This window comes from Dromaius novaehollandiae, chromosome 9, assembly GCF_036370855.1.
Source record: "Dromaius novaehollandiae isolate bDroNov1 chromosome 9, bDroNov1.hap1, whole genome shotgun sequence".
Classification (NCBI taxonomy): domain Eukaryota; kingdom Metazoa; phylum Chordata; class Aves; order Casuariiformes; family Dromaiidae; genus Dromaius; species Dromaius novaehollandiae.
In genome coordinates this window covers 18,223,523-18,475,491 of record NC_088106.1, presented here as the reverse complement: position 1 = coordinate 18,475,491, position 251,969 = coordinate 18,223,523, and the positions used below count along the sequence as shown (strand labels likewise).

The following is a 251,969-nucleotide window of genomic DNA, read 5'->3' as shown; positions in this document are numbered from 1 at the left end:
GCTCTGATCAGGGCTGTAACAGTCTCTTAAGTGCATAAGTCTAAAGCCTCATGTACTTTTAAAAGCTGCTGTGATACCACTTTAAATCAGACTTCCACTGGTTGCTCACAGGCTGGAGCTGCCTTGCTGTGGGAGCTCTTTGCCTTTCTAATGATGTCCCTGTCAAAGGACAAGGAAAACAGCCAACCTCAGAAGACATTTTCCATCTGGTTATATTTGCTCTTCCCAGATATTTAATGTTTTTATCTTCTCTTATGATATACCTGTTTCAAAGAAGATAAAATCTTCAAAGTAAATTTAGAATTGATTCAAGGCTATTTCTTAGGCTTATATTGGTTTGGAAAAGTAAAGGAAGAAACCAGTATTTTTTAGATACCATAGCAGTCGTGGAGTGGGCAAGAAAACTTGTGCAAAAATTGCAACTAAATCAACTACCCACTACAATGTATTTATCACTTTTTGGTACTTCAGAAATATTTATAATTCGTTGTCTTCCAGGTAGAGGTTTGTCATATTACATAAATGTTTTTAAAATCAGTATTAAGATTTAATATTCCTTGGCTGGTTCTATACATCTAGGATGAAATGTCAAGTCATATAGGAAAATATACTCTGTGGGAATAGGCCAGTTCATAACTGGAGGAGCTTCTACACCTTTGTGATGGATTCCCTAAAGATTGATGGTGTGCATGGGGAAGAAGGTACTGCACAATGTGAACATGGTATCTGCTTAAATCCATCCATTTCTATGCGACAGATTTTGTCTCTACAAAACGCTGGGGATAAGCTGAAAATGGTATAAGTTGTATGATATTCGAGTAATAAATTGTTTCTAAGTGTGTATGATTTAGGAAGTATTTCAATAAGCTAAAAGTAGTTGTCTAGGTTGGAGACCATAGAAGTGGGTTTGTAAGTCAAACTTCTCCCTTTCTTGTGCATTGCAGGGGAGTGAGCCAAACTTAAAACGAAGACCCCTCTCCCCCTATACCACAGAATAGTCAGCCAGAGAGAAGGATTTACATTTAGAAGTGCTTTTGTTCCAAGTTAGCTAAACATGTTTGTTTGCATGTGGAATACAATGATGTAAGTGTATTGAATTGCAGGAAGAGCAGCTATTGGGGGTCAGGATCTGTTTTTAAGATTTATTTGGGCTCAATATTTAGCAAAAAGAAAAGTATAATTAGAAAACCATGAACTAGGGTAAAAGTTGTTTCTTCCAAAGAACAATGAGGGGAGGATGTAAGCTGAAGTAGTTCCTCAGTCCAGACAGCTGAGATGCCCAAGGAAGGAAATCGGTTCGGCAGCCTGTAATCCCTGCGTGTTCCAGGTAGATGCTATCTTTTGTTTGATGGACTTCCTTTTGGTAAATGTTTTCTATTTTGCAATCAAGATTCAGAATAAACTTGACTTATGCTTTTCCTTATTCTTATGTAGTGATAGAGGAGTCCAAGGCCAAGCCTTGGTGGACACTGGATGCTCTTCAGGGAACAAAAAATGCAATTGCAGCAGCACGAAGGTAGAGACAGAATGGTTTACATCCAAAATGTTTCAAAGTTCTCAGGCTTAGGATATATTATTTCTTAATTCAGTTTGATGCAAAGTGGTGGCTTGCAAAAGAAAGCCTATAGTGGCATTTATTAGTCAGTTGACCTTTCAGGTCTCAGCTGATGAGAAGACTGTGTTAAACTCGGAGAATAGTCATGCATCTTGGTGATTCCTTTTTAACTGCTGTGAACGTGCCGTGAGCCCAGTTACTGTGGAATTCTTCCTCCACCTGATTGTTTTTAAATGTTTACTATTGGTTTACAATTATTAGTAAATAGTTTAGTTAGAAGTATTTCAATAGACAGGGGTGGCAAATATGATCTAGTCCCGCAGAAAATATACACTGCAGGATATATACATAGCAGTTGCATAACTAAAAAAGAAAAGAAAAGATGGCCAAAAAGGCCTACAGGCTGGAGCAAGTGAGCAATGCAAAGCATGGGCTGCACTGGTGTGTGTTTTGCTGCCAAGCTTGCTGTGTTGTTTCAGGGTGTATAACTATCCACGCAGTACAGGAGCTGCAGGAACTGGGCATAAGCGAGTTTCAGTACAAGTGTTACGTGATTTTTCTGGCCTGCACTGCATGTCAGTTAGAGTTGAAAAACCTATCATTACCCGAAGGAATTACAGTCTTAGTCTTAAGCTCTCAAGACCTCTCAACTTAAAAGCTCCTCCATTGATTTCAAGAGTGTAACCGGGGAGAAATAATGTAATACAGAAGAGAAAAAGGGATTTTATAGAAAGCCGTATGTATATTTCTTTATAGAATATAAGTCAAAAGCTAAGAAGATGGGTAATTTTGAGAAGAAAATATAGAAAATTGGTTGTAGCTCATTTTTTAAGACTATAGGGTGCACAATACTTAAAATTTTAACCCGTACAATTCCTATTACCATAAACATCACTGACTTGGCAAACAAATTTGCTTTTCTCATTCTGTCCTGGTTTTATTATAATGCTGTAGATATAAAGATAATCACACCAAATAACTACTGCAGGTATCAGCAAGCATTTTGATCATTGTTAATGTTTTGAAAAAACAATCTGCAATATTTAGAAAATGAACGTGCAGTGTAAATTCTGAGAAAACTGTTTAATGTATTATGGCAACTTTAAAGCACATACAAACTTATATTTGAATGGACTTACAGAACCTATTCTATTATCATATTTTATTATGATCGTTTGACTGCGGTGTCACAAAACTGCTTTCAGTTGTTACTCGTGTGAGGTCTCATGTAATGTACCAATGTACTCATGTAATATTAAATTAAATGGTAATTTAAAAACTGATTCTGATAACTCCAAACATAGATAAGAAAAAGGTTGGCTGAAAGAAGTTCTAACACTGAATTTTGAAAACATTCTTATTTTGACTCACGAGAGAATAATGTTTCATCTTTTTCTAATATTGCTTTATACATGGTATTCACAGATTGGAAAATATTTTTTCTTTGGCTATGAGAAACAAGTTGTTTCTTGAGCAAAGTAGTGAATTAAACTTGGAAAGTAGTGAATTAAACTTGGTTCCCATGCGTTCTGTGCCGCGGGAGAAGCCGGTGTCCCCTGCCTTCCGGCACGTTACAGGCCAAGGGCAGCCGTGCTGGCATTAGGAGAGAAGTGTGCTGACTGGCCAAAAGATTGCTGACAAAATCTTTAATATCTATATTCTGCTACTTTTCCGTCTTCGGAGGCATTTGGGTCTCTTCCCTACCAAAACCAGTTTACAAGAAACCTTAAGAAATATAATTCGGTTTGAAGCCACAGCTCCTTTTCGGGCTTGGCTGGAGTCGCCTGAAGGATTGAAACATGTCTTGACAGATGACTGACAGGTGCCGTGACTGCATCAGCATGATTTTCTTAGGAAAACAAGCTAACCCTAACCCCACCACTGGTCATCTTCTCTAAACTTTACATTTCCTTTAAACCACCCACCAAACAAAACCTAGTTCCCTCTGCCTTTTTTTTTTTTCCTCTCTCCCCTCTCCTTGCACAATTTTTTGCGTCTTTGGCAGTTCTGAAGCTGGGGCTCACCCTCTTTTACAGAAAAAAATCACCACTCTTCCCCAGACTTCTTAAATGCTGGTTGAAGATATGATTGCTTAGTAGTACATCTGGTTGGTAGTTTCCACTCTGTTTTTCAGACCTCTTATGGCATCTAGAGAATGACACGTGATACCACATTATTTTAATGAAGTATCTTAATATGTATCCTTTCAGCCTTGAAGGTGCAAAAACCTCAGTGTGTCTTCTATATTGTGGATATTATTTCTACACTACACGAATGAATACACAGTGAGAGTTTTGCTATTTTAGCTAGCATTCCAGTTTAATATTTTATTCTTTTCTTGCTTTGCTTTAAACTTTTCTTACCATGGATCTGTAAATATTTTTTGCTCTGAATACAAAAGTTGCTTTTAGTAGTATGTTAAAATATAATTGACTAATTGAACTCTTCCTTATCTCATATTAGAAGTGTTACAACCTTCCCACTGTCAAAAGCACATTCTGTAAGAAGTTAAAAACGGTAGGAAATTAAGCTAAGAAGCAGGTGTCAAATAACCTAACTGTACTTTTCACAGTTAGGAGTAATCTGCACTTCTCTTTCCTAATGGCTCTGACTAAAAAGGCTTATTTAGTGTGTGTGCTTCAAACTGTAGTACAGTGCTTCATTTCCCTCATAATTTCTGAAGCTGGGAGCTAAAATAATGTTTTTTTGGGCCTTAGCACATTGCTTGATCTTGCAAAGTCTATTTCATGGTCTGCTAGATCCTAATGGAGATTGTTGGTAATGAGATAACATTTATTTATATAAAAATAAATTTACTGCTAACTGCCTAAAACTTGCAAGCAATTGAAGTAACAGGTTATTTTAAGTTTTTAATTCATTTTATCAGTATGTAAGAAAATACATGGAGGTCAGAATTTCAACAATGTAAGAGCACAAAAATACTATATGCTTATATTTCATTGACATACAGTCTTTGCAAACATTTAAATGAGGTTATGCATCAATGTTTCTACTGGAGATGCATTTATCTTTGGAGCTTCTGCTTCCCAGGCCATTAAAATCAACTGGCAGCAAATGTTACACCTCATTCAGTAAAATCAGATCTTATGTGCATCTGTAATATCATCAACCTTAAAGCTTAACCATAAGCAAGAAGTTGGGAAACTTCTATAGCTGCTCTTGAAAGGCTTTAAGAATGACCTTGATATTGGATTTATTAATAGTATTTCTAACAGAGAATCTGCAGCAAGCTGTTTGCCTAGAGCTACATTGTAAATTATTGCTGCATTGCAGGTTACGGTTTAATTGTTTAAGGGAAGTGTGTGGGGAAACTATCATTTTAAATTCCCAAGAGATATCTACAGTACATTGGTGAGCGCCAGACTTAAAAACTGGTGTGACAAAATAGATGCTATATAAACCAAAGGAAACCAAAAGATTGTTCTTCCCCCAAAGAGCTCATTGCATGTATACATCTTCTAAGCTTTAACTTTTTGGATGTGTCCTTTTTGTATGCACATGGAGTGATGTTTTCAAGTGATAGTGCTTTAGATGTCCACTTTTAGATGTTTTGAAGATGTTTTGTTTAGATGTTCTCAATGTTTGGTCAGTTGTTTCTAAAAATCAGATTTCTCATCTTGGGGAGCCAAAATCACATATCTTTTGCAAACTTGCATCAGATTATAAACAATTAGACATACATTTTTTTTTTAACAACCCATGTATGCATTTACCATGGGGGGGGGGCAGAGAGGAAAGAATAATGGGAAAGACCTATCTGTTGTTCACGAGGTTAATAATTGGATTATACATTGATTTTATGTTCAATTCTATGTATACAACAGGGTGATAATGTAATGAGTCCAAGGGTTTCATGAGTCCAAGTATGAAATAGTGAAGCTGTGATTTAATTATATAGGTCATGTTAAACCTGTGCACATCATGTGTGTTCCAGCTGCTTTTAAAAGGTTTGTTAGAGATATACAGGGTATGTTAGAGATGTTTATTAGCTCTGTTTTTCAAATCCTTCATATCCAGAGTGCTAGAGACAATGATGATTAAGACTCCAACTGCAGAGGCCTCAGTCAAAGGGAACATTGTACCTAACTTTCAGAAACCTATCCAAGTAACCTAAAATAATAGCTTTTTCACTCTCTCTCTCTCTCTCTCTCTCTCTCTCTCTCTCTCTCTCTCTCTCTCTCTTTTTTAAAGACTCAGGATTGTAGGACTTTACAAGGCTATGAAGCTGCCAGTCTTTTCTCCACAAGACAGTTTACTGACATATTCTAGTTTTACAATCAAAACACACTAGATGGTTTGAAATATGTGGGCTGCTTTTTCATGTGGATTCATGCAAAGCACAAGCACTGTGGAAAATAGTGTTTTTAAAAGACTGCAAAAGAAAGTTTATGACAGTAAGATGATGGAGCAAAAAATGGCAAGGTTTCCCAACATTATGGCAGATGGGGTTTTAGGTTTTCCAGTGGTAGGCTTTATCTTCTTTTCTTGCTCTTTGTAAATGGTGTTGGGTTGAAGTTTTACAGTTTTGTATTTTATTTCTGGAGAGAACATTTCTTATTTTCATTTATACCAATATGAATCTGGAATAATGAATCTGCCTTTATTTGCAGTTAGTCCAGAATTAGGCTGATAGAAATAGAGAATCTAGCCACAGTATTCATTCATTAACAGGATGGAGATGACACTTTAAAGCAAGAGATTTTAATTAATGTCCAAATATTTCTATTAAATTCACATTTAAGTTTTAGGGAAAGATTTAAAATACAGTTTCAGGAAATAAAGGGAAAAAATCCCTTTTGCTTTGCACATATGCTGCTGGGGAAGATGACTGGAGGGTACCTTGTGCTCTTTCTCCACATTTATGAGAAGCCAACCTCGCTCTCAGCTTCAGGAGCAGTGGTTGAGCCTGCAGGTCTAGTCCAATTTCTGCCCGTCTAAAGCAAGATTGCTGCACCCTCAGCTCTGTATTCCTGCTCTCTTCCTTAGGTAGTGCATGCAGCTGAGTGGAAAACTCCAGAGGAAAATATGCTTTCCAGCTCCTGGAATTCTGGAACAGCTCTGTGAGCTGCCTTGCAGCTGCAGCCCAGGTTACTTCCCGCTGCTGGGGGAAAGGCCAGGAGGAGGTGGGTGGCACTGGGATAGGATGGGCACCTGAGGACTTAGAGCCAGTTCCTGTACTCCTGGCACTGATGCTTGGCTAGAAGTTATAATTGGATACTGCCAGTGGGCTTAATGTTATCTGTGATTGGGGAGAGGCTACTCATTCCTCAAACAGCAGTGTGCGCCTCTGTGCCCAGAGTGGCTGTCTGCCTGTCCTGTGATGGCAGGCTGGGTCTTGCAACTTGTGGTTGGCTCGCTGCCTTTTCCCCAGTGTGGCTTTTTCCATTGAGGATAGGATTTTACCCTGGGTCAAGAAAAGCAAAACTAAAGCTGCAAATCAAAGTAGTTCACCTTTTTGTAATGTAGGTTAATGCTGGTGCAGATTTATTTTGTATTATTTTGCATTTTTCCTTTGAATTTGTAAAAGGACCAGAGCTATCTGTTCTCCAGGCACTTTTATCAGCTAATTTAAGGCATAGAAAACTGGTGGATAAAAATTATAATCAGTATAGAAAGCAACTAGTAATCACCAAATACATAATTCAATAACTGTGCAGGGCCAATGATTAATAATATAGCACTGCATCTGTTGCATGGTTGTCCTTCAGCACTTTTAAAACACAAACACCAAAAGCCTTGCAGCCTTTCCTAAGGGTCAGAAAACTGGCTATTAGAAGTCAATGAGGTGAAGCATAGCGAAGATGCAAAAGTAGCTTCCTCTCATTTATCCAGAACAGTGCTGGCTTTAGGGCATTAGCAGATTCCAGCTGCCACATTGCATGTAGGGGCTAGAGGAAGACTCTGCTAGGCAGATAGCAGATAGGGCTTCTTAGGCGAAAAAAATTACACCTCAGAAGCCTGCAGGCTGCTCATACATGCTATGAAATACTTACTGAATGTGTTCATGGTCACTTGCTCTGCTTTAGTGTCTGCATAAATTCCCTGAGTTTCTGCCTTGTTTCATTCTTAAGATGAATGTATGCCCTGTCTTGAGGCTTGTAGCAAGCTCATCAAACATCAATTGCAGAGAATAATACAGGTAAAATTTAATATGTAGAATGAAGAAACATCACTGGGCTTACCAGAAACATGCACGACAGACTGAGCATATGGGATCAGCATTAAGGGAACTAACACGTACACTAAAAGGAGTAGCAGTATCGCTGATGTCATGAAATTATCTGCATGCTATTTGCTGAGTTTAAGACCAGTCTATGATAGTAACAGCTAAGACTCTCATCCATGTTGTTATTTTTGGAATAATAAATGACATTTATGATTTTGAGTTTTTTTTCAGTAAAGCCATCAGCATTGTGATAGCTGGCATTGCAATCAGCAACATGAGCCCATCTTGCTAATATCAATAGAGCAAGAAAATCACAATTTCATATCCTTATGGTGAACATTTCCCAGATGTTAGGTTTGAGGCATTTCCCGCTCTAAGGTCAGCCAATGCCCCAGTGTGGATCTAGGGTACTACATTGACATTAAATTCCTGAATTTCCAACTTCAGCTAAATTACTCTCTATTTTCTATGGAAGGTTGCCATCTATTATTAAATCATTCCTGTATTCAGCATCTGAAGCACTGCTTTACAGTAACAGGTGAACTAACTCCAGCATGATTTATAAAACTCTTCCTAATTTTCCTGGATATAAGGCATTTTAGAAATATAAATGATTATTTTTGAACATATCACTTCTCAACATAGCTCTGGATTATTTTTTTTGTATTTTAAGCAAGCGGCTGAAATATTTTTACTATCATATTAAGAGGACGGATCATACTGAAATGTAAGCCTATTTAACATTTCTAGAAACAAAGAAATTGCTGCATTGTTTAAAATGTTAAGTGTTATTTCATATCTGACAGCTGTTTTTCAAGGTTACAGAAGTTCACATTTAATTGAAATGGGAGAAAAACTGTATCTGAAAAGAGTATGTTCTAGGAACTCTGACCATTGTCTCTTTTATTGAAATGTTTTATGATTCAGAATTCTTAAGTTGCATGATTTTTGTAATAGTTTAGTCAATTTAAGTTGACTTTTGAGCTCCAAAAAGCATGTCATTGCTGAGAGGCAGATAGAATTACAGAGCTCTACGAGAATAGATCTGCTGTGGTAAAGTATTGATTAGAATGATTTCCGTCTTCTGTGCATTGCCAAGGACTGTTAGCTTGAGAGAAAGCTGTCACAAAGCTGTGATGTAGCACAAGTGGGGTCTGTGACTTAGACTGCTAACCAAAACTGTGCAAAGCAAAACTGAAATGATAAGTAATTCCAGAATGGTGTCTCTGTGTGAGAAACCCAAACTGAAGGTAATGGATGAAATTCAGAACAACAAATCTGGGACTGTTGTAATTATTGTACTGAGCTATTGTTGTAAACTCTTCCGTTTAGCCTTCCAGGATACCACACGTAATGAAGTTTAGATAAGCTGCTCTTAATTTGAAGCTGCATGCTCATCATGGCAATGTTGTGGAGGGGAATTGGCCTAAGTCTGGTTGCATCTTAAAGGGAGCAGGCCCTAGGAAGGTGAGGTGTTAGATGTGAGTAACTTCAGTGAATCCTGGTGGATTTAGAGTTTTGTGTGAGGTGTAGAAGCAAGGTAGCTTGAACACATAGCTCATGATTCGTGGGGATGTGAACAGATGAAGTAACTGAGGTAGACATGATGTATGCAGTGGGATTTGAATGTGTGTGTGTGTCTATTCACAGAACCTGACCAAAAGACCCTGGAAAGACGTCCCTCTGCTGCTCAACTGTAATTGCATAAGGTACCTAGTATAGACTGAAGCATTTGATAAGTTAGGAATATTTGTGTTTTTATGATTCCTCTACTATTAAAAACTTTACAGGCACTGGGTCAAACTCCATTCATTCTCTCTGCTGCCATATTAAACTTCTGTTTTATGATTTCTAGATTTGCTAACTGATTTTGAGGCCTTATTGTACTAGGCTAAAGAATAACGAAACACAACTCTTCGCACTGAAGATTTTAAGATGGCAAAGCTATAGTAGGAGAAATAAAGATGAAAGACTTGGTCAGGATTATTCAGGAGACTGCACTTCTGTCCAGATACACTGCAGCTTGCACCACTGGGCTGTTTTCTAATGATGCAATAAATTCCAATTTAGGACTCTCAGTACTGGAAAAATGCTATGGGCACGTGGCAAAAATGCTGAACCAGTGTTAAACCTCTTGCAGGTTCTGATATGTTTTTAAATTATAGACAATTTAACTTTGTACCAGCCAGTTTATGCTGACCAGGTATTATCTGTCCTTTGTAGCCAGAATAAAGTTCCATAACAGTGTAAAGCCAGTGTGAATTTCAGAATGTGGGCTTTGGTTGGTTTGACAAATGCAACTCTGTGGGGACAGGCTCCGATCCAATTTGTACTTCTGGGTGATACAATAACACATGGATCTAATATTAATGATTGTGGAGCCTCAAACTCAGCATTGACTAAGGTGAGAAAAGCCTAGCAAAATATGTGGACTGTGATACATTAAAATCCACTTACACACTCCTCATTAACTGGAATGATTACGAGAGAATGCTTTCAGCACTTCGTGTGTCAGTGACTCTAAACAATGGATACATTTAGTACATTTAATTGATAATCACAGTGTTGTCTGAAAGCCTATTCACTGTAGTTTGTAGGTGCATCTTGATGCTTGGCAGTGTCTGTTTCTCATTGCTTGTCACTTGTCTGAACCACACAAGACATTTATTCTTCTGAAGCTGGATCTGTAAACTGCTGCAAATAGTTTTTGGACAAGACAGAAGGTGGCATTTAAATTATGCTAAATTTCTCCCCAGATCTGTTACGTATAAGGGTCCATCTGTCTTAACGATGTGGCTTTGTTAAGACAAGTAGTGCTTTGTAAGATCATCACCACTGCTGATTTATAAAAGACAAATGACATTAGCAAGCCTTCCATAACTGGATGATCACTTGCAAATTGATTTTGTGTAGTAGCTGAAGTAGCTATACTGTAATTTAATGGAAATATAACTTGCTTCTCAAGCAGCATGGGAGATGGCAGAATCAAATCTAATTGTGAAGCAGAAACGGCAAAATAGTGATGGAGATAAAAGCTGTTCAGGGAGGGATGGAAAAGGGGTTTGTGAAGAAGTTGCTGATATTTTGGAGGTTAAAAATAACCTGCCCTTTCTGAGCACAAGGAGGAGGGAAGGTAATATGAATGCAGGTTATGTCAGTGATTTATTATGTGACATGATCACAAACAGTTGTATCAGTGCAACTCGCGCCTTTGACAAACTGCAGGGTGTTGCAGGAGACACTAGGGCTGGAACCTCTGATGGGAGCTTTGCTGTAAAAGGCAGAATATTGTGTAATTACTCTTGAAAGTAGCTACTGCATTAAAGTGGCTAAAGCAGTAGCTAATGGTTTGATTTCACCAGCTCTTTGAGAAACTCTGCAAGCTCTTGGAAGATTCTGAAAGAATATTTCAAGATGCCTGAATGCCAAATGAAGAGCTGCGATCAGGTGTTTAAGATCTGTTTAGCTTTGAAAATTTTATAGCTGTAATGGACTGGGAACTGGCTGAGGAAATGGTTACTTTGTGCATCCATGTGGTTTTTAAATAGGAAGGGATACAATTTGGGTTGTTCATTGTCAGGCCAGTGTGAAATACTGATGCTGATGGCAGGCAGTAACTTCTAGGAACATTGCATTTTCTTTCGCTACTAATATACTTACCCTATAAAACTTACTACCTTGAAAAATCGGTCCTGTTCCATTTGCGCTTGTCACTCTTCCTTCCCTGAAGGGGAAAGAAGCTTAGCTACGCGCTCAGGCTGTGACAGCAGGGCTGCCATTCCTCTTCTGTCTGAAGGAAGAGGACTAAGAACATTCTCCAAGGTGCGACCGAGGGGGCTCCCATGCAGAAAAGATAAGGGCCTGGTTGCATCCATTCTCTGTTTTGAGGAACAAGTCATCTTGGCAAATAAAATGAGTCTTCCTGAAGTAAGATCTTTGAGAACAAGACACAGCGAATTGTTAGAGCTCATGGTACATCTCTGCAGGGTAGAGGAGTTTGAGATATTGCTGCCTTTGGGTTCTTCTAACTGCTAAATTTCCTATGTTTATCAAAATTTACTGGAAGTGAGAGGTTGCCAGTTTTGATAGCAATAGCCAGAAACCTGAAGTGGAGGGTGAGAAGACAGTAACACAGAGTGGTTACAATGACTAATAAAATCAGAGTGAAGGCTGAATGACATTGATGCCTGTACAATAAACACCAGTGGGTCAAAATCTGAATGCTACTAGACCCCAGAAAATTGCAGTTATATTTAGGAGGAAAAAATAAAGCCTGAAATCTTCCTGTCAAGTTGCATTTCTCTTACTTCTGTTTACTTTTTCCGCATTGTCTCTTTGTTTTTTCGTTTTCTCTGCATTTCCTCCTATCTGAGCCTTGACAAGATAGACCCATATTGCTACATTGGTGCATTAGGTTAGAATAAGGAATTTAGAAAAGCATTTTATGAAAATGGTTGTCAATACAACTTTTTTGGCGTTCTTATATATCTTTATCCAAAACCTGGATACTGGTACCTTCCCCATCCCCCCCAGTCTTAGCTCATAACTTCATCTACCAGTTTTTCCTCTGGGCTGCAGTACCTGTATTTCCATAGCTGTTCTTCCTCTCCTTTTTTGTGTCTTCTTTTTCACACTTACTCTTTCTTGAAAGAATAAGAAGCAGAACTCTTGTGCCCATAGAGTTCATATTCCTGGGTTGCCCTGAATATGTCCATCTTTGATGTGTATCATTCTTTTGTTTATGGCAGTCCCTATTGTTTCAGCCATCTGGTTCTATAAGGCAACTCAGTTGGTGTTTTTTTTTTGTTTTGTTTTTTTTTTTTTTGCTTTTGATGGAATAAATTACTTAGAACTTTTACAAAGTAATGTATGTGAAAGAAAACCAGGGCACTTGACATGCAGTTTTACTTGTTCAAGCGGCAAATATTTGTGGTTTTTTTGGTTTTAGTTTTTTACTAGACCTGTCTTGAATATAACAAGCAAAATGCTAAAGCAACAGAGGATACAATACAGGGGTGCCAAATGAATAAGTGCATTTGCTAAAAGTTACTTCTTCATGCCACTGCCTGCTTGCGTGCCCAGCACATTTTTAGGAAAACAGATCTGTTCACAGTGGCATTGAAGCACACACTTCAGTGATTCAGTTTTTAAATTACACTAAATTATATAAAGTACACATGGTTTTGGAGCATAAGTCACTTTTTTGAGATTTTAGCCTAAAATAAACAAGACTAAATCCTAGAGGGAAGAAAACCCACATTCCTTTTCTACATATTAGGCATAGGATTCTACTGCAGCCAAGTCTTCCTTACCCAGCAAAAACCTCTGCAGTGAGTTGCAAATATCTTCCTCACCCCCCCCCCCCACCCCCTCTGCTAATATGATTACAGTGATTTGGAGAATTTGGAATTCATGCTCCTCATTTCAATTTCAGGTTGATAAAAAATATTTCTAACTTGTGGTGGAATGGCACAGGCCTGCGGCCTGGGAGATCTGAACATGTGTTTATTGCTCTTCATAGGCAAAAGAAATTACTTTCACATTAGACATTTTCTTTAGGAAGGAACTGGATTTCAAGTCAAAATGGTATTTTCAGGAATTTCTGTCCTTGGAACAGGCATTTGAGGCTATCTTTGCTTGTCTGAGTAATGAACCATGAGTTATACCAGAGACTAAGTGCAAACCTAAGTGTTTTGCTGAAGAGGTTTGGGATTAATCATATGCTTGCAATGGAGCATGTGTTTACTTGCTTTGCAATGTTGTTGATCAAGGATCATCCCATGCCAATACCTACATTTTATGATAAAAAAAAAAAAGGTACACAATAGTTCTACCTCTCCTTTCTGACTTTTCCCAGTTAGCCAATAACTACTTCAGAATCCTTATCAATTTAATGAATCTCTTTCTTATGTAAAGCAGGCTTTTATTAGAAAGCTGTAGTCATATGTCTTTTCTTACTCAAGGCTGATGATTCTGCAAGTATAGACAAGATGAATGTGTGTCGTTCTGTCTGGGATTCTGCGCATTCTTTATGTCTCACAGCTCCCTCACTTCTAGGATGGACACTCATTTAATCAGAACAGTACCGTCAGTCACATTTAGTTATTCTTGGAGACATAACCTTGGCTACTAATTAATTATGCTCTGAATTTGTTAATGAACTCAGCTGCAGGACATTTTTATATATATTCCTCTCTTGTATCATATACTCTACCTATGCCCTAGTCAAATGTGAATGATTATCTTTTGTAGGTGGATATTCATGACATGCTTGAAAAGGAGATGGCTGAGTTCTTTGAAGCTGTGATCCTGTAAGGTAAGGATCCCTGTCAGCTTTTGGAGTTCTTGGCAAATTGTCCAGTAGAATTGCTCAGAAGCTTGTAGCATCAATGCTTTCTGTGCTTTTTATCACTGAATCTCTAAATATTGCATAAGATATATTTTTCTTCACATTTTTCAGAAGAGCAAACTGAAGAATAGCAGTGATGTAATCTGCAGTAGAGTGCAGGGACTGGACTGGAGTAGCAGTTCTCTGGCTGTCCCAAGCCAGGAATTCGCACTTCAGTCCTCATTCTCTCTTTATTCAGTGGAGGAATTCAACTGCACCTCCTCCTTCTGGACATTGCTTGTTGCGCTAACTGGTGCATCGGTGCGGAGGAAGAAGCAGTAAAGCTTTCTTCATTTCCTGCCTGCCATCTAGGCAGGGAGGAAGCAATCAGGCAGCAGCTGCTTTTTTTCTAACTGCAAGCAGACAAGAAGGCTTCACAAGAGGGTTAATACCTTTTTATTCTTCTGTGGGAGTTTCTCTCAGGTTCCAGCCTATAAATATAAATATAAACATAAATTAGGAAAATGGAAGATTTTCGTATTGATAAGCCATGAAATTAAATGCTCCTTTGATCATCTTTGGAAAGGATCATGTGTGCAGGCTTTTATGTTCAGGAAAAATGGAGAATTAGTTGCATTAAACATCCAGAAAACAAAACAATAGCCATGACCATTTTCCTAGGGAATAATGGTGTCACATTATGCTTTATCAGTATAATTTATCTGTGCATTGTGTGGAAAAATAAATCCTTTCAAAGGCTTTCAGTTGTGAGGAATAATTAAATCGATGAATAGTGCCATTACTAAAAGTAATCAACGGTGTTTTTTTGTCAGTTGTGGCTAGATCCCAAACCTGTTGAAGTCAGTGAAATGTCTCACATTGATTTCAGCTGGCTTTCATTAAGGTTTTGCATTGTGTCTCTCCATATAGTCTGGAGCATTCTGCATGAAGGCTGCTGTGTAGTTTTTCTCTGTCATCTCATATAGCAGATAAAATACTCAGAGGTAAGAATGGTGAACTAAGAAAATTAAAATCAAATATTAAACATAACTTAAAGCCAGACTTTAAATGTATTTAGATGTCTAAAGATTAGGTAAAGCCCCTACTGGTCTTTTCAAAATCATGCAGTGATTTCCTGCATGATCAAAAAGATTGCAGGTCTGTGCACTGAAATCTGGCTGTACGCTCAAAATCTGGCTACTAGGTAAATTCCCTTCTGATTTAAAAAGGTTATTGAGTCATTAAGACACTGAGGTGCCTTTACAAGTTACTCAGAAAACCAGCTTCTTCTAGAATCTTTTTTAGATTATCAGCAACTGCAATTTAGAAACTTTAGTCAAACTAGGACTCCAGTCTCAGCAATGTGGTCAGTGGTCAGCAGTGATTGTGGGATATATAGCTCTAAAGTGATATGACTTATAAATTATTCAAAACAGAAATTTTGTTCTGTTTTGTTAAATACAGTTATGCTAGATGAATTATGTTTAAAGAAAAGGGTGAACAAAGCATTAAAAGTCTTGGAAAAAGACTGTAAAAACATATTAACAATAAAGATGTTAGAGCCATAATATAATAGAAGACTTGGGTAGCTGATACATGAGCCAGAATAAATTACTGTTTTCCTCCTTCATAGTAATTTTGACTCTGTGGTACTGATGGTAATGGAAAAAATATCTATAAAGTAACTGAGAAGTTATTTAAATCCAAATACTAACTTACTTCGGAAAATGTCCCTGAAAAATCTATATTAACTTTAACAAGCAAGCAAAAAAGATGATTTTCTTGCATGTCTCGGGTGGTATTTGAAGGTTTCTTTAAGCACTTCACAGATTCCAAATCAGCCAATGAAGCCTGAGTGTGTAATACAATGCTTCCATTTCTGAAAGCTGTGTTTATATGTTATCAGATATTCCCAAAAGGCTCCTGGGTATAAAGTCTAAAGTTAAATAGTGAGTCAATGTAAAAGCAATTTAATGCTTAAAACTGTGGCATGAAGAACAAAAGTTGTCAAATGGCCAAGATAAATACAGCTTTCTTTTGGTTGTCTTTTTAGGTACATTTTAAGATCTTTGCTTTCAGACAGTGTTTGGAATTTGCTATAGTCAAATTAATGACTTAAGCAACATTACAGACTCTCTAGCATTAAAATGCTTTGTACATGAAGAACATTCTATTAGCCTATACAGCTTGTATTTAAGATTTCTGAACTGACTTTATTCTCAGGAGAAGCTGTTTTACAATGGAAACCTGATTTTCAGTAACCAGGCATACCTTTGTGTATCTAGCAAACCTAGCACACTTAAAGCAATATAATATACAAAGCATCTGAAGATGGATGCACGCGTACAATGCAGGGATATGAAATTACATGCAGCTGTCCTATTGTACTCAGACATCTCTGAAAGTACAATCACTCACTGCAAAAGCCTGATCGATGAAACAGAGGCCCTCTGCCACCATCTCATGCTTCAAGTGTATTCATTTTATATGTATAATCTTAAGGAGAAGGGGGGGAAAAAAGGCAAGAGCTGGGAACAGCATGGTACCTGCAGCTACCTACACAGTACCTCCAGCTAAACTGTAAAAGGTAGTTAAAGGGGTTGAATCCTGTTTTGATGTTACCTGTTTAGTGTTCATTGGCAATAACTGTGGATAAACAGCAAAGTTGCTGGAGAAGTGAATACAAACTACCTTCACTACAAAATACCAGACATTAGACCTCAGAGGTAAGGAATTTTATGCTGATTTCTCTCTCTCTCTCTTTCATTGTTCTTTTTCTCTCCTTTTAGAAAAGAAAGGTGAGAGAAGACCACATTCAGTAAATGTGGAACTAGGTTTGCAGTGACTATTAGCTGCAAGAAAGCAACCAGCTTGAGTCTCATCCTGGCAAATGTGTATTGTATGTTTTATTTTAGTCAGCATAAAAAAATGAGCTGGTCAAGTTTGTTAAAAATAGTTCTAAAACCTCACATAAACCTATTTCTCAGAAGTAGAATCTTAAATGCATAAAGAATCCTGCTGAAATCTTGATCATTCATTTTTAGCAGCTGAACAGCTGTTGACTGATGGATGCTGGAAGCTCTGTGATAAATAGTAAATGGCTTGGATTAAGAACTGGCCAAAAAATTACAAGACATGAGGAAAAAATAAACATCAAGTCTTCATTAAGACCCAGGGAAACAGTGCAGAGTGCCAGAGATAGCTGTGCAAGTTGCTGGAGTTCAATATAGCTACCAGCAACATTTGCAGGCTTTTCAGCTGGGCGATAGAAAAAGCGGTGAAAGTTACCCAGAGATGGAGTATTTTGGCTGAACAAATCTGAGGCTTTACTCTTATAAAATCTGAGTACTCAAATCCTTGTCTGATTTACATCCACAATAAAGAAACAGAAATGTAAATGCCTTTTGTCTTTTTTGTATCTATTATCTATGAGGAAACAAAGAAAGACCAGTCTCATGGAAAGTTATCAGGCAAACTATGGAGATGGACTTGTAATTAAAGCACAGTAATCTCTATACTCTCTTAATCAGCCCAGGCCAGGTGATGTAGTTCCTGTAATGCACCTCTTTCCTAACTGGGGCACAAGAAGAAAACATAACATTTTCTTTTAGCAGTAGCTGATAGTATTGACGCATGTGGTTGCACTGCAGTTATCTTTAGAATTTGTAGCAGAAATGACCTACCTAATTTCCCAGGCATCCTTTCCTTAAGGCTAGGTAGACCTGGATGCCTCTGAAATAAAATAATCGTGTATGTTATCTAATTCTGAAGGTAGCTGAAATGAGGAAGGGTACTAAATTTCTACCTCACAATGTAGTCTGCTCTATGTAGTTGAACTACGTCCACCGGAATGATGGAGAGCTACAGTGCGATGCAGCTATTTCTCAGCTGTACGAAGCAACATTACGTAATATTTAGAACTGCAAGTGAAATATCTAGTTAAAATTTTAGAGGAAAAGCTTACCTCAGATATAGCTTACTTAGAGACTTGACTAAACTTTGATTTTCATTAGGGAAAAAAGTGCTCTAAAATTTTAATAACCTCAGAGGTTGAGGATTTAGGTTTTGCAGTAGCAAGATGCTGACTGAGCCTTTCTTCAGGACCAGTTCAAAGGCAAAAGCACAGCTGCTTTAGTCAGAGACATTTTCCTAATTACATCTTGGTTCTAGAAAAGTCTGTGTGGTCTTGATAACTACAACAGGGCAATCTTACCCTTCCATTCCTCCATCATGCTATACTGCAGCAAAAAATATGAAATAATCAGTTTCCATGTATTAATTTTATCATGATAAATGATCTCCTACATGGCATGACTTTGCTTCTGATCTCTGATTAGAAGAACAAGATTGTTAGTATGTTGGTGGAAAGCCTTCCATTCCTAGGCATTCTGGCAGAAAACTGAGGAAAGGAAAATTGGGCCTTCCTAGATAGTGCCTACGTGGGTCAATCGCTGCAGACTTTTGAAACTTGTAAATTGTGGAACATATCTTTGTTTCACTTAATAACCAAAAACTATACTCAAGTCTCACAGGTCATGGCCATACTTGTCAAAACTGTTTATTTGAACACACAGACAATTAATTACAAATACCTTAATACGTCAGGAACGAGAAGCTGAAGTTTTCTGTCTGAAAGGAGAACAAAAGGCTATTACTGTAATTTAGTGCTCCATACTGGAACTAAAAACCTGCCAAGGGGCTGCCTGCTTTTATAATCCTTACAAAAACCCACAAAATACTCCGCCTTTTGGGACTGTGCGTTAGGTTGAAGGACATGCTGTATAACACACAGTCAAACTGCCGGTCTCCTCCTTAGTACTGGTCTGCTCTGCTGCAGATAAGACTCCTCCCAATAAAACACTTGAGAGAAATTGGACTGGACCCAAACCCTGCCAACTACACCAGACTAGAAAGGATGGATGCACCACAGATCCTCATGTAATAATGAGGATCCACTAATTTGCAAGCAGGTACTAGCCAGTGTCTGTCCAAGATGTTGTCTGTTTTGATGACCATTGCCTGGACTGACACGGGACCTTGTCATCACAGTCTCCACCCTAGCCTGTTACTGCTCCACTGTGTTTCTACCTACCCTGTTTTATTCCCAGTTCCTTCTTTTCCTTGTTTTTCATTTCTTCCCTTTTTAATTCTAATCTAATCTTCTATTTTCTTCAGCCTTTACACCATCATGTTTTTGCTGTTCTCTATCTCTGTGAAGTCTTTCTAACTTGCCATCTTTCCCAATCCTTCCCAACTCTTTTCTTCTGAATTATACAGCTCGTTCCTCAGAGCTAAAGCTATGGAAAACATAGGAGAAGTGTTTCTTATGCATGGTGTTAAATTACTTAAGGCAATCGTGCAACTACAGAAGAAGCTTCTTTAGTCAGGATTAGAAACTGCGTATTCAAAGCATTTTGCTGTCAGGCTGTACCAAAAGCCTCTACTGTTCACATGGGAACTGAATTTTGGAGGGTTGTAGCCTAGCCAAATTTGGGAGGTTTTTCACACCCTGACACTGAGTGATACTTTCAGTCTTCCAAATTTCAATTCTCTACTTGCTAGCCTGAAAGTGTTAAAAATTCTAAATTAAAGTCTCTGTGTGCATGAGTGTGTGTTTTTTCTTCTCTTCTCTTGAACAGTAAAACATGATTCTCTTATCCATCATTCTTGAAATTAGCTCATCTGTTTAACCTGATACCAAAAATCTTTCAGCATGAGGCAAGCATCCAGCATAGGAAAGTTCTAGGAGTGGTCAATGCTGGCAAAGTTGCAAGCAATTAAAAATAGGTCTTATCATGGAAAGCTTTGAATATGCTTACTGTAAGAGGTACTATCAGCTCCATGTATATGAGACAGGACGGAGGGCATGGCTTTCTTCAGAGGTTCATTAGCAAAGACCTGTTCATCTCCTTAGGCAGTTCGCATGTACTCTGTTTCTGGGCACATTTCCAAATAGAGTGCAGTAAATGCTACTCCACAAGCCATGACAGGATTGAAAAACTTTCTCTGTAGCCACTGTGTTCTCCAAGCAATGTGCAAAATTGGTAGGCAGAGACTGTGGCTTATAGCCTCTTTCCATATCCCAGAGGTTACCATCTCCAGGTGCTCATCACCACCTCTCTGTTGGAGCTCATCACTGGAGTTAATCTGCTAATGGCAGACACGAGTGGTTGGGTTACATCGGTTAGCTCATTGGTATAACAAAAGCGAAGGCAAAAGAAAAAAAAACTGGAAAAAGTTAGGATTTTTTTTCTTTCTGGAAGGATATCAGCGTAGCTACTGCACCTTGATGTAAAGGCTAACTTTTTACTACTTTGTCTTACTGAATTTCTACTCAAGGAAATGTTAATGCTACTCAGTTCATCCACAGGTGCTGGTGGATTAGGTACTACTGTGTTCTTAACATCAGATCTCCAGCACCAAGTTAATAGGAGTCAATGGTTTTTTGATTAGCCCTATATCCATTTGCCTTCACTGAAGTGTAGTGCTTCTCCCTAGTAACAGTATTCTTTCAGGAATGTGGCATGGCTACAGTTGGCTACGGTCATTTTTGTGGCATGGCTACAGGTTACAAGCAGTGTACAAGCTATTTCTCCAAGAAGAACAGAAACCCTGTTTGCCTGTTTGTTTTGCTTTGAACTTAGTGACATAATCTTTAAGATTACTTAGTTCACTGTTTTAACTTCTTATGTGGATAAGTGTAATTTCTACTTTTGTGTCATGAACAATTTTCAGGCTTTTAATATCCCTAATCTGAGTAAAAATAGTTTCTAGAAAGGGATGAGTATGGTATGTCATCCTGGACTTAAGATGACTACATACTAGAATATTTTTACATTCTAGAAGTGAGTCTCTTGAGAGGGAACTCCCAAGCTCAAATGAAATCTGTTTATGCTATATCTATAAAAGATGTATGGGGTTCTCATTTATTTTGCGATGGAATTTTAGCAAGTGTGCTCTGCTTACATAAATAAATCTTTTCCTGATCCCTGTTAGCCCTGTAAACTTCACCTAACATCTGAAAGTCAAGCTGAATGCTTTCCTTTTTAACTTTGACTGTTAATAAGAACACCGCAGGCTAAATTATGCCCTCCTCCAAATTGCTTGACCTCCTTTTTTTTTTTTAACTTAAAAGACAACTTTGGATAAACTTGTCTAACTCTATTAGCTTTCAGCAGGATTTGCACAGGTGTAACTAAGGATCGTCTGGCCCAAAGCAGTTTATACTACTGCAGATAATTCCACATAAAAATGTGCATAATCAACATGTGACCTGAACACCTCTGTTTTTTTACTGTTCTTTACTGAGTAGAAGTTCATCTTGCAGTATCACAAAGTGATATCCTCGTCACTGTGCTTCAGCTGAAGTAAAAGAAGTAATAGAAACAGAATAAATATTCAGTCATGGTAATCAGAAGGACTCTTCTCCTCTTCTAGATCAATCCTTTGCTGGTAGAAGATTGCTATATACCAGCTTCAGTGTTTTGGCTAGTCCAGTTTTAAATGCTCCACATGAAAAAGCATCTATTGTAGCTATTTACAGATTATTTCATGCTAATAGCTTCCACCTTCTGGGGAATTTGCAGCTTCCCTATTCTTTAAATTTACACTAGTTAAACCTGCCATATGTCACAGGTTGTAAAGGAACTTCATTCTCTATTCTCAGCTCAGATTACAGTGAACAGCACAGTGGTTTGGTGTCCCTGCGCGCTTACAGGAATCAAACTCCTTTAAAAGGTATGGAACCCCTGCTAGCTATATTTGGCTATGTTTTATTCTCTTTAATCCCGTTCAGCACATTCACTTAAAATACATCTTGCTGAGAAAATGACTTTTGATCCAAGACTGGCTTAGCAGCTTTTGGGACTGCCTAACCGGGCAGCTTGAGACGTGTTTTGAGTCAAACCCAAGTGATGAAATAATGCTATGGGTGCCTGAATTCGTACTTGAGAAATAATGACTATTTGAAATACAATTACCATTCAAGGGCTGGTTTATCACCTGCAGATTGTGATGGGAGGAGGAGAAGAGGGTGGCAAATCAGGCAGCTGGATCAGCTGTGCTGGAGGTTAACACCTGTGTGACCAGGGCAGCTGTACAGCTGATTTCTGCTAAAAGCCTCTTGGGAGAGGAAGTTCAAGTTGTGCCTGCTGCTTGACTGACCCTGCTAGTGGGGGTGCCTGGAGGGAGGCTGCCTCCTGTCGTGTCCTGGCTCTGCTTCTCTTTAGCTGGAGAAGAGTAATAAATCAGGTATGGTGGAGTTGCAAGTTGAGACACTGACATTGAGAATGATTTTTCCTTTTGTTATTGCCAGATGTGCCCCCTGCACATTTAATGTTTTGGGGTGAAGTCCCTTGAGGTACTGTCAGCTAACACAGAGAACCAGCAGCACATTGGCTTTGGCCTCCCAGCTCAGAGTCTGCCTGGGCCTCTGCCCCAGTTGTCTGAGGTTCGCTCCAGAGGTAGACAAGTGCATTTGTGACTGCCTCCTTTCCTTTGCCCCCCCCCCCCCCCCCCCCCCCCCCCAGCTACATGGTTGTGACAGTAGTTTAAAGATGCTGTCTGGATCTCAGCAGAGACCTAAGCTGGTGGGGCTACCCAAGGAACCAGCTGGTTCTATCTGGGCCATGTGCCGCTTTTGGCTTATGCTGACTTCAGCACAGCGAAGTGTTGCAGGTGCTTTCTGCTGCTGCAGCTTTCTTGGTCTAGAGGGAGGGTATCTGCTAGAGCATAACCCTAGACCTGAGGTGAACCTTATTACTAAGGTATTCATTAATCTCTATGAAAATTGTGTGGTATACTTCAATGCATTTCTACTGGGTCCAAGTGAATTATTTTTCCTATGGACAGTAATCTGCTTTAAGTACAGCAAGCACCTATACAGCACATGAACAGACAAGCAGAAACTTATCTCAGCATGCTTCAGCTATATATTAGTGGGAGAGTTTTTACAAAAGAGCCAGCTCAGCAGATAGAAAAGAAATAATGTTTTGTCAATCCTGCACTGGATCTGTCTACTCTTATTATATGTATGAGGCTGCCTAAGTAACAAATCAGAAACAAGTAAATTGTGTGATGGCAGGGAGTTGGTTGGTCATTTCTAATCATCACATTATACTTGACAATATCTTTAGAAACAGCTTCTATTAGGAAGGGTGAAGGGAGGCTTCCCCAGCACAGTATCTACTAGCTGCTGTGCTTTCAGAGGTCTGATAAGGATAAGTTGCTACAGTGTTTAAAAGATAAACTTTTTTTTTTTTTTTTTTTTTTTTTTAAAGGGAACAAGTAAATCTGCGCAACATAGTGGTTGGTTAAAGAGTGATTTGGGAACAAAGCATGTGTTAGAAAACCATTTGTTAGGCTTCACAAAAGCAGAAAATCATTTTGTTTGCCTCCTACAAAGGTGGCTGTTGTTATCTGTGGTTTGTGTACTTATTGCCCATGTCACTCTGTCATGTGGCTTTTTCTGTTGCCTCTTGGTTAAAGGTATTCTCTTCTTTAATGAAATTTAATTTCTTTGCCAAAATGATCCCAAAGTAATCTATTATTTAAAATACACACTAAATCAAATTCTGTTTTATGTTAAAGTAGATTGATCTCATTCCACCAGTGTGAAGGGGCTACCAGTGAGCTCACTTTACAGACTCTATGGAGAAACCAGGCTCACTGAATCCAAAAGGCATATGTTCCTTTTGTCTTTTTTTTTTTTCTATTTCTCCCATCATCTCCTTTCTCACAGTATCCCTTTTGTTTGGAATAATATCCTGAATTAATATACTTCAAATCTCCTTCTTCAAAAACAATCTCAAAACCCATCTGCTCTGCAAACATTTCCAGTTGTAATAGTGACATACTCTTTCTAAAATCATTGTCTTCTAAGACTTTTAGCTCTTTTTGCAAGGATATGTATATGACTTTTACCTTTGGTAAAATGCTGTAAAAAGTCTTATTAAATTGGGTGGAAAAAGAATAATTTCCCTTCCCACTGAAATGAGGAAACTTCAAGGGATAAACTGCAGCAAGTATTTAATAGAGCCCAGCAATATTGAAAATCTGTACAGTTCAGGTCAACATTAAACAGGCAAAGAGGCTTAAATAAATGTAGTAAAATTATAAAACTTTGCTTTTGACTAGGAAATGGGATGAACCTTCTGATTATTAAATTAAATGTCATTGGAGTTGACCCAAGCAGGTTTAAATGTAAAGATAGGTGAAATCCTAGTGTCTTTGAAGCTAATTGCTCTTAATGGCTTTGCTGTGGTCAGGATCTCATCCAGCTCTGGAATCGCATTATGCTTAGGGATTTGTTTCTTGTATTAAAAGATGAGGAAAAGAAAAAAACAAACCCCTTTGATATGTGGTTTACAGGTACAGTGGAATCAGTTGCAGGGCTGGAGCCTGTATGAATCAAATGATTTCTCCAGCAGCAAGCTCTTACGTGGAGGTTGCCTTCCCATGGCCTGACCTGGGCACAGCTGATGCTCCATCCGTGATGCTGGGGCCTTACTTGCAAGTAAGTAGGTGGTTCAGCTGGAATGTTGGGTCTGGAGCGTTTTAGAAGTTAGACTATGAAATATAATGAAAACACAGTCCAAGTAAAGAGCTATTCTTTGTTGGTATTACGAGGACTGTGTGACCTCACTGTACCACCATAGGAGACTGAGAACAAATCATAATGCTGTATGGATACACAATTTTTAGTAAGAAAGGAGAAAGACACAAATTCTTTGTGACAATGTTACTGGGGTATCTATCAATACTGAGTAAGGAAAACTGGATAACTACGTTCTGCCTTGCTTTTGCTTATTGATCATACTGGAATTAGCTGCCCATTTTCATATTAATCCACCTCCTCGTCAAGAATATGCCTAACGGATCCTCCGGGAATCTCAAGGGAAAATTTATTGGAGAATGCAAGAGTCCTCTTTTGTTTCAGGTAAACATAAAATTGGAACAGGAAAGGAGAAAAGAGTCCTTTAGCATATCAAACTGATTTAAAAAAAAAAAAAAAACAAGGCAAATATGTGTTTTTGGTGATTAACCTGCCATATGATCTGTGACAGCTTATCTCACAAGCTAATTGTTCAATGAGTGTGCTAGTGTCTAGATTGGCAAATTTAAACTGAGCACACATTATTTTTCAATTTTGCAGTAAAAGCTGAATCAGCAGCTGCACGGCTAGAAAGGCAGCATGAACACTGGCATGTTTTATCAACACCAATGAACTGGCTGCAAACACATCATGATCTTCTCAGAATCACTTATTTGTCAAAATGAGCTAGCCACCTCTGTCTCACCATCGTCTGCGCCGCACCTCATGGTGCCGATGGGCAGCTGCAGGGCCGGGGGCTGGGCCCTGGCTCCGCGCTTGCACCGCATCCAGCACCGGGGCACGCGTGTCGTGTGGCGGTGCTCTTTGATGTTGTTCCCCCTAAATTTTGATGGTGGTATAACCAAAAAGATTGTGTAGCTTACTTGTGAATTTAGTGGTACTGATTCTGACTTTTCAGAATTTGGTAATTCACAGACGGAGAAAGAAAAAAAATTTTGCAAGAAATCCTTGGTTGACTGTATGTTTATGCAAAACGGTGCGGGTCGCAAGTCCATGTCATGTCAGTCAGCTCTAAGAACAAGTAATTTTAACTTGAGCTGGCTAAATATTTATACAGGTTTGTCTATCTCCTACGGATCCACAGCACTAGGTGCTGGTAGTTATCGCCGACTGTCGAGATCAATGCCTGCCGGTAGCCGTGGATCCGGCTGGCTCTCGCCAGGCATCTGTGGCTTTTGCTCTGGGGCGGCTTTTGCTCATGGTAGCCATGGAAGGGGATGGACACCGAGCGCTCTCAATATTGAGCGGCATCAATGCCTGTCCAACTGCAGACCTATTGACGGGGTTCGATATTGATATATCGATATCGAACCCCGTCGATAGGCCCCAAAAGCACTCCTTCTCCACAGGCATGCCTAGCTTTTGCTCTGGGGCCCAGGTTGCTCTCGGGAGGCGCCGCTGCCTATCGACACGGACCGTTTTTCACACCGACGGGCCTTGAGGAGCATGGATTTCCTGCACTGTCGCTGGGGCACCACGTCCATAGTGATGGATGCCTCTGGGTATGCATCGGTCCCTCTCGATCTTGAGAGGCCTCGAGGCCTGTGATTTCGGTAGCTAGCTACAGGGATCCACAGCACTGGGTGCCAACTAACTGCTGTGCAACTGCAGACTTATCGACTGGGTTTGATATCGATGGCACTCAATATTGAGAGCGCTCAGTGCCCATCCCCTTCCATGGCTACCATGAGCAAAAGCCGCCCCAGAGCAAAAGCCACAGATGCCCGGCGAGAGCCAGCCGGATCCACGGCTACCGGCAGGCATCGATCTCGACAGTCGGCGATAACTACCAGCACCTAGTGCTGTGGATTCCTGTAGCTAGCTATGGAAATCACAGGCCTCGAGGCCTCTCAAGATCAAGAGGGACCGATGCGTACCCAGAGGCATCCATCGCTATGGACGTGGTGCTCCAGCGACAGCGCGGGAAATCCACACTCCTCAAGGCCTGTTGGTGTGAAAAACGGTCCGTGTTGATAGGCAGCGGCGCCTCCCAAGAGCAACCTGGGCCCCAGAGCAAAAGCTAGGCGTGCCTGCCGAGAATGAGTGGTTTTGCGACTTATCGATGGTTTTTGATATGGATATATCCATAAGCCCCAAAACCGCTCGTGCGGCATGTGGCTGCTGGCGAGGAGCAGGGCCGGGGTAGCCTGCCGAAATGTGTGGAGAGCGGTGACGGGAGAGAGCTGGTGGCATTGGGAGAGACATCCCTGGTCCCCTCGATTCTTTAAGAAGATTCAAATTTTTATATATTTTGTCATCAAATGAGCATAATTTCCTGCGTGAAAAAAAGATGATGTCTCTTATTTTTAGTTTCAAGCGAAAACAGTAATTTTGTTTTGCTGTCATTTCAAAATGTTTGTTAGTATATCTAATTACTTTGTTTATGTATACATGTTGTGTTTCTACTCTGGATTTTATTTTGAAACTTGTCTCTGTATATTTTTAATATGAAAACATAGAGTATATCAAGTCAGGTTACACTTAATTACTTCATTTTATATCAGATCAATGGATTTGAGACTTAGTTTGAACGTAAGTGCCTGACATAAAAAGTTAGGACTACTATTGAGTTGAAGCACATGACTTCTCCAGGTAAAATTAAGGAGAATATAAGATACTTGATTATATTCTACCCAAATGACTGCTGAGATCACCAGAGACATGATTTTATTACTTAATATTGGCTTGTGGTACTTGTATTTTGATTATAAGTGCTGGGTTGCAAGTAGGATTCTTCTACTTCAGATCCTGTGTTCAGATCCTTGCTAGTAATCTCTCCAGACTCCAGTTTTGGATTTTTTTGTTTGTTCATTTCCTTAAGGCAATCTTGTACAGAATTTCTCCGAAGAATATTGGTGATAGCAAAAAACCCCTCCCTCCTTCTGTTGAAAAATGCCATAGAGTTCTGAGCAGCCAAAACACCCGTGGCAGCCTTCTCTCTTGGAAACCTCTAAAGCAGCACTGGAATAATTGAAGTTTTTCTTATTATTGTAGGCTGAGAATCATGCCAGTAAAGCTTAGGAGGAATCTTTCTGCCTGACATCATGCATCACATGGGAAGGTAACTCCTGCGTCATGCCTGTAGCTAAAACAATCACTGATCTCTAATCTTCAATTTTTTATTTGAAGATGTGGTAAAGGTTGGGAGCCTGCCACACGTCTTGACAAGCTGTTATAAAGTTTAATTACATGTTACTTTATTGCCTTAAAAGTCCATTTAATGTGCTGGTCAAAAATTTTCAGCTGCTGTAGCAAAGGGGTAGATCCCTATATGAAGCATGGTCCAGTGGGAACTCCTTGAGGCTAGAGTTGATTGCATGAATACAATTCCCCTAGGGCTCAAGTCAGGCAGGAGACACGAGAGGCTTGCAGTGGGGGATATGGATCTGGTGAGAAAGTTGAGATGGGAGAAGTTGTGAGAGGAAGAGTAGAGGGGGAAAAGAATAAGAAGCAGGAAGTGTTGGATTCGGGATGAGCCCTTTGCATGATATTTCTCCATTTTAATTTGGTTTGAATTTGTTCTGTGTGCTTTTGTGGAAATGCACTTGATCAGTCCGTGTCTGGATCCCAGAGGATCAACCTGTTTCTGATGCTAAAATCCAACAAGCCATAGACTGGAGCTCTGAACCCTGCCTTTCAAATGGGACTAGCAGGGCGTCTGAACAGCTCGAATACTGCACGAGCTAGAGTTCGTTAGGAACTGACAGTTGCGATAGTCTCACAGCAGCTCTCTGCAGTGTGCTAGGACACAGTCTTCTCTGCCAAATGACACGTTTTCGTGTTCACAAATAGTCTGGAAAGGAGTTTCTAGAGAACTGAAATAAGAAGCTACAGCTGAAAAAGCAAACTATTTGCATTGAACCCAGTTACCTGAAAATTACACTGAAACTGCAACTGTCACTTGAGATGGCTGTGGAGTTACAGTAGTTGCATAATGCTGCCCAGGCACTGTGCCTGTGCAGGGCAGACATGGGCAGGATGCCTTGGGGGCAGATGAGGGGGAGCATCACCTTCAGCAGGTGAAGTGTGCACCTTCCTTGCTGACGGCCGATCTGCCTGGAGCACGGTGCTCTGCCACTTGCTGTGCGGGGCTGTATCAGCTCGGTCAGCAGCAGCTCTTCAGCTTGCTGGCTGGAGCCTGCCACTGCAGCCTGCTTGAGGGATTGTCCGAATAAACATTGCATTTGTCAACACTGCTAGTGTTAAAGAGGTTCCTTCTCCTGTACTGCATATCCTACGTGAACGCATTTGCAGTACTGTATATACTGGTACTAATATACTTCTTTTGCAGACTTTTTTGCATAGGTGATAGAATGGGCATAATGGTATACTGGTGTAAGTCTGACAATAATTCTGACAATGATATGGCTCTTTTGGTAAGAAAATCATAATCTAGTATCTTGGTTGAGTCACTAAGGCTTTCAGATACAGATCAGGCCTAAGCCTTGTGGAAGGGAGTAGGTTGAAACAGTGTCTGTGCTCAGGTTGATTTAAAACAAAGTTATTTGACTCTTGACCTTTTTCATAACGACTACTTTATTGTTGTCAACATTGAGACATCAATGCTGAGCAAAAGGAAATGTGGGTTTTGGAATCCATTCATTTGCTGTTAATTATTATACAGTCTGAAACATAACCAAGAATGTGATCAAGTTTTCAAAGGACTGTGAAGCTCACCCATGGAGACTGCAAGCTTGCTGAAGTCTTCCCTACGCTTGATGGGTGACCAGAAGTTATTTACTCAAAAGCGAGAAAAAAGCCCTCTTTCTTTTGGAAAGTACTTACATTTAGGGAAATAGTGCTGTTGCTTTGAGTATGCACCATCTTGTTATTGTCCTACACCCTGTGATCAGATACATTAACAGAAGAGTGGAAAACCATTCTCCCTCTGAGGAGGTAGTTACTTTGTAGTGGTATAAAAGACTGTGCAAGATGCAGTGTAAGGGTTGTTAGGGGCCTGCGCAGCCAAATTTACAAACACTATCTGACAGTGGGTTTCAAAGTCTACAGTTATTTTGTTGCTTTAAAATGCAATCACTAAATTCTGTGAAAACACATAACCTGCTGAAGCATGGAAAATTTAAGGCAAATTTTAAAATAGAAAATAAAATGCCTTCTGGCATTTTACTATGTAATGGCTTTTATTCAGTTCATAAGCAGTTGCAACTCTTGTTGACTCTAACAGGGGTTGGATTTATTTATGGAGAACTTCTATAGTTCAACAGAGTTGCTAAGATATCAAAGCATATAAAACAATTGTATGCATTTTGAACCTACACAGGACTTCAAAACTTTTTTCTTCATAGTGCTGCATTTGCATGAAATGGGCTTAAACTTTCAAAAATGAATTTTACAGTGTTAGAGATAAGCTTCTGACTTCCTGCTATCTGTTTGAATAAATATTATCACTCATTCTGTCATGAATATATGGTTTGGATTTCCATAAAAGAGAAATATCTAGTCTTGCTAGGTGGTTGCTGAGGTTGATAGGATTTTGAAACTGAAGTTTGAGCAAGGACAAGGATATAGCTACAAGGTGCAGGCATATATGTCATTTCTTTGTGTGATATGGAATGTTTTCTTTCTGAGTCTTAAAGTCATATGCTAAACATTTTCCGTGTTCTAATGGAAAGCCATCTCTCCCATCCACCATAAATCTTTTATGCAGCTTGACAGATGCTGTGCCAGACATTTAGTGGTGTAATCAGTGTTGTACTCTGTATTTTAGGAGAGCTGTTTTGATTTGTACCCATAAAGGAGCTGGCTTTTAGTTTCTAGAGGTCTTCTCTCATTTGATTTTCAAATCTTTAGGGGGAGGCAAGGGAATACAATCCCCCCCCCCCCCCCCCCCCCCCAGAAACCTGCAACTTTCTCCAGCTTGTCAGAGTGTAAACAAAATGATGGCTTCTTCCAAGTGCTAAGGTTGAAATCTAAGGCATGTGCCTCATTTTGAACACCCTTGAAGTCAGGGATTATCAAATGTGCCATGCAGAAATTAGTATGCAGATGTTCTAGAAGTGGTCTGTCTTTAATGCTAAACACAGAACCTATACTACTTTTGAAACATCTGTTGCTAAGACAGAGAAGTAATGATAGCATCCTTCATTTCAAAGCCTCAAAGAGGATAATTGTTGTAAAGGGTGCTATAGTGCAATGTACTTTAACCTGTGAGCTGTAATCCGACTGAACCACAAGTGATCACAGAAGCATCAAAATATTATCCATGAAATGTCTGCCAAAAACTGAAGTGCTGACAGGCTTAGCTGGAATCTGACTCCTGGTGATTATTAGCACTTGCTGGCAATAGCAGTTACAAATTGCTAGAAATTGCCAGCAAGCAATTATAATGCTAAACTTACAATTCTGTGAGCTAATTATGCTTCGTTTAGCTCAGTGCTAAGTACTGTACTGGTTGTGTTTGCAGTGAAGAATGGGAACCACAACTCTCCTTAGAAAAATCAAAGCAACTGATTTTGTTCTCTCTCGCTCTCTCTCTTGCTTTTTTTTTTTTTTTCTTTTTTTTTTTTTTTCTTCCTTTTACCTTGGAGGATTAAACAGAAGTGTGCTGCATGGAAAACTTGTTTACATGCCCATGCTATTTGAGAATGTCTTTAATATCCCATTTTTTTGGAAGCTTGTTGGTACAGGAATGGGCAAAGGCAAGTTGAAATATGCTAAGGTATTTTAACTGGAAGAAATATCATGCTCTACCACCTTTTCAAACTAATAGAAAGCTAGTAATGAGTGAGAAAAAATTAGACTTGGAATATGTATCAGATGAACTGCCTTACACATTATGTATAGCTTCAGACATTATTTTCTGTCTCAAGAAATAAATCCACTCTATTTCTTGTTGGAGTCAGAATCCCTTATGAAAGTTATAGCTGAATAAAACATTTCTGTGTGGATCCTATTCTTCACATATGGCAATGATTTCCCTCCCTTCCCCCTTTATACCACTCTCTGGATACGGCCATTAATACAACTTTTAATGTGGTACCCCTCTCTGCTATATTCTTTTATCACTCTTAACCGTTGAATTTTATGGTTTTATAGACAATTCTACCTTTAGTAATTTGTAGCTGCCCTGAGAAGTACTTCATCTTTTATTCAATATAACACATCAGATACATTTTTGTCTGTGTATAATTCTTTGATATCTTAATTGTATTGTATCTTGGCTTTCAAGAATGTTGTAACAATACAGTCAACTTCTCTGTGATGTAGAATTATTTATACCTACATTGTTCTTCCTCATTTCCCCCCACCACCAGTCACCCATCTCCTGTTCGTAATCCTCTTTTCTAACTGCTTCTCCCGTTTCTTTCAATTTTCCCTCTCTCACAGATCCTTATTGTAGTAACAGTGCCTCTGGCAATAGTTCTCCTGTTGTCTTGCTTTAATAACATTACAACTTCCCTGCAGCACTGTCTTGCAATGCTGACTGGTGACTAGCTCAATGTATCAAGGTCACTCAGCCATCCTGCCCACTCCCATTCCTCCTCGGGGAGATGCAGCCTTGTCAAGGACTGGAAAACTGCCACTCACTGTGATTGTGATTTCTGACCCAAACAGAAGTGCTTTCAGATCAGTGGGTTCTACATGTCGCTAATGCTGATACATTTTAGAGGCACCGTTTAGGGCTGGCTCCCAAAATTCTATAGTACTCTTTAGAGGAAAAGAAACACTATTAGAGTACTGAATGGTTTAATAATTGGAATTGTCCTTTACTCCAGAAGTTCTTTGCAGGTCAAGAGAACCATCAATAATATAAATTTGCTTCATCTAAGCACTGTTTTATTAGCAATTTTAGGCCTGCATGGACTGCTTTTTTTTAACAAGATTAAGACCTCTAATTCTTTTTGATTTGGTTTCTAGAAGGGAGACTGAAGCTCTTAAATAATACTGCTTTTTTTTTTTTGAATAGGTGTTAAATGGATGAAGACATACCATGTTAAATTTATGTTTGCGTGTGCATGTGTGTGAGAAATTTTTGCAGTATGCTTTTGCCTTTTCATCCAGAAACTAGTGCTCTAGTTTGATCCAGCAAACATTTAAATAATGCCTAATGTGAAGATTGTGTAGAAGTTAGTTGAGGTCATCAGCATGGCCCTCCTCAAGCTTGAATGCTTTTCTGGATGGGCTTCAGGGTGGTGGACTGAGGGAGATGTTTGTAACTCCAGATTGTATTTCTAAGAGGTAAAAATGTCTCCCTAGTGTCTTTTTTTCCTGCCCACCACCCCTTCCCTCAAGCCTTGTCATCTGTAAGTGTGGGATACGGCCTAATGATAATAGTAGCATGCTCCTTGCAGTCCTTTAACTCTTGTGGACAGGAGGAGATTTTCAAATTTGCTGAAGGGTTTTCTTTGCAGATCCTTCAATGGGAACCAGTTAATCAAAACTGCAGATACTGATATGAAGTTGACAAAATCACTTGACCGCACTGATGATGAATTTATCAAGGGCTTAAAGACATTAAACCAGTGACCTGGTAAAAATTATTGGTGTCAGATAAAGGGATGTCTACGTTAACAGAGCTGAGGCCTTTTAACAGCTTTTGGTTGAAAAGTATGTGTGAAAAGAACGGTAAAAATGGCAGTGTTCAGAAAATGGAGTAGCCAATGTCATTTGCAATGAGAAATAGTATAGTATTTTTTCCATTCAGGTCTTCATTGTTGCATACATTAATCTAGGGCCTCAGCAGTAAGGAGAGATGAAAGCTAGACAAAAATAAACACCCAACCTCTTATTCTCAAAGAGCAGCAAAAATTCTTTTTATATTATAAAAAGCTTGGCTAATGCAAAATGCATCTCATCTGGTAGTTTTGGATCTTTGCATCCATCTGAAGTTTTATTTAAGCTTAGCAGAGCTCTTTCCAGCAAAAGTGTCTGACTGAGAATTGTAAATTTTAGTAACGGAGCCTCATCCTGGAATCTATATGTGTTTGCCTATACCCTTAGTACTCTGGAACTGCTGTTTGTCTCTGGCACGTTTCTCTTCATAATGTGTTTATGAGAAGAATTCCTATAAACTCTTCAGAATTTAGTCTAGTAGTAGAGAATACTGTTAATACTTGCTAAGTCCTTCCTTGACTGACTAGAAACTGGGCTTTTGAATGTTTAATTCTGCAATTCAAAAAGCATTGTGTGAGAGAAGGAATGTAAACTTTTACTTTTTAAATGTGTGAGTTAACTTCTTTTGCAAAATGGTCTGCGTGACTCATAGTTGTGAAACATGTCTGCCTCAATACATCAACACAACTTCTCAAATACTTTGGCATGCAATATTCTGAACTGACTGTTTTGAGGAAAAAAGCTTGTCAGCTTTCATTTGTTTACAGATTGACTGTGCCATGGACTGGACCGGATAGGCTCTGTCAGGGTTATTTTCTCAGGAGCAGCGCTATATCAATGTGACAGTATGGCTTCAAATGATGAGACTAATATTACTAAGCCTTGCAGACCTGTGAATTGTAGGCAGAGCCATCTCCAATTTCTCAGCACTGCCTATTCAGAATGAAGAATAGTGGGAGGCATGACACAAATGCCCAGGTATCTTAGGAAGAGACAACAGCAAGGGGCCAGCCGGGGGTATTAACTTCAGTTCGGTGTCCACCAGGTGAGACTCAGACTGCCTGCTGTAGAGGTACTCAATATTTCTGTACTTTGTTCCCCAGTGCTTTGGTTCCTGTCTAGGTGTACTAGTGGGGTGCCGCCTAGTGCAAATGCGCGGAGTCGGGTCACATCCAAGCAATAAGCCCAGCAACTGCCATGATCCTTAAGCAAATACCTGGGTAGCTCTTCAAGACTTAGCACAGGTTTATGTTGAGCTCGGGGTTATGAGTTTCAACTCTGTGCTGTCCATGCTGAACAGGAGCGTTGTGGCTTGCCTACAAGCAATGTAAAATGCAAGTTAATTTTGCAAGTCTCAAGTTCAGCAAGATGGGATAGGTCTGCACCTTCCAAATGGTATTAAATCAAAAAGAATTATGTTACAGTCTTAGCTACATTATCACCTATTGACTCATTTTTCTCATGGACTTGGATGAAGTGCAGCCTATACAAAACAGCTGCTCTCTTGAGCAAATGGACAGGAATGCACATAGATTTCCTACTTCCTAAAATGTACGCATCTGTGCTGCTTTTTATAGAATATGCAGCTGATTGAGTTGCCTCCTGGAGCAGAGCAGGAAACTAGAAAGTAGTTTAAGATACAAATTCTAACTTACTTCCTTTCATTCCTGAGCTGTGAAATGCAGGTTCTGTATGCATCAAGGCTCGCAAACAAACTGTACTTTGCAGGATGACAGAGATCCAAAGATACAGGTGAAAATGGGAAACGTGAGAAATGGAGTGAAATAAGACTCGTGTTGAGACAGATCTAACCTAAAATTCCTAAGAACTGAACTTTTCGAACTCTTTAGCAGTTCAAGGAAGGTAGAAATAGTGTAAAAAAGAAAGATCTTGGTGGTTTCTCACATACATTTCTAAACTTGTCCCCTTTATTCTTCTGAGCAATTTCATCTGTGCTTTCTGCCAAATACCTGCTTATGCATGATCAGCCTACTTCAAACCATCTATGATGCCGTTATCCCTCTTTGTTCTTACAACCAACTGAAAAACCCACTTCAGGTGTCTGCTTGCAATGGATCCCACTGATTTGTGTGCAACTTCTCTTTCATCGCTCCTCTTCAGTGACCTGGTCTTGTGACTTTCTGTATATTTTAAGATTGTAACTTTCATAACACAGCTTCTTCCTTTACATTTTAAAAAGCCTGAGCTAATGCAGGTTTTAAGCAGTAATTACGAATATCTTAGACATCTTGTCTGCTCTAAGGAAAGGTCACATCAATTAGATTTAAATGATTATATGTAAAATTAAAGCCACTGTCTAGAAAATGACTAATAAGTTTATCATCATAAGCAGATAAGTAGTAATTCACATTTATGCTGGTTAAATGATGATGACATCGTCTGCCTAAACGTTTGTCCGCCTCTCTACTATTCAGCATGATAAGAGAATATCAAGTCTTTGACAAGCCATATAATAGACAATAGAGGCAACTCTCGTGGCGCTGCAGTTAGTGACTGACCTTGCTGACAAAAACATTCAGTGCAATTAAAGATAATGATGTTATTTTGTTTTTTTGAGTCTTCCTTTCCCTCCCTCCCTCCCCCCCTCCAAGAAAAAAAGTGCCTTTGGCTTAAGGAAGGAAACAATCATCTGATTGCATTTGGAGTGTAAATGAATTAGTACAACCCCTTTAAATTGAAACATCACTGCTGATTTATGTTTATTAGCAGACAATGTGCATCTGTTGGTGTGTCTTTTCTAAGGCATATTCAGCAGGTAGGCAGCCAGCAAGTCCGGACTATACTTACGTAACCTTTCTTGGGTCACTAACACTGGAGATGTAGCACTAGGGGTGCCCCCCCGCCGGCATTGGCAGCTCCCATCTCTTAGTCCCATCTCCTCAGTTATGCTCTAGCAATTGTCTGCACAGCTGCCTGGCGAACAGCAGTGAGGAACACATCCGAGCTAAAAACGAGCACTTATTTACTTGCTGGGAGGAAGGTCATGTTAGTCCAAAAGATTCTGCAATGAAAGGATACTTTTGCTTAAACATATGTGTAGTGCCATAGATAATTTTGCACTGTTTTCCTTTGGATGGAGAACAGAGTCAGTGAACTCGGGAACATTGCCTGGAATGAAACACAGGGTAGATTTAGCTCTACTTTTAAAATTCATTCACTAATTTAAACCATCCTGTCCCCAAGCCACTGTAGAAGTGAGAAGCAGAACTCCAAGGAAACATTAATAGCGTACAGTATAAAAAAAAAGACGACTATTGTTTCAAACTGCAGTGCTGTGTTTAGTTCACTGGTTCCAAGTTAAATAGAATAAAGGGACTGGGAATTTTTTAGGAAAACTTTTTCATTACGCTTGAGTGAATCTACCTTTTCTAAATTTTTCATGATGCAGTCTTTATGTTTCATAAATGAAAAATATATGTCTTATGGTTCAAAATGACTTTAGAAATGTAAATTTATAAAATCTGTATTGTTCTATTGAAATGGGGCACTTTAGTTGACACAAATATGAGTTTGAGATGGTTTTGTCAATGAAACATTGAGACCAACTTTCTGTCCTCATTCAAAGTGTATGTTGTTTTTTCTCGCTTAGCTCTACTTACTAATAAAGTTATTTTTATTGTTGAGGCTAAGCAAAATAAAATTGTAAAGAGATGCATTAGTTAGTGAAAAGAGAAATCGTATTTTATTTTAAAATACACCTCTATTATTAAAAGCTGTTGCCTCTTTTAAACCCAAGTTATTTAGTATAAAAACCTCTTTTGTATAATTTCTATACTATCGTGGTAAAAGGTTGTCTTGCTTATTATGTGGCAGTCTCTCTTACTAGGCAATAACCTGCCGTCTGTGTGTTGTCTCTGTGTGAGGTTTGGTATAATATGTTCTCCCAGAGAATGCTGCAATTGGAGCTTGGGTTACAGCTTACCATGAACCCTTCAGAGGAACCTTCTGTCAAGAGGATATGTGGTTTGTTTGGTTTGTTTGCTTTTTAACTGAAGACTCTGAAATGTTCTTGTTTGTTATGGGCTTGCTGAGCAAGTATGATTCTAGGCTTAGTTTTAGAAGGGAAAATTGTCATTCCATAAAAATATTCTTTAGTGTTACAAAAAAGTGAGAGCATGGTATTTCATTCAGATTCTCTCTCAAATGTCTGGTTAAATTTGATCCTTTTTCTTCTCTTTTCTCCCCCCTCCGTGATCCAAGGAGAACATTAAAAACTTTGATCAGTCTGCACCTAAAGTAGAATCTCAAGAGCAGAGAGACATGAATAATTCTTGCAGTATACTGGACCCTTTTTTAGGCCCTAAACAAAAAAGCAAACTAAAAGGAAAAACAACCGCATGAAACAGTTAGCTTTCTATAAAAAATGCTTTGTAAACATTTTTCTAAGGTTTTACTTTCTGTAATATGGTAAAGCATTTCTTAAATGATCCCAATACTGAGATTATTCTTTAACTGCATTGTGTAATAAATTACTTTTGTTCCCATGAACCATCTTTTTATGTTGTTACAATAATATACATTGTATCTTTGAATAGACATGTATAAGCAGTCATTAATAGTGGTTGTCATAGGAAAACTGTAACTGACATATCACCTCTATTCATAGAGTTAAATCTGGAATAGAGCATGTCATAGAAAAGGTTTTGTGTGTGTCTGGTTCTGCTTGGTTGTTTCCCTTCAGCCATCTGACCCAGATAGGCTTAAGTAAACTAGAATAGTTACATCCCCATATTCTATCTTAAAAATTAATATCTTCAGTTCATATTTTAGCTTCTTATAGTTTTATGAGTTACACTGGTTCTAGCTTATTATCTTATTGCTGTGGTTCTGCATGATTTATTGCATAAAAGTGCCCATTGATGTCAGTGAGTTTTGATTTATAACTCCAGAGTTTTAGAGCTCCTTGAATGAGGCACCAGATGAACAAGTAAGATAAACCTGTTACTCAGAGAGCCCCTGGGATTCTTCCTCCTGCTTGTACATACCACCTTCTCTGAATTAATGGTTTGGATTCAATTTGTTCGGATTGAAGATGAACACATGGAGTCAATTTTTATTTTCCTTGGGGGTTTTGTTAATAAAAATGTGGCAGAAATTATTTAACAATTAGGGCAAACTGAATTAAAATTGAAAAATGTATTTCATTAAAAAAAAGTTGCAGTGGTATTAAGCAAGGGATGTCAATAAAACATGGAATCATTTGTGCAAATAGCACAGCTGCTTTTAACCAGGCAGAGAAAATTTAAACAACTTGAAGGACATTTTAACTGTATTGTGGAGTGTATTAATTGTATTCAAACATCCTTAAAACAGAAATTCAGCAGTATGGTGCCTTCTTCCACGATACTACTTTCATTACTCCTCTTCACCTTGCTCATGATGCATGCTTCTGTAAGATCACCTGCCTTATCGTGGCAGGGCTGGCTTTGGGGAGAGTCTGTCCACAACGGTGGCTAGAGCCAGCTTTGTGGTTAGAGCACCAGGCTGGATCTTGGATACAGGGATTCAGTTTCTAGCTTAGCGCCTCTATTTCTGTGCGGGCTCATACAAGAGAGAGCGTTACGGGCTGCTGAAAACAGAGCACTTCTGAAAATATGGCTCCTCTGCTCACATGCTTATGTGGGAGCTGAGCCCTTTGGTCTCTCGGGTTTTGCTGCCTCCCTGTTTTACAGACGAGCAACACTTTCAGCATTTCTCTCTGGGTCTCTTCTCTGTGTTCATGGTGACCTCCTCCAAGGAAGGCCTATCTCTTGCAGCATGTTTGTGCTGGTATACTCTGACCATGAGAGTATCTTTGATCTCAAGTGGGGCCCCTAGCCGATCTCTTGGTGCATTTATTATTATTATAAGTGCAAAAGCTCATTGGCAGCACAACACTGGTCTTGCAGCACTTCCAAGCCGGCAGCACTGACGTACATTTTTCATTTTAAGTTATTCTTGAATTGCATTTTCCTTGGAAGTAGAGGTTTAGTACATCAAGAATATGTACTTCATGTAATTTTTAATGGGAAAATGAATAACACACAGAAGGCTGCCGGATGTAGCATTTCCAGTTTCTCCCTTACTATGCACTATTGTCTAAATTTGGCAATTACTTTAAATAGCACTTGGCTGCAGTCTCTTCCTCATTTTTCTTCTCTCTCTGTCTCTCTGTATTTTTTTTTTCTTTTTAAACATAATAAAAGCATATTTAGGTACTTGGCATCTTTGTTGGAGAGATGAATGATTTGTGAAAAATTCTTGCAATTTTTGACAGCCACCTGGTCTCTTGGTCATAGATTAATAACACCTGGCCAAGCATGAAAGCATGCTGAGGCCATCTGCCTTTCCATGTACCAGGGGCACTGCAGTGTCTTCTTATTAACTCTGCAGCGCAGCATCCTGCTCAGACCCATCTTATCAGTTCTGTGCAACCCAGCTCGTTTGAGGGAATGTGGGATATGTTCACATAGGTCTTTTGCAAACAATGTTTTCATTTGGGCTGCTTTTGCCATAGAGCTACAAAATTGTCTATGTGTGCACAGAGAGGTATGTTGTAAGAAGGCTGTTTGCTCTTAGTCATATTGCGTAGTGATTCTTCAGGTGAACTTTGGGGATGCTGTGTGTCGCTGGCTCAAGGGACTGCCTCTGGATTATGTATTCTTGCCTAATTCAGCAAAACAAACAGGTCCTTAACTTTAAGCACAAAAATAATCCTATTGAAAAGAGTGCCATGATCACTAAATGAAATAGTTATTGTTATTTAAAAAAAGGGGGAGGGGAGGGGGAAGAAAAATCTTTCCCTGGAGTATAAATTCCCCTAAGATACCTGTAGCAAGTGAATGAACAAATGGGGCTTAGATCTGTAGAGCAGATGCTACTCAGAATAGTAATGATAATTAGTACCTTTAGGAGTCATCAAACTATACTGTGCTTATATAATGCCTAGCTATGTAATTAAGTGATCTTTCAGTGTGGTCCTTTCTTTTTCCACAATTATCAGTTCAGATCTTGTAATTTGCTCTGTGAAGCCTGATGCTTATGTTTGGATGAATCCCATTGCAGTCAGCTGGGGCTGAGTCTTTGCCTGATTTGCATGGGTAGAACAACTTATAGCATCGGTCCTAAACTTTAAGCTCCTGGGGCCAAAGGCTCCTACTGCAGCACCTTACGATTTTGGGACCAAATCAGACTCTATGATCTTGGAAATCAGACTCTATGGACTTTTAAGTTGAACTCCAGTGTTGAAGGAAAATATTTATTCTTTTGGGATGAAGGAGATGCCTGCCCTTTTTCAGAAGACTAGCCCCTTTTAATACAGCTTTTTTTGCTCATGTCAGTACTGAAATTCTCTTTTGATGAAAAGAAATATATAACTTTTTTAAAGGAAAACAAAAATTGCGATAATTCAGTGGGAGTTAAAAGGCTGTATGCTGAAGTTTCCATAGCTATACAGAATAGTATCTAAACAATTTTTGCACTTGTACATGCTAGAGACCATGAAGGGCTTTGTTGGTCTTTCCCACTGCACGCTTTAGAGTTTTTCCAATGATTGCTGTTCAGAAATTAATGCTCAAACTTGTGGAGAAACAGGCGCCTTGGCCCAAGCATTGCGTGCGATTATAACTCAAGTTGATTATTTATGCCCAAAGACTTTGCTGTTGTCATTCAAATCCTAGCAATGGAGAAAAATACTTCTGGGGGAGAAAATGAAGTATTTTGATTGACTTAAAATGCACTTTTTTGGTTTGTGAAAAAGTAAGGAAGCATTTGTATTTCTTTGAAATAACCTTTTGGTTTTTTTCTATCTCTGACCAGAAAAGAAAGGTGCTAGTAATTTAGCTCCAATTAGTAGTTTTCTGATAGTAGCATGAACTGAAGTGTCCATGTAACAGGGAAAGTTAGTGAAGAAATGTGGGTGGCATACTCATGTATCTACTCTCATTTACCTTTGACACTCGACTTCATTCGTAGTCAGTGGAGAAAGTGAGATGATTTCCTTGTGGGGAGCTTAATTTGGGGGGGAAAAGGGTGACTGAAAGAAAAGAAGTGCAATTGTGCAAGTAATATGAGATTAAGTCTATTTTTAGACACACGCCACTGTTCAATTTACAGTGTAATAGCAAAAATTTTATTTTCACCACTACTTCATCCTAAACAGGCTTGTTTGTACTTAAAATCTGCAAAATGGAGTGGAATAAAAGCATATTTGTTTGATTTGTAAAGGCTCATTGGCCTAATTGTTTAGATGAGGGGTTTTGTTCAAGTGTAAATAAAAACTAAACCCGTTGCTTATATAAGGTTTATATTTCTTGCACAGTGTATTTTTGTATGCTTTGACAAACACTTTTTTGTTATTTAGTCCTGTTTATGTGATAACCTGTCAAAACATGTGAGTCATTCTGAAATGTTTACCTCCTACAGAGATAGGGAATTGCTCTCTCTTTGGAGTGGAGAAAAAAGGAGAACCTGCCCTGCTCAGGAACAGTGTACGGGACTGGGCTTGCTGTCACCCGTTTTCCCCATGCTGTGGCCCTGCATCCCTGGATTTTTTCTCTGTCTGGGATCTCATATCACAGCCTAGGGAAGACAGCACGTTGGTGCAAATTTGAACCCAGTTTTGATTCTCTTGTGTAACTTACTGTTTCTTTCTTGCCTTTCTTAACAAAAAACAACCACACAGACCAAAGAAAATAGGTTAAATGTGCAATAAAACTAGCTGAGGGGTGCTCAGATGAGATAGTATTCTATTGGGAACATGACTTTAATGAAATTTGAATCCCTTTTGAAATTAAAGATGAATGAGAGATAAGAAATTATCAAATTTGACTTATTTTCTTCCTTTTCTTTTACACGGAGCTAGCTCTGTTCTGTACAACCCTGCCTAGCTAGACAAATATCATCAGCATGCTCACGGTTCATACACTTTAAGCTACATTTCTTCCTTTCCTTTGTAACACTCTCTAGTTCTTCTCTAACTGCAAAAGTTAAAAAAAGATATATAATTCATAGTCCTCTTAATCGAACAGCGTTGTGTAATAGAGAGAATACAGGACTGAGTGTGTTTTTGGTTTGTTTGTGTTTTTTAAACAACTCCAAGTCCTGTGTTGGCCTTGCCATTGGCCAAGAAACAACTGTTTCTTCTCTTTCCAAACTCTGACTTCTGCTCCTGTTTTTCCTTCTGCTTTGTGAACTATTCCTTCTTCGTCTTCTCCTTCTCTCTTCTTTCAGTTATCAGTTCTCAGGGAGACAGCCCCTGACCCTTTTTCTCCATCTTACTCTGTGTTTTGCGAAGTTGATGGATAACTGCTTTTGCCCTTTTTTGTTCCATTTCTGAAAAATGAATCGTTTGCCATCCTTAATCCTCTCTCTAATTCTCTGATATTTTTGTTTCAAACACAAAGGTTTTTTCATATAATTCTGAACTGCAATAATCAAATATTACCAAAGTTTATTACACCTATCACCCATGATAGATACATGCAATTGGCTTAATGACCATTCTTCCAAGACAAGACTTCTAATTGTTTTATACTATAACATCCCCCCCCAGATGAAATTCAGACCTGCCTTGGTTTGGCTCAGAAGCTCTTCTGTCCTGCTAAACTAGCTTCACTGCCCTGTTTCTTTTAGCAACACTGTCTCCTTCCCTGCTTTATGATTTCTCCTCTGTGATTATTCAAGGCTTAAATAGGTGCCACCAGCATCTAACAGCAAAATGCTTTCTTAACAGTCCATGAGGCCATGTAGATTTTGGGTTTGCTTTCAAACTCGGTCAATTTGACTCTCTGAGGCTTAAAAAAAATAGAAATTAGATTTAATTTTTACTGACTTCTAGCTGCATTGCAATATTTTAAGGCCATTTTATCCTCAACAAAAAAAATCTGCTGATTGAAATAATTTTTGCTCTTTGGAGGAAGATGTTAATTCAGCCTGAAACTGCTGTCGTACTCTAGTGGAGGGGAGCTGTTTACACACACCTCCTTGGAGGCAGGAGTTAGGCTTAAAGCCCCTGAGTCTTCCTAATTTCCCTACAGGCTTCCACCAAAAGGCCAGCTTTCGCTGCTGTGATCGATGAGTGCCTCTGCTTTTCACGTTACGGGCTTGTAGGCTGCAAATACTCTTACTGTTAATTTCAGAGGCATTTGGGTTGGACCTTTAATTTGAAGAACTTTTTTCAGCTTAGACTTGCTCATTATAAAGATTGGCTATTTTTCCTGTTCTTTTTTTTTTCTTTTTTTTTTTTTATTATTGTGAGTTACTGAAATCAAGGCTTTTAAGTTAGGAAAAGAAGCTGGATGAAAACAGTTATGCAAAAGAACCCACGTAAATGTCAGGCTTCCTCCTCTGTCTTGCCTTGTCCCTCCTTGCCTCCTACTCATAGAATTTAAAGGCTTGTATTTCATGTAAAGGCTTTAGTGTGTTGACATTTCCTTCCAGGATCTCCCTGGCTACCCGTTGATGAGTCTAAAGGCATCTGCAAGCTTTCTGCATATCCCCCAAACACTTAGTCTGTCAAATCCATCAGATTTCAGTACTTAGTCTGTCTGCTTGGCCCACAAGGTTTTTATCAGCGTGAACTTGCGACAGCTCTTTAGCCTCTGGTCTATCTTCTTTTAAACCAACACTGCTTTGCAGTATTTTCCCTGTATATAGAAACTCTTCTTGCAGCTAGGCCACAGCCCTAAATTCTTCTGCTTTAAAATTAATGCTTTTTTCCATCGATTTTCACATGCTTTCTTGTTGAACTGTAGTCATTTGACAATTCCCTATGCAGGTCCCCATGCAAAGTGGTTGTACATAGAGGCTCTCTTTGTTTTGCAGCAGTGTTTTCCACACAGCTCTGTCATCGCCTAGCACTAACCCAGTGCTGACCAATGTTATGGGATGTAGATTGTGATTTCTTTTTTTTGCTTTTACTACTCATTGCCTTTTCAAAAGTTTTCTTATTTGTGTAACCAGAACCTTACCATAACTCTAAATTTTGTCCTGCTTACCTGTTATGCTCCTACATGTAGTGTGTTAAAGTCACACACAAAATAGATGTGTGGAATTGTAAAGGAATAGTTAATCTAGTGTTTGTATCTAAAGAATGTGTTTTATTTAATTACTGTAGTTGGTGTAGAATTACTGTAAGAATTAAATATTTGAAGGAATGCAAGATATACGCTCACTCTAGAAAGTATGTAGTATTGATTGAATGCTTCAATCAATTAACAAGTATTATATAATCTCAGCTTCAGGGTCAGAATCTGCTACTCCTGGTTGCACTGACTTTGAGCTGCCTGTAGGGAAACTGTACAATGAAGTACTGTTCACCGTGAGGGAGAGCTGCGGAGCATAGCACTAAGACAGTAAATGTAAGCTAGAATTGCACATATATTAATTTGGCATATATTTATATTGTTTTAAGGAAATCTGTCTGTCTTGCAGTTTATAGAAGGATGAGAGGGCCAGCAAAGCACTCAGTAGACTATCTACCATTTTCTGAATAGTGGCCAATAATTATCTCTTTTCAGATGATCTATAAGTAATTCAAATTGAGAATGTGAGATGTGCCAAATGATTTGGCAAAATATCAGATACCTCTGAACATGGCAGTTCCTGCTGACCTACTATATAAAATGACATAATGTGATGTGACTGACACTGCATAGAATTAGCATATAGGAAATTGGAAAATACGGTGTTTTCAATGGCAATGTAGTGAGAAAAATACACCTTTGGATGTCTGTGAAAAATCTTTTCTGGTCTGGTATTTGAGGACAGAGAATGGGCTTTATGCCTGAATATTAGCCTTGGCTCTGAGAGGGGTGTACAGCACAAAGATGCTATTGAAGTTATTGGGAAAGATGGTATATTATAGGGTAATATAGTTTGGAGACCTTAAAGTCCATTTTTTCCTGGATAGAGGGGGAGAAGAAAGTGAATTTCCCTTTATTAGACTGAATCAAAAGCGTGAAGAAAACATAATGATGTTGGCTATTGTCAAAGCCTGGGGCTTCTGTTCTGGATTCACAGTTTTGTACTTTAACCCTAAGCAATAAGTTCCAAGGAATGACATTTAAACACTCTTTCTCATATTTGTTAGTACCTGGCCCCACATCCTGACCTGGCTGAAATGAACCAAGCTGCGTTTGGAGCTAGGGGATGGAGAGTCCCCGTCTGGTCTATGCAGAGATGCATGTGCTGCCTCTGGACTGGAAGAGAATTACCGGTTCTAACTACGCGAAGGTTCTCCTACGAAACAGGCTGATGGAGATACTGTACTATCCTGCCAAAATGTCCTGGGAAATGAGTAGTTGCCTCTAAAGACTAAATGGTGGATATTTTTCATGTTTTAGTTTCTACTGTGGTGAAGAAAAGGTACTGATGGAAGAAACCCCTGCAGCTGTCTCTTCCAATATTCAGCAGCAGAATTAAGAAATGTAACCCAGTCTCCTGACACCCAGCAGACTGACCAGCTACTAGCTCTCTTTGTCCTGTTAAATTATTACTGCTTGCTTTTAATTTTTCATGTATATGAACATGTATCCGTAGTATGGATTGGTATTCCCATAACATAGGAAGGGCTAAACCAACCAAGTGGTGTTTTTAAGCTGTAAACTATTTCTCACAGTTGTGGGCAAATGTGTGCATGTGTGCCTTATTTTCAATTTAGTTTTCTTTGTCCAATGTCACAGTTATAAGAAGGGGAACAGAGCACCCCAGATTAAATATAGTAATATGAAAATAACCTAATGACATGATGTAAGGGTATGAATTCTCATACCCAGGATATGAAATAGGTTTTAGAAAGATGTAATTTGGAAGAAAGACGTCCTTGAAGGACCTTTTTTTTGCAGGTGGCTCTTGTCAGTGTTCTTGCCGTAAAGTTAAATGGCTATTTTTTTTGAAACATTATGGTTTCTCCTTTAATAGTGTAATATCTGAAGTTGTACTACTCAATTGAACATTACTTCTTCTCTATTTGGAATAGTTACTACCTCTGTTGTCTTGGAATGAGTAGTTCTGATCCAGTGAGAAACCCATTCTTTTGTATCGGGGGTTATCTCTTGTACCCAGGCTGTGTAAAGCTTTTCTGTTGCAGGACCATAACAAACTACACAGATGATCACATGCAGTGTACAAAAGCAGTAAACAAATTCCTCCACCTTTTAGCGTTCCTGACTGTGAGCAGAAGCAAGGCAGAACAGTTCTGCAAGCCAAACAATTTCCTCTAGCTGTCTTCCATAGATTTGAATTTACAAATTTGTAACATTTCTTTAAATACCACATTCTCTAGAACTGAACACTCAGTAAGTGTTTCAATCACTTAAGTCTGCTTGCTTTTTTCATTTATGTGCAATTCAGGACAAAATATCAGTTCTTTAGTATTTATACATTCTCTGATTTCTACCATGGCACCTGAAAAGCCAATTTCCTTCCCTTCCCAACTTTATTATATTCTGTCTTAACTTTTTTGTTCACATATTAAAAACAGTATCTTCACATAGCTTAACTTGCATGTTTTGCATGATCTTTACTTTTGCTTTTTCCACGTTATTCCACCTCTTCTTTATTCCTTTCTGAATCATCAAGAATAAACAGTTATTGAAGCATAGACCAGTGTTGAACCAAACTAGAAAGTTTTTTTTGCGAGCCAGCAACCTGCATCTCAGCTGAAAAGAGCACAGCAAACCACACAAGATTGGAATGACACAAAATAATAGTAGATACAGGGAGTTTCAAGATCAAAGCATTACTGCTTTCCATGTACTTTTTTTTGAAAATTCTCCTTTTTAGATTGACGGATCTTTGGACTTACACACTCACCTCAGATGCTTGGATATGTGTATAAGCAGGAAGGAAGAGTAACAGCATGAAAGTCTGTGCAATCATCATCTCAGTGTTGCGTCAGCAAAACTTTTAGGCATGTGGGCTCCCAGCAGGTTACATGAATCCTTTTCTTAGATGTTTTTTAAAAATTCATTTTGATTGTTGTGTTCATATCCTTGCTCCTTAAAATTTCTGTCTCTCTCTGTGTTTATTGTATAGTTGTTGCTTTTGTATTTCTGCTGTTTTCCATTGTTCTAATTACAGGACCTTTTAGATTGATGTAAAATAACATCAAATCGCCAGTCCTACAGGTGGTAAGGCTGGAACTGGTCTCTGTTGAGTCACCTCTAGTCCAAACTGAGGCTAGGAGGCAGGATTAAGTGTACCTGAATCATCTTAGCCAGATGTTTGTCTGGAGTTCTGTCTGCCTTCTTTTTTTTTTTTCCTTTTCCTCCTTAATTCTTGCTGCTTTTCAACACAGAATTTAATCTTTATTACTTCACAAATGACTTCCAATAATTATCTTTCATTTTAAAGTCTCCTTAAAAACTCATGTCTTCTGTAGTATAAGCTTTCCTCTCTAGAGCAAAGGTTAAACTAAATCTGGAATTATTTGGCTAAGGAAAAAACCCTTCTCTAATTTAACAGAAGAGTATTTTTCTGCCTGTTCAGTGGCATGTATGTGTCTTGCCATTAAAAATCTGTCACATTTTACCAGTTTGGCTTTACATCCTTTAAAAATTGCCTTAGTCAAGACACAAACAGATTTAAGTCCAAAACAGAGAGCATTTTCCTCCTCTCTGGAAGCAGCAAGCTATTTTGGTTTTCTAGCTTGGCTCTTGGGACTTTTGCAATCCTATCCCTCCCTCCGGTGGCGTGACTGTGACCTCCCTCCTGCCTGACACTCGGGGAAGGGCAGGGAAGCCCTCTGTGCTCAGACAGCTGCAGGTAGCCCTAAGATAGCCCAATAAATGACAATAATTGCAATGTCCAAGACAGCCTCATCTGGAAGACTGTGATTATTATAGCCTGTCTCTTTTCAGATGAATTCACTGAAATGTTCAAAGGTTAACTGATTGACACTTTATTATTCCTGACTCCTTCTACCATGATTAAGTGCCTAGGACACACTGCCATGAGGGGTGAATTTCATGGCATGAAGTTTTTAGACAGGAAAGAATTCAGTGATTTGAGAAATGCATTAGGGAAGAAGAAAAGTAATCTGAACCTCGGATATTTAGAGAAAGGGAGAAATCTGGCAAATAATGCTAGCAGAGAACTGAACTGATAGGAATCAGCAAACTAAATTACAGTTAACTATGACATTCAGAAACCAAAATAGAGAAAGCTGAATAAGCACAGGAAGTGTGTCAAAAGGAGGGTGGGAAATCATGGTCGTGTATGAGGCTGGAAAACTGATTTTGGTTCTAGACTTCTGTATTAGAAAGGCTTTGGAGGAAGCTGAGGCACAGATGGTATGGTTCAGGCTGTGGCTGAGAATGAGCTGGGAGGGAGTCATACGAGGAACGTCGTTATGAGAGTTTGGCTAACGGGGCACTGGAAGATAAGTATTTGAAGAGTGCAGACAGCAGTGAGGAAGACAAGTCCCTAGTATGATGTTTTCAAGTTGTCATGAAATCTAAGAAAGAGAAAAATGAGAATAACTCAGAAGATTTTCCAGAAATTTTGTAAGACTGAAATTTTGAGCAAAGCCCTGAGCAAGCTGTAACTGCTGCAGGAGAAATTCAGGAAGCATTAGTTCAGAAACACATTTGGAATTGCCTTCATTTTTAGTTTTATTTGAGGGCTACAGTAATTTCCAAGCTAGTGATAAATCATGTCTTTGACTCCAGTGCTGATTCGGCTGCCCTGGTTGAGAAATGAGAGTGGAGCCAAGCCTGTCTCCAGACCTTGCCTGGCTCTTTCAGCGCTTGGGTAAGCATCCTGCTGGATTTCGTGCGTTACAATTTGAAGTCTGGGTAGTACACCAAATGAAAGGGAAATTGTGCCTTGTTCTTATCCTCCAGCAAGGGAATAGAGTCTACATTTCAATTCAGCTCAGTGAGATTAGACTATTGCAGAAGAGATTCCTAAGGGAGAAAGGAGCAGTTGAAACAGTGCAAATGAGCCGGGAAGGGGTACTGCCATCTATGTCAAACAAATGCCCGACATCGAGAGGGGGAACACAAGTGAACTGTGATACTAGTGAACTGGTATCATCCACCACTCCTTTCTCTTATACCCTCACTTAAAATACTCCAACAACTAACAGTCTAAACCTTGCCATATGACTGCTTAGGCTAACACAGGCCTACACTTTAGCAGAGACTTTCTCATCACCTTCTGTAGCACAAAATTTTACAGTCTTGTTTTTTGCTGATAGTGGCAGCTGTGGGAATCTTTTTGGTGATAGGTGGGATGTATGGATTATTATTAGCTTACTAAAATGAAACTGCTATTGATATGACAGCTTTGATATGAAAACAGGCTAGGGTGACAGGAAGCTAGGGTGGCTACTTGGTCTTAACAAATATATGTATCCTAAAATCTAACTCTAAACTTTGCTAAAGTCAAACTTTGCTGGTCAAAATCATGGTGTTCTAGTAATAGTATGAAATTAATAGTAAGACCAAAATACCACTGAATCTTCTTTCTGCAGCTTATTGTGCAAACTGGTGATATGCACTGATGCATGTGAGTAGTGGGGAGTGTGGAAACTGAGAAGCATTGTAGAACTGAGGCATTAGCAAATGAAGCCAAATAAATGGGGAAAAAGGTCCATATCCCTTATTATGATCAATCTTCTTCTGAAATGTAAGAGAATATTAATATTTGATGAAAGTTAATCAATATTAATGTGACCTACATGTCTGTTCATGCTCTCAACCATTTCTTCCACTTTTTTTCAGGACTGTTTTCCTATTGAATTTGGGTTTAAACTCACACATTTCCATAACCATTCCAATCTTTTATCATTGGACAAAACAGCCAAGAAGTTGCTCATAATTCTCTTGTGTTACTAGCAGAACACTTTTAATGGATCGTGAGTACCCATTTTCCAAATCATACTTTCCTCTTACTGATTCCAGAAATATGTTTCTGTGTATATGGCATAGTTTTCAGAACTATAAATATAGGGTTTTGCCTTTCAGTTTTTATCTTTTGGGGCAACTCATTGTAGGCCTCCTAGTCAATGCTAGTGACTGTGTATTTGTAGAATCTCTTCAGATGTATATAAGATGCATATAAGTGAAACATGATATGTTAAATTGATCCTGCATATATTGAAGTCAATGGGGATAATTCTGGGATGCAAAATTACTCATTCAATTTTTCTGCAAGATTGAAACCTAAGATTACAGCAAATATTTTAAGCTTTTCCTGTTGTGTCAGTTAATGTAGAACAGGCTGAGATTTTTTTTTTTTTTTTTTTTTTTTTTTGAGCTGAAGAGGCAGTTAGCTTCTAGTGGGTGGAATAGCAGGGGGAGAGAATTTTGTAGCCTTGATGATGTAAATGGACCCAGTGTATTTAGATTCTTTTGGGGGCGGAGAGGTAATTGGGAACCTTAGTTGATTTATTTATTTATTTTTAACTGCTGTGCAACATGAGTGAAGGCAAAAGTTCAGTTTAGACCATAGTCTGTAGCTGCAGTCACGGAGTAGGAAGGCAACAGCTCTGAGCTGCCTGGTCCTAGATGGAGCACCTCAGTTGAGAGATGGTGTCTTCTAGATCCAGCACTGGGTATTTGCCTGGTGGTGATGTGGCTAAAAGCCTGTCCTCACCATGGAGGTCGCTCTCTTGACACTTCTCTCCATCTTGAAGGAAGAAGTAGAATAAACATTCCCTGATCTCAACAGTAGCATAGGGCAGGGTGATTAATATGAAAAAAATGCAGTTTAGCCATAGCATGGACCTCTCCTATTTATTCATTCATCATCTAAATGGATGCATATAGATCATGTGCATCCTAGCATGGCTCTAGTGGAACCAGAAAGGTTAGGAATACAGACAAATATGTAATGCACAAAGTATGATAATGCTAGCTTACAAAAACTAAGCATTGTCTATGATAAACACAGATATAAACAAAATTTATTTTCAATTTGGGAAACACAGAATTTAGTACTTTTTATTGTCCAGACTGGAAAGACACCCAGGTGAGTTTTCTTCCTTTCTAATTTTCATTTGCCCACAGTAATGATGGATCAGTGCCAAACAATAAACAGTGCTGTTCCCAATTACTTTTTTTTTTAAAAAAACACTAATATAAACAGTGATGGTAATCTTAGTTTTAATCTTTGTTCATGCTTAGTAATCTCAGCCAGCCAAAGCCTTATGTCCCATTTAATTCTGAGTCAAGGACTGGGCTCAGTCATGCCTGCGAAAACTTGTCAGCTTTCCAACCATTAGTCAACACAGCCAAGAAGTAAGAAAAAATGTCTGCAGTTTAATGCCGTTCCTCTCCTAGATTGCTTTTGTCTCTTATTTTACAAAACTGTTCTTAAGCAGCTCAGGCTGTGATGTAGTGATAACTCCGGTGAGGCTTTCCCAGCTCTAAGTTGTTACTGACGATTATATTTTTCCTGCCTCAAGAGCTGTTCTAATTATATAAAGAGAACTGGCTTTTCATGAAAAATAGACATACAAATCAGAGTGCACAAACTTTCAGAAGGGAAAAACAAGCTTTTGTCACTTGCTATTAATTTCCACCATATGCTTTCTGTGTAACGGGATTCATGGTTTTGGTTTCATATGGTTATGTTCTCTTAACAGTTCAGTTTTTTCAATTCATAGCAGTGGATGTGAAATTGTCGTGCTCAAAGGACAAAATAGTCATTGCTGGCTTATAGTTGCTGCAGGTTTTGTCCTTTGAATGATGTTTTAATTTCCTCAGCAGAGTTCAAGGAGTATTTTATGTAGTAGCTTTTATTAAGGAAAAGGAATAAATGGAAAGTTTAAATTGCCACTGGATGCCTGTGGAAGAATAGGCATCTCTGAACAACGTACTGTTTTAGCTGAAATATAGAAGTGCATTCTTTCCAGCTGGGAAGAATGTTAATGATGCCAATTACCCACTTCATGGTAATGACTGGGGAAGGCTGGAACGCAGGATGCTGCTGCTGCTGCCGCCATAACTGCCCCAGTGAGCTTCAAAGAGCTTTCGGTTACAGGCTGATTTTAAAAAATGCACTTTGTTCCCCTTCATTCTCTTCGTCTTTGAAGTAAAAGTGTTGAAAGGTCAGATATTGCATCTATTCGAGGGGGAAAAAAAAATCTAGAAGTGATGAGTGTTTGCTTAAGTGACGTGGTAAGTGGTTTAAGAAAACAGCGTCAGTGAGGATGTTCTGAGGAAGAAGCGCTGGGTTGTGGTGTTGGCAGTGCCGCCGGCTGTTCATCGCGGAGTGGCCGTGCCGTGTGCCCCATCCCTCGCAGCGGCAGGGGATCAGACCCTCCCTCCTGCCCCAGGTGACCAGATGGCTTCGGGCTGCCTGAACTGGGGTGGCAGCCCAGGAGCTGCCCAGGGGCTGCGGAGCTGGTGGGGCTGCTGTAGGCTCTCCACTGCTTATCTTTTTATATGTCCCTGTAATCTATGCTGTGGCAAGGTTGATAAATATTCAGTAGTCGGGAGACTGCAAAACTTAGTCCTCCCAAGGATAATATGAAATTAGCAGACCTGGAGACCTCCCGCATATAGAAAAGCTCTGCTGAATGGCACAACAAAAATGTTTTGCTTGTGCAAACTGGTGAAGCACCATTGGATTAAAATATACTCAAACTTTAAAACATACCCATGTTCCACTGTGAGGCTATAGGCTATTTGTATAGTCTCCTGCCTGCTGACAATAAAGTTCACACCCTTTAACTGCAGACAGTGAAGTTGGGGAGGGGTTGCGATGTACATGAAAAGTAGTAATTGGTTTTTCATAAATTACAAGCAATTTGAGAGCTGCTTGAGCACAAGAAGTAGAGGCAGGAATCAGCTCACTTCCAGGGAGAATCACTGCGGTTATGCATGCATCCCTTTGTTTCAAGCTTAGGAAGTGTGCCTGAGTGTGAGCCACTTGTCATGATGGGTACATGATTCTCTAAATTAATCTGTTGACTGAGTTAAAAACAAGGGGTAGAAATGTACTATAAAACCTGTGCTCGATTAAGCATTGTCTCTCTTATCCCCAGCCTGCCTAGTGCTGGGCTCACCATGTTACAACCGGAGTGCTTGAAAGCTCCTGCACACGCTTTCCCTGCCGACCTCCCTTGACAAATCCTTCCCCTGAGCGAGAGTTGGCTAGCAGATGCCAGCAATGCTCCGGGTAGCTGTGCGGAGTGTAAACTCGTCTCTTAACCGCTGAACTCTGCTGTTTCTAATTTCAGCTGAACACGTGTGGCAGGCCAGGGCTGTGGCTCGTGAAACCAGCTGTTCTGCACCACGCAGCAGCTGTGCTAGGCCACCAGGCACTGTCTCTCATTCCTTTCAGTGAAGAAAATGTTTATTCATGTGTTAATCTGAGTCTTGCAGTAGCAGTGCTCATGACAGACACCTGGTACTGCTTGTGTAAGCCTCCCTTTCTTGCATTCCTGCGCTTGTTAGAAATGGATGGCACCATGTAGACCAGAGGTTCAATAATAAAAGGATTCACTTTATTATAGCCAAACTCCTACTGGCTATTTTTTATATCTAGCTGTGCCCGAAACTTATCTTTTTAAAAGAAAAAGAAAAAGGTAGAACTGTTGTTGCTGCTGTGGCCAGATGAATCTGGTTTCTCAATATTTTCTCAAATGGAAAGTTTCTATTACAGGCACAGCTTTGCTGACAGTGGCACTTTTCTAGGATAGGAAATGACTTAAAATAATGTCTATCTTTTCTGCTTTACATCTAACAGAATCACATGCTCATTACTTAGCTTTAATAACTGAAAATAAAAGACAGTAAGTAGTATTTGTGAATTGTAATACAATTAACTTCTAGAATTACTTAGATTTCTTCTGCTATTTTTGGTAAATTACCTGTAGCTTTTCTGCTTTCTCTGCAAAGAAATGATAGAAGCATTGAATTGTTTTTTTTACTGCATTTTTCCCTTTTGATATTTGGTGAAGTGAGTTTAAGTAGCTGTAGTCTTCTGCAGAGCAGCTTCTTTCTCCTCCTAGCTCATGACTCAGCTGTATTTCTGAAGACTGTATGTAGTGTGCCTAGTTCCTTCCCCCTCCTTCCCCCCTGTGGAGCATTTTTATAAAGAGAGATCACTTTTCAAAATACATTTTTAGTTAGTCACTTTGAGTCCTGAGCTTTATGTGGTATGGCCAAATTCGAGTTCATAACATCCAAGCATACAGCACTGACTCACTCTTAGTTAAAGTTGCACATATCAAATCTGGCATGTCTAGCTGAAATTTAATACAGCAAATATCAAACGACTATATGTCACCTATCTATAATAGTCATATACTTCACTCTTTGTTTAATTATGCTGCTGCTTTTTACTCTCCTTGGAAAGAGGTGAATGTCTTTTCTACCCCAGGCACAACTGCGTTTTTTTGTATGGAGATTTATTGCTGTTCAGAATAAGACTCTTTCCAGAGTGTTGCAATTTCAGCAGAAATGCATACGACATTACGATAACAGCTAGAGTCTTCCTTGCGGACATCTGCAAGTACCTAATCTTCGAATGGACTAAGACTATCTTGGTTTTTGGTGCAGCAGGTACCTTTTCTTTGGGGAAATCTATGGATATGTAAGGAACGTTTTTTTACTTTTTGGTAAAATGAAATGTTTCTGTCTTTTCTTAGGAGCAATCTTGGAGAAGAAAACTGTTATAGGCTTAGGAAGGAGAAACGGTCATGTTAGTTTCCAGCTCTACCTTCTCCCAGGTCTGTTTTCTCTGTTTTACAGCGTGCACTATTTACAGGGGAAAAAGTCTTGAAAAGCACAGGCACATTCAGATGCAGATACTGCTGGCAGCCTGATTTGTGTTACACTCCTTTCTTGGTCTTCAACATGCCTTTTAATGCCATATGAAGTCAAAAAAAAAAAAAAAAAGAAAAAAAAAAAGAAAGAAAGAGGCCCCCCCCGCCAAAAAACCCAAACAAACTGGTTGGCAGCGGATGGTGGTGGAAGTGGAAGACAATGGGAAAAGGGCTTTGGCAGTAGTACAAAAGAAAGAAGCTAAACATAATGAAGCTGTGGTGCCACTGTGCAGTGGTAGCTAGCACTGACCTGCTGGAAAGGTGTGGGGATCTACTGACCTCAGAATCCTGACTTGCTTTTGCACTGGAGAAAGGAGTTAAGTGTCAGCATGATTTCTCTCTCCACTGCTTGCATATCCGTTCTCTTCCATTTCTACTTTTAGCACACCACAAGCAACTTCTGTCTTCTGCTTTTCTTGCATTCAGTGTCTCCCCTACGTGGCTGTTGGTTTCCTTTAGAAATGCTTAAAGCCACACGCTTACTTCATCTTTGCAAATGTGTAGAACAACAAGTTTTGGAATTCATGAAGCTTTCAGTTCACAAATACAACCTCCTCCTTAAAAGTTAGTGTTAGTTTAGGCACAGTGTGTTTGAAACACAGTATGAGATCCATGACTTCCTTCTCTACCCATTTAATGGCAACTTTTTTTAAATAATATGCTTTGACATCTTTATTATCCTTTAGTGACAAGGACAGTGAGCACAATAATAATTTTAAGCTCCAGTAGGTTAATGGAGTTAGGCATGTCACCATATATTATAAAAGCAATAAGAAGTGTTTTTAATGAGCTTCAGTTGAGTGACAAGCCCGGTTTTATACAGCTCAAACCAGAGAGAGCCTTATAACAGAACATATCTTACTGATTTGGAAACCCACTAGAGGAGAAAATTTCAGTTACTGTCGCTGAGGACAAACAGTTTGACTGTGTCAATGAGACTCTGAAGCTTACGTAGAGAAAATAGAAGTTGAAGGAAGTAGAGATATATTTACAGACATTTCTTAGTTGGTCTTCTCCTTTAATCTCTTGGTCATTAAAAAAAAGGGGGTGGGCAGAAGGAAGTAGTGTAAACTGTAGTTTATTTACAAATTGGATTTTATGAGGGCAATTCAAACTCCTAGAGAATCTATAAATGCCTTTAAATAATAGTGACAGAAGACTTTTCCTAGAATACTAGTAATACCGTAAGAAATTTCCTGTTATTTTAACTTGCAACATGTTCCTGAATGGGCGCCTTTTAATTTCAGTGGTTTTTGCATCAAGTCCCATTTTTCTCTCTTAGAATAGATCATAGGTGGTCCTGTAGGAATGGCATTGATCACTTTGTTACCATGTTGCTTCACAATCTTTAAAGTGTTATTTTTGCATTGTGGCTACAACAGTGCTATTTTGGATATTTTATGATTGAGGTCTGTGAGCGAAACGCACAATAACCTTCATGCCTGGTGGTCTAAAGCTTTTGACCTTATGACTTACCCAAGATAACATATTTGAACCTATTTATTCCCAAACCTAGGCTCATGTCCTAACCCACTAGACCATTTTTCCAGCTTCAGGAAGACGCATCTCCCTGAAACTCTGTCAGGGGACTTAATATTAATTTATCCCTTCAAAGTCTAGATCCTTATAGACCTCTTCAGGAAAGGCAGCTTCCTTCTTCTGATCCTTCGAATCTAAAATATAAAATTACTCAGTCTGTGGAGTAGCAGGAGAGAGAGAGCTCATTTGTAAGCAAAACAACAGGCCTTAACTAGTGGCAATTAATGAAACCTCTAGGAGGGTGTCATCACTGGATAGCTATTCTTTGCTGCTGCTTGCTCTGCTCTTAAGGCATTAATTCTGCTTGTTTGCTCTGTGTATGCTGTCTCTTTGAATAATCCTTTCTGTTTTGATTCCAGCTTTGTAACAGTAGCATTACAATAGCATACAATTGTGGTGATAGCTGAATTGCTGTTCTCTATAATTGGGGTGGTAAAGTCACTTTCTTTCAAAGCCCTTCTTCTGAGATGGTTTTAATTTTCTGAATAACTTCTTATTTGTGCTGAAAACTGCTATTGCTTGCTCTCCATAAAATGAGATTTTAAAAATAAATATCAAAGTCTTTTAGCTGTTGAGGGTTTCCTGAATGTGAAAGTTATATGTATTAAGAATATTATTCAGAAACTCTTTACACTTCACCAATGTCTTCATCTTTTTAGCAGTTCAAATTTTACATGTGTATAGGAGATTCATTTCAGTGTTCAAATTTCACGTGACTGGTGCAAAAGATAATGTAAGGGTTTAAACATATCGTGTTTGGACTGCGAGTCTGGAGCTCAACTAATTTAACTCCAAGTGAGAACCTTTCTCTTAATAAAAATGGGATCTTACTGCATTATTCCTGGGAAGTGGTGTCTTTCATTTTGCTCAAATAAGAAGTCTGGTGGAGTTCACTAGCAGCTTACTCCATATATAATTGCTGATTTCATTTCCTGTGGTGGCTATGTGATAGAAGAGATGGCTTTTCTGTGTATTTAATTTGTAATTCAATTTGGGTGAACACATTTGCTTGTCAATCAGATCCCTGAGAAATTTTCAGATCTTTCTATTTATGGAGTTACTCTCTGTTCTGCAGATGCTGATGATGGCTTATTCGTGTTCCTCCTAACAGCCCTCTCTGCTCCACTCTTTCTCTCTTAAATGCCAGCTACTCTTTTTTCTCTCAAATTTTCCAGTTAGTTAACTCAATTAGGTTAAATCACAGTCTTGAAGGCTGTGATACTGAGGACTTTTTCCTTGAGCAGTTCCTGTGCTTGTTCTTCCTGCTTTCCACCATTTTTTTTCACTGCTGTGGCACCTGGTAACCAGACTAATGTAATTCAAGGAATCCCAGTCTCCTCTTTTAAAACCTTGAGCAATTCACTGTTCAGGCTCCCAAGACTGGCCCCACAAATGGTTGTTTTGGCACAACCAGAGAGTGACAGCAAATGAGTGAGTGGACACAATCACAAGGCTGGTGGTAGGAAGGAGGAAAGAAAAGGTTTAAGCCATCACTCCTACGAAAAAAGAGGTCCTTATTTATTTGAGATCTGCTGTCATTTTGTCAGAATGCGTGAGGAGATGTGTTCTGAACCTTGGTGCCTTTTCAGAAAGTTTCAGTGGGTTTAGTTAATAAAATAAAAAAAAGACTCTATCACTTCTGTCAGCACCATATTCTGGTCTTAGAGGAATTGCCTCAAATTTTACTGCTGAATTGCATCTCAACCTGTTGCCTGTTAAGCCATACATTCATCAAAGTTTCCATCAGTACCACGGTTGGTTTATGCATCTCCCTTCCCTGTGCCCCCTCTGGCCTGTGATGGCACCTTTTTTTATGTGGGTGCACAGTGAGCACGTAAAACTTAATCTTTTCCATGTGTGGCACAACTACAGCTGAAGGGATACTTAGAAGGTGAGAAGCAACTACTCAAACTGGCACTGCCACTGAAAGATGGGTCTACACAACTACACCTCTAGTTGCTTCTCACTGGGAGTACCTGGCCTCTCCAGTAGTCCCATTTTTCAATTCTCTTTAAAACAGCTATCAACATACAGTGCTTAATTTCTAATAAGAAATCTGACCTCCTTTCGACTAGTGAAGTGCAGAAGTTTTTCCCTAATCTTGGGGCTGGTCTGCACTTGCATTTTGCTCGTATAATAATGCTATTTGGGAGTATGGATATGTGTGTGTTGTGAGGAAAAGTCTCCATTCCTTGCCTAAATACTAGCTCCAGCATATATAGCTGCTGCAGGCAATGCTCTAGTGTGTATTATACCAATTACCAGCAGCCTTCTGAGATTTCTGTATTTTGTTTAGAGGTTGGTTTAAGCTATTCTAATGAAGGTTGGTGGAAAACAAAAACTCTTCCTTCAAAGTAGCGGTGGGAATTTTTTAAGAGAACCAAATGGGAGCTGTCACCAACAGCAAAGGCACAGGTGACAAAGGTAGCATGTTCTCCTGAGGATTTGTTTTGTGATGGTATGTGCCTCTGTAAAGCACATCAGTAAAGTCAGTGAAGAGAAGAGAAAAGAGAGCAAATAACTGTTTGGCATGGAAGAGCTGTGAACAAAAACTTATGCCCATCTTTTTTTCTTGAGTGAACTGAAGTGGAACGAACATTTGCATTAACAGCAATGAAGTTCTGGGAATTCATTTGTTTTTCATCAACACGGTGGTTGTCTGAACTGCTAACCAGCATAATTTACAGGAAACCAAACTTGCTGCAACTGTGGTATACCAGTTCAACTGTTACACTAGTTGTAATTAGCACAAACAATTTATACAGTTCAGTCTTTAATCTAAATGTAGCAGAGTGCACGTTGAGCTGCACTCTTCTTAGGGTCAGGATCGCTTCCAAGGAACATCTGGGCTACTTGCTGCATGAATTAACTACTTGACAAAGACTCTTGCAGCCAGAGTTATCGCAGGGAGCTCTGAAATTGAACTACGATGTCTTTTTCTTTTCTTAATGTCCACATTATTTTTTAAAACAAAGAACAAAAAACAGGCTCCCAAGAGGGAAAAGCCATCACAAGCTGTATTAAAGACCTGTGCTGTGAAATAAGAAGCATGAGCTCTGTATAACCTCATAAAATTAAATTGCATCTTCAAGAACACAAGACTGCTGTAAAATGTAGCAGAGGTGGCTGCTGGACAATCTGCAATGTCAGCTGTGGAAGAGGGGGGAGAGCTTGAAGGGGCTGCTGAGCATGTTACCGCCTGGCTGCTTGGGCTCAGCATGGATGGCTGGTCCAGTCCCCTGCTACCTTGGAGCCGGGAGACCCCTGGGAGCGCTCCCTCCCAGTGGCTGTCTCACCTAATAGGTATATTTTTTCCAACTTTCTGGCATACAAAGATTTTGATGGCTGCTGTAATCAGAAAGATTGGGTGACCAAGAAATTTAGCTGCTTCATTTGCCAAAAAATCTCAGCTGACTAAATATAGGGAACCTGACTTTTGAGTTTTGTGGTCTCGCCCATCATCAGATTTTTAAAGCTACTTAATGAAGTATAACTAAAAGAGCAAAATCTGTTCTAGATAGACTTGAAATGCTATTGGATGGCAAGCTATATTTTAAATTCCAGGGCACCCAGAATTGATATTTCCCAAATTTTCATGTTACTTACAGTTTCATCTCCCACAAGCCCTAGTGCAAGAGGCCTAGTACAAGAGATAAATCTTTGCAGTCATAGCAGTTATTTTTGCCCTGCAGAGAATCAAGGAAGAGCCGTTTACATTTCACTCCAAAACCTTTTGGTAACATTAGAAGGTTTCTGTGGTTTTCCAATTTTTTTATTTTATTATTTCTACAGGGTAGATGTCAATCTGATGAAATGAAAACTTTTCAATTGATTTTCTTTAAAGGAAAGAACATTCAGAACTTTGTGAGTGTTTATGAAAGATCTTTTACAAATTAAAAACTTGCAAACGTCTGGCTACAAAACAGTCCAATCAATTTAGTACCTCATTTGACAAGATGTAATGTTTTTGGTTAGACTAGTATCTTGTTCACTGAACTCTGATACTGGGATAGTTCTCTGCCGCGGGCTGAGATTCTGGCTGTTTTCTCCTTTGAATAAATTTTGAGGGTCAAAATTTGATCACTGGCAGGAAGCAAGATGATGAAAGGTCATGGCACAGGAGCTGGTGTAACTTGCTCTTATGGAAAGCCCCTACTGCCAAGGGTTTCTCTGAAAGGAGACAGAGTAACTGGAGAGGGGACATGCACAGGACATGCAAGAGAATCTTTCTATGAGCAAAACACTTACAGAAGTTCTCATCTTTGGTGCTACTTTCCCTCTGCCCCGAGCTCAAGAGGGAAATTGCAGCACTCAGTATGCGCTAGCTACCTGGCGAATCAGCTGCTGCAGGTGTAACGCGCCTCTCCCAGCAATGACTCCAGAAAGCTCATTCCAAGCTTTATAAATCCCTACATCATGGATGGAATGGAGTTAAAAACCATATTGCTTAACAGCAAGCTAGAAGTGGTGTTTATCCTCATTACCTGGGCTCTGCCAGTGCTTCTGGGTCACCAAGTTGTCAGTGTTTGATTATGCTGCACTGAGACTAATTACACTGCTGTTGTACGGAGCAATTGGAGGCTATAAAAGGGAGCAGTTTCTTAGAGCCACTCTGTTTGTCCATGCACACACCCAAAGGCAGGGAAGCGTTTAACGCTAGCTGTGTTTAGTGACTTGCTGGATAAGCAACATTTTGCGGTCTTTGAAATATAGACTGGGTGGTGTTGAACATATACTTGTCTGCAGAGGCAGAGCTGCAGATCTTTGTTCATATCTATGTTTCACGGTGGGTTGGGGGAGGAGGCTTTATTTATTGTCACCACTTCTTGCTTTAAAGCTGACTCTGAAGTCACTCTAGTTTTGAAAAAAAATCTGGATGGCAGTTCAGAAATCTAAAGATTTCTTCTGCAGTCTTTGAATTTCTGAACCCTTTGTTTACTCTCTGTGGCCTTCATGAGCTTGATGTGTACAATTTGTTTGAAATAATGTCTTTGTCACAGCATTGAACTTAATTGGAAAACGGCTAAATATGGAAGTTATTGAGAATTTTCTTTACAATTCCTCTCCTCCTTTGACATGCGGTTAATATTTTTTATGGTAACTGTGGCCTTGGCATAATTAAAAGAGATTTCTCTGATGTCATTGCATTTGCACCTGTTTTCACCAAGGCTGAATTCAACTTTGTGTTTTGTGCTTCGGGTTTTCTTTGAGAGAAAAAAATTAAAGGACTTGGATCAACAGGCTGCGGTGGATTTAGCAATGAGAGGTTAAGACATTATCCTCTCCAGCTGCCTGCCCATCTCCTCAGCTGAGGTTACAGTCAGGAGAACAAAGCTCCAGCATAAAACATGTCTCCGGGCTGCAGCAAAGCACCTGCTCAGCCTGGCGTCCTTTGCTGACGGCTTGTGCTAATGTGCTGGGCTGTGACCGACAGTGGCCGAGACGCACACGCACTCGATGCCGTGGGGGCAGTAACTTCTGGCAGAGGAGCCAAAGATGGTAATATCTGTGCCGACCTTAGTATCGCCTGACTTTATCTTCAGAAATTCAGGCTCCTTTTGCTTTAACATTACGCTTTTGCTCTGCCCTTGAAAATAGGAAGTAGCAAAGTCCCTGACAGAGAAAATTATCCTCACTCTTCATGTTCTTACAGGAAGAAATAGTCTCCAGTATCTCCTACCAATTCCTTAGTAACAATTCTAATGCCTTGGAATTTCTTTCTCTTAAGTGAGGAAGGTAGTAGAATTAATTTTTATTACATATAATGGATTACTTTATTAATGGCAGTGATGAACATAGATTATCTTTTGTTTCTTTTTTATAGAAAAAGATAATAGCATTTTTTCCTGTTTAATTTATGCAAATCTTTATTTAAAATCATAGCTATTCACACCTTATTCTGAATGGCATACTTTGCTTTTCATTGGACATTTTTTTGAAAGGTTTTTCACTTCTCAGTAATTTTTCTCTGAATCTCCTATTCCTGAAGCCTTTATTTCTCATCTGTTTCTTTGCTTTATGTGCACTGACATCCTAATCCCGCCAGATCAGAGTTTTATTTTTTTTTCTCTTGCAGCATGTTTAAGTATGTAATGGCTGCACAGTAGTGGAACTAAAGAGCTGGCACCTTGTAGCACTGACGTGCAGAACAAGGACATTTTACTTCTGATTTGCACAGAGCCGAGCAGATTACTCCTGTCAAGGGACATGCAACAGCAGTCTGTGTGCTGGGTTATAATTACAATAAATAACAATCGATTGGTCCTTTAAAATCTAGTTTGCCCAATTTGTCCTGCTCGCACATGCAAATCTTCCCAGAACTAACCCCAGAACTCCTTGCTCAAAATGTAGCTCTGTTTCTGTCCTCCTGTTCTATCCTTCTCAGAAACGCAGTCAGCTATGGGCAGGAGGTCACATGCGTGTTCTCTATGGACTGGGCCATGGTGTTAAAATACTATTTTTCTTTTACTAATTTTATTATGAAACCTGTTTGAGGGTTATCACACCTTAATCCCTCCAGCCTTGTTTATTTTTAGATGAATTTTGACTTTTTGATACAGGATTATTCAATCTGGACCCTAGCAATCTAACTGCTTATAGTACTAGTGTTCCTCCAAGTAGTTCTAGAAACCATCTCAAAATTAGCATGTGTGCTTTCTTTCTCTTGTTTTCTCCCCCTCTCTCACTTTCTCTTTTTCTTTCTATCTTTCTCTCCCTCTCCTGTTTGCTCTATGTATGTTAGCCCTTTTCAGTGTACAGGAAATCACATCACTAATTGGTATAAGAGGTGGTGATATAGCTTTATTAGATTAACACATATTCAGTAGAAATTTAATGTATTTCACTGAATCACTTTGAAAGGGTGATGATTTTTAGGTATGACTAATAGAGGCCAGAGTTTTAAAATATATTTTTATTGCAAATTCTCTCATCCTGGATAATAGTAATAATACATTATACCTAGTATAAGGCTAAACATGAATACTTCATTCCAAATCATTTGACAGTTATATTCAAATATATTATTTCAAAACGTGTGCAACTACAAATATATATGTGTGAATATTATTTAATATATCAAAGTTTCTTTTCTTTATGGACTCTTAGATCAGAATTACAAATCATGCTTCCTATGGCTAAACACTTAAATCCACGACAGCTTATTTAAGTGACTGAGCATGATTTTAGCTGTCTAGTATTAAGTATGTGCTTTTGACTGTACTTATCTTCAGCATTATTTTCTTATTTTAATGCAGAACTTAACCTTTCAGTTGCTACTACTTTTCAGTTTTGCTCATTTCAAAAAAGAATAGGTGCACACTGTTTCATGCTCACATAATTTTTTTCCTCATATCCTTAGTGAGACCAAAATAATAGTTTCAGTCATGAGAATGGGTTTTGCTCCAAAGCAGCAGGTAGCAAGTAGTCAAAATCTTCATTAATGTTATTTTGTTCAGTTTTAAGTAGTTTTCCACTCTCCTTCGCACTCAGCAGAATAAACCCGACCCATCTGACCCAGAGCCAAGAATAACAGTAATGTCTCCTTTCTTTTCTCCTCCCTCCCTTTCCTTCTCCTGTCACAAAGAAAGAGGGAAAATAGAAGTATTTTTTATTTTTTGGTGAGCCCACACAAGTTAAGGCCCTGTATCAAATATTTTCTGACATTTCTAGAGTTTGGTAACATATTTTGTGTTTATTATGTGACCCCAAATAGTTTACTTATGTTATGCTTTCAGAAATTCCCACTGCATGTATTGATGTCTAGAAATGCTGCCAGTATGCATGAGTAATTACAAGAACAACCTTCAGTCTTCAAATGAAGTTAATATTCAGTTGGGCTTCATGTTGTGGATGTGTTTGTGTGGGAGTTTAAACCAGAGTTTCAGATAAATGGTCTTGCCTTTATCTGGAACATAATAGTAGCCAGGGTGGTATTAGAAGCAGTGTAAAAGCAGTGTATAATAATTGGAAACAATACCCATGCTTTTTAGTCTTTTTTTTTTCCTGAAACATGACACTGAATTAAATGGAAATTTATCTTACTAAATGCAAGATTTCCATTTTAATAGTTATGTCAGTGGAATCTCAAAGGTTTAGAAAACATCTTGAAAAAATGACTGTGTGTTAATACAATAACTAAAACTTACTATTATTGGTTTGTAAATGTGTCTGGGGAATCCTTCTTGTTAAGTTTCTGATCTTTTTCTTTGTTCCCTCCTCATTTTTACATTATAGCACAATCAGAAAGCATAGTGGGGGGCAAGGAAAGAAAAGCTCTTAAGAAGCTAATGGCCTTCTAGACTTAACTTTTTGAGAGGATTTGAGGGATGGGTGGGCTTGGAAGGTTTGTGTTCAGTGCTCTTTCCTGCTTTTGATATAAAGAAGGAAAGTAGGACTTTTCAATGTTTGAATTGTACATGGAAATAAGAAGGGGAAAAAAACCCTAATGGTATGTACTGCAAGACAGATTAGCATACATATGAGATCCTGGGCATATGAACAGCAGCTTTCACAGCCATCTGTTCTTTTGCTGCGGTTGTAGCAGTTTGCATTGGTTCCAAGTATGCACTAAGGTAGGCTAAGCACGACCTATGGAGGGCACAGGGTAAAAGAAGCAAATCCCATGTTGTTTGTAGACACATCTTGATTACTATTGTGGTGTATGTTCTGTCAGCCTGCTTTTGTCTATACTCTTGTTTTTGTTTGGGAAGATTGTGGCTGCTCTGACAGGCTTATCTGCTGATATTGGCATCTTCAGGGATCAGGGAGTCTTACTGCAGTGAGAAAAGCAGCTCTGGTGTAGCTGGGGTGGCGACCTCTGCCCTTCCAGGTAGGCAAAAGTTTAGAGAGAGAGGAGATGGCAACTTGCTGTGACCTGTGTGATTGTAGGTTTGGGGAAGGACACAATCCCAGTATCTCTCAAATTCAGACAGCACCTAAAACTCCAAAGAAATTACCAGTGAACTAAAAAGTAAGGAGAGTCCTCTCTGAGCAACATTCTGGTACATTCATAGTGGGCAAATTGCTGTGTTTCATCTGTACTAAACTTACTCTGCAGCCACGCATGTGCTTTATTCTCCAGAAAGAACACTCTCTCACCATCAGCTTTCGAGCCTGTCTTACCCTCCAATGCACAAGATGCCATCTAATAGCTGACTTTGGCTTTCCAGCCTTTAAACTGTGAGGAGTGGCTGATACATCAGAGGACTGTGCTGCTGTTCAGAGGGGTTGGATGGCTGGAGAGATGGGCAGAGAGGAACCTCATAGAGTTCAAGAAAGCGAATTACAGAGCCCTGCACCTAGGCAGGAATAACCCCATGCACATATCCCAGTATAGGCTGGGGGCTGACCTACTGGAAAGCAGTTCTGCGGAGAAGGACCTGGGAGTACTGGTGGACAAGATGACCGTGAGTCACCAGTGTGCCCTTGCAGCAATGGCATCCTGGGCTGCATTAGGAAGAGCAGAGCCTTGCCAGCAGGTCGAGGGAGGTGATCTTCCCTCTCTACTCAGCCGTGGTGAAGCCACATCTGGAGTGCTGTGGCTCCCCAATGCAAGAAAGCCATTGAGCTACTGAAGCAAGTCCAGCGAATCCTGGGCAAAGTGCTCTAGGGCAATGACCCTGCTTGAGCAGAGGGGTTGAACTAGATAATCTCTGCAGATCCCTTCCAACCTCAGTTACTCTGTGGTCCTCAACTAGGAGACTGTGCTCATTTCTCATCTAACAGCTAATCAGCCCCATGGCAAGAGGGACATGGGATTTTGATACAAACTGCTGAATGTAGTGTTGAAATGAGGCACTGTGGATCTCTTGAGATAAACATCCATCTCTTTCCTTATTCCTATAAATTAACATTAGGAAAGAATTCATCCCAGGTCATCTCCTATCACAAGTTTGCCAAATTCATCCAGTGAAACATTCAAAACAGCAAAGACTGCTGGAATACTTGCAGGTAATTCCTGTTGGCTATTCCTTATTCTGAAAAATGGGGGAAGGGATGGGTTCTTTGGGTTGCATTATAATTCTGCCCTGATTTTCTCAAGTTTCCTGTTGAATTCCTTATTCTGGAAATGTAGATTATTCAGTCAGACCACTTCAATTGTACACTACCTATTGCGGGGGGGATGCTGACTTTAACTTATTTTCTCTTCTGATCCTCACTCTGGGCTAACACAGAAACAGGAAGGAAGAGAGATAATATTTCTATATTTAGTTGGTGTTGCTAACTTTCTCCAAATTCCTCTTTTTCAGTAGTTGCCTCACAGATTTCAAAGTATCTGTCTGTAACTGTGAATGTGTCAGAAGTTGCTAACAAGCGCTTGTAAGTGCAAAAACTAAAGTATAAATATTTTTATAAAAATTGTTCCTAAATTATCATAGTTGGTGAATGAATAAGCATCTTAGTCCATTAAAAATTTTCCAGTGACTACACCCAATGACATCCATGCTGAAGAGACCTATGACCATATTTGGAATCAGTGACTAGGATCTGGCAACTGGAAGTGTTTAAATGTATAAAGTGTCTAAGATATAGCAATAAGGATGCACTGCAGATCTAAACCTGGAGAAGAAAGTTTCAGAGCTGAAGAATTTCAGGCTTACACTTTTACTGGACTCTTTTATAAACTTCTGAATACAACATTCTCTCTTAAATCTCCTACCATAATTTCCTTAAAAGTAAACTAATCTAGGGAATGCAAAGTCTTGATCAAAGACTGGACGTCCATTTAAGGTGGATATGAAGAGGATATACTCATAGTTGCCATACTCGCAGGTATATCAGCAACATATGACATCTAAAAACACCAGACACTTCTTACCAAAATAAATGGCATGGTGAAAGATTGTTTCATAATAGGATCAACACCTATGAGATGACTAACAAATCCATGTCTAAATGAGAAATTGTTTCATTGTAGAACCTTGTATCGCTACAGAAACTAGGGGCTCAGGCAAATCAAAACTATCTTGACTGTCTGTGCCCTTCAGGCTTCAGTTACCATATCAAAATTAATTATGTGCCAATCCAGCTAAAACACAAATGAGTGTCTCATTTATGGAATCACGAGGAAAATAGACAGCTTTGTATAACTTGGAACAAAGTGCAGGTCATGGTGGCTTGCAATGAGAGTGATGCTGTATTTTCTCTCTGTGTCCCGTTTTTCTGGGGCCCTTTAGAGTATAAATTAAATTCTGGAATGAGATATAGAAGTTCACAAATTCAAAGTTGAAGAATTAATTCAAGCCATCATAATTAAACTCTGTTATTCAGTAGCTGAATAAGCATATCCAGTGAAAGACTTTCACATGAGAAAAGGTTGGTACTATGTTGATTGAAAATTGTCATTTATTCCTGGGTGCCTAAGATTGTTCTCAGCAGGCTGCCAACGTTCAGCTGACTGGACATCAGGAGAGCTATTGTTGCAGCAAAACTACTCAGAAAATAATTCAAAAACTACATAATTGGAGTGGTTGCATTGACAGCTCAGTCCCTTTACCGAGATGTTAAAAAAGAGAGCTGATGCTCTTGACTACCTACCTGAAGTTGCTAGAATAAACTGGCAAATCTGGAGATGTCTGACTAGTCTTTGAATGGAAATTGGTGAAGTAAAATATATAGAAATGTTTTTCTTCTAATGATAAGGGTGCACGTGGTTATGAAGAAAACCATGCTCAGGAACAAGTACGTTGAACTGTGCGGAGATATGGAGAACTCAGACTATGGATTAGGCCATAGCATGTGCTGTGGAGAAATGTATGGCTGCTGTAAGAAGACCTAAGCAGAAAGTGTAATATCATTAAATCAAAAAATATATACATGGAGGGAGGATGACCATTCCTGACAATATTTTTGCTTTTAATAAAAATGACATCTAATCACATGAAAAACTAAGTGTATGCAGTTGATTTGTAGTTAATTGTGAAGCAAGTCAAAATCACAGTGATGAACAAGCAGTTCTACTTGCACCATTTAAACCTGTAGGTCATGATAGCTGCAGATTTTAGGCTTTGGCATTAATTTAATTTGATGTTCTGATTAGCATATCTAATGAATATGCATTGTCCTTTGCATAAATGACATGATCTCTAACATTAGGTCTTAGCCTTACAGCGTACTTCCCCTGCAAGAAGCCAAATGACTGTGTTTTCATCTTACAAAGGCTAGAATCCAATGCACTCAAATTAGATATAATCTCTGTAGTCTGAGTAACTGGAGGAAAGTGACACTGCCGCCTCATAGTCTGTAAAAGCTCTTTGTTATTTCTTGGAATGACTCCCTTCCCACAAGATAATATTAAGAGATAATATGGGACGTTAGCACTCCTACGTATCACAATACAGTGCTCTGCCTTGGGATGCTGGAGGTCCTTCTCCTAGGTTCTCAGTAGCTCAGATCCTGGAGCAAATCAAACCAGCATGTGAATTTAGCAGTTCTCTAGCTAGGCTTGTGTTTGGCTCCCATGGGTAAGCAGCTGTGCTGCTCCCCACAGCTGTAATGTGTTATGTAGTTTCCTGTAGAATGTTGCCAAATCTTGAGATTTTCAGTTTGCTAGTGCTGACTTTTGGCTCAAAACTCCGGTTTGTTCAGTTATGAGATTGTGGTTTCAGTTTTCATTTAAAACTACAAGTAACTTTTAACCCTTCTGCAATGTAGAGATCTGAAACTGTGAAACAGTACAACCTAAGCTGTGTGGTGTTTTAAAAATTTCTGAAGATAAATAAAACAACAAAAAAAAACCCAGAAACAAAAATAGTAGTGTTTTTGTCTATGAATGCATGGTCACTTCCCTCTGTCTCTCACCTGCTAACTATGGCCCCAACGACATGTTTTCTTCTCTGCTTTCTGAGTCCTGTCTCTACAGCCTTTTAAAATGTGGTATATCGCAGAGAAGTGCTGTTTTGACCGAGAGGAAACCTGTGTCCTCAGTTATCAGTCCTGAATTTGACTCTTGAAGGTTTTATGTGCTGTCAGTGAGGTACGATGTTAGAATGTATACACTCACTCTGAATGTGATGTGTGTGAAACTGTAAAATATTGAAGCTCTGTAGCCAAAACGTGGTTAATTATGTCATAGGGTGGTTCTAAAGGAGTTTTAATGTAGTTAGATTTTTAAATGTATTTAATTTTTAGTGTATTTTAGTGTAGGAGTTTTAGTGTGTTAATGGATTTAATCCTGCTTCCATTTTACTCCACTAGAATAACTTCCATTGATTTGAAAGTAACACATGGTCTTACTACACCTGAAATAGAAATCATCTCGTTTCTGCTTCCTTACCCTCCAACAACACAAACTCGTGGTAGGTTCTGATAAATCCAGCTGTGTTGATTTTGCTCAGGCAGTACTGCCAATAAGGAAAGACTGGGTATCTGGAGGCTGGTAAAGCTGCCTGTATGTGGAATGAAGCAATTTTTCATTATGTAACACTAACAGAAGTAAACCAAAATAGTAGTGTTTTGTTTATAAGTATAAGGTCAAGCAATAGTTTGTACCTCATGTCTAGAAAAGCAGAGAGCAGCAGGAGCTGCAAGGGCAAAACAGTTTTATGCCTTTGGTTTAAATGATTAGAAGTTTAAAAGGAAACAAAGAATGTTTCTGAATAACAGAGTTATCTTATCTGACGCAGGAAGAAATGTAAGACCCAAGGGACTGATATGCAAAATGTTGAATAATATTGTTGATTAACTAGCTACGGTTGTGCTGCATGAGGTTGCTTTTAATATTTGTTTGGCTGCTTCTTGTCCATTTGTTTTGCTTTTGTCTATTGTTTCAGGGAAGTCTGAAAAATTACTTTTTTCTTTTAGGTATATAACAGCTGTTTAAGACTCATATTCTTGGCTTTTCTAATGAGATTATTGTTTTCTTAGATCTTCTAGTCCTTGTAGAGTTGACAAGAGGTAAACTTTCATTGATATAGTTTATTGTCTTTTCTCATACTAACATTTAGGAGTCTAGTCATGAACTGAGATTCTACTGCTTCAGGCGTAATATCCACAGACCAAAACCACAGTTGCTACATCCCCTCCTACTTACCTTCCTTACCTACGGTCCTATTGGAATGAAAAGATTCACATTTTAATAATACCCATATTTTTTTCAGAAACTAGAACTCCAGTAATTTTAGGTAGGATCAATTGCTATAGCTCGTTTCTGCACAGGGAAGCACTTATGCTACACTAGGATGACTCTTAATAACAGTTTGCTGTTTCCACTTTAGGTGTTGTCTGTCTGGTTCAGTTAAATACTTACTGTTGGATAAATACTACTCTGTAGGTAAATCAAACCCAAGAATTAATGTCCATGTTTTCTCCTACCTGCTCTGTTCCCTCTTTGATCAAAAGTATAACCAGTTTTTGGCTGTACTCCATCACAGACAGCAGTTCTCAGAGCCAGAGGAACAGTGGGTAGTAGCTGAACGCTACTTGTTCGGGCTTTATTTGCTATTAGAAACATCTTTTTGGTCTACTTCTTATCTTTCATTTATTTATTGGCACCTTAGTCTCAAGAACCAGGTCCAAAGAAGCACTCCACACTCTGCAGGGTTGGACCTGAACTTGGCCAGAAGGAGGTTGTTTTTGAAGTTACTGCAAGTTTTAGGGTTCTGGCATATCTTACTGCCTGAAGTTCTTTTAACTGTTGTAATGAACACCAAGAGTATAAAATGCCCCCAATTAATGGCTAACAATGGGAAATAAATGTTTTCTCTTTTCAGATAGATGTGTTCCAAGTTAAAAAAAAAAAAAAAAAGTCTAGCCTGCTGATGCATTTTATAATAAAATGTTCCCTGGGTATGCCTCTTTAAAGTATTACTTGTTTAACCTTGTGATGCAGTTGCTAAGATTCTAGCCATAAAGGAAAAAATAGAAATGCATCACATTTACGATATTTTATTTTCCTTATTATCCAAGGCAGTGAACCCTTTTCTTTTGTTAGAATTTGCAATGGTATTCCATTAGTTTAGTTTTTTTGGGGGAAACTGAATGTTTTTGGATGGAATCGTTTCTATTTTGCACGGTAGAAGAGTGCCTGAAAATTAATGGTCACATTATACTTTTGAATAAGATTAATGCAATTTTTTCTTAAAGTAGCACATTGTGCTTGGCTGAATAGACACACCTAATGTCACTTGTAATTTCAGTAATGGGATTGCTTGGTACCTCGTTATAGACTTTTTGTACTGAAAGATGGTGGAAACCAGCAGAAACTGTCATGTTTAGAAGCTGCATGTGAAATAACATGGGCATCACTGAATATGACAGTTTTTTAGGACACTTGCAAAGCAAACTAAATGTGCTGTACATGTGAAGGACAGATACCAAGTCTTGGTGCAGTGGGCAGTGTCAGAAATAGGCTGAAACTGATGGGACCTGAAGTGACAGATGTACTGAAAGATATAATATACTTATTGTCTAATCATGCAGATAGATTAGAAGATGAAAACCCTGAGAATAAGAAGCTTACAATAAGAGCTACTGCTTAGTCTGAGCAATAGCCTCTGAGAGTTCTTAATCTACTAGGGGAATTGTTGTATGGATGCAATAAGTCTGAAAAAATAAATAAAAGAATGAAGAATGTTGTAAGGCAGTGAAAGTCTAGATTTTAATTTCTGGTATTCTACAAAGGACTGAGGAAGGGGAAAAAAGAGAGGAAAAAAAATGTGCTGTTAGTTCTATTCATCGTTTAGGAAACAGAAGAATGAATCAAAGCTGTGACCTTTCTCCATTTGGATGCAAAGTAATCGCAGGCTTGGAGTCCCAGGCCTTGGCTGAGCAGTCAAGATGGCTGCACTGCTCATTGGTGTAGTTTGTAGTTAAATATTGCTATGGTGTCAAAAGGCCTCAGCCAGGCCAGAGAAAACCATGTGGTAAATGAGAGCCCCTGTCCCACAGTGCTTGGGGTTTAAAAGCCTGCAAGGAATTCAGGGATGCAAAGGCCTGCCTGAGGGGTGTATAGCTACTGCCCGTGCTGCTGTGTTGGGTAGGCCCGGCTGAAGCAACCCAGTCTTAATGTGAATGATGTGCGATGGATGGCAGTGAAATAAGAAAAAGTAGTAGGTCCTAACATGCCCATCTTACATACTTTAAAAATGTAAACATGCTTTCAAAGCTGGACTTCTCACAAGCATGCTTGTGTGTGAGTATATCAACACTATACATGCAGCCACAGATGGCAAGGTAATGCAAATAAATGCAGCAAATTCCATTATTAAGAGTCATCCCAGTGTAATATAAGTACTTCCCTGTGCAGAAATGAGCTACAGCAATTGATTCTGCCTAAAACTTAAAAACAGTAATTTACTGGTAGTTAGAGGGATCGCAGATAAACTTCCACTTACCTGCTTCAAGAATGCACCACTTATTGCAACATGTGTTTGGAGAATCGTAAATTAGTGTAATTTTTCCAAGCTAAAGAATCATAAAAGCTATTTGCCATATCCATTATTATTAACTAAACTCATTAATGGTGGGAACCGTGCAATGTAAACAGCCTGCTTTCCCTGACCTGTCTGTCATACCAGTTGTTCAGCAACACATTAACTTGAACAATTGCAGCAACTTTTAACTGTTCTATGGAACATCCAAATTACATCTGTAGGAAAGGTATTTTAGGAAATTCAATTAGAAAGATACCAAAGCATGCAGGTACCTGTACTTTAATTGCTCAAAAAAGATGAATTCCTAAATATATTTCATGACTTTTTGTTGTTGTTGTTGATCTTTTGTTTGCTTAATGCACTCTAGTTTCATAAGTGCCAAGCAGTGGATTTTTTTCAGCAGAAATTTTAAGAAGCACTGCAGTTGTCAGTTAATTATAAACATTTTTAAATGTTCTGAAGTCTGTAGTAAAAATATGATGTAAAAATTTAATTTTTTCTCTATGATATTTTAAGGGTCTCTTAATGAAGAAAAATCTGTATCCCTTCCAAGTCCTGCAAAACTTGTGCAAGAAAGAAATGCCTCATCTGGGTTTCTGCAGTGTTGAAGACACAAAGTCAGTTGTCAGCCATAAGCATTCAAGAATGTGAATCATAGGCTCCAGAAAAATCATTTCTCTTTTTCTCCTGTCTTTGCTACGCATGGGCTCTTGGCTCCCTTGCAGCCCAACTTGTGTAATGCTTGCTTGGTTTCAGCTTCTCTTTTCCTGTTATTTCCTACCTCTCCTTTGTTCTGCTTTTTCCCTCAGCTCTCCCTCTTCCTGTCACCTCTCCCTTACTCTGTTTCTCTGCATTCTGCTGACTCCCGGACCACAGAGCTGGCTCAGAGCTCTGCTCGGCTCTGCTGGGGGTGGCGAACGGGAAGCATGGCTATTACCGCGAGGAAGCGGCTGTCAGCGACAAAGACAACGGGGAAGTAGCATCCTCCTGTGGCTTCAGGCTGTTGAAAGAGATAGCCAGAAATCATTTTTGCAGATAAAACAAACATGCATAAGCATTGGCAATTCAAGGTAACACCTCTTTTGGCCGTCTTCTGTGCTTGTACGGTGAGGGCCTCTTAGCTCTTGCTCTGAGAACGTTGCATGCCAGACTGTATCCGCTGTCTTACCAAGGCAGGCTTACTCCAGGGCTCATTCTGTAAAGTCTAAACGACAAACCTGAAATACGTTTGTTTATAGCTCATATGGCTAGTGGCTCAATTACCCCCTCCCTCCTCTCCTTCTCTTACTGTTGGCGAGCAAAGATCTCAGAAGAATTCTGCAAACTTTGTCAGCATAATGTAATATAACATATCGTGTATATTTTCTGACACAAATACAGTCTGTTTACTAGCTTTACTTGGTTTCTGTGCAAGATAATGTCAATTTTCCTTGCAGTAATCAAGACTAAACCAACTAGACTTCTGAAGGACAAAAAAAGGAATAGCTCTATGCCCTCTGCCTCAGCGTCTGGAGAGATCCAGAACTTGACCCCCAAACCTTGGGAATTTATATATAGATATTTTATTTCTTTTTTTTTATAGCTAGTGAAAGGAACTGGCTACTGTTCAAAAAAAAAAAAAAAAAAAAAAAAAAAAAAAAAAAGAGTAGCAAATGGCGACTTTCATTCTTAGAAAGGTTTTAGGAGTGATCCAAAGCACTGCATGCCGTAAACCTTACATTTGTAAGAGGAAATTTTTTTGAAGAGATCACTGGGATGAGATTGTGTTGACAGCTGGAAATCTTATACAGTTCATGGCTTCTACAGAGGAAAATTCTAAGCAGTAGCAATTCTGAGCAACAGGTTGAAATTTCCTAAGTTTGTAAATGAAGTAATAAATGAAAGAATTATTAGCTTTTCAGGGCCTTGATTGAAATTAAGTATATATTTGTGAACTGAGAAGAAAAGTATTAGCCAGTACTGAAAAAAGTGCAAAGAGATATCTCCCTGGCAGGGCTAACGCTAGTTTCTGTCATTCTTCTTACCACTGTCCTTATTCGCCTGAATTTGGTGCTCTCAAGACAAATCAGGTAGTCCTGCCAGGGAGTGTCCTGGGGAAATACAGAAAGCAATGTAACAGGAATGTTATAATATCACTCTGAAATAGAGTTAAGTGTAGTAAGACTTCCTTCATTTTGAGGGAAATTGTTCTGATTGCAATACTTTGAAAGTAGTTATAACATGAAAATATTTCTGTGTTGTGAGATGAGAGGAAGATGATATCATGACAAGACAGCTTTAACAAAGTTGGTTAGCTACCCAACCTGTATGAAGGCTTTTCACAATTTCGTTAGTAATCACTCACTTTAACAAAGTCACGCCTCTCAGTACGACCAGCGCCATTGCAGTCAATGTGTCTGGATGCCTCCGTGGGTGTTTGTGCTTGGCCAGCTTCTCAAACAAACAATTATGGTCTCATAACAAGCCTGTTTGCTGTAAGTGTCATCTTGATATCTAGTAGTTTCACGCTGATAGTGATCTCTTCGTTCCCCTAAAAAAACGTCCTATAATGTTCTGTGAATTTCTTGGTAAAAAGAAACTATAGGAAAATATAAGAGGAAAGTTTTCAGTTTCAAAACTATGGTACAGATGAAAGATTGTGGATATTATAAGAAATTATTTATTTTCATGTTGTTTTTTCTCTCAATTTGGTAATGTCCATTCTTGTACTTTCATTTAAGAAAATTATAAGCATAATGAAGAATGAACTAATGAAAAAAGATTAAGAGATAACTACCTATCCTAGACTGTTTCCTGTATTTATAAAGCCTGTTTCATTAAAATGCACAAAGTATTTATATTTCAGGACAAAGGAGATATAAGAACAATAGGTAATTTGAAAAAAATCAAAATCAAATATCTTGATACAAGGCATTGCATAATTATCTATGCAAGCACTAACTAATTAAATTATTAATTCTCTGGTTTGTATAGTAAATCTCCAATTTCTGGATGTTTATACAATTGTAGGTCAGAAAAAAAATATAATGGAAATCAATGGGATTACAGTAATTCCGAAGAGTCAGGCCATGAACTCTCATGTCAGAGTCAGGATCATGGAATTTTTCAAATACTTAAACGCAAGTAATAGGACTAGTCATGTATTCCAGGTAAGTGCTTGGTTTATAGTTTCAGCAGAGTGGGGTCTTATGGGATTTTTATTGTTTATGACTTAAATTAGACATGAATAATCATGTGCTTAAGACACATCAGTAGGGGCAAAATGAAGCCAAATGATTTTAATTGGGTTTTCATGTGAGGAGAGGCATTGGGATAGCTGGAAACTCTTTTTAATAAAATGCACATTCAGTATACCATTGTTCTCTCTAAGAGAAATGTAGTTACAGGATGTGGAAGGGCAATTCTTTTCTGAGGCATCTATACACTTCTACAATAATCCTAAGTTACTTCCATAACTATGTTTTGTATAGCTATGTATGATAACATTTCATTGTTAAGGAATATTTCCCACCCTTATCCTGGGGCCTTGCCCTAGTGTTTTGTGACACAGAAATCAGAAACCTCTGTTTTTCTGCAACTTGTTATTGAATGCATGTGAAAAATAAATGAACAAGGAATGAGCATTTGCCAGTTTTTATGCTGATATGATCTAACTACTTTGAATTCCTTTCCAAATACTGATGCAACGTACAGGCACATCTATCAGCTGTGCAAGATCTTGCAGCTGTAAGTGCACCTGTTCTACTGTCATTCCATCTGTTTGCTCTGCATTTGTGCAAAAAGATTTTGATTGAATGATTGTTTTCATTAAAAATGATATGGCTGTGAAGGTCAGTTTTTCATGTCAAATATTTAACTTCTACATCTTTGTGTCTCTTGGAGTTGAATTGTTTACCCCAGTAACTCAAGGGTTTCTTTTTTAAAGGGTGGAACTGTGATTATATTGCTACAGAAAAGTTCAGTTCAAAACTATACATTTAAAGCCTTGTAAAAAATAGAATGTAAAAATATGTTAAAAAATAATCCTAAGGCAAATACGTCATGTCATGTAATTAGATCCAAGAATTAAACCCAAATAAGTATCCATCAGTGGCATTCCCATTGCATCATTCATAAACATAAATTCTCAGAGAAGGGAAATCAGCAAAGAACCATCAAATTCTTTAGACCATGGAAAATTACATCGGTGAAGATCCAGTTCATTTATATTTCAGATCAAAACAATGGAATATTTCTGATGTATGGGAAGCTGGTATTCTGAAGAAGAGAGACAAGGAAGACCTCATCAGTAGATAATACTTGATAATCACCAAGAAATGAATACAGCCAGCTCCAGCAACTGTTATGCCATTCACTTAGTGCCCCTAATCAGGTTTTTCTGGTTCAGTGAGATGAGTGTAAAGGTGGTTAAAGCCATTGTGAAATAATGAGAGATATAGCTAGTTAAAGCAGATTTGTAGTCATTTGTGATACTTAGTTTTGTAATTAACATGTGCTATTTTCTATTTATGATCACAAATAACACATATTACCTTCTGTAATAGTGACTGACACATAGCAAATTGAATCTATTTACCTAATCTTCCTCCTATGTCTCTGCATTAAACAAGTGGCAAGACAGCTGAATATAAGGAAGGAAATTAAAGCAGCCTTCTACTTCAATTTGTGATAGCTTAGAATTCTAGACTTCAAGGGGTGATTTCAGTGGTGGACAACTTATTTCACGTGGCACTCTTGAAGCGGCTTTCATGAAAGCAAATCTCTTGTTCAACAGCAAACATCTTTAAAAATATTGCTGCAAATAAATCCCTGGAAATCACAGGCTGGAGTAATGTGAATTATGATTTATATCATAGTTAAGTCTATGATGCATCATTATGTTTTTTATATTCTTACCAAAGATTCATAAGATCCATTAACTGATGTGCTGCACTTTTATGAAGATGCATCCTTCTGAAATGAAAAAAGATTTATTTAGCATGGGTGTAATGGAAATTTATCATTCCCTGTGTATAGGCACATGTACAGATGCATAAACATATACCTGAGGCTTTTATAATTCTCTGTGCTTGAGTCATGTCCCAGGTTGTACTCCTTACTGGACAGTCAAGCTGATAAGATTGTCCTTAAGATGGTACTGGCTAAGATACTTTTAGCGTATTAAAATGAATAAGCAGGCTGAACAGCAGTTTTAAATGTTTAAAGAACACTTTGTTCTACAAGTATCTCCTTCAGCTACCCTGGAAGATTTCTGCTCTGTGAATTTTAACCAATCTAGTTACAGAGGATACTCGTGATAGATGGGTCATTATAAATAGGAGCTCTGATATGTGTAGAAGTGTCAGAGTATCAGAAGAATACATGGCCTTGCACTCTAAGTGGTCCTACTTAGGAAAAGAAACGTGGGTATACTGAGAAATGTACCAGGATCAAGAAAAATCTATAAAATAAAATTTTAGTATTTATTAGGGGGTCATATGTGTTTTTTTTAGCCAATGAGCAGAACAAAGGTGGGTCCCAAAACCATAATTTGGATAAGGTATTAGCTTGAAGAGGTACAACCAGAACTCTTTAAGGGCAGAGGAATTTGTGAACTGTAACATTCTAGGATTGACTTGAACAACACTTATTGAGCTTTTTTTTTTTTCTGTAAAGAAAGTGTATTATTAGTGGAACTGATAACTGAAGTTTACAGTATTCACAGGTCATGGAATGTATTTTGCTTTTCTGCCAAAAACATACAATTTGTACCAAATATTTGATAGGCTGACTTGAAGAAGAGAGCCTTTTTATTCTGTCCCTGCTCCTCCCCATTGTCTCAGACAGTTTTTTTTAGCCTGGAATAGTTGACTTAAGTGGTCTTTTTTGATTCATGGAACTCCTAATTGAAAGCACATGTGCTGATTCTCTCCAGGGAATGCTTAACAGGAATGGAGAGGGCTGCTTTTTGCAAAGGTGATTAGGAGTCATTTGAGTGTTGCCATGCAACAGTGTCCTGTACCTGAAATATTCTAGCTTGCAACCTTTGTCCAGCATGTCCAACTCATGATTACTAAGGACAGTACAAAATCAATGGAAAGATCTCAAAGAAAGAAAAGAAAAGAGTGTATCTAAGTCATCTTCATCTCCTCTGAAAATTGTACTATTCGAGTCTGTTCATGTAGGACTGCAGATCGGAAAGCTTGATGGCTGAAACTGCTTTCTTTGGTTGAATTTCATTTAGAAGCTAAAGCTGAAAACTGGGTGCAGCATCTTTCCTTATTCCTCAGAACTGAGACAGCTGCAATAACAGTAAACTGCAATTAGATGGTTTTAATGACTTTCACCTTAGAGGATACCCAGAAAAGAAGGTCAGGATCCCCTGGCCAGTAAGAGATAAGTCTGAGTCTAGCACTGTGCAAGAGCTGTCCACTTTAGTGAATTTCTAGAATTCAGAAAAGAAAGTCAGGAAAGAGGGATGAATGGGGGATGACGGAAAGGTGTAACCTCTGTATTGCTTCTGTTTCTTTTGCCTCTTCACCTGTCTCAGGGACTTCAGGCAAGATATTCCAAGTACGAGAAAGAAATTTAGTAACGTCTGTCTTGAGCAGAGCTATGGTGCAGCAGAAACCATGGCTGCAGTCCGCATTGGCCCATCTAAAGCAGCTGAATAACAGCACGGCGATCAGTAAAAGCTGGCTGGGTATTTCGGTAATGAGTCTGTGCTGAAGCTCGTGCCACAGTTTTGTCTCCACTGCTGTGGAGAACTGACCCAGATCAAAGACAGCTTGGCTGTGTCAACACCCACTTTCCTAAGGCAGCGTAGCTGTACTAGAAAGAGATAGCTCAAATTTAAACCTGCTGTATGGGGTTTGTCAGGTAGGAAATCCGCTCTGTGCTCCTGTTGTTACTTTCTAATTCTGGGGAGCATGAGGCACTTCTGTGAGGCTGTTAGAGGCTCTGTGTTACCTTCTTCCTCTGGGACCCCAAAAGCAAGGGCACGGCACATAACGCTTCTGACACAGGGCTGCCAAAGCAGACATTTTCTGTTCTTTTCAAAGAATGCATTGAAATGCACCCAAACATTTTTAAATCCATGCTTTTTTTTTTTTTTTTTTTTTTTTTTTTTTTTTTTTTTTTTAGGATCTGCTTTTAGCCAGCCCCACAATATGTGCCCTAGCTGATTTACAGCTGTTTGGAAAAAGTATGGGTCTCATTCAAACCACTGTGAAGTGCTTGGAGCAATTGCTTGTTTTATCTGGATTTGGTGATGCTCTCGGGTCAGACTGTAGCTGCAAGAGCAAGGAAACTGATAATGGGGGGAATTTTAACACATTCTTGAGGCTAAGCAGATGAATAGCTATCTCTGTTTGGAAAAGCTTGTCCATACCCAGAACATTATGCAGTATAAAAGGAAGGTCATCCTACTCAGCAGGTTTTACAGTTACTTAGAGAAGACCTTCCCCCCCCCCCCCCCCCCCCCCCCCCCCGTTCTGGCAAAGATTGACACAACCCTTTCACTCTCTTGAGACCAATCAGTCTCCAATCATTCAGTTTCCTCTTGAAACTACTTTCAGAAATGGCTTGAGGGGAGAGGACACTTTAAGAGCAGCAGTAGGAAAAATGTTTTTTGAAAAGATGCAGTTCAGAGTTTAAATGAAAAGAAACTATGTTAGAGAAGTCCATTAAAAATTGGCTTTCTCAGCAAAACAGAGGCCGTAACTTAGATTACTTGCTTTAGAGTTTGGGTTATTCCTACCTATTTGTTTTTACAGCACTTTGACCTTTTCTACTTCTTTACTTTATTTTTTTTACACCTTTAATTGTTTTTGTGCACTTTAAATGCCTTAAGTTGGAAAAAATGATGCGACATAGGTAATTTATTTTGTGGAAGTCTGTAGAGCTGGAACAGTGTTTATGAATTCTGCTTATTGGTGCTCACGCGGATTAGATTATAAACATTAACTTGGTTTAGCTCCACTGACTGCGGCAGTGTGCCAGCCTGGCGTATTCTGACAGGGAACTGAGTCAGTTCAGTGTATGCTAGTGCTTAATAGTATCTGTCACACATGCTGCAACCTTTGTGATGTTGTTAGAGTCTTATTCCTTGAAGCTAAATTCTGCTGTTCTCCAAATAGTTTTGGGAGTAACTCCAACTTGCCTCTCTCAGCTTGGTCTCAATTACATTTAATTTAATATATGTAGTAAGTATTTAATCGTCCAATGAGACAAGGTTTTCAGGAGACACAATATCTTTTCTTAGACCAACTGACGTAACCAGGAAAGCAGTAGAGATGATTTCTGACACTTAAGCCCTTCTTTAGCCCCCAAATGTTATTAACAAACACACACAATTTTTTAGCTCTGAGAAAGTGTGCTCCAACAGTTGTTCTTTTTTCCTCTGTTGTATCAGTTGGCCTACTGAAAGATACTGTTTCTCCTGAGAAATCTTGCTTCACTTGTACCTGTGGACCAACACAGAAACAACAATCTTTACCTTTTGTCATCGTGGTCACTGATGAAACTACTGAATGGCTCTGACAACCAGCAGCCCCCAAAATTTCGAGAGAGCTGTGACAATGACATAAGATGTTCAATAGGAGACATACTCTTATTTCTTCAGAAGATCTAGGTAAGTTGGGGGCGATTTTGACTAAGTATTTTATGAAACTTTTTGAGGAGAAGGAGGGATATAGGTGAAAATAAGGATCTCCTAAAATGTAGTGACTTAATTTCCAAAGGAACACATCTTGATTATTAAAAATTTAATCTAACCGCAGCAATTTATTCTTTGTTGTTACCCAAAGCTCAGTGATGTCTCTAGCAATTTAGAAAAGTTTTTAACTTTGAGAATTGTTTTACTTTTGGGATTCAAGAAAATGTCCTACAAGACATTGTTTTATTAGATGTGTAATAGTTTTGTTCATGTGATTAAAAAAAAGTGACAGTGCAGCCATTACTTGAAACTGGGAAATTTTGAAACTATATATGAAAAATACAGCTCTCTGTGCAATGCTCTTTTGTTTAAGCAGAGTCAATTTATTCTGTCTAATAATTTATTCTGCATGGCAGTAAATGCCTTTGCACACACAAAAAGGTGAAATGTTTTGCCATGGAAGATCTGTACCTGCAGGACGTATTTATTTAAATGTTGCCCTAGTTTTGGTAAGTTCCTCAAATTACATATTGTAGCAACTACAGTTGAGGTAGACTTGAAATATTAAGTATCTAATAGTAATTTAAAATTAACTAGGAAAACAGTGAAGTGGCACAAAGAAACTATCTGAAAAATCCACTGGGCCTCATCTTTTTTTCTCTTATTCTGGTGGAAATAGGAAATAACTCTACTACTGCCAATGGAAACTATAAGGATATAAAGGATATAAATTTGTTTTTACAGACAAATGTTTGTATATAAACAATACGAGCAATCTGTTTGCAGAAACAAATTTATGTGAAAATAAAGCTTTTTCTTTTTTTTAATAGATCCAAACTTATTAAAGCGGCCAAAATAAAAATGGTTCAGGGTAGGGTCTGTGCAAAAAAACCTATTGTATATTAAAACAGTTTTTTAAGTGTATGTAGTTTACATAGTCTGATAAAGAGCATGATAGGGGAGGAAAGTAGAAAAGTGTTTGTGATCTATAAAATATCCAGTCAAAGAGGAGACAGCAGATCAGCGTGCTAAGGGCAGGCTGTGATTCCCATAACCATACCATAAGCATGGTGAGTGAAAGTAGCGCTACTCAAGTAAGTGATTCTAGTGGGAAAAACTAGGAATAAGTAATTTAGTAAATTGTATAAATTTTGTAAGTAATTGTTAATTTTAGGGAAAATTAACATGTCAGATTGAATTGGTACAGAAAGAGTATAGAAGTTCTCCAGTGTAAATAAATACCAGCTGTTATTTAAGGTCAGCAAGGGCTGCATATTTGCTGCTCCCTGAATTAATAGAAGTAATTTTGTACAATTTTCTTTAAGAGGTTTAAAGAGTGAAGGTGCTTTAGCTTTCAGAACTTCAGTTCCTTCTGGTTCTTGCCTGTCTTCTTTTCTGACCTAGAAAAATTTAAGTTGGTCTGGAAAATACTTAACTATCTGCTCAAAGGTTGCAAAAAGAGGGCAGTAAGCATGGCCAAAAAGAGGATTCTTTCATGTTATTATGATGCTGCTTCTTCACACCAGTGCTGAAGAGCTTGCTGCTGAACCAGGCCTCTTCAAACCCCCCACATTAACTGAATATATGCCACTGTCTCCCTGCAGTCAACTAGCCTGAATAAGGACACTGTATTTACACTTTCCTGAAGTAACGTTTTCAAAAAGCTGATGTGAACATACACAAAATACCATGCGCCCACAAGTAAGTGTTATTGAAAAAAACCCTAATAAACTGCTTTTTTCCCCATGGTCTGGACATAAGCAGAGATATCAGGTAAATTTGAAGGAGAGGGTAGGTGCTGTGGGGAAGAGGAAGGATTTTGCACAGGCTGATTTTACCCCAGGGAGACTAGTTTCCCTGTGCTCTCCACTGATGATGATGGCAGACAGGCTTCTTCCAAAACACATAATCTGAATCCTGCCCTTATCTGCACTCAAGAACAGTCTGTCTCTGTCCATTGAATATATAGAAAACCTATGGATGTTAACCTCCCTGGATTAAGGTTAGACTCTGTAAATATTGCCATGCTGCTACTTCCATTTTGGAAGACAGAAATAGCACTCTAGGCTGTGATATGAGATCATGCAAAAGCTTAGCTATAGATAAAACATACTGGGCCGCTTGCCTCTTTGGACAGCTTTAGAAGTATCTGGAGCTGGTTGTCAGGATCTGATATCTTTTGTATAGGAAAAGCGAAGTGTGTGCGTGTGTGTGTGTGTGTGTGTGTGTGTTTGTTATACTTTTTTCCTCTCTGGTGACTGCAAAATGCTGTCCTAGTGTTTTACAGGCATGCTTTGTTTTCAGTAATTCCTAAGTATCCAGAACTTAAATAATCATTCTTTTATTTGTTTCCACAAGTCAAAATTAGTATTAAATCATTTTCCTCATATGTCTTGATTAAGATTAACCTATCTCACAGAGCCACTACCTGGTACAGAGCACCACTGAATCTTTGGGGATTGTCTGGCTCTTTGCAGCAACCCTGCAGGAGTCATATGAATAGGTATATAGGCAACAGAAAATTTAAACTAAACCAATGTTTTTATTAGAATTTAATGTTATATAGCTGCTTTGTAATGCACAAGCCTTAAGATAACAGTAATTAACTGAAATAATTTCAATTGTCATATTATGAAAAATTACCCTATCTTTTTCTCCATAAAAACTGTAGATGCCATTGGGCATAGGTAGAGATTGCACTAACATCCTCTGACATGGCACAGAATAAGCACATCTATCTCTGTGTGTGTCACTTCTTCATACTTTTTTCCCCATGTATATTGACCTTGGCTTTGTAGACCTTCTCTAACTGAGAGGCCTTAATTTAGCCTTGTCTTCATCAATGTGCTACTATTTAAGCTGATATTGTAATTTTAACCCAGTTGAATACAGATGTCACCTGGGCTGTTTACAGTATGTTTAAACATTTTAGTGTACAAAGGAAATAATAGGATCCCATCTGCACTACAACAGTCAACTGTGTAGCAGGGAATAACAATGTTCTAATCAGTTTACTGGGTTAATTATAGTTGTGGGAATGATGAAACTCAAGGGAGACAGTGAGAAGGGACTGGGATTTTTATTTTCACATAGACGCTGCTTTTCCAGCAAGTGGTTTGACATTATGTGGCCATTCCACGCAGGCTACTCGGCAGCCATCAAGCAGTGGAACTTCCTAGGAACAACAATTAGTGTACTTATATAACAATTCCTCAATCGGGTCCCTGAGGGACTTTTGTGTTCTAAGATGGTTTCAGAAATAGAACAGTTTGGCTTGCTCCCACAACAGGTTTCCAAACACTTAAGCATATTTCTTTCTCTATCTTAAGAAGCCTTTGTTAGCATTGAGAGAACTAGAATCCTAGAGCTATTTAGACAGAATAGGCCATGTTATGTCAGAATATGTTCTACTGCTGATTGCATAGCTGTTGTTCTCTGTCCCCTCCCGCAAGCCTACTTTTGAAGACTGTGTCCATTTCAGTCACCTTTCCTCATTGACTATGAAAGGAGTCTAAGGTCTGAATAAATAATTTTCCCTCTTTGAGTGTTAGAAACAGCTGAACAGGCCACCTGCTTTTGTTCATTTAAGGATGAAGAACAGTCTCTTCTGCCAGTATTGCTGTATCCTGCACATATTGGGCCAGGCATAATCTTTGGATACAGAATTCAGAAGTAGCTGAAATCAAGTCCTTCAAAACCAGGAATTATGTGCTGAGTGCATAAAGCTGTATGCTGAGTGCAGGTTTTGTACAGATTACTAGTGAGCAGGAGTGTGTTATGATGGCAATCACAGTCATTATTATTTCATTGGCTACACTGAGCAGGCTGTGGAAATTTGCTAGCAGAACAACTTGCTGCTGTGTGAATTCTTTCAGTCTGTTTTTTTGTGTTTTCCTTGATTACATGCTCTGTGACCTGCTTAATGGATCTACAGCACAGCATGAAAAAACTTTGCCTTTTTTTTTCCCAATAGCATAAATATGACTGCTGGAGGAGGTAGTGAGAAGAGGAACAGAAAAGGAAAGCATCAATAATTCAGTATATACTTTATCATTTGGGCCAAAATGTTGCCTAATATGAATGGCAGGTCTCTGCATATGATGAGCCATAAATTAATTTTATCATTAATTTGGTCAGAGTAAAAATTGCAGAACTTGATCTTAAGAACTGGTTTCAGTAACTCTCAAGCTAGCAAAATGAAGTCATTCATTCCCTTTACTCTTGGCTAATATATTACCATTACATGTGGCAGCTTGTTTCTAATTTTCTTAGGATTAATATCATTTCTCCAAAGACTTGCCAATGAGTTGCAATAAAGCCAGCTTGGGCAGGTTGCAATTTGCCTCCCACATCAATATAACAGCTGTGGCAAACTTGTGAACTCCTAGAGTGCTGATTACCTGGGAGAAGGCAGTTGTCTGCTCCACCCAGACTCACACTCCTGATGAGATGCCCTGGGATTGGGGTTGAGGGCTTCTTAAAGTTGTGACCTGTCTTTCTGTCACCTTCCCTTTTCCAGAAGTTCATTACCAGGAAGCTCCTTTCTGGCACTCAGTAGCTGGCAGTATCAGCCTTCAAAGCAATCGCTGAAGCTTGGCAGGTGATCCTCCCCAAAGCCTGCATTTCCATGGTAGGCTGCACATCTTGAGGGATTGTCTGTGCACCAGCCCTACCTGGCCTACTTGCTGTTACACAAACAAATGTAGTCCTGGGTTTGTCTTCTTTCTCCAGGTTTGCCTTTGATATAAACAAACTGAAGGACAAAAAATAGTATGTAAGCTCACTGCAGTAAAACTAAAAAGTCTAAACTTTTGCTTATGACAATGAAAACAGTTATGACAAAGGAAATTAAAACACAGGTTCTGAGCACATGACACAAAAATGCTTTCTCACTTAAGATAACTCAGCTGTGGAGACAGTGAGGCAGCTGAGGAGCATTCTGTTACTTCAGTACACTTGGGGGAAACTAATTTCAGTTTGGGAATGAGAGAAGAGAACTGGCCAGAAATCTAAGTCTTCTCTTCTCATGCACAGGTTGGCAGCTGCTTGAGATCCCTTTCTTCATTGACAGATCTTCTGTCTTCATCCACTCCTCACTCTTTTTTCCATAAAATGAAAATGTGTCCCTGACTTCTGCTCTGGGGGACTTGTTGTTATGCAGTCTTGCATATCCTTTCAATTGCATTCATTCATATTGGAAGAAGCTTTTAATCTTATTTAATGGTTAAACAAATTTATCACTTCTCCTCCTCCCCTCCACAATTTCTAGCTCAAGGTGAGAGTGTTTTCTGTTAAAGTACTACATGTTTGTCAGTCCTGCAGATAGGATCCTAGATGTGATGTAGCAGCCTCTTAGTTAAGAGAATCTTACTAGCAATACATTTGGGGTAGCAATGGTTTGGAGGAGAGGGGTGTACCGCAGATTTTTTTTCCCAGTTTTCTCAAGGTATTTTGTATATGTGAACAAAAAGAGTTCTTGATAATTTGAAACATGAAGGGCTAATGGGAGAGGAAGAAAAATAGAAGTTAAACAAAAAAGTCAGTACAAGCCAGTATACCTGAGCTAACTTGATCGAAGTATTTGCTTGCTGATGTGTCCTGTAAAACTTTGTTAGTATATGTTAAAGATTGTCTTTTTCCATCTGCTTTACTTAGTCAAGGGTTTCTTTCCTCCTTTCCTCTCTAGTGATCATCTTTCTGGGCTGACCTGTGAATCCATGAAGCCTTCTCTAAGGAGCAGGAATTGGCAGCTCCTTGATCTCTTTTTTGTGTGGTGACCTGCTGCTGGTGCTGGAGAGAGTCTCTCAGATATACAGCACCCACATACCTCACAGCAAAAAGAATCAGGATCCTGGAGGTAAGACTGGAAAACTCAGGAGAGTACCCTGCTAGAGGAGCAGTGCCTCTTCCTTGGCCTAAGGGAAAAGGACTGATCAGATCAACATGCAGATGGGAATTGAATCCAGGCCTCCTGAATCTAGTGACCTGTCCACAAGCTACAAGTAATTGCTTGGTCATTCAGTTAAAGATGCTGGAGCTGGATAAATCATTAGAATAATCTCCAGAATTGCCACTCTAGGATCAGACTTAAGAATTCTTGTCTAGACTGATACTTATTGTTTTATTTTGCTGAGATTAGAATCAAGTAAGTGTGAAATTCTGTAGCGTGAAATTGAATTGAATCTGTTCACAAATAATTGTTTTACCCAGTATATACCTGACAAGTTGGAACTATGCTGAGATCAAAATACAGGGGGGGAAAAATAAAAAATGAATAGCTGAGATTCTACTGGTTGGATAGATGCAGTCATACCATATGAACATGAAAGCATGATTCCTTATTAAATCAAGGCTTGTACCTTTTTTATTTAATCTGCTACCATGACTGTCCTCGCTGTATTGTTCTCCAGACAGTCAATCCTTGTCTTGTTAAGTGTTCATCTCATCTTTTGTCTCTGTTTCTGCTCTTAGCCTTTTCTTTATTTTCCTCCCTTTCCATCCTTTGGGATCACTAGATTCACATTCTGAAGGGGTTAAAAAGAAAATGATACTATTCTGAAGAATGCAAGCTGGATGAAATTATGGCTTTACCCTGTCTTGACTTCCACTAGGAAATGTAGAGCTTTTACTGCTCTGTTATGGTTTAAAACCCCAGTGTTGGGCTGAGGAACATGGGATCTTAGGTGCCTTCAGGTGTTGCGTGGCTTCCTAACTGCACAGGTTAAGTGTGTTTCTGAGTCTCTGAGCCATTATGTAATTGAAAATAATTTTCATTCCTCATTGTAGAGGAAGGGATAGTAGAGAAAAATTGAAGCAGCTTGGTAAGTGGGATACATGTTTATTATTTTTTCTTGTGTGTGGCTCAGGAGTGCAAGAAATCTGACCCTTCCAACAGAAAGAGATTAAAATGTGAGTGTAAATTCACCTTTACTATATATGCATTCTCGCAATTTTTGTGTCTGGTCATAAATCGGACTAATTTTTTTATAGTCTGCATAGACTTTTCTTCATGTTGCCACAAAGAAAAGAGCAGCATGTTACAGAGCCTGTTCACTACTAATCTTTTGCAAAAGAGCATGCCGAAACTGCTGATTAGCTAGCTATACGTAACTTTATTACCCCTTTGGACTGCATGACATGTTTTTCATAAATGAGGAAAATATAATGTAAAGGTGTTGGTGAAATTGAATCTTTGTTCCCAAAGTACACCCTCGAGTCACGGTAATTCTATCACAGAGTCATCAATGTGACATTCAGTGTCTGCGTCTTTTTTGTATTGCTCTTATTTTGAAAAAAGAATCCCTAGTAGAAGTTTCTTTCCACGTTACTTCACATAAACAAGATGATCTTACACTCTGTCTTCAAAGGATGTTTGCTTAGGAGAGGATATTTTGAATTCTGTTTTTTTTCCTATAGCTCTGCACCTCTCTCTAGTCTCTACAGTTTTTAGCTGCTGCTTAATGAAAGAATGGTAAAAGTGGTAGGAAGCCATGGGCTTAGGTTGAAAAATGATGTAGCACAGGAATTGAATATTCATTTAATTCTGCTTTCATTTGGTAGATTCTGGTAGGAAATAGTACTTTAAATTCAGAGCCCAGAACTACTGTATCAACAAAAGAATGAGTATACGTATTTAAATAATGCATTTTAATAAAAAGTCTGAAAATTTCTTCTCAAAGAAAAATAATTCATCCCACTTGGAAAAATGCTTTTGAATTGGCTTAATGTCAGGGGTCAACTGCAGAAGTTTCCATAACTCTCCTGCAAGGGTAAATATTAGTGATGACTTAGGAATTAAGTTGTTTGTGTGACTGCATACAAGGTCCTGAAAAATACACCAGAGTTTTAACAGATTTAACACATTCTTGCTATGAAGCATTTGCTGCTCTTCCTGAGCAGTCATTGAAGAGTTTGTAGGTTTACCTGATGCAGGAGGTATTCCTTCTGCAGTAAGCCACAGTAAGAAGTTGAAATTTCAGTCCTTGTGAACAGCAATTAAATATTTTTAAGCACTCAGCTTAGAGTGCTGAAATTTTATTGCTCTCAGTAGCTTCACCTTTTGCATAGATGTTACCATGTGGTTACAATTTTCTCATAACAGGATCAAGGGATTTTAAAGCTTATCTAGTTTGTGTGTGTCTGCCTTACTTCAGAGCCTAGGACCTTCTACCTTCCCTTCACATCTTGCTGAAGTGTTAGAGAACTAGTATGCAGGTTTCAAACCCTTGTGCCTTTCTGGAAGTATTTTGCCACTTACTAGACTCTGGTTGGCACAGAGGAAGCTGCAGAAAACAAGCACTTCCAGCCATAAGAAGATTATGTAGGAAAGTATTGCTGTGTTCTTTGCCAGTATTTTTCTTTTGAACTAGATTAAATTGTGTCTGAGAAAGTATGGCAGGCAGGCTGCAGCTCCTCTTCTATTTAGTTTAGTTTCCCAATTCAACGTGTTTAAAAGCTGGCACAGGCATTTTATCCTTAATTTGCAGAGAGCTGAATACAGCCTTGTGAAAACACACATTTTCCCCTAAAAATGAAGGGGTTAACGTGTTTAAATAAGGTGTCTATCTGCTTGCACGCTTTGTTTGGTATTAGCGTCAGCAACACGGTGATTAGAGTTCCCGTCTGGTAGGTTTGTTTCACGTTGCTCTTGGCTCAGGCAATTCCTTGTTCAACTTGAATCAACAATCATGCATCAGTCATTCATCAGCAACTTTTTCAAAGAAGAAGGACAAATATGCAGTGGGAAATTTTTACAAACAGTTCTTCTGTCCTTTTCCTTACAATATGTTTTTTTAAAGAATATTGTATAAAGAAGGCTATACTTGGGTGCATAGAAATGCATGTAAATACTACATTCTGACCCAAGATCTAAATTATTTAGGGTTCTGCTCTTTCTATTTTTTGTTATTCCCAGCAATACTGCTAGTACTTTTTCCTCTATAAGGCACTGCTCTACTTAAATGGAAGTCATATTTGGACCCAAACCATAAGTCTCAATAAAGAAAGATCCTCAGTAATATCTGTACTTTTTGGTCTCTTGCTTTGAGCAAGATGAGGCAGAAAAGAGCTCAGCATTCGATCTGTCCTGAAATACAGATGCAAAAGATTATTTTTCGTCTTCTGTGTCTTTGGACTTTGTTGCTTGAGAGGATCTGGTATATTAGACTGTGTATCTGTTTTTTCTCCCCACTTTTGATGGCTTCCAGGAGACATGCCTTTGCCAAGCATGTTAAAGCTCACAAGGAATTTACACCTGAGATCTCTGGCAAGCGTCAGTGGCCCTGATAACAGTCTTAGTGCTACTGATAAAATAATTGTTAAAGATTTTAGTAGAGCAAAGATACTCTTTAATGTTCAACTGCTGGTTCTTGCAGTTTGCAGCTTCCAGGATTCCAGCAACTGTTAGGCAGGTCAGCTCCAAAATTGCCAAGGCCAGTTATTTCTATAAGGATTTTCACAATTCCCAAATGGAGAGTAGACTAGAAGTTAGGTTTTTATTGTGAAGTGGAACTCTGTTTATTGTAGTATCTGTACTCCACGGTATTGAGGAAGGTGGTAACACTGAAAATTTGAGTGAAATCTGAGCTAAAAGTCTTTTGCAGAACAACTCAGGCACTACTGACTTTTTTTGACTTTTTTTTGGAATTTTTATAACCTGAAGGGAATGCCAGCACTAAATGATGGACGTAGCTAGACTGCGTGGGGTAGTGGTGCTGTCAGGAAGCTTGGAACTGTATTTTTACCCATGGACAATCGGAGTTGGAAATGTTAGGGAATTCATCAGTTAGAGCCAAAAGAGAGGATGCACCATTTGAAGGCTCTTGGCAGTTAGGTAAATACTGGCAAGCGGAGCAGAATCCGATGAGGTTCTGGAATGTATTTAATAGCATTTAGAGAATGGACCTGAATCCAGACTGAAAGCAATTGATATATCTATTAACAGTAGGCCATAAGTTTTTCATTTCCCATTTGAGAGCCTCAGAATGTACTGGAAACAAAACAAAGCCACTGTCAGAGGAGTGCCAGATATTGAAAATCTGTGCTTAGGAGATATACGCAAGCTGTGCACTTGCAATAGGAGAATGTGCTATTGATACATTTTATTTTTAAACTCCCTTTATGTCTTTGAGCTACAACCTGCAGTTCAAATAAAAAGACTGCTGTTGCTCAGGCCAGCCAAGGATGATGGATTCACTGTTCCCCTTCTCGTGAACACTGCTGAGTTTGTTTTCTGCCTGATACTGCGCACCACTTTCCGCAGAAAAACACCTGGTGACTTCGGTGGGATAGAGATTAAGACTTTGGAGGATACTGCCTACTTTCTGGTCAAAAATAACAAAGACTTGAGCAAAGTAACAGCTTGGTGCTTCATGGTACTAACTGAAAGGTTTTGGAATTTATGTGCAGAGCTGACCTGGTCTAGTCTGATTGCATCCGCTGGTGTTTTGAGCAGGTTATCGTGAGTTTATTTCAGAAATCCGTAGCTATCTCCCAGATTTTCTGCGAAAGAAAGCCAACAGCATGTGAACTTGTAATAAAAACTTGTTTGCATGGAGTGAGCTTTAGACTACTCTACCACTGATTAATTCAAGCATCCCATATTTGAAGTGTCACATGGGCATTCCTGGGAAATTAGACACCAGTGATGTTTTTTTTATATATAGATAAAATAAATAGCTCACCTCTTACTAGGCATCTAAAAAATTGACATATTGAATTTATTAATACCTAATTTGTCACCTTAATGTCTGCTGGGAGCTGAGCTTTTGAGAACATGATTATGGGCTTTGGGTTTTCTAAAAGTTTTCACCTAAGGAATCAAACCTCCTGTCCTTAGAGTTGGTGAAGAGTGGTCTTTTTCTTTGGTAGAAATAAGTGTATAAATTTTATGAGGGAGCTAAGAGGGAATTTTAAATTAAGCTCCTTGAAACAGAGGAATTCTTTCGCAAGCTTAAAAAAATCCAGTGGGATGCTTCAGAAAGAACAAAAGGGAACTATTGCCTGACACTGTAATCCATGTGTTAGTGTGGTTTGCAGACGCTGGGAGATAATAACAGGAATTTTCATTTCAAACAGCTGACTGGCTCTGATGCTATATTAATACTTACTTTTCTTTACTGTTTCTGCCTGTAGGTGCTGGCTTTTCTAACTCTGTAGCTAGTTGGTGTATTTTTTTTTTTTTTTGAAAGGGTTTGCAAGTTACCAAGCATATTTTGAAATTTTTCATGCAAAAACATTTTTTTTCAGCAGATGATCATCAAGACATTTAATATAAATATAAAATCTAACTTTCTACATGGCTTAAAAAACATTAAAATGGAAGAAAACAGAGAAATTAATTAGTTTTACCCAATAAATAGTTTCCATTCTATGAAACTGATGTGGTGGGTGAGAAAGTACAAGTTATTTCCAGGGAAAGATATGCAAGACAGGTTAAGAGAAGAGGTGCGTGCAGAGAGCTAACAGTTTGATTTTTTTTTTTCTTCCCTCCCCCTCTGCCCTATATGTTGCTTAAAGTTAGCTGCTTTCCATGAAAATGATGTTTTTCATGGTCTATATCTGGCTGGCAGCTGAGCTGGAATGAAATGCAGGTGCATTGATGTTAATAGGATTTTTACCACAGAATTCAACAGGCCAGAATTTTACCCTATATATCAAAATGCCTTTTGATGTATCTTATTGGATCACGTGTAGAAGCCTTAAACCTTCTGGAACGCAGTTTAAATTTGCACCAATTTATGAGACCTCACAGCAGACCTCAAGGGTTTTGTGTGTTTGTAATTATCACTGTGTGATTACATGTAAAAATGGCTAATGAATATTGCATTAATTCATTCAGTGGGGTATTCATAGAATACAAATGACTGGAAAGTTTGTAGCTATGGTGAAGTTTAAACAAATATTAGAGAATATTTATGAAAAGCCAATTTTGCTCTCCTAATTTTGAGTATTCCCACAAAACTTATTTCTGATTCATGCACACCTTTCTCATTTCATTAATATACACCACGTGTTTTTCATGTGTAATTCAAACTAATATGAATAGCTAATGCAATATTTAATATTAAAAGTACTATTAAGATCATAGGATAATTCAGGCCAGGAGGAACCACAGTCCAGCCTCCAACTCAAAGTGTGGTAAGCTTTGAGGTCAGGTTTTTGCTACTGTTGTAGCTATTGCAGCTTTTCTTTTTGCTCTTGCTCTTGTAAGTCTCAGCTTCTGTTGAGCTTTCACTTTCCTAACACCATCCCTGCATGCTTGGACAATGTTCATTCTTCCTTTGTAGCTCAAGAAAAAGTGTAGAAATTTGAATAGAAAAAAATATAATCTGTCTATAGAATTAATTGAGCAGTCTAGAGACTGGATATTCTGAAATAATAAATGTTATGAACATTAGAGAGAAGCAGAATCCCACCCCTCCCTTAGTTCCCCATTTCTTGTTTTCTTCACTTGTACTTGACCCTGCAAGCTTCTGAGCTTTCTGACCTAGTTTCACCAAACATTCATTATTTTATGCATATGAGTAGCTCTACAAAAGTACAATACACTTTTTCCCAAGTTTGAATTTTATGTCTAACTGGTTTCCTGGATCACATGCCACACTTAAAATTTACAGGTCTGAACTTATAATTTCATACTTGCATGGGATAGCTAATCAGTTTTTGTTTCTGATATAACTTTTTCTTTTACTCTTCCATACATCTGGTGATTTAGATGGTGAAGCAAATTGCTTCAGAACTGAGAGCAATGCAATATTTGGTAGAGGTCATCTAGATTTGAAAAATGAGTGAAGTGATCTGGTATGAGAGAAAGCAGGCTGTCTGATTTTCTTTACTGATTTTTTTTTTTTTTTTTTGCCTGATTTTCAGGCTATGAAAGGGTTTTGGGAATTTTCCTGACTCTCTGGGGTGATTGCTTATATTAGAGCTTGTCAAAATAAAATAATTCATCATACATTTTGCTCTCTTTCAGTAATCATACTCACATGTATGAAGAAGTTTGGTTCTAATTTACCTTAGGAGGTGATGAGAGAAGTCCAGCCTAATGCTGTCATTTAGCAAATTTCATAAATAATAATAGTGTGAACATTTGCTTATTTAAAATGTTAAATAATGGCAGAACAAGGCCTTCTAAAGGAAAAAACTTTTTTCCTAAGATGTCTGGATTATATTACCAGGAGCAAAAATTTAATGCAGTGTAGTGTTTGCCTGTGTGTTATGAACACAAATCAGATCAATACAGTGATAAATAGATGACATTATATTTTCACTTACAAGACTGAAATACAATATTTCATAAGTCTAACAAAACTTCTGTTTTTCTCAGAAAGTCAAAAGTAGAGTTATAGAAATAATGTTGCTTCGTGAACCAGGTGCGTTTAAGTTGCAGGAAGCCTGGAAAGTTAATTCTCTGAGCTCTTCTACCCCATCAGAAGACATGAAAGTTAGAAAGTAGTGCTGAAAAACATGCATTATTGTGTAAGCACTTTTTACAGTTTTTTAGATGGTTTGCAGATAAAATGTAATGCAAATTCCTGTTTTCAAAAGCTTATATTCAAGAATTTTACAATGAATTATTTACCAATGTCTGAAATTCAAGGAGGGGTCAAAGTCCACGGCACTGGGCCCTCTGTGCAGGCAGTGCAGGGCTGATCTGTGTGGGCTTTCCCACACCAGAGCTGCTGCCACCCTTCTGGCGGGGCTGCTGGATGCCCAGGGCAGGGGAAGATGTTGTTTTGGTAACTGCCTAGGTACCGCATAGCTGCCAGTGTTGTTCGGCAGGTATTCCCCGGCCGGGGGAGGAAAGAGACCCTATGGACAGGAGGAGCTGGTGCTGGAGTCGCGTGTGGTGTGCTGTGGGAAAGGAGGGAGACTGCAGGCGGGCGCTGGGAGAGGAGGCTGGGGTGACGCTGGCAGAGCCGCCTGTTGCCCTGTCGTCTGCAAGGGCAGCGGCTGTGAGGGGCTTTCAGGCCTCCAGTTGAGGGACGCTGGGCTAGATCTGCATCTCCTGGCCAGGAGCAGCTTAGCCACTCCTGCCACATCTCTCGTCCAAAATGCTGATATTCAGTCTTGTTCTTGGGGGTCCAGAAGTCCACAGCCCCGGGCCCGAAGCTCAGGGAAAGAAACATATTGCTCTGTTGTTCTCTGCAGGCATTATACTTCTCACCTTTTCAGTACTTCTTTAGCTAAAATAAAGCAATCCCTTCTTTTCATGGTGAGCAGCTACTGCAAAAGGAGAGAGCTGGCAGCTGACTAGAAAAGGCACTAAAAGGATGGAGAAGCTGTGCTGTGAGCAACTCCACAGCAGTTGTTAGTCACTTGTATTTACTTGCTCATTTGTTTTGTTTTTTAATTTTAAGGGCTTATTTTGTGTGTTTTAACAGTCATCTCCATTTCCTTAAGTGCGTCCTGTGCCCCTCTTTACAGAACAGATAACAATATCGTTGATAGTTTGAAATAGGGATTATCTGATATCCTTAGAAATTTCCGGTTTATCCTGCTGTATGTTTTTGACTACAGTATGCTCACAGAGCAGGACCGTGGCTCTGCATTTCTTTACAAGCACTTAGGCTCTTCAGGTGTTACATAAACCGGCATTTCTGCTCTCTGAAGCTTTACAGTGCTCTGGCCTTCTTCCAAATTAGGCTGAGCTAACATGCTTTTTAGCACTTCTGAGGCTTGAAACTGTGCTGACTGAACAGAAAAACAGATGAGCGAGTGCTGTGGTGGAGCCTGGCAGGCAGCTTCCCAGCCTGGTTGTCTTCTTACCATCACGCAGAAAACTCCACTGCAGCTGCATTAAAAAAAAATAAAATAAAAATAAAAAAATAAAAAATAGAGAGAGAGAAAAGGAAATCTTTCAAATATGACTGAACTAGTTTCCTTCAAAGTTGTCTTGCTTAACGCAGGCTCACTTACAACGTAATCTGTTCAGGCATCTTGAAGATACTTTGGAGATCCTGCTACGAGACATTTCTGAGTTGTGGCATGTGTTTCATTTTTCAGACAAAAACATAAATAAAGGTTGTCTGACTGGATCTTAATGTCTAAATGGGTGAGAAATAAAAAACTTCAGCCCAGTCTTTAGTTTTTGGATTAGGGATGATTATACAGAAGGAATAGAAAGTCTGATTTGAATTTGAGAAAGTATTTTGAGTTCGAAGGACAGAAAATTGTAGACATCTATCCCTTCACTTGTGAGCTAGGCACGCTGGCATGGAAACAGTTGCCTGCCAAGATGATACTTGCTATTTATTGGTCTTTTCTTTTTTTAAATTAGAAACTAAAAAATGTATTGATGATGATGAAGAATATAGCATTTGACTAAAGATATGTCAAAGTTTGATTGCAAACAAACTCTCTTTTCTTTAGCTTCTTTTGATGACCCTTGAATTGATGCTCGTGTTATAAGAGGATATACATATTTATATCTTTAATGAGTTCTGATACGGAGAGTACAGATGCTTTCTTCGCCCAGTTTGGCATTACACCTGTTCTTGCTACTGGCAAGATAACTGTTCTTTACAATTTTAAAGTAATTTATTCTTTAGCTTGATTGCTACTGTAGTCCTTTGGGTTAATTCCAGTTATTTTCTGTACTGCATGAATTTAGTGCCTTTCACCTTTTCAATGGGATGAGCGTTGTTAAATTTTGCTCTTATTTACTCTTGTGAAATCCTGATAACCAAGCATATAAAGAAAGAAACCTCTGTCAAACACTACTTCATAAATACATACCCAGGAACTTTATATATTCTGTCACTTAACTTAAACTGTCTGAGAAGTTACTACAGCGATGAAGTATCAGTTTTTGTTCAGCTTTAATGTACAATTTTCTGAAATATCTTTGTGCTAAGGAAGTATGTTATTCATCTTTTGTAGAAGTGCTTAAAATACCAAGAGTCTGCACATACTTGAGACAGTCTTTCCAGACTGGTGGCAATGTATTCTTCAATCTGTGACATGAACAAGTTCTTCTCCCAGTAGAACCACTTTCTGCAGTTGCTACTACCCGGCCATTACTCAGTGGCTCTGAGCTAGCGCACGAAGCTCGCCACGAGTGCGGTGCTGCCACCCGGGTGCCTGGGGAGGAGAGGCTGTGACAAGTCCTCGTCTGCCAACACTGTGGCAGCCCGGTGTTGCCAGGACTGCGGCCAGCTGGTGTCACTTGTACTGGGAGAACCCAAAACGGCTGGGGAAGCATAGAGCATTTCACCTTGATATTTTTACTTTCTGAGATGTAGCCAGTGTTAAAGAAGTGTCCCCATGTTTCCTATACACCAAAGGCCCTGGAGAAAAAAATGCCTGAGACACCATGAACACTCACAGCAGTTAGGAAGGATGAAAGAGAGGGAAGGAGATGTGTGAGAGGGAGATGTCAAACCTGATTCTGAACACGCATTAGCTCTTTACACCTCCATAGGCAGTCAGGTGAGCATTTTTCATTAACAGCAGCATAGGCAGAATTCTGCCCAAACAGAGCAAGCGAGGAGATGAGAACAGGCAGTTTCTTGGTGGATGTTGCAGTGCCTCTGATTTGCTGCTTCTGCTGGCTCTGCCAGAAGCCAAGGAAAGTTGGGTAGGTGGCCCAAGAAGCAGGTACAGCACTTCTGCTAGCTCTATGCCACTGGGCAGTGCCTCAGCACAGCGGGAATCATCTGTCCAGGGCCTGATGCTTCTGTGCAGCCAGTATGGCGTGGAGTGCTCCTGGGGGTCTGAAGAACTCAGCCTTTATCCTCCGCGCACGCTCTTGTGCAATTCTTCTGTTTCACACCTGCACATTTCCCTCCTTCTTCACTGAGACTTGTGTGCAGAAAGACTTCTACCGCCAGAGTTTAGAGAATGAGCCCTTTGTGTTCATACAGGCTTTTTGGAGGTGTTTGTTTATGCTTGCTCTTTCAGAGTGGATCTGTTTGTCAGTGTGATGCTAGACATAGCAAGGTGACGGAAATCTGAGGCTGCTAACAGATAAAATAACATATTTTATGCATGCTCCTTAATGGTGTAAAAAATGGGGAACAGAGATTACCTTTGACAGGGTAGGCTGAACAGCACCACCCTTTCGCATTACATTTTGCATTTGCAATGATAATTACAGGTTACTAGTTTACTGAAAATGTAAAGGGTATGTGCAACTGAAATGTAGGTCACACTGCTACATGTGAAAGCCTCTGCCCTTACAGCTGAAGATATGCCATGCCTTCTCTCTAGGGGCAGGAAAAACAGACTACACTTGACCTGATCTACATAGTTCACTGGTTCTAACATCTGCATTTATGATACCAGAGTTCAGGTTCAAGTTTGTTTCTTACTTTTATTTTGTCACTTTGCTGCTGCCAAAAGAGGATAGCAGCTGAGTGTGAAATAAACCAGTGTTTGCATATGCCAATGAATTTTTGCTATTACATCTGTTGGAAGGTGATTTTTAGAGGGGAAAAAAAAAAAAAAAAAAAAAAAAAGACTATTGAAGAGTCACTCAGCAGCTCAAATGAGAAACTTATTTAATATTTAATGTCTTTGAACTACTCTGAGACTGAAATAAACCTGTTCCTGTAGCTTTGGTTTAACATAATGGACTGTGAAAGGAAGCCAGTGAATATATGACTGTCTGAGAGTTAAAGTCAAACTTAAATCAGGTATGTGTGCAAACAATGAAACACTTTTAATAAAATCACACTGTCAAAAATAATAAGAAACATATAGCTTAATTCATACAGAAATAAAACATGGATGGAGCACATTACAGTTTCAAGGTTCATAAGATAAAGTATAGGCTAGGATTACAGAAACGAATATATGGTATGTTGTATTACTTAGCTGTAAGGGATATTTTTGCTATCCCACTTCAGTGGGAATAATACGATATTTTGTGAATGTACCTGCCAGAACTGAATATACTATTCCTGGCATGAAATGGGGGACTGCAGCCATCTGAACACTGCTCTTTCTGACCAAGAATAAACAAATTTCAGAGAAGTATAGAGCTTACATAATGTTTGGGAAGTCATTTGATATTTTGGAAGATTGTTTGAATCAATATAATCCCTGAAAATCTTCTGCAAACATCTTTTTATGTAAGAAAAGGGAAAAAAAATGTATTGCTTTCCAATTTGCTCCTTGACAATCACTGGACATAGGTTCTCTTTTAAGTAAGTTCAAAGTCAGGTTCCAGACTGTGGGGAAGCAGGACAACATGGTTTGTCAGAACTAGTTAAATGTCACTGTTAATCGTCCTGTGCTAGGTGTATCATTTGGTGGCACTTGTGCAACTCTCAAAACTAATGGAGTTTGGTGAAACTGGAGCAGGTAACTCATGGCTTATAATCAGATGCAGTGCAGGCTGCTGAAATGTATCTAACTGGGTGACATAAAGCATCTCAAGTAGTCTGAAAAGAGTTGTTCCAATGCTGGGGTCTGAAGGTGAGATTCCCACTTACTCCTGTACGCTCTCAGTGTTGCCTGCAGATGAGGCTGAGATGTATTTCTCAGGCATATCAGGTATATGTTGGAGTTGGTACTGTCCTGAGTTTTTTTCCTTCCCCCCTTTTTTTTCTGGCAACAGCCAGAACCTTGCATATCCAAGATAGCTTCATGTGCATGTGAATCTGGTTTCATTCAGCTGGTGGTATCCCTGTTGAATTTGTGCTTGTAGAGTCAATATACCTCAGTGACCGGTGGCTTTGCAGACTATTTCTATTCAGTGTTTTTCTACTCAAGAATATGGAAGAGTTGAGGTGGTTTCTTTGTTCTTCATGTTAGCCACTGTAATTATAGGTGCTTGGCAAGAGATGATAAATTGTCCTTTTATGAGTCCTAAGCAACAGAAACACAGTGGCCTTTCTCACTCTGAAGTAAGAGCTAGGCAGCAAGGGTGAATGTACAATTAAAAAGGCCACAGAAAAAACCCCATCAAACCTCTTTATGTCCATCAGTCATTTATAATCCCTATTTAAGGCTTATACTAATGCCTTTGATTTTTTTAAACCAGACTTACATTTTTTGTCATAATAGAATACATTCAGCTGATTCTCCACCCTGTGTTGCTGGTGGCACAACTCTAAATAAAAATCACATCTTTCCTTAACTCTTTCATTTATCATGTATGGACAGCCTAATTTTCCTCATGTTACTGTTGGACTTCACTGAAGCTCCATCATTTTTGACATGAGGGGAAATAACTTTTGTGGCATGGAAATTAAGTCTGTTATTAATTTAAATATATTCTTTAGTTTTTAATTGATCCTGCTCAGATATCTCATGTTTTAGAATGACAGAAGATGTTGCAGTTAAGTGGGACTAAAATTAGAATTGCTCTGAGATTTCAGCAGTTACCTTGCATGTGTGGTGGTGGAAGCAAGAGCAGAATATTGTTTGTGAATCATACCTTTAGTTCCCCCAGACAGCAAATGAGAACACTTCAGCTGAGCAATTACCTGCAGATAATAAAAATCTCTATTTCCTTCCAAATGCTTAAATTCCTTTTGATTAAATAGTTCCATGTTTGGGTGATATTCACAGGTAGGACACACTTATGTAAACTCACTTGGTTAGAGCAACATCCTGAGGAATTTATCACTTCATGATTCTTAGCTTCAGTATGTTCTGGCAACGTGAAGCTTGTAACAGTCTGCACGTCTAATCCACTTGACTCTTTCACGTTGGATTTAGCATAAACCACTAGCCTTAGAGCAGTGCCTTGAGTTTACAAACCTCTAAGTGTCCTAGGGTGCAGCTATCTCGCAGCCGGATTATCTATTGCAATTCCCCACTTGCATTAACATGTAGGAGCACAGACGGCCCATGATGCCAGGCCCTGTGCAGAGAGCCGGCGCCTGCTCCCCGAGACCTTATGGCCTCAAGGCATCTACCAGGTGCAGGTGCCTACTGGGCTCTGGGGAAACAGTGGAACGACACAGGTCAACCTGAAGGTGGATTACCACCACTCTAATTGTGGTGGGAACGTTTTGGATTATATAAATCAGGTTTGAAGTGTTTTGTGTAGAACAGTCTCAGCAAAACGCGTAGGATACTGCTGGAATCAGGCTGTTGCCTGGATAGCACTGCTGATAGGATGCTTTTATTTTAAATTGTACTCAGGTGTATGTAAGTACTCCTAAAATATCTCCATTTGCAGCAGCCAGTATTTCAAAGAGGCAGGTTTACAGAATATGGGAGTAATACAAAAAATATATTTCACTCGAGATTCTGAAAGGCTCAACCAGTATGCCAACAATATTGCAGTTAAAAAAAAAAAATACATAAAGAGAAGCTATAATCTGTCTATATTTTTTCTGGATGTATGTAGTCTCTCTGAGGATATTTTATATAGCATATTTATAAATCGTAACATACACAGGCACATTAAGCTAGATTGCAAGGTCTTTATTTAGTCATTACTCTCACGACTCCTGCTGAAGTCAATGAAAACTGTGTATTTGTATGACAGTAGAATGTAGACCTGTCTAAGGCGTCTACATTAACTTACTTAATTTCACATTTATTTCATGCACCACATGTTGTAAATACACATTGAAAGCCAAGAAATGCTTAGATAGCTTCAAATTTTAACTTCTAGAGAACTATGGAGATGCACAATGACAAGTAGTCTAGTAACCTGGACTCTTTTATGTAAAGTAGTAGCATTCATCATTCTGTCCCTCCTCCTTCTCCTTCTGGGTTATTAAGTGTTAGAGGTATGCACTGATGCTTTGTTCCTCTTTCCATGTTCCTTCAGGAAGAGGAATTAAAATATAGTACAGTATCCCTTCACAGAGATTGGCCTAATAACTGTCTCTCATTAAGATGTTTTTTGAAGTAAGCCCCTTACAAGTTTTCATCTCCTCTAATGTTGCAAGAACAAGGCATAGCACAATTCTGAGAGACTTTCTCTTTCCTACCTGTCCAGCCTGTGGTATTTGAAAAAGAGGCCTTCGAGATGATTGGACAAATTGTCGTTTAGTTCCAGTTGATGAGGACAGCCTGCACATGAATACCCATGATACGTTTTGAGACCCAATGACTTCTGTCAACAGTGAGTCAAACTCTTGTGCATATACTTTTTTCTCCCTTTCCTGTTAGTGCCCAAATACATTCTGTCCTTCCTCATGTATGTCCAAAGTTCTTTACTGGTTACAAAGCCATACAGCTTGGAGTCCAAACCAAGCTGCAAAATCACTCCAAAAGGACACCAATTATCTCTAGCATCATGACAAACTTGTAATTTATAGCGGGAAATTGTGCATTACTGCTGTTGGGTGGTGTGTGTACAAACACACTTTTTGTGGGTGTTTTGCTCAGCTGAAGCAGGTAATAAATCTTTCAAATTCTGCTCACACAAATGGCTGGAGAACTCTGTACTGTGCAAAACAAATGGGGTGGAGGGCAAACCTCTACTTTTCCTATCTCTGTAGTAGCACACAAGGGGCAGTAATGAGACCTAGCCATCATCTTCTGCAGAACAAACTGAATAAACCAGAATGTCTTGCTACTTCAGGGAATTAATTGAAAGCTTAATTGACTCCATGTGATTGATTTAAAGAAATGTCCTTCAAACGTAAGGGTAACTGATCCCATCTTTGTAAATGTAGTAAAATATATGTGCATATATTTAGGCATGCTAACCTACTTAGCAATCTCATTAGAAAAGCAGATGCAAGCCTATAATTTATAAGATATGTCTGACCTTGCTCACAGGAAAATAATGTATTACGCCTCATACTACATTACATTGTTAGCACAATGCTGCTCTTTAAAGGACCAAACGTGACAGCATCTGCACTGTAACGGAGATCAGAGGTCTAAACTATGTTTGTTTTCAGAAAGCTCAGGGAAATAAATTTCTGTTCCCATCCACTTTTTCACTTTCTTTTTTGTGTTCAACATGGGCACAAAACAGAATTATACTAAATGTTACTAGTTGTAGTAAAACCTAACTAACCTGTATTCTTATTTGATGAAAGAGGATCTCTGCAAACTGGATGAATTGGGTTTGCTCACATGACTGTTGAATGCAGGATCAAGCTTTCCTTCTAAATTGGTATTGTGTAGTTCACTAATATGAAGAACCATGAGTTTGAGTAGCCTGGTGCAAAATATGCTTGGTTATTTTTTTTTCCTCTGAGTTCTACCCTCAGGTATATTTCTCGGGTATTAATTATAAAGACTGTAGAGGATGAATTCTACCAGTTAGGAAGTAAGTCTCAAACTGGAAGGTAAGAGTCCAAATTAGGTACCATTTGTTCTCTTTTTTTCCTCCTCCTGCTCTTTGCAAGTGCCCTGAATGCCTGTAGGTTTTGGACACATGGCAGGGTTGCAAAGACTTTGCAGGTGGGGGAAGAAAAGAGTTTCTCACCCTGCAAGGAGTAGAGTTAACTGTATAATCCACAGCAAAGCTAATAGTCTGAGTCCATATTCAATTAACTCAGAGTCCTGATCACATATGAGCCAGTCAGAATTTTCATGAGACCATTACTTAAATCAAAGTTGATTGAGGTTGGTGGGAAATTATAAATTCTGTGCAGCTAGCTATAGAAATAGCAATTTCGCTGTACCTACCTACCTATGTTGTTGTGAGTTACCTTGGCTTTTTCCCACTCCTGAAGCGGTAAATAAATCACAAGACTTGCAGTTTACTTTTGGAGGAATCTATCCCTATGTATGCGTGTATGTGTAGCTGTTGGCTGGAATATATGCAGAGGTGATGGACTCAGGATTAGGGCAGCAAATGGTGTACGTGGTCTAGAAAAAAAACAAATCCTACTTGCTGCATAATTATAGAATAATCTGAAGTGGATTTCACTTTTCTTTTCATTTTTATACCCGATTTTGGTAGGTGTTAAATATTACTAGTCACAGGAGATTAAAATATTTATTAAGTATGTGGGTACAGACAGTAGGCGCCTTTCAGTACCTATTAACCTCATGCAATGTGACGACATTCCGGGAATGACCTTATAGCACATGAACTGCAACTTCATGGTGTTATAAAATCTTTTTTTTTTGAATTTGTAGTGTCTTTTGGAGACTGGTTACAGGTTAAAAGATATAAGACAACTGAAACATATCTATGCTAGTTATGTAAAGGCACAAAGCTGGAGGTTATAACACAATTATACATTGTTTTTTATGATGCATATGAACAATATAAAAAACAGAATTGGTCCAAGCCAGCCAAATGAGTTGTTTTGATTAAGAAAGGCATTTAAGAAGAGAGAATAAAGGAGAGCACAGGTCTAAATAGAAGTAGGTCAATTAATAAACAAGATAAATTATATTAATGGCAGCTCTGAAATGGCTGATATTATCCTTTTGTCTTTAGCAAGGAAAAATGTTCATTGGACAGTTTTGAACAACGGACACTTTGGGAATGAGGGAATCTGATATACCCTGATGCGCTCAGGTGTATCAGGTAGCGATAGTGAAATGTAAGTGTGTGTTTGGGGGCCAGTAGAAGTGTCATATGTTACTGATGTGTTTGTACGTCATGGAAAGAGTCGGCGTGTTGGTTGCGGTGTGTGAGGCTGCCAGTTCAGCAACACCAAATTTCATGTCTTCTGTGAATTCCAAGCGCAGGGAGCCTACGCAGTGAGGTGTCACCCAGAGCTGCCTCATGTGCTGGGCCGACCACGGCTGCTTGTTTTGGAAATTCATGGAGAATGAAGGCATGATAGACGATGGTAGTGGCTAGATCGAAAGAACAATTGGTTTTGTCATTTTCTGAGGCTAAAAGATTTGTTATCTTAGTGATTGATATTGCTTGAGTTTTAATATTAAATCCTATTGAAAGAATTTGAGGAGGATAAAAACATAGCCATAAAACATTACTGGATGTTTCTGACCTAACTTTCCTGAGATTAATATTTCTCCCTGTAGGAGAAGTAGGAGAGAAGTAAAATGGGCATATGAAAAAAGGAGATTCATGCTAACAGGCTGTATAAGAGGTATAAACCATCCATGTCTTGTTACATCAAGCATATTTTTATCTCATACCTTTATAAATCATTGCTTGTTGCGTTGAACTCAGATGAACATAAACTGGATCCAGCTGTGGCCCAGTTGAAGCCAATATTTCATTAACTTCAGTCTCAGACAAATATTCTGCTAGGATTTGGCCCTTCTTTTGTCTTATTAAAGAGTGCCAGGTGTGGTGGTCACTTGCCAAAGAAACTTGTACGATAGCCATGCTCCAGTTTACACGATAAAATTGCAGTGTTATCCATAGCGGGAGGTGCTGTGTATTTCTAGCCTCTGCCTTTTGGTAAATGTGAAAACTGTTGCAAATAAAAATCCATTTTTGCAATCACAAACTGAAATTTTATTTATGCAATGTATTTAGCTGTAGGAAGCTTTTGTTTAAAATAATGCACTCACTATAACTATTAGATACACTTTTTAAATCTCCATTTAACTTCTGGTTTAGTTCATTAACATATTGCTAATTAGTGTGTGATTTAGTTTAGTTCTACATGAACGGCATTTATGAAGCAGAAATTGGTGTTTGTATTTATCTTTGTTCAGAATGGAAATTGCCTAAAGTGAATATAAAGGGAGGGGGAATGTGCAATACTTATATTGTAGCTGTATCTCTAAATAATTTTAAAGTTTACTATTTAAATAAATAAAGAATAAACAAGCAGATAGAAAATTATGTTTATAGGTAAACAGACAAATCAACAATCTGATAAAGCTGATTTCATAAATAGTGAGTCAGAAAGCATTAGCTTTAAAGTACATCTAAAACTTGTACATTGGAGGGAGGAAAATGCTTTAACTTTAATTCAGTCACACTTTCTTTGAAAATTCTGAGTTTCTGGAATTTTGTGTAGTATCGAGTTTAATTCTATGTTTCTTTGTGAAGTTCTAGCAATAACCTAATTGGGGCTGAGAGCTGAATGCAGGTATTTAATGAATGGTAACTGCTTCCAAACTGCATAATTATATTCAGAGAGACTAATAATGCACTCTGTCTTCCAAATTTCGAAAAGAAATCCTAGATGATACAGGAAAAATATGAAAATCACAGTTGGAAACATCTTTCTCAAAATTTCTTACTACTTGAAGCAGAGCATCTGAAAGCTAATTAGGTCTTTTCCAGCAAACCAACAAAATGCTGGTGCAAAACCAACCAGAGAGGGTATGTCGCCCTCTCTGTTTTGACCTGATCTAAAGCTTCTAACAACTGTTTTTGGTTAAATTCAAAGTCAGTATTCACACTTTAAAAAGGAGGCTGTATAGAAATTCATCTGTGTGTGTGTATACGTGCACACACACATGCATGCACACTGTTAAGAGAAACTTCAGGATACACCCAAACTAAATACTATTGTAATACAAATCAGCTCTGAGTATACTCTCTGCCCTGGTTGTGATTTAATTAAGTATTAATATTATTTAAATAAAATGATAACCATATACCATATAAAATCACCTCAGTGCTGGTGAACCTTACCTATTACTTTAAAATCATGAGAATTAATCTGACTATACCTGGAACAGACGTCTTGAATAGGGCTGATCTGGAAATGTCATTATAAAACATTCCTGTGTGCCTGGAAGAGATACAGAATGCTTCTAGGCTATCTTGAAAATCATACCTTTTATTTAGAATGAAAATAAATATTTTCAAAGTTCTTTAAGACATGAAGGCCTCAAAATATCTACTTCAGAATTTGTTTCAGAATTCCCTTTTTTTCCTGTAATTTGTTCTGTGAGGCTTTTAATTTTTTTATTAGTTATATGACTGAAAGAGGGGAACATTAAATATAATAAAAACTAAAATGAGATTACAATAAAATAATCTGCAAGGTAAAGTAATAAGACTTTAAAGTTAAAATTTTCAATTTTTCTTACAAAACTGCTATATCAAATTGAAAAATCAAAATTTCTATTTCAATGAAAGCAGTATTTTTCATTTGTAAAAACTTCCTTTTAAAGCTACCCAGTTAGCTTTTCTTTCTCATTGAAGCACTCAGCCAGAATGTGTTCTTCAGATGTTCTCAGTGTTCCTCAAAAGTCTTTTTAAGACGCAAGAAGGCAATGTTTTGTAGTCTTTAGCAAGTTTTAAGAAACTGTAATGAATGTATAGAGCTTGAGAGTATATATGTTTCCTGTTAAGGTTTAACAGTTTTAAAAGTACAATTTGTGGTTTTCCAAATCTTGATGAATTGCTTAGTGGGGGATTGCACTAATCTTCCTGTTCTTTTGCACCTTTGCCATTGCTGTATCTGTCAGTAGTCAAAACCTGTATCTACCTGTTTAGAAATGATGCTTTTCTGATTGATACCAAGTCAGAGACAAGACGTGGAGCTTGGACAAAACTCTTAAGTTTTTTTTCTTTTTCTCCCGTTAAAGTTAAGCATAATGATTTTTTTTATTTCTCTGAGAAATTCTGCAGCTATTGCCCATATACAGTTGTTTAAATGTAGGCTGGACTATTTTGCCATCGTGTCTTGTAAAGAGATCTACTCTAGTTCTACTTGTCTCCTGAACGCTGGGTTTCGTGTCCAGTGTACCTTGGCCGCTTACACTTGCATCAGCTTCTTGTTGGGCCTCTTTAAAGCAAAATCTGGTTTTAGTTCATTTTTGTTATTTTTTTTCCAGGATAGTGAGGAACAAAATAAACTGCTCAAAGGACCCTAGTGTAAATGTAGCAAAAAAGAAGGACAGTCACTGTGAAAAGAGCCCACATCTGTGCTTGGAGAGTAAGGACAGATACGAATAGAGGCTTGGAGAGAGTTTGTCTGTTGCAAGTAAGGCCTATTAAAAAGTTGAAGGGAAGCAGGTTCTGAGCAAGGGGAGTGCTGGAGTCTTTCACTCAGTTCAGCATTTGCAGAGGAAGTCAGAAAGGGGTTATAGCTTAGGCACTAAAGGCTTGGTGGAGCAGCTCTCTCCCGCTGAGCCCTCAGGAGAAGGGCCAGGGCCAAGCAGCTTTGCCCCTTGCACAGCCTTGTCCCCTGAGGGCTCACAGCCTCCCAGCTCTGGTGCCGAAGGGCCCTTGGAAACGCCACAAAGTGAATTATCTGCTATTGATTACAAGCAGCTGAGAACCGAGAAAACGAGCCTCTGTGGCAGTGTCTCTGTCCTTTGCTAGGGCTAAGGAGGTGCTTGTATTTCGAGCTAGAATGTGCTTTCCCTACTACCATGCAGAAAATGTTCCCCTGACGCTGTGTGAAAGAGTAGCTCAGCCGATACTGAGAATATATTTGAAACAAACTTCCGATATATGAACTGAAATAAGGGATAAGATTTGTATGTATGCATTTGCAAATTGCATGACTCTGAGATTGCATGATGCATTAGCCTTGTGTTTTAGATCAAACGGCTTTCCTTATTTCTCTCTTTTCTAGTTCCTTGGAAGTTGTGAGTTAAGAGTTAAATGTTTGAGTGCTGTGAAAACTTATTTTTACCAAAGCCTCAGACTGTAAATATTTGAGGGTGCATGGTGTCTTGTTAGCGGGAATTTAATCTATGCTGTGATTAATGAGAAGAAAAAATGCTGTTTAGATCAGAGTCACTCTAGTACCACTAATGAAGTACAATTTTATGGTCTCTGCTCTGCTCTTTCTTGGATAGATAAGAAGAGACAAGTCACTTGTGGATGCAATCAAATCTACAATTTATACTGTTAACTTTAGGCAGAATTGTCACAAGTTAATGTGAGCAGACAAGCGTCTATGTTGATGTAAACTTTCAGGCAATATTACTTTACTGTTGAATTACTTAATTTCCATTCTGTGCTTCCGGCACAGGAAACCATTCTGGTGTAGTGGTTTTACCAAATCAGAGCAGTCTGTGGGACTTGTAGAAAAGAGAGTACATTTTTCTCGATGTTATGTCAGAGCCATATGCTTAAATCTGGAATTAAAATATTTGCATATTTCTGTTTAAAACTCATGAGGATTTTTGCACTGAAAGAAGTGTTTCTTTCCTTTGCATGTGTTTTTTGAGGAGATTGCTGTGCGGTCTTTTGATTATGTTGATGAACATGGATTTGCTGGTTCCTAATGCCAGTTTGGCATTTGTGCACACAGTGAATCTGAAAAATCTTTCAAACTGTGAACGCATCTTTATCAAGTTGTATCTGGAGCCAATTTCCCTTTCTAGTCCCAGCTGTAACCCTTTCGCTAGCAGTTTTTTAGTGCTTCTATGAGAATGCGATCTTGGGAAAATATTCAGTTTTATTTTAGCTTTTTTTTTTTAGTGGGATTTAAGAGATGGAAACGATGAGGATGAGTCGTCCCCGTCTGGTCAGTAGGTTTCTTTATCCAGAGCTAGTTCTCTTTAGACCGTTCTTAGGTCCTAGCCATAATTTTGACTCTGACAAACTTCTCCATGGCGCTGCTGTTTTTCAAGTCTCTCTGGCTTTCTATCAGTAAAAGAATCCTAGATTGCATGAACTAAATACATTTGTTCAAAAATAAATAGGAAAATAAACTTATAAACATTTTTTTTTTTAATGTTAAACCCTCAGGCCCTTTGATTGAATTTCTCAGAGCCTGTTAGTTTCATTGTGTCTAGAAAACACACATCAAATGCTTTAGACTGTTAAGCATTTTTTTTATTGACTAAAGTATATGGAGTATATTGAAAGAGCAGGCTGAAAGTGAAAGAGAAGAAAATATTGAGAAACTTGGAGTAAAAAATGTAATTGACTTAAGCCTTTGAAATAACCAGACATCAGACATCGTGACAGTCTGAACACATTTTTGCAAAAAGCTGCTTCATGTTTGAAGCTATAAAAAAGAGATCCCTTTCAAGCAGCCTAGATGTATGGACCCATGAAAAGCAAATAGTGCAAAATCCAAGCGGGACTGAAATATCATTCTCATTTTAAAATGTAAGTAGTGGCCAAAAGTCAAGACCCAAACCATCCTCCTTTTCTTCGTACACATTTTTTCACCTGCAATGCTTTTGCAAAAGAAGCTGTGAGCATAAAACTAAAAGCCTGTTCCCGGGCCATATCTGTAGACCAGCCTATGCAGGCATGCTCGCCGGCAGCAACTCTCCGGGAGCCGGCAGGGCCGTGGCCTCTGCCCGCATCTCCGCTCGCTGCTCCTGCTGACGCTGCTGCGTGGTGGGAGATGTCCCGCCGCTGGCGGGTTGCGGCTGCCTCGCTGCTGCAGGTGCGTTTGCCTCCGACAGAACTGACTTTATTTATTATTGATGGTATCTTTTCAAGCCTGTTTCATTTCCAGCAACACTGGGCGACGCGTCTAAGGCACACAGTCCTGCTCCTCTTCTCACTTTAGGGTCAAGGTGACAAATCCAAGGAGTCTGGCGTCACTAGCCAGGCATTTCCGTGATCGGTTCAGCAGTTTTGCCCACTTGCTTCTTCTGTTTGGAAAGTCCCAGAGCAGAGCTCAAGTGAGATAAGGACATCCCCTATAGTGCTAGAGCAGATGCCTGCATTTAAGCAGGTACCTAAGGTGCTGGCTTTAAACACCTGGTTTTTTTGTGGGTCTGTGGGAGGAACCTCAGAAAAGAGAATATTACAGGCAAATAGGCACTCTAAGTGCATACTAACGAGGCTAAATAAGGATTACTGTGCTCTTAAAGGGCCTGATGAGAAATTCATTGATTTCAGTGGGTTTTGTAGCAGGGGGACCCAGAAATGGCAGGTCCCGTGCCAGAACATCAATCTCTGGCTGGTGCTTCCCAAGGCACCCAAGCGGTTTCTGCCCCCTGCCGTCAGTGCCCACCGGCTCCTCCGCCCCCTTCCAGCTGGGCTCTCCTGAGCTCCGAGCCATGCCCCAGCCCTTCAAACAGCCTTGTGCACGGCCGCCTGGCCTTGCGGCGCGGGGGACGAGGCTCACCGCCTCTTGCGCTGCCTGTGCTGCCGGGAGAACGCACCAGGAAGCTGCTGAAGCTGTGTTAATGCAGGCTGGTCCTCCCCTGTGCTGGCATCTATTCCATCCGGAGGGCCCTGCATAAAAATGAGCCAGGCAGAAAATGTGAGCAACCTGCCAGGAAACCTAAGGCCTGCGCTACCTTCTGAGGATGCTCACTTAGAGCTCGTCCATAGGGGAAGCAGTACCTCCTCTTAATTAATACCGCTTCACTCGTCTCTGGATGAAGCACATCCATTCCAGAGTGGGAGAGTTTACGTAAGGAGCCTATCCAGGACAGCAATCTCCCTTTACGTTTGCACCTTCCTTTAAAGCCAGTGAAGTTCGCTGTGCAAACACATCCTTAGAACACCACTTACCGGGGAATAGCATTACTTTTTGCATGATAGCTGAAGGCCTTTGGTGCTCTATTGAAGGGCTTTAAGATTATTTGGATTCAGAAATATTTTAGCTTATCTTTAGCTCTAGCTCCAGTTAATGCAGGAAGCTGTCCTGGCAGTGGATTTTTCCTGAATGAATAACTGTAAAAGCATGAAGTACATCTAGGCCAAGTTATAAATGGGGTAAATTAAATGGAAGGTATATCAGGAGAAGGAAAATGACAGCTAGTAAAGTGATAAAGTGAAATCTTTCACAAGCAGAGTTGCTTTTCAACACAGGGGTAAAATCATGAGGTGATGGCTGAAGAGCATGCTTTAGGCAGGGGAAGAATCAGACCTGAGCGCATGAATGAGACGGGGTGGCCCCAGTGCCGGTGCGCCGCGGGGATTCGGAGCAGTGACATGGGCTGAGCAGGAACATTTTGTTTTCAGTATGTTAAATATCAGAGATGGAGGTGTGACTTTAAAATAAGCATCCGTGATTAGCAAACAGTGGATGTAAATTCGTATTTCCTGTGGTGAATATATTTAAAGATATATTAGAAATTTTAATTGCATGCTTCAACATGAAAGCTAACAGTTTGGGCCTAGTAAGATGTTTATGTACAGTACCTTGTATCTCCATATCTGAAAAGACTTGCAAATCAAATGCTGTTGCACATAGTTCTGTCATCAGTAAAACTATATAATTCCTATCTCTCAATACTTTATTAACTATCTGTAAACTGTGTGTGAATGTAGCTTTGATGAAGCGCAAGACTAAGTTACAGCTTCACTGAACCTAACATAAAAAACATGAATATTAATGTGTTGCAGCTAGGGTTTTGGAAGGATTTGAAAGTTAGTAACGGGGAGTCTGTTATTTCAAAGAGATAGGAAGGAGAATAGATAGAGAAATACTAGTAAATAAAATATGTGAGAAGAAAGATCCTGAGGAAACATACAGTGCTGAAACTTGGAAAACACCAGAATTCTCCTACAAATACGAAGACTTATGTGCTGCTGAGGAGGAAGAGCATGACGTAAGGAGCATATAAATTTAGCAAATGCAAGGGTGTTTATTACCTTCACATGCAAATGAAACATCATTTATTTAATCAGTTTTTGATGTCTGTGGTGGTGTGCATACTGTGTTTTATATGGTTCCTGTGTGGCCATAAATAAATTTTATTTAGAACATTGGAGGGAGCTGCTATTAACAGAGTTACTCACTGCTAACATCAATTATCTCTGGTATTGTACAAATACTTATTTATGGTTACAATAAAATGTTCTTGTGGAAGTGCTGTTCTGTAAAATCACCTAGAATACCTGGTATGGGGACTTCATTTTCTAGCATAAATTCAGTTTTGTACACTACCAAAATATGGAGAACTGGAGAGTCCCTGAATAACCCTCAAAATATTAGCCCTTATGAGTTAGCATATTCTTCTGTCATTGTGTAACTAGTACAAAGGGTTTTCTAGTCCTTAAAGGAAAAAAAGACCCTAACTATTTTTTTTATGGGTTGTATGGGATGTAATAACTGTAAAGAGTTAATGGGTACATGCATGAATATGCTATGCTTACAAATAAGTGCTTGTTAACATCATTCATCTTTCTTAGTACGTGTCCTTTCATTACTCATCATGTCATGAAGAAAAGTAAACTATAACAATACCTCTGTGAGTAAACAGCATAATCTGGAATGGAGTAGCCAAAGGTTTCCATTTTTAGTAAAATTAAAAACTTAAGGTTCTTCAGCAAACTGGTTATAGACTTTTCTTGTAAGTAGTCTGTTGTTTTCTTTTCTCCACTTTTGTGACTTGTCATAGAGGTAATTGAGGGGATGTATTTTGTGATGTTTTGATATATGTGTGTCTAGTCTCTGACAGCTTCAAGATCTTAGTGAGCTACTCATTCTGCCCTTTGTCAATAACAAACTTTTTAAATATAGGTTTACGTGCATTGAGATTTTCTTTTTCTCTATGCCACTGATCAGGAGCATTAGAGCTACCCAAAAGCTCATTATTTCAGAGTTTATTTACCTCTCTGTATTGCAGAAATCCAAAAGAGACCCCCATGAACACTAACAAGGGCATGCTTGTCATATAATGGAAAGGAAGCATTTCTTCATTTGTGATAAAATAATTGGAAGGTTATTAGTGGCAGAACTCTTTCCTTCTCATCTGAAAGGGGGCTGATGTAGTCATTTGCACACAATAAGAGCTATCAGCCTGCATTAGACAAGAATATTTATGAGCTATACTTGGTGAGCTGTAAATCACCATAGAGTCCCTGGATTAGCAAAGATATTAATGTTTAACCTTGTAAGATTCTAGTTAGTTTTTTTTCTTTTAAAGTAAAAAGGAATATAAAGACACTGATATGATTTCTAAGGAGTGTTGTATTAGTCATTTTACTGGCACATAATTCCATTGTCATTGGATTATTATAAAGTTTTTTAACTTGTGGCTTTAGAAGATTACTCTCTAGCAGTACCAGCAGGTTATATGTGAGACTGCCATTAGTGATAATGCCTTTCTAATACTTTTATCCCAGATCCTTGAAGCTCTCATAAATGGTGGAAAATCATCAGATTTGTGTTTGTCAAATCACATGCAGATTACGCTGCCAGTGAAACTGCAGTCCTGCAGAACTTGAAATGTGTTTCTCTTCCTGCAATATGGCAAAGCAAGAGGGAGGCGGTCTACCAAGTACAGTCAGCTAGCTAGACTGTGCTAGCTAGTCAGCAACCCACAGAAAAAGTATAAATTGTCAATCCTAGAAGCCAAATTATAGTCTAATTATAAATGAAGGGCTATTAAAGAAGAATTTGAGGTCAACCAGCTATCAGCTGTATCTTGCATTCTTCTTTCCTTCAGAGTCAAGGAAATTTTATCCGTTGCCTCTTTTTTGCTTTTTTTCTAACCAGATCAGTAGTGAGACCAAAGGATGATGCTTTCATCACAAGCTCAGCTCTTTTTGAAAAAGATCTCCAAGCATAAAAGAGCCTTTCTGTGTTGCTGGAGTGTAGATAACAGGTATGAATGATGTCCATGTGGAAATGAATGCACAATGTCATGCAAAACATAGCTGACTCCTAACAGTCTGACAACTGAGTTATGCTGAACTGTGCTGTGCCTTCTGCAATATTTTTCTTTCCATGTAGCCTTAGGCAAGTACTTCCTTGTTTCTGGTGTTATTGGTTAGACTGCCACAGATTTATCATGTATATTTACAGATGAGATGGAGGTTAAAGCACCTGAAGAATTTTGAGTTAGTGTGAAGGACAGGGAAGTTTTTTAGTAGATATATTAATATTTTTTAAAAAGCAAAAAAAACCCCAAGCAGTCTTCCAAGGTGCATGGATTGTTCCAAGGTGCAAAGATGCCACATTTTTACATTAGTAAGAGAGTGCTGCTGTTTATCCACATCTGTAATACCTCAAAATGCTGAAACTACTGGAAATCAAAGCAAGTAGAAGGGTTAATTGTTGCATGAATGTCTGAGGTAAAATTTCATTTGAACTTCAGCCTTTACAGGGAATTTTAATCTTTAGAATTATCTCGTACTGTGAAGAGATTTAGCTATTCCTTAAGTAAACAGATAGACCATAGTATACTACAATCACTTCTCCGTACTGCAGTTAAGACCTTCCAAAGCAGGAGCTAGGGAACGTCGATGCAATTGGTCTGCTCTGCCTGGGTCTCTGCAAGAGAAAATGACCTTCGTTCTGATCAGAGATCAGTTAAAGCCGAGCACAAGCGACTTCCTACAGCACAGCTCCCTGCTGCTTACCCTGGTAGTAAGAACTCTCTCTAGATGCTCCTTTTATCCATATCTTTGTAAAAATGACTTGGCAGATAAGAAGCATGTTCTTCTTTCAAAACTTCTAAACTGTGAAAGCTCATTTTCTGGCAAAACAAAATAGTAACAAATAAACCATTGAAAAAGAGGAGTGAATGCCATAAAAATAGTTGAGAACTTCATCTCTCAGTTTTGGTTGTTTTTTTTTTTTAGCTTTATTTATAACATTTGTTTTTATTTAGCATAAAACGAGTCACTATGGGGTTTTTATTCTACATGAAGTATTGTTCCTGCAATGTTGTTTGTTATAGTCATTAGCTTTAAGGACAATTCTGCTCCTGTTTTGCTGCTGTCACATGGAACACACTGTGAAAAAGCTCTTTCATTGGCGAAGTCAGGCTTTAGCAATTAAGAGGCTTAGATTTGAATTGTTTTGCTTTTTTGTGTTATACTATGTCAGACAGATAAAAGATAAGGCATAAAGATGGTTCAGATAGGTTCTTAGGGTATTTGAAGTTTAACTGAGGCACACGTGTTCTTTTCATCCTTATGGCTCACTTACTTCCTTTTGATAGTGATTTTTATTTGAAATTTATGAAATCCTTCATGTGAATAGAAGCATGTATAATTACAGGTTCTCTCAAATGAGAAGAAAGCATTACAACATGGATGATGTTCAAGGCTGTTCTGTGTTATGCAGTATGGTAAATGGGGTGGAGGAAAGCACCCAGAAATACTGTGTCACAGAAAAGACAAGGAAGAAAATCTTCCCACAGAGAGCACTGCTGGGGAAGAGATTATTCCAGGATGTGACAGCTGTTTTCAGTGGTTTTTGCTGTAGACTCTCGCTACACCCCATCTTCTCAACTATTATCCATCTGGGTGGGCTAGATCTTTACCTGCAAGCATACGTTAGGGAGTCCAGCTGCTACTCCTGCCCACAGCAGCGAAGTCGCTGGGTGCCTGGAGGGCGTGTGTCTTACTCAGGTGCTATAGGAGAGCAAAATCTTTTTTCTTACAACCATGACAATGCATATGTTGCAGACTTTGCAAGCTTCCTTTTTCTCCAGCAAGCTCCCAAGCATTGAAATTACGCATACCACCACTGGTTTTCATTTAATTTTTCAGGTTCCTGTTGTGAGGTTTGTTTTCCATACGCTATGGGTTTGATGCATTTTCCACAAAGGATCCCAGTAGCTTAGTTTCAAGTCTCAGGCAGCCGCTGTAATTGCTGCCCAGGAGAGGTTCAGTTAGTTACACACCAAAGGCCTAATTAGTCTTTTAACTGTTAGAGCTCACCTAGTTAGTGAAAATAATTGAAAATGGTTCCCTGTCCTCTTGCCATTTCGGGTAGTTCCATTAGGAGTGCTGGGCTAAACGGGAAATTCTCTCCTTCTGGATTTAAATGCTCTATTATTCACGAATTCCCTTGAGTTAGTGGCTGTTGAAAACCTCTGTAGCGTATTCTATGTTCTTTACTCACTGGGAGTTGTGATTTCTTGAGTCAGCCCGTTCTAGAAGGAGAGGAGGGATATTTTAACTTGAAATTCATGTCATTTGCAACTTTGGAGGTGTGTTACATACTGGCTAAGTGGTTTGACTTCCCTGGTTATTTTTGGGAGACAACAATTAAGAGTATTAAATAAGTACTTAATATTCTCGATTGCTGTATCCAAAAGAAGCTCGAGAGAAGCTGAGGTTGTAATTTGTCTGTCAGAATCCATTTGCTTTTCAGAAGCGCTGTCGCAATGGTAAAAATTAGTGGTTTGCCTTGGGCACTTTATAAAGCGTGATCAATTTAATATGCAAAATTAGAATTGATCCTATAACTTTTATAGCACATTGATGAAGTCAACTAACTAATATGACTTTTATTTTTCTGTTTTTTTCCTAAGAATTGTCTCCGTTGAGAAACTTTATTTCTAACCAACAATTTATATTCTCTTAATTTTACAAGGAGTTTGAAGGTCACTGCAGTGATCATTGAATGAATTTGTATTACAAGAAGCAATAGGCATAGATGCTGCTCTTTTACATTGATGGAATTCTGCTAAAATAATGAAATTGATCTGATTTTCAGCAGTTTAAGTTAGAATTCTATGTCATTATAATTTTTTTGACGCTAAAAAAAGTCTTTCATGTAGAGAAGGATCTGTGAAGTGTTAAGGTTAACAAAGGATGAACTTAATGCCTAATATGTAGTAGTGTATGTATTGTTGATTATATAGACTGTATAGAAGGAAAGGACTGAGATGTGTTGGCTGTTACAATATTCCCTGAATCATCCTCACAGAGTTGCCACCTCTAATCTACTCATGTTGCTTCTCATGTTTAAAGTGTGGATAGGATATACCAAAAACATTGTATGTTCTACACTGATCATTAACATCTGTGTTTTCATTTCCATTTCATACTCAGGCCAACAAATTTTAAATACCTGCATAATTCTAACAGTATGCTTGGAACAGCTGATGAGCTTAGCTGTTTGTTTTAAACAGGGCTCAATATGACCAACTTCAATTTTGATTTTGAGTAATCAGTGCTGCTAAAATTCATATCATGAATATAATAAAGTTTAATCTTAGTAAATTCTCTTTTCTTGGCGAGCACTTGCTATAATTCTGCTGTAGTCCTATATCAAATTGAGATCTGGGAAAAGAAAAAAATGAAGTTTTGTGGCATACAATAGGCTCTGTCACAAGCCAAGTAATTTTTTCATTGACTTTAATGGGCTCAGACCAGGTGGTCAGGGTAATTAAACAATTTTGCAGCAATAACTAAAAGATATATCAGCAAGGCAGTTGCATGTGGTTTCTTAAACATAAATGAAATATATTTTGTTCTGTAGTAATATTAGGCAATAAAATAAAATGGAAACTCAGAGGTAGAACATGTGGGATATTTTATAAAGAATATTAACCTCTCTAGAAGTATATACACATTTTTAGTACAATGACTAAATACAGAGAAAGATCAAAGTCTAATTTCAGTATAAAAGTGAGGCTTAGTTTATAGTAATTATGATCACCCGTGGTCTGTGTAATGGTTTCAGTGATGCTGACTCTGTCTCGCTCCCTTCTCCCTGATGGAGTGCGACACTTCAGTCCTGGAGCTCAGGAATTGCGCTTTCCTATACACACACATTGAATGTGGAAGCACTACTCTTCTCTTACCTATATGCTATCCATTATGATTAGTGAAAGCAATTTGTATCTATAAAAAGTCTCATTAAATCAAACAGCATTCATTTCAGTACGTAATAGTCTCATCAAAATCAATAGGGCTGAGGGCTATAATCTGTGCTTCGAAGGGGAACTGTGTGTGCTGGTGCCTCCTCTGTGTCAGAAGGCCTCTGAACCTTTCTGTGCCCGAACCTATAGTACAGAGAGGAGCTGCTTGAAAACCTTATTTGCTATTTACTGAAATGCTCTTATTTTCCTCCTGTTCTAAAGTATTCCTGAGACATTGCCTACCACCGTCCTTGGGATGCTTGTTAATATCTACTATAATGGATATACTGTTCTATTTCTTTTTCATGTTAATATAAAGGCTTGCATTCTCTAAGAAGAGTAATTACCATGCATTTTCTGTAATGTTTTTCACTTAGGAAAAAAAAAAAGCCTCAGTAAATGGCACATCTTTTGATGTAATTATTCAGCAATGTAGTTTAAACCTCTGACTCTTCCATCTTTGGTATCTTTCCCCTGTCTGATTAACGTACACAATGAAAGTATTTATTAGTGTGGCTGAAAGAACAAAGTGCTGCTACATGCTGCTAAATCTAATGAAAGACATCTCACTATTCATGGGGGTTTCTCAGGTTGGTTTGGATTTTACATTCTGCCTTTTTGCCATTGAGAGAATCCTCACGGACAGATTATGACATTTGGAAATGTAGCAGCACACAGTCTGAAAGGGCAAAAAAAACCCCAACCCTGAGGCCATTAGAAATGCAACGATCTTATATTATTATATAATTGAAGTAAACTCCAGGTTTATTGAAGTAAGCACAACAATAACTTATTTTCCCAATATGAAAATATTGTGACTGACTTACAATTTAAGCAATTATTCACAAAGTGGGAATTGATTATGATCTAGCCGATGCCTGGAATGTGTTAATTAATACTGTCATGCGTCAATAATGACGCTTGAGGGCATCATGCAAATCTTATATTTGAGTTATACTGATCATCTGGTTAGGAATTACTCAAGGGACTTCACGTTATTGACAGAGGCCTTTTTAGGTTTTTGGCAGGAGCCTTATCTTTTCCTTCCTCTTTCTGTAGGTGTTAAGAACAGGGGGTTTTTTATATACAAAGCAACTCTGATGTATCTGACTGCATCCTCCACTATGTAATCGTGCTTTTTGTTACAGATACGGTATAAACCATTTTGTCAATTACCCTGAGAGTTAGCAATTGGTGTACTCACAGGAATAAAAGTCAGTGGCAGTCTTTCTTTTGGAAGCTGTGATGTCTGCCTTGTGGATAGGAGTGTGTTTGTGACATCTCCCTCCTCCATAAACAGTCTAATTGCATCAGTCATTGTGGTGATCAAGATCCTTTCACTTCAAAGTGTTTCAATCATCTCATCAAATACACTATGCACTGAGAACAGAAATGATGAGCAGGCAGTCTCTCATTTTTCTGATTTTTTTTTTTCTTGCTTCCCTTTCAAATTTTGAAATCTGTGGTCATGGGGACAAATTAGCCTCTGCTTGGGATGAACTCTTTCTCTGGGCTGTCAGCTTGAAGAGACACTGAAAGATAATGTAGCAAATGGAATGGTGTTACATGACTGAAGGAAGAAATACAGCCAAGTAAACAAATTTGCTGCATATGATCTCTACCAGTTTTAAGTGTTTTCCTTCCAAGTAATGTCAGGTGTGTCATACCTTCTTTCACCTTCTTCACCCATTTCCTTTAAAAAAAAAAATATAGTCAGTTATTTTAATCATCTAACCAAGTTAAAGATCATTTATGGTCCTTGGAGAACAGGAGCAACTGCGAACGATGGAGAGAATAAAGATAAACATAGGATGTGCAAGGGAAGGAAAGAGGGAAATAGAATCCCAAATCTAGAAGTAGCCTCCTGTGCTGGGTTTCCAACATCAGTGTATTGGTGATGGTGAAGGTACTGAAAGTCTTACAGAAAGGAAATCAAGAAAATAGTGGTGGTGATGTCTGTCCACAACCCCTACGCATTAGATTTGCTTTCTTTTCCTTTTCTTTTTTTCTTCTATTCCTCACTTACTAACAATTTTAGGGCTTTTATGAGAGGTGAATACTGATTGTGGGAAAGTTTCCCAATTTGCCCCACACAAAGATAAACAAAAAGTGTGGCAGAGTATTTCCAAAGCACCAGTGTTAAGGTGCTTAGCTTTGGACTCTGAGTTAGGAGGCTAAGCTCTCTAAACTCCATGATGAGGCATCTGAGAGCAGTCTATAACATCATTAGCAGCATGCAAAGAGTGGATGCAGACTGATTGTTGCTGTCTTCTCCAGCACAGTAACTGGAGGGTGTCAGATGAGGTCAGGAGGGGTGAGGTTCAAAACAAACAAAAAGAGAAAGAGGATTAAGGGGCAGCAGGCCTGTGGTGCTCCTTTCCAAGGAACACTATGGATGCTAAAAGTTCAAGTTGGTCCCAGGGGAACTAGACATGTTCATTGAAGCGTAAGCTTTTTTGTGGAAGACTACTTTAATAGTAAAAATGAATTGATGATCTCTGTTAACAGAAGCCCTAAGTACTCCTGACTATTTTTACCAGGCAGGATGAAAGAAAAAAATATTTAGTATTTTAGGAATTCTCACTTTGAAAATTTTCAGTAAGATGATGGTATTAGCAGCTTTGCAAACAGACTTTATCTTTTGAAGTTTGATGTAATTTTTGAAGAGGATCACTATGCACTGGTGACAAATGAGGTTTTAAGAATCTAAATGCAGAATAATTACTACTAAGAGTAGTGGTATTTGTAGTTTTTAATAGCACCCGACTTGAGCATCTTGGTCACACTTCAGAGACAAACACCTGTCTGACGTGGAGACGTGGTCCTTGTCCCAGGGAAATTGCAGTTTTGGGCTCACAAGACACAGCCGGCACTGCATTCAACATGCAGGGTGAAAATGAAACAGGAAGGGTATGTCAAGCAATACCAGCGGTGTGACATGGAGATCAAGTATGTCCCAGAGAACAAATGAAGCATGGTTACAATGGACATGGAAGTAGTACCACTATTCTTTAAGGAAAATACTTTTATAGGTTAGCATGTTCTTTCTTACGGCTCCTCTTTTTTCTCCAAGCTGCCAGTGCAGTTCTTTCACAGAAGCACCAGAACAAACCAAATGTGCAAAGGAAGCACGAGCTAATGTCTTTTCTCTACCTTTTTAATGTGGGAAAAGTCTCCATTTACTCCTTAACTAGTAGTAAAACATTATAGCTAGCTGCATGCCCCATTTCCCTATTGTAAGACGGTCAGTTAGTTTGGCATACAAAACAAACCTGTCATATCAGTCTCTTTAAAGCTTTGCAAAATCCCTCATAGAGAAAGTAAATGTAGCTTTGCATACAATATTTAGGGAACATACTATTTTCTTTTTTTTCCTTTGCTTTCCTCTTATTTTTTTTAAGTTGATGCATGTTATGTGGTGACATTCAGATTGGTCTTTCAGGTACAGATTTTTTTTTTATGCAAAGACATGATTATCCTCTTAAGTGAAAATGTTTTAAAAAGAAACATAGTATTCAATACTTTTACAGATGAAAAGCCATCAAAGAGTTTCTAAATTCTACATATTTCTTGGGTGTAAAGTTGTCAAGTGAGATGAGTGTTTAAGTTCTTAAAAAAAAAAAAAAATTGTAGGAATAAAAACCTGACAATCTTTAGGCACCAGTACAAATTGATTTTTTTTTTTTTCCCTAGCCTTCAAAATAACTAAGCTTTATATTTTAGGAAACTGTTTCATTATCACATTCTTCCTTTAAATTTTGCTTGTATCTCCATTTGACTCAGTAGGGAACAATGACTTCTTAGGTTGATTTTTAAGAAATTGAAGATAATCATTTTGGTACTTTCACTGCTTTATTATCTGATAACAAATAGCCAAATGTAATTTTTTTTCTCTATACCGCTAGGAATTTTTCTTCCTTAAAGCCTAATTGGGTTAGTCCTTGTCATCTAACTCCCATTTACTTTTGTATCCATAAGCACCATGGCCTAAAGTTTGCTCACCTACTGTCTGACATAATGTTAACCCATTTTAGAAATACAGTATTCCTTTCAATACTGACCTTAGCTGCACGGGTATGTGTAAGACTGGTATACATGCAAACTTACATTGTCCGCATTACTAAGTTATGTTTTCCCAAGCAAACCTCACTAGAGAAGAGGACGAGCTCCAAGTAACGATCTAGAGTATATAGGAAGAAAGCCTTTGTTATTATAGTTAACTTTGGTGAACACTGGCAGGGCTACTGAAAAGTTTCTTCAGGTTTTTTAAAAAGAAAATGTAACTTCTTGGTGCAGAATTGTTCTGAACCATGGAGTAACTCACTGTTGGATATCCTTCAGAAAACCAAGAATTAATTGTTGCCATACTCGCCATGCACGTTCCTTAATCATGAGGATCTGCTACACTTTCTTTGTACAGCCAATTGTAAGTGTGATACCATCCCAACTCAAAACCATTGATTTTATCATTTTGAAACACACATTTTAAATAAAAAAAAAATTAACCAAAACTGCAGCCAGATAAAACAGACTTGACTAAATAATGTATTACACTGGTCAAAAGCCATACTTGTTAAAACATACATTACTGGAAGGAAGCTGCAGCTGAAAAAGGAAGCTAGTGGAAATATGTCAATGGCCAAAGGGTGAAAAGTAGCACTTACTGAAACCAACATTTCTCTTAAACCACTGGCTCAGAATGCCTTTCAAGGCATTAGATGAACACTAGTGTTAATTTTTCACAGATCTGAGAAAACTGGGAAAAACTGTTGATGGAGTTTGAAGACCATAAACGGGCTGAGCCAGGGGAACTCTAAGCTGGTTAGCCACATGTCAAGTAAAGGCAAAATAAATGTAACATTTAATTAGACTCTGTCAACAAACAATTTATTAAAAATATAACATATGTCTATCAACATGGCTTCATGAGCAGTAGTTTTTGGTAAACAAATCTGTTATCCTTTTCATAGAAATACATGTTTGACTGATAAAAGCAGCTATGTTGAGTAGTAAATTTTGTTTTGCCAGAACTGAATATCACCTGACCTACTAATGTGAGCCAGGTGGGTCAGCTGCACTATGTAGAATTAACAGTGTGCATGTTAGTTTGATACACTGACCATTTTCAAAATGGAGTTGTTAATGAGGAGTTGTTAATGAGCAAAGTTTTTATTAAAAGAAACCCCCAGGAATTTTTTTCCCTTAATGATATTTGACATTTTTATCAACACTCTAAATGCTAACAAAATCTTTGTGGATAAAGCTTGCTGATGAAAGAAAGGCTGGTGATTCAGAAGGTAGTTGAGGGCACATTACAATTGTTAAATGATTTGAACAAGAACTTTGTCAGAATTCAGAAAGATGCATTATAAAATCTACAAAAGAATACATACAGGATCAGGGAATGCACATTAAAATTGCAACATGGAAGACTTTTGTGAAGCAGCAATAGAATTAGGGACCGGTGAAGACAGCAGCACATGAGCATAAGGTGTCTGTGGAGTTTTGCAGGTTGGAAGGTTAATGTAATCCTTTGATATTTAAAAAGGTGTTTAACATCTGAAAAAGGGAAGTGCTCTTGCATCTTGGTAAAAACACTGCAAAGTGTGTGATGTTAATTCTCATCTTAACAATTCAAAAAGGACTCTCAGATATCAAAAAGGATTGTCACAGAAGTGAAATAGACCTTGCAATGTGAGGTTCTAAGTCGGAGCCGATAAATGCTATCGATTCAATCCAGTGGTTTTCTGACCATGTTTAGTAGGCTGGCAGGATCAAATCCCACATAAACACAATTAATTTTCTACTAGAAACAAGAGAAGATGGATCAGAAGGTGCAAGTTTGGATCCCTTTGGTGTAAGAACAAAATTGAACTGGAATCCTCGGCTAAAGGTCAAGCTCTCTTTAATTGTGAGGTGGTTATATGAAGGGTTGAGAAGCACCTTCCACTAGGGGAAATATAAGACTTTGAAAGAACACTTTATAAGCCTTTCTCTTCCGCAACTGATTCTACTTAGGCCTTCTGGAAATGCTGGGGCTTAAAACAAAATGTGCATTAAGTGTTTCTGATTCTGGGAATCAGAATTCTGGGAAGCTGCATGCTGATTTTACATTTAAGTTGACAACTATTTGCATCCCATTTGGAGGTGTCATATACTGTACTTAAGTACGTGATACTGTACTTAGTTTCTGGGTACTGGTACCATATATATGGAACAGAGTATCTCCTCACAGGTGGGTAGGGCGTAGGCATCTGAGTTTTGCAAATGAAGTTATTGCAGGTTCTGCTGAATAGAAGGTCAAATGGGCACCCTTATGCTTGAAATTTCATAAAGAAGGAAAAACAAACACTGGAACTTGGGGGAAGAGGCAAGCTCATCATTACTTGGAGGCTTTCAAATGAGATTAGGTATCTTTAAAAAATGCTTTCCTTTAAGTTCTAGGAGTGAAATTTGTGGTGTGTTTGTGCACAAAATTGCAGTGATGATTTGCAGCCGTCAGTTGTGATGATTTTTTTTCTTGTTTTGCAGCCTATAAATTCTTGCATTATAAGACTGTTGCAATAATTTTTTATGGAGGAAAATTACAGTATTGATGATCATGATCATTTCAATTGATGTACAAATGGTCATATCTGTAGTATGTTGCCTAGAACGGTGAGGAGGAAAGATTCCTGTTTCTGTCCCTGGTGTTGTCATAGATGTTTTGTGGCTGTACATCATTCACTGCTGCCCTCTGAGTCTTACAGATGTCTTTCGACAAAACAGAAAAGAATATTACATGGAGAGTTGAGGATAAACTTGTTATACAAACAGCTGAGCACTTCCTTTTGTAGTAAACCACATTGTTTACATAGCATTCTAAACTCCTATTTAGATATCTAATTTTAGAAATGCAAATCATAAAAATCTTGGCTTCAAGATAGTGGATATGAAATGGTACTGCAGGTTCTGTTGAAAAATATGAGGGCCTAGGGATAGTGATGGTGTGGGTAGGAGTCAGAAGGTAGTGCAGTTTGAATTGCATACAAACTCCTCTCCCCATCCTTAATGTCTGTTGGGATCAATATGGGGTAACACAAAATACTGGACTCTACTGCCTGGTCCTTGACCAAAGAGCAGCTTCCTGACATCAGCATCCCCTGAGCCTGCTGTGGTCTCATGCCTCCACCTTGCTGCTGGGTTTGGTTACCACCAGTGAAGTGAAAGCATCTGTCATTTGTCAAGCTCATCTGACTTTACTTCATAAATTAACTAACCTTTAAAATGCAAACAGCAAGATAGAGGGGTGTAACAGCTGCTTGATTTATTAAAATTCTGGTTTGTTAGAAGTGTTTGTTCCACTTAGGTCCAAACTGCATAATATTTAGCCTTGCTAGCTCATAATATGCTAGGTGTGATCCCTGTGTGAAAAACGTCATGAGTTTGAAGAGCTTCATAACATTTTCTTTGTGTTCATCAGCATGAACAGGCTGTAAGTTGCTCATGTTGCACCAGATATGCACAGAACTTGTGGGGAAGAAGCTGTGATTAGAAGACGAGCCCTGAAGTGCCCCTAAACACCCCTACAGCACTCCAGGCTTGGGAGTAGCACCCTCTCTAGTAGGGCATAATTTACAACTTTTGAGGGGGTTAATATAACCTTAAATTGCTTATAACACCTCAAACACATCCTCCCCTTCCTGTGGTAATCTTCCTCTTTCTGGCAACGTTAATAAAATTCCCTTTTAACTGCTCAGGCACATGGCTAGGAGGAGCCCTCTGCGGACCAGGAACTGAAGTGCCTCAAGTGCTTGTAGTATATTTGACATGCTAGCAAAATCTTCTGAATTATGTCCCATAAAATTTTTGAATTGTCTTCCACAGCACTCAGCAATACCTATGATATACTTCTTACTGTGTCACAGTTATGCCTGACTTTGAATCAGGAGTATTTTGGTAAGATTCTTTGAGAAATTCACGTGAAAAGCTCCAAAGGATTCTCACAGTAGCGGAGTTTCATCATCTACTGATGAGTCGTCATTTTAATGAAACTTTAATGAACAACAGCAAGTACATGTAAGTTGTAATGAGTTTACAAAGAGAGGTAGTATTATAATTTCTTTCTCTGCTTTTGTCCTAAATATTGCTGACTTCTAAGGACAGCCTTTTTCTTTCATAATCTAAATAAAAATAAAAGTCAGTTTTACAAAAAGATATTTCTAAAGAACTTTCAGTATATGTCAATGCTAACAGAATTGCTTGAGAAAACAGTGGGCTTTAAACAACACAAATCATGCATAGTACGTTACTAGCAATTAGCTGTAAAGAGTAGAAATATAAGATTTTCAAACAATTAGAAATTGGAAATAGAAATGATTTGTTAGGCCACATTTTCTGTCTCTGCGCACAATTTCTTCACCTTTAGTGTCTTTGATGGTTGCAATTTTTCTCATGGTTTCTTGGGAGATTTTTACGTTACCCTTTTTTCTACCAGCCTTCCTGTGTTTTGAACTTTCAGCATTTTTTGTCTGGGGGTTTGAAAACAGCCGAAGATATTTGGTTTTTATCCTCCACCTCTGCACAGTCCCCAGCATCAAAGGGTTCCTGGTTCCTCTGTTATACCACTATACCCATCTGACAAGCTGTCTTTACTACAAAGGAGTACCCTATGCTACCCATCTGTAGCATATTTTTAATTCAGAAGAAATTATTTTTCTATGAATAATTTCTGGTGGATTGCATGGGGCCCATATTTACATCTCTATACCCAGTGCTCTTTGAAACTCATGGGGAAAATTGAAATATTCTAGAAGCTGGATGTGAAATACTGTTTTCATGGTTTGGATTAATTCATTTGTACTACATTTTTTGCAGAAGAATAGGAGATTTAGAGAATGATGCAGGCTCCAATTTTTGCTGATGTCAGAGTGCCTATAAAGGTAGCAGCAAATCCTTAATTTTGTAGGTACAGGCCCTTTGAAATTGATAAGAGTTTACTGCAATCGGGCTATTGCTACTAGTCCTCATGCAAGAATATCAGGATTCAAGTAGGTTGCACATCGCAATGTAATATGGAGAGAGCTGAGCCAGATTAAAGGGATTTAACAGTAGATACAGCTTAAGTGCAGCAGGGTTAGGCTCAAGGTAGGCTACTTTGTAGCCTAAAGTTTTAAAGCGGTTCCTCCAGAAGTCAGTACAACTGTTTTTATGATTAGCGTAGTTTAGCACACGGTGATTACTCTGGCTGTAACACCGAAGTGTTGCTATTGCTTTGAGCAAGGAGCCCGAGGGTCCAAGCACAACGCACTGGGCGTGTGATGGCTGGCGAGAGGGGAAAGGCAATTTCCCATCACGGCTGGTTCTGGTTTAGGCCCAGGCGTCAGTGAGAGCAGCTTCCCCCGGCTTCGGGCAGCTGCCCTGCGGCGTGCGAGCTCGGCAGATGGAGCGCGCGGCGATCACACGTTGTCACAGCCCTCTGCAGCCAGGCGGGGAGAGGGCAAGCGGGCGGCTTTTGCTTGCTGCCTTGCAGAGGAGCTTCCCTCACCCTGGAGAACTGCTGGCACCCAAAGCTGGAGGGGTCTGTGGGCTCTGCCAGTTGGTGTTGCTGGTCCAACTCGTGGTGTCTTGAAAGGGTGAATTATTTTGGTTTCTGTATTAACTCCAATTTAAAAACATTTCTGAGCTGGTGTCAGTGCAGTTCCTGAGCTCCTTGCCTGCAATGGGTAAAACCTGGTGAGAACAGCTGTTCTGAGATCCTCAAATTTCCCGTGCTGGTTGGAAATTCCTTGCTTCTTAAACATATTCTAGCTTTTCTGTGTACCTAACACGATGCAAATATGTTAATTTAAAGCTGCTCACAAAGTGATCATGCTTTTTATGTGAAAAATGATGAAAGAAAACATTCTTTTAATGTGATGCTCCATAGCTGTCTGGTTTTGCTTAATGCGACATATTGGGCTTATCAGCTTTTGTTTGGCTTGTGACAACAACTAGATTAATTAGTGTAATGGTGTTGTACTGTAGGAGCTGCCCATGATTTGGACTGTGGAAAGTAAATGCTATCTATATTAGTACTGGGATTAGGAAGACTGTACCAGAGTGACTAATAATAAATAGGACATGAGATTTTGGAGAGAGCCCTTTGATAAAATTCTCAGTTGAGCCTGTGATGTTGTCCCTGCATACAGGCAACTTATTCACTGCTCTGAGCAGAATTACAGATCTGGTATAGCCTCGGCATTTCTGCACGCCTCGCTAAATGCTTTACAGAAGCGCCCTGTGACGAGGGAACGCTCCGAATGGAAATGGGAGTGCCAAAACAACTAAAAATGACGGGGGACATGCCTCGGGCGCCCAGGCCTCGTTTCTAAATGAAAAATGTAGAGCGAGACTCCCAGATATCCTTTTCTTTCATGTTCCATGCTTAGGGCCATAGCAACTAAAAAGCCTTGCTGCACTGAGACTCGAGATAAGCTGAGGGAATACTTAATAAGCCAGTATGCAGAGATCACTGGGAGGAGGTAGGAGTTTGAAAGCTGCAGTTTATAAAAGTAACTAGGAAATTGTGCTGGTAGCTAAAAGATCAAACATTCAGCTTATCAAAGGTTATGTTTGAAGTTTTGGAAAACAAAATAAAGAAATTCCTGTTCTATTTCAATGCCTTCCATGGCACATTTTCTTTGGCCATTGCAGTTTCCATAATAACAGCTGATTTTTGTGGGGGTGATTTTCAGCAGTGCTGCATCATATGAGATGACTCCACAGTAAATGTTCTGCAAACAGTGTGTTAAATTGATTTCTTGTCACTACTTGAGGTTGATTAAATGTAAATTTCAGGTTCCTGATCTAGTACTTGCTGGCTACGTGCCCTGGCTCGCACTAGTACGGTTCCTCTCAAACAGGCTTCGGCTGCAGGCACCAGACCTTTCCTCGTCCCCTATATTCATGTTGGGAAAAGCCTTTTTCTTGTTGAAGCAAAGCAGCAACTTTATTTCATCATGGATTTTTTCATTTGATATACAACAGCTAGCAATTCTGTGCCTCAAATCAGCTTTGCCACTGCATTTCTGATCCAGAATATAGGCTTCAAATGAGTTTACAAGCAAGAATTATAACAGGGCTGATGAACACAAATTATATGCTTTTCCTCATTTTAGGCAATTGTGAGGAAATAGCTTTTTCCCTTTTGGGGGAGCATTAAAAACATAAATCTAGAGAATGAGAGCTTTATGTGGTTTCATGTGTATATCACATTCACTTGAGAAATAACAGATTTTCTTTGAAGTAGAACCAAAACTTCTGGAAAACAGGGCTGTTGCTACTTGGCATAACACCAAATATTCCCCTGGTTTTTTTATAGGTCAAGTCTGAAGGAGAGGTGGAAGCGAGGGAGCTTTGCTCCGGCTAGGTCCCTAATTCTTCAAACTCTCCAGCTCTGCTTGCCTGTCAGCGCTGTGAATAGTCTTATTGATTTCAGGGGGATTGCTTATAGTACATTAAGTTAAGTCATGAGTGAGCTTTACGGGACTGGGACCTCCAGAAGCGACTGGTAGATTTAAAACACATTGCTCTAAAATGCATTGCGGAGCTCTCCATGTTATGCTGTGTGCGTTATTACACAAAACTAATCTCCTCGTTATAACTAATCTCTTAGAGCTCGATTCTGTTCATCCTCACTTCAGCGAGTGCAAAGTCATTCCCCGAATCAAGAAGGGTGCTTGCAGGTTTTTTTTTTTTTTTTTTCCTCCCCTTCCCCCTTAATTATTACGTAACCTTTAATTCAGGGCTTATGGAATAGGGAGCCAGGGCCAGGGTATAAAGTGGATTAGTTCTCCTGAAACCTGTGGAGCTACTCCTGCTTGCAGCGGGCAGGGATTCGGCCGTAAAGCTTGCTGTAACCTGGCGTTCTCATTAGACTGAAAGAATTATTTTCAAAGGTTGTTACTAACTGAAAGAGATTATTCCCCAGAGCATCCTTAGCCTAATAGCAAAGTCACTTCTTGAGGACACTTAATATCCAAACACTGGCTGCTATTTGCATTGTTCAATAGGGCGGTAAATATATTGTTTGTCTCCCATGTGACTTGTCTGGTAAAACTGGCCTGTTAACTATAACAACATGTATATGTTTTCCTAATCAAAAAATGGAATTGATTTCTTTGGCAATAGATGACTACGCAACCAGCAAGACAAATACGCTAGTGAAATGCTGCCTTTTGACAGAGACGGCAGCTTTTCCTTGTGCAGTGGGGACTTCACAAAAATGAATAAACTGCAAAACAACTTAGAGTTGTTGATGAAAGGAAATATCACTGCTAGAGGAAGATGAGCATATATCCTTTAACACATTTACCCAGCCGTGCATTAAGGAGCAGACCCAAAGCCTCACGGACATGAGAGGAGGCTGCCTGGCCTCAGCAGGCCCTTGGTGGATCCCGTTACCCCCAGGCGTGCAAGTCTGCAAGTCTATTTCTGTACCTAAACTGATAGCTCAAGTATTAAGGCCGTTGTTTAACATCTCTTATGCATACGATTGCAAACTCTGGTCTTCAGAAGTAATTTTTACTAATGTGCTCACTATTGAAGAGTTCCCGTCCTGATGTATCATCAGGGTGATGCATCTGACGCCAGCAAACAACCATGCCACAGAACAAATTATGATATGGTTAGTGTGATGCTTAAGGCATACTTAATTAAAAGCCAGCTTTTACCTGAGAGAGAGATTTTTCTCTCTAACAGCAAGCAATATTTACACTGAGTAAAAATAATTGTGTGTCTTAAAGTTGTCTGGCCAAATTAATACTGTCAGTTTCTAGGAAGCTACAAAAAAAAAAAATTATGCTTTATTTCATGTGTCTCCATGCTAAGATTTAATACCATTTTGTGCCACTTTATGCATTTATGCTTTTTCAACGTTTATAATTTGACCACTAAGGGCTAATCTGGCACATAATGCATAAAGTGAAAATATTTTCATGTTATCCATTTTTATCCTAGTTTGAATTCTGAAATAGAGGCTGAGCTGGTTAAGTGATGGCCTATTAGTATTTCTGTATTTGCGATGTACAAGTTGGAATCTTCTGTTTAAAAGTTACCCTGATCTCCTAATGCAACTCTCTGCAATATTTTAATCACAGATTAATTGTTCCAAGAGCTACAAGGAAGTAAATATGTAAGATAATTATGCTCAGTTACAGAACAGAAAAGGTGTAACAGTAAGATAAATGATAAGGACAGAATTATGTTATGCAACTGAAGGATCAAAGGAAAGCTTCAGGTAAAGTATCAGTTGATTGAAATTTGTGCAGAACTGGAAAAAATATCTGCGCATTTGTGAAGTCTGCAGAGAACCACTTTTGAGTGTGAATTAATCTAGCACCAGTAAGGCACAGCATGTTATTACAGACTGAGGCAACCTTAAAAAATAAAACTGGTGGGGAGAGGAGAATATATCAGAATGGGAAGTGTTGGAGTGGCAAGAAGATAAAATATTTTCTTCATTATTGGACTATAAAAGTGAAGCTTTGTAGTCAGTTGACTGACAGGTCGATAATATCCTGTGATTGCATGAAATTCTAGTACCCGTTTTCCACATCTTTCTAGCTGGGAGTATGAGTACTCAAAACTTCGTAAAAATATAAAACAGTTTGCTGTCAGCGATGACATGGGAAAACTTTCCATTTTTTTTCCTTATCCAATGCATACCTAAATGATTTCCAAAACAAACAAAAAAAAGACTAAAAACCCATGAATTCCTGGTGATGGAAATTGTGAGGAACCGTATGTTATGTATGTATTTAGGACAATTGGATTGCTTTCAGAAGCAGAGACCTATGACATTATTAATACTACTAATTAGATCTTCCTGTCAGGAAGGCACTCAAAACTAATTTGGAAGGACCTCTAGGATCTGCCAGCGCTGGGCCTGCTTGGGCAGCAGCCCCGGGTTGGATACTCATCATTAGTGGCAGCGCTGGCTTGTGCTCGTTTAGCAAGGACTGCTGGGTCCACCAGCACGCTGGTTCCCTGTCTTCGCGCTCCCCGCCTAGCCTGCCCTGTGCAAATTAAGAATAGATATTTTCATATCAAATTCAAAAATACAACCCTTTCTGTGGCTTTCTGACACATTAACGAGAAAATGGAGGGACGAGACAGTTTCCTAACTTTTAATAAGCCTTCCAGGTTATTTATATGCTTAAATAAAATTGTCATCTCATTTCAGCACTTTGTGTCGGCATTAGTTTTCTCAGCTCGCACTGAAAGTGGTTATTTTTATGAGGAAGTAAAATAAATGGCCTGGTGTGACCTGAGATAAAGTTCAGTGTTCCTAAAAGGGGCTGTCAGAGGCGCCCTGGGACGGGCCCTTGCGGGTGCGTGGAGTCGTAGGGCGCTCGCCCGCGGGCAGTGGGAGCCCGCGCCCCTGCCCAGCGCTGGGGACGGGTCTGCGCGCCCCCGCGCCACTCTCTGCTCCCTTCTTCTCTTCCTGCAGCACTGCTGCCACAGGTAAGCGATTCCACTAAATCATTATTTTTACTGCCTATGTTACCTTTACTTCAATTTATTTATTTTTTAAGAGAGGACAGGAAAGCAAATAATGCATTTTTTTCTTTTTTTTTTTTTTAGAAAACAAACCAGTTATATGATGGGAAGAGGGATTTTGGGCTCATCCAAGACTGCATAGGAATATTTATGTACTCTTTTCTGTGCACTGGGTGTTTATGTGCTTAACAGTATTCAGCTTCATAAGCTGTAACAGAAACTTCTTTTGGTAGGTCTTTCATCTCTATAAACAGCTTACTGCAGCCATCACAGTTAATTTGATTAGTGGCACTCAGACGTAAAGCCAGGGAAATAGCAGCTTAAGAGCACTTTTGCATCCAGTGACTATATTGGGAGGTCTAATCTTTGCCAGAGCCGCACAGGAGGATGGCTCCTTCTCTCATGTTTCAGAATGTTTTCAAATTATTTTGAACCGTGATGTGCTGCAGAAGTGACATATAAAGGGTGTGAAAGATTATCACCTGATAAAGCTTTTTTGAATTAGGTCATTGGAAGCTATTTCATTTAACACTCTTTCTCTGTGCTAAAAATCAAGCTCTCCTTCACCACTCTTTGTGAGATAGGTTGCTATTCCTTGGTCTGTGAATGCAGAGGATGCATCAGCAGGAAGGGTAATACCTTTCTCAAGCACTCTCTGAAAGAGGGACAGGATCAGTATCCCATATGACAGTCTGGTTCTGCATGTGTCCCAGAATTATGCCATGCTGCTCACATGGATTGTCTTCCCAGACTACTATTCCCATTATAATCAGCATCGTTTTGTCTCCTAAGTTGGGTAGTAGAATATATTTGCTTGCAGAGTCGATGAAATGCCTGTATTTTTTGGGTCCCGCAGATTTTTAAACGGAAAATATGAAATGCAAACTGTTGTGCCAGAAAAGGAAGGGCGAGAAGCTGCAGGTTTTGACAGCTCATTAGAGGAGGCTTTTGGTGTATAAAGATTGCAGCAATCAGTTTGCATGTATGACAAGCAGGCAAGGGCAATGCTGGCACCCAGGAGAGGATGCACTTCCCCGCTTCCCCTCTCTTTTGGGGAGGGACAGATTTAGCATTAAATTCAACGGGTGTACCTCATCATATCTCACTGCAGCAAAGCAGAATGGAATTAGCTCTTATCTTAATATCTCCACTTACATCAAATAATAGTATAAGCTTCTGATAATCACTGGTTTAATGTGTCTGCTAAAATGATCAATAGTGAAACAGTTACAGTGAAGGTATTTAAGTACTGCCACTAAGCTTTACAGTTATCATCTGCTGAGATAAATTCAAGCTGTTAGCATTTGTTGCTTTCAAAATGAAAAAAAAATCTAAATGGAACTTCCGCAAGTCATTGGTTTGGCAAATTTTAGGAAAGGGAAAACTAAGTGGCAGTTTGTGTGTCCAGTAATCATGTCATCCCTATGAGGAAATCTGCAGGTGAGAATTACAGATGCTCACTGGAACAGCCTCTCGGCCCACGCGGACTTAATAGGTGCTGAGACCTCCTCCAGGAACCATGTGTATCTGAGAATGGATACAGGCTATGGCATTACAGATGCTACTGTATCTGATCAATAACTTTGAACTCAAAGTTTTCTGTTGTTTTTGTACAACAAACACCCTTTTCTAAAAATATTTATACAACTGTTTACAGATCTCTCAGTCTCATTTAACAGCAAGCATATTACTTTACTTCCAATGCAATATTAACAAAATCAGCTAATGCACTCAAAAATTATGGCAAGCTTTCTTCTGGTACTATGAAGATCATATGGTTGTATAAAATGGTCATTTAAGCCTTGGTTTCACTAACACTATAGAGCAAACCCATGCTGCCAGTAAAAGAAGCAATCTTGTCCTTGTCAGCTGCTTTTTCCCTACTAAAAGTCCATTGGAACAATGAATTATCTAAATATAGTCAGGCTACTTTATCTAGATATATTTAAGGTACATCAAAATACATTTTGGATACCTTCATCTATTTATTTTAGATAAATATGAACTTTGACAATTCCAGCTGATTCACAAGAAATGCAAAAAGTAGAATTCCATCACCTGATAACAGTTCAAGACTTGCTGTGGGAAGTATACTTGATTGTCCCCCCAGCCAAATATTTATTTTACTTTGAACAGTCAGATATATATAGTACACATCAAGAAATTGCTAGGAAGCTGCAGGCAGTAATCACATACCAGAACATCCCTAAAAAATGGAACAGAGTTTCTTTGGAAAGACTATTCAAACTCTCAGATCAGCTACACTTGCCATCTGTCCAGCATCCTTACTAACCTCCCCACCTTTCTCTGGAAAAACACAGGAAAGCAGGAGAACAAGCTGAGCTGAGGGAAACACTGGTGGGCGAGGTGCTCAGACCTGGCCATGCCTTTGGAGGGGTGCCCTGGTCTACTGGGACCAGTGTGGATGTACAGTGGCTCCTTGTATTGTAGGGAAATAAATCAGCCAGTTCTAGAATCAATTCTCAGTTAAACAAAGACAGATTGTTGCATTATATCGGCCAGTAACGGCTACAGAATATATCTGGATTTTGCTATTCAGCTCAGTTTCAAGGGCCTGAACAAATGACAGGGAAGTAATGTAAAACTGCATGGCTGGAAGGACTGCTTAATAGGATACAGAGGCTCTTATCTCTAAGTAGTTTGTGTGGGCTTAATAGGGCCCAAATGTTGTGACAAACACTTAGGCAGACACCAGAGTACAGTGTCCTGATTATTTTTAAAGGGCTACATACTCCAGTCCTACTGACGTCAATGGAGCTGTGAATGTCTCACCTTCTTTTAGATGACTTAGCGCGCACTGAGAAACCTAATTTAGATCACCCGGTTTTTAACTCACAATATCTCAGATCTCAGTAAACTCTCAATATCTTAGTAAAATAAAAGTTTTTAAAAAGAACCTGGCCTCACAGAGCTCTCATATAAGTAAAGACAACAATATATATTTTAGGCTGTCATGTAAGCGAAGACAACAATATATATTTTAGTCAGTGCTAAAACTCACAAGGATCTACTCGGTACCAAAAGGATCCTGGCCTGTTCGGATAGCTTCCTCTTTCCGCAGTGCTTTAGATGGGTGGCGCAAATACTTGGTTCTGCTTCTTGGGAGAAGAAAAATTATCATTTTATGTGATTCTTGTGCCACTTATGCCACTTCTTGTTTGTGTATGTCAGCTATACAGGTAGATACAAAAATGTGGAAACACAGAAAAGGAAGTGTCAAAAGCTCCCAAGTTGCAACGGAAGTCCACTGACGTGTATTTGCGCAGTGCTCAGATGTTTTGAAAATCCTGCTGCTAATTCTTCTTGGTGCCTGTTACCTGCTGCCTGAAGAAGCAGGATGGTGATGAAAGGACAGACCACAGCTTAGACTCACTGACAGCCTTGGAGGAGAAGTCACGTTTCAGGAGGGTGTAAGACCTGCCTTGTCTTCCTCCTCGTACCAGGGACTCTTGGGGGCCAAGGTTAAGGCAAAAAGCCTGTGCTTCACTTATTAGAAAGAGAGACATTTCGTTTCCAGGACTCTCAGTCTGAGTCCTTTCAGGGGCACTGACTAACCACAAATATTAAAGATGAAAAGGAAAGAAAACGTTTGCCATGAACAGTGCTAACAAGCTTAACTAAATATTGCTGCTGCTGAGGGCAGATCCCATCAGACACCAGTTTTCATGATCTCAGAGGCTCCTTCTTTAGAGCGCTGAAAAATTGTTGTATTAAATATATCTGTCTCTACTTACATAATGTATCCACCTATCATAATTATGTACTGTTGTAAAATTCAGGTTTGGCAGGTTCAACATACAAGTAGATTCCTGCTTGCAAGTAAATTGTGTTTGTTTAGAAAGATAAAAGCAGGGAGAAAGAAGAAAATATTGAAAAGGAAGGTATCCCCCAGAATTTTCCCAGGAGAGTTTAGAGAATTTTGTGCCAATTCTGTAAATGTTACGGAGGAAACTGGTCCCACCTGTTAAGCTGCCTAGAGAATGCATTCTTCAGAAAAATTTTGATACTTTAAAACTGAGTTCTAGGATGGCATAAGCCAGCAGATCCAGGCAGCGTGTCTAAGAAAGCAATTTTTTCTTATCACACACAAAAAAAGCTAATCCAATAAGTAAAAAAAGGCACTTTGTCCTTTGCATTTATGTGATGTAGAAAACTATTGTGCTGAGCCTCTTGATCTGTGTCCCACAAACTGACAATGGCATCCATTCATTGCTGCACCCGGTATCTCTCTCCACCCAGTTTAATGGGAGCCGTTCACTGATTGCAGCGTACTTCAGTCAAAACTTTGTAAAAAACTACCTGCTCCAACACTTTGCTGCTTTTTCAATTAAGCAGAAAGCCTTCCAAATGTATTATATATGTCACATATATGTGTGTATATATATATACACATATATATATATATATATACACATTTATATATACACACACATATTTACACATGTAACATTTATCCCTTATGCTACATTTTACTTATCGCTTGCTACCCGTTGGCCTACTTCCCATTCATGGATGATGAGAATTCTGCATATGGTAGGGATAAAACATGAGATTTTCTTTCACCCTGCAGAGTTGCTCCCAGAAAAATTATGGTCTCTCTCAACTTGCAAGCAGAGTTTAGAAATTACTGAAAGTTTGAAGAGCTGATAAATGCTAATTTCTTGAGCAGGAATCTGTGCTTTTTATTTCCCCTCTTTCTGCTATCCATTTTTATTTCTTTTTGTTTCTTAAAGAAAGTGTCTCCTGTTTGGTTTCTGTAGCTCCTAAGTCATTGCACATATCTATATCTACAGTCGTACATCACTGTGGTGTCTGATTTACAAGAAAGCAAAGGCCAGTCATGTGTGGTTTTTTGTTTCTTTGGGTTTTTTTTAAGAGTAAGTTATTTCTATGCTCTTTTTGACATATATGGGGAATATGGAAATATGAGTTTAATAAGCTTAATAAACCTTATAAGGAGTTCTGTATACGGAAAAACTTTAGTATCATGAAGTTATGGAAATGCATGTAATCACGCACTGGCCCACAGCCTTTCTTCAAGGATAAAGGAAATAATACATTTTCAAATCTCAGAACGGCCACTGCAGAGTTTGCTAGCAGGCAATGATATAGCAATCAGGCTGCTCTACTCTTCCTCTCACAACAGCATGCTAGTATGTGACTGATCAGTTATCAAAACAGTACAGAAGTGGTGTAAACTGGCTTTGCCTTCTGCAACCCCTGACACTGAGCATAAATCATGTGCAGAACCTGGCACATAATACCTGGAGGCACGTAGGCTGTTTTTGATGATAATCTGAGGTGTGTCATACCAAATCTATCTGCTCAGCAGCAAAAGTTAAGGAAGAGTCAAGCCCAGATGAACATATAATGCAGTGCTGCATTGCTTTTAGTGAAAGCTGAAACAATATCCACCTGTTGCAGAGCATACTTGAGAATTTTCAGCTATTATTTCTGCTCCACTTAAGTGACTAATTCCATGCTTGAGGGAATGTACTAATCATGCATAAAGCAGTACTGGAATTTGGTTAGTAACAGGTTAGTTCTTGTTCAGAGCAGATGCTCTTTATAGCAGGGAGGTTTGGGAGGTGAAGGCAGAGTTAACAAAGCACTGTCCTGTTGCAGTTTTTCTTTTCTTTTTTTTTTTTCTCTTCGTTCTTCCATGTGTTCTAGTCAGTCCGTAGTACACTGCAGGAGCACAGCTTCACCAACGCGCCTCTGAGAGAAACCTCGTTGCAGAACATTAGAGCATGGTGCAGGAGGTGGCATTTTAGCGAGCGCACTTTCCTCCGCTCTGTCTGAAAGGCCATTATCAGAGGCCCCTCATGCACCATGCAGAAATAGGTGTAAAGTGGCCTTTGTGTAAGTGCATTACATAAAACTCTGAGCTTTACGCTTTTTTGGTTTTTTTTCTTTGTTCCCATAAAAACAAACCCAAACCCAAATAACATTTCATTTTTATAACACAGTCACTAGTGCCAATTCTCTAGAAAATGGGGAGGAGAAGGAAGGTTTGAAGCAACGTTTTATGCATGGGCTGGATTTTCCGTCCAAGTTGGTGGGTAGCTGCCCTTGGCCGGCAGCGCTGCTGTCACCAGCCCATTTCCTCTGTAATGCCCCTTCTCTTCCTGACGGCGTGCTGATCTTTACACTCAGATTCCATAGTAAATTTTTATTGTTAATTTTGTGTGGCAGTGACAGGAAAGTTGTTGTTTACTTAACATAAGACTCAGCAGCCATCATGGTGTTTATCATCCATGATGCTCATTTCACATCTCATCTGCTATACGAGCAAAATGTGAAAATAATTATGTTTTTTTCTGGTTTATCAGGGACACAATGGCTTACAATGAAAAGGAATGGCTGGGGTTATTTTCAGTCTTGTGTGTCTGTGTCATTTACCAGCCAAAGACTTGATCCATTTTCCTCGCCTCATAGGTTTACAGTAGTAGTAAGTGCCAAAACTGCTAAACTACTATACCTCACAAACCAGCGGTGAGTCTTAAGACACTGGTCCCAGCGGCAGGGTTGGTTTTTTTTTTGGTTGGGTTTATTTTTCTTTTTAATATAGCATCCACAGGCAGATCCAACATTTTTGCACTGCTGGCCTTGAAAATAATCACAGCCGGCCAGATTTTGTTACTCAAACGTGGTGAGTAAAATTCTGGGTAGTCTAAATGACATCAATACCACTGCTTGTGGTACTGTCTAGTCATCATAACTAATGGTACTGACCTCTAGTGAGTAAAGGTATGTGATCAGAAGCAAATTATATTTTCTCTTATTGTGCACTAGAAAAGGCAAATATTTTGAAGGGGTGGGGGAAGACAAGACTGTTGTCCCCTATGTAGTGTCAAACCAGGATCAACAGGCTGTTTAAAGATTCAGAAGAGAAATGAGTTCGTAGCACAAAAACTCATAAGACAGTCACTGTGCTGTCAGAGCAGAGGCTAAGATAAGAATGGTGAAGTTAGGTAGTGAGTAATTGCCTAAGGAATATTTGTGAGTTGTGCTTTGAAATGAAACAAAGACCTAGTTTTTTTTTTTTTTTTTTTTTTTTTTGGCGTCTTCTTGAGAGCAGAATGGGTTTTAATTCTGACATGCCTTCCATTGTGAACATAGTCATTATAACTCACTCGATTATAACTCTGAAAATGATTAGTTCCTTAGGGCAACTCTTTGATGAAGTTTGGAATGTAGTTTGAAAAGTCTGTAAGAGAATTTTATGTTGTAGTTTATAGGCTTTAGATTACATATCTGGTGCAAGTATCATGATGAATGTTATGAGAACCAGTCTGGTGCATACCTAAATACATTTAAACCAGTGAGCTCCAGGCTTGCACTTTATGTCTTTATGTATCTATTATACATCAAAGGGACACGATAGTTGTGCTATCAACCAAGAAAATTCACAATTACAGAGAAAATTTAACACATATGTACTCAGCAAAGCTACAGTACAACTCATTAGAAATTAATTAAGGAGCTCACTGTGAAATCCTTACAAAGACATAGCTCCCACTGGTCCAAATTCACTCTTAGCCTAGAAGAGTCTGGTTTCACTAAAGCAGAAATTATCTCAAGATTTAAGTGTTGGAAGAGAGTAGGAGATTTACGTTAGGATTAAAGAAGGAGGCACTAGACTTGAGCAGGACAGATTTCATCTCTCATTTGGGAGTGTTTTTCCCTTTCAAAGTTAAACTTGCTGTATTTCTCTGTACTGATTTAGTTCTAATTCAGTCCATGTTTACTGAAACCAATGGAGAGATGCACTGATTTCACTGGGCTTTGGACTAAGCCATTTGGAAGTTCTGGAGATTTTCCGTTAAAATGTTAATATGGTAAAATATGATGCAAAAGAAATTATGCTATCAGTGCTTGGATTAATCCAGACCTCTGCCCATTACTTACAAACAAATTAGGATACCTAATTTAGGTCACTACTCTAAATTCAGTGAAGAGAGAGAAGTATCTCCAGCATGTGATTCAGACCACCTATTCCAATGACTTTCCAGGAACATCAGCTAATGGATCCAGCCCCAAATGCTGTCCACTGTTACATCCATGTAACTAAGTTAACCATGGTCAAATTGGGTTGATGGAAACATGTGCTCAGCATCACTCCTGTCTATATTAAATCTGTCTTTCTAAAATATCTATACTAAGATGTGAAAATATCCCTGGATATCTGCATACAGTCCATCCAAGACTGAAAAATTTTGGTTTCCTGAGAAACCATGAGAACAACTTTTTAAATAAAAGGCTGGTCTGAAGCACATACTAGAAAAAAATTAAATGGAAAGGCAGTGAAAGGAGCTCCATGGACCTTGTATGACAGATTCAAACTTTTACTCGCATACGGAGCATTTAAGTGTTTGTAGGTATTGAATGAGACCCAGCCCTGATGCGTTGACTCTACCTGTGTTGCAGGACACCACGGGCACAGGAGAGATGGATGAGTGCAGTCCTGGGTGCACGGTGTGGCTGTGACTCTGCGGATCCCATCCCTCCGCGTGCTCTGAGTCAGAGGAGTCAGTTCCCGTGTCCTGACCATTAAAAAGGATGCTTTCAATACCTATTTGTTCTTGCCATTGCAGAGGGTTATCTTGAGTGACAGGATATTATAAGCTCACAGGAAAACAGAAAAATTGTGGTGTCATAATTGTTTATCTACACAGTCAGAACAGAAGGCCTTTTGAGAAGAGTACAATTTCCTTACTTTCAAGATAGTTTTATGCCATTATACTGGAGAGAGAAAAATCAGTGCCGTGATCCACAGGCCTATAGCTCTCTTACACAGAATAACAGAAACAATTTTACATTTCAATTATTGTATTTGACTAACTGACATGTAAAGAACTAGAAGCAAAAAAAAAAAAAAAAAAAAAGACAAAGAATAGGTCATGAAGCTGGGTATCAAAATGCATAAATTATGCTTCCAGTTATGTCATTGAAAATCTTGTGAAGATCAATAAAGCTAAAGGTGGTTGCATGGGTGTGACTGAGGGCAGGATATGGCCTATTAACTCTGAAATAAAGAAGGGAACAGCCTGAATGCTGCTAATTAGTGTGCTGTGGCTGCCGAAAGCAGAGATGGATCTTAGCTGCTGCTTGTGGTCACACAAACCTATTTATCTGGTTTTAACTCCTCCCCTCAACAACCAAAATAAAATAGGAAAACCCAGTATAACTTTTTCTTCCTTGAAGAAATAAAACAACATCTATTTTGGCCACATTTTAATTCCCAGTTGCTGAGAAACTCATGTTCAGGCCCAAGCAAATAAATAAATAAATGAAATAAATAAATAAATGAAATAAACATTTATCTAGAGATATTGCCAAAGTCTTAACTCTAAAATTAGGGGCCTGTCAAGAAAAAACTGGCCTCCTCTAACATTATAATAATGCTTTTTTTTTTTTCTCAAATATTCCAAGCCTCAGAAGTACTGTAGATTCCAAAGCAAAGCATGAAGAAAAAATATAAATAGAAAATAAACCATAACACAGCTGCAATGAATGGACTTCTTTTTTCCATTTTGATGCATGCTAAGGTTTGGAAGTTTCTATGGGTTTCCTTTGCCTTTTTTTTTTTTTTTTTTTTTTTTGAATAACAATAAGATGTTTCTACTTCATGAAAAAAATTCTCTTTTACATTAGAAATGGAAGTACATACATATTATAAAATAAATGGATCTCAGTGTTTTATAATTCATTCTTTTGAAGTGAGAGCACACAACAATTCAGAGAAACACTGGAAACAGGAATTCCAAGTGAGTTCTTTAGCCACATTTTGAATTTTCAAAATAGTTTCTTAAATACAGTAGTTAGAAAAAATAGGCCACAACATATGTTTTATTGTCTCTTATACGTGAACATATTATTAAAAACATTTCACAGCAATTAGAATTGTTTCCTGTATCTGTTTCTTAAAACAAACCTCCAAAGTTTCCATAAGAATGGGAAACACTAAATTACAAGAATTAAAATTAAATTAAAGATTAAATTAAAGAATTAAAAAATGCTAAACAGTTCTCCTTTAATCATCAGGAGAATTTAATATATCTTTTAATCAGTAACATTCACACTGACTGATATCCGAAATGAGCTACAGTCTTAAACAAGAAAGCATCCAATGGCATTCAAGTTTAAGGAATTTTGTAATTATTTATGGTTTATGTTCAGAATTAACTATTATTAACAATTGTCTTTGCAAGGTTGCACATGTTTTGCAGATCTATACATTTTATCTTTGCATAGCTGGCCAGCCATAAATTAAATACAATTTATGCCTGGTCTAATTTGTCTAGGCAGTTGCAGGTTTTTTGTCCTGAGAAGCTTTGCCTACTGCATCTAATTGCATCTGACTGCCTGGGAATTGGTGGGTAATTCAGAAATACGGAGGCTGAATTTTGCAGTTACATTTATATCTGGAGTAGGCTGCTACTACCTTCTTCCTCATTTGCTGTTTAGTCCTTGGTTTTGAAAAGAGCGGGATCATGGGGAAATGTGTCCAGCCAGCCTTGTCAGAAACAGCAGGAGCCAAAAAACTAAGGCTCCTCCACTGTGCTACCTGCACGAACAATACCTGAAATAATCCCTCCTCAAATACAATACTTAGGGAAATCGAGGCAGTTGTTGGCACTTTTTCACTGGAGATGGAAAAAGTCCTTCATGTCAGGGAAGCCCTGTCACAATTTCTGCTAGAAAGTGGTTCACAAAATGAAAATGCTGGAGAGCCTATATTTTGCTGGCTAAATGAGCAGGATTTTGTCTTTGACCTGTGCAACTATTTTATCGTTGCTCACAGATCTTCCTCACAGATCTAATCACTCATGCAACACTGTCTGGCTTTTCTGTACCACATTTCTGGATTTGGGATTTCTCATGGTTTGCGTTTTGAATCAGATTGGTTAGATAAACGGGTTTTCTTTCACCTTCCAATTACCAACCTATCTGCAGATTTTGAGTCTTTCTTTATGAGGTTTACTTCATATTGCTTTTTCTTCCTAAATGGCTGTCTAGCTTTTGGCATTTTCGGTCTTTGCTATTGCCAGTAACTCAAGACAAAATTACGTTTCTATTGCAAATTATTAATGCAAGGCTATGGGAAGAATGTAAGGTATAGAAGCGGGAAGAAGGCTATTGTCAGCTCAGATTGCATTGACTGGAGGAGAAACCATGGTTACGTGTTGGCTCTGAAAAGCCGCTCCACTCGGATGAGAACCACATGGAGCAGAAATGCTTGTATTATAGTAACAGTGACGTTGCAAGCTAAAAATGATTTTATCATATAGGCAGCAATCTTCAGGTCTTAACAGTTCTAATATTACCTAAGACATTTGAATAACTAAGTGCGATGCAAGCTGAGCAGTACAGACTTCTGTGTACTTTTTTTCTGAACTTAAAAATGATTAGTAACTTTAGGCTTTGGTACAGTAAGGGATGGGAACACAGAGCTCTTGTGAAAGCAGGTAGAAAAGTAGCACGAAATTTCATCAGAAGGAGAGTATTAAGTTGTGGATTTAAAATCACTACTGCAAGGGAAATGAAGAGAAAAATCTATTTTGATCTTATGGCTTGACAAGACTTTGCATCATTGAAATATAAGATGGACTAATTGCATTAAAGCAATTAATTTTTTTGGTTTACTGTACAACTAATTATAAAACAGCTTTTAATAAAATATTCTGTGGCAAAGCCAATGCTTTTTATATTGTCTGTGTTACAAAATAAATAATCCCTTGTGTTGTAGTTTTTAATTCTTAATCACATTCTTCATTTAGATGCTAGGAAAAAATTGAAGATGTTATATGCAACTGTCTCATTGACAGGGTTTTCATTATGCATAGTTCAGGGATGTGATGAAATACTTTAATTACTTTAACTTGGATGATAATATGAAAGCTTTTTCACAATAATGGTAGCAGTTAAGCTGTGGTGTTACTGGATGTCTGACTGTAAGATGCGCTAAACTCTAAGTCAGAGATCTTCTCCTAACACCCCATTAAGCCTTATCCCTGATGTTGTTCATCCCTATTAAGTCTCCAAAATGACGTATATGTTTAAAAAAAAGACAATGAAGAGATTTCAGTGACAACTGATGTTTAAAAGGTTGTCAAAAATAGTCTCAAAGATAATCTAGTTTTACATCAAACAAACAAAAGAGGTAGAAAAGAGCCAAAACAAATTGCCAGTTTCATCTTCAACTTTTCAGCCAAAGACTTTGAAGAAGTTGTGTTTAGTTACTCAAATCTCACAGTTTTTAAAGGGATATGTATACATAAAATCCTTTCCCATCCTTTGTAGATTTAGTCAGAGGATTTAATGGAAAAAAAGAAAAGCAAGAGAACAGAAACGTACACATGCATGTAATTTGTGTTTTCTCTCTCAGGTGACACTGAATATAAGGAGGTGCTTTAGCATCCAGTCAGAGATCTCATGGATTATCTGATATTCAGAAAACATTAAGCAACAGCTCTTTGAAAATCATGTTATTTTTCTAAGAGTTCTCAAATTTAGGCTCCCAAAGTCATTTGAATTTTTGCCATGATTGTGCTTGATCCTGTACGGCTGTAAAGACTCCCCTGGAGAACTTGCAGGGAAGGTCGTTTGGGCCAGAATGCTGTGAGATGGTATGTCACTGCGATCCTCATCGGCAGCTTTGCAAGCAGTCTCCTTAACTTCGGTGGAGGAAGATGTTCTTCCAAAAGAGCCACAGCAGGGTCTACTGGTCCTGTAGGAGTCAGATGTTCAAGTGTCTTATTTCTGCTGATAACTCTTAAAGCTGAAGTCTGTCAGTGTCTTGTAAAAAATGTATGGATGTCTTTTACTTCAAGTCAGTTGAATTTGCCAGTGTTGACTCATATCCACATGATTTGTCTTTGTAATGTCATACATAAAAGTGATATTTCTTGCATGACTGTGACATTTTATTGTATATCAAAACAAAGCAGAATATCTCCAAGGACGTTTTCTCTGCATATGGAAAATGGAAGAAGGACAGCTACGTACAGAGATGGTTAATCAGTGAGTCATGTTTTATGAGCTTTTATTCCATGGGGAGAACAAGACTGCCTGCTTTATCTTCAGCAGGCTCTGAACATAGTGTGTGTAATCCAAGCCTAGCCTTTAAGTGCTCAGCTAAGGAATTCTCCTCCCAGCCACATAAGCACAACAAAGTGAATGCTGGTTTTGCTGGTTTAAACTTTCTTCTGAAGCATCTGTGAGTGGTCACCCCAGGTGTTTAACAAGCTGTATTGACACACTAAGTGGTTAAATCTTTCAGGCCTGGCTAGTGTGTTACACTCATAGTCCCAGGGTGAAGGTGCTCACCAGGCTCAGGGATGGGCAGGAATTTTTGTCAGGTAAACTTGAGCATTTGCCTTGATGGCTTCTGATCTTTAATCCTCTCAGTGTTTTAGTTTGTCTAGAACCACTATACTCACTACATGGACAAATCTGAAAGGTGAAAGCGTAAGAGAAGTAAGTATGATATAGATAAATGACTTTACAGTGCCTTCTGACCTGAAGATCTATGAAATCTTTTATGTGGAGAGATGAGAGAAGTAGAAGGAGTGTGTAAAGACCATGTAATACACTTGGAGTGTCTGATGCTGACCAAGTGCTCCAGTGGAGGAGGAGAGGACAAGAGCTGTATGGGGATGAAGGCCCATTTGAGGTTAGGTGTTGTGTGCTAGGAGGAAGAGGAGGTGGCAGCTGCAACATGGAAGATCAGTGGAGTCCATGGCTGAAATAAAGTAGGAGTTAGAGATCATTGGCATTGATGCTGTAAGATGAGAGGAGACATACAAAAAATGGTTTGGTAGGAAAAGTAAATAACGTGGAAAAGCTGAAAGTGAGGGTACTGAAACTAAGAACTAAAGCTAAAAGGATAACGATGACTGAGGGGAAAAAAAAGAAAAGGTCAACTGTTAAAGGCTGTAGTTCACATGTAATATGAGAAGGAAAAGGCACCTAACAGACCATTAATACCTGCTCTGAGAGCTTGTAACTCAGCAGTGTAGGTGGTACAGTGAGGAAGAGGCTGATGAGCACAGTGACATACAGCTGTGTGCAATTGGATCAATGCAGGTGGTGCTGGGTGCAGGCTCTTCAGGCAGGAGGCCTGGGGAATTTGCTTTTCTCCCTGAAGCCTGTTTTGTGGAATCCCCAAACTTTTCAGCTCACAAAGATAACCAGAGATGGAATTGCTACTTAGGAAATGGGAAAATGCATCAGCTGATGTTAGAGTGTAACAAATGCTAGATGTCTGAAGTTCACAGCTTATCTTAGTTAACTAGACCAATATGGAGAAACAGTTAGCTTGCAGTTGTGTGATTCAGTAGGATTTTGCTTTGGAATATTTGCTCCACATCCGTTTTTTATAGCCAGGCTCATACATCTACCTACAGCATCAAGGTGAAGTTGTATATCTGCAATCTAGTTCAGACAGAAGTAATTTTGTGGTCATTGTAAAGTAGGATTTCAACTACTGTCAAGTAAATAGCAGACAAACCTTAGCCTTTGAGTAATTAGCAAGTGCAAAGTTAGCGCAGCAGGAATAACTGTGGTAGGCTATCTGGGAGACTGACTCTGGTTTGGATATTGGCAAGGAATCAATCATCCACAAATCAGTCAGAGCTAATCAACAACTTTCAAGATATGAATACCGAACACTTGTCACAATCTGCAGCCTCAAAGTTAGTCATTGAAATTATACAGTTAATTAATTGAAGTAGTACCTTTGAGAAAATTGTGAAGTGTTTTGCAAGCAATTTATGATCAGGCAAAAGTGAAATTAGTTGAATGAATAATTTGTTATGAACTATTCTCCCAGCAATAACTTATGAGTAGGAGGTTCTATATTTCCTTGTTTTTTGTTTTTGTTTTCACAAAGGAAGGTTTGAAATGTTCACCTGTATAGCCTGTCATAGAAACATAATCCCAGCCTTGGCCATTCTTTTCACCTTCCTTAGCACCTTGCTATGTTACCAGGCTCACCGAAGGACTATTCATGAAGTTCTCTGTGGGTGAAATGTGGTAGGAGTTGTAATTATTTGTTATAATTTGAAATAGAAAAGATCTACTGCATTATTTTGACTCAGTTTCCCGGCTGTACCATATTTATATTAGTTAACCATATAATGCTAGGAGGTAAGATTGTTTTTTGAGCCATATTTTGAGGCAGTAGTCTAATGCAGATTTAGGCCTGATATCTGAAATAACTCTACCTGTAAAAGATCACTGATATTAACAGCTGGCTACCAGTTTTAGAAAGGAGAGATGAAGCAGTCACAATCTTTTTCACTGTTTGTTGTGATTATTTCCATTTCTACAATGTATTGTGCGGTGATTTTGCCTCAGAAAAACAATTGTTAAGTCTCTTCTAATGAACACTTTTATTTAGATTTAACAATTCAGCAAAACCACAATATATTCCGAGTTGACTAGATTGGAATTGAGTGTGGGGTATCATCTACCTCCCAGATCTGCTCTGTGCTGAGTATGCAAGTACTTTTCTAGTACGATATTGACTTTTCAATGTAAAATGCGTGTCTGAAATATGTAAAACAAAGTCCTATTTTCTTATACTTCTGTAAAACATCTGTTAAGATCTCACCCTTACAGTGAAATCAAGTAAGTGTATTTGTGACACCAGACAGCTTTTCACTTACTTTCCCCACAAGTTCCTGACACTGTGCAGTGGATAGTGCTAGGTAGCTCTCCCAGAAGTCTCCCATCTGAGGAGATTTTGCTGTGTGTAATCAATACCGCCATCACTTACAGTTTTACAGGCTACAGGAAGCATTTTCAAATGTGACCAGGCTTCTTCCCTCTACAATCAGAGGGAACTTTACTGTTGGTCTCTGAGTCAGGCTAACGTGAATTCTTTTGAAAATGCCATTCTACTTGTCTATACAGGAAAAAAAGATTGCAGACTGTAAAGATTTTCTTAGAGAAACACTGGCATCTTAATATTACACTTGGGGAATTCTTATTAGGGTAGTATTGTACAGCCTTGGAGAGCAAAACCAGGTTGCTTTGCTGTCTCTGCCAAACTATTTGAGGAATCCTTGAGCACCACAGAATAAATATCCTTAGGGTCCTTGGAAAAATCAGAAGTACCATGACTGAGACTTGAGACTGCAGTTTCCTAAGGCCCTGATTCTTCAAACTCAAATTATCATTATTTAAACTAAAGGCTTCCTGTTTCTGTGAGAACAATTTTGATTTGTTATACTGTAGAATAGTTTACTGGGAAACATTTATACATCCTCTTCCCCTCCCCAGGATTGTTTGAACTGTGGTTGTCCTAACTAATTGCAGCAAGCTTGGGTTTATAGTTCCAACACAATCTAAGGTGAGGAAGACCTTTTAATTAGATTTCCAACCAAATAGTGCAAATTCTTCTGCTTGGAGTCTAAAATACTTATTTTTACTGACATAAGCAATGCAAAACAAAGAGAAATATTAGCATTTCATTAGCAATCCATTTATTTCAACTGGAACTTCTGGCTGAATTGACATTATTCATTACAGTTATCTTTCCCTCAAGACAGCAAAGCAGGCTTAAACCAGAGAGCATGCTGTGATCTGTATCTTTTTGTGGGTAAATTTATTCTGCTACCATGTGTTATGAAAAAAGAGTCAGACACTGCTGAACAGGAAGTAAAATGGATTTCTTTTCCTCCTCCTTCACCTTGGTTTTAATTTGAAAGAGGGTGAAGATTGATAATGCGACTGTTCTCGTTCACCGTTAGAAAAGCATGTTGGAAGGATCGGTATAGCTAGGGCAGATAAACCAGCTGTGGTGCAGTCTAGGATGGCTTCAATAGTCTGGTATCTGGTTTTCCAAGGGAGGCTGCAGAGATGATGTGCATGCTGTTGAGTTGCTCTCTGGGGAGGAAAGGGGGCATGCTGATTCATGCGGTGCCTTGCTGCTGCTAGGTCACTTCATCCCAGTGTATCCAGATCCCTATAGTGATCCTAATTTTTGTTTCAGTTTTTTCATCTCTGGGATTTCTGTAAATATGAAGATTTTTATTATTTAATCTTGTTCTGATTTGGACCACTTTCACTGTGCCAAAATACTCTGTCCCCTGAACTAAGTAAGCTTCCCAGACACTGTGTTCTCACTGATTTCCTTAAGTCCCAGCGGGCCTCCGGGAGGTGTGGATGCTGCCCAGGAGCCTCGAAACTCGCATGGGGCTGGCTGCCCCCAGAGTCTCCACTCCCCAGCCCTGGGGCAATTAACCTGGCAGGTCTGCCCTGAAGCCAGAGATTTGCAATTCCCAAACATTGCTCCTTAAATCCATGTTAGTTTCCCTGTAAGGAGCTGAGTAGTTGTCCAAAGTTCATCAGTGATGAGACTTTCCAAATTAAGTTACTTGGACCCACTGTGCTGCTGTTTTCTGAAAAGCTTTTCCGTGGAAAATGTTGGATAATTGTAATTCTGGTATGATGGTCTGCTCTGACTATACTGCAATAAAGAAGTCCAAGAAGTTTTAATCACCTCACTGTGTTTTCAAAGGAAATCTTTTTTCTTTTTTTTTTTGATGAACACAAACAAGTGAGTGCATTTGTTTTTATACTTTGAATTTAAGCCAATGCAGCTCTAATTGCCTTGAGCTTAGTTTCACATCAATGAGAGATACAGTATTTGTGAACTACATGACAGACAACAGAGACCAACTTTAAATTAGTAAACTTCTTTTTCTAAGAGAAGGAGACTTCAGAGACCCAAAGAAATGCTGGAGTTAGATAAATGTGGCTCATATTTTTCTATGTTCAAAAACATTTTGCTATTTCTGATGGGCACATAAAATCATTTCAAGTCCATTTTTTCCCTTGAGTCTCCAGACAATGTTACCACAGTAAGGACAACGGATGACCAGAAAGTGCATGAACTTAGTGGGGGTTCATATTCATAAAATTATGGGTGTATCACTATAAGGCTGATAAATCATTTGAAAGTAGTTCCACCAGCTGTAATCTTGGCACACACTGAATTGTTAATTGCCAAAGCGTGTTTAAAGCTTCCAAAACTGTAGATTCAAAGCAAAATATAAAGTCATTTCAAGCCTAGATCTGCCATGGGATGTGATTTAAGACTACTGTGCATGCATAAACCTGTTGTGTGATTTTTCCCCTCCAACCCCTGACTGAAGTAGAACAGAAGACCAAAGGCTGGATTTGCCATTATGCATTACCTAGTGGCTTCGTTAAACCTGGGACCCAATTTGCAGAATGGGTCAATCTAGTCCTCGTGGTGTCCTGTGGATTCATGTAAAGTGGTGACTTTTCAACATAGGTAGTGTGTGCTTTTAATGTGCACAAGACAGAGTGTAAAAAGATCTGCATTGCGCTTTTCCTGTTGGTGGTTATAGAGCACTGCAGGCTCTCTAGACATAGCAAGTTAGGAAGCGCTTGAACCCTTTTTGTCAGTGCTTGGCCATGGTCTTAATTCTTGTTCCTCAGAACCAAATAAAAGTTTGGTGACTACGTTTTGCTGTGTGTAAAAAGGTTTTAGGTGGAAATATTATTGAGTGCTAAACACTGACATTGAGAAGAGCCAACCTCTGATTCTCAAAATCAACAATAATTTTTTAAAATGTAAGCTGAGGTTTTCCAGGTATACCTGTTTTGGCTTTAGTGGTCTGGTAAAGAGACAAAACAATCTTTGTCTAATGACCCTGCCGATTGACTTGTACTGTTATTTTGCCACCAGGGTGTCATTGCAATCAAATGAAAAAATGCCAACAATGACTAGTTGGAATACAACTGAAAATGTGCGGAATAATTTTGTTATGTGCAGTGTATGGAAAGGGAACAGTCATTCAGTCTTTAAATGTATCTGGAAGTGAAAATAAAAGGCTGAAGTGGATAAGTTAATTACTAAGGGCAAATTCAACACTTGGCCGTGTACACCAAATTAAGCATGGGTGCAAGATGGTATGTGATAATGCATGTTGCTGAATGCTGAGAGGAGCTACTATTGTTTCCCTGGAAACGATGATAGCCAGAAACATTCAGATGCATAAGCTTGTAATCTAATTGCATTAGAGCTCACTGCTTTGGACAGGGAGTGTCTCCTGAGGTGGTAGAAAAGATCAGAATAGGACATAGATTATTTTGGAATTGCTAAAGAAAAAACCCTATTTCTCAAGAGTTTGGCTTGTATCTCCTGCTGATTCTGAATGAATTGCAAGCAAACGTTTGAGCTGCTTCTTTCAGTCTGCCTCAGAGTTTCATGTCAGGCCACCCAAGAGGATGCTTTGTATGGAGGGGTTTTCCTAACCTCTCAACACCCATTCACAGGCTGAACTCTGGCATCTCTGTATTGGGATTCTGCACTGCATCTACCAAGTGAGTGTGACACTGATGCTGTACAGAACATGTTTCTTCTCTAAGTGAGGTCCTTGCATATGCTTTAAAAGAATTGTTAACTTTAGAAATTAGCTATCTGGATAGATTTCATTATGTGTATTAAACATTATATATTGAAATGTCATGTAAAATTTACTAGCCGTATGGACTTGCTTTCATGAAAGATTTGCTTTCATTGCTAGATTTTTCCAATATTTTTTATTTTAATATTGCCTTCCATTCTAATAATCCATAGACACAGAGTATCTAGAGCTTTTAGAGCACTGAAGATCTAAAACCTGCAAATTACAAGGCCATTAATTTTTGAATTAGTCAGTAACTTCATTTACAGTTACTGAATGATGTACATAATTGCTTCACTATACATAAACATGTATTTGCAAAGTAATTACAGAGTATTACATGGGCCAGGTAAATAGTGAAAAGAAGAAGAATCCACGTACGTACATAGATTTCACTGAGGATGTGGAAGAACCTCCCGATAGCAGGAGCCAACTTCAGACTTCTTCCCTTTATGTCTGTGGTTCAGAATTTGGATTCTTTTATGAATTTTGCTTTCTCCCAAATTAATCAGCAAACTAGTTACAGGGAGACCACTGAGCTGCTCCATCTTTTTGCTTGTCTGTTTTTAAAAGAATTGTTATCCTATCTCCTCCGTCCAAAAAGTTCTATCATTACCCAGATACAGTTAAGAGAAAGTTTAGTCTTGGCAGTTGCAAATTTTGAAGAATACAGCAAAACAGGAGCTTCAACATTTAGCAGCAACAGTTTAAACTTTACAACTCTCATTTTGAATCCCTCTAGGCATTATGGGAATGAATTCATGTTTTCCAATTACCTATTCTCATCACAGGCTTTGTCACAGGAGCAGGGGAGCAGGATGAAAGCCAGGTATTTGCCAGGACATGTTACCACGTGTTCCGTAATGGGAATTCTTGGCATCTTGGTTTCCTCTGTCTGGAGAGTCAGTGGTAGGAAAAATATATAATAATAAACTGGCATGCTGTGATGAAGTGACATCAGTTATCATGCCAAAGAGGGAATGTTTGAAGGTTGATTTTATGAGGTTTAGCAATTTTTGCTGTCCAGATGAATGCAAAATATAAATGTTATAAATCATGCCAGGATCTGTGATGAGCTCTATTGATTAAATCACATGAAGTGGTGCACAGATACAATTTACCCCACTTTCCTGGGAATTTTAAGGCAGCTTCATAGTGCAGGAATTTCACCATCATTCCAACTATGGGAAGAGGTGTCCAAGGCTGAGTGAGAGACAGAGAGCGAGAGAGAAGGCTCTGCTGCTTTCCCCACCTCCCTACAGGACCACTGAAGGGCACTTATGAATTCTAAAGCACTGTGTCTTGTAGAAATATGGTGAGAGGGAAGAAAATTGATATAAAAATGGGCAGATAGTGGAAGGCTGGTACAATCAACACCTCCTTTTGCCCAGCAGCTCACTGATAGACTACACTGCAGATCTCCTTAGGCGTTGCTCCCCAAAACTTTCCAAGAGAAACCTCAAGAGACAAGGTTTACATAATGCTCTCCAGCTGTGCAGCTTCTCACAATGCCTCTTGGAGATGGTTTTCTGCCAACCTATTAATTGTGTTGTAACATACAAGCATGCATTTAAAGAGCACCTTGTTTCTGCCAAGGATTGAAGGCAGCTGAGCATGTTGACCTGCTCTTCCTGTTCTTTAAACGGTCAAAGACTGCAGAAATACTGCACAGCTTTTAATGGTGAGGCTCCAAAAGTCTTTTGTGTCTTTTCTAGTGCAGAAAGAAATTCTAATCAGAATACTTCTCAGAATTGGCATTGAGTTTCCTGCTTGGAAAAAGCACTTGTCTAGAAAAAGCAAATGATTTCTTTACTACTTCAAACTGTAGACCCCTTTGAAATGTAAAACAGGAAAATGGAGGTCTTGGCACTCTGAGGAGCTCTGATGACTCCGTTGCTATGACGTCCCTCCCTGCAGTGCTCTGCTTGCAGCCATACGACCGGGCTGCCTGGCACTGCTCAGTTGCCTCAAACAAGTGAGTATTGCATTTAAGAGATTAAGCTACAAGGATGTGTGTTGCTGCAGCATACGGAAATGCCACCTGTGACAGCTCCAGCAATTAGCTGCTTCTCTTGTCTCTTTTTTTAAGTTACAAATTAATGAACATGCCAGTGACCTCGCCTGTTACAGCAAGTGAGGAAAGAGATGCTACCTGATGCCCAGTTTCTCCTGAAAAACTGCTAGGAATAAATGTGCAGAGGAAAGTCCTGGTGCTTTGTCACAGAGGAGAGAGGAGAGGTAAAAGAAGATGATTGTGAATGATATGATACTGCTATCCTGACACCACATTTCTATGTAACTCCAAATGTATGGTTATGGCTTATGACTGGAGACCACCGTTATTAGTGAACTAGTGGTGTACTTTCAAAAACGTAAATTCTTTGTTTTTAATCTCTCAGAAAGTAAGCAAAATGATTGCTTGCCTGGGAAAAGGGGATCCTTCTAACTTCTCTTTTATAGGTGCAAGTAAACAAAGAAAAGTTTTATGGAATAAACCAAGGCTTTCTGTGACACTCATTCACTTTTGTACAGCAAGGCTGAATATCTTATTCCTAAATTGAAGAAAGTCTCTGCACTGAACAGGAAAATGACACTGGGAAGTGAAAAGTCAGTCTGTGATGATTACAATGAGGCTTGCAAGTGGCAGCAGATAGTATGTTCTAATGTAGCCCTATGTATTTTTGCAGCACCCGGCGTGATGCTATTTCAGTGCAGGCTGCAGAATTGTGTGTGCTTGCTGTTCTCCCTGCATTTGGGAAAAGTTGTAGTTTTGCCTCATCTTCTGTGGTAAAGTTTATGTGCTGGTTTGTGGAAATCTGTCTAATTCTGCAGGCCATGGCTGTATGAGACTAGTGTGTGGCAAAATCCTGGCTTCACACTGTCCCCGTCCTCACCTTGGGGGAGATGCTTGCTAGCAGCAGGCAGAAGAGGCACTTTTGGTTATGTCTCTAATAGTGTTTATACAATAAAAAGGCTTCAGTTCCTTTTCTGGGATCCAGTAGACTTGCTTGAGGATAGAGTAGCAGCACTCACTATTTCATCAGATTATTTTTCTGTCACTCCCCTCAGGCCAGAAGTCTCTGGGAGTGCATGGGGATTGTTTTGCACAGCTTTTCTACTCCTGCCTCTGTTGCTGGTATGGTCAGAAGTATCTCAAACATGATAATGCCAAAAAACCCAGTATATTTGGGACTGTCAACCTTTTTCTCACTTTTGTCCCTCTTTGCATCCATCCATGCCTGAAGGTTCTTTTGAAATCTGGAAAGGGTCAAACATGATGCAAATACAAGATGTTCAGAAAGTAATTAGCAATGTTGTTATCATGCAGCTTTTTTATGCATGTGTTTGAGAAGAGGAATCTTCCTCTTCATGGAGGGAATGATAATTAAGCATTTTCTTTGAGGAGCTCAAACACTTTCAGCAGTTACATAGCCAGACGATAGGAAGCTTGCTGCTGGCACCACGTGTATCTCTAACAAGAAGGAGACATTTCTGAAGTGGCAAAATAGTGCTGTGTGATAAGAATAGGAGATTGTGTCAAGTGAGTTAACTAATTACTTTGGTGGGGGGAGTAGCCCTGAATTAGCAGCAGATAATTTGTTTTATTTTGAGATAGCATATGGCATGGCAAGGAACAGCACTCACCTTCTCACAGCTACTGGTGACTATTGTGCCTCTGCCCCTAATTAAAAAAACAAAGGTTACAAAACAAGGCTCATAGCTCGACAGTGAGCTTGACAGACATAAATCGCGAGCTTGGCATTTTGGTGTGGTGCAGCTCTTAGGGCTTTGGTGGGGCTGAGGATGGCTCGCTCTCCCTTCGAGCACTGAGTCAAATACAGCTGCTTCTCAGACTCCTTTCTCCTGGGTGTTTCCTGATTCAAAGCCAGACACCTCCCAAGGAGCATTGTTCCTCCCAGCACTGGTTTAACCTCCTCTTTAACACTAGAAAAAATAATTCAAGTACAAGACAAGATTAAAACCTAATATTTTAATGTTTATGCTGTGCCTCTTAAGTTACGTGAGTCTGTTTATACCTTGACTGAGAAGTTATGTATGCACCCAAGTCCCCTCTCATTCATCAAAACACTTAAGCATATATATAAAACAGTGGGAATTAAGTGCATGCTTAATGTTAATTGCTAGCTTAAATGTTTTCTTGAACTGGCCTACTTTCCTGGATCTCCATCTGAAAAAGTTTCTTTCCTTTCTCTGAATAAATGAGTTCACCTTAATTTGTTCCCAATTATCCATCACTGCCTGATGCCCCCATTTTTTAACTTCTACATGTCACTTTGCTGCTTGATTCTGTCCTTCACAACTGCAAATTCTCCTGTATTGGTTTTTTTTTGATAATGGCTGAATTATGAAAGAGAGGGACAGAGAAAGTCAGGAACATTACGTACAACTAGTATTTTGCAGGGAGGCATGGCTCCCTGGTTGTGCCGTCGCACGTTGTTCGCCACATGACACAAACAACCTGAACTTTACAAAATGAGTCTGGATGGCAGCAGTTTTTCTTTTTGAAGATATTTCTCCTCTGTGCTTACGTGTCTTAAACTAAGCTTTCTTTCCCTTTTATCCCTCAAGACCTGATGATCTATCAGACTGTTATAATACAGCTGCTTTTAGTTTGGAGTGTGGTAACACTATCTTTTCAGATGGGAGCGCGTGATATAAGTAGACTAATGGCTTTGAAATATCTATCACTATTCATTACACTCTGTGAAATTATTTTTGGAGGATTTAGCAGAAATCCCTTAATTTTCAAGATCGCAAAGACCCTGAAGCAATGCTAAGGCCACTAAAACCTTGTCAAATTCAGTGGATTCTGGATAATACTAGATGGCTTTATACCTGTGACTAGCCCTATAGTCCCTCTACTTTTAGTGAAATGTAGGCAGTTCAGTTAGTTGTGATGCTGTATTTTTACAAAATATATACTGTGGGGTTTTTTGGTTTTTTTTTGTTTTTTTGTTTTTTTTAACTTTCCGGGTGAGTTGATCTGTTTGTGTCATGTTCATTGGTTCTCACTTCTAGTTGATTATTTTTTCTAACCATGCAATTGAAATATTTATCATAAAAACTGTAAGCAACTGAGAGCAATGTCACCTGCATCTCCAGCAGAGGGGAAAAATTCAGCATTCCTCTGCATAAAAAATAAGAGTGGTTGCCTTTCTGTCACTATACAGAAGAAATTGCTGCAGAAGCTTGCTCATGGGCAGACATGACTAAGACACTGCTGAACCAAAAGGGTAAAATGTTCTTCCCGACCAGAATCTGCCCTGTCAATTAAGAGTCAGCATGGCAGATACTGCCAGGGATGGAGCTAATGCACTGTGTCATGATTATTGTACTCCTCTGAGCACAAATTGAATGGGGAATGGTTAGTAATTAGCTCTAGCCAAATAGACTCTACACTTGTCTTCTTTTGTCATTAAAGTCCAGGCTGATAATGAAAGAAGCTCCAGTAATTAGCACAAAACCATGCAAGAGGCCTTACTGTGCTTAAGGAACTCTTTTTGCACATACTTCTAATTCTAATGAAAATTTGACTTGAGAAAACAATGGGGAATGATAAGATAATGGTACATTAATAAGCAATAATTATTTTAGAAAGAAAATCACTTCAAGAATCCTTTCTTCCAGTGACAAAGAATAGTGAATAAAACAATTATGTACAGGTTTCTAGATATAGATAAGCAATCAAATACATGTATGCATGCAGCCTCTTCCGCTCCCTACCCTCCGAAATCTCCTGGGTAGAGGAAAACAGAGGGCAGTTTTTGAACACTGCTAATATTCCTTATTCTCAGCAGCCCTATGTCTTCCTAGAACTCTGCAGTTTGTGCAGTGCTTTAGAGAAAAGCTACTTTTTGAATGTTTTATAACATTTAAGGATACTTTTTTTTTCCAGGTTGATTTAGACAGTGTAGAAAAACCTCAAGGATTCTGTACTGGTGAATATCTGATTTTTTAAAATTTTTTTATATATAGCATTTATATACTTGTATAGATATATATGTATATATCTTGCTGCCTGAAAATATAGGAATTACACTTATTTACAGTGGCTCATATTTTCAGGAGCTACATAATAAATGTTTCAAAGACCTTGAAACTGCATAGTGTAACTTCTCCATACATAAGTGTCATAACAGTGAGATCAAATTGCTTGTCAGCACTAGAGGCTCAGCTGTTGGAAAGGTGTCTGTGGCTTTCTGCAGGTATAGATAACAGACCTCAGGCTTGCTGCTGTCCTGGACAGATTATTTCCTGCTCTTCACTTTAGCCCAGTGTTATTTTGGGCTTGATGTTTAAACAGTGTGCGTGTACAGTGTGAAATAACAAATTTAATTAAATATTAATGGAGGTGATAATGTTCTGATAGCTCAAGGTTTCTCAGCTCCAACCAGAAGGCCTGGACGCTCAGCGGGGAGGTCAGCTGTTGCGGTTCCTCCACTCCCACGGATGGCTGAGGAGCGCTACGCTCCCCTATTTTATGCTACCTATGCTGCCATAAGGGTGGATGGCAAAAGTTTCAGCTCCTTTTTGTTCCTCTGTCTCCTCTCACCAACACCTAAGAGCCTGGCTATAGTACTCCTGCACAAGGCCCTATAAAGAGGAAGCCTGCTTTCGCTCCTGTGGAAATTACTAGTGAAGTCCTCATAATCCGAAGGGAGTGGTGACATCCCGGTGCGCAGCACAGCTCATCACACCGACCCTAGAAGAGGGACTCTGGTTGCAAGAGCAAAGCTGGAAGGAGATGAGGGAAGGGATTATTGATGGGGGCTAGTCAGTACCATTCTCAATAGCTTTCTTTAGTAAAGAGCTGGTTTGATTTTTAGAAATGTGAGGTGCTCTTCTGTTAACGAATAGCCTTTGGTGCATGAAACATAAGGAGATCACTGATATTTCATGAGCTATTGAACCTCCCTTCAGTTCGTAACTATATTTTTAAAATGCCCCTTACTGTTTCCCGTATCTCCTGCAGATCTCCGTGCCTGGCAGTAGATGCAATCTGTGCCTTACCAAGCACACCTCAGTGTCCAGAGGAGCGAAGCACCCTCCTGAGGGTTGCTCTTATCTGCCAGGATTAGCGCTTGGTCCTGTTTGAACAACTTCTCCCTGGCACTCCAAGCTCACGCTGCCAAGAGCCGTGTGTGTGGCGATATAATCTCACTGGCGGCTTTCTGGGTCTAGATGTTTACTGAGAATTTTTTCTGATGCCTGCTCAGCTAGCACCTCTCTGGAACCTGTATCGTATGTCTGTCTTGGAGAGAGCGAAGCTTGTTTTCTGTGAGCTGTCCACTTGTCTGAACACAAGGTGGGCAGCAGGAGCTGAGCTGTAGCTCCAGAGGGCAAGGTGAATTTTGGTGCAGTTAATAACAGCTAAGTAGTGAAACATTTATTGCTTATGTGTTTATGGTGTTTATGTGTTTATGGGTTAACCAGTCATGGCTGGGATTGAGTTTGCCCGGTTGTCCATATGCTTTAGTGTGTACTTTCTGACTTGGAGTATAGTCCATATGTTTCCTACCTATTTATTCAGTGCCTTGTAGGTTTGCAGCTTTGCCACAGATTAAACTGTAAAAACAAAACAAACAAAGAATCCTAAACCATTAAAGCAACACAGAAAACTTTCAGAAACTGTTTAGTGTTTGTAGATTTGGTAGTGGTAGGTTTGTGGTGTAGAAGGTTTGGAGAAATAGAGAGATACTGAAATTCATAAGAGATTTTCTAGATTCCAGTTTGCCAGAACACTGAAATGCCTCTGTTTTTTAGCTGCAACAAATCTACTTTTTTTCAGGGAATGATTTAATATTTTTTTTTAACCCATATAAGAAAAATCTAATAAGATGCCTTTTGAGATAATCTTTCAATGCTTCCAGGGTCTGTAATAGAATTAAACATTATCATCTTTGTGCATTATAACTGCTGAGTCCCAAACTAATGTGCAAGAACATGATGCAAATTTTAGAAGAAATGCTTTTCTTTCTATGCCTCAAAGCTATTCCAGCTTGCTTCTTTACTCTGATAACAGTGCTTACACATCAAGTGTGCATGTGTAGGGAATGCAGTGCAGTAGTTTATCTATTTTGGCAGCGTTGCTATATTCCTCTTTTTTTCCCCCCCTAAAAATGCTATCTAAGCACACTTTTCCCAGAGAGATCAATAGCTGCTTCATGTGTGTAAACCGATGTGTATGGCCTACAAAAAAGATATGTTAGAGAGAAACTCTGGAATTGCTGATACTGGCAAATTCATTAAGATAACAGTCTGTTTATCTAATCTTATTGATGTGCTGTAGTTATAGATCACCTATAGGAATTCAATGCTGTTTCTATTCAGGTGATCTTTGTCGCTACACAGATGACTTTAAATCACTTCTCTCAAGGTTTAGAGATGTTTCAGGTTTAAAAGATACTCTCATCAATTATAAAGATTAAGACAAAAATATGTACTTGTAGTCAATGGATCCATAGCTTGAGCTCTTCAAGAGAGAAATCAGTAGGGCCAAAAAGACCTTGTGTGTTCTGGTTGAAGACTAAATTAAGGACTATGAAGCTTTAGAGCTGACTGTTGGGATAAAGAAGCCTTAATCTCTAGCCTGTTGACTTGCATTTAGTCAAGATCAGTAAGGGTGACAAATCGCTGGAATCAAGGGACTCTCTTGGGGTTCCTGTGAAAAGGGCTTGGGATGGTAATTCACTCCATGGAGAAGATGAAACAGTCTCTGGAGTTGCTGCCCCTTGGCTGCTTATGCAGCTAAAGACACATGTGCCCAGACTGGGACTCTGAATGCACCCTGGCACCAGCGCAGGGGCCCATGACCACATCACGGGGCCCCGCTGGAGTCATGGCCCTTCTGCAGTGGGAGCGCACAGCTGCTCCGCATCAGACTGCGTGCTCACTGACTTCTCCGCAATTATCCCTGCCTCTTCCCATCTCTGTTTTTGCCTGTGATGTCCAGCTGTGGCTTGTGCAGGTGCAGAATTTCCTTCTACTTCAGGGGAGCTAGTCTGACTAGAGGTGATGTTTCCCTTGTTGACCACATCTATGGGCAAACTTCTTTGTGTTTGCTCAGTTAAAAACAAACCCTCAGGACCTGTCGCTTCAGCATTCCATTTCTCTGAGGAGAGGGTTTTGGTCTTCTGTCACACCAGCCTCTGGATTTAAATAGGCCATCACTATTCACAAGTAAAATCAATTAGGATAAAAAAAAAATGAAGAAGGATCCATCACTGATATTTATATTTTCTCACCTCTCACAGTAGCTTCTGTTGGCAGAGTTTTTGTCAGATTTATTAGGAAGATGAATGCAGAAATAGTAGAGAGCTATTGGAAAGGTAGATAAAATATGAGTAGAAAGTAGCATGGGTGGTATTCTCTTCTCTGTTGCCTCAGTGTAATTCAGAGTAACTTTACTGCCTGTTACGTGTGGTATACAGCCATGTAAGTGAAGTCAGAAACTGTTCCTCTTTGCTCAGGATTATAATGCCAAGACAGCTCATGCGTTACATATATAAACCACCTATCATGCTAAAATCAAGTTGCTTTTATTCAAAGGATACTCATGGGTTCAAAAGTACTTTACCAATGTTAATAACATTCTCACAAGCTATCCAGGGAGGAAAGCAGGTAAATGCTGTCATGCCCATTTTGCTAAAAGTAAATACAGGACTTAAAAGAAGGAGTGACTTCCTTGAGGAGACTGGTTGTCCACCCACAAAGTACTCTTCTTTGAAGCTGCCAGCTTACGATGTGGAGTGAATGGGGTGATGAAACGTCATGATGAGTCCTGAAATGGGAAGTGCTGCTGTTTCTTGTGTGTAATGCAGTTGTTGACAGCATCAGCGTTTTTTAGCTCTAACTTGTATTCTCAAATCGCTGATGTGTTTGAAAAGGAAAATTGACAGAACTCACCCCACCATAAGGAGCCACATGTGTATTTTTAAACCCTGTCTCAAAAGCATTAAGTGTTTGCTCCTCTGCGGATACCAGAGCAAGGAGTGAAATGCTTAGTGCCAGAGACAGAGCTGTTTGGCAGGCAGGGGAAGAGCGCCAGGCGCCGGGGCCCAAGCTGCGCTCAGGCTCTGTCAGAGCCATAACCCCCCGGTGCGGAAACCCTCGCTGCCGAGCAAGGGTGCAGCACGGCTATGAAACTCCTCGCATAACTTTTAAGCTGTGTGGAAAACCACCTTGAACAACTGTGCAAGCTGTTCTCTTCCTGGGATAGCATACTTTCCTCTTGTTGCTTATGAAGCCTTGAGGAAAAGTAAGGGTCTTCCATTATACCGTGAGTTTAGTACTGTGTTTATACAGCGCATAACTAACAACAGGAATACATGATGGGCAGTGCTTTCACTGTGCAGTGAAAACCTGCTTTACAAAATCTGTTTCTAGTATATCAAGAAAGTAGCTTTTCAGCATAGATGTTTTTTATAGTTATCAAGTCATTTTCCAAAATTTAATGTGGGTAAATGGACAACAGTACCAAGAAATTGTCACACCAGATAGGAAAAAATAATTGAAGTTGTATTAAAACAGTAATTTGTCATGGCAGCTGGTTTATATTTTGATGGCTAAAATAATGCATGGTTGTGTTTATATGTGTACCAATATTCAGGCATTTGGAATGGAAAAGAATGAGTGCTGACGGAACCATAGTGTGGGAGAAAATATTTCTGTGTTTGGTACTTTCACAGTTGCTTTATCTAAAAGCACAGACCACTTCTTTTTTTAATTTCTGGTTCATTGTCAGTTTTAATCAAAGTCATGGGAAGCAGCGTTCCACTGCTGATGTCTTGGGTGTTAGCTGCTTGCTTCTCCAAAAGGATTTGATCATAATGATTCCTGAAATGGCTTGAGCATCGGGCACTTGGATACAAAAAGGAGAGCTGGTATTCCAGATGGCATCCCCTCAGAATTTTATTGTCCGTCTTACTGTTTTATTTTTTTTATTTATTTTGCTGTGCTCTCCCTCCTTTTTCTTTTTTTCTTTTTTTTTTTTTTCCTTTCCCCTGATAAGATCTGACAGATGCTGGTTGATTTGAAGTGTGAGAGATTCTGATTTAATTATTGTCTATGTTCTCCTAGGGAAAGCTTTGTGGGTATTATTGTGAATAAGATATTAAAAGCATGAGGACACAGTATTATTAAGGCAACCTGAAATGCACAGCAGTCCAAGAGCAAAGAAGCACAGGTTCATGTTTTTAGCAATACATTCAAAAGATGTCAGCTCATTATGTTGAACTTTTAGACAGGGAAGCTGGTGACACTTCAAGGAGTAACAGTTTAGTGAATGACTAGGGCTTTTGCTGCCTTCCAGGGAAGGTTAGGGAAGGCAGCCTGAATCTGCGCAAAGCAGCCAGAATAGCTGATATCCTCTGGAACAGGTATTTTGGCTTTCTGCATTACAAACAGGAGTGATGTAACCACTCACGTTGTGGCACACTCTTATTATGAGTGCCCTTTTCAGACATTTATAATCTAGTCCTATGCTCGGCTCCACTCTTGGATTTGGCAATAGCATTAACCTTGAAGTAATGTTTTTCTTTTATAATCCAGTGGGAGTGCAAACAATTAGAAGTGAGTGGTTTCAAAACTTTGGTTTATTCCCCACGTGATGGGTGTAGGAGCTGACAGCCGAGATCCTGCACACGGGTAAAAATCCATATGGCTTTCATGGAATTCTGCCAGGTAACAACAACAGAGTCTGGTAAATAATAATAATAATAAAAATGGACAGCTTGCTACAAATTAGCAGGTCAGGCTCTGAAAATGTTAAGTAATGCCCTTGGATAGACCTGCTTCCCTCAGACAGCTCCAGTGGAGCAGTACAGTTATCAGCTTGGTCGAGGCCCCTTCTGCTCTGCGGTTGTGGAAGACGTTTGCATGGTAGACCCAGCGACCCCAGCAAAAGTTACCAACATCTCTTGTCCTGATGTCACTGATGCTTTTATTCTATTAATGTTCATGAAATGAGAGAAACTTATAATTTACTGGAAATTGAGATGACGGCCAATGTTTCCTCCTTTTTCGCCCTCCCATCCCTACTTTTCAGAGGATGTGACTCAGGCACGAAGCAACGCGAGTTACGATGGCAGTGAATACCCAGGTAATGGGATATGTTGTGGTGTCTCACATTTCTTTAGGGAATGAATTGAGCTGAAGCTTAAGCTTTAATTTGGTAGCATTGTATTTAAACAAATAAGCAGTGACAAAAACCTTGAATTTCTCCACTGATTCATGATTCAAACCAGTCAGTAAATATCTCAAAGGATCTCGCAGTAACACTAGCAAGGAAAATGGGGCATCAAAACTGCTGGCTCCAGAGCTGCAGGAAACTGATTGATTTTCCCCTCATCCCTTCACAAACCTGGATTAGAGTAGCTCTACAGCAGGCCAATCAACAAGAAATAATGGCACTTCTGACAGCATTGCAACCTTTTATTATCTCCACCTGCAACACTTGACATTCACAGCTTCTGATAGAAAAAGTGGGATAGTGTTCAAAGTACAGGAGTCTGTGGCAGGCTCTGGTATGCCATGTAATTATGAAAGTACTTCCCAAAGCAATCTTTAATCTAATGGAGCTTTTTGACTTGGAAATGGGAAAGTTAGAGCTAAGACGTGGGTGGAAGATGAGCCACCTGATATGGGAATGAAATTTCAGACAGCTGTATGAACGTGTGGATACCCACTTACAGTAGAGTGCTGTTTTATGTGCTGGGGGTTCTTCAAGGTGCTTCATTGTTGAACTAACATGCTAGCTTGGATTTCTTTCTGCCCAACTGCACTGTGGGATTGGATCTTGAGTCACTTTACTGATTTTCTTAATGTTGCTCACCATTTACAGAGAGGGAGCAGAGAGAGTGCAACCCTCACACTATCCAGTCCTGAGTGTCTTGTTGCTGGATGCTCAGCTTGGTCAGTGATCCTGGTGCCTCCGAGTTCACTGAACAACAGTCATTTACAGCTGATGAGGATCTTTCTTACCTTTTTGTCCTTGACAAAGAAACAGGAAATTCTTAAAGTTGCTAATATCAGTAGAGCTACACAATCTTCCTTCATATTTGCTTCCAAATGTATTCAATGTGGTGTGGAATGAAGAAAAACTAGGTCTGGCTTCTTTTGTCAGTTGTAAGTGATGCAGATCCAGACTAACAACATTACTTTTGTTGGAGCATCTGTATCAGTACACTGGAGAGCAGAATCTCCCTTTTGATACGTTGGATCTGAGTAGTAAAATAAAACATCACAATTAAGCTAGAGAAGATGTTATGTATGAAAAGAAAAGCAGAGGGGAGCTTTTTTCAGTTTTTTTTCTGTTGTGAGTGCCACAGCCATTCCAATTTGTACTGAGCCGGAATTAACTCATTCTAAGGTTTTCATAAACTCCTCCTAGCTTTATCATGTTCATATTAAAAGAAGAAATGAGAAATAATAACAATGGTAAGTTTAATGTAAAAGTGGAAGTGACTAATGCTGAAGTTTGTTTCTTTATTATGCTTTTTGCTCCTTATTTGTATTATCCAGTCTGTGCTACCTGTCTCTCTGGTTACAGCAGGCAGTTTATATCTTCTCAGGCTTAATTTAAATACATCCATTACCTTATTTAAGGCCATGCTTTTCTACATAGAGGCCTTCATCTGTATCAGGCCAAATTTTGATCTCATTTTATTTGCGGGACAGTCACAACAACTCAGCTGAGATCAGGGATATGTTTCAGATATCCAACAGCCTGAGCTGGGAAGGTAATGCTGGGTTAAGAAACAGCCCATAGATAATCACATAGCTCCAGTGAAGTCAGTGAGAAAAAACTGAGAGGAGAACTGACCCTATTCGATTAGAGATATGGATACAGCAGGAGCAAAAATGTCAAGGTTGATTCTTACATGACCTTCTATATTGAAATTTTATGCCAACTTTTATTCTTACTTCTATCAGTGCAATCTCAGCTGACACTGATTTTGTTTAAAAAAAACAAAAACAAAAACAGAATTTGACTGTTATCCATTGACACAGATTTCACTTTGGGACAAAATAAAACGCTAAGATTACACTGGAGCAACAGCTCCAAAGAGAAATTACTTGAAAGGTCTCATTAAAAAAGAAAAAAAAGCAGTGACATTTATACCTCTTAATCACAGGCTTTTGTTTCTAAACTGATGAAATAATTGAAAAGAGCAATAATAAAATATTATGTGAAATAATGTGAAGAATTAATAGGAGAGCATCCATCCCATCACAATGGGAATTTATTGAAGAGTTATCTAAACTCTGGAGGCTCTCCTTTGTATAACTTCAAGTGTCTGAATGACAGGCATCATGAAGAAATTAAAATGAAAACTAAGCAGAAGTCTGTTCAGTTTAGCAGATGGAGAATTTGGAGGATGCTGGGACTTTGGGGAGTGTGTGGTCCTTGGGAAATTTATTTCTCAGCATGGTTTTGCTTTGGAACAAAAGAAGTCCAATTAAAATAACTCTGTAGACCCATCATTTTAATTTATAAACTCTGAATTTCTTTTAAAGAATACCGCAGAGTTTGCCATGCCACTCTTTTATACTGAAAAGAGAAATGTTAATCTGGAAACTAAAATTCTGGCCTTTAGAGGGAAAGCTTCAAGAACAATAATTTGATCAAAACAGTCTCAGTTTTGTTTATGAATCTGGGAATATATACCAGCTGAACTGTGTCTGTGCTTTTAATATTAATAGAAATAACAGTGAGACTCTCTACAGACACAGAGTGATCAGCACATCCAGACCCCCCCCCCCCCCCCCCCCCCCCCCAGTGTAAAGAGCTCTGCTCTGCTGACAGTGTTCACCTGAAGAGCCGAAGGCAGCGTTGTTGAAGCAGGTACTCCGGGATGGAAAAGGGAATTTAGAGTTGTCATCCTCCTGCTCTTCTGCTTTCCCAGTACATCTTGTGCAAGAGCTTTGTTTTGTGCTCTCAGGGGAATTGGGAATGGTACACAGAAAAATATGTACTCAATTTTTAAGGAGCAGCATACTTTCTGGTTTTAAATTACTTGACTATTTATAAACAGTGTGTTTGATAAAGGCCACTGAAAGCTATCCAGAAATTTCATGAGTAATGTTTCCCTCAGCTTTTTGACCAGCCTTACCTGAATGCAACACTCGATAGGATCTTTCGTTCTGTATGCCGTATTTGGTATATAACCAAAACTGTGACCTCAAAAAGGCTGATTTGGTAATAAAAAAATCTATTTTGTTCAGGCCAGCTTTGAGTTGTGATTTTGTTGAATTGTTGATAGTAGACCTTTAAATATATATATAAAGTAAGTTTAGTGAGGAACCAAAACAATATTGCTATGAAATGATCCTGGCTTCTATTAAAAGGATCCACACATTGCTAGGAGCTAAAGCAGTAGCAGCACAGTACCTAATACAGGAAATATATTCTCAGGTTTTTTGATTGCTGGCAGTACTTGTGAAAGGGACTATCCACTTATTGCTGGCAATTTAAATACAGACCAGTGCCAAAATAATACAATTAACTGACTGTGCCATCCAGATACTCATCTTCCCTGAGGTCTGGAAAGCAAACCCATGACCTCTGTTGTTTATTTAAGCTTCTGCCTTCAAATACTACTCTGGATCCTTCCCTATCAGCTACACATCATGGGACTATTCTTTTTAGTAAAGTGGTCAGCTTGCTCTAATAGGTACTGGTGCAATTTTGCTTTTGGGGAGTTTTGAACCTAGCAGATCCCTCTCTCAATCTGTACCAGACTGATCAAGTTTCAGGCGTCTATTAGCAGTAGGTTAGAGTTGCTCAGCGTAGGCTAAAAAATACATATACAGGTATCTTTCCTTGTATGATCCTGACCTGGGTAGAGGTTGCTCTGTAGAACCATCATTTCAGTGTCACTAGACGGTCTGCATTTAAAGTACTTGTTATCACTTTCTTGCCCTTTTGCCACATTCATATAGTCTGCTCTGCCAAAAAGGGCTTTTGAATTAAATTGATTGATGTATCTAATGGAAGCTGTGTCAACACCTGTTGCCAAATATGGATCATCTTCTGAGTAGGCATACAGCCAGAAAAGGCTTTTTGCTGGCTCATTGATTATGAGAAGTTTCCAATGGAAAATGCATTATTGTAGCACTTTTTCTTTTAATATGCAAGTTGCAACATTTTTCACAGGTTTCAGAGCATGCTTCAAATAATATTTGAAAAAAACCTGCTTACGTAAAACGTATCTTTCTCTGAGTCCCTGGAAAATATTTCAAATTTTATGGTAGCATGAGATGAATCGTTTCTCAGTTACTGATGCATTTTTATCCATGCATTAGGTAAGATATATACCAAAGAGTAAATAGATATCTCAAACATGACAGATTTTGCTACGGAGTTTTGTGGGGAAGTACAGATGATCTGCAGAGTCTTCTATACATCAGCTGCACCACCGCATTGATAGAGGACACTAGAGTCGGTGACCAGGTTGTGTCTTCAAGCCTCATTTTCAAAAGTGCAGTAATAGTTTCATATTATCTTAGAGTGAAACTTCTTACATCTCTCACAAAGCCTTTATTCTGGTGAAGTTTCACTACCATATATAAATGGGTTCCACTTTAAAGCTGTCAGTTCAAAGTTAATTGCTATATTCTAGGGAATTATTTCTTTCCTTCTTCCCTTCCTCCTTCGGTCAAGTGAGGACAAGGGGTCAAAGAGAACCAGCAATGCTTTGAAAGGGGTGAAATCCTTCCTGGTGGCTCCTGGTGTACCTGCATTTTCATTCCCAGGAGCTTGGCAGGTGTGTGGTTTTGAAATAACTTCTCCAACAGAATATAAAAAACAGTAATAATGCTTTCTCCTTCCCTACAGCCAGGACTAGTCACCTGCCAGGAAGTACATAATCTTTAACACATACCTGTGGCATGGGAAGAAAGATGATTTTAAGGTTCTTTCTGCTTTGGAGAAACTTCGTTTACAATGGAAAGTATTTTATTTGAGGAAAAGAACCAAAAAAATCCACAAATGCAGGATATGTATCCTGGGCACACTGCAGCCCTTCCGATGTGGGGCCCTGTGAGCTGTGTGCAGACCCCAAGGTTTCTGCTGAGCGCAGCTGACGTGGCCTCCCGGAGCAGGAGGAGGCACCAATAAACGCTGCTGGAAGGGACAAACCCTGGCGGGAGCCTAAGCTCTGGGGGTCTTCAGGTTGACATCCGAGCTCCTCGTGCCGGTATCCTGCTACGCAGAGGTGCCCGAGGAGGCAGCAGCTGCGGAGAGACGCTGGTGCTTTGCTGTGACAGTGATGGTGCACTGCACAAGCCTTCTGCTGCACCAGCTGTGGCCAAGAGGGCAAGAGAGGACCATAGCTCATGGCTCTGTGGCTCTAGAGGTGTTTAAACGCCACTCACCCATGTGGAGAGGGGATGAGAGGATCTGTGATATCAGTCACAGGGCAAGACTGGCTCACTCCTCCTCCCTGTCTGCCCAGACCCCTCCAATGGTGAACTCATCTGTCTGGAGCTTGGTCTTATAAGAAGATTGGGCTGTATATCTTACACGAAAGTGGTAATCTGCTCATCTGTTATGCTTGCCTCCCTAGTTTAGTTTCCTTTTTGCTTGTGCTTATGAGAAAAAAAAATTGTTTTACTATTAGTTCTCCAGATTAATAATGCAGTAAAGATCATAATGTAATATCTGGGGGGCTGCACTTTCCTCCCCGAGGCACGCTGCAGTGTCGCAAGCACAGGGCTGCTAGGCTTGCGCAGAGAACCCCTCGCGAAAGGGATGCCGGGCAGCGAGCTGGGAATTCTTGCTTAAAAACAAACCGGAATGAGTGAATAAAGAAAATCACTAAGGCTTCATCTATAAATACTCTCTAATTTAAATTCACATCAGCATGAAATTTTTAAAGATTTATTTCCATAATTTGAAGTAAAAGGTATTAGTTTTAGGGGTGATTAACCCTCACTGCCTTATGGGTAAGGGAAAATTGCAGGATCAGAGTAGTATAAATTAATGACTCGAGTTTGTGTACTGAAAGTGTGAGAAAAGATATTAGTTAAGCATTTTTCTAGTTCCTTCTTCCTATTAATATAGTGACTGTAGAATTTCCTGATTCATCAGCATTTAACAGGTAATGGTTTTATCACCAGAGTAAATAAAATTTACACAGTGGTTAAACAAAATTACCCCCACCAGAAAAAAGACGGACAGGAATAAAAATAACAATTTATTACCTGTTTTAGAATGTAAAGCAGTTATAGCAACTGTATTGCTTAATGTTTTATTTTAATTTTGCAAGGAAAAATAGAACTTCTCTAGCAAAAGAAAACAGTTTAAGGCCCAATCATGCTGTAACTAAGTAAGTATTTTGTATAACAGCTAGAGCTCAGGCACTAGAGTCCTTTACCCAGACGGAGCCCTCCAGATCCATCGGAGCAGCTTCTTTGTTCCTGCTGGCTGGCGAGCAGCGTTGTTTGGGTGAGTTATTAGGGGGACATCTGTTAAGTGACAGATGTCTGTGCAGGGGCAGTGCTGTGCAAGCTCATGTTTTGTTTACAAGGCAATCACTTTTAAGACTTTATTTTTTAGGGGGGAAAACTCTTATGCTGCCTGTTTAACACACTGTGCCTAGTACTCCACTCTGCTAATATTTAATAAGTTCTGTATTCTTAATAATTAACAAGTGATTTTTTTTTAACCTTTTCTTCCTTTCCTATGTTATTAGTGAATTGCCTGATTTCCCTACAGGACTGTTTAGAGGCTGGAATGGGAAGCGCACCATAATATATATATTTTTTCTTTTTCTGAGAAAGAGTGGTGTTTTATGAGGCTGGTGATATATTTCAGATTGCAAAGACAATCGCAGCACCTTGAGTAACTGCTCTCCTTTGTCACTCCCCGGATCCAAACCAGACGCGAGGCCTCGTTTCCATGGAGGCAATGCTTGTTATTAAAGATATTTCTTCTACAAACAGACTTGTCAGTTCTCACGCCTTTGGTTCAAGCTTTATAGTTTTAAGCCTTATCTGGAGCTTTTATGTTCCATCTTCTTTGATCTTCTGCGAGAAGACTTTACATTGCAGACTAAGGTTATGATGTTTGCACATTTTACTTCTCAGTTGCTCTGTAAACAGCAAGCAAGAGATGGAAAAATTACACCGCAGTTCCTCTCTTCACACAACAGCATTACAAGTCCTGAAACATGGGCAAAACGTGTATTTGTATTGCATTACAATTATTATTTGCACAATTTCAAAACCATGAATATCTATTGACAAACACCTTAGGTTACAGTTAGCCTCCTCCCTTGCCCTCTTCTGAGGAACCATGAGAGGCTTAATTGGGGACTACATTCCTCTGAGAAAACTTTCTGCTGTGAATCCTTTTGATATATTTATTTTTTAACATTTCTACAGTTTGGGCAGAGGAGCACAGTGTTAATTTTTAGGCCAGAAGGCCCCATCAGATTATCAAGTCACCTGCCAGCATGTTATTTCGCCCATTATATCTCTTTGAATCCAATATTTGCCAGAATCATACTATTCAGACAGACTTTCAGGTTTTGACAGATGGAGAATCTGCCATTGCCAGTGACAATTTGTTACCGTGGCTAATTATCTCTCTGTGCTTAATTTAGCTTTCCTTCATTCACCATTCTTCTTCCTTTTTCTGCATTATAGAGGCCTTGATGTGGTGTTTCTTCCTGCGAATATGCTTATAATATCCTTCTCTGGGCACCACTCAGTCTTTTTTGTTAAATTGAACAGTTTGAACTGTTTAATCTTCTTACTGTAAAGTGTTTTAAATACCCTAGAATCATTACTGTTTTTCTCTGCATATTCTTTTCTATGACTGTATCAATCACAATCAATTGAATAATGCAGTAAAGGATTTTCATATAAACACTGTTTTCCATCTCAAAATCTTCTGAACTATTCCTTATGGAGGCTCAATTAGTCTTTGATAAGAGCTGAAAAAATATTAATATGGATTTGTCTTGTCAGGGTATATTTGATGGTGTTTAAATACAAGGACTAGCAACTACTGAGCTGAAAAAGAAAAATCTATTCCTAAAATTAATAGCCATTTTTACTGAGCAGCCCTCCAGGAAAAACAGCTCACATTTTGTAGACAAAGTTTAGAATGAAAATAATCATTAGAAAAAATATGTACAAGGAGGACTCTGTTAAGCAATCAGAAGAGGAGAAAAAATAAACTGACTGTAGATAATACAGGATGTAGTGAGCTTGGATTGCAATCAGTTAGGATGCACATTGGGAAAACTTTCTAATGATAAAGATACTTAAGCACTAGAATGAATTTCCAACAGAGATTGTGCAATTTCTATCATTGGAGGATTTTCCATACAGCTTTGCCAGAAATGGTTAGATATAGTTGATTGTGATTTGGAGTTGGAGGAATGAGCAGCACTGGCCACTTGCTGTGTTTCTTCCCTGGTTCTGTGGCAACAGCGACTCCTCCAGAATGCCGTGACTCGCTGCTCCTGGCAAAGACACTGTCTTGCATTAAATTCGCTGAGAACTGAAACTTGCAGCTGCCAAATAATCTGATGACCCAAAGTTACTCAGCTGCTCTTACCCCTAAATATTCAGAGGCAGTGACTGGTGTTGGTGATTTCTTCTTTCCCTAGATCATCTGAAGCTGTGCCGGAGCAGATGGATGGATTAGGTAACACACCAAGGTAGCTACCAATCCTGTTTTTATTCTCTCTAAGGTTTTGAGATTTGATTCTGAGTGGTCTCATTAGGAATAGACATTTGTACAAAGGTTTTGTAAAGAATAACTCCCTGTGGGGAATGCTATGGATCAGCACAGCCTTGGGATGATGTTTGTATTTTTGCAGCTTCTACTCACAAGCGTTAATAGGATGTACTTCCACCCACCCACCCTCCTGTTTCTGTTTCAAGTTTGAGCCTCAGTCTCTTCACATACTCAGTTTAGAATAATAGTGTTTTGCCTCTCAGAAACAGCAAAAAAAGATCCTTTTCCAATCAGACAACCTCAATGAAGAACCCTTTGCGTGCTTTCAAGCTCTCATGGGCATTCAGTTAGTGAGAAGGCAGTTGCTCTAATAAAAAGCACCTCAGAGCTACCCAGTGTCATTAAGACAGACAAAAGAAGAAAGATTAAGATGTGCGCAAGGTAAACAAGGAAGGCTTACTGACAAGAGCAGGAAGCTCTTGCAGTCAGCTTGATTTGCTGATAGACCCTGGCAGAAAAGATCTTTTGGATCAGGTGTCCCTGAGTTGTGTGAATCCTCTGAACAGGAGAAATTGTGCTGGCCCTTCCTTGTGGTTTGGTGGGTTGCTTGATCATTGTCATGATGTGTTGACATCCGAAACATTTTTTCAGAGCGAGCTTTACTAGTTTAATGTGAGATTTCTCATGTAATTGTGAGAGCTTCTCTGTGCTTTAGTTTCCTGTCATTTCCAAAATAAGAGAGTTATTTGCCTGCCTCAAAGGATCTAGTTAGCAAACAAAGATCCCTTTGTAATGAAGTCACCTCAATCCACAGTGTATCCAGCTAGCATAATGGTGAAGGCTGTGAAACTGTCTGCAAATTGTTAGGGCGTAGACTTTCTAAAACTGTTAAAAATGACATATAAGGGAAGCCTCATCCTTTTGTTTTGCAGATATAACCTTAAAGTGGTATGAAGATTAAAAAATTAGTATCTGTAAAGTCCTTAGGATTCTTAGAGGGATGGCTTGGCAAGTGCTGCACAGGATTATTATTTTTTCCAGGATTATTTTACTTTGATTACTGGCCCTGCTGTTTGAGGAAGAGGAACTTGCCAAGGTAAGTTCACATGAGGATACTCAGCTTCGGACATCCTTTTAAAGTCAAATTTTGCAATATCTCTGTACAGTTGAGAACGCAGAGGAGTTCGTAGCAGGATTTCTGGAAGCCTCCAGGCACATTCCCCACTCCAGCCTTCAAAAATGGGCACATGCAGTTCAGTTATGGCTTCATAACGAATTACTGGCTGTTAGCTTAGCCACCACAATTGCCTTTGTGAATGATATTATGCCTGTTGTGAGATAAAATATGTTATATTAACCCTCAATTTAAGAGGCTTAAGCGAAAATATTTTGTGTAACATCTAGGTGGCTTAGGAGCTTAGACATAGATGGTTATAATGACTCTGCTACTAAATGCTATCTTGATTACATTCAGTTGTGCATCCTTGGAAAATAATGATGTCATTACACGCCATTTATACTGATTACGTATTCTGAGAAAATGTTCTGCAAATATTCTCTGATAACATTTATTCAAATATATTGTGAATGACAGTATTCCTTTCTCTAGTTGCTATTACTCCATGTCATTTGTGTAGATGAAGGTAGAACTATTTACCAAGTGATCAAGTGACTTCAGAGCTTTATTCTTCTGCTAGAAATATGACTTTGTGATCTAGTAGGAATAACATTGACCCATAGCTTGAGGAAAGGATTTTCAAAGGAATCAAAGAGAATTAGAGACCCACATCCCACTGAAATTCTATTGCCTCTGAAAACTTCAGCCTAAATATGTTATCTGTAATTTAAATGTTTTTTTCAGAAGGTATTTGTTCTTGTGTCTTAAATAGCCAGTGGAGTTTTTCATGGTCAGAATCAAAGTCTGGTGCCTTCTTTTTTTATGTATTTTTTTTTCAGTCAGAGTCTGCTTTTCTGAAGTAAACAAGATTTCTTTCCTTCCTCATTTGCAATATCTGAGTTAGATTCTCTGTTCTTTAATAATCATTAGGAGCTTAAGTTGAAGATTTAGTGTTCAGATTTAAATTTTTGAAAAATAAATTGAAAACAGTATATAAGTAGCACTCCCTTTTCCCTTTCTGGTATTGCTGTTTGCCTGTGAGATACTGTTGAGGCTGCTACCGCTCTTGATCGACAGACTGGCTGCCCTTGTGAAGATTAAGGATTTGGATTCATGAAAAGGTAGCAAATCATTTCAAGGTTAGCATTTTCCCAACCTCCATTATAGCTATTCAGTATTTAAAGAAATTCTATAGGCATTGATTGTCCTTTTTTTAAGCATCAAAATATTCTATTCAATAATTATGTAAAAGTCACGTTATTTAGGTAGTTTTATTTGTTGCAAAAGGCTAGACAATTCAGATATTCCCTTCAATGTTCTAAATGTTGAATAGTCAAAGAATTCAAATATTCACTTCAACATAATTCTCTTTCTCTGCTTGAACAAAAGAAACACTATCATTTTGGTTTTGCTTTTTTTTTTATGACAGGACCACTGTAAATGGTTTTACGTTATTCTGAGAAGGACATGAAGTAACTGGTAGCTTCTGAGAGGCTGTGCGAGAGCACCTACACACTGCAGCATAAAGATAAAGAGAGGAGAGTGAATAAATCTTATAAAAAGTCATTTCTAGTTGTACATAAAAATGTAAAATTTCTAAATATCTCCCCCTGTAGAATAATCCAGGCTTTCTGCCTATATTTAAAGATAATATTTCAGAGATGTGGAAATTAAATTTACACATGATATGCTTTAGAAAAATAATTTAGCATCTTAACAGCTGAAAAGGGGATTCAATTACCCATTTTTGTATAATTCTACGAGTGGGAAGCAATAGCTTCTGAGTGAGGCTTTCTGTCTTCAAAATTCACAATATGCTGAACAGAAACATAAACAAATGCACATCATAATTGAATTTTCAGGTAATTTCAGTGAGATCTTTCCTCTTATTAGACTAAAAAGCTAATTCCCCAAACCAGATTTATACTGATGAAACAGGCAAAGCGTGAGCAACTCCTTCCGTTGAATCTAGTAATTCAATACATATGTTTATATAAGCTCCCATTTGATACTTAACTGGGTTATAGGTAGAACTGAGTCCCAAGTGTTCTCACCTATCATTGCTTTATAGATGTTCTAGTCATTTACAATATTGCAGGCCTTATGTGGATATGTGATTTCAGTAAATAGCATTTGTGTACAAAAAGTTCTACGTATATAATTTAAAAAATGTACCCTTTAACATGTTAGTATACTATTATTAGGGGGTAGCATTTATCTATCTTGCTGGTTTGATAGGTTAAAAACTTTTGCCAGGTTTCAAGGTGATTCTGAATTTAGTACATCAATTCAGTTGATAATCGTCCTTTGAGCACCTCTAGTAACACTGAAAACTTCATGTCTCTGGATTTAGTGCTCTGGATTGTTAGGAAGAAATATTCATAGACTTTCATTGCATAGACTCAGCAAGGTGAAATAAATATACACACGTTCACAGCAGAATCAAGGGAAATCCACTTTTTTTTTTTTTTTTTAACAGAAAGCAAGGTAGGCTCATGTTCAGCAGCTAGTATGCGTATTTGTGAAACAGAAGTTAGTACTTGTTGGGTCACAGAAGAAAAAGAAATCTGTAATACAGAAAGAAAAAAACAGAAAATATTACTTAAAAATGACACTTATATGAATTGAGAATTGCTACTCCATTCTGCATGTCCTCTACAGAATAATTCAACAGAAAAAAAGAATGGAGATTGGAAAGGATGATGGCAACTATTAGAACTTTAGAAAGATTTTCATGGCAGGAAGAGATTGAAAGGAATGGGATGGTTAGATTTACAGAGAGAACTTCGTGAGCTATTCAAAATAAGGTCTTCAAAATAAGCTCTTCATAGCTAATAATCTGGCCTGTCTACTTTCTCATACTGAGAAAGCTATTTAGGCTTTTTTGTAATACAAGCACTAAAGAATATTTGGTGAAATTGAATGACAGTGCTTTGAAAAGCTATGACAGCATTTTTAACATTCTGGATAGTTTTGTAGAATACTTGTTGCTGTCAGAAAAGGTTGTTAACCCTTTCTGGTATTGCTTCTTCTGAAATAACATATGACTTGAATTTCAACGAATTATGCTAGTATTAGTCCTTTAAAATCTGATTCAATTTCTGAACTTCTCATTCTGCAAAATCTAGTCTAGCTTTAAAAAGCTGAAGTGATGCCGAATCTACACTGCCTCAGGTAAGTCATCCTAATGATAATATTGTCATTTCTGGGTTTAGTTATATGTATTTTCAACTAGAATTTGTTTTGTTCAGTCTCAAAGTATAGGCTGTTTTACAATGTAAAATAATTATTGTAGCACTCTTGCTGAGCTCTCTGGAGTTCAACAGCTTTTTAAAATGTGGACACGAGAGCTGAATGCCACAGTCCATCAAAAGCTTCGTTAATACCCTGGTATAGAGACAACACTTTCCTGACTTTCTGACTTATTTTTTGAGCTCCATGTTAACTAAGGGGCTTATTTTGTGTAGTTTTCTCTCTACTGTGGTTCTGAAATCCTTTAGATATCACTGATGTCTATGGCACAGTTTTCTTTAAGTGTCATCTCTGTTCTTTGTTTCTCCTGTGCCGTTATTCATCTGACTACTAAAACATTATGCTAATTAGAGCAAATATCTCCTTGCTCCAGTATTCTGTAGAATATAGGCCTTAAAAGCATTAAAGCACATTTATACGTTTCTGTGGATATCCACAGTTAAATGAACAAGGATAAAAATATAAAAAGAGGAATTCTTATGTCTTCAGCATAACACAAATGATAACTGACAAGATTTTGGGGGAAAAAAAAAAAACAACTGGGCACTATGGGAATCAGGATTAAGGTACCTGTAATAAAATTAGCGTCTGAAGTCTCTGATTCAGTATATCCCCTGAATAAGTCCTACATCCTACTTGCATCCTTCTTACGTTCCCATCCTGGCTTTGTTTGACCTTACCAAGTTTCGCTTCTTGCAGTTAGTTATTATGGAAGTGCCAGAGGTGAGGGTTAATTTTTTATCGGGTTTTGTTCAAACCTAGGGACTGCCTCTAGAGTAGAATCTGTACTATATATCCCACAGAAGGTAGCACCACAAAGGAGAAACAGTTACAAACCATTGACTATACAAAATGCAATGAAACGCATTGAAATGCAAAATGGGAGATTTCTGTATTTATAATACAACTCGTCTATTGTTTTAATAAACGGCGAGTATCCTGCAAAGTTCTGCTAAGTGCAGAGGAAAGGAGGGAAAACCTAACTCGTAAACGCTGGAGGTTTAAAAGATGTAGTGGGGCACCTACCTGAACCTATGCAAATGCAGGATGGATTCCTGTTGCCTTCTTATCTCATGTTGCGTGCATGGGATACCAGCTGCTTCCTTCAAAGAGTGACTCTTTCCTGAAGGTTTGGTAATGTTTACTTCCAGTATGGCAGAAACATATATTTTGAAGTTACACTGGAATGAAAGCAAAATCTGACAGGGACAACTCTCAGGAGAGCTTAGATGGATGTCATGTGGGAAATGGCTAGTTTCCAAGGTTTATATTCACTATTATGATTTGTCCATTTTATCAGAATAAGGACAGATTATATTTACTTGCTTGTAGGAAAAGTGTGTAGATAACTATGCATCTTTCAAATACAGACCTCATCATTGGAAGGATGCAAATCTCTCTCCTGGAAGAAAGCTAGAGTAGGATTCTAGGAAGAGCCATGTCTTCTCTAAGGACCTAATCATCATTAATACTCTTGCTCTTCTAACCTACTTGGATGCTGTAAAGATGTTTCCTAGGCTACTTCTGGTTTTTGCAAGATTAAAAAATACATTTGTCAATATACTTTCCATTTAAAAATTATCCCATTTACATTTTAATTGTTCATTTGTAGAGAATTGCTTTTATATGATAAAATAAAAATGAACACAAACATGTTCCTTTCTGGGAAAAGATAAATTTACAAAGCTTAGAAATGGTCCAGCTTTCAAAAAAAATATGCATATTGTGTGGTTTTTAAACCCATTCTAAAATAGAAATTCTGCTCCCATTGAGTCAAGAATAAGATTGTTACAAGGTAAAGTTGGCTCAGGAAATTGCAATGGAATTGGAAAATGCTCAACCAAAAGAGAGCAACCGCTCTATAAGGCAGCCCTGCAGCTTGCATTTCTGAATGATTGTTTGCAGACCCACTAGATCTGATGCACTTTTGGCAGTGCTTTGGAAATGGGATACTCAGGTGCCAACTGCTGTTTCAATGTCACTGTTTCCTTCAAAAACACCACTTATTCTAAAATATCAACTCTGACACTGGTTCTCCAGAGCCCCTAATTTATGGGCTAAAGTATCATTATTTTTAACAGAGCAGAAAGATTTCTTACATTAGCCCTTAGATTTTTTTTTTAATATCACATTGCACATTCATAGCTGAATGACTACCTGCAAGCATTTCCATTTTATCCCCTAATTTTTACTATTTGTAGAGCATAAGTGTCCAATTTAACATCAAATTTCTCTTCCATTGATTTAATAGCACTTAGTTTGGTACTTATGGAAATTTCATAGATAGAAGTAATCTCTGTCAGCTTCCCCAGGGTGGAAATTACAGGGCGTGGGAGAGAATACGGAGCTACTGAGGGAGAACTCCCTGGAGTGATCTCCCTATCTTCCTCTCTGCAGCATGTTAACAATCATTTCTGAAGTGCCACAGCTATATTTGGAGTTTTATCGATAAATGCAGGAAAAGAAGATAACATGTTTTGAAAAACGTCCTAATCTAAAAGCTTAGTCCTCCAAAATCTTACTGCTGGACGTGTCAGCAGTACTTGCAATTAGGAGCAACTTCAGTAAAGTTAATAAGGTGGCACTATGTCCAATAGTGTTCACAGCAGCGGGCTTCAAATTACATAGGTGCTTTAGAAGAAGAATAGCACTTCTCCACAGCTGTGCAATTATTAACTCTCAGAAAACTGCAGAATATTTTTATTATTTTCCTCGCTTTAAATTAATACTATCACTGGTGATTAAACTCAAGGTCTCATGAATTCTGCAGAAAACTGGTCTCAGATTCTATGGTCTGGTGTCTGTGGCAACATAACTTGTATCAAAAAAGCTTTTTCTTCATTGTGAAAGTGAGTGATGATTTTAGTGCTATAACCCTTGTCAGTTTGTTTTGAAACCACCTTTTATCATATTCCAGGGTGCAGTATGCTGCAGGCTTTTTTACTTTCTCTGCTTGAGAGAAGTTATTAATAAAATGTTTTGGTTGGTGGACTATAACCACTAGAAAAACATTGGATGTATGTTAATCAGCTATCATTGCCTGCAACCTTGATAATATGAAGAGGGTAGTGTTCACTGTTAGACGTTTAGTTCTTTTGAAATGATCTGGATGTTTTTCACAAGTACAAAACCCAAAACAAACAAGCCCCCTCTAAAAATATCATACATACATACATACATTATACGTGTGTGTGTGTATATATATGTATTTCCTTCAAATACTAGGTGATATATATATTCGTTTTCTCTTGACACTATAGGGGCAATATCTTAGCTAACTGTCACAGCCAAAACAAAATTGCCGTTCCTCATGAAGTTAACTCATGAAGATCAACAGAAACTGGAAGTAACAAGGAATGAAATCTGAGCAAAATGAAGGTCTCTATTCACTATATTGAGGGCACGTTCTTCCCCTGCAGGCTCCGATGGATGTTTCTAAAAGTATCACTTGCTGACAGTGGGTGAGTGAAAGAAGGCTCGTACGTACAACTTTTTCTGAAGATAAAATGGTAAAATTCTGTACAAAGTGGTATTTGCTCTCTACTTTTAAGCAAAGTTGGTGTAATTTTGACTTCACACGTGTTTTATGTACCCATAATTTCTTTCAGTCAGGACAGTATGCATCCCTGCTTCAGCACCGTCATTTTTTTGGACAATTATTGCTCTTTACTTCTCTGTCTTTGATATCTTTGAAGTCCTCTTGCCACCTGTCTGAATGACATCCGGTGTACTGAGCTGCCAGTCTTACTGAGCCACTTGGTTTTCCTGGCTCTGAGGGTGCTAAGCAGAGCTACCCTGGAAGATTGCAAATAACTTAAATAGGTTTTTCATTAACTTGTTTTTATATATTAATATGCAAAGGGAAAGTGTAGTCTGTGTTCCTAAGTAAGTGAGATTGGCAATAAAATATAAAGTAAAGGATTTACTTTCTCTTCTCTCGGACCAAATCCTGGACATTGTTTCACCTGAGTTGTCCCTTTGAAGGATGTGGCTTAAGACTTTAACTTGAATATAACAAGATGAATCTAAATTCCTCTCCAGGTCAGATCTCTGTTGCAGATCATCATTGCAGTCAGTCAGAATTGAACTATTTTAAGTGGACACAAACTACATAAGTACCCCTGTGCATAGCACAAGGGGAAGTCTGCAGTAGCTGCCGGCCTTTTCTGCAAGGAGGTTGCGTATAAGGAACAGCTGTCAGAAACAGCTAATGAGATGCACTGATAGAGCTGTGTGAATAATTTTATACGCCTTATATCTATACAAAGCCCAAAGGAAGCTGAGTTACCATTATGCTAAATTATAGAAGAATTTCTATGTAGTTGTATATTCAGACCTGTCAAATATCATTTACACAGTACAAGATATGCACATAGTTGTTTCTTGCTTCATACTCCCCCACAGCTGCGGCCATCCAGGGAGAACCGTGGCCTCTCGCCGCAAGCGCTGCTACCAATTTTCATTCTTCCTTCAAAGGCAGACCCACAAGCAGGCGTTTTCCTCAGCTGCGGCCTGATGCTGAAGACTCTAGCTGAAGAGGATGAGGCCAGCAATTTCTGACTCAAATCTGCCAGTGCTTCGGTCCGCTTGAGTAGATCAATGAGGAACAAGGGACTAGTTTAGGAAAATATTATAAAACCCTGTCCAACCTCAAGCACAAGTAACCTAATTTAAATCAATGAGATGGTTCATATGCCCACATACATGGTACAACATTAGGGCCTATGTTAATAGGACTCAATCCAACATCTCTATTATTAAGGTTCAAAACTTCTTAGGTTTTCCTTTAATGGAGGAAAGATTCTAATTACTGATATACTAAAGTTCTGCTGAAAATGTTCTGAACAGTATTTTATGAAAGGAAGAAAGCAAGAAAACTAGTAAAACAATATTCACTTATTCTGGGAAGCTGGCAGTAGAGAAGCCTGAGCCCTATTGATGTTTGCCACTGATCAGACTGTTCGTAGACAGCTCTTCCTATTTTTTTCCCTTTCCATTTCTTCTTTACTCCTGTGAAATATTAATAGTGATCTTCTTTACTACATCAAAATACAGAAATACAGTGTAAATTACCATGGTTACAATTTTTTTTTTTTAACATGGTATTGCTGGAGAATAAGATTAGTTTTTTAGAGAATGAATAATTCATTATCTGGATGATAGTCACATTGCTGAATACTGACAAAATTCTATTAATCTTTTTTTCTAGCTAATTGGGGTATCTGTGCCCTTTTCTTGAGAGAATCTCCTATTCATAAATCTAGTGCATTTAGGACTTAAGTTGCATTGCTTTTATTATTATTGTATCATTGTTTCAGTAGTTCAGTTTTAGAACTGCAGACATAACTTTCAAGGAGATTTACGACTGACTGTTATCCCAACATTTTATAGCTTAGTCTGCACTACAGTTTCTTTAAAGACTTAACACTTATCCGGTGACTTCAGTTTAAAAATATAATTTGTGTCTTTCTGTCGATAAGAGCTGTTAGCAGTGTAAGATGCTGGAATAATCTGTTGCCTTCAGTACGTATTACTTATTTTGGATAGAACTCTAAGGATTCCAGCAGCAATGTTTTGCCACTAAACTAGAAGTTCATTTTCAAAATAAACTTTTCCCCTCCATGCACATCATTCTTGATTACTCTGGCTTATAGCACTGTTGGTCCTTCCCATGTTCTACTTTGTATTTCAGGAGAAAACACGCAGAGAAAGAGCGTTACAGAACCTCAGAGGAGTAAGTGAAACTCTAAATAAGAAAACATGTAATTTCTTTTGCCCATATTTTTTAATAGATTCACAGGTTTTCTAAAGAGAAAACCACACTGTTTGAATGCCAAGCCCAAAAGCAGAAAACCCCCCCAAAAAACTGCTTTGTTAAGGGTACTCAATCACTAACTTCTTGTTATATCCACAGCCTGTACTTCCCCAAGTATTTTACTACTGCACTGCACCTTTCCAAAATTTCTTGTCCTGTTTAGTGCTGAGCCAGCCACTTCTGTTTGCATCCTTGAATATTCTCCTTTGTGTTATTTGTCCTCCAACCATTCTTTTTCTTTCTTTATACCTACAAATAGCCAAATTCATCCATATACTTTGTTCTTGTCGTTATCGCACATCTGAAAAATCTGACGTTTCTTTCTTCTCTGTCTATCTCCCCTCAGAAAGGAAAAATCCATATGGCTTATCCTTTGTATCTTCAAAAATATTTATGGGCCATTGTCCTCCTTGATGTGTAGCTCACATGCAGTCTTTCTTTGGGAAAGCTCTCTCGCTGAGCTGGTTACCAGTTCAGCCTCTCGTTAGTGAATGCGTGTGTGTGTGTGTTCAGGCACTGTGAAGATCAAGGAAAGAAAAATGAGGTAAAGTGCACCTGTTCTCTCTGTCTCTTTAAATTACTATTTTTATTACTCATTTGTGTGTATAGGATATGTATGCACGTGCATAAAATAACTCAGAATTGCAATTACCAAGCAAAAAGTAGTTGTTAAGAAAGAGAATAAAATGTTTAATTGTGAACAGCAAAATTAATGAGGCCCGGTTTCGAATGGATTTATGTCTCTTGTCCTCTCTCCCCACTCCAGTGGGGATTACTCCCCATTGGCATTACTGCCATTACTCCCAGTTCCTCCTCAGGTCTCCCATGATGATCCCATTGGCAAGAAATCCCACTTTCTGCAGTTAACATGCAGCATAGATTTTCCAGGCCGCCAAAAAAAAGTATATAATGGCTGAATCCTGTCTGTCTTTCCTTCATTTAGAGCACTAGTTTGTGTTTCTTTCCTGTACAGCTGCTAATTTCCAAAATGCTTTACCAAAATAAAAATGAAATCAGATTCAAATACACAGCTTGTGTAGAATAAAGTTATTCTGGAGTATCGGTTATTCCAAGAGAGTCTTATAGCCTTATTATAATAGTTACTGAGTCCATTAAAGGAAAAAAAGTGCTGCTAAAAAGAAATATAAGCATAAGAATATGAGCCCTGGTACATTATATTTTTGTTAGTGTGTCTGAGCATTATATACATAGAAAACTCACTAGTATATCGCTAAACCACCTCATCAAATATCCTGTGTATCAGAACTACCAGAATTGACAGACCCTAAATGTATGCTTTGCGCAGGGCAGCGCTTGCTCTCATCAGTACAAGTTCAGTGAAAGCAAACAGCTGGTGAGCATGGGATAAAAAGATAGAAACATTCATCCTTCACCTCTGAGGCAGAGCTATAATGTATTAAAAGATAATCCAAACCTGAACTCTAACTGGACGATAAAAATCTTGGACTCAACAGAGATACTGCCTTTATGGCACATCATGACTTTCCACATGTTCAATTCTTCTTAACTCATCTGTGTTCCAGAAATGATCATTTCGTTTCTCTGTATGAGAGAAACTAATACTTCATCTCCCCTTCCCCCATTACTGCTAGCTCTCCACAATTACGAAGTGCCTTTTTTGAACTGACTAGTTGATTAACCTAATTAGGTTTGACTTGGAGCAATCCATAGTTAGCTTGAAACTTGCTAATTCCATTTCAGACCTGAAGGGCTTTTTGAAAGCGATTTTTTCCCTCCCCCAACAGTATCTACTGATCAAAAAAAATGTATTATATCCTTTAAAACTCTGTATCAATGTAGCTGATACTACAGTAGTGTAGTAGTAAACAGTAAAGCTTTGATAGCAAATATATAAAATATTATAATTCAAACATATGAAGTGATGTGGCTTTTTCCCATTTGAATTGCAAAAATAGTAATGTCCTGAATTAAAAAATATTTTTTTAGATGCTTTGCCAAGAGTTTCATTTTATTATGCTGTTAAATTCCAGTATCTTCATCTTCTGTTTCATTTTCAGTTGTAACTTGCTCCAATTGTCCTTCAATTTATAGACCAACTATGATGGTAAATATTTTTCAACCTCTAGCAGAGATCTACTTGCGCATCTAATTTATACTCTGTTCTCATCCGCTGTCATGTTAATCCATTGCCTGTTCTTTTGGACAAACTTATTTTCATGTTACAGTATCATTTGCTGCTGAGCCTTTCCTAAATATGACACTTTAACTGTCTCTCTTACCAAATGTGCTTTTGACTCAAGAAAAGGTCAGCACTTTTAAGAAGAAGAAAACCTTAATATGAAATATATGAAACGTGAGGAGTGCTGGGAGCAAACTTAACCTTTTTTCCTGGGAAACCTTCAGATCACAAGGTTAAAATTGTTTCTGTAATTGAAATATGATCTCAGCTTCACAGGACAATCTCTTCTATCATAAAGGTATCAAAAACTGTAATCAGTAACGTGGTCTGTTCCAGAACACTAAGAAATAATGTAGGAAGTCAGTACTGGAAGAGACTTCTTCCTTCACTCAGCACAATCTTCTGCCTTAAGAGACTGTAGCTATCAATCTCTTCATTACTTTGTGGTGTTTTTAAAAGCAGTTAGCTTCATACACTTCTTTTATTGGAGGGCTGTTTCAAATCCTCAGCCTGCAATAATTTAGAGATTTCTTTAATTCTGAGTCTTAATATTTTCATTTGCATCTGCTAGAATTGTCTTTTAACTCAAGTAATATGCTCTCCAGCTTTTCATCTTTCCTCCACCTCACACCAGCCCTGCTGTCTATGCATAAGGCAGTCACGTTCCCTCTGCAGCCAGACCAACTAAGCCAAGCTCTTCCATTTGGTGAGGTCTGGAGTTAAAGCAGCCTTTCTCTGCACCTGTCAGACTGCTATTTTTTCAGAAAAATAAAATATTTGAAAAACTACAGCCTAGTAGTGTTAAAGACCCAGTCCTAAAGTACCGTTGAAAAATAACCAGGAATTGCATAAATATCCCCCCGAAATATATAACTAGCTCCTCAAATGTTGTAGGACGTCATCTCTCCAGTTGAACCAATAAGTCTGTGATGGTTTGTGTGTGCCATGTAGCTGGATGACAGAATATAAATATCATAAAATATTTCTCTCTAAAGAAACCAGGAAGACATACTACAGCAGTGGAACTGAATTATGGAAGCATAAGGTTCACTGGCTGAATATGTGCCTGTATTTGTCATTTCTAATAAATAACATTAAAATGTAAGCCCTAAATCCATATAAAAAATAGCCTTGAAATGGTAGAAGGAGTTTGCAATATTAATGGATTAGAAATAATTCATAATTTTAGCATATTTTTGAGTGGTGTGTCAATTTATTTAAACTGTTTCAGAGCCTCAGGTTCTCTAAGTCATTTTAACTATTAACTTACTTTGATGATAACTTTGATTAACATTAGCTGAAGACAGGAGGTTTCAAGTTGTTTATGAGATTATTCATAATTAAACACAGATATAATTATAAAAATCAAAAGAGTGAAAGGGGTGAGGTCAGGACAAAATGCTCTATAAAAGATCTTCACTGCAGTGTTGTTACCATAGTGTCACTATAGTGCATAGTCCATTTGAAGGCCTAGATTCATTGGTGGTTGAAGGCACAAAAACCCTAAAGAAGAAATGACCAGAAAGTTAATTTTAAGCATAACTTAATTTGGAAAACCTGGACCATGATCCTCTCTGATACAAACCTGAATCTAAAGTCTGCTCAGCAAAGCAGCTAAGACCCCCAAGCTCAAGGCAAGGGAAGAAAACTTGGCATGAGTCTGAAGGAAGTAGAGAATTATCTGAGGAGTGCTATCCCTATTTTTCACCTTTTTCTGCTAGCAATTACCCATTTTTATTGAATTAGTTGAAGGAAATATACCAGTGCTGAATACCTACATACTTTGCTGGACTGAGCCATAGGATGGCTTACACGACGCTAGATGTGGCAATAGCTGTAGCTTTTTTATCTGACTCTCAGCAATCAAAGTAGAGGATACTTGTAAGTACTTGAGCTAAAACACATTATCAGGAGTATATATTTCCTTTGAGAAGACCTCGCAGCAGCAGCAGCAGCAGTTCCAAGAAAGTTCATAAATCTTTATTAAAGGCATTAACTCAGGGATAAGAAAAGAAGACACTGAGACGTCTTGGGCAGATTATCATATCATATACTGTACTTAGTGGTTATTTAAGGACAATTCTGGTTAAAGTTTGATAACTATGATGAATCTTTACTATAATTAAAAGTAAACAGAAGCAAGGAAGGCATTTGTGAGGGTGGAGAGTGAGGGATGCGCATGAATTTCTCTCTGTCAAGCTGTTCATGCAAACATGAGATTTGGATCTTCATGTTCGTGTCAGAAAATTATATGCCTTAGGAGTTCTATGACCCAGAAAATTGTAATCTGGTGCTGACCAGATGGGAACCAAACCAGCTAGAAATTCCCCAGATCTCTCTCCCAGGGATTCCAAAGATTCAGAGCAGTTTTATTCATGTGCAGGAAGCAACTGATCCCAAACAAGCTTAATTTTTGGCAGAGTTACTTCTTCATCTATACATTGTGGCTATTATGAAAAGTGGGATCCTGTCCCAAATTTTAGCTATTATTGGTCACTTCTAGCCTTTGGGGAGCCCTACCAAAATGCAGCCTCCTCCACCTGGCATTTTTGCCTATGTTGCCTCATTATAATGATGCTATTTTCCAGCTCTGGAATTGTAGTCTTCAGGAACGTCTATCCTTTCCAAAGCCATGGATACCAGACTTGTATTGCAAGCAGGAGACTGCTCCCAGATTCTGCTGCTCATTAATTACTGCCACCGGCTTGTCTTTTCTCAGCAGCCTGCTGGATGAACAGTCTGTCTGAAACTAGACGTCCTACTCACGTTCTGTTAGTTATGTTTCCTTCAGGCATTGCTGGACACCTGGCAACACCTCTTGACACATACCTCACTGCTCTCTTCTTATTGTCATTGCAGAAGTAACGTAATGATCTTGCCCATGAATGTCTTGAAGGAGGGGAACTTTGAAGATATCCTCTTGTCTGTATCAGGTGGTAAGAACCAAAGGGAAGTCGACACAGGTTAAAAAAAAGCCTGTGGAGCTTGATGCAGTGTTTGAGCATACAAAGAGCACTTGCTGTAGCAGCTCAGCCAACCTCCTGCTTGCTCCAGTTCACCTGTCTGTTCCTGGGAGGCCAAAGGGGCTCCTTCAGCATTCCCAGGCAGATTTCCCGGCAGACTCCAGCATAGCTGAGTATGTGCAATCATGCAACGTACTTTGCACTGTGGTTCTTTGTGATCTAGAGCTATTATAATGTCCCTGCATCTAATAATTCTACCTTTCACCCCAACACTCCTGTAATTTTTAGTGATAGTGTGTGCTTTCAGTTCCTTACTATGTTTGCAATTCAAAAGTTCTTTATTTAGGGGTTGAATATCCCTTTTTTCAACATTCTCTTTCAACTCTTTTGAGCCTGCTTTTACTTTTTTTAGTTTAGTATCTTAGCCAGTCTCCTGAATAAGCTAAATATTCATGACCTCAATTACGTCATACTTCTTTTTAACTGCTATGTGTTGTATCTAAAAAACCTGCTAATTTGTTCCTTCTGCTGCTTCTATTTTTGCAGAAAGAATTGATTTGCATAGGACTCATGTGCTTTCCTTTACCTCTCCTCACCTTCCTGTCTTTTCCTTCTCATTTCTCTAACTCACTCTCTCCCTGCTGTAAGAAGAGAGATTCTGTTTTGTTACTTACTTTTCATTAGCTCTATCCTGGATCTCTGTTGTCCAGAATTTACCCTTGACATCTATACAGTGTTCCAGAAGAGTAAAGAATATCCTTTACAACTTTTTTCTATTTAAGAGAAAAGAAAAAGAAAAAATAACTGCTTTCTGATCTGTTTGACTATTGATTTCAGTGAAAATTATACATCTTAGTCAACCTCATGTCCTCCTATTTCTCCCTGTGTAGTTCCTCTTATTTTTCTCTTCATCTTCCTTCTGAAATAATCTGCTATTTGCCTTTTTTGGTATTATTCGAAATAGGTGTTGCTAAAGTTTTCTTAAAATGTGCTAAAATCCAAAGAATTCTCTAAACACTCTTGCCAAGAAATTCCAAGGCACCTAAATGACTGAGAAACTGAAGGGCAATTTTCACAGTCTAGCACTGCCTTAGATCTTCTTAAGCAGAAGTGGGCATTCTCCTCTGCCAGTGCTGTGCTATGCAAGGATACCAGCATAGCTCTGGCAAGTCGTATAGCAGCGTATCATTGGTTTTTCACCTCCTAAAGCATGTAACCACTTCTGAACATTTTTTCCTATCTCATTACAAGGCAGGATATGAGGCTTAAAACTGTATGGCAGATACCAAAACAATCAGCAATGCTGCAGTAAGATACGTTCACAACACTATAGTAATAGAAATCCTTGCTCATAACCAGAGCCTTAGGAACGCGTAACAGGCCATGCATATGAATGTGTCTGCTGCTACTCAGCATTTCCCACCTCCCAAGCAATCTCATTGAACTGGATTCTCTCTGGAAAATCCTATCATTCAAATGAGTGCATTTTCCATACATCATCATCTCCGTTCACAGCTGTGGAGTGAATGCATCAGGGACAGCATTTGCTAAAATGCTGTTTTGAAATGTGTTTCTCACATATGAATTGCAGTCACATAGAGAGATTCCCAAAGCTGTCAAGCCCCCTCTGCCCAAATGAGCAGAGAGAAGTCTGTATCCTGGAAAACCTCGTAATCTAAACAAACATGAAAGACCGGAGGGGAAATGGAGTGACATCCAAGCATCAGATATGGGACGAGCAGCCAATAAAGCTGTGACCTCCTGACTTGCAGCATAAAGCTTCATGCACTGCTTCTGTCCTTCCCTTCTTCCTATTCCAGAGCGCTGAGGTGGCACCGCTCCCCCCAGACTCATGGGAAAGAGCTAGATCCCCAAGATCTTTGAGAATCAATGCCTGTCATGCTCAAAGGTTATTAATTAAAATAACCTAAATTTTTATTATTAACCTAATTAAAATAAAGGTTATTAATGAAACACTACTTTCAAGGAAGGGGGTTTAGACCCTTGTTCTCCCAAAGGCAGGTATACCCATAGCTCTTTTCATAGGTTTCAAGGGTACATCTAGTGGATGGCTGCAAAGAGCTTCTTGTCAATACAATAGTAATTACTTTTCAGACAAATAGAAGCACCCTGCCCAAATGGGACATTTGAGGTTAATCCAGTGAGTTTATTAATGAGCTGGCATGCTCTGAGCAGGGTAACATGAAACTCAGGATATCTGGAGAGGAGCACACAGTGTTGGAAGAAGGAAGGAGATTTTTATTTCATGACTCAAGTGGCAGAGAGATTACAGAAAGTGTGGTGAGTGAATTACCAATTTCTATCACGTGGTAAGTGAATTAGCCTTCTCTAAGTCTGAATCCCATTACGTGAGAGAACCCTTGGAGGAAAGGTCATTCTTGAGGATATTATTCACTATTAATAAAGCCGGGTTTCTGCTGAACTGCGTCCATGCCTTTGACCTCTCCTCCGTTACCTGTGACAGATTATTTTTGCTCTGGGGCTCTCACCTATGAGCTAATGCTCCCCTGCGCCTAATGTTGAAGTTTGTGCCTAGGCTAGCATGGACATGACTGAGCACTCCGGAGTTTACCCCTGGGCACTGCCAGCCAGGCCTGGGCTGGTAGGGAAGGAGAATTTGGGAAATCCGGCAACATCTGCTCTCCTGTATGCAAAAACGTTGGGTCTGACTCTCCCCTGCTGGCCTGCCCAGGCCCTCTTCAGCCTCCTGGTGAAAGGGGCTTCCAAGACCCAGCGGGAGGAAACAGGATGCGCCTAGCAAGGAGCATCTGAGACTAGAGCAGTGTCAGAGTTTCATAGCTACTCATTTATGGACAGTACCATTAGGAACTTCATCTCTTGGTTTGTAGCCAAATACAATCCAGAGCCTGTGTTTGACGCTGTACTGCTTGAGGGGAGAAAAAGGTGGCACCAGTGTGATGTGGAGAGGGAGAGGAAGCCTGTGACTGTAGCAATGATTTTCTTTTTTTTTTTTTTCCCTCTCCTGACACCTATGACTTCTTAAATGAGGGTCTGTACTTTACGGATAGGTTTCACTTATGTGTAAATTGGTACTAGGAATCTTCTGGAAATAAGTATTCAAATAAACTGAAGAAAATAGAGATGCTGTCTTATAGCACAAGAACTGTAAAAAGGGCTAGGAACGGGCTGAAGGGGAGGTTATAAGAGACCCCAGCTGGACACAGGAGGAGACTACTGCTGCGTGCTAAAGGACACCTCTCAGCCATTTCGGGCTGCCTTGGCGGGTCCAGCAGCACCTCTTTCCGCTGCCATGGCAACTAGTTTGGCTTCCGAGGGCAGCAGAGCGGGCAGGACGCGAGCGCACCGTACGGGGGCACCTGGAAGATGCTCGGCAGAGACGCGCGCCCGGCACTGCGTCGCCTGAGCTGAATTCGGCTGACAGAATCCCGCTTTCCCAGAGGATGTGGAGCACTGACACATAGCCTATCTTGCCGCTATAGCTTTCAAGCGGGGTAAGAAAAGGACCTTTTTTTCCTCTGTTGCAATGGGTTTTGGAGATACAGCAACTCTGCACCAGGGTGGCTAATATCTGTCCTCCCACTGCCAGAGTTTTCCCACTCTAGCAGACAACAAATGTCCCCTGTACTCTCCCCGTCTCCCCTTTGGCCTCCTGGGACCCTCCATCCTGCACAGAGTCACAGGAGCCATTGCTGGAGGCAGGGCTGCAGTAGACGTGTGCTCTTCTTCCACCGGCAACGCTTATGGAGGGATGGAGGAGCGAGTGGGACAGGAGCGAGGTCTCAGTGGCCTCGGTGCAGGCTGACGGGGCACCAGGGCAGCGGCGCAGAATGGGGACACTGGAAGGAAATTGTATTCACAGCCGTCTCCTCTCGCAAGCTTTTTCCTCTGACGTCCTTTACCTCACCTGAGGCATTAAACAGTCTTCTGAAATCTGTGTCAGAACTCCTAACTCTTATAGGGTTATTTTTAATCACATAAGAAGCCTCCATAGTACTAGAAATGCAGAAGTTACTGGAAAAGAAAAAAGTTTTGAAACAAAGAAACAGGAGAAAGGTGTTACCAAAATAAACCGTGGTTTAAACTTCCATTGCAGTCCCAGAGGGAGCAGATTGTAAAGATTAAAATAAGAATTAGGCTTAGCTGAAAAGAACAAGGAATTTAAAATATTGCTTTAAAATATGAATTTGTCTAACATCATAAATTTATTTTACAGCTTACATTAAGTGAGCAAAACAGATCAGTCTGCACTGTAGAGACTTAAAGAATACTGCATTTTTTGAATAAAATCCAAAGCAATTTCATATGAGAAACTTCTGCAACAAAGAGAAGAAGGACTGAGGCTGAGCATGCATCTTTTTCAGATTCATGGAATTTCTCATTTGGGGTTGGATTGTATCGGGGATCAGAATCCCCCAAATGACTAGGAGACCACTGCAGTCTGTTTGCAAAAAAAGACAGGATTGTTTATTTTTTGTTTATTTGTAAGAAAGTGTAGAAGTTTTGGCAGGAAGATGATAAAATGAGTCAGCAGACTTAGTTTGCAAAACAAATGACCAGAATTACATGCTCCATTTCTATGCTGGAAAAAAAAAGACTGAAAAATACAGAGAGTGTAATTTTTAATGAAATAAAAAAGGCAAATATTGCAGCAGAATACTTGGAACTAAACAATGTCTTGCCTTTTCACAGAGGTGCCATGCTTGCATTAAGCAAAAATGTTTTGGCAAGTAAGTACAGACAAGTAAGTATTCTTAAACATATACGCATATGCATTCTTCACAGAAAAGACTGAAGCAGAAGTCAAGGTGATTACAGAGAAAGGACAACCAAAGGAGGGGAGGATTTCCTTGCAGAATTTGTTGAGGAAACAGCTGCATCTTCTGTTTGTATTTCCTTGAACATTAATAGTCTTTCCCAGTTTTGTCTGTAGGATGTTCTACATACACAGAGACCAGACACGCAGCTCTCACTCTCTCCACTTCAAATGCTTTTCTCTAATATTCAACAGTGTAAATATTTCTATACTAAAAAAAATCAGCTTGTTATGTAAAGCTCACATGGTTATGAACTCAGACACAGTCTTCCCACTAATAAAAGTACACAAGGGCAATAGGGAACTCGCAGTGTCATTGTATAAGTAATGGGATTGCTTTATCTGCAAAATTGAGTTAATTTCTGGTCCTTCATGATGAAGGAAGATAAAGCAAAACTATGATTCAGGAGAAGGCTACAAGAATGTTAAGTAAGTGGAGAAACTACTACAAGGCTAGAAAAGGTTTCTTTGTTTACTTCAGTGCAAAAAAAAAAAAAGGAGGGGCAGAGGACTGTATTTGCTCTCTAAATTTTAAGGGAGAAAAGAAGAGGTCGACAGGTAAAAACAAAGAACAAAAAAGAGCTGTTTAAGCTAAAAGACAACACCTGACACATCAAAACTTTGTATAAGTTACTGATGAATAAATATATCACTCATATGGGAAATTATAGGAATTCATCAGAGAGCAGCTCTGAACCAGCCCAGTAATAGTAATAATGCAGTTAAGGCAACAAGACCTGTTTTAAAATAGATAGAACAACCCCTGATACATTGTGTTTGCTCTAAATGGGATTGTAGGGTATTACTACCTTCGATACTAGGAAGGACTGGGATTGAAGCTACATTCAAACCCTGCATTCTTGTGCCTCCACGTTTACTGATGAACAGGAAACAAGAAGCAGAGTAAAAGCTTTAGATCCCTTGATCAAGTTGCTAGATATCCTCTTCTTAGGGGTGTCAAAATGTGAGCTGACACTGCACTTTCTGTGGACTCCTCAGGTCAGCAACATACCTTTAAGAGGTAGTGGGAAGGTTTTTAGAAAAAGCCTCAGGTGGTTCCTGTTTCCTTGGCAGAGGTGATTTACAGATTGCCGTCTGCCTGGTGCCTGCTTCTCCTAGTGCCCAGCATTGCTACCGTTTCTACTGGCTGCTGGTCCTGTGTTTGCCTGCTTGGGCTTCTGAGTGCTGTGTTTTAGCACGGTAAATGTCTGTGGTTTGTTCTCCTCCACCAGCTGTGGAGAAGGAGGTGAGAGCCTGCTCTTTCTTCCCTGCTTTCCCCTGGCTTGTCTGGGGAAGTGTGAGCTCTGCCTGCTCCTGTGTGCAAGCTGAGGGCTGGAGAGGCCAAGACAAGGCATGGGGTTTGTGCTGCCCTGTCCCAAAACTTTTATCTTCATTTACTGGTTTGTTCTTTCTCTTTCTGTAAGTATTTTATGGACTTTTCAGGGAATTGTTGTGCAAAAGATGACAGAATCTAATTGTGACTGCTGCTTTGTTTGAGGCTTTCTGAGCTGCAAATGTTAGCTTTTTTATTGCACAGGTAGCTCTGGAGAAATAGTGGCATTCTTGGTAGTTGCCTTGTTCAGGGCTGAGGGTCTGCAGGGTCAGGCTCAGGCTGTGGGGAAACAGAGCCACCTTCAGTGTCTTGTCTTGCATGCAGAATGAGATTTCAACAGCTCAGGAAATATTGTTACGGGCACACATTTTCTTGAGATTCATGAAAATAGTGCTGATGATCAATTTTGCATTATTTCTGGAGATATTGTTGGCAAAAAGGTGAACATTTATATGTAAGTAAAATAGAAACCTGAGATGCCTTTTGAAAAGTCATCGTGAAAAAATATCACAGGATGTTTAAAGTGTAGATCATTTCTGCAATCAGGTAAAATGACATATATCTGGGTTTGGATATGACTAGTTATGGAGGATTGCAACAAAACCTTCTTTTTGTTTATTTGGAGATCTAGCTTTTGTTATGTGGTTGTACAGGTTGTAATACAAAGAACAAATTGATAGTTCCTCAGTGATCGATGGTAAGAATTAATATAAATCAAATGATTAAATAACATATAAAAATGGAACACTAACAAAATTCTTTGAATAATTTTTCTTGAAAGAGAAAGACTTTAACTTCCTTCGTGAATCTGGGCACACGCTGTTGATTTATAGCTCCTGCAGGAGAAACAATCAGTTCGACTAATGTTGTACCATCGGCAAGCTTTTAATGGAACTTTCTTTCTAGGCTACGTTATAACAGATCTTGTGCTCCTAAGCGTAAGCCTAATATTGTCAATTCATTATTAGTTTTCGTTGAAGGCCTGGGTCAGGTCACAAACCTTTCTTCAAAGACCCTGTGACTATTACTTTCCCTTCCAGAGACAAATAGTGAAAGGAAGGAAATTATGGGTGAAACTTACCTACCACACTTAAATTCTCAGTAGCAAATTCATCAGTCAGTCCAGGATAAAGAAATTTCATAATAAGCCACCAGGAATATAGTATGTATATATAATGTGAGATGCAATAAAAACAGAGATCCCCCAAGCTGATTAGAAAGACAGGAGCACATAAAAATGCGTGATGGGCAGCCTCTGAGGGAAGCTGTTTGATGGGGATAAGCCTCACACAGCACATCTATGCTGCATTCAGGCAATATGTTAGCAAAAATAGCTGGAACTTTTATAAAGATAGTCTTGTAGATGGCGCAAGTGGCTGGCATGGAAGTAAGAGGAGAGAAGTCCAATACTCTTTGGCTCATAGACCTTAACTGCTTTCTTTGCCACCAGTAATAATAGGCAAGAACTTTGCCAAACTGTTAAAGACTTCGTGAAAGAAGTATATTAATTTAACATGAAATGTTTCTCAGCTGGTTTCTTTTACTTTTGGACATGATGTAGCACCTTACTTACCTATCAGTTCTGCTGATTTTGCTAGGGCTAAATAGCCCTAGCATAGCAGATGCCTCAGCACGACAGAGTATTTAAGACTACGTTTGAAGTTAAACAGCTGCTGAATGCTTAGCTGGATCTAGTCCAGATCTAGGTATTAGTCTGTTTAAGGACAGAATCTGACCCTCAGCGCCACTTTGACATGTTGGCAACAACTTCAGCTCATGGCAAGCAAAAGAAATCCTATCTGTTAAGCTGAGTGGAAAAGTCAAGCAAGTTTTCTTTCTTAGGATTAATAACTTATACTAGGACTTTAGCAGGTTTTGTCTGCTCCATTGTTGAATGTAAGCCAGATAATTTTCTTTACATCTGCAATAACTTTCAACCACTTTTGGATGGACTAAATACTTGTTGTGTCCTTTGGTGCAGAGCTCCTTTTTTCCCCCCATAGTCAACTTATGAGTTGTCTCCCTTCTGTCTCCATTCACTGTTTTAGGGAAGAAGCCCAAGGTGGAAATAAAAAGGAACATTTCAAAAAGAAAAGGAACAAACAAGAGGTTTTACTCTCAAGCATTTGTCATGTTGTATCTGCCTGCTGCACTGATAATTGGTGTTCTGCTTCTGTTCTGAAGTAATGCTGAATCAGTACTGTGTGTACACGTCTTCTTAGGCTTTCTGCGATTGCAGTACATTACTCCTGAAAGCTGTCTTCAATGATTTTACCAAAGCAATGCATCTAGATGCCACCAAAAACTGAGAGGCCATCCTGCAAACATGTCTATGTTTGGTCAAGCACACAATGCAGATGCTATATGGCATATACATGTGCAGTGGAACTAAGTAGTAGTTTATATAAAAAAGAAACAGCTCTACTCTAGCATATAGTTTGTTTTTCATCTTTGTTTAGGGAATGAATGGCACTTCTCAGGAGCACATACCTGTTTGTACAGCCTATGACTTAGTTTTGAATTAAGCTTGGTGACCAATATTCCCTGAAATAATTTAATAGCAAATTGAACTTTTTCTTTTGCTATGAGTTTACATGCAGTTTTGCATTCGGTTCATATTATCATCTTTTAAGAAATTAAACATGTTGTCATTAGCTGAATGTACCTCATATTCTAAGGAACATTGAACTTGGCCATTTTTCTCAGTCTCATTTAGGGCCTGGTCTTTCATGCACTAGCTCTGGGCCTCCACGTGGGAAGGGACCCAGTAGCTCTAGCAGCCTCCCATTGGAGACTCCGGTATCTGGCACAGAAGAGAAGAAAGCCAGCTCCAGCTCTTACTCCTGTTCCTACAGGAATTTGCCATCCCTCCTGTACTCCCTTTTCTGTTTGGAGGATAAATGGAGTTTCTGTTTTAATTAGAGGCTAAATGAAATAATCTGATGACATATATGCATCTGAATATAAGGACGTGCAGGTATCTACTTAAGTTTGACAGCTAGTTAAATGTATTGATTGGGCTGTGGCCAAGGGTGACCAGTTTTTGCTTTCGTTTGGACTTTGTTTTCTCACTTTGTTTCAGAACACACTTAATGAAATTCTTCCAAGGATCCTATTTAATTGATTGTCTACTGTCTAAGAATTGATTTAGTCAAAGACAATTTTCAAATGTAAATGTAAAAGTGCATTTTAGTAAATGTAAAGGAATTTTAAATTTTTAAAGAAAATGAGTAGAAAGGTTGGAAGCTGAACAGATGGTGAGGACAAAGAAATGCAGAACTGATCTCATCTTTGTTCTAGTGCCACTGTCAATGTACTGTTGTACTCTGCACAAAGTATTTTTACAGTTTTTACTATCAAATTTTCACATGAAAAACCACAGGATGATGAATTCCCACACTGTGCTCTACAGTAAAGAAGACAATATAGGTCCTTCATGGACTTCAAACAGCTGATGTCTTTGGAGCATATGGTGCAGAGAGTGCCCCCACTGCTTGACTGATGCAAGCCCTTTCAACTGTGCAGGTACAGGACCAATCTCATGTGTACAGAGGTTCAGACATGAAAACTGCAGATGAAATGTAGTGGTCTGAGGCTGCTTTGAAAATGTGATTCTGATTAATTTTGCACGTGGAAAATACGAAGCTCCTGCTTCTCTTCCCAGTGATCAGCATGTCACAAAGCGGGGAGGGATGCGTGCGTGGTGAGTAGGATGCTGCTGAGGGGAGCTGCCCCCAGGCTGCGGGCAGGCAGGTGGGGACAGAGCACTTGGGCACCAACACCCAGGAGCATCCCAGGGTCTTCCTGGCCCTCCGATTTAGAAGAGCACAAAGTAGGTCTACCTCACGTGGTACCTGCCACCTCAGGTAGTGTCCCATGTTTTCCTTTCAGATCCGCATCTTGGTGCATTTTGTAGGGTTGAAGAAAGGGCAGTTCCTTTCTTTTTCTTTTCCTTAGGGGCACCCATGATTTTGTGTCTCTTTTTCATTTGTTTACCTGAAAGCAAATAGTGTGAATGAATACTCAGACAGGAAATGTCACTCACATACAAACTCTAATCATCTCCCATTAATATGAGAAACAGCAGGTTGGCAACAATAAATGGGTCTTGTTAGTAAGGGCCTTTCTTACACTCTTATTTTGGGTTGTAAATATCCAGAAGAAATGCCACTGCAAACCTTTCTTATGCTGTCATTCTCCATCACTCAATAAAATACATGTTTATTGCTCTTTGTGTGAAATACCATTCACATAAAAGTCAACAGCTACGCTTCTATTTATTTCAAGGGATTAAGATTTTATTTTCTGAGTGTTCTTTTGCATGCCAGCAATGACAGTATTTATGTTCGCCACTTTTACTAGTTTTGTTTTATTATTGTTATTGCAGTGACATTGGTTCTATTCATAATTAAAAAAAAAATTGTAGTAGGCAGCATCTCATTTCTGTCACATTGCTTGTTCTTGTAAACCATACTAGCATGGATAACATGGCATTGCTAAGGGGAAACGGCATAACAAAGTCTGGCAGATCTGACAGAAGGTTAGTGCCAAAGGAAGATTTTCATGCGTGTTGGTTTTTTTTGGTTTGTTTGTTTGTTTCTTTGTTTGTTTTTTGTTTTTGTTTTTGTTTTTTTTTTACAGGCAGGACAAGTGAAACACTAGGTTTTTAGTAAGGCTACATGTTATAAAATAAGGATGGAAAGTGACCAGAGCAATGTAAGTTTGCCTAGCGGTTCCATTTTAATAGTATCTTTCAGTTGCTTTTAACTTTGAGTTGTAAAATTTCACATTGAAATTATTTGATCTTATTCCCATTGACAGTCATGTTTTGACTGGTCAAAAGGGTTCAAGTTTCACCAAATCACTCCACCTTTTTTTTAGATAAATTAAGGGACAAAATGGCTGTTTGCCAGCAGTTTCCCTATGTTTTCAGGGGTATAGCTAGCTGTCAAAAGAGTTCATGGCAGAATCTGAGATTTGATAGAAAAAACAGCATTGTGAGCCAAAAAGTTTTTGCTCTTTTCATGCAAATCCTTCAGGCTGATATTATAAATGAGTGAATTGCCATTAATATCTTTGCACTAAAAATCATTAGCAGATTTCTGCTAAAATCTTTGAACACGTTATGCAACAAGCACGATTATGGATCACGCAACATAGATACAGCTCCTGTCAATAGGACACACACAAATGATACTGCTTATCCTTCCTCCCTTGTTTCTTTTAGGTTAGTTGCATGAAATCAGCTCAACTTGTGCTTGACTTTGCAAAATTTGTTAGGGCTGTGTTGCAGCAGTGGTGTCTGCTGTGCTTACTTTGAAGTCCAAACTATTGGGGGTTTTGCATTTGAAAAGTAGCCACTGCTATGAATATACTCTAGTTGCTCTTACCGGTGTTTTCATTGTGTCAGAGGTAAGTTGAACTGATGCCATGAAATCCCTGTCCCCAGTGATACGATTTCAGTTGGATCATCTCTTGGTGTTGCTTCTACTGAGATCAAGATTGCTTGGAAGAGGAAAAAATAGCAACTGTGCCATTGAAGTCATATTGTATCTGCAGGGCTTCAGGGAGGGAGAGCACAATGTCAATGTAAAACATCACAGATTTTTTTTCTGTCTTTAAAATTATAAAGACCAAAGATTTTGCATTTGAAAATAAACTGAGTTTACAAATACATTTTAGTTGCTGTTAATAGTGTTTTCATTGTGTCAAAGGTATATTGAACTGGTTCCATTAAAACTCTGTCTCCTGAGACACAGTTTCAAGTGGGAGCATCTCTTAGTGTCATTTTCATAGAGACTGTGATTAGACTGTGATTGGAGACTGCTTGGAAAGGAAAAATAGTAACTGTGCCATTAAAGTAATGCAGTATCTGTAGGGCTTTGGAAAGATTAAAGTGTCAATGGAAAATGTCACATGCACTTTTTCTTTAGGTTGTGCTGTTTTAAAATAAAAATTAACACACCTACGTGAAGGGTGAAAATAATATTTTGGATTCAATTTAACCCCATCAATACTGTTTTTATGATTCAGCACAAAAAAACAATAAGAACCGTTGACCTGCATTTCAACACCAAGGCATCTGTACACATCTGAAAGTAGTCAAATGTGCAAATTAAAAAGAAAGAAATGTATATTTTCCTTGTGCTAATCTTCACCAATAAAGACAAGCACCAGTACAAGAGATCAGGTGCAGTTATGACTGTGACTTTGAAAAGCCATGAAGCTGTGCAGATCATCCTATTTGCAATGAAGCTAGGTGCCACAGAGGTCTTCTCCTGTGGAATAATGAGTGGGATGATTTCCAAATATTTTTTGTTTGCAATATCTTTCTACATTTTGGATTTAAAAGCCATCCAAAAAGTTGCAGATAGTTGGTTTGCAAATCATTGCTTTCTTCTGAAATCTATAAAGTGATATCAAACAGCAGAAAAAAAATCACATAATCATTGATTCTATTATGATAATATATATGGCTTATATAGAGATGCATATATATGTAGCTCCAAGCCTTAGAGAAAAGCACAGGGTGGCATTGTCAGTTCAGGAAATAAAGTGGATGCCCTGGCCCGGCTGCTGGCTCTGCGTAAGGGAGGAGACCCCAGACACTTCCATGGGCCGCAGGGGCTGTGAAGGGCTCTGGGCAGAGCGCGAAGGGGCCGTGCTGCCAGGCAGCCTCTGTAAGCAGCGTTTCCAGCTAGTGATAGTTTCTGCTGGCAAGACACTTTATTCACTAGTATCTGACTGACACGTGCTGGACATACCTACTAACCTATAGAGCCAGGGAACTGCGTGGTGGCAAGGGAAACAGCTTATGATTTGCCAAGGGCAACTGCTTTATGTGTTTCAGTCTCATGTGAAAACTTGTCCTGTGTCATTGCGCAGGAATCTTCCTCTTCTCCTTGTGTGCAAGCAGAGCGTTTTGCAGAACTTTTGCAGAATTTTTGCAGAATATAGCCAAAATAGTCAAACCAAAAGCAAGTAACCACACTTTAGAGGGGAGGATTGTATAATACCATCAATGAAGAGGTTGCTTCTAGTGCTTTTAGCTTCCCATGGGGTGAATAACCCAAGAAAAGCAAAAAGCAAAGCAAAGTCTGGTATGTTTTCTTTCTTTTTCTTTCTTTCTTTCTTTCTTTCTTTCTTTCTTTCTTTCTTTCTTTACAGGATAGGAAGATATTGGTTTTAAAAAAGTGGCACATTCACTTCTAATGAAATCTTAAAAATACTTTGATATTTCTCCTTGGGCATGTAAAAACATATTTGTAAGGTCAACCATACTGTTATGCTGCCAGCAGTATTAGCAAACATTCATCCCTAAATATGGAAATCGTTGTCTTCCTTAAGTCTTGTGAAACCCAGGTTTGAATGCAAATAGCTTTGATTTCTCTGCCTGTAGTTCCTGTCAGTATAAATACAGTCTTGACCCTAAAGTTTAAATTTAAAAACAAGCAAGAGTATAAAGCAATGGATACTGTAGCACCAGACATATCACCACCTCTTCCATACAAGAAATAATAAATTTATATCATCTTTGGAAAATATTGCCTTATTAATGATTAATGACTATTAAAGATTTTTCCTTCTGCAAAATACATTATTTCTACCAGAAGAGCTTTTTCTAGTTCTGACATTTGTTTTACCTATGTTTATAAATAATATGACTGAATGAAAACAACCATCTTTTGTTTGTAGCTTTTATGGAATAATATGCATATGCTATTAATGGATTCTGATCTGTGCTATGCTTCATGTTGTTTTCCCCCTCTAATTCTCTCATTTATGCTGGAGGATTATTTGCTTTTAAAATAAAGGCTTATCTCTATCTAGTGATGTATCATAGTCATCCTACCTGTAAAATATGGCTTCCTGTCACTAGCCACTTCCAGTTGCCTTGAGATGGAGCAGCTGAGCCCAGGAGAGATGATAAGAGCCATTTCCTTGACGTCACTGGATGTTGGATCATGCTCGGGACTGAAATTCAGCAACTGTAGCGCAGGGGTATGTATGGTACCGGTGGCGTGGATAGCTGCTTCTGCTAATGGTGAAAGCAACCAGCTTGGCCAGTGTGCAGAAATTGGGGGGGGGGGGGGGGGGGGGGGGAGTGTGTCTAAGCCTCTGTCTGTGTAAGACTTCTTTGAGGAAGGAAAAGATATATTTCTTGTCACACAGCCACTTGACAAATAGTGACAAAGTGTGTACCTCTCTTCATACTGAGCTAAGACCTGCTCAGGCAAGGGCCCAGTTTACAGGTTAATTCAGGGCAGGAGAGTTTCGAACTTGCAAAAAACCATGGTAGCTTCAGCTGTCCTCTGTGGTTTTAAATAGTCTGGCTGAAAGAAGTGGACTGTGATACAAATATGCAGTTTTAGATATCTAATTCCTGTTGCTGCAGGTACTAAGTCAACACAAACTTGTTGCTCTTTTTGATATGCAGCTTTGGATTTTATGCTGAGCATGTTATTTTATATGTGGAGCAGGCTGAGAAAAACACTATAATTTGACATCTCAGATTATATAGATCCATTTGTTATCTTATTAACAGGTGAAATAGCACTACCAGCAGGGAATATGACAATGACTTCAGCAGCATGCCCCTTCTCCCTTCTGCTCACATCTCATCAGCAGTGTTGTTCTAACAGAATAAAAATAATTAACTTGTACATCCTCACAGATGAGCCAAACAGCCTAAAGTAAAAACAAAAATTCGGTAATTTACGCTTTCACACTTTTTGCAGTTTAAATCAGGAGCATGTTGATCTCCGACAAAGAAAATCTGAGATCTAGACAAGTAAAATAAGTTATTTGAGTGTTTGGAAATAGCAAGTCCCACATACTATTGTCTTTTTTAATTTTCCACCTCATTAACATCTGCAAATGAGTATGTAATGCTGAGCCTACAGAAGTCATACTCTTTTGTCATTAAATGTGTTTGCTGCGAGCAATAACTGGCTCTTCTAATGCAGTTTTGCAGATATATTGGTATGTACCCCCCAAATACAATAATATGGATAAATTTCAGGGTCATGTAATAAATACAGGTGTCCTGCATTTCTGGGACAATTACAGCTATCCCACTATATTTGGCAATAACCCTACCATAATCACTTGATGGATCACACATTCACTATTATGGGACCGTAATTTAAACCTTGGATTCCAAATAGAAGTAGTCTCTCCCATCTGAGCTAATGCAAAGTTGTGCTCCAGTGGCAGTGTTAAAAGGGCCATTTCTCAAAGCAGGGCAAATTTATAGACACTTTGTTGAAGTTGAATCCAGCCATTTTGCTTATGTGCCTAACCGTTCCCTATTGCCTTACTGATCCTTGCTAATTGCTAGCATCATATGTTCACAAATGGAGCTTTATATCAATCCTTTATAGTCCTTATAACGTGAATTTTTTAATGTGCTACGATTTATAAATTTTCTTTTCTCCAAAGGCTTTTCAGTGTGAGAGCTGGTCTTCTCCAGGTCTCTTAAAACTGCTCTTCTCCACATCTCTCCCTAAATCCAAGTCCGTTGGAAGAGGATTAAAGAGCTTGACAAACCAAAAGGAACAACCTGACCTTTATGGGTTTGACTCTTCTTTCTTAATGCCATAATAGAGCAAAAGCAAACACTGTCTGATGATGTGCATATATCAGGAAAGAGTGGAAAACGGCATTACCCAGATTTGACATTTTGAGTGGCAGATGGGGTAACAATTTTTGCACAGCTTTTCTTGTCAACATTTAATTTAAGGCACTGAATCTGATATAGTGCATTTTAGTTCCACAAAATACAAATATCAATATGCTCCTCTAGCCTAATTGCTAATACGTTAACAACAAGTCCATCAGATTTAACATAAAAACAGGCTTTCCTTTTTTGATACATTGAGCATAGCATATTATAGTGCTGATGAAAATCAGTATCTCATTCTCAAATGTTCTCACCATGGTTTTCAAAACATCTGTTCTTCAGTATTTGGAGATACCTCTTGCTAAAGGCTTGAGAGCCCTGCAAACCAATGGCACCAAATGTTTCATGTTTCTAAGTTGCTTGCTGTGACTTATGAACCTCGAATGTTTTAAAATTAAATTCAAATATTAATGAGGTCAACACCAAGTCTGTCCAGTATTTGTACAAAGTGTGTAAATAGAACACAGTTAGCTGTGCATATATTGTTCTAATTCCACCAGCTGTGCAGACCTATGTCATCACCTATTCCTGCTAATAAGACTTGCTCTTTCTAGCAGTCTCCCCTATTCCTGCTAATTAGACTTGCTCTTTCTGTCACTCTATGGATTTTCCACAGAGTCTATCACTATACAATTACTCCCCTCTCAGCTCCCAAGTGTCTCCCAGTAGGTTCTGGAAATGATTTACCCTGTGTTCTGGATGTAAAGCCTTACTGCAAGCACTTACCTATTAGTAAAGCAGCATCTCTGAAGGGCTAAAATCAAACACTAGAACATGCTAACTATATGGATTTGGCTTGAACTGAAGTTCAGCTGAAGCTGGGGCCTTGTGCAATTTTTAAAAGTATTTAAGCACCCAAAAATGAAAGGAGACATTTAGCAGATTTTCAAAACTTCCACCAGAAGTATTTAAGCAGAAAATCCCACAACTTCTACTTCCTATCTTTCACCTTGTGGCGCTCCGAAGTGCCTTTACAAATGTGACCAACTTCCTAAATCCTCTTGGAAAATTGTAGAAATTAAAGGATCTTACTTATACAAATGAATTTCTTATATCAGTAGTAACTGCTATAATACTACTGTAATTGGTATATATTCACATTTTACTCCAATCCTTCTTTTCTGCCAGTAATTTCAGGGAGTATAAATGTATGAAATAACATGTGCATTTGGATCAGCTGAGCCTTATGTTTGACTCACATATCATTGAAACTGCTTGGAAGCCTTCAGAGAATACCGAATGAAAGCTTTACCGCGCCTCCACATTGTTCTTTTCTTCTTTTGATGCTACAGATGCAGACCAATTCAGGTTAAAGAGATTACAAGTGTTAAAAGAAGTTACCCAGAAAAAAAAAAATAAATCTGACATTGCAGTTCCTTATAGACTATAAAAAAATCTGTTATTAGTTAATTATCAGGACATTTCTTCCAGGTCATATTAAATTACCCCATTTGTCTCCCAATTAGTATTTCAGTGTCATGTAAGATTATAAATATGTGTGGCTCAGGATAACTATCACATGACATACCAATTTTTTTACTCTGCAAAGTCTTGCCTCTAGGATACATTTCCTTTGTTAAAACTGTGAAAGATAATTGTTGCTTTGAACAATAATTTTTGAAAGCACATTTATTTTACAGTCCATTTGTTATTTTTGTGGGTATACGTATAGCCTCTTCTACCCTAATAGATGAAAGACATGCTTTAAGGAATTTGTGTTGTGAAATCTGCTCAGAGGTAAGAGGTATAGAAGATGAAATCATGTGCTTCATGGATACTACACTACTGGTCTGAATATTACGTTGGATAGTAGTTTTCTTTACAAACATTCCCACTGAAGTCAGGGCTGCCAAGAATGGAATAAAGCTCTTCTCAGCTTTAGTCAGACCCTTATGCTGATTGTTATTTTTATTAGCTCTAAAACCGCTGGTAAAGGAATGCCCCAATGCCTCTGTGGTTATGAGGGATGTAAATGACAGTTTTGCAAAGAGATAAAATGCTGATGACTTGTTTCCTTCAAGTTTCTGGTGAATGTAACTGGTTCCACCTTGTTTCTGGTGAATGTAACTGGTGGAGCACTCTCTGCTTGATAGAGCAGGGACTTTACACGTTTAAGGACAGATGAGGCACGCTGGTTCCAAAGCGTCGCTAAGAAGTTTTAAAGATTCCCTAGGACCAGGAAAGTAACTCTATGGATGGAGAACTGACAGGGTGAAGTGTTAGTATTAAACCACTTTCTCTTTGCTGGGTCTCTTACACATATTTTCTCAAAAACTCAAACCAAAAATTTTTTTTTAATATAACACTACAATTACTATGTTGTTTAAATAATTCCTTGGAGGAGAGATACAGGAGGAATAAGTTTCCAAGTCCAAATTAATGTCTCGAAACTGTAAAGAAATTCAGTCCTTTTTTCAGCAGGAATTTGAAAGTCTGTATTTTTTTCCTCATATATTGCTTTCCCTCTGGGTCTCTAAGGGCCCATAAGTTGGTGGCCGTGTCTGCACAGATGTGACTTTAAGTGATTGAGTTCAAGTTCTGGAATGCAGCACAACAAATATCAGTACAAATCTTGTATTTTGTCATGGGTTAAGGCCAGGCAAATGGCATTTACCATTCCAGCATTAACACCTGTTCTCCTTCCCTTCTACCTCCACAGTAAATTACCTGTAAGTCTTTCTGATTATACTTTCATACAAAGTGAGTTGGTGACACTCCTGCAGAAGACAGTTTCTTCTGGTGTGGAATCATGTTTTTCAAGCACACCCCCTTTCACTGCCTGCACCAGCCCTAGGCTCAAGGAGAGGGCATGCCATCTGCAGCCATTTTAGCTGACTCATAGTGAAAAACAGAATTACCAACAACTAATTGCTGCCTGACTTTCACATGAACAAAACCAAATCTGGAACCAGATCTTAGACTCTGCTAAAGACTGGGATCTCAGCTGCTCCTCTGTCCGTAGGATGTGAAGGACAGGAGGACGTTAGTCCTGAGCATCAGCCCACTGCTACTGGACATCGCAGCTTGAGCAATGGGCGGGTACAAGACGGCTGAAGCTGAATTTTCAGGAGGTAAGGAACTATTAAGCAGATCCAATGTATACCATCCTTCTCATTTTAGTTTTGGGAAACAGGTTTCCAGAAAGACACAAAGGGTTACAAATGAACTTGTAAGGCAACAGAGGGGCAGGAATAAAAACAGTCTCCCAAGCAGTAGTCCAAAATCATAACCACTAGGCAACACTCCTACATCTCTTAAAAATATATATGTATCATTACCTCAAGCACTCACAAGTTAAAATGCATTTTCCTCACTTTGAGGAAATAAAAAACACGAGCTTATTCACTTTCTAGGCCAGGCATGCTGTCTATTACTGTAGCAGCTTTTCTCCTCTGTATGCTGTCAATGTACAAACGTATTATAATTGCAAATGTCATACTTGATGTGAGGTTTGGGGAGACCTGTCTGCAAATTCCATTTTCAGTTTGCCAGTAAGCACTTTATCCTGCTCAGTGGCCTGCACCTTTTCAAGGAACAGAATAACTTAAGGTGCTTCTCACACAGTCTTTAATTGGTTGTTTCTAGTGGTGTCTCTTCACTGAGTACATGTTAATGTTCTTGATGTGGGTCACAACTCCAGGTTGCTATTTTCTCTAATTACCACACTTCAGTGTTTTTTCCCTTCTCTGGAACATTGTGTTCTCCAGGCACAGTGTATGCAAAACTGGAGATATCACAAAATGAAAGGAAAAAAATAACCTAATTATCTTCATGGTCCAGGAAGGTCCAATTAGCAATTAGAGAAATGTGTTGAAATAAAAATTGTACATTGCTCCTTTTGACTCTATTTCTAAACTGTTAAGTTCACTGCTCAGATTTATCATGGGATTAACTAACTGCTGATAAGAACACTTATAATACCAGAGACTTTAACATTTCTGAACACAGATGGTTTGAGGTGTTTGAAACTGCATGAATTACTGAGCTATAGTATCATTGCAAGGTTGTTAATTGTTCACTGAGCCTTGACTGAAGATACAATTTAATACATGCTGCACCATCACTGGATGGGCGATCATCATAAATGAACATACACTATTGACACGCCGAGAAGGCGAGAAAGTGATCTCACGCATTGATTGACTTGGATGTGCCAGCTCTGCTCATTCCCGCTCCTTGCCTAGGTGTCCTGCTCACGTGCTACAGAGGCTACGGACAAAATAAAAGGCAATGGTATCTCTGCAGTCTGAAGTTTACAGGCACTGCTTCCATATCTTATGTTGAATTTAAGAGAGTGGGGATGATAGGTATAGAAGAGGAATGATTTATTGCAGGAGCACTGACTGCAATGATGACACGTTTTGCCTGTGAACCTGCCTCACCCCATCATCAGTATAAACTACACCTGGATTACAAGGTACGGCCTGCAATGATTACAAATTAGGATTGCATTTGAGAAGAAAGTGAAAAAAGGTGATGCTGTATCTGTGATCCACAGCCAGATCCACAATTTATATTCCAAAGGTTGATGTGGTTATATAATAGCCTTCATTTATCATTTATACCATTATGTATCTACTTTGGAAGGTTTCCACATTAATCTTAGCAATCTATCTCTAGGAAGTCCTAAGGGTAGATTCCCACTAGCATGCAGCCTGAGTCTTGGAAGTCTACGCTTAGTGAAATACTATGTATTAAAACCCCAGAGGGAAAACTAGAAGAGATAAATACAAGCACACAGGTAACAAAGATTTTTAATACATAAGTTCTTCCTCTGTCGGATCACATTTTTCTCTCTTTGTCCAGGTGGATTAGTATTTTCATGTTCAAAAGCTTTGAAGTTGATAGCTCAGAGGAATATATGTATGCTTCTTTCAGAAAAGCAGTATGCTATATTCCATGGTGGTGGGGCAGGCCATAATGAAATATCACAACCAAACTTGTTGGCTGCCCAATATGGAGGTCACAGAGGGTAAAACCTGCATTTTCCTCCTTGTCCTGGACTCAGAAAAATTAGCAAAAAACATGTTATGTTTTCCATCGGGTATTATGTTAGTCCATCTTGTTCTTTGACTGCATTTCTTTTTGCATCTCTTTTGTCTTGCATCATGGACAATGTATAACCTCTTTATTTCTTCTTAGTTCAGAAGATATTTTTTGTTTTTAGTTTTCATACTCAATGTGTTTATTCTCTAATCTCTTACTGTGAAGCCAAACTGATTCTTGCCCGTGTTTTGCTGCTTGGGTGCACTGTACAAATCCAGCTAGTGCTCCTGAATGATAACAGGCAAATAGGCACCAGGCAGAAGGCCTGACTGCTCAGAAGCTAAGATTGTTATATAGAAGCATCTCAGTACATGAATGCTTGCTAGGGTATAGGAAATGTAAGGTTACACCTCATTGTTTACTCAAATGTATTCAGCAAAGTATTTACTATTTAGTAGTTTTGCCCTGCAACAAAATCCAAAAATAGGAGCCATCTTGATTCTCGGTGATTTTGAGGGCTCTGTTCCCCTTTAATGGATCAGCTGTTAATTTTTAACATTAATTTGCTTCTCTTTTGTGGAAAAAAAATGCATTGGACACTTTGCAACAGGCTTCACTGGCTTATGTTAGAGGTATGTCGAGGAAGATTGGGACGTACTGCTTCAGGATACAGAGATATTTGGTGTGATCCGGGCTATGTACAGTTCCTGTGCACTGCACAGCAAGCAGGAGTTGGACCAAGCAGAGAAGGTCAGTCAGAAAACAAAGAGAAAGAACAGAGATGTAGGAAACAAGTGATACCTCTTGGGTTTGTGATTATTTATTGCAGAAAGAGACGGTCACATCTCCTTCCTTTGGGGGAGGCCACTCTGGAGAGGAAGAGAATAACCCAACAGATTAGACAAAAGTAAGGTGGCAGGGAAGATTTCAATTAGATATGATAAAAAAAAAGTTGGGAAAATGAAGCATTGTACAGATTGAACACGGAAATAGGACATTTCTGTCACTGGCACTTTTAAAGAACAAGCAAAATAACTGTCTGTCAGAAGTATTAAGGAGTAGTTAATCCTTCCTTGGGGCAGCAGGGATACATTAAGTCATGTCTTCAAGTCCCCTTCAGGACTAATTTTTCATTTTACAGAGAGACCTTCAGGTCAAAGGGTGTAGTGGGAAGTCCTGTGCTGCTTGGTTTGAGAATTTTTATATGTTTTTTTTCTCCGACAATAAGTGGAAAATGTCTCATGAAGAGTGTCTGGTGAGATAAATGAATGCAGAGAACTGCAGCATTTCACAGACATGCACTGAATGACTCTGAAGCAGACTCCTGCGGTTGCCACAATCAATGTCAAAAGTCCTATTGACTTAAGTGGTTAGAGAAGCGAACCTGAAGCTGCTTGGGAGGTGCTTGCTAATCAAGCTGAATCAAATTCTCCTGCCATGCATGTCCGGCTGAGCACAGCTGCCTGTTCTCCTGGGAGCTGGTGCTCTACCATGCTGGCTCCCACCCCCACCAGTCTTGTATGTTAATTTGAGTTAATTTAGCTGCTAGCTGCTGCAATAGTTTTCAGGTGTGAGGGAACCCCTTGTGATGGGGTTGGTGCCACCCTGTGTGGCTGTGGTGGAGGGCGAGGAGCAAATCTGTGGCTTTTCTGCTGGGGCCCTGCTAGGTAAGCGGTGTGCAGCCCCGGTGCGGTGTGGTGCCTGGTGCCCTTTGGGCTGGGAGAGGTGCTTGGCTTACTGCCTTGGTTTTTACGGGGGAGCCCTTCCCCTCAGGAGGGGCAGCACTGTCTGGTGCTCTCCCAGCGCAGCTTTGCAAGGCGGTGCAAGGTGAGGCTGCGGCAAGGGCGGCTTGGCCTGCCCGCCTTTCCGGGTAGAGCTGGTCTTTATGCTCACCTTGGGCAAGCCAGCGTGCAAAATAATACATCTTCGGAGCTTCTAATGTCCTGAGCCTCTCTGAGGAGATGGCCATAGTCCCGCATGGCTTTCATTTTAAAAAGTGGCAGTGCGCGTTGCTGTATTTGGGGTGTACCTCAGGCTGTAGCGTTCTTCCTCGCTGCTTTATTCTGATTTTCTGTGTGCCGAAGAGTGGGAAGGGCAACGTGCCCAACTCTTTGTGTGTGTGTGTGTGGGGGTGTTTATGTATCTCTGCTCCTCTGAACCAATTCCACATACCACTGTATATAATAACTCTGTATCCTGCTCCTGTTTATCTTGTGTCCTCCCCGGTTTAAAACATACCAGACCTTAGCTGCAAACTTAGATTGATGGCAGTCTGTGCAATTAATGTGTAAAATAAGCAGGATCTCTGTTGTGCTACTTGATCTCTTAGCGTATTGCTTTGGGCTTCCAAATGTGTTCGTCTGCAATCCAAAGCTTTTATTTTTTCTCTTTTGGGTGTTAAATTGAACACAGTTGAGCTAAACCGGACATACTTATGCATAGTAAAAGCACTATAGTCTATGGGAGTGTCCTTAGTTGCATGGCATATAGTGCTGCAGAGGTATGTGCTGTAAGAAAATCTAAATTAAAAAGTCAATTCTTTCTTAGCCTTGTAAGCACTAACAAAATGAAGGCTTGCGCTTTTTCTTTTCTGTGAGTTAAGGATAAATTTAGGCTTTTAAAAGCTCTAGGAAAAATACTCTCTTTTAACAAACTACTGCATTAAACTCTTTAGTATGGAAGTATTATGTTCCTTGAGGAATCTCAAGGCAAATATTTCAACAGTTAGCTTACTCTTTAGTATATCAAAAAAATAACAAGGCTGTAAAAGCTACATCAGCTACTGGTGTACAGCAAGCCATCTTTCCAAGAGTGGGATTGTCTTATTTTAAATTAACCTGTCTTTCTTAAGAAGTGTTTTTTGATAAAAGAGGGTTCTTAAAATTAATACTTTAAGCATCTAATGTGCAACCCCCTGGAGAAGTCTGGCTCGCTTGCAGACAGTGGGAGTCCCCTTAATTTGGAGGAAGGCAGGTTTTCACTCAGCACCTCTGTCCTGCAGGAATGTAGGCCCAGAAGGGGTGTTACAACTCCTGGAGTCCCATCAGCTGCCGTCCTAAGGGCTTAATGCCATTGAAAGCAGCTAGAACATCTGGTTCTCTTCAGAAGTTCATGTTATTTGCTCAGATACATATTTTCCTGCGGCTCTGGTGTTCTGATGGCTGAAATTCTCCTCCAATTCTTTAGCTTCCACTATTTGCTGCCAGCTTAAACCTGCCAATATTGAATCTGTTTGGCTCTTCTCCCCTGTTGGCTGTCCCTTTTCCAAAGATTTTTATGGACAGCAATCATCATCTCTTCAGTTGTGTTTTTCTGGGCAAAACCACTTAGGAATAGACAGTTGATACTGATGAGCAGCCACTCCTAATCAGCTGCTGCAAACGGTATTTGCCAGGCAGTGGTTGACTGGTGGGCAATTTGTCCTGGAGTCTCTCAATGAATCAAGGATCCATGGGGAGAACGTGGCTGACTCTTATTCACCACTGATCTTGCTGCCTTTCCTGCGCTTCTCTGTACTTTCTCAGTCCCTCCACAGTGCAGCACCTCTCGCTGTGTCTCCCCCCTCTCTGACTTTCCAGTAGCCTTTGGATGGCTATTCACCGATGCCCTTCACCGATGGCTGTTTCCCAACCTGCTGCTCCTACTGACACTTGGCTGCGGGCAGCTCTTGTTGGTGATGTCTCAGGGGGCTGCCTGGCTTGCAGAGAGGCAGGATGGAGCAACCAGAAGGCAGCACCTTCACGGCTGCTGTGTCTGTTGCTGATGACTGAGGGAACTGGGTCAGCCAAGTATGTCATTCTGCCCAGAAAGTGCAAAAATGGCTAAGTGGAGCACGTCCAGCTGAAGAGCTGATGTTGGGCAGGCCTGGTACAGCTCTGGGACTTTGTGTAATCCTCTGAATACAGATGATTTCCAAAGAATGCAAATTCCACTCTTTGAGAGGACCTGACTAATGCCAGCCAGGAGCTTTTGTGCCACCAGGGCTGCAACCCAGAGCACGGTTATTCCAAAGTATTCCTAGTTGTTTGGATTCTTTCGGTTTGAAAGCTGCTTGCTTGGTGTGTCTGTTATCCCTTAGGCTATCCATATGCACTTTGTGAGCAGTTTGAACAGAGGCAACCCTCTGCTGCAAGTGCTGTCACCTGCTGTGCATGCCAGCTCCCCTTGTATTGCCTGCCTTGACAGTCATGCCTGTGGGTACGTCTGTTAAATCTCACTGTAGTCAGAAGGAAATTAATTATTCATATCCAGAACACTTACTGATAGCTGTAAGAGTATTCAAAGCTATTTGTCATACCCCTCCTTACTGTAGATAAGGGGTACCAAGTGACTGGGAGAATGAGCAGGTACGGTTATGGTGCACTATATGACCTTACGTACTGAAAACTTTCTTTCGGTGTTGCAACTTTGCAAAAGTGCTGCCCTTGGCTCAGAATGAGGAGCTGCATGGTTGGCTCAAAGTGCAGTATAGCTGAAAGGTCAATGTTTTCTTGTTGCTGCTTGATAATATTCAAAACCTTTCTGCTTCAAATTAGATTAGACTCACGTTTAGCTAGTTTGCACAGTAATGTTTACCTTTCAGAAACTGTATTTGCTTTTTGGGTTATTTTTCTATAACATGTCAATTCCCAAGATATGTGCATGCATACAGTGTTGGTCCTTTTGGAGATTACTAATAGGGTTTTTTTTTACTTGTTGTTTTTTAAATGACAGTGGTGGCTGTTTTCAATGTTTAATGCAAGAACTGCATGGAAAATAGACCAAAACCTTAAATGATGGTGTTTATTTTACTCTGTGTGTGGGGAGAACCCCAGTGAGATACTCAGAAAGATACATTTGTACCAATGTGATAGAGGCTAAGTACTAACTCTTTGAAGGTTATTGTCAGATACTTGTGGAGTGGGGAAAGGGGTTTAAGAGCTGAGGTCCCTCTAGCATGGGGAGAAAGGGAGGTGTCTGGCTGTTTTAACACTGCTGTCATTACTGCTTAGTAATGTTTATTGCTTAGGTAAATTTAAAGGCAGTTTTACAGATTGTTGCAACTTAAAGGAAAATATAAACCTTTGAGCCTGAAGCTTGGTTAATTTTGCAGTATTTCCCCTTATGATGTGGGCTACCCGTTTTGTTATGGAGCAGTATGCTGGGTGCACAGCCTGTTTGGAGTGGATACTTGTGCCTAGGAAAGGGGCATGCAGGAGAGTGGAGGTGTCACCGCTCTCCTGTGCCAGCCGCCCCTGCGGAGCAGTGCTCTGCCCCCGTCGTGGCTGCGCGGGTGCTTTGCCTTTCCTCGCGCCCTGCTACTTTTCGTGCTCCTTCCTGAGCTCCCTCGGACGCGTTTTCCCTAGGCTTGGCTGCTAACTTCAGGGCTGCCCCTTGCTCCTCTGTCAAAGGTTTCAGGTCTGTTAGTCCTCTTGGCTTGTTAGCATGGAGTTTTTCACTTATTTCTTCAGGAAAGATGTTCTGTTTCATATTGAATCTTAAAAGCCACACTTCCAGTTAAGTGGTATTCTGCAAGACTTGTACGTATATTTTTCCTAAACTAATTTTCTTTTGGGTTCATTGATCTCTTTAATGAAAATCTAAGCACTTTTATGAACCAGAACCTCATTACTCTGTACAGAGGCTGTACTTTAAACCTATCTGTTATGTTACTGTATGTTTTAATAAAACTTTATTTGATTTATTTTTTTCTGAAGAAAGATAGCAGGAAATGTTTCCTTCATTAGAAAAACTGAGATGCTGGGGAATGTTGCATTCTTGTTTTCAGATTAATTATGGTTTTTTTTTTTTTTTTGTTATTGATGGTTAATGGGTCCTCTGTGAAAAGATATCAATTTAAATTATTCCAGAGATGATCACTGCATTCATGTCAAGATTATCTTTACACATCGGATCCTGTGGTTTCTTTTCAATGAATAGTAATTTTTTTCACTGTTGGATTTATTAAGTTGTCCTATTGTAAATGGGTATGATATATGTTTATAACAAGGCATTTTATCTAAATTCCACTTCTGCTAGTGACATTCCATTTTGCTGCTGCAGCAGATGCTGTAAGTTTATTGAAATTTATTTTTTTTCTTTCTTGGTTTAAAAAAATTTTTTTTCTCCTGTCTTCCTATGCAAAGTGGGGTACTGTAATTTGCAGTTACTTAGGTCATCTGAATGGAAAGAGATGAAATTCATCTTTCACAGGAGTGAAATCATTTTTATGTAACTTAATTTTGTGAATTCCACTGAGTAGCATCTGGCGGGAAAAGAAATGACAAAGAGTTTAAAACTTTGAAGCATTTTTCAATATGCTGTATCTACTCCAATATCTTATTTGTTCTCTTCTGAACACTACACGCATGCTTCTGCTTTCAGTAGCATCCCAAACAATTGCTTAAATGTAAGCTACAAGAAGTGTTTCTGTGTAGGTATAAACTGCTTTTTTCTCAATTCTGAAATTACAGTCACATCTTATTAGTGTCCTGGCTTAAGACAGGTTAAAAGCACTCTTGTTTTCTTTCCCTGCTGCCACCTCGTTGGAAGGCTGTAATCGGCAAAGTCTTGCATTCCCTTCTATCTGTGCTTGGCGTTATTCCTTTGTTCCTAGCTGTCTTGTTCTCTTTCTATATTTTCCTAGTTTTAGGGGAAAAAACACCCCTCACACCCAAATTGTTAGCCAATATTCAACACCTTACATATCTTTTCTCTTAAAAGGAGAAATTGGTGATAAGGTTGTATTTCTTTAATACAAACTGGTTTATTGGCAAGCAATTTGCACCAAGTCCTGAGCACAAACAAGATCCAAATAGAAATTTTGAGCTGGTACTCTTAAGTTTGTCCCTTTATTTTCCCCTTTCCTCCCCTCTGCCCCCCCCCCCCCCCCGCCCATTTCTTAGCTAGTGCTGAACCCTGAATTTCCTCCTGTGCTTCTTTTCAGGCTGAAGCTGTGTTTTGAGTATTCCAGGCTTTTTGGCTTCATCTCCAGCTTACATCTCTACTAAAACAACCCTAAAGTGTAGACTCCAATTGAAAAGCTCATGTTTTCTGTGAACTGTACTCTCTGTTTTGGAAATTGGCTCCCTGTTGCTCTTATCCTCCTGCTCTTCCTTGGAGAAGTGTTTGGGGGGTGGAGGTGGGGGGGGTTATGCTTATTCTGAATACCTATGCCAAGCAACATGAATATATTCAGAGCCTCTTACAGTGCTCACCACTAAGCAGTCAATCTTTATTGATAAAGTGCTGTTATATTTTGAATATCAAAGCTTTCCTACATCGGGTTCTCCCTTTTTTTAAATTTAATTTAATTTTTTTTATTTTTTATTACTGAAATCCTGCTGCTTCAGGAGCTCAGGCAATGCGGCTTCTTGGTATTGATTATTTTGCCCAGATTCACTGGCACTTAGGATGTAAACCATCATGCAGCAGAGAAAGGAGATGAAAACTCTATGAAGTGAATGAGTTTAGGCTCTCCAGTGAGCACATCTCAGTCTTGTGTAGCAGTATGCAGTTGTCATGTGTGAGAATGTGGGCCTTATCTCAAAATACCATGGAAGAAGGAATAAATACCAGCCTGTACTGTAGTAGCAGTGCTGGTTCTTAGATGACCTGGGACTTGCTAAGCCATGCCATTAAAAAGGCAGTTGTGCCTAGACCGCTTCCTTCTGTGTAAGATGTTTGAGCCTGGAGTTATAAACTTTCAGTCAGATGACAATACCAACACTAAGGAGGTTTTGTGGGCTACATCCCTTAGATTTCATTGGCGCTTCTGTTTCCAGTAGGAGGGTTCACGCCCTGCAGAAAGGAAGGGAAGGCTTGGTGGGAATGGCTTTCCAAGGCTTTCCGAGGCCGTTTGACTCGGAAGTGGGGAAATCTTCAGGCAGGAGGCCGTGCTCTTTCAGTGGTTGGCAAGGAGCAGCAGTAACTGTGTGGTATGGGTCACTGCGGTGAAACAGCAGGAAAAACAGAAGCTGCTCCTAACCTGGAAGGAGAGAATGGCCTGATCATAGGGGGTTTTGGTTGTCTGAGCAGGACTGCTCATTATTGACTGTCTTTGGTGAGTTATTTCAGGTGCAATTTGCATTAGGACTTGCTGGATCCAGTTAACAAAAGGAATTTAAAGCAAGCAAAGTGGAGAGGAAAAGAAGAGAACAGAGACCCAGGTAAGAGGCCTGTACCTGGGATAAGGAGAATAAAGGAAAGTGTTTTTTTTTTTTTTTTTTTTCCCCTCTCTCCCTCCCAATATATCAGAAGGATTTGTGACATACCCTAACTTTTGTTTAAATATACAGCCATTTCTGGCCACACAGGTGGGTTTGCTACTGATTTTTTTTTTCTTAAATCTTCTGTAGTGACTAACGTTCAAGTTGGTGGCTATGTATGAAATGCATCCTAAAGCATTAAACTTTATATGGTGGTGTTGAATTGTTTAAATTATGCGCTTCTAAAATATTGGTCAGTTTAGAAGGACCTAAATCTGACAGGCTTGATCTTTTGTGAGGAGCACTTCCTTGCTTTCCAGTAAGCAGATCGCTTTGAGGCGTTGCTAACGAGAGGAGTAAATCACTTATGAATACCAGAGAAATACATGGAGGTACTGAATTGGTTCAGATTCTAAAATAAATGTTTCTTATATTTCCCAGGAAATATTTTACTACTGATCTACTGAAAATACTTCAGGTTTTGGTTTCTTGCAAGTAAAAGTGTTGTTGATGCAAATACCCTAGACATTGCACTGAATGATAAGCAACAAGCAATATGTTGCGTGATGCATTTAATGACTGACTCTTCACTTCTGAAGGACCATTATATGTGCCTGTTGGTGAGTCAGCCCAAGCGCACTGACCTCACTGAGTGTTTTGTCCCTGGAAAGATGTATTAAATCATATACTCCAGCTTTCTAAGCAGAGAGAATGACGCTAAAAAAGTGAGTTCCATATAACTGACATGACTTGAATTAACTAGTGAAAACCAGCTGTTGACTGTTCCCTCTTAATTGCTTCCACAATAACAGTACACAAAGCAAAGCAATAGGCATGCTGTTAAAGAGTGCTCAGTGGCAAGCCATTCGGCATCTGCATCTTTCTAATAATCTGTCTGGAATAGCTTGGATGCTGTTGGAGATGTTCATGCTAATAACTTGGATTTTAATAATCCAGCTTTGTGCCATACTTACTGCTGCTTTTTTTGAGCGTCCTGATATGAAATTGGCTACAAGGGATGTCTGCAAGTCATTGGGCAGAAGTGCAGCATGCCTAGAGGGTACCTGTGATAGCAAGAGTCATCTCCAGCTCTTGCCCCTCTTTGCCTCTCTTTGGCTGGCAAGCAGGTCATGTTTTGCAGACAGAGAAAATGCTCCGAGATTGCGTTGGGTATTTCCTGCAAGTTGTGTGACAGCTCTCCAGGTTCATAGGTACTGGACTGAATTAGTCTGAAACTTCAGTTTGGCTTTTATAGACAACATTTAGATTGTTTTAACTGGGAAAGCATGCTCATGCCTTGTCATCTGCTTGGCCAGCCTGTGTTACTTTTTAGGTTCCTTATATGTAGGATAGTACGCTTTTGTTCTCAGACAGGGTAACTCAGAGGCATGCAGTTTTCTGCTTCTCTTATTCAGGGAAAAGGCTCATGTGGCAGCCACTCACTCAAACTTGAGCGGCCTCAACATTTCTGTTAATCAAGTGGAAGACCTCAAACAATACTGCAAGAGCTTCAGTGTGTCTCTGAGGTTTGGATCAGAGCTCTGATCCAAGCGATGTGATGTGGCATCCAGCGCTGGAGTTGTTGTTTTTGCACCCTGCAGGGATGCTGCGGAGGCATGAATTTGTTGTTTTTTCTGTTGGGAAGTCAGTGGGAGCTGGGTCCAGAAGCTGTTGTCTCTTGCAAAGGCTCCTGCTGACTGCTAGCTCAGTAGAAGTTGTTACTACAGCAGTAGCAAAGCTTTTCCTCCTGAGGCATCGAGAATTGTATGCCTACTTGGTTCAGTTTAAATTCACAATAAGGGATAAACTTTGGGCACAAGCTTGGTATTTTTGTTCCCAAATGAAAACAGTGGTTTTTTTTTTTTTTTTTGATTTTTTTCCCCCCCCCCCCATCTGCTATATTTGGGAAAAGCTTTATTCAGTTTTTACTTAAATGGGTCCGTTTAATAATTTTTGCTACTGCTTGACTAGGAGTGGTACTACCAAACACTGCAAATACTTGATATTTGGTGTCTAATTAGTGGTATCTCTAAGAAGTTCTGTGGTTTTACATCTCTAGAATCTGCTGTCCAGTCCAGAAGCTGATTGAAATGCCTGTGGCGAGATAATCCCCCAGCCAGCATCGGCGGCAGAGTCCTTGACCCCGTTTCTGCTTGTCGGTAGCTCGGTGCCGCACAGGATTCTGTGTGAATGAGAATGAGCTTGACAAGTCTTGCAGGGTGGATGGGTTAATGGATCAATATTGACCCTTACCATTACAACAGCAATTAAAGCTGCGTATGAACAGAAATGAGGGTAGCAGTTTTGGTATAAACTGAAAGGGGGAGGAGGTTGCAGGGAGGTGTTCTCATTGAACACTCTTTGTGCCATTTTAGATATTTCTGAAGATGTTGCAGAATTACAAATAAAGATGTATGGACAACACTGAAAACACGGCTAGTTTTAAATAAATGCACACCGTGTTTTTCTTTCCTTGATAATGAGAAACATGCTATTTGCAATGAGTCTTTTTAGGCTATCTTCATTAAAACACAAACTGTGGATTCAGCTGGTATCTGTTTATAAAGTCACCTGCCTTCCCTGACTGCACTTGCTATACGATTTAGAAGAAGAAATGATATTTAGTTCAAGGAGTTACCAAAAGGATGCACAAACTGGGTTAAGAGCCCTGTGCTGTTTGAAAGCAGTGGCAGGATGAAACCAAGCGCTCGTGTTTCTGGGCAGCTGGCACCTTCCAGAATGGGCTCCAGCTTCCCTCAGAGTTTGTGTTGGAAAGGTCTGTGCTAGACTGACAAAGGCGAACAGGTTTCAGACCTCTGCTCTCATCAGAGCCTTTACCCAACTGATGTAGGGACAGATCAGTTCAAGTGAACCTATGTTTAAGAATTGTATATAGAATTTGAGAAAACTTGACAGAACTTGAGAAAAGTGTTGTCAAACATTAAAGTTACCAATTTCTGTAATAAATGTTTCTGGTAACATTCACCTTTCTTATTCTGCAGCAACAGCGATTAAGAAAAATCTTTATAGACTACAGTCCTTGCTTTCCACATTAGGAGTGTGATAGCCATTGAACATCCTTTGGATATGATTTCACATCTTGAGTGTGACCACTTATGTCAGATGTCTTGTCAGATGTCTGAGTTGTAATGTGAGATTTATCAGCAGGTAGGTTATCAGCGCTTCCTAAAATGTGGCCTGTTGGGCATCCAGACACTGGAGGTTCCCAGCATCCTCAGAGGCCTCTGAATTTGCCTTGCTCTATGTTTTGATTCAAGCTCATCCCATTATCTATCAATTTTTGTGTAGCAGGCAGGGGCATGGGAAGGGAAGCACTTTCACAGAACTCTCATAAGGAGTTCTCATACAGCATTAAAATGAGAATTTAAAACAAGAAGGGGACGGGGAGAGAGCTCAAGGACAGCCAGTCTTCAGAATATGAATTTCCCCCTTTTTCCATTATAGTAAAACAAAACAAACAAAAAACACTGTACCAAATCCTCAAGCACCCATTCAAATGGGGAATGCACATTTTCAGGGGTTTTAACATAGCCCTCTTAACCCACTGTTTTCATGACTATCTCCTGTTATGAAATGCAGAAATAGGAAAGCGGCTGCTACTTTAAGAAGTGAGATGAGACGCCACATAGCTGAATTGTATTCTACTGTGCTTGACCAGTTTTGTTTGTAAATCTAGGAAGGCTGTGTTTACAGCTAAAGAAAGGGAAAGAATTGCTCACCAATTCTTGCATCTCATGCTTGCAGAGAATTTATGGTAGAAAGAATGCAGCGGAATTGGGAAATGAGGCTGAAAAAGTTTAAAGGAAATTTAAAAGTAGCTAGGAGACATTATGCAAATGGATGGAGAAAAGCATGCTTTTGTCATTGAATGCTGCCACATTTTGCTATTGTGACTGGTACTAAATACTTGCAAGGAATCTCTCTCAAATCTATGATGCCATCACTGAAGTATATGTTCTTGTTGCCCACAGAAACTGGGTTGGGGGGATGGAGGAGGAAAGAAAGTGGAAAAAATGCATTCCAGATCAGACTGCGTAGTATTCCTTCTCCAAAAGAAATGTTTTTCCACCCAAAACTTGAAGTTTATGGGATGCTGCAGACATCTGTCTTGTCTCTGGCACTCCTGCCAGTGGGACGGCCAGCTCCTTGCTGCAAAGCTTTGTGAGAAATGGATTGAACGGGTCAAGGGAGCAGGGTGGTGGTGGGGTTGATCATCTTGGGCTAGTTCACAGTGCAGGATGCTCTCCAATGTATCTGGAGAAAAATAAGCTCATATTGATCTGTTCTGTGGGAGCACTAAACTTGCACTGAACAGAAAATCTCATTAAAGCTTCCCAAGTTGCCCTTTGCAGCTATTGTTTTTTAAACATTTTCTGTACAATGGTTTTCTTTAGATTAAAGGGCCTCAAGTGTAGCTGGATCAATGCAGCTATGTGGAGACTTAGTTTTGGTAAATAAAAATAATTGTGATACAGCAAATAAAGCCTATTTGCCGCATATCTAGTGAAAAGCAGAGACGAATCTTTAATTTGTTCTGAAGCATTGAAAATCTATGATGCCGGCTCTTGCTTTGGATGCTCTTCTCCCCTCCCTGTGTTAGAGAGGTCTTTCTTCTCAACGTGACAAATAACTTCGCCAACCAAAGATGCCTCCTCTTCCCCCCCCGGTTGGCTAACTCATGTGTTTGAAAATACTTGCTATTGAAGTGGGACTGTAACCATTATTACATGTCACCTCTGTTTAAACTAATCTGGATTGGACCTTTTCTTTTTAGTTCCCTCAAAATATTTTAGAGGCTGTTATATTAAAATTGTATATAGTATACTATAAATCTGTATGCTTTATGAAGACTCTTTTAGACTGCTGCTGGTAACTTTTTTAAAAAAAAGCCTGGATATTGTCTTCCTCTTTTTTGAGGCCATATAAAAATGTTTATACTTGTCTCTTCCAGTAGTAATCTTAGTGTGATTTAGTCTTGGATGTTGGTTAATGGTTTGGTCCTAAATTGTTTCTGAACATGAAAGTTCAGCTTGGGTTTAATAATATGTCACACAGAAGTAATAACTTCTGGTTGTATTGCTTTTTTTTGTCTGAGAGCTTGAAGTACTTTGGAAATGCGTTATTTATTATGTAGCACTAGTAGCGGGTAGGGAGTTCTGCAAAGTTTGTGACCTGTAAATCCCCAAAAGTAGGGATGTCCTGCATACGGATGCCCTGTGCAGACAGGGGAATCTCTCCCCTTCTCTCCTTGATCCAAGGCCCCTCTGAGCAGGAGCTACCTGGCAAAGTTGAAGCAGTGTACAAGGCACACTGAGGAATGGAAAGGTATATTGGAGACTGAAAATAGCTTGCCACTGGCCTTCGCTGAGCTTTGTCCAAGGACTACCTGCCCATTTTGCTTGTCCTCTGAGCATAAGGAAGCATCAGTAGTGTTTCAGCAGCTAAAAAAGGGGCAGTTTGATTCGAGAGCCAGTGCAGCAGCAGAGCTCTGGTCTGCTGAGGACTGCTGCCTCCAACCCAAGGAGTAAGGAAAACTCACAGCTTCCTCATTTGGTCTAGATTTCTTTTTTTCTGTGAATGCGGCAAGCTGCTGGTACTATAATCCTTAAACCATCCTTTTTTCTTAACAACAGTTAATTGCTCACATTTTTGTCAACTTTTTGACCTTTAATAGTGCCTCTTTTGACAGCACTTAAAAATGGTGACTGCATTTAGAGGAAGCAAAAAGAAACAAGGCGTTGCTTTAATTGGGATTTGTAGTGCATTAATGACAGTCATGTTGTCAGAAAACTTGTATGGCTGTCATTATGGGCAGTTGTTATTCCTTGTCTTCTTCATGTTTTCTTTTCTACCCATAAAAGTGAAGTGCAATGTGACTTAGTTTGTAGTGCGGAGACATGTTTTTCAGCAGAGCACTGCTAGCAATGTGATGGGAAGGAAGAGGAGTTATCCTGATTAAACCACCTACATTAACCATTTGGTTTCCCTTTTACTTTTCAGTTGCTGTGTTTAAGTAGTGTTCTGTTTGGCTATTCTGTTTTGAGACTTAAATATGCACACACCTTTTAAACTTTACCAAGACTACCAATTTTACCAATATACCTGTGGCTGCTACCTAGGTGATGGGCCTTTTTATGCTTTCTCCATGTTAATGGAGTCTTTTTTTCTTTCTTTTTTTTTTCCCTCTCTCTTCCCCTCCGGTTCACAGAGGAAAGCCATAGCACCTGGCAATCAGTGTGCAAGCAGTTCTTACAGGGCTGTCTCTACCGTAGTCTCCAAACACTGACAACTGTACAAGTCCTCTGAGACCAGTCTTGTTATTTCTTTGGAACAAGTTTTCCTTAAAGTTAAGATCACTGAGGAAAAATGAAATACAAAGGAAAGTATAAGTGCATATTTTGAGATATCATAGGTTTGCCTTTCTTCTAAGACTCTCACTAGTAAGTCACTGAAGAAATGTAAGATAAAGAATAAATTTTTGCTTTTTTTTAAGCAAAAATTCTGCGGAAAGTTTGCTATACTGTCCTCCCTATCTTCTTTAATATTTGGCTATGGGTATCTTTAAGTGGAGAATACTTCCTGCTGTCTGTAGGAGAACTTTATCGTCCTTGTCCTATACCTCTGTTTTCAAAGTTGTCATGATTAGTTGAACTCTCTGTGCTGTCCAAGTAGGTGAATCAAGTCACTGAGCTCTGGTATTATGCTTATAAGGCCACTAGATGGATAGGTCCATATCAATGAACAGGTAACTATTGAACTGTTCGAAGGAAGGTTTATTAAGAAAACTTCATCCCTTATCTGTTTGCTCCAAGTTAAGCATATAAATGCTAATATTTGTAGACCTTTGATCGCCATATACTAACAAACTTCATCAGTGCAAAAAAGTAGTGAAGCCACATGGCTAATGTTGCATGCATTCAACTTCTGCGATAGTGTAACCCCTCTAACAGATAGAGATCAGATGCTGCTGCTCTAGGTGTGATTTTTTTTTTTTTTTTTTTTTTGATAAGAGTAATGTTGGTTCTTCCAGCCACATTCTGCAAGTTTGTTCTGTGCATCTTGCATTGAAAACAAAAGTCTGGCTCTTCACGTAGAGATGTGTGTGCCCTTTTCCCTCTTCAGAGATGGGTAAAAGAATAGAATGCTTTATGGCTGATATGGCACATGGTTTTGTTATTTGCTTTTTAAATATATCTAGAATATTTTAAGCTAAAAATATGCTTGTGTAAATGAAAGAGCCCAGATAACAAACCAATGAGATTTTAGCAGTTTTATAAGCCCTGATGAAAATAAATCCTTTACAAACTGTGGTAAATATTTTTAGAGCAATGTCACATTCATAGTACCTTTCCTAGTAAAATGGCAGGTGTAACTGGAGCATGAAATTTTAAGGAATTCTTTACTGTTCAACTGTGTTCTGAATTTTACCCTGTAGCCTCATTGCCTAGGGTCCTGCAAAAGCAGTTTTTCCTAACTCTAGGCTACATACTAGACTTTAGATCTGCAACTAGGACATGCAAAACTTAACCTTGAAAATACAATATTAAAACACATTAGAACATAAGTTTCCAAAAGGCCATTGTAAGTACTTCTACAACCCAAGTAGATGAGTCACTTGTATCTATTAAATAATTATTGAAAAATGTAAATTCTCCACCGTCGGCAGGGTTTATTGCTTTCTTAACTAGCATGGTGAAGCTGGTTAGAGCACAGTACAGCCTGCTTTCTATATTTTGCCTTAAGTTACCCTATTCTCTTCCTTTACTAGCTATGCATGTTGCCTTTAATGTGAATGAAAAGAATTGGAATACTCATTAAAAAAAAAAAAAAAGCCTGACGAAGTTACATACAATTATAAAGGCTTACACATTCCAATTCTTACTTAAAAGAAAAAAAAAAGTTTGGGAGTTACATGCAAGTAGTGATTCTTATGTTTTCCTTGCAGAATTCTGTATAAGGCTGTCCAGAGCATCACGTACTATAGCCAAATGCTTCTTCTGTCCCCCATGAAAAACAAAAGAAACATAAGAAAAATTGAGTTGAATGTAATGTGTGCATGTCTCTTTTTTTCTTTCAGGAAAAGTATATGGAGCTGTTGCCATTGCTATGGTCTGTTCTGGCAAGAGTGAGACCCTATTTTGGAATTGCAAGCTATTTGTGCTAGACTGAAAGTGTACTTTGAGAGCGTGGATAGCTGTTCTCTTTTGCCTAAAAATGGAATACTCAACTTTGATCCTATAAAGTATGGTTTACTTTAAAAATGATTGTGTACAGAATTGAGTGAAGATCTTAGTATAGGAAAGCATTTAGGTGCCCACTTAACTTCAATAATATATTTCACTGAGGTTTAGACACATGTTTAAACGTTTTGCTGAATCCAGGCCTTAGATTTTTCAAGTCTAAACTTTTTTCCCTTACAGTGCTTTCCAGAGTACAGATGCCTGTTCTGAATTCCTTTATCAAATGCCTGACCTTGCATTTGTGAATAGGTCTGACTTGCTGTCTAAGCTGGCTTGCTTTGTATGGTTATACTACCTTGCTCAATATTTGCTGCTCCTCCTATCGCTCTGTCATCTACACTTCTTTTTATCATCAGTGACTCTTTTATTTATTTCCAGCTCATTGTTTTAAAAATGAACAGAAAAATCCAAACCCTAATCTGATCTGGAAGAAAGCAATTGGTTATAAAATCTGCAGAGGACATGAAGACTGGCAACATAATAGGAAATATTCAAGGTGGAGCAGCTGGGCAGTGCAGTGTAGCTAGATTTGGGGTTTAGATCAAAGACTAAACTTGTCTTCTGATTGTGGTAGTCTGTCTTTGCTCTCTGCTCTCGCTCAGTGGTAGCAGCCAGGGATGAAACCCCCATTTATGTGCAAGGGAAACTGCTCAATTAATCCCTGAGCACAGTATTTCACATAGTCTCCTGCTGTATTCCAGCAAAGTCACAGCATATTGATCAAAGGACCCTTGCTGAAAACTTATCAAAGGTTATCTGCAGCTGGAAGATATCAGATGTATTCCCTCTTATCTAGAGGGTCATGGACTTGGCTGTTGCTTGTTCTGGGGCTTGCAGTGCAAGGGGAATGAGCTGCTGTAAATAATGGCAGACCTGCTTATAAAACTTTAACTGCTTTGGTGCCTTGAGGTTGTAAAAAAAAATGTGCCTGGTAAAAGTTACCCCGCTGTGGCCACTTAGCTTCGCTGGATTTTCTTGCTCTCTCTTGGAATGTATCTTGTCCTAATAAAACGTCTCTGCACTCGAGGCATTACTCTGTAAAGGTGTACTCTACAGGCACGCAGATGCAGAGTAATGGTTTTATTTTTCACTCCTTTCCATAAGTAGGGTGTGTGTGTGTGGGGGGGGGAAGGATTTCTCTTCCTTTTTTTTCCTCCCTGTGAGAATGATTCCTTGATCTAGTGAATCATCTTCTGCATTTTTCCCTTCCTTTTCTTATTCTAGAAAAATTCACATCATTGTAAAGTCCTTTGTTGCTCTAATCACTACATAATCTTCATTTCTGCAGGGAGTACTTGGAGTCATTAGTAATTCAGGGTTGTTACTGAAGTCAGTAGAGAGCCCTAATAGGTGCAAGACATCCATTGTTGGTCTTGTCTCAGGGTGGTATCTTTTAAAAACTAAGCTGCAAGCTATTCTTGGGGAGGCTGAACTGCAGGCATGGGGATGTGATTTCACAAACTGATTTACAGATCCACAAAATGCTTGTGCATGGCCAAGTGCAATTATCAAGATGGTTCCTGTTAATCTGCTAGTATTTTGACATGTTTCCACATATATTCATATGAAAAGTGGATAAACATAGCAAGTCTGCTAGTTCATCCCACTTTGAAGCCTGTCTATTTTCATTCTTCTAAAAGATTGTAACAGAAGAGAAACAAACTTTCTATGCATTTTATATTTCTGTTTACTTCTACCTGTGAGTGTTATGTTAATTTACATAGGTAATGTGCATGTATTTTTTTTCAGCAAGGGTCTGGGATAGCTGAATTATTTTTGAATGATGAAGTCAGCAATTAATATGCAAATCATTCTTAGTAGTACCAATAAAGTTTTCAGGCTTCATATGCTGCTACAATATGCATTTTGCTTAGTCTACACTTAAGAAATGCTGCTTCAGATTGTTTTCAGTCTTACTGATATTCTTTCATAACTCTAAAGCCAAGTTATTTCATTATCATGCACAAATTTGGAAGGGTTGGGAACAGTAAGAACTTGACTCTTTAGATATCACATACAAAGAGCTGATAATTTCTGACCAATACTAGTTGAGACAGTTGCCATATACAACAGGAAAGTGTAAAATAAGGTATTGTATAGGTATTGTATAGCGTTCTCCTTCTGTGGATTTCAGAAGCCTGACTTTAAACATGCAGCTGTTTTCACCTGAATGTCAGAAATCCTTTTAGCCTTATCTCTTGTATATGGATGTGAGGATGGGCCAAGAACTCTTATGAGTTATATAAAATGTGTTTTTTCTCTTCCTCATATTGCTTGATTGGAATCTCTTTAGCAGAACATAACAGAAGTAATTCTTACTGAAGTGGATTAGTGGTCAGCCAGTGGTTGAGTAGGTCAAAGCAACAATATGAAAATATACTGTTCAAAAACTGCCTGCGAACTGGAAATCACTTTTGCACCGGGATTGCGTATCATCCCTGTATGCATTTTATTTCAAAACGTTGGAGAGTTCTTACATGGTACTGTGCACCGTGAGATAGTCACCTTTCAAAAGGCCAACAGTTACCCCATGGTGACTGGAGGCAATGGATTTATTTCCTGCTCTAAATTTGGAAAGGTAACTGGTATCCAATAACTATCTCTTAACAATAGTTATTCTGTACTTGTAAGAAATTTGGCAGATAACTAATGATGAATTAACTCTATTGCTTTGATCTCTCTCTTTGATAAATATCCATGGGCAGATAATGATTTCTTCAAATGGATTTGCTGTTCACTTTCTCTTAAAGCACCCCCCCCCCTTTTTTTTTCCTGCGGGTATTTTAAGCTTTAACTCTGTTGTTGCTGTTGCTTTATTTCTATCAGTAAAAACCCTAGTAGAGAAGGGTATTGTATTTGCAAGAACAAATGCTTTATAGCACAATAACTTTAGCTTGTAGACTTACTTCATTTGTAGATTGGTGTAAGTGATAGTGGCAAAAGTGCTGTTGTGCCAGTGTGTGCTGTGCTTGGAAGCGCTGCAGCGATACGATTTTACCACAAAATCTTCATGCCTGAGCACTGCGTCCTGCTGCTTCCTTCTCATTTAAGCACTTTTGTAATTTGTTCCTTCATATTCAGGGTTCTCCACTCATCTCCCCTTTTCTTGGTAAGATTTACCAGTCTCCTCTTATCAATAAATGTATAGTTTTGTTTTCCTGTCATCATGCAAAATAATACTGTGCATACATGCTGTGCTAGTTGAGAAGATTGTATCTTTTTCTCATCCCGGTGGCATGTTATTGCCATTTCACAGGCAGAGTCTAGACTTGCAATATGACAGTAGCACAACTTAGATTTCAAACAAAAAAGATATTTGCTAGCTTCAATATTCATGAAGGGTCTTGTGAGTCACTAAGATTGAGGTGTTCAGATCCTTCATTATGTTCTTCTCTGCAATGCCCATGTGAAATAGGATGGTGCAGCGAACCTAGTTCTGCCTATTAAACTTGAGAGCCAAGAGTTGAACAAACTGAGCAAATTCTGTCCTTCTACTTGATTTGTCTGTGTTACGTTAACAGCTAGGAAAAGCAGTCCGGATCAGGAACTGTGCTGACACAGAGGAGAACAAATGGGGTAGCATGTGCGGGCCTTGAAGGACCCAAGAATGTGCCATCATCCCATGCAGTCAGCTGCATATTCCTGGCAAACTGCCCTAAAATACGTAGCAATGTGTACCACAAATGCCTTTGTGGAGGAACCCCCTCTGAAAGAGGGGCAGTCTAAGAGGTTGCCTCTGAAAGAGGGTCTCTTTCCTAGACTGAAAATGACTGTTGCCTAATATGATGTGGATACCTTCGTTCATTCAATAAGAAGAGTCATTGCACTCCTTTGTTTCAGCCTGATGCATATTATCAGAGTGGCTTTGCCATTTGTTGCCATGAGCTGATGGGATGGAGTACCAATCCGCAAAAGTACCTCCTCTCGAACTTGACGGACTTCGGTTATATAAACATGTGGCAGTGGCCAGAGAAGAGCGCAGCTACTTTACTGTATCATGGCAGCTAATGACCTAGAGGACTACTAGATGTCTGCTGGCGTCCTGACATGGAGGAAGTGGTGAGCAGGTGGTGAAATTAGAGGGTTAATCTATGATGTGAATGTTCTGGGAATATTGCATGTGTTTGTCATCTAGAACTCTCTGCTGTCCCTGACAGTAGAGGCAGAATTATAAGATTACTTTTTTCTTTTAGTATCAGAGTCTGCAGCCTATTTTCAGGAAATGTTTTGCAATTGCTTTATTAAGCTGCGTTAAGAAATTGTATTTCGGATAGTGGGGAAGGCTTTTGTGTTTTGGCTTTGAAAGACAAATGTGCTGGCATGCCAGAATGGCTTCATTTGAGTTTCTTCTTTATAAGATTAATGTTAAAATCAAAAAATGTTGTGTGATATGGGAAGAATTAATCTCCTGTTCAAGAGAGAACAGTTGGATGAATGCAAGACACAGTACTGGGCATCATTAGGCAGTTGTGAGAGTCAAAGTAGTATTTAGTTTAGTACTGTGGAAATCTTAAGGGACCTCTGTCTTTCCCATGATAAAGACCTTCAGAAACTGTGGAATGGCTGTGACCACTGTTGCAAAATCTGAGCTGTTAAGCCAAAAACTCAGCTGATATCAGTGGAGTTGTCCTTTTACAGCTCATCTCGATGTCCTATATCTTGTACCTTACGGTATTTGCCTGGCATTAGGATTACTGATTATGTATCACTTCTTAATAAGAAAATAAGTATACCTAATGCTTATTTGCTTGGATTTTGGAAAGTCATTGTCTGGCTGTTTCCAGACCACTAATTTCTGTGCTGATTAGCCATGCTAGTGGCAGAGGATACGGACTAGAGAGGAGACCTGAATTGAGGTCGGAATTCCAGGTCTTACTGAGGAAGAGAGGACATAAACTGATGTATGGGAGAAAAGTCAAGAAAAGGAAGGTTGACAGAAGGGCTGAGGAGAAGAATGAATTCTGTTAAGCAAGAGTGTGGGCTTTGGAAGACTTTACTAAACCACCACTTATTTCTTGTTCCTCCTGACCTTTTTTGTTGCACATTATTCCAGGTGGTTTCATATCAGAAATTCCAACTCAGATATAACAGCTGTACCCAAAATATTTTGGTGCAAAAATATACGAACTGAAGCATATTATGATATGATCATAGTAGTCTCAATTATAACTTTATGGTTGCATGTAGATATAAATCTTGTTGCCTTTTTTTATGAAGAGTTGATGCCATTGGTGTTGCTATTCTTGCGCTCATGAGTTTCTATGCAATTCTCTTACAAAATGGGATGGAAAATGCAAAATACTAAATAGTATTATCATACTCCAATATTTAGCTGGGCCTAACTACATTTAGACCTAGGAACTTTAAATAGGTTTGGCAAAAGGAGCTTGTTTTGGTTTAGAGCTGGTATCTAATTTTGCTGTCTATTCCACAGTGGAAGGGAGCTGTATTGAGCATACAAACGCTGTTATCATAATTGGCGCTGGACACAACAGTGTGCTTAAGTAGTGGTCTGAGAGGACCACTCTTAAGGAAGAATCTCGATTGGGGTGTCTTTGGTAATGTAACCGTTGAGAACTCAGGATGAGAAATCGGGTAATGACACTTGCCACTTGCAGCTCCTGGAGTGTGAACCAGCAGCCTGCGGGCAACTGTCTCCAGGTAGCCCCATCACCAATCATCTGGGCTAAGCAGGTTGCTGATATCCACTTAGTGCAAATATGTTTTTCAGACACAGGATCTGTTGCTTTTTTTCTTATTCATGTAACTCCCATTAAGGTCAAAGGGAACTACGCGTTTGCAAAAAGAAAATGGATACCCTGAGGGTATCAAGTTTTGTAAGGTAATGTTCTTCTGCTGTGTTTTATGCACTGCTTATTTTTATGAGTTGTTGTAATTGTTTAGTGTGTGATTGCCTCAGGGTCTGCTGTCAGGTGTGGAATCACTGCATAAAAAGGGCTTGGGTATGAAATAGTGAGAATACAGACAAGTAACCTCATCCTTTAATGTCAGCAAAGCAAATATGTAATACTCAGAATCAGAACTTATGCAGGGAGCAGCAGAAACTAAGAGCTACTTGAGAAGTGTGGAAATGCACAGTCCTAACTGACCAATGAACGCTTACAGTTATAGACATTTCAGTAATTCATCAAGGTCTGTATCAGTTCTGAAACAACTGGTCCACTGGGAGGAGAGCTTATAAAGGCAGCAGTGATTAAAAACACTGAACCTGAGAGACCAGATTAGTGATCATATTTCTAACTTGTTTACACTGTAAACACATTTGATTTACAACTTCCTTGTTCTTGTTTTTGAGAGAACCTTTTGACATGAGCTTGGCATTGCTGTTATCTGAGCTAACAGGATTGTTCAAGAGTAGTTGTGAACCTTCGGCTCAGTTGATGCCATCAGTCAGTGAAACTTAGATATTCCTTAACGGAGACCAAATGATTGCTTGAGCTGTAGGAACTGCACCTCGTCTTAAATGAAGCAATTTGTGTTATTCCTGCTATGACTATTTAAAAACCGATGGGTTTCTTTGACACCTATTGGCTACACAAATTGCCTGTAAACACAGTGAAAACACAACTTGGAGAAGAGTCGCGAGGAAGGTGAACTACAGATGGATGAAGATGACAACTGTTAATTTTCTGTAAAGAAAACTTCCAATAAACCCAGTAACTTTTTTTTTGGGGGGGGGGGGAGGCGTGGAAGAAGGGCAAGAGGGGGTGATAAATATGTGATGTTTTTAACCTAGAGAATTTATAAATGGTAGGATACTTTAAGTTGCACAGTGTGGGTTTTTTCCCCTACCCCACCAGCTCCAGTCTTGGACCTTTGAATCCTTCAGTGCTTTTCTTTTTTCTTTTTTTTTTTTTTTTCTTTGTTCGTCATCGATGTCAAAAGCTGTTACCAGGCATTAAAATCTTCTTTGAGCATTACAATCCGTAGAGCTGTGGCAATGTCTGTAGTTATTCCCTGCACAGGGTTTTTGTTTAGGTGAAGAATGATAATTGTTTTGTCTCTGTGCCTCTGCTTGATAGCTGTTATCTTTGATGCGGAGTTTAACCTGGATTCAGACCTGCTAATTTGAAGTTTAGCCTCCTCAAGTGAGAGCAGTTCTACCGGGTAAATAATACATTAGCAGAGAACCCATATATAATGCAAGTAACTTGTTTATTAACAGAAAATCATCTATCCCATTCTTGTCCTAGTGGGTTAATTTAGCATAACAGTGTCAGGTGATGGGTGAATTAAACCTGTAGGCAAGATTGAAGAGTTTTCTCTGGATCCGTCTGATATGGGATACCATTGGTGTGTGGGGACTGCTTGTGCTCACTTCGATACCGTGTTGCAGCCTCTTTTCTAGTACATAACCTGTTTTGTAGCTTTAGATAAAACTCAACCCTCTCGCCTGTTCTTGAATCCGCTTTTGTGCTCGTCGCAGAAGCCCTTTATTTCAGAACTTTCTACTGACGCATTGCAAAAGCAATCGCAAAAACCCAGTTGTACTGATGTTTATGTCCGCTTCTAATATTATCTTGATGAGCGCCTGTACTGGTTACTTCAAAATACTGCTGTATGTTTAAATAATAGCAAAATCATTTTTTTTTTCCAGAAAAACGCAGCATTTACCTTTCTTTCTAGTGGTTCTCTGATACTGTAACTAGGTTACCAAACTGGCGCTCTAGCCAAGGCAGCTGGTTGGCCAAGTCTGTGCCTGGCAAGACAGTGCTGCAGGTGCAGGACTTAAATCCTTGTTCTCAAGAACAATTTTCTGTGGCCGACTTTGTCCTTGAGCTTCTTGGAAACAGCAAATATTTTTCTTTTTACTGCAGCTGAAGACTACACTTATATTAATCCACTTATCCCTAACTTGCTACTATAGAAATTGATTCTATTAGAAGCTGTTTTTCTTATGTTCCCTTTCATAGCAAGCTGCTTTTTCACTTCTCCCCAGTAGTGCAGGAAATTCTTGGATCACAGGGAACTTGAGCATTAATTTTAAATCAGTTTATTACTTCAGTGACCACTTGGGTTCATCACAGTGGTACTTTCAATGTCTAATTCAAAATGGAATTCTGTAAAAATCAAATTATATCCAACTCTGGCTTGGGGAACAGGAGTAGGAAAATTAAAAAGGGGTAATTTAGAGTAAACTCTGCAGTGGGAACTTTGCCTACAAATTTCCAGCTTGAGAGAAATGCACAGAGTATTAAATGCTTTTAAAAAAAAAAAAAAAATTAGTATAGCTGAAGATGAAATGCTGTCTCTTGCATTGCCACTGAGATGGCCTTAGCATACCTGAGTTTTTTCTAATTAAGACCAGTTGTTGAACTGGCACGAGTGCTTGCGGCACAGGCCATGCTGCCCAATTCTTACGTGAGCGGGGGGAGCAGGGAGGCTGCTGTGCAGCGACGGGGCTCTGGCCATTGGGCTCTGGTGCCCAGGATCCTCAGCTCCTGTGAGCGCCCTGGCCCCAGGGTGGGCTGCTGACACTGACAAAACACGGTCTCCTCTAGTTAATGGCTAGATACAAGCAAACATAAAATGTGGAGTAAGCTAAGGTGGAAAAACAAGAGACTGTTTAGCAAAATATACACTAATGCATTGTTTTTCTTATGGTACTTAGTTTGACTCTAAGTCCAGGAAGAGGAAACTTCTAAAATGCTTAGTTTTGGGCTGTTTTCTTTTTCTATTTCTTGGCTAGGGGACTACTATTAAATGCAAAAGGATTTGAGTTAGCTTGAACCTAGGTGCTTCTGAAACTTTTATCCAATAGTAATTCTTAAGAACCATATTTCTGTCATCTTGTGATACAGTTTAAATCACTTTTTGGCATTTGTGAAAAATCATTGATATTTTAGTTTCTTTTGCCAGGACATCATTTTTTTTATGCCTTTGCAAAAGAAACAAAGGAACCTTTTCTAGCAATGGGTTTGAGTGTGTCTTTGTTTTGGGATGCAAAAGGAACTTACTTCCCTTTTCGTAATGTTTAGCATGGCATATACCAAGGACAGACTATTCTAAAAATACAGGGTGAAAATGGCTACCAGATTCAGGTTTTTCTGGGCTGGCCAGCTGAGCTATCCTGCTTATATTTTGGTTTCAACCTTCAGTTGCTAAGGGAGATAGATATCTGAAAGCACCTTTGAGCACAGCAGGTTTGTATTAAAGTATGCATGAAGGAGAGAGATGGGTATGGTGGAGCAGGGAATAGCTATGATCAAAATTATCACAAACGTATATACACAGAAAAGCAAAGACAGCTCGACTCTGTAACTAATGAAGTTTGTATATAGTGCTGAAGTGATCAGTATATAAGCAGCTGGTCCCTGGAAGGACCACATTGTCACAGGGTCTTAAAGAAATTTAATTTTTTTAACTCTGGTTTAGTTCTCTGTGCAGGATCTGTGTTCCTCACCACCACCTCATTCCCCTTGTGTTCTACTGAATAAATGGAGTCATCTGCATTTTGTGCCTTTACTTGTTTTAATTAAGTATGTCTTAAAGTGAGTGTTTTTTTCCTCTCTTTCCCCCCCTCCCTCCTTTTTTTCTAATGAGGAGATAGGAAAGAGGATGGGAATATATGCTTCTCTTAGGCACTCTTAAGATAGAGACTGCTGTTGAGGTCTGACAGCAATGTGGGCTTCATGCTTACAAAGCTTTAATAAATTCAAAAGGAATAGAATGCTAGTTAGCAGGGTTATACCATTGTACAACCACTGTTAACAGGAAGATAATCAAAACCTAATATTTTCCCTTTCTCAGTGTATTTATTCCTCCCTCCCGCTCAGAGAGGAGAGTGTAGCCGATATGAATCGAACATCTTTGTCTTTAAAAAAAAAAAAAGAGCCGGGAGAAGACAGGCGAACTATAGCTGCTTGCTAGTACTTGTAAACCCTCTCACTTGTGAACTTGTGTATTGAACAGCTTCAAGTGTTGGAGACCAAAATTTGTTCTCTATGACAGTTGTAGGTAATGATACCTGGAGGCCACTGTATCTAAGGCTGACCATGTCCTTGTATGCATGACTCCTGTAACTTAGAGGTCTTGACTTTCCAGTTTGAATATGCTGGTCCTTTGCAAATCCCATGCAAGCCTTTTGAAGTCAACAGCAGTACTTGGGTGTCTGCACAAACACGCATGGTGGGTATTTTGTTGAGTTTTATGTCAAGCCCAGAATTCTTCTCATTTTACTTAATCTTTTAACATGGATCAGATCCAAATTACTAAGGCTGCAGTTGGCCTCTGTGCCCTGCCTGCCCAGAGCTGACTGACATCACTAGACCGGCAGAAACCTGACCCAGTGGGAAACTTGCTGTTTAATGCGTCGAGCTGGCACCTTGGCTAAGAGTGTCTCTGGAGCAAGCGCAGCGTGCTTGGGGACCTTTTTGGGGAGTTGTTGCACGGCCTCAGCTGGCTTGTACAACCGTCCCCTTTCCAGAGAGCAGCTGTGTTTCCAGATTCAAAGTGTCCTGGGAAGCCTCAGCTCCCTGGCAGAGCAAGCAGTGCCATACGGGACCTCTTTGCTCGCTTCCGGCCTGAGTCTTGGCTCTCTGTCGCAGTGCAAACTGATGCCTTGTAAAAACATTTACTGAAGAGCTACATGCTTGAGCTGCTTTGGGGCAAGGAGAATGGAGTCCCGAATCTACCAGGTTCACCCTGAGTAAAGGTTTATCTCTTACTACGTAAATGAAATATAGTGGTCTTCAATGCTTGCCAGTGACGATTTAATGAAATTACAGTGTGCAGATTACTGTAATAACAGTGCTGGAACTTGATTACTCTTGGCAAAGCAGGTGCTGCAGCACACTGAAGATTATGCTATAGAATATAACAAAAACTGAACTGCACCTGTCAAACGAGCAAAGGACATATTGCAGCCTGCGTTATACTTTCTCTATTTTTATTTTCTCACTTTATACCATATTTTGTATTTCTCTGTGGGTCTCCCAATCATTAGTGCTAATTAAAATGTTGTAATGTTGTTTTTATGTAAATGAAATTGTCATTTCATGTGGTGAATTTGACTTGCAGCATATGTCACTCCTTTTGTTTGCTTGCTGGCCCCTTGTTTGGGGGAAGGCATGTAAAATGGGTGTCATCTTTGGCTGCTTCAAAGCTGATGGCCTTTAAGGGTCCTTGAGTGTACTACCTTCTCTTCTTATGTTGAACATCTTGCACAGGATCTTGGAGAAACCTTCATAGCATCATGTCCACGTAAAGGAGGCAGATTATTGAAATCACAACGTTAATATGGAAATGCTGTGCTTGGATTGGAGTTTTAAAGTGAGGTTGAATCTTAGTTTTGGTGGTGTTTCTCCTCCCTTCCCCCACTCCTGCCCTGATATTTTTCCGTCGATCCCAGGGCTACATAAGTGTCACTTTAATATTACATAACTGGTTTGAATTCATTTTTGTAATTTTTATGCACAAGATAGTATTTATCTTGGTGTTTCTGAATTGCCAGAAGTGTTGGCTGCTGTTAGAGTGGGTATCCACTTATGGCCACCCTATAGGGTGGGTATCTTTGTACAGGAGAAACTGCCGTTTGCATTTAGGCTATATTTGAACTCCACCTGTTATGTAAATAGACATGGTGGGGAGGAGGGCAAAGGAATTTGTTAATCTGTTTTGATGACTCGAGGAAGCCTTCCTTCATGCTTTACATCTACAGTGCAGGCACGATTGCCCAACCAAGTGGCCAGTTGACACATGCACACTAACTCCCCTCCCAAATATACACCAAAACCAAGAAGAAAGTTACAACCCCATGCTTTAAACTAAGTTAAAAGTAGGGAGCTCCCTTCTGGTTTGGTGAGTCCTCAAGCTCTGAACTGCTATTATGCAAGGCAGAAAAACCTGGCCAGGTGCTGCTTCTCCTAGGAGGGCAGCTGTGAATACATGCAGTCCCTCTTGTAGGGAGTTCGTGTCCTCTGGAGAGGTGGGAGGATATTGAGGTTGTGGAGCATGCTGTTTTCTGAAATACACACCTCCAGCTCTTTGAAGTATTTCACTGCTCTGCTTGATCAAAAGCAGGCTGGCAGTGTAAAGGGGTAAAATGTGATGCATGTGCATGAAATGATAGACTTTAGACTTGCCTGCCATGATTTGAACTATTATTCTTGAAAATACCACTTTAACAGTAATGTAAGCTTTACTTTACATTTTTAAAGATCTCACATTAAACTGGAAATTATAATAGCTATTTTTCCCAGAATCTTTAAAGAGTCACAAGTTTGGAGGAACGTACACCTCTGCCTTGGTGGTGTTGATTTTTTTTTTAATTTAAAAAAAATTTTTTTATGGCCTGGTATACCTGGAAAAAGAATGAAAATGCCTGAACATTTCTTTTTGAGTGGAAGATGAAGCTAAACTATTGCTTTGAAGCTGTTTCTATACCTATGCACTTCATTTTTTTGAGCGCTGCACTGAATATCCCTGTTGAGATATCAAGCGTGCATTTGGGATCACTGGGAGGAATCCTATCGTCCATAATGAATGTTCAGGCTTGTGGGGACTTAATTTCATCCTGAATATCACAGGAAAAAAAGCAGCAGCTCCTGTACCTAAGCCTTTAAAAAACCTTATTCAAAAGCAGATGCTTTTATTTGTTGTTAGATTGCTATGAAACAAATGGGGGTGCTGCTTCTGTTTTTTTTTTTTTTTTCCCCCCCCTCATTTTTTATAAACCTCTGAAATATGTTCTCTTGTTTATAAGGTGTGTCAAAAATGTGCTTTTATTAGTCTCTTGAATTTTACTCACTGGGTAAGAATGATAGCAGATAACTTCTCTGTATTTCTCCCATAGGTCCTAAAAGATAACAAACAGCTCATGCCTTTATTATTAAGATGTCATTGCACCCATGTTATTTAGCAAACATTAGGAATTACAATGATGCCAGATATTTCAGTGCAATCTGTTACAAAGCCTTATTTTGTGGATTTGTTACTAGAATGAAGAAAGTCCCAGTACTTAAATAGTGGTGGTTACTACTTGACAGGTGCCACGCAGGCGAGTGTGGGACTGTGGATGGTGCAGCCCATAGAAGAGGGGTTTTCCCTGGGGCACTCCCCAGGAGTTGGCAAACCCCGGGTGCATCACGGCTGGAGCCACCGTGTTGTGGGGTTACTGTAGCCGGGGGGCACATCTTCTAATGATCCTATGATTGACAAGTCCCGACAAAGCAGAAGTGACGCAGCAGACCCGCACTGTGGACATCTTGGCGCTGTGGAGCTCTTCCCTGCAGAATGACCCATTAATGGGCGTGTTGGTACCCACCAAGCAGGAGCAGGGCAGTGGGCTGAGCACAAGATCACCCGCTGCTGTGTGCACTGGTACTGACTGAGGCCACGTGGCCTTGATATGGCTGTGGGCTGGCGTTGTTCTGACTGGGTATAAAAGGGAGCAGGCCTCAAGTTTGGTGTGGACTCGGACCCACGGTCTGCTGGCCTGAAGACCCAAGTGCCCACCTGCCAGTGGGGACATCCCTGATGTCAACAGCCTCCCTGATGGTGAGGAGAAACCAGGGAAAACTATCCCAGGGTGGACCATAAGGGGGGAGAGTGGCCACTGTACCGTGCATCCGTGACTGAACTGTAGAGCTCTGAAATGGATGTATATTTTCAGTTCTATTTCTAACTTTGCTATACTTTTTTTAGCTTTTGTTATAACCCCTTAGCTCTAATAAATTCTCACACTTGACAAATGATGCTCTCTTGAGTTCAGTGCAGCTGACCCTGGAAGCCGGCTAACCCAGGTGCCCCTCTAGTGGCACGTCATGCTGCGAGAGGTCTTTGAAGTGGCACCCCTTTTTTGAGTGGTAGATGCTCAGCTTTCTCGAAGTTCTAATGGAATTTAGATAATCAAATTCTGGACTCTGACTTGCATCTTTTAACTTACCCAAAATCATGATGAGCTTTCAGTCTAATGTCCTGTGTGTGTGATTTTATATAGGCATGTATATGCATGCACTTATGCCTCTCAGTTGATAATTCTTGTTCTGAACCATGGCCTTTAGAGCTTGAAGTGATGAACCATTGTTTCTGTCACTAAGCTTTTTGGATAGCTAATTCCCTTCTGTAGTCAAATAGATTTATGGGGTTTTGGTGCGGGGTGCCCTTCCCGCCCCCCCCCCCCCTTTTTTTTAGTTAGAATTAACTTGGTTTAAGTTAGTACTTTAAATCCCATCCCTGTGCATTTTTGCTGAAGGACATATGTCCCGGGAAAGGAAAAATCTGGGACAACAGAATCAATGTTGAGCCAGACTACTACACCTTGACTCTTCTTATTTTGGGTTGTATTCAAGCTAAATGCTCATGTATGGACTTTCCTTTGCCAGCAGAATGGGGGCATTCACCTGCTTGGTTGTTAAATATCCAAGACTGGGGCCTTGTTACTCTACAATGAACAGATTATTTCCTGAGTGTATGTACATATAGGGTAGGTGGTACTTATACTTAGACCCCATATTTAAGAGAAACAATTTGACATTTTTGTATAGATTACATTTGTTATTCAGACACCTGCTGCTAGCTAAAATTTCTTTTCTTAGTGGCTTCAGGCTGCTCCAGAAATATGAAAAATAAGTGGTGGGAGATCAGAGCTTCCTTTATTTATAAAAAGCATGTGCAAAATTGTATTTTTTCTCTGAACAGTGTGGAAAGAAATCAACAGGCTCTCCTTCAAATAATGACAGGTTTACCTCTCTAACAAGTTTATTTTTTATTTTTGTGGGATTGTTTTGCTGTGGGTATTCATTTGGTGTACTTTAGACTTGAGATAAGTAGTTTATTTGTAGAAATAAATTGGTAGAGGTGAGCAATAAGAAAACTTTATTTAACTCATATGAGGCCCTAATACTTGTTTGTGCAGTTTTACTATGCAATATGGTTGTACTTTGTGAAGCATTTTCATGGCTTAAATTAGGCGTATGGTGTGGCAGCTGAGAATCATAGTTTTATTGCCCGTTCTATACTTGTTTCTTTCTGACGTAAATGAGTGTTTGCAGAGTAGGGCAGAAAGTTGCTCATGTGTGAACAGGAGCTGTTGCAAAACCTATGATGCCCATCTTTCCTTTTCTTACTGTCATTGGAAAGAGATGGGGGGGTTTACAGCTCTGTATGTCTGTGTGCACATGCACATGTCTGCACATGGACATGCACGCATCTGTATCTATCAATCTGTAATGGAGGTAATGATGACTGCTGTATGTGTATGGGGAAGTTCACCCCTTTTTCCCAGGGGCTATCTTTTCCAGCATTTTGTACTACTTTTTCTGAAGAAAATCCTCTCTTCTCCCTGCACCACAGCTGAGAGAGTCTAATCTATGTGTGCATCAGGCAGTTACACAAATAACTCATGCAAAGCAGTCAATGCTAAAGATGAAGTGATAGCTCAGGAATATTCCATTCATTAGCACTTTTTAGGCTAAAATGAAAAACTTGATATTAATGTATTTTCGCAGAGCATGTTTTTGAACATCCTTAAGAGCACTCCATCTGTTTATGCAAATATAGTAGCTTGTCGTGCCTGCAATCATTGACCATTATCATTAGTTATGAGTTTTTTGTTCTACTTGTGTCAGTATTAAAATTAGGTTTTTGATCTTCCTAAAAAATAGCAGTTGCTCCTGTTACAGTTATAGGGTGATTCTAGTAATTTTAATGGAAAATATTACCCTGCTATAAAAGATTGTCGATAAGAAAAGCCATTCACTGCTTACTGATACTTTGTATGTATCCAGAGGCAGAGAGCAGCCTCCCTGCAATAATTTTTTTTAATGGTCTCTGAAGTTAGAATATGACTCTACCTATTCTGTTTAGTTACATTACAACATAGACCCATTTCTTTGGTTATTAAACTATAAATTGAATTAACTTTCAGATTGTTTCCCACCCACATCAAGACCAGGGTTCTCCTCTAAAGCATATTATGTATGTTTTATATTGTATTACAAAGAATCTGCTTTTAACAACCTCATTTCTTTATTATGAGCTTTTCAGCTAGATAATTCCTTCCATAGTTTTTAAACAGAATATAACATAGTTGTTCTGATACTTTACAGCACCTGAAAATAGCTCAGTTCTGGTGAAGAGGCAGCCAAAAGGAGTTGGAGCTCCCTATACGAGGGGAGATTCTGGTCCCCAAATAAATTAATGAATGAGGCTAATGGTTCCAGCCTATCTTGATGGTTTATGGTCCTTCAGGTTAGCACAGGGATTTCTGCTGGTGGAGCTGAGCTTCCTTGCTCTTCCTCGGGGTGCTCTTGGCATGGGGAAGAGCTAGTGCCACTTCAGCCAGTTGCATCAAGTGCAGTCCTTGTTTGCAGTAAATCATTGTGGATTTTCAGCTGGTTCAGATTACTTTGTGTAAATCTGGAAATGTGTCAAATCCAGCCCAACATACTCAATTGCTAAATGCCTCATAGGCGACTCTCTCTAAGTTAGAGTAGAACAAGGGTTATGAAATGGCTTGTGGACTGCTGGCATTTAGTTCATGCTTTGAAAGCAAGCTTAATGTATTGTCCTAACTTTAAAAACTATCAGATATAAAGGGGTGTAGAAGTCTCTCTAGGCTGTTGAAGGTAACTGGTAGTTGTTAATGGAAAGAAGATGAGGTGTTGCTTTTGCTGGCCCCAGCTCAAGGGTGAGTGTCCTCTCCCTGGCAATGCTGTTAGGAACCTGTGGGGCTAGGGCTCAGCCCTGCACCCGAAGAGGATGAAACCATTCTCTCCACCCTGGTTCCGCTTGCACTGCAAACTAAGCTGGTGTTTTAACTGTGTCCTTATTAGTGAAGGCAAGGTTCAACAGGAAAAATAAAAAGAATGATTCCTCGAGCACGTTATAACTCCTTAGCCAACGGGATGCTTCTGTGTTGGTTGTCTTGTGGGACTTGCCTTAAAGTCCAGGGCAGCTGCCCTCTGTCCAGGGCTGTTATGGTGCTGGTAACGCTTATTTACTCTTTCTCAGCAGAAGCTGTGTATTGCAGCATGGTTTTGGAAGAGCTAGTGAACAGATTTCCATCCTATACCGCTTTGTGCAAGGGAAGGCTGCTTTATCCGCCTTCTCCCCACTGTTTGGTTAGGTCAGGTCTTAGGACTCAGTACAGAGACGCATGCAGGAAAAACTAATAGCTTCTGACACACAGAGACAAGGTCTGGTTTTATTAGAGCATTCTTAGCAGCTCCTGTAACTCTAGATTGTGTGAATCTATGAACCTGCATGACAAAATAAAGATTGATTTGGAGGATAATAGCTCTCAGCTGTTCCTCTTCATGATAGTTGCAGCTGTACTGTCAACAAGCAAATGCCTGCAAATGAAAAAAAAGAAAATTATGACATGCTAACCAATGTCTGAAGCACACTATCACATGCGATTTATCTTCTAGCAATCTAATTCACATTTTGTGCCTTGATTCAATTCACTTTTTTAGCCATCACAATTGAGATAATCTAACCTAATCTCTGTATAATTGTGGGTGATTCCAGCTATTCTTCTCTTGTTCTTTTCACATCTTGCTGTCTCTCAGCAGGTAGAACAAGAATAGGAATGTTGCCATTGCTTCTTTTTAAAACCAGCTATACATAATTTGCTGACAGAAATCACAGCCTAATATTGTGCATTTTAAACCTTTTAAATATTCAGTATATTCCTGCAGTTAATAAGGACTTATTTAAAAATAACTCTAAAAATATTTATAAAGAAATATTAAAAATTAATCTGCTTTAAAAAGAAACTATACAGCAAAGTTCAATGGGGAAAAATGAGAGTAATTAACCTTTGTCTGACTTTTCAAAATTATATAGTTTCTTACATATCAGCTATATCATTTAAGGAAGACTGATAGTACTTATCTTTATCAAGAAAAAGACATTATCTAACAGCAGCTCCATATATGCTTCTATAATATATATTCATAGTTTTGTAAAACAAAAGGAAAGCTTGGCAGAAAAGTTGTCTGGCAGCTAATATTTGGCTACATCATTGAGTAACATGTCAAATATTAATTACAATTGCAGTTTTCATTGTGATTGCTAATATTGGTTGTTGAAGGGCAAAGCATGTATATGAACCTGACTTTAATGATTCTGTGGGGTTTTTTTTGCTTGTTTTGCCTTTTCTAAATATGGGCGACTTTGGTTCAGTTTTGAAAACTTATAACCTATCAGAACAGCTCTATACTCTCTTCCCTGCTAACTCTCTACAAGGGATTGTGAAGGATCTCTCCATTAGCCTTGACACAGTGAGAAAAAGCCTCAACCTATTTAATAATTTAGCTAATGCTTTTTTTCCTCACAATGTTCAAAAAACCCACCAAATCATCTGACACTAAAAGCATATTCAGTGCTTCCAAGGGAAGGAAGCTAGCTGCAGAGCGAAATGTTCTCCTCTCTGGAGTCTGACTAGAAATAGGCAAATACAAGTGCCAATTTCTTCTGCTCTGCATTTAGGAAAAGCAGCTCTTACAAAGTTGGATTGTGGCTCTTGTGGGATGGGCTTGCACTCAAGACCAGTGAGTTGGAGATTGCCAGGTCTTTTTACCTTGCTGTTCTTTTGGTCCTACTTCATTCCCTGAAGTCACCAGGTGTTTTCAGATGCTCTGCCATGGGGTGGCCTTGCAGCACTGTGCACGGGGATGTCCTCCTCCCACTCCCCCGTGCTCCTGGCCTATGCAGTGCTGACCTCCGCTTGTGGGTGGCTGTGGAAAACCTCGCTGGGGAGTGCAGCGGGGCCAGGACTGAATTAGGGATCGAGCTGCAGAGGTATGCAGGCTGGTTGTGGTGAGGAGCAAAGTTGGGACACTGATCTTTGGTCTGTAACTAATTTTTTGGTATGGGTTGTGTGTGTGTGTTTTTTTTATTTTTTTTATATATACTATAACTCAACTGTACAGATGACTTTTGTAGTTTCAAATAGGCAAGTCTTTTATTATTTTATAAGAATAGGGAAATGGGGTTGTTTTCTACTAAATACAGCCCTTTTTTGTTTTGTGACACTGGTGTTCCTTCATGGCCAATGAAGCTTATCCTGAAATTCTGCCTGGTCATTGCACTGCTTTACTACCAGCAAGCTGTGGTGTTGGACACCTGACTTGTTGCTGTGCAGAAGAGATATCTTTCTTTGCTATCTCCCTTTATTTTCCTCCTTTGTTTTATGATCTGTGTTGCAGAGCCGAGGGGGTTAGCATTTTTATAGCCTGAAAAAGATGAGTCGGCTAGAAGGTGTCTTAAACTCTGAAGAGAGCAAACAACACGATGTCTCTTTTAAACTGTAGGCTAGACATATTAGGTGAATATATAGTGTTGAGAAATCCCTAATACTGTACAATCCTATATAGCACTTTGTGCTCTGGCACTAAATATGTTAAGGCAAAAAGATTGCTAATGAGTCCTGGTAGGAGCATGGAGAAGAGGACTTTTCTGATAGGATACTTTGCTTCCTTAATGAACACTTCAGGTTTTCAAAGTATAGGTTCTATGTTATATTTAGAATAAGTTGCTGATGTTTCTTAAAGCATCTGGTTTCTAAAGTGGGGCACCTTTCTAAGTATGTGTTACTTCTCTGCTTTTGATATGCCATAGCTTTCTCTGGGTTGCCTTCTGAGATGCCGTGAATTCCAGTGCCACTCCAGGCAGCGCAGGTGATGTGGGAATTACAGCACCTGGAAGGCACAGCGTCACTCAGAAGTCTATACAGAAGCTTATTATTCTTGGACATGTGCGTGAGCAAAGCAATGACCATTTTTAGCCCTATCTCGGTTGGGATGACTTAGCCTAACCTTCTCAGGGCAGTGATCTAGCACAGAACAACTGTGATCTGTTGAGGCTGGCTCTGTCTGGCCATCTGCTGTGATTCAGGCCAGTTCTCTTGGCTTGCACTGCTGCTGCTGTGGATCAGCATGGTAGAGGAACATCCTTTGGGGAATTTCATTCTATTCAGACCAAGGTACATCTCTGAAATTAACCCCAGTTCTCACTGTGCCTAGCAATAGATGTATTCAGTGCTAATATTTGAATCCTGATAAATGTTTCTGTTGTTGAAAACGAATTGGTCACACTTATATGGTGCTAGTGTTTTGCTTTTGAAGTAGCTTAGTACATCTGGGATGGGGCTTATCTCCCTGAGGATGTCTCTGAGAGATGCTACAGTAATGATGGGCCTCCTTTTTAATGAAGACCAGTTCTGAAGGCTTTGAGTTAAACCACAGGGAATATTTTAGCCAGCTGTGTGCACAAGTGTTACCTGTGCTGATGGTGGTGGTTAGATGCATCACTCTAATTGCTGCACGGTACTGTAGTATATTTTGTGAGAGAATGAATATTAGGCTCTGATTTCTTTGAGTCAGATGAGGCGAGATTCTTTACTCTGTGTTTACAGTGTTGCTTTCATGCACTCACAAATAACAACTGTTTCTGTCCTGGATGTGAGTTGCTTCAGAAGTAGCTGAGGAAATACTATTTCCTTAAATTTTTCAGTAAGTTAGGTAAAGCATTCAAAATGATTGTCTTATTCTTTAGTGCTGCAAAATTGGAGCATTTTTCACATTATTGAAATATAATGCAATTTTTCATAGTGAAAATGGTTTTGGGAATGAAAAGAAAATAGTTGGGGACAAAACGATGCACACGAGGATGAGGTAAAAAAGTATACTGATGGAAAGAGGATGAAGATAATTTGCTAATAGAGAGCATTAGTAAAATGTTGCAGCACTAACTGATACACTCTCTGAACAGAACAGGTATTTGGGAAATCTCAGTCTTGCTCAAACTAAACTGATTTTCTTTATGAAGAGACCTGTTAGCTCTCCTTGCAGTATTTCTGTTAGCATTGCAAGTGTGAATGTAAAAGCTGTATTCGTCTGTCTCTGGGATACATCATTGCTAGTGCTCTTTCCAGGTAACTGTTCTTGCTTCAAATCTGAGCAGGTTGCTATGAAACTCATTAAAGCTCTGGTAGGAAAGAGAAGGATGAGAGCCAATCAAATTGCTCTTTCTTGTATCGCCTTTTCCCCAGTTTTGCAAAATCTTCATAGCTCCAAGTATACATGAAATTAAGTGCAGCGTGAGGTGGCTGGATGATGTGTGTGCTAGGAAGTAGGTCGCTTGCCGCTCAACAGGCTGTGCCTATAGATTGGGAGATAAATCGTAATGTTCATCCTACCTACACTGGCATCTGCTGGTCTTTGTTCTGCAACCGAGTCATAAGGTGCTGTTTGGTGCATGGGCACTACAGTGTGTGCCGGATACTGGTTGGGGCCAGGTGCAGGAGAGTTATTTTATGCTTTGAGGATCCTCAAACACCTGAAGACAGTACCCACTGCCAAACTGCAACATTTTTCTTACGTGCTGGCATGAAATAGAACTTATGAATACAGTTTTGTGTAATCTGTATATACTGTCTTCAACCTGCTGGGAGGAGAGGGAGGGGTAGGTTTAATTATTTCAGAGCACAATTTCCTTCCTAAATGCATCCAAATCTGATTCCTGTTTGGAAGGCAGATCATGGGAGAGGATTTTCTGATGAGAGTCCTGGATGTTTTCCATTTTCAGAGATTTAGCTGAATTTTACATATGACTGTGCAGCCTTTGGAGCGATTGGATTCTGAGCCCAGAATGATTAATACAAAACAGCCTTGTGGCCAAAGATCCTTCACAGGTCTGTGACTGTGAATTGTGAAAACAGAGATGAATTGGGTGCCTGCTTTTTATTTCTCTGAAAACAGGACTTGGAAAAAATACATTTCTGACTTCCTCTCCTTCAGAAAAGGATGACAGTGGTTTTAATCTGTGGTATTCTTATTGCTAGAAGCTGAATTTCCATTTGATATCTGTCCTTATACATTGTATATCCTTATGCTGAAACTGGAAATTATATTTCAGGAGCAGTCTCAGTTAAAAGTGAGCTGGCTGATAGTGCAATTTAAAGGAAACAGTATTGTAAATGTATCAGAGCACTTAATAGAGCTGTCAGAATCTCTTTGCCCCGTGCTGATAGCCATTTATTTATGGCAGTAACCACCAAAATTTTGGCATTTAACTGTGGTGCCTAAATCAGTAGTATTATTAAATCAGTAGATGGTGGGTGCTTTCAGAGGCTATTCAGTTCCTCTGCTAGCTGAAGCGTGCTCTGAAGGTGCCCGTCTGCCTCCGCTGATTATAGAGGGGGATGAGAACGATCGTCCTTGTGCGAACGCATTATGGTCCGACTCTTCTCGGCAGCACAAAGCCCGGTATACATAACTGTGTTCGCTGTCTCTGGAAGGTATAGGAAGAAAACCCAGGCTGACTTTAAACTCTAAATGAAAATGTCAATCTGTCAGCTTGAAAACACTTTTTGTTTCGAAACTATAGCATTTTCTCTGCAGGGGTGACTAAGAAAGGAATAGAAAAGGGTTTTCCTTTTCTTTTTTTCTTTTCTCAACATACCTGTAAACTTTAATGTTTAGACTTCTCTGGAACCCTTATCAATATCTTCAAAACCCGGATGAGCCTAATTGTCAGCATGACTTGGCTCAGCAAATCCACTGGGGCTTTTCAAGCCAAAAATAGTACTCAGTCCATCATGTTTGGATGCCATGCTGATAACTTCTGCTTTATCCCCTCTCGTATTTCCATATCACACACCTGATTTTATTTGACCTTGCTTAAATGTGCATCTCACTGTTCATATAAGCTTGTTTACTTTCTCTGAGTTCTGTATAGTAATTAAATACAGTGGTACTACGAAGAATCCAGGATAAGCAGAGTTAGACTGTAAAATGTAGTTCTAAAGTATATTGAGAAGAAATGAAATCCTAATTACTATTTTGCCATGGTACATGATAAAAGTAGTTGATAGCAATACAGAAGACAGATTATTTAATAAACTTTTCTGAAATTGGAAAAAAGCACATGTGATATCATGATACGTACTTATTATATGGCAGTAGCAAAGTTTACTTGCATCAGCTGAAAGATACTGAATTATAGCTGCGAAAGTTCGACTCTTTTTATATTAGCTGACCCAGATAGCTGGCTTCCAAGGGATCTGGAGAATTACCCAAGGAGTCTGCTGGCCCTGGAGGCTCTCTTCTGCCTATTCCCCCAGACCACCTGCAGCAGTCAAGCTTCAGAGTCCTGGGAGAAGACTGATGTTCCCTGAGTATTTTTCACATTAAAATCAGCTGGTATGGCTACAGAAATAATGAACTATCTAATGCAGTCCTTGATGAATACGGTTAAAAGGGATATATGGTCTGAGATGATTAGCTTGACTCTATGATAAACATTAGTGTCAAACCAGCTTGCTAGAATACTGCGACTTGATTTGAAATTTGGTTAATTGATAAAAGTAATAGCATTGAAATATGGTAGAGCATAGATGTAATAATTACAACTGTAACAAAATAGTAAATAATAGCAATAAATAATGCAAAACTAATGGGAAATTCATTACATGAATAAGAAAAAGGTTTTATGGTAATCTCAATGTAATTTTGAACAGAAAGTTATGATTGTGCATGAGTAGTTCTGGATTCTAGAAAATGTTGGTGTCAGTGGTTTGGAGCAATTAAAAAAAACAAAAAACAAAACAAAAAACCCCCCTTATATTTAATCATTGCTTACAAAGATTTGCAGATGATCTCTGGGAAAAATGGGAGAAGACTAAGTAACCAGCATGGGTCTTGGCCATTCTGTATCCCTGGAGTAGCTGAATTTGGTCAACAGCATACATTCTTTGTTTACAGGCTTTTAATTTGGTCATGCTCAAATGTAAGCTAAATGTTTGAGGGGGGAGAACTGAGTTCTGAGAAATTATCCTCTTAAGTTTGTTTTTCAGAGTCTTATAATGCTTAATTAGCATTTATGATCTCCCAGGGTGAAATTGCCCTGAAACCTCCTAATTTGAGTCCTAGATTGATTATATATATATATATTTTTTTTTTTTTTTTTGAGGTAAATATTTGGTAGTAGCAGTAATTCCTGTATTTGGCCTTGGTGTGAGGGCTAGTGCAAGTCTAAGGCTAAAATTTAAACAGGAAGCTGGAAAATCAGTGAAGAGGCATGAAAATGATTAAAGGATAGAAATGTACCTTTAGAGTGAGTGGAGTTCTGTCTATCTTAAGAGATGCCTTAGCTGTTTATGCACTTAAATTGGACAAATATTTCAATCAGATTTGAAGTAGTTATCAGTGTGTTTTTTAAAGAATATAATTGCACTTGAATTCAACACCATTGTTTGGTAAAAGCTGCTTTTAAGAGTAAAGTGACAAATAAAACTGTATGGGTATTTTGAGTAACAGGTTGTCTTCCCTTCAAGAAAATAGGCCTAGAAGTACTGGCAGAAATTCCAGCAGCAGATAAACAATATTCGTATAAATTATTGGAGCCAATAATGATGGCTATCACAAATCTCCTTTTCAGCTATCTTTTCAGCTATGTCATTATATACCCTTGGTATTTATTCATTGCTTTATTAATTTTTCCGGAAGCCAGAAGAGCAGGCTAACATTAAAAAACAAACAAACAAGAATCAAAACAAAAAAATATAATCATTCACTATAAAATTGAGCTAATCCATCCAGAAAGATGACTAAATGATTCTTGTTATGACACTTTGCTAATTAAAATAAAAGCTTCATGATGGCTGTTTTCTGCTGAGTGTAACCCATCAGTGGCAGGGTTCCCAGCTCAGCTGTGAATACAGCCTGCATCAGCTCATCGCCTAAGTAGTTTTGGCCTTGCCCGAGCCTCAGCATGGTCATGTTTGTCTGGTAGAAGAGAAAAATCTCTTCTTTTGTGAATAAACTTTGACACATTATGTTCCATAAACAAGATGAGGATGAAGGGTTTTTCAGCATCTTCACAGCGGTTTATTGAATGAACTTAAGCTATTTCGGTTTTAGTTTCAAATAATCCATGAAGGTCAAATTTTATTAATATGTTTCAAAGTTCCAATTGATGCTTGACTTTTAAGTTGACAAATGAATACTATCAGAGTGTATTTAATTTAAAAAAAAAATCCTATTTAACCTTGTAACAGAGTGCATAATCCTTGTGATATCAGTTCTCCTCTTAAACTTTTTTTGTAATGAAGCATGTAGCTTATTTGTAATTAAACAAATATTCACAGTAGGAAAATTTTTCTGTGATTTATTCTACAAACAAAATCCAGTCCCACAGTGAAATGCTCACAGAGTGCAAATCATGCTTTTGCAAAGCAAAGGCACAAAACCAATGCTTCCTTGGTCTCCTGCTTAAACTTCCTATTTCCTGATGGCTACAGGCCTTGGTCCGGCCCTTTGCATGGCAACAGAATTTAATTTCTTTTTAAAAAGTCAAAATGTTAATTAAAAACTGAATTCTGTTCCCGATTACGGCAATAAAATGGCATGCCAGTAGAGAGCCATGACCAAAATCAAACATCGAGAAGAACTGCATCACTAAGCAACATAGTGATATTGTGTTCCTCTTGGGGAAGGAGATGATCTTATTGCATGTGAAGGATGGGGGGAAATGTATTCCATGTTGTTTGTTACTCATTAGCTGTCCTTATGAAAATCTAACTATCCATCAGAAATAATAATTTTCCTATAGGGACCACGAAGTGAGCATACTAAAAACTAAAAGCAAGTCATTTTCAGCATAAGTCATTGTCAAAAATAAATTCTGCTCCAAATGAGTAAAGGCTGAAGTGATGTAACAGCTTAACAGCTTGTGTGTGTGAGAGACGATTTAAATGATCGCGTACAAAGTTTATACAGATTCCGCAGCAATGCCCTAAGTGAGCTCCCAGCTGGTATTCTGGTATGAAGCTTGAAAATGTGATCTCTATACTTTCAAGTTGATTAATATGAATGTGGCAATTGGAGCCTTTTCCTTTGT

The 251,969-nt window shown here is 39.1% G+C and overlaps 1 long non-coding RNA gene across 1 annotated transcript; it reads left to right on the top strand.

Moving 5' to 3' along the window:
- Nucleotides 1–13,992: 13,992 nt before the first annotated feature.
- LOC135329218 (uncharacterized) lies at nucleotides 13,993–174,624 on the top strand. The gene is made up of 6 exons (XR_010390587.1): nucleotides 13,993–14,058; nucleotides 24,439–24,583; nucleotides 27,677–27,743; nucleotides 87,271–87,441; nucleotides 173,458–173,508; nucleotides 174,570–174,624. It is a non-coding gene; the product is annotated as an uncharacterized LOC135329218 (long non-coding RNA).
- Nucleotides 174,625–251,969: the final 77,345 nt, after the last annotated feature.